This window comes from Pristiophorus japonicus, chromosome 3 (assembly GCF_044704955.1).
Source record: "Pristiophorus japonicus isolate sPriJap1 chromosome 3, sPriJap1.hap1, whole genome shotgun sequence".
Classification (NCBI taxonomy): Eukaryota; Metazoa; Chordata; class Chondrichthyes; family Pristiophoridae; genus Pristiophorus; species Pristiophorus japonicus.
In genome coordinates this window covers 25,552,032-25,840,389 of record NC_091979.1, presented here as the reverse complement: position 1 = coordinate 25,840,389, position 288,358 = coordinate 25,552,032, and the positions used below count along the sequence as shown (strand labels likewise).

Sequence of the window (288,358 nt, the reverse complement as noted above, 5' to 3'; positions counted from 1 at the left end):
TGATCATCTCAGCATCATGCTCAGTTGCCCCCTCAGTGGTGGCTAGTGGGAGCCTGCTGAGTGCATCGGCGCAGTTTTCAGTGCCCGGTCTGTGCCGAATTGTGTAGTCATAGGCAGCTAACGTAAGGGCCCACCTCTGTATGCGGGCCGATGCGTTTGCATTTATAGCCTTGTTGTTGGCCAAAAGGGACATTAGGGGTTTGTGATCTGTCTCCAGCTCAAATTTCCTGCCAAACAGGTACTGGTGCATTTTTTTTACTGCATATACACATGCTAGCGCTTCCTTTTCTACCAACCCATAGCCCCTTTCTGCCTGGGACAGACTTCTGGAGGTATAAGCTACCGGCTGTAACTGACCATTGGCATTCACATGCTGCAACACACACCCGACCCCATAGAACGACGCATCGCACGTTAAAACAAGTTTCTTACACGGGTCATATAACGTTAACAGTTTGTTGGAACATAACAAATTGCGTGCTCTATCAAAAGCCCTTTCCTGGCTGTCCCCCCAGACCCAATCACGACCTTTGCGTAGGAGCACGTGTAGTGGCTCTAACAGCATGCTCAACTTGGGAAGAAAGTTACCAAAATAGTTCAGGAGCCCCAGGAAAGAACGCAGCTCCATCATGTTATGGGGTCTGGGTGCTCTCTGGATCGCTTCCGTTTTGGACGCAGTAGGTCTGATCCCGTCTGCTGATACCCTCCTCCCTAGAAATTCCACCTCTGGAGCCAAGAAGATGCACTTCGCATTTTTCAGTCGCAGCCCTACCCGGTCCAGTCTGCGTAGCGCCTCCTCCAGGTTGTGGAGGTGTTCTTCAGTATCGTGACCCGTGATGAGGATGTCGTCTTGAAAAACCACCGTCCTTGAAATCGACTTGAGGAGGCTTTCCATATTTCGCTGAAAGTTCGCGGCGGCCGAGCGAATCCCGAACGGACATCTGTTGTACTCAAACAACCCCTTGTGTGTCGTGATGGTGGTCAGCTTCTTCGACTCACTCACCAGCTCCTGGATCATGTCAGCTGAGGTCAGGTCCAATTTTGAAAAAGGTTTGCCACGGGATAGCGTCGCAAAGAGGTCCTCCGCTCTTGGTAGCGGGTACTGGTCTTGGAGTGACACCCGATTGATGGTGGCCTTGTAATCGCCACATATCCTGATCGACCCACCCGCCTTGAGCACCGGCACAATCGGGCTCGCCCAGTCACTGAATTAGATTGGCGAGATGATGCCTTCCCTCAGCAGGCGGTCCAATTCGCATTCTATCTTTTCCCGCATCACGTACGGCATCGCTCTGGTCTTGTGGTGTACTGGCCTGGCGTCCGGGTTTATGTGAATCACTACCTTGGCCCCCATGAAAGTGCCGATGCCGGGTTGAAATAATGAGTCAAATTTGTCCAGGACCTGTGAGCATGATACTCGCTCCACAGAAGAAATTGTATTGACATCGCCCCATTTCCAGTTCATGACAGCAAGCCATCTCCTCCCCAGTAGTGCGGGACCGTCCCCTGGGACAATCCAGAGTGGCAACCTGTTCTCTGAATCTTTGTGGGTCACGACTACCGTGGCGCTGCTTAACACCGGAATGATCTCCTTTGTATATGTCCATAGCAGTGCGTCAATCGGCAATAATTTTGGCCTCCTGGCCTTGGACATCCACAACCTTTCGAACAGTTTAATACTCATCAGGGACTGGCTGGCCCCCGTGTCTAGCTCCATTAATACTGGGATGCCATTGAGGAGCACTTTCATCATTATCGGTGGCGACCTGTATATGAACTGTATATGTGCTCCACATGAACTCGCTGAACTTCAGCTTCCAGCGATTTCCCCCAGTATTCATTTGGCTTCGTAGGGCTTGCATCGGGCCCGTCCTCCTTGTACATCAACCTGGCTGCAGGCTTCCTGCACATTCACGCCAAGTGACCGCTGATGGTGCAGTTTCTGCAGGTATATTGCTGATACCTGCAAGCTCTGGCTGGGTGTTTGCCTCCACACCTCGAGCATGAGCTGGAGGCCCCATTGTTGGAAACAAAAGGTCCATTACCAGTCGATCGTCTCTCACCGTCTCTGTAACTGTCCTTAAGCGCACCATTAACAGGTGTTGATGGCCCCATTACTGGCCGCATTGTCCATTGCGGTGGCATGAATCGCCGTTCAGCTAGCCATTGTCTCTGTTGAATTCCCCCTTTGGGTTCGACTACATGCTGGGGCATGTCTGATTGCCCTTGTCTGCCTAGAGGACTGTGTGCCGTGTTAACAATGTTGACTCCCTGGTCATTTGCTGCATTTGAGCCAAGATTTTTGTCATACATCATTCTGGTCTCTTCCTCCCCTGAGATAAATGTCTGGGCTATCAAAGCTGCCGCTTCCACGGTCAAGTCTTTGGTCTCAATCAGTTTCCTGAAAACCCCAGTGTGCCCTATGCCCTCAATAAAAAAGTCTCTCAGCATCTCCGTTCTGCATGCATCTGTGAACTTACATAGGCTCACCAGTCACCGGAGGTCTGCCAAGAAGTCTGGAACACTTTGCCCTTCTCACCTCCGGTGCGTGTAAAACCGGTGTCTCGCTATGTGCATGCTGCTCACCGATTTAAGGTGTTCCCCGATCAAATTACTGAGCTCTTCGAATGTCTTGTCCGCCGGCTTCTCTGGCGCTAGAAGGTCCTTCATCAGGGAGTACGTCCTGGATCCACAAACCGTCAGGAGATGAGCCATGCGTTTGTCGGCCAAATCCTGTCCCAATCATTCCTTAGTGACAAAACTTTGCTGTCGTCTCTCAATAAAGTCGTCCCAATCATCACCAACACAGTACCTCTCTTCTGTGCTGCTAGTGGCCATGCTCGCATGGTTTAAATCCCAGTTTCTCGTCGCCAATGTTATGTCCTTACTATACAGTATAAATGCACACGAGGCCCATACTTGAGAGAAGGTCACTCTGTGACCAGTTACCTTTATTACCAAGACCTCAAGTGATGAAGGTGGGGGGAGCTTCCCCCTTTTATACCTGAAAGTCCAGATTAGGAGTGTCTCCCACAAGTTCACCCCCTTGTGGTCAATGTTCTCAAGGTGTACAACTTAGGTCAGCTTATACATGGGTTACAGTGATAGTTGAATACATGACAGTGAGCTGCCTTCTTGAACAACTGTAGTCCGTATGGTGACGGTGCTCCCAAAGTACTATTAATGAGGGAGTTCCAGGATTTTGACCCAGCGATGATGAAGGAACGGCGATATACATCCAAGTCAGGATGGTGTGTAACTTGGAGGTGATGGTGTTCCCATGCGCCTGCTGCCCTTGTCCTTCGAGGTGGTAGAGGATGCAGGTTTAGGAGGTGCTGCGGGAGAAGCCTTGGTGAGTTGCTGCAGTGCATCTTGTAGATGGTACACACTGCAGCCACAGTGCGCCGGTGGTGGAGGGAGTGAATGTTTAAGGTGGTGGATGGGGTGACAATCAAGCGGGCTGCTTTGTCCTGGATGGTGTCCAGCTTCTTGAGTGTTGCTGGAGCTGCACTTAACCAGGCAAGTGGAGAGTATTCCATCACACTCCTGACTTGTGCCTTGTAGATGGTGGAAAGGCTTTGGGGAGACAGGAGGTGAGACACTCGCCAAAGAATACCCAGCCTCTGCCCTGCTCTTGTAGCCACAGTATTTATGTGGCTGGCCCAGTCATGTTTCTGGTCAATGGTGACCCCCCCAGGATATTGATGGTGGGGGATTCGCCGATGGTAATGCTGTTGAATGTCAAGCGGCAGTGGTTAGACTCGTCCTTGTTGCAGGTGGTCATTGCCTGGCACTTGTGTGACACGAATGTTACTTGCCACTTGTCAGGCCAACCCCGAATTTCGTCCAGTCTTGCTGCATGCGGGCACGGACTGCTTCATTATCTAAGGAGTTGCAAATCGAATTGAACACTGTGCAGTCATCAGCGAACATCCCCACTTCTGACCTTATGATGGAGGGAAGGTCATTGATGAATCAGCTGAAGATGGTTGGGCCTAGGACACTGCCCTGAGGGACTCCTGCAGTGATGTCCTGGGGCTGAGATACAACCATCTTCCTTTGTGCTTGGTATGACTCCAGCCAGTGGAGAGTTTTCCCCCCTGATACCCATTGACTTCAGTTTTACTGGGGCTCCTTGATGCCACACTCGGTCAAATGCTGCTTTGATGTCGAGGGCAGTCACTCTCGCCTCAGCTCTGGAATTCATCTCTGGATACTCAAGAGGCCAGAATCTGAAGAGCACGGAGGTTTGCAGGGCTGGAGGAGACAGGGAGAGGGGGGAGGCCATGGAGGGATGAAAAGAAGGCTGAGAATCAAATCCCTTCATCATTTTAAAGACCCTGATCAGATCACCCAACCTCCACACCCCCCACCCCACCTACACCACCCCTCACCCCACCTCATCTCCACCCCCCCCCACCCCACCTACACCCCCTCTCACCCCACCCCACCTCCACCCCCCTCACCCCTCCCTCACCCCACCTCCACCCTCACCCCATCTCCACCCCCCACCTCACCTACACTCCCCCCACCCAACCTCCACACAACCCTCACCCCCCCAACCCAGCTACACCCCCCTCACCCCACCTCACCTCCACCCCCCCCACCCCACCTACACCCCCTCTCACCCCACCCCACCTCCACCCCCACTCACCCCTCCCTCACCCCACCGCCACCCCACCCCACCTCACCACCACACCTCCCCCTCACCCCACCTCCACCCGCCCCTCACCCCACCCCACCTCCACATCCCCCCTCACCCCATCTCCACCCCCCACCTCACCTACACCCCCCTCACCCCACCTCCACTCCCCCCACCCAACCTCCACACCCCCCTCACCCCACCTATACCCCACCCTCACCCCACCTCACCTCCACACCTCCCCCTCACCCCTCCCCACCTCCACACCCCCCTCACCCCTCCCTCACCCCACCTATACCCCACCTCACCTCCACACCTCCCCCTCACCCCTCCCCACCTCCACACCCCCTCACCCCTCCCTCACCCCACCTACACCCCACCCTCACCCCACCTCACCTCCACACCTCCCCCTCACCCCTCCCCACCTCCACCCCACCTACACCCCCCCTCACCCCACCTCCACCCCCCCCTCATCCCACCTCACCTCCACCCCTCCCTCACCCCATCTCCACCTGCCCCCCACCCCACCTCCACACCCCCCCACCCCACCTACACCCCCCTCACCCCACCTCCACACACCCCCACCCAACCTCCACCCGCCCCCAATCCCACCTCTGCCCCCCCTCACCCTACCTCCACCCCCCCTCACCCCCTCCACCCCACCTCACCCCACCTACATCCCCTCACCCTCCCCCACCCCCCACCCCCCCTCACCCTCCCCCATCCCTTCACCCCACCTCCACCCCCCTCACCTCCCCACTCCACCTCCACACCCCCCCACCCCACCTCCACACCCCCCTCACCCTCCCCCACCCCCCCTCACCCCCCCCACCCCACCTCACCCCACTTCCACCCCCCCTCACCCCCCCACCCCACCTCCACCCCCCCACCCCACCCCTCGCCCCCCCCACCCCACCTCCACCCCCCCTCACCCCTGCCACCCCACCTCCACCTTCTCAACTCAAGGGAATGCAACCTGTCCCCGTAAATTTATTTAACCCTTTAAGCAAAGTATATTTCTGGTGAATCGGTGCTGTAATTCTATCCAAGGCCAATACATCTCTTCTCATGTCCGGTGTCCAAATCCGAACACAGCAATCCACACAGTGTCCAGCCAATGATCTATCACAAAAAGTGCCCTCAGCCACCCACTGCCAACTCTGGGCCAGGGAGGGGAAATAAAGAAAGAAAGACTTGCATTTATATGGCGTCTTTCATGACCACCGGACGTCTCAAAGTGCCTGTATAACTGTAGCAAGACTTCCATGCTTTTATACTCCATCCCCTTTGCAATAAAGGCCAAGATACCATTGGCCTTACTGATCACTTGCACACTAGCCTTTCGTGTTTCATGCACAAGTATCCCCAGGTCCCGCTGTACTGCAGTACTTTGCAATTTTTCTCCATGGGATCTTTAACATCCACCTGAGAGGGCAGACGGGGCCTCAGTTTAATGTCTCATCCAAAAGACGTCACCTCCGACAGTGTAGCACTCCCTCAGCACTGCACTGAGAGTGTCAGCCTAAATTTATGTGCTTAAGTCCCTGGAGTGGGACCTGAACCCACAACCTCCTGACTCAGAGGTAAGAGTTCTGCCCACTGAGCCACTGCTGACACTATGAGATGAAGATCACTGTAAGAGAAGATCAACCCTGGGTCCTTCTCCTGGTTGCATTTCAGCAAGCTCTTCTAGAAGTGCGCGCTGGCATGTTGGGCGCGAGTAGGAGCAGTCGGGTTTGGCTGAGACCCTCCCTGCGCCCCCCTCACCCAGTCACTCTGCCAAGGTACCACATAAAAGTTTACTGCACAAGATAAAAGTTCACGGGGTTGGGGGTAATATATTAGCATGGATAGAGGATTGGCTAACTAACAGAAAACAGAAAGTCGGGATAAATGGTTCATTCTCGGGTTGGCAACCAGTAGCTAGTGGGGTGCCGCAGGGATCAGTGCTGGGACCCCAACTATTTACAATCTATATTAACGACTTAGAAGAAGGGACAGAGTGTAACGCAGCCAAGTTTGCTGATAATACAAAGATGGGAGGAAAAGCAATGTGTGAGGAGGACACAAAAAATCTGCAAAAGGACATAGACAGGCTAAGTGAGTGGGCAAAAATTTGGCAGATGGAGTATAATGTGGAAAATGTGAGGCTATGCACTTTGGCAGAAAAAAATCAAAGAGCAAGTTATTATTTAAATGGAGAAAAATTGCAAAGTACTGCAGTACAGCGGGACCTGGGGGTACTTGTGCATAAAACACGAAAGGTTAGTGTGCAAGTGATCAGTAAGGCCAATGGTATCTTGGCCTTTATTGCAAAGGGGATGGAGTATAAAAGCAGGGAAGTCTTGCTACAGCTATACAGGGTATTGGTGAGGCCACACCTGGAATACTGCGTACAGTTTTGGTTTCCATATTTACGAAAGGATATACTTGGTTTGGAGGCAGTTCAGAGAAGGTTCATTTGGTTGATTCTGGAGATGAGGGATTGACTTATGAGGAAAGGTTGAGTATGTTGGGCCTCTACTCATTGGAATTCAGAAGAATGAGAGGTGATCTTATCGAAACGTATAAGATTATGAGGGGGCTTGACATGGTGGATGCAGAGAGGATGTTTCCACTGGTGGGGGAGACTAGAACTAGAGGGCATGATCTTAGAATAAGGGGCTGTCCATTTAGAACTGAGATGAGGAGAAATTTCTTCTCTCAGAGGGTCATGGTACATCAGTCATTGAAGGTTGGCATGCAGGTGCAGCAGGCGGTTAAGAAAGCAAATGGCATGTTGGCCTTCATAGCAAGGGGATTTGAGTACAGGGGCAGGGAGGTGTTACTACAATTGTACAGGGCCTTGGTGAGGCCACACCTGGAGTATTGTGCACAGTTTTGGTCTCCTAACCTGAGGAAGGACATTCTTGCTATTGAGGGAGTGCAGCGAAGGTTCACCAGACTGATTCCCGGGATGGCGGGACTGACCTATCAAGAAAGACTGGATCAACTGGGCTTGTATTCACTGGAGTTCAGAAGAATGAGAGGGGACCTCATAGAAACATATAAAATTCTGACGGGGTTAGACAGGTTAGATGCAGGAAGAATGTTCCCAATGTTGGGGAAGTCCAGAACCAGGGGTCACAGTCTAAGGATAAGGGGTAAGCCATTTAGGACCGAGATGCGGAGGAACTTCTTCACCCAGAGAGTGGTGAACCTGTGGAATTCTCTACCACAGAAAGTTGTTGAGGCCAATTCACTAAATATATTCAAAAAGGAGTTAGATGAGGTCCTTACTGCTAGGGGGATCAAGGGGTATGGTGAGAAAGCAGGAATGGGGTACTGAAGTTGAATGTTCAGCCATGAACTCATTGAATGGCGGTGCAGGCTAGAAGGGCCGAATGGCCTACTCCTGCACCTATTTTCTATGTTTCTATGTTTCTATGTTATAAATCTGTGGAATTCGCTGCCTCAGAGAGCTGTGGAAGCTGGGACATTAAATAAATTTAAGACAGAAATAGACAGTTTCTTAAATGATAAGGGATTAAGGGGTTATGGGGAGCTGAGTCCATGATCTCATTGAATGACAGAGCAGGCTCGAGGGGCCGTATGGCCCACTCCTGCTCCTATTTCTTATGTTCTTAAGTTCTTATATTATGAGGGGGTTGACTTATGAGGAAAGGTTGAGTAAGTTGGGCCTCTACTCATTGGAGTTCAGAAGAATGAGAGGCGATCTTATCGAAACGTATAAGATTATGAGAGGGCTTGACAAAGTGGATGCAGAGAGGATGATTCCACTGATGGAGCAGACTAGAACTAGGGGGCATAATCTTAGAATAAGGGGCTGCCCATTTAAAGCTGAGATGAGGAGGAATTTCTTCTCTCAGAGGGTTGTAAATCTGTGGAATTTGCTGCCTCAGAGAGCTGTGGAAGCTGGGACATTGAATAAATTTAAGACAGAGATAGACTATTTCTTAAGTGATAAGGGATTAAGGGGTTATGGGGAGTGGGCAGGGAAATGGACCTCAGTCCATGATCAGATCAGCCATGATCGTATTAAATGGCAGAGCAGGCTCGAGGGGCCATATTGGCTACTCCTGCTCCTATTTCTTATGTTCTTATTCACTGCTTGGCACGTGAGGAACAGCCAACGGGGCAAAGTCTCGGCCGAAGGGTAGACGATGGATTTGCAAGCAGTTGAAGACGGGGCTGGGCAAAAATAATGAACGAGCAAAAAAGGACAAAGATAAAAGTTGTTTTTTAAAAAACTAATTTGTGAGGGGGTGGGGTTGTGGGGCAGTGTGCCTTTAAAGAGCTGGGAGGGGCTGGGACATGCTGAACTGCTCATGTTTCTGAAACCTGATCCTGAAACAGTCGAAGGTAGAGTTTGAATGTGGGAGCCGGCTGGATAAAAGGGATGTGTAGCATTGATTGATTGAATGAGTGAGTCAGATAGATAGATAGATAGATAAATAGAGGGGGGGGGGGGGGACAAAGCAAGTTGGACGACAAGGGGGGAGGAGGGTTGAGGGTAGGGACAAGCGATGTCTCGTTTCGGTATCTTGCGGAAGGGGAGCAGGGGGCAGGAATTTTTCTCTCCTGCCCCACTCTGGCAGGGTTCGAGGCTCGCTGCTTCCAGCCCGGCGGTGCAATGGAAAGCGACAAAAGATGGGGCTGCAGCCGAAGTCCTCGAGGGCAACTCCTCGCCGTGTGGAGCTCAACCCCAGCGGGCGAAAAGCTTGTCGGAAATGCCCGGACCCAGCACTTTCAGCAACCTGGTGGAGCTTTTCTGGCGAGACGGGTTCAGCAGAATCCACGACATTCAAGTAAGTCGGTGGGGAGGGGAAGGGGAGGGTGGAGAATGTTTCATTGGAGCTCGCTGCCCAAATACAACGATGTACGTTGAATGTATTTGCAGGCACCTCGAGGAGTGTCAATACTGTTTGAAATACCGAGCATAAAGTCATTTAAGTGCATTTTGCTCTTGGTGAAAAATGAGAAGTAAAGCTGACGGTGGGACGTTGGGCATTGTTTTAAATTTTTCTCTGACCACAAAGAAACTTCCAGGAGATACGCCTGTCTCATATTTTTGACCACAAGCCGGTGTTTTAGTCTGGGCTGGGGCGAATGCTGATTTCAAGCCTTCGCGAAAAAGTTTGCGAAACTTTTTGTTAACTTTTTTGTTCGCTGAATTGTTATGCGGGAAGTAATTTATTCCACGTCTTCACAACTTGCGATAAATGCAAGTCTTGCTGAAATCCATCACTGCTTGTTCTGCACGATTTTTGCAAGTCTTGAGTCTTCCCCCCCCACCCCCCGCTCCTCTCTCGTCAGTTTCTCTCCCTGCACAAAGGGACACAGGCGTGAGTCAGTTTCTCTCTCCTTCGTCGACACTGTTCCCTTTCATAAGATGTTGCCCCAAGGTATCTTCTTTCAAATGGTGCTCTTCCCCTCTCTGGTACGCGTGAATTAAGTATCACTGGCGGTAGCAGCCTTTCTGGTTTCTATAAACTTAGTTCGAAATGAACAGTTTCTTTGTTCTCATCTGGATTACCTTCAAAGCCAGCTGGACCTCGGAGCAAAAACCCCCAATCTACAGTTCAGAGTATTCATTCAGTGTGGGCTATGACTCAGTGGGTAGCACACCCGACTGTGAGTCAGAAGGTTGTGGGTTCAAGTCCTCAATAAAATCTAGGCTGACACTCTGAGGGAGTGCTGCACTGTCGGAGGTGCAGTCTTTCAACGTAGGTCCCTTGCAGTCAGATTCAGGTGAATTTTATAATGGGGAATAAAGAAATGATGGACCAGTTAAACAAATACTTTGGTTCTGTCTTCACAAAGGAAGACAGGAATAATCTTCTGGAAATACTAGGGGACCGAGGGTCTAGTGGGAAGGAGGAACTGAAGGAAATCCTTATTAGACAGGAAATTGTGTTAGGGAAATTGATGGGATTGAACGCCGATAAATCTCCAGGGCCTGATAGTCTGCATCCCAGAGTACTTAAGGAAGTAGCCCTAGACATAGTGGATGCATTGGTGATCATTTTCTAACAGTCTATCGACTCTGGATCGGTTCCTATGGACTGGAGGGTAGCTAATGTTACACCACTTTTTAAGAAAGGAGGGAGAGAGAAAATTGGTAATTATAGACCAGTTAGCCTGACATCAGTAGTGGGGAAAATGCTGGAATCAGTTATTAAAGATGAAATAGCAGCACATTTGGAAAGCAGTGACAGGATCGGTCCAAGTCAGTATGGATTTATGAAAGGGAAATCCTGCTTGACAAATCTTCTAGAATCTTTTGAGGCTGTAACTGGTAGAGTGGACAAGGGAGAACCAGTGGATGTGATGTATTTGAACTTTCAAAAGGCTTTTGACAAGGTCCCACACAAGAGATTGGTGTGCAAAATTAAAGCACATGGTATTGGGGGTAATGTACTGACGTGGATAGAGAACTGGTTGGCAGACAGGAAGCAGAGAGTCGGGATAAACGGGTCCTTTTCAGAATGGCAGGCAGTGACTAGTGGGGTGCCGCAGGGCTCAGTGCTGGGACCCCAGCTATTTACAATATACATTAACGATTTAGATGAGGGAATTGAGTGTAATATCTCCAAGTTTGCAGATGACACTAAGCTGGGTGGCGGTGTGAGCTGTGAGGAGGATGCTAAAAGGCTGCAGGGTGACTTGGACAGGTTAGGTGAGTGGGCAAACGCATGGCAGATGCAGTATAATGTGGATAAATGTGAGGTTATCCACTTTGGTGGCAAAAACACGAAGGCAGAATATTATCTGAATGGCGGCAGATTAGGAAAAGGGGAGGTGCAACAAGACCTGGGTGTCATGGTACATCAGTCATTGAAAGCTGGCATGCAGGTACAGCAGGCGGTGAAGAAGGCAAATGGTATGTTGGCCTTCATAGCTAGAGGATTTGAGTATAGGGACAGGGAGGTCTTACTGCAGTTGTACAGGGCCTTAGTGAGGCCTCACCTGGAATATTGTGTTCAGTTTTGGTCTCCTAATCTGAGGAAGGACGTTCTTGTTATTGAGGGAGTGCAGCGAAGGTTCACCAGACTGATTCCCGGAATGGCAGGACTGACATATGAGGAGAGACTGGATCAACTGGGTCTGTATTCACTGAAGTTTAGAAGAATGAGAGGGGATCTCATAGAAACATATAAATTTCTGACGGGATTGGACAGGTTAGATGCAGGATGAATGTTCCCAATGTTGGGGAAGTCCAGAACCAGGGGACATAGTCTAAGGATAAGAGTAAGCCATTTAGGACTGAGATGAGGAGAAACGTCTTCACTCAGAGAGTTGTTAACCTGTGGAATTCCCTGCCGCAGAGAGTTGTTGATGCCAGTTCATTGGATATATTCAAGAGGGAGTTAGATATGGCCCTTACAACTGAAGGGATCAAGGGTATGGAGAGAAAGCAGGAAAGGGGTACTGAGGTGAATGATCAGCCATGATCTTATTGAATGGTGGTGCAGGCTCGAATGACCTACTCCTGCACCTATTTTCTATGTTTCTATGTTTCAGATGAGATGTTAAACTGAGGCCCTGTCTGCTCTATTGGGTGGATGTAAAAGATCCCATGGCCACTATTTCGAAGAAGAGCGGGGAAGTTATCCCCGGTGTCCTGCCCAATATTTCATAACTCTCAAGAAAAATATATTCCAGTGAGGAGGAAAGGGTGTAAAAGAAAAGACAGCCATCCGTGGCTAATTAAAGAAATAAAGGATGGTATCCAATTTAAAAACAAGGGCATACAAAGTGGCCAAAACTACTGGGAGGACAGAAGATTGGGAAGCTTTTAAAAGCCAGCAAAGAATGACTAAAAAATGATTAAGAAAGGGAAGATAGACTATGAAAGTAAACATAACATAAAAAAAAAAAGCAGATTATCTGATCATTATCACATAGCTGTTTGTGGGAGCTTGCTGTGCGCAAATTGGCTGCCGCGTTTCCCACATTACAGCAGTGACTACACTCCAAAAGTACTTCATTGGCTGTTAAGTGATTTGAGATGTCCGGTGGTGTGAAAGGCGCTATATAAATGTACGTCTTTCTTATTGAAGACTTCGTCTCCGAGCAAGCCTCTCCTCTTCCACCCTACTTACCAAACGCAAAAACATCCAAAAACTTGTTTCATGGGCTGAATGTTCCCCACCATTCTGTGCCATTTTTTTGGCCTACATTGTATTTTTTTGGAGCAGACTAAAATCTTCAAGTTTCGCCAAAGTTTCTGCGCCCTTCTAAAGTAGGTACATCCGATTTTTGTTTTTTAGTTCCCGATTTTCTTGACGTCACTGGGGGTGGAACATAAGAACATAAGAACATAAGAAATAGGAGCAGGAGTAGGCCATATGGCCCCTCGAGCCTGCTCCGCCATTCAATAAGATCATGGCTGATCTGATCATGGACTCAGCTCCACTTCCCCGCCCGCTCCCCGTAACCCCTTATCCCCTTATCGTTTAAGAAACTGTCTATTTCTGTCTTAAATTTATTCAATGTCCCAGCTTCCACCGTTTTCTCAGGCAGCGAATTCCACAGATTAACAATCCTCAGAGAAGAAATTTCTCCTCATCTTTGTTTTAAATGGGCGGCCCCTTATTCTAAGATCATGCCCTCTAGTTCTAGTCTCCCCCATCAGTGAAAACATGCTGTCTGCATCCACCCTGTCAAGCCCCCCTAGTGAACCTTCTCTGAACTGCCTCCAAAGTAATTATATCCTTTCGTAAATATGGAAACCAAAACTGCACGCAGTATTCCAGGTGTGGCTTCACCAATACCCTGTATAGCTGTAGCAAGGCTTCCCTGCTTTTATACTCCATCCCCTTTGCAATGAAGGCCAAGATACCATTGACCTTCCTGATCACTTGCTGTACCTGCATACTATCCTTTTGTGTTTCATGCACAAGTACCCCCCAGGTCCCGCTGTACTGCAATCTTTCTCCATTTAAATAATAACTTGCTCTTTGATTTTTTTTTCTGCCAAAGAGCATGACCTCCAACATTATACTCCATCTGCCAAATTTTTGCCCACTCACTTAGCCTGTTTATGTCCTTTTGCAGATTTTTTGTGTCCTCCTCACACATTGCTTTTCCTCCCATCTTTGTATCGTCAGCAAACTTGGTTACGTTACACTCAGTCCCTTCTTCCAAGTCGTTAATATAGATTGTAAATAGTTGGAACCTGCCGGATGCGCCACTTCTGGCCATTTAAGCGAGTTTGGCCAAGTACGATTTTTTGGGGAAACGGTGCACTGCACCCTTGTGAAAAACTTTCCTTACACTTAAGGAAATCGGTGCAGAAAAAACGCCATTGTTTTAGCCGAGTTGAAGACACGGCACTGGGGAGGGGGAGGGGCCGGGAGCCATTGGGCCCGGGATGACAGCGACACCGTCGTCCGGTGCCATTCAGCCCATGATCACAGAGGCACCGGTGAGGGGTGTGTGCTGGTCCCTTTGGCCAACAATCCTGCCAGCCGGCGCTCCATGCCTCGAGCCCGGTGATCATCGGAGAGGGAAGAAAACCAGTTTGTTGCAGAGTGAACAATAAATATTGACTATTGGCTCCAGTCTGCATGGTATGCCGTGTATTTTGTGCTGTGTGTGTGCCCTAAATCTCTGCTTTGAGCGTTGCGTCACCATAGAAACCGAGCCCACTGATGCGCATGTGCAGACCAGGGTGTGGTCCATGGACTAGGGCGTCAACCTTTGGCAGGGAGAGGGAAAAGGTTTGAGTGCTTTGTGTGAGTAGTCGCATTTCATTTGCAACTAAGAAAAATTAATGGGGGCGATCCTAGCAAAGCCTCGTGTAGTAAGAGCGTTTTGCTTCATGGCTTTGCAAAGGCGAAGATTAATAAGACAACAATATCTCAGGAAGAAAAGAGTTCGAAGAATGATGGCGAGGTGGCCTTACCCGGATCGGGTGTTCAGGGAGGGGCGCTCATACCTGAACCTGAGTGAGGCAGACTGCATTCGCAGGCTACGCTTTCGGAAGGAGGTGATCACCCAACGTATCAGGGTACACGTGCAGCCTAGAAACGGGAGGAGGAGTTCACGAACCATAGAGGTCAAGGTGACTGCAGCACTTGCCTTCTATGCCTCTGGCTCGTTCCAGGCATCAGCTGGGGATGTATGCTGCATCTCGTAGCATGCGACACATAGCTGCATTCAACAGGTCACGACTGCACTGTATGTCCGCAGGGACAACTACATCAAGTTCCCCATGACTGCCCAGGCAATGTGTGACAGAGCTGTGAGCTTCTCGAGGATTCGTGGCTTCCCCTAGGTGCAGGGTGCGATAGACTGTACCCACATCGTCTTGTGAGCACCTTTGAATGATTCAAAGATTTACAGAAACAGGAAAGGGTTCCACCCACTAAATGTCCAGCCGGTCTGCAACGACATAGAAACATAGAAAATAGGTGCAGGAGTAGGCCATTCGGCCCTTCGAGCCTGCACCACCATTCAATATGATCGTGGCTGATCATTCACCTCAGTACCCCTTTCCTGCTTTCTCTCCATACCCCTTGATTCCTTTAGCCGTAAGGGCCACATCTAACTCCCTCATGAATATATCCAATGACATGCATCGGACCATGGCAGTTGATACCGGATACCCAGGGAGCATCCCATGGTGCGTTCAGCTTATGCCAGAGTGCGATAGCTGCCATTTTTCAGCAGCAGCCAAAAGAGCAGAGCTGGCTGCTGGGGGACAAGGGTTACAGGCTCACCACCTGGCTCATGAACTCCCCCACCTCACTGGCCACCACCGTCCCCCATTCCCCCCCCCCCCCCACCCCTGTCCCCCATGCAATTCCCGGACCGAAGCCGAGCGTTGGTACAACATGTCCCACATAACCACATGCAACGTCATTGAGAGGACAATTGGAATAATAAAGCAGCGTTTCCGGTGCCTGGACATTCTGGAGGTTACCTGCATTATGCTCCTGAGTTGGTCGGTCAGTTCACTGTCGTGTGCTGCATGCTCTACAACTTGGCCACCATGAGGCAACAGGCAGTGGAAGTTGAAGAGCAACCTCAGACGACGGGGGATGAGGAGGATGATGAGCAGGCTGACCAGGAGGAGGAGGAGGAGCAGAGGAGGAAGCCATGCCACCACCTCAACCCGCAGGACGATGACGGAAGAGATAGGGGCCTCGTGCACCTATCGCCATCGCAAGAGCCTTGTGTCAGCGGCTAAACCTTGAACGCTTTGCTGCGTGAAGGCTGAGTGGCACGCTTCATCATTCACCATGTTGGTTGACGGTTGCGTTACTTTAAAGAATAATGTCACCATATTGGATGACTGTTGCGTTTAATTTAAAGCATAATGTTCATGATTCTGGTTTGATTGAAAAAAGAATTACAATTATTAAACACTTGTACTTAACTTTAATTAAAAATATTTTTGTTCCAAACTTTAAACCTTTCCATTAAGATCACTTACAAACTTGCTTTTCAAGTTAGATGACTTAAAAACTTTAAACTTTAAAATTAAGATCAGTTAAACAAACAAACAACAACAACACTTTAGCTGCAGCCATCTCTCCTCCCGCTTATTCTAAGGCCGCCCGCCGCACTTGCCCTTGGCCGGTGACGCAGGCCCTCTCCTGCTGGAACCAAGTTGCTTTTTTCGAGCATCTCGCAAGCGATGTTCTTGGCGGGTGTGGGCCCTAAGATATGGCATTGTGGCGAGCATGGCTCGGGCCCCCTCAGCCACTTCCTCGGCCTGTGAATTCCCAGCACACCACCTGAGGTGGGTCTGGGGATTGGAGTGCAAGTGTCACCAGTTGAATCCGTCATTCACCGCTGGCCAATGAGAGCCTGGGCGTGTCCCCTTAATGCAGCGGCTAACTCCTACATTCTCTCCCAAATCTGCCCCAACAGCATATCACCTACCTCCGACAGTCCCTCCTTAATCTGCCCCAGCATCAAAGCACTGGCCACACTAGACCAGCTCCGTTGGGCGGGCCACATTGTTCGCATGCCTGACACAAGACTCCCAAAAACTCCTACAAGGCAGGCAAGCCCCAGGTGGACAGAGGAAACGTTTCAAGGACACCCTCAAAGCCTCCTTGATAAAAATGCAACATCCCCACCGACACCTGGGAGTCCCTGGCCAAAGACCGCCCTAAGTGGAGGAAGAGCATCCGGGAGGGCGCTGAGCACCTCGAGTCTCGTCGCCGAGAGCATGCAGAAAACGAGCGCATGCAGCGGAAGGAGCGTGCAGCAAACCAGACTCCCCACCCACCCTTTCCTTCAACCACTGTCTGTCCCACCTGTGACAGAGACTGTAATTCCCGTATTGGACTGTACAGTCACCTGAGAACTCACTTTTAGAGTGGAAGCAAGTCTTCCTCGATTTCGAGGGACTGTCTTATGATTGATTGAATCTGCCCTGACAGCGTATCAGCTGCCTCCGAAAGTCCCTCCCTAATGTGTTGTGACCGTGTTCACATTTCTCCTGAGAGTGTCATTACTTCTGATGACAATCCTGCTGTCTCACGACCCACCCCACCCATGGTGTCCAGGAGTGATTGGGTAAGCTCAATGCTCTCCACACTCATTGCCATGAACTGAACCATGCCCGTTGGATCCTGCATTTCAGGAGAGTGCTCTCGAGCTCGCCTTCCCCTCCTCACCCTGGGTGTGGCTCGCTGCAACCCACTGGGACCCGCAACCTCCGACTGTGGGACACCGTGAAATGTCCCCTCGCTCGTAGCAGTCCGGAAAGGGGTTGGCACCACCTCCTGCAGATGTAGTGTCACAGTCTCAACATTAGGGCCTTCCTGCTCCTCCTCATCCTGAGCTTCCTATGGAAGTTCTGCATTAAAGAACTTCATCCTGGTCAGGCTCCTACACGAATGGTTGTTCTTCTGTGGCAAGGGGTTGTGCTTCCTCAGGGATGGGCGCATCTTCTGAAAAATGTAACCGAGCAGATGATCGGTTAGCAGCAAGGGAGGGGGCAGGGTGGCATGAGTAGGTTCACACAGCGCAGGCTCATTTGAAGCACCACGATGAAAGATAGCACATTGCGTAGCTGACGGAGAGGACATCCCATAAACCGAAGCGTGGCTGACCCACACAGTCCTTAACATTTAGCCAAGCCAGACTGTGGAATTTGCAGGACTTGCCCTCTCTCTGTAAGCTGGGCCCAGCTTGTGCACCGGTTGTTGACCTTCCAGAGCCAGCACCAATCACCAGCGATCCTCGCTTCCGGGAGTGTCAGTGGGGGCACATTTGCCAAACCTCCTCCAGTTCCTGTTCACTCTCTGTGGTGGCACACACACATGGTCACATTTACAATTGTAATTCCAGTGCACAAATGAAAATATTACTTCTACAAACTATTTGGCCCAGGTCCTGCCACTTTTTGCACTGCCTGCCGGTCCTCGGGGTGGTCACCACTACAGAGAAATCATCTCCAACTTTGTCCCAACTTTTGTTCATTTCTCTGCGCTTTACTTTAACTGGACCGTTGTTCTGAAGCTCCTGCCATCCGCTCTCAATGATAGAAACCAGGGCCTGAGTTTAATCTGCTTGCAATTTCCTGGTCTTTGCCCCACGATCCATATTGCAGCAGCTCCGATTTTTATACTCACCAGCAGCTCTGAAAGTGCGCGGGCACACCACACCAATCACCGGCAAAACGGGAGTTTTTTTGGGGTGGGTGCCTTTCAGCCAGGGATAGGAGCGGTACCTGGGGCGGGGGCGGGGGGGGGCGTGGGGGGGCCTTTCAGCCTGGGATAGCAGTGGCGTCATTTTCCATTCCCAGCCTCAGCCCTTCAGAGCGTCCCTCGTTACCCTGGCAACATCATTTTTTGGCACAGGCCTTAAGCTCCACCCACAGTGCTTCAGGCCAATGTGCACCGCGCCAAATTCCAAGTTAATTCCGGTGAAACTCAGTGCTTTTTTTGTCTGCCGCAGTCGGGCCACAAAAAAAATCAGACGTACCTCTTCAAATACGCCAAAAATCGCCCTTGTGGAAAATAGAGTCCCATAACTCTCACCGAGTCCATCGTCTCCTGTGCTCGCTGACCTGCATTGGCTCCCATTGGACCGTCAACCTCTCGATTTTAAAGTTCTCATCCTTCTTCCTCATCCTCAATTCAAATGACTCCATGGCCTCGCCCCCCCTCCCCCTATCTCTGTAACCTTCTCCAGCCCCACAACCCTCCGAGATCTCTGCGCTCGTCCAATTCTCTCCTCTTGTGCAACCTCGATTTCCATCACCCCACCATTGGCGGGCGTGCCTTTAGCTGCCGAGGCCCCTGGGAGGACAGACACACCAATGTCAGTTCTTGACCAGGCCAACATCCCCAGCATCGAAGCACTGACCACACTCAACCAGCTCCGCTGGGCGGGCCACATTGTCCGCATGCCCGACACAAGACTCCCAAAGCAAGCGCTCTACTCGGAACTCCTACACGGCAAGCGAGCCCCAGGTGGGCAGAGGAAACGTTTCAAGGACACCCTCAAAGCCTCCTTGATAAAGTGCAACATCCCCACCGACACCTGGGAGTCCCTGGCCAAAGACCGCCCTAAGTGGAGGAAGAGCACCTGGGAGGGCGCTGAGCACCTCGAGTCTCATCGCCAAGAGCATGCAGAAAACAAGCGGAGACAGTGGAAGGAGCGTGCGGCAAACCAGACTCCCCACCCACCCTTTCCTTCAACCACCGTCGGTCCCACTTGTGACAGAGACTGTAATTCCCGTATTGGACTGTTCAGTCACCTAAGAACTCACTTTTAGAGTGGAAGCAAATCTTCCTCAATTCCAAGGGACTGCCTATGAAGATGATGAGCTGCTAAGGCCCCAAGCTCAGGAGTTCCCTCCCTAACTCTCTCCACCTCTCATTTTCAAGATGCTCCTTAAAACTTACCTCTTTGACCAAACCTTTGGTCACCATGTCTCCTTCTTTGGCTCGGTATCAGTTTTTATTTGACGCTCCTGTGCAGTGCCTTGGGACGTTTAACCATGTTAAAGGTGCAAGTTATTTATGTTTGGCTGTGGGAGCAAGGAATGAAAAGAGAGAGAAGAGTGTTAAACTGCTTTTATGTTGGCCTTTACACTACCAATTTCCATCTTGTATTTTTGAGATTCTTCCATGGTGTCAGTCTTGAGGATGTCCAGCAATTTTACATTGACCCAAGACTGGGAAACCAAGGTTGTACAAAAGTTACATGGCCAACATACAATGAACTATAGGGACGTTGTATAGTGCCCTTGACTTGGTAAAAACATCCCAAGGTACTTCAGGGGAATGTTAGCAGACAAAATTTGACCCCAAGCCACATAGAGATATTGGTACAGGTGACAAGGTTTGGTCAAAGAGGTCAGTTTTAAAGAGCATTTTTAAAGGAGGAAAGAGAGGGAGGCAGAGAGGTTTAGGGAGGGAATTCCAGAGTAGGGACGAGGCAGTTTGAAGGCACGGCCGGCAGTGGTGGAGCGAATAAAATTGACCAGAATTGGAGGAACGCAGAGATCTCGGAGGGCTGTCCGGCTGGAGGAGGTTTCAGAGGGAGGGGCAAGGTTTATGGAACAATTTGAAAACCAGGATGAGAACTTTCAAATCGAGCTGTTGCCAGTCAGCGAGCAGCGGGGATGATGGGCGAGCGAGACTTGGGATACAGGGCAGCAGAGTTTTGGATGCGCTCAAGTTGACGGAGACGAGGGCTGGTGGATGAATAGTGAAGTTCCGTCCTAACCTTCCGACGAATGTCTCTCTTTCGCAGCTCCAGCACACGCAGCAGTACGGCAAAATATTTAAATCGCGCTTTGGACCGCAGTTTGTCGTCTCCATCGCTGATCGGGACATGGTGGCACAGGTGTTGAGGGCAGAAGGCAGGGCCCCTCAGAGGGCCAACATGGAATCATGGCAAGAGTACAGACAATTGCGCGGAAGGGCTACGGGACTGATATCTGCGTAAGTAGAACCTGGGTGGGTGCTAAGTGGTGGCTGCATTCGGAGTGGAACCAAATGGGGGGGGGATGGAGTTATGATAGACTTTCAATTTAAGCAATTAAGGGCTAATGGTTCAACAGTGAAGTAATGCAATTTTCGTGACTGCAAATTTTAATGTGCAAGTCTTGCCTCTCCTGAGGGCACCAGCAGTTTTCTGGTGAGCATTCATCGAGCGTACATAAGAACATAAGAACATAAGAATTAGGAACAGGAGTAGGCCATCTAGCCCCTCGAGCCTGCTCCGCCATTCAATAAGATCATGGCTGATCTAGCCGTGGACTCAGCTCCACTTACCCGCCCGCTCCCCGTAACCCTTAATTCCCTTATTGGTTAAAAATCTATCTATCTGTGACTTGAATACATTCAATGAGCTAGCCTCAACTGCTTCCTTGGGCAGAGAATTCCACAGATTCACAACCCTCTGGGAGAAGAAATTCCTTCTCAACTCGGTTTTAAATTGGCTCCCCCGTATTTTGAGGCTGTGCCCCCTAGTTCTAGTCTCCCCTACCAGTGGAAACAACCTCTCTGCCTCTATCTTGTCTATCCCTTTCATGATTTTAAATGTTTCTATAAGATCACCCCTCATCCTTCTGAACTGCAACGAGTAAACTCCCAGTCTACTCAATCTTATCATCATAAGGTAACCCCCTCATCTCCGGAATCAGCCTAGTGAATCGTCTCTGTACCCCTCCAAAGCCAGTATATCCTTCCTTAAGTAAGTGACCAAAACTGCACGCAGTACTCCAGGTGCGGCCTCACCAATACCCTATACAGTTGCAGCAGGACCTCCCTGCTTTTGTACTCCATCCCTCTCGTGTCGTCTTAGTTTCGGCAAGTTATTCGACCATGGGGAGAGGAAACATCATTGGAATCCCAGACCCCCCCCCCCCACTCAAAATATATGGATACTTTCCAAGAAGAGGTACTAGTTAGGAATTTGAAGAGGGAACCATTTCATTTCACCACCCCCTTACACCCTCACCAAGCACAAACCACAAAGACATTCGGGCCAATTGTCGTGTCTCATCATGGGAACAGGACTAGGCAATTCAGCTCCTCGAGCCTGTTCTGCCATTGAGTGAGATCGGGGCTGATCTGTGACCTGACTCCATATACCCACCTTTGGCTAACAGAAACACAACTGGCCAAACATCAACTGCAGAAGAGAGTTCTATACTTCTACCACCCTTTGTGTGTGTGTGTGTGTGTGTGTGTAGAAGTGTTTCCTAACTTCACTCCTGAAAGGCCAGGCTCTAACTTTTACACCATGTCCCCTAGTTCTAGACTCCCCAAAGGAACGAACTTGCAATGATATAGCACCAATAGCGCATCATTCCCTCACAGCACTGGGAGGGTCAGCCTAGATATTGGTGGTCAAGTTTCTGGAGTGGGACTCGGAGTCAGAAGGTTGTGGGTTCGAGGTGAGAGAGAGTGCTACCCACTGAGCCACGGCTGACATCCGCTTGGACGAAGGTCACCTGATTCAGCGTGGATCAGGAATGGAATGTCCGACCGATTGTAACTGTCCAGGAGGTGACTCGCAGGCGCCCCCCTGTGGTAGCACTGAGTGGGTGGTCCCAGGCAGAAACAGGTCCCATTTCAACAATGCACTGAAGGGTTAATCCCGATCAAACAACAGGAACTCAATTCACAACGTGGCAGTGGGCGTTGTAACGTTGGAATTTCGCGAAAGCAACAAAGACTTGCATTTATATAGCGCCTTCCAGGACATCCCAACGTGCCTTATGGCCAATGAAGTACTTTTGAAGTGTCATCACTGTTGTAATGTCGGCAACGCGGCAGCCAATTTACGCATTCGAGAGATCCAGGGAAGCAGTACAGCGATGATTCAAGTCTCAAATCAATTAAGTTGTGAGAATTGGTTTCAAAACGAAACGTCTTCCGGCTTCCTTTCTCCCCCTCTCCACCACCACCCCCCTGGTGTCCTGGCCAATATCCTTCCAAAGACTTCACTAAAAACTGATTTATGTAGCTCATTGCTGTTTGTGGGGCCTTGCTGTGTGCAAATAGTCTGTTGTGTTTCCTGCATTACAACAGTGACTGCACTACTGCACTTCAAAAGCCCTTCATTGGCTGTTCAGCACTTTGGGGCCTCCTGAGATAGTGAAAGGCGCTGTATAATTGCAACTCTGTTCCCTTTCCCTTTCCTCATCTGATATCCACTTTCCAGCAGAAATCACCGGAGACTGATCAGAGGTAGGACCCTAGCGGTTTGATATTCTGCTTCTGCAATCCATGGTCAATCTCCTCAACATTTTCATTGCCCCAGATGAGCAGAAGGCTTTGATCTAGAATTGCCCTGGTCTCTCTGGCTCAGGATCACCCTGGCAGCACAGTTACCCACTGAGACATCAAGGGACTGTTGTGCTGAAGAAAAATTGAAATCATAATATGGCCAAGTGATGTAACTTTCTACTCTGCATTATTTAGCATAAAGTACTACGCAAATGGCATGTTGGCCTTCATAGCGAGAGAATTTGAGTATAGGAGCAGGGAGGTCTTACTGCAGTTGTACAGGGCCTTGGTGATTGTGCTCAGTTTTGGACTTTCTTGCTATTGAGGGAGTGCAGCGAAGGTTCACCAGACTGATTCCCGGGATGGCAGGACTGACATATGAAGAAAGACTGGATCGACTGGGCCTGTATTCACTGGGTTAGAAGAATGAGAAGGGATCTCATAGAAACATATAAAATTCTGACGGGACTGGACAGGTTAGATGCAGGAAGAATGTTCCCGATGTTGGGAAAGTCCAGAACCAGGGGTCACTGTCTAAGGATAAGGGGTAAGCCATTTAGGACCGAGATGAGGAGAAACTTCTTCACTCAGAGAATTGTGAACCTGTGGAATTCTCTACCACAGAAAGTTGTTGAGGCCAGTTCGTTAGATATATTCAAAAGGGAGTTAGATGTGGCCCTTACGGCTAAAGGGATCAAGGGGTATGGAGAGATGGCAGGAATGGGGTACTGAAGTTGCATGATCAGCCATGATCATATTGAATGGCGGTGCAGGCTCGAAAGGCCGAATACCCTACTCCTGCACCTATTTTCTATATTTCTATGTCCTTTATATGACCATGTCTAGATTTTTGCCCATTCATGGCCCAGAAACCCTTTTCTCTTTTATACTGATTTGCAACACCAGGGGACACAAGTTTAAAAGTTAGGAGGGAAGTCTGAGGTAATCCTCTTGTGCGCAGTGCGATCGAGTTGTCGAATAAGTTACCGAGGGAGGTCATTTAAGCAAACTCTATCAATTGGATGTCCCTGTGTGGGGGAGAAAGAGGTTGAGAGATGTGGAGTTGATGCATCAAAACGGAGCAAGTATGTTGGACCCATTTTCTGTTCCTAAAACCCTCGTTTCACTGGCTGACGGTCCTGCTATTCATTTCAGGGAGGGCGAGGAGTGGTTCAAAATGAGGAATGTGCTGAAGCAGCGGATCATGAAACCCAAGGATGTGGCGATGCTTTCGGAAGGAGTGACGGATGTCATCGCCGACCTAATCAAAAGGATGAGGTTCATAAAGGAGCAGGAAGGCGCCGGGGAGATCATAACCGACGTGAGCAACTTGTTCTTCAAGTTTGCAATGGAAGGTGAGATCCGTTCTCCGGAGCATTTAACCCAAGGTCTTCCCATCCGATGGCCCGCATGATCCACTCGTGGCCCAGCACGGGTCTGAAACCAGACAGAGTGGGACATCCCAGGTTCTATCCTTTGTCTGTTCTGTAACAGCTGGTCTCGGCGAGGGTTGGGTTTGTGGGGTGGCGGGAGAGGGGGTTACAATTGGTCAAAGTATCCCTGGGAAAAGGAGGGTAAATATCAGCCATCGTCCAACCCCTGATCTGAATGCGATCGAATGACGCTTGTGTCCACGTGGATGTTGCGAGCAGATAGGGACAGCATCCCCTCTCAAGTGAGGCCAGCACAAATTTATTAAAGGAAAATTGAATTTCTTAATGAGGTAACAGAGGGCTGATGAGGGCAACGCAGTTGACGTGGTGTACATGGACTTCCAAAAGGCGTTTGATAAAGCGCCACATAATAGGCTTGCCAGCAAAGTTGAAGCCCATGGAATAAAAGGGACAGTGACAGCATGGATACGGAATTGGCTAAGTGACAGGAAACAAAGAGTAATGGTGAACGGTTGTTTTTCGGACTAGAGGGAGGTATACGGTGATGTTCCCCAGGGGCAGTACTAGGTATGTTACTGACTTGGACTTGGGTGTACAGAGTACAATTTCAAAATTTGCAGATGATGCAAAACTTGGAAGTATAGAGCCCAAGTTTCGGGCCGCGCCTAGAACGGCGCAGCCCCGACCTGGACGCCCGTTTTTCGCGCCACAAAGTGCGCCTAAAAAAAACTTACAGATTCTCCGGCTCCCTGCTGGTCCTCTTGAGTCGGGCGCGGCGGAGCTAGGTCCCTGCACTGAAAACAGTGCCGGGACCTCTGCACATGCGCGCTACAGTGGGCACGCATGTGCAGTAGCTCCAGGCGCCCGAAGCACGCAGCCCCTAGCCCTGGCCGAATGGGAGTGCATAAGGCTGCCTCCCACGCCCAGCTCCTGCTTCCACCCGACCCGACCCGATTCCCAATCACCCCCTCCCCCCCGCCCGGACCGGACCCGACCACGACACCGACCCGACTCCCACCGCCCCCCCCCCCCGCCCCTGGACCCGACCCGACCCCCCGGACTGGACCCGACCCGCGCTCCCCACCCGACCTGACCTCCCCCTCCCTCCCTCCCTCCCGAACCGACCTCCGCCCCCCCAACCCGACCCGCACTCCCGACCCCGGATCCCGGACCCGACCCAACGCCACCTACCTGTAAATCTGGTGCTGGGGACGGGCCCTGCCCGAAGTCTTGGCCATTCAGCCTCCACCCCCCTTCTCCTTCCCCCCTCCTTCTCCTTTCCCCCCCCCCTCCTTCTCCTTTCCCCCCCTCCTTCTCCTTTCCCCCCCCTCCTTCTCCTTCCCCCCCCTCCTTCTCCTTTCCCCCCCCTCCTTCTCCTTTCCCCCCCCTCCTTCTCCTTTTCCCCCCCCTCCTTCTCCTTTCAACCCCCTCCTTCTCCTTTCAACCCCCTCCTTCTCCTTTCCCCCCCTCCTTCTCCTTTCCCCCCCTCCTTCTCCTTTCCCCCCCTCCTTCTCCTTTCCCCCCCTCCTTCTCCTTTCCCCCCCTCCTTCTCCTTTCCCCCCCTCCTTCTCCTTTCCCCCCCTCCTTCTCCTTTCCCCCCCTCCTTCTCCTTTCCCCCCCTCCTTCTCCTTTCCCCCCCTCCTTCTCCTTTCCCCCCCTCCTTCTCCTTTCCCCCCCTCCTTCTCCTTTCCCCCCCTCCTTCTCCTTTCCCCCCCTCCTTCTCCTTTCCCCCCCTCCTTCTCCTTTCCCCCCCTCCTTCTCCTTTCCCCCCCTCCTTCTCCTTTTCCCCCCTCCTTCTCCTTTTCCCCCCTCCTTCTCCTTTTCCCCCCTCCTTCTCCTTTCCCCCACTCCTTCTCCTTTCCCCCACTCCTCCTCCTTTCCCCCTTCTCCCCCCCTTTCCCCCTTCTCCCCCCCTTTCCCCCTTCTCCCCCCCTTTCCCCCTTCTCCCCCCCTTCCTCCCCCCTTTCTCCTCCCTCTTCCCCCTTCTCCTCTCCCCTTTCCCCTTCTCCCCCCCTTTCCCCTTCCCTCCCCCCTTCCCCTTCTCCTCCTCCCCCCTTCCCCTTCTCCTCTTCCCCCATCCCTCCCTCCCTCCCGTCCCCCTGTCCCCCCCCTCCCTCTACCCCCCTCCTCCCCCTCCCCTCGCTGTCAGAAACACAGACACTGACAGACAGACAGAGATAGAGACACTGACAGAGACACACTCGGGGGGGGCATCCCAGCACGCTGTTGGAGGGCTCCCGGTGCTGCAGTCGGTAAGTAGAACATGTTTTATTTATTGATTTTTTAAAAAAATTATTTCTTATTAATTTTTTTTGATTGATTTATTGGTTGATTTATTGGATGTTTTTATTATTTATTATTGATGACGGCTCTTTATTTGTAAAACTGAAGTGTTTAATGTTTGTAAACTTCCCTTTTAAACCCCCCGCCCCCCCCCCCCCAACCATTCCCTACGCCTGATTTGTAACCTACGCCTGATTTTCTAAAGTGTAGACAAGGTTTTTTCGAGCGGACAAAAATCTTCACTTACTCCATTCTAAGTTAGTTTGGAGTAAGTTTTCACTGCCGAAACTTTGAAAACAGGCATAAGTGGCCGGACACGCCCCCTTTTGAAAAAGAAATTCTGTTCCAAAGTGAAACTGTTCTAATTGACTAAACTGGAGCAAACTAAATGCCGAGAATTTGAATTTCTAAGATACTCCGTTCTACACCAGTTGCTCCAAAAAATCAGGAGCAACTGAGGCCGAAACTTGGGCCCATAGTGAACAGTGAGGAGGATAGTGATAGACGTCAAGAGGACACAGACAGGCTGGTGGAATGGGCGGACACGTGGCAGATGAAACTTAACGCAGAAAAGAGCGAAGTGATACATTTCGATAGAAAGATGAGGAGAGGCAATGTGTACTAAAGGGTACAATTTTAAAGCGGGTGCATGAACAGAGAGACCCGGGGGTATATGTGCACAAATCGTTGAAGGTGACCGGGCAGGTTGAGAAAAACAGTTAAAAAGCACACGGGATCCCAGGCTTCATAAATAGAGGCATAGAGTACAAAAGCGAGGCAGTTGTGATGAATCTTTATAAAACACTGGTTCGGCCTCAACCGGAGTGTTGTGTCCAATTCTGGGCACCACACTTTAGGAAGGATGTGAAGGCCTTGGAGAGGGCGCAGAAAAGATTTACGAGAATGGCTCCAGGGATGTGGGACTTCAGTTACGTGGATAGACCGGGGTTGAGAGGAGATTTGACAGAGGTTTTCAAAATCATGAGGAATATGGACAGAGTAGATCGAGAGAAACTGTTCCCCTTGGCAGAAGGGTCGAGAGCAAGCTGTAAGGTGATTGGCAGAAGAACAGAGGCAACATGAGGGGAAACCTTTTTACGCAGCGAGTGGTTAGGATCTGGACCACACGGCCTGAGAGGGTGGTGGAGGCAGATTCAATCGTGGCTTTCAAAATGGAATTGGATAAGTACCTGAGGGAAAAAAAATTGTAGGGCTATGGGGAAAGGGCGGAGGAGTGGGACTGGCTGAAGTGCTCTTGCAGAGAGCCGGCACAGGCTCGACGGGCCGAATGGCCTCCTGTGCTATGATTCTAACCACGTTCCCAAATCCTAATGCAGGTTCTCGGAAGAAGAATAGCCTATTGCTGCTCCTTAATGGCTGATACTTGACATATCCGTGCCATCATTAAGACCGCTTATTTCCACTCCCGTAACATCGCCCTATTCCGCCCCTGCCTAAGCTATTCTGATGTTGAAACCCTCATCCATACCTTTGTTACCTCGAGACTTGACTGTTCCAACGCACTCCTGGCCGGCCTCCTATGTTCTACCTCCCATGCTCTACCTGACGTATACTTGAGCTTATCCAAAACTCACACCAAGTCCCATCACCCCTGCGCTCGCTGAACTACATTAGCTCCCGGTTAAGCAACGCCTCGATTTTTAAAATTCCCATCCTTGTTTTCAAATCCCTCCATGGCCTTACTCCTCCCTATCTCTGTAATCTCCTCCAGCCCCACAACCTCACCCCACCCGACGGAGATCTCTGCGCTCCTCCAATTCTGGCCTCTTGCACATCTCCGATTATAATCACTCCACCATTGACGGCCGTGCCTTCAGCCACCTGAGCCCTAAGCTGAAATTCCCTCCATACACCTCTCCACCTCTCTCTGCTTCCTTTTAAGACGCTCCTTCAAACCTATCTCATCTTCCCTAATATCTCCTTATGTCAAATGTCGATGTCAAATTTTGTTTGATAACGCTCCCGTGAAGCGCCTTGGGATGTTTTACCAATTTAAAGGTGCTATATAAATACAAGTGTGAAAGACCACACAGTTAGCGTTGGAAAGTACTCAGAAGTAATTTCCTTATAGAACCATAGAATGATATGACATAGAAGGAGGCCATTCGGCCCAATCAGTCCTGTGCTGTGCTGGTTATTTCAAAGAGCTACCAATTTGGCCCACTCTCCTGCTCTTACCCTGTAGCCCTGCACACATTTCCTTTCTAAATATTAATCCAATTCCTTTTGAAAGTTACCATTGAATCTGCTTCCACCAACCTTTCAGGCAGCACGTTCCAGATCACAACAACTCGCTGCGTAAAATAAATTGTTCCTCCTCGCGTTTCTTTTGCCAATCACATTAAATCTGCGTCCTCTGGTTACCGACCCTTCTGCCACTGGAAACCGTTTCTCCATACTTGCCCCTCTTGCCAGTGGATATGGTTTACTCCCTTATTTACTCTTGTCAAAACTCAATCATATTGTACAGGTATGCTACTACAGCAATTTGCATTTATATAGCCCCTTTAACATAGTAAAACTTCCCAAGATGCTTCAGAGCAAAGAAAGAAAGACTTGGATTTATATAGCGCCCTGCACGACCACCAGACGTCTCAAAGCGCTTTACAGCCAAGGAAGTACTTTTGGAGTATAGTCACTGTTGTAATGTGGGAAACGCTGCAGCCAATGTGCGCACAGCAAGCTCCCACACACAGCAATGTGATAATGACTAAATAATCTGGTTTTTTTTGTTATGTTGATTGAGGGATAAATATTGGCCCCAGGACAGAGGAGCGTAATGCAACAAAATCTGACACCGCGCCACATAAGGAGACATTCGGACAGGAAAGAGTCGGTTTAAAGGAGCATCTTAAAGGAAGTGTAAGAGGCAGAGCGGTTCAGGGAGGGAATTCCAGAGCTGGGGGCCTAGGCAGCTGGAGGTACAGCCGGCAATGGTGGAGTGATGAGAATCGGGGATACCCAAGAGGCCAGTATATGGTGGAGTGCAGATATCTCAGAGGGTTGTAGGGCTGGAGGGTGTTGCAGAGATGGGGGAAGGCCATGGAGGGATTTGAACTGCAGGATGAGACTAGTTTGGAGCAACATGATGAGAGGGCTGTTTATGATGAGAGATTGTGTAGAATGGGCCTATACTCTCTCTGGAGTTTAGAAGAATGAGGTGATCTCATTGAAACATACAAGATTCTGAAGGGAATGGACAGGGCTAGACTGTCTAGAACTGGGGGGCACAGTCTCAGGATAAGGGGTCGGCCATTTAAGACAGAGATGAGGAGGAATTTCTTCACTCAGAAGGTTGTGAATCTTTGGAATTCTCTGCCCCAGAGAGCTGTGGATGCTGAGTCTCTGAATATATTCAAGGCTGAGACCGATAGATTTTGAGTCGAGGAGAATCAAGGGATATGGAGATCGGGCGGGAAAGTGGAGTTGAGGTCGATGATCAGTCATGATCTCACTGAATGGCGGAGCAGGCTCGAGGGGCCCTATGGCCCACTCCTGCTCCTGTTTCTTATGTTCTTGTGATGGTAACTTCAGGAAGGGGAAAGCTCCTTTTGAATTTCCAATTTTCCAACCTTACTGTGGTGATGACCCCCCTCCTTTCTACTTCCAGGGGTTGCCACGATCCTCTTTGAAGCTCGGCTCGGATGCTTAGAGAACCAGATCTGCCAAGAGACAAAGGAGTACATGGAAGCCCTGGAGCTGATGTTCAGCATGTTCAAGACCACCATGTACGCAGGGGCCATCCCCAAGTGGCTCCGCCCCTTCATCCCCAAACCTTGGAATGAGTTCTGCCGATCGTGGGATGGACTTTTCCGATTTAGTAAGCACCGTCGCTTCACTGGCGACTGTAAGCCTTTTCCAATCCATTGGCGGCTTGCCTGCTCCTTCAGGTATAAGAACGTAAGAATTAGGAGCAGGAGTAGGTCATCTGGCCCCTCGAGCCTGCTCCGCCATTCAATAAGATTATGGCTGATCTACTCCACTTTCCTGCACTATCCCCATATCCCTTGATTCCCTTAATATCCAAAAATCTATCGATCTCTGTATTGAATATCCTCAAAGACTGAGCCCTCACAGCCCTCTGGGGTAGAGAATTCCAAATATTCACCATCTTCTGAGTGAAGAAGTTTCTCCTCATCTCAGTCCTAAATGGCCGACCCCTTATTCTGAGACTGTGACCCCTGGTTCTAGACTCCCCAGCCGGAGGAAACATCCACCCTGCATCTACCCTGTCAAGCCCTGGAAGAATTCTGTATGTTTCAGTGAGATCACCTCTCATTCTTCTAAACTCTAGAGAAGATAGGCCTAGCCTACTCAATCTCTCCTCATAGGACAATCCCCTCCCCCCCATCCCAGGAATCAGTCTGGTGAACTTTCGTTGCACTCGCTCAATGGCAAGTATATCCTTTCTTCGGTAAGGAGACCAAAACTGTACACAATACTCCAGGTGCGGTCTCACCAGGGCACTATATAATTACAATATTGTAGCTCATGTTAGGGTACAGAGGCAGATAGTTCTTCAGTAGCAAGAATTGGTTCTGCTTCTCTTTTTGGATAGGAAGAGACTTTGACACCATTTAAGGTCGACAGAGTTGAGTTCAATTACCAGGCAACGCAAGATAAAAAAAGAGGAAGTCCGCAATAATAAGAGATTGGGGACTTTTTCCAGCCAAATCATGTGAGTGTGGAATGAGTTGTGAGGAACCATTGAACAGGACTATAAGAAGAGGTCCTTGAAGCGTTTCCTCTGCCCACCTGGGGCTCGCTTGCCATGTAGGAGTTCCGAGTAGAGTGCTTGCTCAGGGAGTCTCGTGTCGGGCACGCAGACGATGTGGCCTGCCCAACGGAGCTGGTCGAGTGTGGTCAGTGCTTCGGTGCTGGGCACCAAAGCCTCCTTCATAAAGTATAACATCCCCACCGACGACTGGGATCCCTAACCCAAGACCACACAAAGTGGAGGAAGAGCATCCGGGAGGGCGCTGAGCACCTCAAGTCCCATCGCCGAGAGCATGCAGAAAACAAGCGCAGGCAGCGGAAGGAGCGTGCGGTAAACCAGACGCCCCACCCACCCTTTCCTTCAGCCACCATCTGTCCCACCTGTGACAGAGACTGTAATTCCTGCATTGGACTGTACAGTCACCTGAGAACTCACTTTTGGAGCGGAAGCAAGTCTTCCTCGATTTTGAGGGACTGCTATGATGATGAAGAGGTCATTAGGTGGGAGCTACTTTCGCCACTGCCCGCAAGTTATGGGCCGATGTGTTCTCAGCAATCCAAGCATAGAGCTTTTGAAATTTCTTGGATTTTGCCATTATTGGTGCCTGACTAGATAAGTGCAATTGTTCCAGGCTATTATAGGTTGGACGACATCTTGTGAATTCAGAACTGCTGGAAAGCTGAGATGATGGATAAGGTAGTATTCATGGTTATATTACTGGACTAGTAATCCAGAGGCCTGGACGAATGATCTGGAGACATGAGATTAAATCCCACCATGGCAGCTGGGGAATTTTTAAAAATTCAATTAATTAAATAAATCTGGATTTAAAAAGCTAGTATCATTAATGGTGACCATGAAAATACTGGATTGTCCTAAAAGCCCATAAGAACATAAGAAATAGGAACAGGAGTAGGCCATACGGCCCCTCGAGTCTGCTCCGCCATTTAATACGATCATGGCTGATCCGATTATGGACTCCGCTCCACTTCCCTGCCCACTCCCCATAACCCCTTAATCCCTTATCGGTTAAGAAACTGTCTATCTCTGTCTTAAATTTATTCAATGACCCAGCTTCCACTGCTCTCTGAGACAGCAAATTCCACAGACTTACAACCCTCTGAGAGAAGAAATTCCTCCTCATCTCTGTTTTAAATGGGTGGCCCCTTCTTCTAAGATTATGTCCCCTAGTTCCAGTCTCCCCATCAGTGGAAACATCCTCTCTGCACCCACCTTGTCAATCACCCTCATAATCTTGTAAGTTTCGATAAGATCACCTCTCATTCTTCAGAATTCCAATGAGTAGAGGCCCAACCTCCCCGACCTTTCCTCATAAGTCAACCCCCTCGTCTTCAGAATCAACCTAGTGAACCTTCTCTGAACTGCCACCAAGGCAAGTATATCCTCCTTAAATATGGAAACCAAAACTGCACGCAGTATTCCAGGTGTGGCCTCACCAATACTCTGTATAACTGTAGCAAGACTTCCCTGATTTTATACCCTATCCCCCTTGCAATGAATGCCAAGATTCCATTGGCCTTCCTGATCTCTTGCTATACCTGCATACTAACCTTTTGTGTTTCATGCACAATGTGGTTCACTAATGTCCTTTAGGGAAGGAAATCTGCCATCCTCGCCTGGTCTGGGCCTATATGTGACTCCAGACCCACAGCAATGTAGCTTCCCCCTGAAATGGCCTAGCAAGCCACTCAGTTGTATAAACGGCTCAACACCACCTTCTCAAGGGCAATTAGGGATGGACAATAAATGCCGGCCTTTCCAGCGTTGCCCTCATCCAATGAATAAATAAAATTTAAAATCATAGCCGTGTAAATCCTGCAATGGAGCTCGCCGGTGTCAGTACTGACAGGAGCCCTTAATTTCATCCATTCTAATTAATAGAACACACCGAGAAATAAATTTATTGTTTATTAAAAAAGGAGGGAGAGAGAAAACAGTGAATTATAGACCGGTCAGCCTGACATCGGTAGTGGGTAAAATGATGGAATCAATTATTAAGGATGTCATAGCAGCGCATTTGGAAAGAGGTGACATGATGGGTCCAAGTCAGCATGGATTTGTGAAAGGGAAATCATGCTTGACAAATCTTCTGGAATTTTTTGAGGATGTTTCCAGTAGAGTGGACAAGGGAGAACCAGTTGATGTGGTGCATTTGGACTTTCAGAAGGCTTTCGACAAGGTCCCACACAAGAGATTGATGTGCAAAGTTAAAGCACATGGGATTGGGGGTAGTGTGCTGACATGGATTGAGAACTGGTTGGCAGACAGGAAGCAAAGAGTAGGAGTAAATGGATACTTTTCAGAATGGCAGGCAGTGACTAGTGGGGTACTGCAAGGTTCTGTGCTGGGGCCCCAGCTGTTTACATTATACATTAATGATTTAGACGAGGGGATTAAATGTAGTATCTCCAAATTTGCAGATGACACTAAGTTGGATGGCAGTGTGAGCTGTGAGGGGGATGCTATGAGGCTGCAGAGTGACTTGGATAGGTTAGGTGAGTGGGCAAATGCATGGCAGATGAAGTATAATGTGGATAAATGTGAGGTTATCCACTTTGGTGGTAAAAACAGAGAGACAGAATGGTGACAGATTAGGAAAAGGGGAGGTGCAACGAGACCTGGGTGTCATGGTGCATCAGTCATTGAAGGTTGGCATGCAGGTACAGCAGGCGGTTAAGAAAGCAAATGGCATGTTGGCCTTCATAGCAAGAGGATTTGAGTACAGGGGCAGGGAGGTGTTACTACAGTTGTACAGGCCCTTGGTGAGGCCACACCTGGAGTATTGTGTACAGTTTTGGTCTCCTAGCTTGAGGAAGAACGTTCTTGCGATTGAGGGAGTGCAGCGAAGGTTCACCAGACTGATTCCCGGGATGGCGGGACTGACATATCAAGAAAGACTGGATCAACTGGGCTTGTATTCACTGGAGTTCAGAAGAATGAGAGGGGATCTCATAGAAACGTTTAAAATTCTGACAGGTTAGATGCAGGAAGAATGTTCCCAATGTTGGGGAAGTCCAGAACCAGGGGTCACAGTCTAAGGATAAGGGGTAAGCCATTTAGGACCGAGATGAGGAGAAACTTCTTCACCCAGAGATTGGTGAACCTGTGGAATTCTCTACCACAGAAAGTTGTTGAGGCCAATTCACTAAATATATTCAAAAAGGAGTTAGATGTAGTACTTACTACTCGGGGGATCAAGGGGTATGGTGAGAAAGCAGGAATGGGGTACTGAAGTTGCATGTTCAGCCTTGAACTCATTGAATGGCGGTGCAGGCTCGAAGGGCCGAATGGCCTACTCCTGCACCTATTTTCTATGTTTCTATCTTCCATTCTCTGCTATTCAAACGCTTGTCATAACCACTAATTTGTCTGGATCACTTCTGTCAGTTCACCTTGATAATCTCACATTATATTCCAAATGAACATGTCTTTTGTGAAACTTATTCACGAGATGTGGGCGTCGCTTGCAAGGTCAGCATTAATTGCTCATCCCTAGTTGTCCTCGAAGGTGGTGGTGAGCCGCCTTCCTGAACCGCTGCAGTCCGTGTGGTGGAGGTGCTCCCCATACGTTCTGCTGGCCTTGAAAGGGTTATCCGACTCCCTTGGTGAGTATAAAATGAGGTGCTTGGCCACTTTTAAGACTGAACATTTGAGACTTCGATTGTATCTTAGTGAGGTCACGGGTAAATTGTAGAAAATAAGCAACAACTTTGGAAAGCAGTGACAGGATCGGTGCAAGTCAGCATGGATTTATGAAAGGGAAATCATGCTTGACAAATCTTCTAGAATTTTTTGAGGATGTAACTAGTAGAGTGGACAAGGGAGAACCAGTGGATGTGGTGTATTTGGACTTTCAAAAGGCTTTTGACAAGGTCCCACACAAGAGATTGGTGTGCAAGATTAAAGCACATAGTATTGGGTGTAATGTATTGACATGGATAGAGACCTGGTTGGCAGACAGGAAGCAGAGAGTCGGAATAAACGGGTCCTTCTCAGAATGATAGGCAGTGACTAGTGGGGTGACCCCAGCTATTTACAATATACATCAATGATTTAGATGAAGGAATTGAGTGCAATATCTCCAAGTTTGCAGATGATACTAAGTTGGGTGGCGGTGTGAGCTGTGAGGATGATGCTAAGAAGGTTGCAGGGTGACTTGGACAGGTTAGTTAAGTGGGCAAATGCATGGCAGATGCAGTATAATGTGGATAAATGTGAGATTATCCACTTTGGAGGCAAAAACATGAAGGCAGAATATTATCTGAATGGTGGCGGATTAGGAAAAGGGGAGGTGCAACGAGGCCTGGGTGTCATGGTACATCAGTCATTGAAAGTTGGCATGCAGGTACAGCAGGCGGTGAAGAAGGCAAATGGCATGTTAGTCTTCATAGCTAGGGGATTTGAGTATCGGAGCAGGGAGGTCTTAATGCAATTGTACAGGGCCTTGGTGAGGCCTCACCTGGAATATTGTGTTCAGTTTTGGTCTCCTAATCTGAGGAAGGACGTTCTTGCTATTGAGGGAGTGCAGCGAAGGTTCACCAGACTGATTCCCGGGATGGGAGGACTGACATATGAGGAGAGACTGGATCAACTGAGCCTTTATTCACTGGAGTTTAGAAGAAAGAGAGGGGATCGCACAGAAACATATAAAATTCTGACTGGACTGGACAGGTTAGATGCAGGAAGAATGCTTCCGATGTTGGGGAAGTCCAGAACCAGGGGTCACAGTCTAAGGATAATGGGTAAGCCATTTAGGACCGAGATGAGGAGAAACTTCTGCACTCAGAGAGTTGTTAACGTGTGGAATTCTCTACCACAGAGCGTTGTTGATGCCAGTTTGTTAGATATATTCAAGAAGGAGTTCGATATGGCCCTTACGGCTAAATGAAGAGAAAGCAGGAAAAGGGGTACTGAGGTGAATGATCAGCCATGATCTTATTGAATGGCGATGCAGGCTCGAAGGGCTGAAGGGCCCACTCCTGCACCTATTTTCTACGTTTCTATGTTTCTATCTATACATGTGTCTTTAACAAAGCAAAACGCCCCAAGGGCACTTCACAGGAGCGTTATCAAAGAAATTTTGACACCGAGTCACACCAGGAGATATTGGGACAGGTGACCAAAAGCTCGGTCGACCATTTTGACTTGGCAATATAGCAGCTCTCATAGTATTAGACTGTTTCTATTTTGTAATAATTTTCATACTTTTAGGGGACAAGCATGCGGTAATCAATACTGCCACACCCTCCTTTCTTTCTTTCCCTATCTTTCCTGAATACCCTGTAGTCAGGAATATTAAGTTCCTAATCCTCCCCTTGTTTGAGCCAAGTCTCTGTTATTGCCTGCACGGAGGACTGGAAGAGACAAATAGCACTAGAGTAAAGAATATTTCAGACAGAGGGCAAATGTGATGCAACCTTAGATGAGTTTTGAGTGCAAGTTCTAAATGCATGTAGCGTGGTAAATAAGGTCAGTGAGACTGCCTATGATGATGATGCTGAAATATAAATCGCTGAAATGTAGACATGACAAAAAAAAATGTATTTTTTTGTTCCCCCTTTATTCCCTTCGCTCACTTCCCTCACCCCCGCCCATCTAACTAGGTGAGATCCACGTTGACCGAAAAATGGCTCAGATTAAGCGACAATTGGAGCAGGGGGAGGAGGTGCAGGGGGGACTGCTAACGTGCTTGCTGGTCAATCAGGAGATGTCGCTGGAGGAGATCTACGCCAACATGACGGAATTACTGCTGGCTGGGGTCGATACGGTAAATCCAAGTCCATGAATGAACTTCGCCTCTATGTGGCAAGGGACCCTCCGAGAGAAACACAAGATCAGAGTTTCCTCTCTCTCTGATTCTTCATGCACAAGTCGGGTCATTCCACGACAAACTCCCTCACCGATGAAGCCCCCAGAACGAGGCTTCTCTTTGAAGGCCATGGGAAAGTTGAGTTGAATCATGTAAAGGGATAATGGAGAAGTGTTTAAAAAAATAAAGACTTGTTTTTCTATAGCGCGTTTCACGATCTCAGCAGGTCCCGTAGCACTTTACAGCCAATGAAGTATTTTGGAAGTGTAGTCGCTGTTGTAATGTAGGAACCAATAATCGCACAGCAAGCTCCCACAAAAAGCAATGTCACAATGACCAGATAATCTGGGAGGTTTTTTGTGATTGATTAATATTGGCCCAGGACACTGGGGATAAATCCCCCTGAGCAGGCAGACGGGCCCTCAGTTTCACATCTCATCGGAAAGACGGCTCCTCCGACAGTGCAGCACTCCCTCAGTACTCATCATCATCATAGGCAGTCCCTCAAAATCGAGGAAGACTTGGTTCCACTCCAAAAGTGAGTTCTCAGGTGACTGTACAGTTCAATACGGGAATTACAGTCTCTGTCACAGGTGGGACAGACAGTGGTTGAAGGAAAGAGTGGGTGGGACTGGTTTGCCGCTCGTTCCTTCCGCTGCCTGCGCTTGTTTTCTGCACGCTCTCAGCGATGAGACTCGAGGTGCTCAGCGCCCACTCAGACGCTCTTCCTCCATTTAAGGCAGTCTTTGGTCAGGGACTCCCAGGTGTCGGGTGGGGATGGTGCACTTTATCAGGGAGGCTTTGAGGGTGTCCTTGAAACGTTTCCTCTGCCCACCTGGGGCTCGCTTGCCGTGTAGGAGTTCCGAGTAGAGCGCTTGCTTTGGGAGTCTCGTGTCGGTCATGTGGACAATGTGGCCCGCCCAACGGAGCTGGTCGAGTGTGGTCAGTGCTTCCATGCTGGGGATGTTGGCCTGATCGAGGGCACTGAGCACTGCACTGGGAGTGCCAGCCTGGATATTTGTGCTCCAGTCTCTCGAGTGGGACTTGAACCCATGGCCTTCTGACTCAGAGGCGACAGAGTGCTACCCACTGAGCCACGGCTGACACTAATTGCACAGCCAATAGAGTAAACACCCTTGTATTCAGGATTGGATTCCCTCAATAGCTCACTATTGTAATTACTGAGGAATTTGTTCTCGAAAGATCCTAACTTTGATCGTTGCACTGTGGTGTCTGACTGAGATTGCCTATGTACAGTGGGGGCGGGGGGTTCTGCAGTTGGACTCTATATACCACCAGGCTCATCATCATAGGCAGTCCCTAGAATCACGTCAAAAAGTTCACAGGTGTTTCAATGAAGGACCTAATATTCCAGATCCCGAACTACATGTTGAAGGATGGAAGATGCCTGTGCGTGGATTTTTTTAACGTGTGGTGGCCGTTGCACACCAGCCACCACATGGGCTTGACAGAGCTAGGTCTTGGTCCAGTGGCAAGGATTAACCAAGACGACTGGAGACCAGCTCTGCTGCACGGACCCAGTGCGCGCACATATCGCAGTGTGGGCTGGGCCCGTGCTGCCCCTGGGCCCTCGTCTCTTCTGGGCCCCGAACCCTCGCCTCTCCTGGGCCCCGATCACATCGCTCTACCAAGGCTAGGAGATGAACCAAGAGAATGAGCTACAGAGAAAGCTTAGCTTTGACCATCCAGAGAGAGCGCGGTGAATTGGGAAACACCACTGGCACAGATACGGTCAACCCAGACTATTACTTCACGATAAGTTAGGCCAAGAGGGCTTGAAATTTAAATTTAGAAAAGTAAATTTCGCAAGGGGCTCAGAAAGGGTCACGGAACATCTGGAATGATTACTGAATTTCATGCAAATCCAGCAAGCATTCGAATGGAAGGATTCCCTAAAAGAATTTACGACATGCTGGGATGATGAGACAATTTAAGAGTCGGCAGTTTCCGGCCAATTCTGTGGAGGACTTTCAGGGCGGGGAGGGGGGGGGGGGAGGGGCTTTCCTGTCAGCTGGATAAACACTATACTTTCTTTTCAATAGACCTCTTTCACACTGTGCTGGAGTACGTACTTACTGGCCAGATATCCTGCCGTTCAAAGTGCGGTGTACGAAGAGATTGCTGAGAACCTTGGGAGCGACGTGACCCCGACTCCCCAGGACTTGTCCAAATTGCCTTTGGTCCGAGGCGTCCTCAAAGAAACTTTAAGGTAAACACTTGTGGTAAAAGTTGCCTTTTTTTCCCAATTTGTTTTGGGCGGCGTGGGAAAGATGGGGAGGGGTTTGATGCAGTGGGATCTCTCTTCACCTGTGTTGGATACAATGGCCAGATAAGACACTGAACTCTGGCTCCTTTTACCTGTCCATCTTGTTGCTGTTTTGACGCGAGGCAGTGTTCGTATTGAACAGGTAAGTTTGCCGACATAACTGCTGCACTTCAATTCCATTTCAGAATTCTCATCCTTGTTTACACATCCCTCCATGGCCTCGTCCCTCCCTATCTCTGTAACCTCCTCCAGCCCCGACACCCCTCCCTATCTCTGTAACCTCCTCCAGCCTCACACCTCCCCACCCGAGATGTCTGCGCTCCTCAAATTCTACCCTCTTGAGCATTCCTGATTATAATCGCTCGACCATTGGTGACCGTGCCTTCTGTTACCTAGGCCCCCAAGCACTGGAACTCCCTCCCTAAACCTCTCTCCTACTCTTTCCTCCTTTTAAGACGCTCCTTAAAACCTACCTCTTTGACCAAGCTTTTGGTCACCTGCCGTAATTTCTTCTTATGTGACTTGGTGTCAGATTTTTGTCTTGTAACACTGCTGTGAAGCGCCTTGGGACGTTTTACTATGTGAAAAGCGCTATATAAATACAAGTTGTTGTTGTAATTGCACTTTTTTTTTAAATCAAGACAATGCCTTTTTATTGTGAATTGTTCTACCCACAAAAATTATTTTGCAGAACATCTATTCTTCAGCAGCGGGTCCCCGGAGTAAGCCCCACCTTCTCCCTCTGGTGTAAGAATCACCCTCGTCCTGTCAGCCCCGCTCTTTCTGTCACCCCCCCGCCCCGCTCCCCATGTTGTGGAGTCCAAGTTTTGGGGAGTCTGTTGTGTTCGACCCTCGCTCACCTGGTGTCCCGGGGTGGGGGTGTATACCAGAACCGATCCCCTCCTCCGGCTCCCCCAACCCCACCCACCCCGCCAACCAATCAGGAAATCGTGTTGCCCACTGTGAAATATACCTCCACGCTAGACGGAGCATAAGTGTTATGCCATACACAACAGTTTGCCATGAAGGAGCTCCGCATAGAGCAATTGCTTTGGGGGCCGCGTGTCTGGCATGCAAACCATGTGGCCTGCCCAGCAGAGCTGATCGAGTGTGGTCGGTGCTTCAATGCTGGGGGATGTTCGCCTGGACAAGGACACTGATGTTGGTGCACCTATCCTCTCAGGTGGGCAGCGGAAACGTTACAAGGGCACCCTCAAAGCCTCCCTGGTAAAGTGCGACATCCCCACTGACACCCGGGAGTCCCTGGCCAAAGACCGCCCTAGGTGGAGAAAGTGCATTCGGGAGGGCGTTGAGCTCTTCGAATCTCAACGCCGCGAGCGTGAAGAGGTCAGGCGCAGGCAGCTGAAAGAGCGTGCGGCAAATCAGTCCCACCCCTTCCCCCGACGAATGTCAGTCCCACCTGTGACAGGGTCTGTGGCTCCCGTATCGGACGGTTCAGCCACCAAAGGACTCTTTTTGGGAGTGGAAGCAAGTTTTCCTCGATTCCGAGGGACTGCCTATGATGATGGTGACGCAGCAGTGAGGGGGCGCTTCAGTCCTGGAGCTGCCACCTCTCCACTGAGGGGTAATAAAAGGAGGTCCTGTTCTGCCAGTCCATCAACAACTTGTATTTATATAGCACCTTTGAACTAAGCGCAGCACAGAAGTACTATGCGATTTAAAAATTTGACACCGAGCACCATAACTAGAAATTAGTGTAGGAGAGAGGTAGGTTTTAAGGACCGTCTTGAAGGAGGTAGAGAGATGGAGGGGTTTAGGCAGGGAGTTCCAGAGCTTGGAGCCTAAGCAACAGAAGGCACGGCCACCAATGGTTGAGCAGGGATGCTCAGGAGGGCAGAATTAGAGGAGCACAGACATCTCTAGGCGAGGGCCATGGAGGGATTTGTAAACAAGGATGAGAATTTTGAAATCGAGACGTTGTTTAACCGGGTGCCAGTGTAGGTCAGTGAACACAGGGGTGATGGGTGAGCGGGACTTGGTGCGAGTTAGGACACGGGGCAGTCAAGTTTTGGATCACCTCTAGTTTACGTAGGGTAGAATGTGGGAGGCCAGCCCAGGAGTGCGTTGGAATAGCCAAGTCTCGAGGTAACAAAGGCATGGATGAGGGCTTCAGCAGCAGACGAGCTGAGGCAAGGGCGGAGACGGGCGATGTTATGGAGCTGGAAACGGGCGGTCTTCGTTACGCTAGTACTTGTAGAAGAACAGGGCAGTTCTCCCACACGCTTCCCGCCATTTCTCCCTCTCCCTCCACCACCAGAGAAAAAATAACATTGACTGATTCGTCTTGTTGCTATGCGGGTAAAATAGCTTGCCTGTATTCAGAGCTTTACAAGTGTTATATTTTCAGTAACGCACAGAAATACACAGCCTTAAGATGGCAGAACGTACCGGACGGAACTCATCGGTCAAGGGTTCCCTGCTTTATTATAAAGAGCACTGGCTGCAGTGCCACAGGAGTCCACAGGTGGCGCTGTAAGAAACCAGCACAGGAGTAGGCCATATGGCCCCTCGAGCCTGCTCCGCCATTCAGTAAGATCATGGCTGATCTGATCATGGACTCGTCTCCACTTCCCCGCCCGCTCCCGATAACCCCTTATTCCCTTATCGTTTAAGAAACTGTCTATGTCTGTCTTAAATTTATTCAATGTCCCAGCTTCCACAGTTCTCTGAGGCAGCGAATTCCACAGATTTACAACCCTCAGAAAAAATTTCTCCTCATCTCTGTTTTAAATGGGCAGCCCCTTATTCTAAGATCATGCCCTCTAGTTCTAGTCTCCCCCATCAGTGGAAACATCCTCTCTGCATCAACCTTGTCAAGCCCCCTCATAATCTTATACGTTTCGATAAGATCACCTCTCATTCTTCTGAATTCCAATGAGTAGAGGCCCAACCTACTCAACCTTTCCTCATAAGTCAAACCCCTCATCCCCGGAATCAACCTAGTGAACCTTCTCTGAACTGCTTCCAAAGCAAGTATATCCTTCTGTAAATATGGAAACCAAATCTGCACGCAGTATTCCAGGTGTGGCCTCACCAATACCTTATATAGCTGTAGCAAGGCTTCCCTGCTTTTATACTCCATCCCCTTTGCAATCAAGGCCAAGATATCATTGGCCTACCTGATCACTTGCTGTCTATCCTTTTGTGTTTCATTGACAAGTACCCCCAGGTCCCGCTGTAATGCGGCACTTTGCAATCTTTCTTCATTTAAATAATAACTTGCTCTTTGATTTTTTTTTCTGACAAAGTGCATAACCTCACACTTTCCAACATTATACTCCATCTGCCAAATTTTTGCCCACTCACTTAGCCTATCTATGTCCTTTTACAGATTTTTTGTGTCCTCCTCACACATTGCTTTTCCTCCCATCTTTGTATCGTCAGCAAACTTAGCTACGTTACACTCAGTCCCTTCTTCCAAGTCGTTAATATAGATTGTAAATAGATGGGGCCCAGCACTAGTTATTGGTTGCCAACCAGAGAATGAATCATTTATCCCGACTCTCTGTTCTCTGTTAATTCGCCAATCCTCTATCCATGCGAATATATTAGCCCCCAATATATTCAAAAGGGAGTTAGATGAAGTCCTTACAACTCGGGGGATCAAGGGGTATGGCGTGAAAGCAGGAAGGGGGTACTGAAGTTGCATGTTCAGCCATGAACTCATTGAATGGCGGTGCAGGCTAGAAGGGCTGAATGGCCTGCTCCTGCACCTATTTTCTATGTTTCTATGTAACCCCCGTGAACTTTTATCTTGTGCAGTAACCTTTTATGTGGCACCTTGTCAAATGCCTTCTGGCAGTCCAAATACACCACATCCACTGGTTCCCCTTTATCCACCCTGTTTGTTACATCCTCAAAGAATTCCAGCAAATTTGTTAAACATGACTTCCCCTTCATAAATCCATGCTGACTCTGCCTGACCGAATTTTGCTTTTCCAAATGTCCTGCTACTGCCTCTTCAATAATGGACTCCAACATTTTCCCACCCACAGATGTTAAGCTAACTGGTCGATAATTTCCTGCTTTTTGTCTGCCTCCTTTTTTAAAAAGGGCCGTTACATTTGCAGTTTTCCAATCTGATGAGACCTCTCCAGAATCCAGGCAATTTTGGTAAATTACAACCAATGCAGCCACAATCCCTGCCACTGCTTCTCTTGAAACCCTAGGATGCAAGACATCAGGTCCAGGGGATGTATTTGCCTTTAGTCCCATTATCTTATTGAGTACCACCTCCTTAGTGATTGTGATTGTGTTAAGTTCCTCCGCCCCCATAACCCCTAGACTATCCATTGTCAGAATATTGTTAGTGTCCTCTACATATATATATTACACTACTCCCTCCTTAATGAAGAAGTAATTATAACAAAATAATCATCATACATAACTTGCATGGTTATGCATAACAAAAGGTATGGACTTATTTTGCCATATTTACAAATCAAGCTTAACCACTTGTTTTCTGTTTCGAAGAGGATACCTTCGCTCTCGAGCAGAACCTTCCAAACATGGTACTAAATTTTAACTCATTCGAGGCTGATCCTGAGGAAAGTTTTCGTCCAAGGGATGCCCTTGATTTCTAGTTGAACTCTCTCTCTTTTACTCTACCTCTATCAAAGAACTGCGTGCAAAACTCTTGGTCAAGCACATTCCCAGGTGCTCGTCATGGAGGTCTCCCAATAATTTGGACCTGAATTTATTTGGTATAACCACTTTTGCACCCCACATGATACAATCTTTATCGACTGATAATTCATTCCTACGAATGAAGAATGGATGAATATCTTTGTCTGTTACCTGGTTTGGCCAGCCATTTGCAATATAATCATACACCTTTGACATAACTGGGTCACATTTGGTTGCTCTACCAATCTCCTCAGCTGTGACTGGCAGTTCATCAATGTATGAAAAATAGAATACTTCTTCCCTATCGGGTGTAACTTTTGATGGGGAAGGCAATCTAGACATAGCATCAGCATTACTGTGATTAGCTGATTAACTGTATTCAATATCATATGTATATGCTGACAAAATCAAAGCCCATCTCTGCATTCGGGCTGCAGCTAATGTTGAACATGGGGATTTTGGATGGAGGATTGCTGTCAGGGGCTTATGGTCCGTAACAATGGATCATACAAGTATTTGTGGAACTTCTTGACCCCAAAAATTAATGCCAAAGCTTCCCTTTCAATTTCCGCATAATTACGCTCATTGGCACTGAGAGTGCGTGAAGCAATAGCAATTGGTCTCTCCTCCCCACTATACAATACATGAGAGATCACTGCCCCAACTCCATATGGAGAGGCATCACAATCTAGCTTGATCTCCTTATATACCAATTTGCTTTTACACTCCTTGAATGCTGTATCGCATTCTTCTGACCACTTCCTATGGACCTGTTTTTTCAATAGTTCATTCAGTGGATGTAATACTGTAGCCAAATTTGGTAGGAACTTCCCATAATAGTTCAAAAGACCCAAAAATGATCAAAGTTCAGTGACATTCTTGGGAGTGGGTGATTTTTTTTTGATTGCATCCAGCTTTCCCTTGGTTGGATGTAAGCCATCTTTGTCTACTCTGTACCCTAAGTACTCCACTGAGTTTTGAAATAACTCTCACTTGCGAGCAGACACTCGTACTCTGTGCATCTCTAGCCATTTGAGGACTTCATTCATTATGTTATGAATTTGCCTATTTGGTGCTGAAATTAGTATGTCATCTAAATAACATACTACCTCTCCAATACCTTGGAAAATCTGGTTCATCACCCCGTGAAATATGGCAGGGGCAGAAGACCCTCCAAATGGTAGCCTATTAAATTGATATCGGCCTAGATGATTATTTATAGTCAAGCATGACTTGGACTCCTCATCTAGTTCAAGCTGTAAGTAGGCATTCATAAGATCCAACTTTGAGAAGATCTGACCACCTGTCAGTGTTGTGAACAAATCTTCTACATTTGGCAATGTATTGGGCACATTACCCTCTAGACCCTGGTTTACCGTTACTTTATAATCACCACACAAACTTACTTTACCATCGGACTTGGGTACAACAACAATGGGTGTAGCCCAGTTACATAGATCTATCTTAGAAATAATGTTCTCAGTCTCTAGTCTTTTGAGTTCTTGCTCAACTTTCTCCTTGAGTGCATATGGTACGGAACGTGGCTTGTAGTAAACCGATCTAGCATCCTTCTGTATCCTGACACTCACCTTGAAGCTTTGAATCGGACTGCCCATTTCGCAGTACACCTTTGGATACTTCTTGATGATCCTTTGATGCAAATCTCGTTTCAACACAAAAAATCTCCCTCCAATCCAGCTTCAGTGATCCCAACCAATTTCTTCCTGGTAAGGCAGGCTTGTCTCCTGCCACTACTAATAGAGGCAAGCTCCGAACTTGATCCTTGTATTTCACCGGTACGGTGATACGACCTACCACAGGAATGTTATCTCCCAAGTAGCCTTGCAGCTCTAACTTGGATTTCTCCAATGGGAAATCACGCAATTTGTCGAGGTATAGCGACTCCGGTACTACACTCACGGATGCACCAGTGTTGATTTCCATGGGTATCTTGAATCCCGCAACCTCTGTGGATTATGATACTTTTCGAATTGCTGTTAGTTAACCTCATGCTCCTGATGATGTTTAGCTCTAAAATCTCCTCGTCCTGTTGTTTTTCTTCCATGTTATGTAGTCTCTGGGGATTGCTACTCATAGCTTTGAAAACTGGTTTACCCTCAAGTCGGCATGCCTTCACAAGATGCCCAGTTTTCCTGCAGATAAAATACTCTGCCTTCACATATGGACAGCTTTGAGCAATGTGTTGTCCCAGGCACCAATAGCAGGACTTCAATGCTCTGTTACCTTGCCAGTTTCTGAGACTTTGGGGCCCAACTGCCTTTTTCTTAAAACCTGCAGGCAATTCACTTCGGTTGTCTAACGACTGGAAATAGTATGAAATTCTCGGGAATATTGGTCAGCCATGTTCATTGATATAGCTGTCTGACAAGCTAAATCAAAAGTCAAGTCAGGCGTTGTCAATAACTTTCTTCTGATCGCATCATTTTTCATCCCACAAACAAAGCGGTCACGCAATGCTCGGTCCTGAAAGTTTCCGAAATTACAGTAAATAGATAGCTTTTTTAATGCTACAATGTACTCACTGATATTTTCTTCGTTTAACTGATCTCTTATTCCGAAACGCTAACTTTCAGCAATTTCCAGGGGCTTAGGGCTGTCATGCTGTCTGCTTAAGAGTTGTGTCCTTTGGCTTGACAGGCACAAGCAAATTTTTCAATGTTTCATACACCTCGGCCCCTGCTTCAGTTACAAAAATAGCCCTTTGTCGTTACAACACCACCCGGTTATGGTTTTCATCATTGGGGACTTCAATGATATTATTCACGAAAAACATTTCTAGCCGCTCCACATACGCTCTGAAACGTTCACGGTCACGTTGAAACTCCCCCAAATGCCCTATTATTCCCATTGGCATGGCCATCTGGACTCTGACAGTTTAAACAAGTGTGCTTGTAATTTACCTCAGATTTGTAGCTGTTAATCAAAACAGAGAAGCTCTCAATGTCTCTCTGTTGGTTGGCTGAATCCTCCACCAACAAAAATTTCAGCTTTTTTTCCATTAATCCTAATCTTCGCAACCATTGTTATATTTTCAATAACTCACAGCCTTAAGATGGCAGAACATACCGGAACTCACCAGTCAGGTGACCTGCTCCCTATTTTATTATAAACAGCACTAGCTGCAGTGCCACAGGAGTCCACAGGTGGAGCTATATATATTGCAACAAGTAACCTCATTGTATGCGAAAGTCTTCTTGAGGTGAGTGTATGACCTTGTTCTGCATGAGAGCGAACTCTTCCAGTCCCTGTTGCATTGACAAACCAGGCACATTCGCTTAATTGTCATCAGTCATTGAAAGTTGGCATGCAGGTACAGCAGGCGGTGAAGAAGGCAAATGGTATGTTGGCCTTCATAGCTAGGGGATTTAAGTATTGGAGCAGAGAGGCAGTTGAACAGGGCCTTGGTGAGGCCTCACCTGGAATATTGTGTTCAGTTTTGGTCTCCTAATCTGAGGAAGGATGTTCTTGCTATTGAGGGAGTGCAGCGATGGTTCACCAGACTGATTCCCGGGATGGTTGGACTGACATATGAGGAGAGACTGGATCGACTGGGCCTTTATTCACTGGAGTTTAGAAGGATGAGAGGGGATCTCATAGAAACATATAAAATTCTGACAGGATTGGACAGGTTAGATGCGAGAAGAATGTTCCCGATGTTGGGGAAGTCCAGAACCAGGAGACACAGTCTAAGGATAAGGGGTAAGCCATTTAGGACCGAGATGAGGAGAAACTTCTTCACTCAGAGAGTTGTTAACCTGTGGAATTCCCTGCCGCAGAGAGCTGTTGATGCCAGTTCATTGCATATATTCAAGAGGGAGTTAGATATGGCCCTTACGGCTAAAGGGATCAAGGGGCATGGAGAGAAAGCAGGAAAGAGGTACTGAGGTTGAATGATCAGCCATGATCTTATCGAATGGTGGTGCTGGCTCGAAGGGCCGAATGGCCTACTCCTGCACCTATTTTCTATGTTTCTATGAAACAGAGTCCCAACGGAGATCTGTCCCGTCTGTCCACCACTTTAACATAAGACAGGAGCAGGAGTAATCCATTGGTCCCCTCGAGCCTGCTCCGTCATTCAATAAGATCATGGCTGATCTGATCATGGACTCAGCTCCATTTCCCTGCCCGCTCCCCATAACCCTTCACCCCCTTATCGCTCAAAAATCTGTATCTCCACCTTTAAATATATTCAATGGTCCAGCCTCCACAGCTCTCCGGGGCAGAGAATTCCAAAGATTTACAACCCTCTGGGAGAAGAAATTCCTCCTCATCTCAGTTTTAAATGGGCGACCCCTTATTCTGAAACTATGCCCCCGAGTTCTAGATTCCCCCACGAGGGGAAACATCCTCTCTGCATCTACCCTGTCAAGCCCCCTCTGTATCTTGTACGTTTCAATAAGATCACCTCTCATTCTTCTGAATTCCAATGCGTATAGGCCCAACCTGCTCAACCTTTCTTCATATGACAATCCCTTCATCTCAGGAATCAACCTCGTGAATCTTCTCTGCAAGTATACTTCTCCTTAAATAAGGAGACCAAAACTGTATGCAGTACTCCAGGTGTGGCCTCACTTTGCATTCCTTCGCACTGCAATCCAACACCAGAGAACCCCACCCCCCCACCCACCCCCAGTTGCCACAGTTAATACGAGAGGCAGGGATCCAGCTTTTAGCTTTAATTGGAATCTTTCACGGGTACCATTAACAAATGTGGGTTTCCAGTGCCGTTGGGCTCTCCCGTGGCTCAGTGGGTAGCGCCCTCACCTCTTGAGTGAGAAGGTCGCGAGTTCAAATCCCACCTCCAGAGACATGAGCAATCTAGGCTGATGCTCCCGGTGCAGTACTGAGGGAGTGCTGCTGCTGTCTGAGGTGTTGGCTATTGGCCAAAACGTTAAACAGTCTGCCCTCTCAACTGGACGTAGACAATCCCATGGCACTATTTCGAAGAGGAGCAGAGAAGTTTTCCCCGGAGTCCTTAGCCAATATTTATCCCTCAACCAACACAATGTCGTTATCTCATTGCTGTTTATGGGACCTTATGGGACCTTGCTGTGCACAAATCTTGTGTTTCTTACTTGTCATAGGCAGTCCCTTGAACGCGGATGACTTGCTTCCACAAGAGTTTACAGATGTTTCAATGAAGGACCGGATATTCCAGTCCTGAACTCCAATTGCGAGGGTGGAAGATGCCTGCGCGTGGATTTTTTTAACGTGTGGTGACTGTTGCACACCAGCCACCACACGGGCTTGACAGAGCTAGGTCTTTATCCAGTGGCAAGGGTTGAACCAGGATGACTGGAGACCTGCTCTGTTGCACGGACCTCGTGCGCACACATATCACAGTGTGGGCTGGGCCCGTGCTGCCCCCGGGCCCTCGGCTCTTCTGGGCCCCGTACCCTCATTCGCCGCACCTCCGCCACGATGTTCCAGGGCCCGGTGCTTCAGCTCTCTTTATAGCCCCGACCTGCGGTGATGTTCTCACAGTGACGACACCTCAAAAAATGCTTCATTGATGTTTAATGCCCCCTTTGGGACATCATCATCATCATAGGCAGTCCCTCGAAACAAGGATGACTTGCTTCCACACCAAAAAGGGATGAGTTCACAGGTGTTTTAATGAAGGACCTAATATTCCAGGTCCCGAGCTACATGTTGAAGGGTGGAAGATGCCTGTCCGGGGATTTTTTTAACGTGTGGTGGCCATTGCACACCAGCCACCACACGGGCTTGACAGAGCTAGGTCTTGGTCCACTGGGCAAGGGTTAACCAGGACGACTGGAGACCAGCCATGCTGAGGTCATGGATGACACTATATAAGTTCAAGTCTTTTCCATTTCTTTCCTCATCTGACACCCATTTTCCAGCATAAGTCACTGAAGACTGATCTGGAGAAGGGCCCCAGCAGTTTGATATTCTCCTTCCATAGTCCATGGCTTTGAGGTCAATCTCATTAACCTTTTCATTGCCCCAGGTGAGGAGCAGGCTTTAATCTGCTACTTAAGTAGTCTTTATTCTTGCTTCTCTGAACCTCAGCTCATTTATGGTGCCTCTCCAGTGTAATTAGCTGATACCTACAACATACATTATGTCTATTTCAGGATCCGACTCCCTCGACTATCTTCAACCCCAGTTTTCTGTGGGTAAATTTACTGCGGTCCAATTTAATTGCAAGTTGAGTCACTGGGGAAGCTAGTCAGTAAAGCCCTGCAAGTCCAGGAGGCTCCCAGATTTAACCCTTGGGATGCCCTAAATTAGCGGATCTCGGGCAGACTGCTTCAGTCCCCTCAGGCTAAGGTGGGATTGGAGGAGTGGTGTTGGGAGAAAAATCAGCCATGGTTCTTGTTATGTAATGATGTGTGTATTGTCCCAGTACCTTAAATGTATTGTAAGTACTATGCCACACCACAGAGGGCGCTGCGGTGGGAAACCCTGGTAGTACCCTGTAACAAAGGCTATATAAGGCTGACCACCACACCTGGGAAGCACTCTGGAGCTGAACAATAAAGGACGAAGGTCACAGCAGTTAGACTTACACCAGACCGTGTGGAGTCAGTGATTTGTGTGCTACATACACCACAGTTCTTGTTCCTTGTTGCCATTCAGTTACTATTGGAGAAAAGTACATGTGTTTGGTGAATACGGGTTTGGTTCTGTGAATGTCCTTGCAGTTGAATAGCTTCCTCGCGCTCATCGTTGAGACTTTTGACATGGGTATGGGTGTGGAATCGGTATCCCTCTCGTCTGAGTCAGAAGGTTGTGGGTTCAAGTCCTTCATTGCACAAATCTAAGCTGACACTCCAGTGCAGTGCTGAGGGAGTGCTGCACTGTCAGAGGTGCAGCCTTTCGGATGAGACGTTAAACTGAGGCCCCGTCTGCTCTCGCAGGTGGACGTAAAAGATCCCATGGCACTATTTTGAGAATGAGCAGGAGGGTTATCCTCGATGTCCAGGCCAATAATCAACACTTTTTTTTTAAAGAAAATTATCTGGTCATTATCTCATTGCTGTTTGTGGGAGCTTGCTGTGCGCAAATTGGCTGCCGCATTCCCTACATTACAACGGTGACTACACTCCAAAAAGTACTTCAATGGCTGTAAAGCGCTTTGGGACGTCCTAAACCATCCAAGTGTGAGTAATTCCCTCTGGGGAAAGGGTTTGTGTTGATTTGGAATAGCGTGGAGGTTAAGCGGGCAAAGCATTAACTGTAAACTGAGAAATTCTTGCTTTCCACCTCAGGCTGTTTCCTGTTCTTCCCGGGAATGGGCGAGTCACCCAAGAGGACATGGTTGTCGGAGGATACTTCATCCCAAGCGGAGTGAGCTCAACACTTATTTTGATGAATTGCATTTAGCAATGGTACGGTAGCTTAGTGGTTATGTTACTGGACCAGTAATCCAGAGGCCTGGACTAATGATCCAGAAACGTGAGTTCAAATCCCACCACGGCAGCTGGGGAATTTAAACTCCATTATTAAATCTGGAATTAAAAAGCTAGTATCAGTAAAAACTCATCTGGTTCACTAATGTCCTTTAGTCCTTTAATGTCTGGAGTCACATGTAGGCCAGACCCACAGCAATGTGATTGATCTTTAACTGCCCTTTGCTATACTCAGTTGGAGTATCTTCAACACATGGACTACAGTGGTTCAAGAAGACAAGGGCTATAAATGCTGGCCCTGCCAGTGATGCATACATCCCATGAATGAATAAAAAAACGAACACAGTTGATAAGCCTTTTTGTACTGTGGACATTAAAATTCTTAGTCTCCATTTGCGTGTGTGTGTAACAACAATTGCTGCATTTATAGAATCATTGAAACTTACAGCACAGAATGAGGCCATTCGGACCATCGAACCCATGCCGGCTCTTTGAAAGATCAGTTGTGCTTAGTCCCACATCCCACTTTTTGTACGTAACCCTGCAAGGCCAGCATTTATTGCCCATGAGAAGGTGGTGGTGAGCTGCCTTCTTGAACCGCTGCAGTCCGTGCGGTGAAGGTGCTCCCACTGTGCTGTTAGGGAGGGAGTTCCAGGATTTTGACCCAGCGACGATGAAGGAACGGCCGATATATTTCCAAGTCAGGATGGTGTGTGACTGGGAGAGGAACTCGCAGCTGTTGGTGTTACCATGCGCCTGCTGCCCTTGTCCTTCGACGTGGTGTTGTCAATGGGTTTGAGGAAGGCCGCCAGTGTCAAAGTATTTTCAAGTCCTAAAGGCTGGTAGAAAACCTTGGAATGATAAGCGATCTATTCACCCCCTGCAAGGAGGTACTTGTCCTCTTTCAGTGTGCCTCTGAGGGCTCAGGTGAGATGAGGAACTCGTAATGTTGGGAAATGACGGGGTAAATTTGCATCTTGCCAAATGATGCCACGTTGTGACGTTAGAGAAGAGATCCTCCTTCATAAGCCATACAAGAGTAGAAAGCTTTGGGTCCTAGAGAGTACTTCATCTTTTATTTATGTGTAAAGAGTATTAAGATGCACCAAATAAAATGTAACTTCCATCGCAATCTTCTCCATTTCTCTCTCTCTCTCTCATCGATCCTAATCTAATTCCTGTCCTGCACATTTATTCTATTTCTCCGCTCCAAATCTTCCATCCTACAGGAAGGACGTGATCGTACTAGAGAGGGTAGAGGAGATTTACAAAGGAGAATTTTAGCTACGAGGAAAGATTGGATAGGCTGAGGGGAGACCTGATTGAGGTGTATAAAATTATGAGGGGCCTGGATCGAGTGGATAGGAAGGACCTATTTCCCAGAGCAGAGGGGCCAACAACCAGGGGGCATAGATTTAAAGTAATTGGTAGACAGATTTGAGGGGAGTTGTGAACTTTTTTCACCCAGAGGATGTTGGGAGTCTGGAACTCGCTGCCTGAAAGGGTGGTAGAGGCAGAAACCCTCACCACATTTAAGAAGTACTTGGATATGCACTTGAAGCGCTGTAACCTACAGGGCTACGGACCAAGAGCTGGAAAGTGGGATTAGGCTGGATAGCTCATGGTCGGCAGGCGCAGACATGATGGGCCGAATGGCCTGTGCTGTAAATTTCTGATTCCTCTTCCTCTCTTTACACTGTCTCCTACTCCTAACATAATCTTTTCCAGCACCTCAAAAACACCTTAATCTTCCCTCGGTCTGCTCTTCCTCCAGCAATCTACAGGCTTGGTGCTGACTCACTTCCTCGATTTGATTTCGGGCTTGGCGCCCTGCACTATATGTGATCTTCACCCTTTCATCCAAGTTTCTCGCAAAAGACTGAACTGCCAATGAACCCTTTGCCCCGAAGTGTGGGGGGGGGGGGCTACCAAGCTAATAATCCCTTCATTTTGCCTCCCTCCCCAGACCCAGCTTGCTCTCTGCCACTACACCACGTCACACGACAGCGAGGTTTTTGAAAGGCCAGGAGAGTTCCGCCCACACCGCTGGCTGAGGAAGAGCGAGACGGACCGCGTGGATAACTTCGGGGCGATCCCCTTCGGCTATGGGGTGCGGAGCTGTGTGGGACGGAGAATCGCGGAGCTGGAGATACACCTGGCGCTCATACAGGTAGGTCTTGCTGCTCTGGGGGGGGGTGGGGGGGCGGGGAGTGAGCGAGGTGCGGTGGTGGGGGGGTGCAAGGTGCGGTGAGGGTCAGTTGGCTGTTCTGCCATGAATGGAATTTGTTGCTTTTACAGGAGAGAAAGGTTGAGCAGGTTGGGCCTATACTTATTGGGGTTTAGAAGAATGAGAGGTGATCTTATTGAAACATATAAGATTCCGAGGGGGCTTGACAGGGTAGATGCAGAGAGGATGTTTCCCCTCATAGGGGAATCTAGAACTAGGGGGCATAGTTTCAGAATAAGGGGTCGCCCATTTAAGATGGAGATGAGGAGGAATTTCTTCTCTGAGGGTTGTGAATCTGTGGAATTCTCTGCCCCAGAGATCTGTGGAGGCTGGGTCATTGAATATATTTAAGGTGGAGATAGACAGATTTTTGAATGATAAGGGAGTTGAGGATTATGGGGAGAGGGCAGGGAAGTGGAGTTGAGGCCAAGATCAGATCAGCCATGATCTTATTGAAAGGTGGAGCAGGCTCGAGGGGCCAAATGGAGCCCTAACTCCTGCTCCCATGTCTTATGTTCTTATGAGAGTGGCTTACAGCACAGGCTGTTCAGCATTTTGAGCAGGTCCATTTCTTGGAGGACCCACAGTAGACTGAAGACCTTTTGTGCATTGTAATGGGCTTGGATACATCAGACCCTCATGTTCTGGAGGCTATGATAATAGCAGGCTATCGGATTCAGCGGCACAATGGTCACTGTATAGACCAACAATCCAGAGGTTGAAACCTCACAATCCCATCTTGGCCACTTAAAACTGAATTCGATAGAATGATACAGCCCAGAAGGAGACCATTCGGCCCATCGTGCCTGCGCCGGCTCTTTGAAAGAGCTCTCCAATTTGTCACCCTTCCCATACCCTTTCCCCCATAACCCTGCAAACCTTTTCCCTTCAAGTATTTATGCAATTGCCTTTTGAAAGTGACACTTGAATCTGCTTTCACCGCCCATTAACGTGTTCCAGATCATCATAAACTCGCTGCGTAAATGAAAGTTCTCCTCGCCTTCCCCTCTCTCTGATTCTTTTGCTGATTCCCTTAAATCTGTGTCCCTCTGGTTACCGACCCTCCTGCCAATGGAAACAGTTTCTCCCTATACACTCAATTAAAACCCCTTCATCATTCCAATCACCTCTATTAAATCTCCCCTTAACCATCAAATCAGGTAATTTGTGACCAGGCAACGATGACCATTAAAGCATGAATCCACCTTCAAGTAACCTTCCGGGAAGGGATTCTGTCATTCACACGGAATCCAGCCAGTTCCACGCTAAGTGCTTGAATCTTGATGCCCCCTGAAGTGGCCAAGCAAGCAATTCAGATGTCGTCATCATCATCATAGGCGGTCCCTCGGAATCGAGGAAGACATGCTTCCACTCTTAACATGAGTCCTTTAGGTGGCGGAACAGTCCAATATGAGAACCACAGTCCCTGTCACAGGTGGGACAGATGAGGGGAGGGGAGGGGAGGGTGGGATAGGTTTGCCGCTCGCTCTTTCCGCTGCCTGGGCTCGAGTTTTTGCACGCTCTCGGCGACGAGACTCGAGGTGCTCAGCGCCCTCCTGATGTAACCCACTCACTGCTCGAGAATGTGGGTGTCAGCCTTGACTCTGTTGGTAGCACTCTCGCCCCTTGAGTCAGACGGCTGTCGGTTCAGGTTGCATTTATATACAACGCTATTGGATGTGAAGTGATGCATTTTGATCGAATGAGGAGAAGGCATAAACTAAACGGCACAAACCGAGACCTGGGGGATATGTGCAGAAATCATTGCAGGTGGCAGGGCAGGTTGAGAAAGCAGTTAAAAAGGCTTACGGGATCCTGGGCTTCAAAAAGTGTGGAAATTATGATGACCCTGTATAAAGTCCTGGTTCGGCCTCAACTGGAGTACTGTGTCCAATTCTGGGCACCGCACTTTAGGAAGGATGTGACGGCCTTAGAGAGGGTGCGGAAAATATTTACATTGGTTCCAGGGATGAGGGACTTCAGTTACGTGGGTAGACTGGAGAAGCTGGAGGAGTTCTCCTCGGAGCAGAGAAGGTTGAGAGGGAGATTTGATGGCGGTGTTCAAAATCATGAGGGGTCTGGCCAGAGCGGATAGAGAGAAACTCTTCCCATTGGTGGGAGGGTGGAGAACCAGAGGGCACAGATTCAAGGTGATTGGCGGAAAGTCCAAAGGCGATGTAAGAAAAAAATGATTATGTAGCGAGTGGTTGGGATCTGGAACGCACTGCCTGAGAGGCTGGTGGAGGCAGACTCAAATCTCATCTTTCAAAAGGGAGTTGGATAAATATCCAAAGGAAAAAAAAAATTGCAGGGCTACAGGGAAAGGGCGGGGGAGTGGGACTGGCTGAGAGCCGGCACGGGCTCGACGGGCCGAATGGCCTTCACCCGCGCTGTGTCCATTCTATGATTCTATAGCGCCGTTCGCGACCTCAGGATGTCCCAGAGTGCGTCACAGCCGATGAAGTACGTTTTTTGAAGTTGTGCTTCCTTTTGCAATGGCGTAGGCGGATTCTGCTGACCATCACAGTTGGTTGAACAGGCAGAGATTCGCAATTGGAAAGAAAAGGCTGCAAATCTGACATTTTACAAAGTGGATGCAGCACCGATACAAAAGAATGAAGGGTGGCGGGCTCACGGTCCTGTAGTTCATTACTCCCTAAAGGGGGGGTGGGGAAGGAGGAGATAAAGCCCACACAAACTTGCACCAAGTATTGTCCCCCCCACACCCCATGCTCACTGACCTATATTGGGTCCCGGTCCACCAACTCCTCAATTTTTAAATTTCTTGTCCTCGTGTTCAAAGCCCTCCATGGCCTCGGCCCTCACTATGTCCATAAGATACCTTCAGTCCTACAACCCTCCGAGATCTCTGCGCTCCTCCAATTCTGGCCTCTTGCGCATCCTCCATTTCCTTCGTTCCACCATTAGCAGCCGTGCCTTCAGCTGCCTGGGCCCGAAGCTCTCTGCCTCTCTCTCCTCATCCTTTTTTTAAGACATTGCTTAAAACCTACCTCTTTGACCAGGTTTTTGGTCACCAGTCCTAATATCTCGTGTGGCTCGGTGTTGAATTTTGTCCTGTGAAGCGCCTTGGTTAAAGGTGCTATATAAATGCAAGTTGTTTTTGTTGGAGGTATTTACCCAGTGTCCACTTGTACTGACCTTTCAACTTCCGCTTTCTTCAGCTCCTGCAAGTGTTTGAGATACAGGTGGCCCCCAACACTGGAACTGTTCCTGCCAAAACTCACGGCCTACTGGCTCCCGGAAAGCCTATCGACCTGAAATTTGTGGACAGGAAGTGATGTCACTGGCACGGGGGCTGGGATTGGTTGGCTGACTGAGGCGGGGGGGGTCACGGGGCCTGTGTGACATGAAGTGGACACCCTGGGGAACCGACTGGGGGAGGTGTGAAATGTTTTCATTGCGCGTTGTGAATGGATTCAATCAACGACAAGGATTCTGAGGTAACGCAACTGGGGGCGACAGCGACGGGCTACAAGGGGTGACAACAGGGGCCTTTGGTTCCACTCGATTTTTAGACCCGTGTACAAGTTGGTGCGGCGAATGTTCAGCCCAATTTACATCTCCTGTTTTCCACTTCAACGTTACATCGATGCTAAAAGTCATCGTCGTCCAGTAAACTGCCTGGCTCGAGAATATTTTTAACCATTTGTCAGGTCATAAGATTACATGCTGCCCCTCCCCCACCATTTTCCTCCCCTCCCCCTTCCCCCTCACGACGTTCTACCCCACTCACACCTCATTCCCCCCCCCCATGTTCTCCCCCCTCACCATTTTCACCCCTGCCTCCCCCATTCCCCCGCCCACCCCCCCCATCCCTCCCATCCCCATCCCTCCCATGTTCTCCCCTCCCATTCCCTGAACGTACTTACAGCTGCTGAAGTATGGGTTATAAAGATGCGCTCCGCCTTCCAGTATCTCCCCCTATATGCGAGATTGGGTACTGCAGTGGCCTCAAACCTGTGTGGAGTGGGGTGGGGGGTGGGAGTTCAAAGTTCCTGTGGTCAGCGGGGAGGGAGGTCCCTGAATTGGAATCTCATCATCAGCTTCATCGGCGGTCCCTCACACGAGGATGACTTGCTTTCGCGAGTTCGCAGGTGTTTCGATGAAGGACCCGATGTTCCAGTCCTGAACTCCAGCTGAGGGGGTGGAAGATGCCTGTGTGTGGATTTTTTTAACGTGTGGTGGCCGTTGAACATCAGCCACCACACGGGCTCGACAGAGCTCGGCCTTTATCCAGTGGCAAGGGTTAACCAGGACGACTGGAGACCTGCTCTGCTGCACCGACCTAGTGCGCACACATATCGCAGTGTGGGCTGGGCCCGTGCTGCCCCCGGGCCCTCGGCTCTTCTAGATCCCGTACCCTCATTCGCTGCACCTCTGCCACGACCTCTCGCCGCTCCTCCGCCATAAATATTCACTGCATCTCGCTGCACATCTGCCCCAACCTTCCCACTCCTCTGTACCTGGATCCTGACGATGTTCCTGCCCGCGCTCCAAAACAGCGACCAGGGTTTTGATGACATCACCCAGTCGCCCATCTCAAAATCGTCACACACTTGGAGCAGCTCGCGCTGGAGGTTGAAGTGGTACGCCTCTCCAGCTCTTTTATAGCCCGACCTGCGGAGCTGAATACCCAAGTGTGGATGCCCCGTGGGGGATGGCCTCAGTGGCCGGAATCCCAGTAGAGTTGGGAGCCACACGGTTCATAAGAAATAGGAGGAGGAGTTGGCCATTCGGCCCCTTCGAGCCTGCTCCGCCATTCAATAAGATCGTGGCTGATCTGATCATGGACCCAGCTCCACTTCCCTGCCCGCTCCCCATAACCCGTCACTCTCTGATTGCTCAAAAATCGATCTAACTCCTCAAGAATTCTCTTTGTTTTTTGATTAGTTCTCGGGATGTGGGCATCGCTGGCGAGGTCAGCTCTCGTCGACCATTCCCTAGTTGCCCAGAGGCAGAGGGTGCCGTGTCTCCTTCCTGAGCCGTAGGGTGAAGGTGGCGGGGGGAGGGAGTTCCAAAATTCTGACCCAGTGATGACGGAAGAGTTCTTTTGAAGGAGCTACACCGGGATCCCCAGTTCCACCATTGGACGGGTCGCTACGCCTCTCCTTTCCCTCCCCAATCAGCTGTAGTCGGCACCTTCTGTGCATCACATTCACCCATTATATTTCACTGCGGTCAAATCCTGAGGAAATTCCAGAAGATGCGAGGTTAGCCTGTTTGGTCACGTCAAGCTCAACCTGGTTTGAGCCTTGCCCCATTTTTTTTGTTTTGGTTAGCCGGGTGTCTAGACACTTTGCAGACACCAATCACCGCGCGGACGTGCGTCCAAACCAAGAGAGTTTCCCGACACTGGGTGTAAACTTTTCCCACTTGCCTTGAGCCTTGGCTTGGGAAGCCCCAAGTGTACATGGGGGCCACAGCTAGGATTGCCCAATCCGATTGGACGTATTCCTGGAGGACTCCTCCCTGGACCTTCCGCCTCCAACCGGTCAAACAGGACTTCACCACACGGGACTGCAGCGGTTCAAGAAGGCGGCTCACCACCAACTTCTCAGGGCAGTTCGGGACAGGCAGTAAATGCTGGCATTGCCAGTGATGTGCACATTACCTTCCCCCCCCCCACCCATCGGCAATATTTTTATAACTAGTAAGTGTCAAAAAATATTTTTGCCGCTCTGATTTTTGTTTTCCTCAGCAGCAGTGTCCCGGGACATTAATCTTTAGTTCTTCATGACTCCAGGACAATCCTGGAAGGTGAGCAAGTCCTCTAGGTGCTGCTGAAGTTTAAGGAGCTGAAACCACAGAGTTCTGATATGCGGCCCGTTCCTTGTCCGATGAAGACCAGCCTCCCCATTGGGGCTTATGGGGTTGCGGGGTTACCTGGAGCTGTGCAGGAACATTTCCAGTTCCCAGGGATGGGCCCACTCCCCTTTTTCCCCCATCTCCCTTACCCTTGGACCCTTTATCCAGGCTCCATCAGTGAACTGGATGATTGGCCAATCATCGGTAGTACCCTGAAGTACTACAGACCTGGGGCACCAATCATAGGGCCTTTGACCAAAACTTGATTCACTTCTAATATCTTACACAAAAGAAATAGGAGTAGGCCATTTGGCCCCTCGAGCCTGCTCCACCATTCAATAAGATCATGGCTGATCTGATTCTGGCCTCAACTCCACTTCCCTGCCCACTCCCCATTACCCTTGACTCCTTTATCGTTCAAAAATCTGTCTATCTCCACCTTAAATATATTCAATAACCCAGCCTCCACAGCTCTCTATCTGCCAGTCAATCGTGTGATCCAGCCAAATTGACCCTAAAGAGAAGGCTCCTACCTAGCTTCCCTCCATTTCTCTCCTACCATGCCATGCCCTGCCCACAAGAACGACTCCCATTCTTTACCCCCTGCCCGTGGGCATAGAAATGTAGTCACGATGACCCAGAGCTCCTCCTTAAGGTTAAGTTGGTAACTGCAAGTATGTCACCTGTTACCATTTTGTACGATAATCTGGATGGACAGAATGGCCTCCTTCCTCTTTTATCATCTCTACAACCTTTCCGTTCTACTTCACAAAAGGAAAAGTCGCCTTTTGTTCAGAATAGCGTGTTAGAGTAAATAAAGTAGCAGCCGCTAGGTGGCAGAAGAGCCCTTTGCAAGCTCGAAGTAAATTGACAAGACGCCTCACCATACGAGACTGCATGAAATGCAAAAAGTTCACGGTCCGTTTAGAGAAAGCAAACAAAAAACAGAGCACATATTGTACTCACTCCATGATTAAAATCGACAGAAACAAAATTGCATAAGCAATGCCTTCTGGTTGCTGTGGTAAATAAACATTGCCTGGGGATTACAGGCCATTACTTTATTGATAGATGGAAATCATGTCCCGCTCCGCAAGAATGCTCTACGTCAAATGTTCAGTAAATGATTCAAAGGAATGTTTTTTGGCATCGTCCGTGGGTCACTGGGTAGCACTCTCGTCTCTGATTACATTGACTGTGAAGGGCTTTGAACTTAAGAACATAAGCATTAGGAGTCGGCCATACAGCCCTTGAACCTACTCCCCCATTCAATAAGATCACGGCTGATCTTCGACCTCAACTCCACCTTCTCGCCCGATCCCCTTAGTTCCATTAGTATCCAAAAATCTATTGATCTCTGCCTTGACTATACTCAGTGACTGAGCATCAACAGCCCTCTGTGGCAGAGAGTTCCAAAGATTCACCACCCTCTGAGTGAAGAAATTGCTCCTCATCTCAGTCCTAAATGGCCGACCCCTTATTCTGAGACTGTGATCCCTAGTTCTGGACTCTCCAGCCAGGGGAAACAACCTCTCAACATCTACCCTGTCAATTCCTCTCAGCATCTTGTATGTTTCAATGAGATCACCTCTCATTCTTCTAAACTCCAGAGAGTATCGGCCCATTCTACTCCTTTTCTCTTCATAGGACAGCCTTCTGATCCCAGGAATCAATCTAGTGCATCTTTATTGCACCCCCTCTAAGGCAAGTATATCCTTCCTTAGGTACTGGACCAAAACTGGACACAGTATTCCAGATCTCACCAAAGCCATGGACTATTGCAGCAAGACTTCCTTACTCTTCTACTCCAACCCCCTTTGGGAACCCATGAGGATGTGAAAGGTGCTGTATAAATGTATGTTTTTTTTGTTACCTGTCAGCTGTGACTCAGTGAGTAGAACTCTCACCTAAGTCAGTAGGTCATGGGTTCAAGTCCCACTAAGACTTGAGCACATAATCCAGTCTAACGCTCCAGTGCAGTGCTGAGGGAGTGTTTCACTGTCAGAGGTGCCGTCATTCGGATGAGACGTTAAATCGAGGCCCCGTCTGCTCTCTCAGGTGGAGGCAAATGTCACTATTTTGAAGAAGGAGTTCTCTCTGGTGTCCTGTCCAATATTTATCCCTCAACCAACATCACTTTAAAAAAGAATATTTGGTCATTTATTTATTAATAACGTAGATGATGGGATAGCGAGCTACATATTCAAGCTTACCGATGAGACAAAGCAGGCGGCATTGTAAGCAGCGTAGATGGAAGCATAAAATTGGAGAGAGACATTAATAGATTAGGTGAATGGGTAAAACTGTGGCAAATGGATTTCAATGTAGGCACATGAGAGGTCATCCACTTTGGACCTAAAAGGATAGATCAGTGGACTTTCTAAACGGTGAAAAGCTAGAAACAGTGGAGATCCAAAGAAACTTGAGGGTTCATGTACATAGATCATAAAATATCACAGACAGATACAGAAAATAATCAAAATGGCTAATGAAATTCTGATCTTTATATCTAAAGGCCTAGAATACAAAGAAGTTATGCTACAACTATACAAAGCCTTAGTTAGACCACACCTGGAGTACTGTGTTGGGCACCACACCTTAGGAAGGATATATTGGTCTTGGAGGGAGTGCAAGGGTTAAATTGCAAAGAGAGATTAAACAACTAGGTTTGTATTTCCTGGAGTTTAGAAGGTTAAAGAATGATTTGATTGAAGTTTTCAAGATATTAAGGGGTATTATACTGACTCCATCCCTCTCCCTAGCATCTGTCTTGAGGCTGAAATGAGCTTCCAACCACATATCTACACCATCACTAAGACCGCCTATTTGCACCTCCGCATCAATGCCCAACTCCATCTCTGCCTCAGCACATCTGCAGCTGAAGCCCTCATCCATGCCTTTGTTGCCTCTAGGCTTGACCATTCCAACGCACTTCTGGCTGGCCTCCTATGTTCTACCCTCCGTAAACTTGAGGTCATCCAAACCTCTGCTGCCCATGTCCTAACTCGCACCAAGTCCCATTCCCCCATTAGCAATGTGCTCGCTGAGCTACATTGGCTCTGGTTAAGCAAAGCCTTGATTTTTAAAATTCTCATTTTCATTCTCTAATGTAATCTCCTCCAGCCCCACAATCCCCACCCCGCCAAGATGTCTGCGCTCCTCTAATTCTGCTCTCTTGAGCATCACTGATTATAATCGCTCAACCATTGTTGGCCGTGCCTTCTGTTGCCTAGGCCCCAAGCTCTGGAACTCCCTCCTCAAACCTCGCCGCCTCTCTACCTCTCTTTCCTCCTTTAAGTTGCTCCTTAAAACTGACCTCTTTGACCAAGCATTTGAATATCTGTCCTATCTCTTTATGTGGCTCGGTGTCAATTTTGTTATATAACACAATTATGAAGCACCTTGGGACATTTTACTACGTTAGGTACTGAGTAAATGTTGTTGTAGATAGAGAGAACCGATTTCCATTGGTTGGGAAGTCAAGGACAAGGGAACATAGTCTAAAAATTAGAGCCAGATCTTTCAGGAGTGAAATTAGGAAACACTTCTACACACAAAGGTAGAAGTTTGGAACTCTCTTCCACAATTGGCAGTTGATGCTAGATCAATTGTTAATTTTAAATCTGAGATTGCTAGATTTTTGTTAACCAAAGTATTAAGGGATATGGGGCTAAAGGCACGCACATGAAATTAGGTCGCAGATCAGTCATGATCTCATTGAATGGCGGAACAGGCTCGGGGGATTAAATGGCCTACTACTGATCCAATATTCCTATTAATTGTGGGACCTTATTGTGCAGAAATTGGCTGCTGGGTTTCCCTACACTTCAGAAAGTATGTCATTAGCTGTAAACAACTTGTAAACATAAGACATAGGAGCAGGAGTAGGCCACCTGGCTCTTCGAGCCTGCTCCACCATTCAATACGATCATGTCTGATTTGATCATGGACTCAGCTCCATTTCCCTGCCTGCTCCCCATAACCCTTTATTCCCTTATCACTTTGGGACTCCTAAAGTCATGAAAGGCGCTATATAAATGCAAGTTCTTTCTTCTGGTCCCCAGTATTCGCTGACCAGCCACAGGTTCATAGAATCATAGAAATTTACAGCACGGAAGGAGGCCATTTCGGCCCATCTTGTCCACACCGGCCCACAAAGAGCTATCCAACCTAATCCCACTTTCCAGCTCTTGGTCCGTAGCCCTGTAGGTTACGGCACTTCAAGTGCACATCCAAGTATTTTTTAAATATGGTGAGGGTTTCTGCCTCTACCACCCTTCCAGACACCCACAACCCTCTGCATAAAGAAATTTCCCCTCAAATCCCCTCTAAACCTTTTATCAATTACTTTAAATCTATGGTCCCTGGTTGTTGACCCCTCTGCTAAGGGAAATAGGTCCGTCCTATCCACTCTGTCCAGCACCCATAATTTTATCCACCTCAACCAGGTCTCCCCTCAGCCTCGGGTTGTTGCTACTTTGACGATGCTTTATCCACCGGCATTAGTTATACAGGTTGAATCTCTCTTATCCGGCATCCTCAGGACCTGGCCTGTGCCAAATAAGGGATTTTGCTGGAAAAGGAAGGTCAGCCTGAGGTCAAGGAGGGGTGTTGCCCCATGTGGGCCCAAAGTGTCGGCGGGCCCCAGAGTCGGAGTGGAGGTCGGCCGTATTCTACGCATGCGCCCCCGGCCATCAGAATCATGCCGGACGAGGGGTGGTGCCGGATAAGGGAAGTCTAACCTGTAGTAGAAAACACCTCACACACATTACAGGTAAATGTACTTCACACGCGTGTATGTTTACCGAACAGACATCAACCATCATTCAGTAACCATGGAAGTGACGCACTCACAATGATTATAAACCAATCACACACTCTCGCTTTCCATTTTACCAACCGATGCGCAAAAGGGTGAAAGGCCACTTACGTAGGCCGTGCGACTATGAGTGCGGAGATCACACGACCAGCGACGGTGTCGATTAATGGCTACTTTTATTTACCAATTCAGAAATGCAGTGAGTCACATCTGGATTCCCAGTTGGTCACACGTGGGGCAGGGGTTAATGCATTAGACTGGGCGAGACATCCCCAGATAGCGCAACTGACAAGATTCCATGAGGACTGGGAGAATTTTGTAATACAGCAGAGGAGGACAAAGGGTTTAATTAGGAGGGGGAAAATAGAATATGAGAGGAAGCTTGCTGGGAACATAAAAACTGACTGCAAAAGCTTCTATAGATTTGTGAAGAGAAAAAGATTAGTGAAAACAAACGTCGGTCCCTTGCAGTCAGATTTAGGTGAATTTATAATGGGGAACAAAGAAATGGTGGGCGAGTTAAACAAGTACTTCACGAAGGAAGACACACCTAACCTTCCGGAAATACTAGGGGACTGAGGGTCTAGTGAGAAGGAGGAACTGAAGGAAATCCTTATAAGGCGGGAAATGGTATTAGGGAAATTGATGGGATTGAAGGCCGATAAATCCCCGGGGCCTGATAGTCTACATCCCAGGGTACTTAAGGAAGTGGCCCTAGAAATAGTGGATGCATTGGTGATCATTTTCCAACAGTCTATCGACTCTGGATCAGTTCCTATGGACTGGAGGGTAGCTAATGTAACACCACTTTTTACAAAAGGAGGGAGAGAGAAAACGGGTAATTATAGACTTGTTAGCTTGACATCAGTAGTGGGGAAAATGTTGGAATCAATTATTAAAGATGAAATTGTAGCACATTTGGAAAGTAGTGACAGGATCGGCCCAAGTCAGCATGGAGTTATGAAAGGGAAATCCTGCTTGACAAATCTTCTAGAATTTTTTGAGGATTGTGATATATTCACAGAGCACATGCACACACAGCTTCCAACATGGCAGGCAGCTCTTTCGGAATACGTCCACATCCACAGCGTGGAGCTACAAACATTACAAGCTTACAGACATTTAGAGAGTCCGGATAAACTAGTCCTTTTCAGAATGGCAGGCAGTGACTAGTGGGGTACCGCAGGGCTCAGTGCTGGGATCCCAGCTATTTACAATATACATTAATGATTTGGATGAGGGAATTGAGTGTAATATCTCCAAGTTTGCAGATGACACTAAGCTGGGTGGCGGTGTGAGCTGTGAGGAGGACGCTAAAAGGCTGCAGGGTGAATTGCACAGGTTAGGTGAGTGAACAAACACGTGACAGATGCAGTATAATGTGGATAAATATGATGTTATCCACTTTGGTGGCAAAAACACAAAGGCAGAATATTATCTGAATGGTGGCAGATTAGGAAAAGGGGAGGTGCAGCAAGACCTGGGTGTCATGGTACATCAGTCATTGAAAGTTGGCATGCAGGTACAGCAGGCGGTGAAGAAGGCAAATGGCATGTTGGCCTTCATAGCTAGGGGATTTGAGTATAGGAGCAGGGACGTCTTACTGCAGTTGTACAGGGCCTTGGTGAGGCCTCACCTGGAATATTGTGTTCAGTTTTGGTCTCCTAATCTGAGGAAGGACATTCTTGCTATTGAGGGAGTGCAGCGAAGGTTCACCAGACTGATTCCTGGAATGGCAAGACTGACATATGAGGAGAGACTGGATCAACTGGGCCTGTATTCACTGGAGTTTAGAAGGATGAGAGGGGATCTCATAGAAACATATAAAATTGTGACGGGACTGGACAGGTTAGATGCAGGAAGAATGTTCCCGATGTTGGGGAAGTCCAGAACCAGGGGACATAGTCTAAGGATAAGGGGTAAGTCATTTAGGACTGAGATGAGAAACTTCTTCACTCAGAGAGTTGTTAACCTGTGGAATTCCCTACCGCAGAGAGTCGTTGATGCCAGTTCATTGGATATATTCAAGAGGGAGTTAGATATGGCCCTTACGGCTAAAGGGATCAAGGGGTATGGGGGGAAAGAGGTAGTGAGGTGAATGATCAGCCATGATCTTATTGAATGGTGGTGCAGTCTCGAAGGGCCGAATGGCCCACTCCTGCACCTATTTTCTATGTTTCTATGCCGCCGGATCTACATAGCAACTGGAAGCTGTGCCACGTTTATTGGTGAGAGCCAGCGGCTGTGCGAAGACATTAAAACAAAAACAATGCAATAAAAGGTGCCCTAACTCTCATAACATTGGCAACCGGCTATCGATCAAATTTCTTTTGGCACACACACACACACAGAGGGGTTATTAAAACATGTAAGGACTTTGCCACAAGTGAACACCGAGGCGGGTACAACACCGACACTCTGGGTAAGTTCAGGAGCGGACGAGCGTTAAAAAAAGGGATAGAGGGAAAAGGTCAGGGCAGGGAATTGGGGAGCTGCGGCCTACTGATTGCCCGATCCCGGGGTTACAGTGAGCCGGGTCTAGCTCCTGCTGCATTGCAGTCTGTGTTGCTCTTGTGCTGTCCCGGCCACGGCGGGAAAGATGGAGTTAAGTTGCGGATCAGCCACGATCTCATTGAATGGTGGAACAGGCTCGAGGGGCTGAGTGGCCTCCTCCTGTTCCTATAAGACCCAATCATGTCTCTGATGATGGACGGGATGAGTGAGTGAGCCCAGCCGTTCCTGCCCGAAAAAAGTGAGGTTAGTGCAAATGGCTAATGGTTGTCGGGATTAGATGCAGGGAAGTCTTGCTACAGCTATACAGGGTATTGGTGAAGCCACACCTGGAATACTGCGTGCAGTTTTGGTTTCCATATTTATGAAAGGATATACTTGCTTTGGAGGCAGTTCAGCGAAGGTTCACTAAGTTGATTCTGGAAATGAGGGGGTTGACTTATGAGGAAAGGTTGAGTAGATTGGGAATTGGAATTCAGAAGAATGAGAGGTGATCTTCTCAAAAGGTATAAGATTATGAGGGGGCTTGACAAGGTGGATGCAAAGAGCATGTTTCCAATGATAGGGGAGACTAGAACTAGAGGGCATGATCTTAGAATAAGGGGCCGCCCATTTAAAACAGAGATGAGGAGGAATTTCTTCTCTCAGAGGGTTGTAAATCTCTGGAATTTGCTGCCTCAGAGAGCTGTGGAAGCTGGGACATTGAATAAATTTAAGACAGAGATAGACAGTTTCTCAACTGATAAGGGGTTATGGGGAGCGGGCAGGGAAGTGGACCTGAGTCCATGATCGGATCAGCCATGATCGTATTAAATGGCGGAGCAGGCTCGAGGGGTCGCGTGGCCTCCTGCTCCTATTTCTTATGTTCTTATGTAGAAGCGACCGACCGATTGAAACATGGACGTTTTAAGTGGTGGGGGCTGTACTTAGTTCGATAATTCAATTCAAACCCCTGTGCCCGCACCCACCACCAAATAAATTGTTATTGGTGCAGCATAAACTAGCAGTCACGCCAACAGCATTGATCGGGGGAGGGGGGGGGTCTCGATTTACCGCAATGTTGACCCCGGGGGAAAGAAAGCTGCCAATGGTGTGTTGGGCCTCTTGTGCTGTGAGATTCAATGAAAGTTACAGAGGGGCTGGTGGAGCGAGGGAGCGATGAGCGGAGGAACCCCCGGAGGTGAATTCATCGCTCCCACGCTCCCCTCCCTCCACGTTGGCCGAGGGTCGTTTCTTGTCACCGCCAGGTGGTGGTTAAAGGGGGCGGGACCGGCGAGGCAGACGAGCGGGTCACTTCCTGTCGATGAACTGCAGGTTGATGGGAGTGCCGGGGAACAGCAGCGTTCTGGTTTTTGCTGTGACCACTTTTCCGGAAGGATCCGGTCTGACTTCGAAGTGTTTGATTAGCTGAAGGGGAGGAAAGGAAAGCAAGTCAGTCAGGAACAGGAGCTAAAGTCAGGCGTTGACAGAGTTTCATTCACGCTCCCAATTAAAGGGAGAATACTTTCCCTTTCCCTACGCTTTATTCGTGATTCCAGTGGTACAGTTCTTTGATCAGCCAGGATCTTGTTGAATGGCGGAGCAGGCTCGAGGGGCTAGATGGCCTACTCCTGTTCCTAATTCTTATGTTCTTATGTTCTCATGTTATCTTTCCACCACCACCCTGCCACCATTTTTCCGACAGTGTAGGACACAATTCTTCAACTTTTGACTACATCTAAATCTAGGCTGACAGTGACAATCCCAGTGCCACTACTGAGGGAATCATCATCATAGGCAGTCCCTCGAAACGAGGATGACTTGCTTCCACGCCAAAAAAAGGGATGAGTTCACAGGTGTTTCAATGAAGGACCTAATACTCCAGGTCCCGAACTGCATCGTGAAGGGTGGAAGATGCCTGTGCGTGGATTTTTTTAACGTGCAGTGCCCGTTGCACACCAGCCACCACACGGGCTCGACAGAGCTAGGCCTTGGTCCGGTGGCAAGGATTAACTGAGGGAGTGCTGCACTGTCGGAGGTGCCGTTTTTCAGATGAGACGTTAAACCGACTCTCCGTCTGCTCTCTCAGGTTGATGTAAAAGATTCCATTGCAATATTTCGAAGCAGGTCGCTCACCACCACCACTACCTTCTCGAGGGCAATGAGGGATGGGCAATAAATGCTGGTCATGGCAGCGATACCCACATCCCGTGAACAAACATAAAAAAAACAGGCGCCCCGGTGTCCTGACCAATATTTATCACTCGACCAACATCGCTAAAAAAATGTCCAGGCCAATAATAAACATCATTGAAGAAAAAAGATGATCTGGTCATTATCACATTGCAGTTTGTGGGAGCTTGCTGTGCAAAATATGGTTGCCGCATTTCCCACCTTACGACAGTACTCCAAAAAGTACTAAATTGGCTGTAAAGGGCTTTGGAACGTCCTGAGGTTGTGAAAGGTGCTATATAAATGCAAGTTCTTTTGTCTGTATGCTCCAGGCAAGCCTCCTCCCACCCCTCTTCGTCCAACCGCATCAGCCTAAGCTGCTAACACCCTCAACACCGCCAGGGTAGGACGCGAACTCCCTCAGGATTATCTGTCCCTAATCTTTTCAGCTCCCTTGATGGCTCTTGGGAGGCGGCGAGTTCGATCCTCGGGATGCGAGGAGTATGCGATCCTGGCCAGGGAGTGAGTGGGGCCAGTGCAATCTCCGCGGGCCTGGGTCACAGATGCCCTCTATAGAACGAGGAGGGACTACATTTCCTTCCCCTGGGTTAGGGCTAGGGCTCTATACCTGGGGGGCGGGGAGGGGGCGGTGTGGGGGTGCAGAGGGGAGAGGGGTCGGAAACAACAGCCTCCCTTGGCGTGAAGATCAGCCACGATCTCATTGAATGGCGGAGCAGGCTCAAGGGGCCGAATGGCCTACTCCCGCTCCTAATTCATTAGGTAAGATCGCCCTTGCGAAACGTACCCGAGTTGGAACCCTCCGGAGGAGGAGGAGGAGGAGAGAAATGCCGTACATGGATTGCATCGTCCCTACATAGGAACAGGAGGAGGCCATTCAGCCCCTCGAGCCTGTTCTGCCATTCAGTTAGATCACGGCTGACCTGTACCTTAACTCCATCCCACTGCCTTGGTTCCGTAACCCTTGACAAAAATCTATCAATTTCAGTTTTGAAATTGTTCAATTGAGCTCCAGCCTTTATAGCTTTCTGGGGGAGAGTTCCCGATTCCCACTGCCCTTTGTGTGAAGAACTGCTTCCTGGTATCGCCCCTGAACGGCCTGGCTCTAATTTTTTAGATTGTGGCCCCTTGTCCTGGACTCCCCCCTCACCAGAAGAGATCATTTTTTTCTATCGGCCCCATCAACGTCATTAATCATCTTAAACACCTCAATTAGTTAACCCCTTAATAGCCTATACTCGAGGGAAGGCACGCCTAGTCTGCACATCCTGCCTTCATAATTTAACCCCTTAAGCCCCAGCATCGTTGTGGTGAATCTGTGCTGCACCACTTCTTCACCGGTAATGTATGCACCTTTGAGTACGCTCACAAGTAGTGCGCCATCTTGGCGTCCAGAGGAGGCAGGGAGGTCCCCAATGGAGTGCTCACTCCGCGGGAGACCTCCCTCTATTTATTGGGGACTTGGCCTGGAGGATGTTGCACGGAGCAGTCCCGTGCAATCGGTTTCTAAGTCGGTTCACGGACTCCCAGGCCGCCTGCAATTTCTGCGGTCTGGAGGAGTCCGTGTTCCACGTGTATGTCGAGTGTGCGAGGTTGCAGCCCCTATTCCATTGTTTGAGGTGGGGTGCTCCTCAAATTCTGGTTGCACTTCAGTCCCACGCTCCTGATCTTTGGGCACCCGGTGCGGAGGGGAGCGGGGCAGGTCGGAGGGCCTCCTTGTCGGACTGCTCCTGGGCATGACCAATGCTGTACACTCACGGCCTTCTGCGAGAGGTGGGCACCGGAGGGACTGCAGTGCATCATCACCCCCGGCAACCAAATTAAAATTTGATTCTTCAACATTAAAAGTTTAATTTGATTACATTTGTCGGTTTTAGTGCCCCTTTAATAAGGGGGGAACTTGATCTTTTGTTTTACTAAAATAGTTGTAGAGTTGGTGCATTCTGAGTGGTTGAGCTAGTCACGTGATGTCCACAAGACTCAATAAAACCCCAACCAGTTGGGTCTCGGTCATCCACGATGAGGTATGCAGTTGTGAGCCGAGTGGACGAACTGGTAATGTGCAGTGTGATTATTAAACCTTTTGTTGATAAACCGACGAGTTCTTAATAGCAACGCGTTGCCGTGAATTCTTCAGCCAAGAACCCACGAAGCAAATACATTACAGCGCGCTGGCGCTCGCTCGCTCGCTTACCCACGAGATCACGCTGTATATTTCCAGCTCCGCCACTCGCTTCCCCAGGCAGCTGCGGGTGCCGAACCCGAAAGGGATGGAGGCGAAAGGATGGGGCTTCTTCTCCTGCCCCTCGCCACGGAGCCAGCGTTCCGGCCGGAAGGTCTGGGGCTGAGTGAAGTTGCCATCTTCCTGAGACACAGCGTAGTGGCACAGGTGGAAGAGGGTCTGGAGTGGAGGCAGCGAGAATTAGTGCATCTTACACGAAGCAGAGAGAAAGAGAGAGCGAGACTAAAGACTTAAATTTTGGGCTAGATTTTCGGCTCTGCTGATTTCGGGGCAGTAATGGCGGCCGTAAAGTTTGCGCCCCGGGAACAGTTTGCGCCTCAGTCAGCAAAATTCATCAGTGTGGGGCGGGGCGCTAAGGGAGGCGTTACACATTTCTCTTCGGGCACTCGGCCGGCTGAGCGAGCCAAAATCCTAAGCGCTCCAAGAGAGGCCTGGGGGAGTTGGTGGAAACCTGGAGAGAAAAAAAAACACCAGAAACATTCCCAATAAATAACTCACAACCTAAGTAGCAAAAAAAAGCCAACCACACTTACCTGAGGTGGACCTTACTGACCTCACTGCGGCCGCTACAGCTCGGAACGCCCGCGTCCACAGGCGGTCCCAGCAGGGGGCGCTACCGGGGCGCTACAGGTCGGGCGGGAGCCAAACATCAAGCCGGTGTCGCAACCAGGGACACTGCACACCGGCTCGCCTCTTCCGGGCGGTGATGCACCTCGCCCCGCCGAAACCGGCCCCCTGAAGCTGGCCGCCTGCCCGGAAGAGCTCACCGCCGCCATTACCGCCCCTCCGGGGCGCTAACAAGGACGGCAGCAAGCCGAAAATCCAGTCCTTAGGCTTCACAGTGGCACTTGGTCCCTGGAATATTTTCAACTTTCCCCCCCCCCCCCAAACAACCTGCATTTATATAGCCTCAAGACGTCCCAAAGCGCTTTACAGCCAATGACGTGTGTTTGAAGTTGAGTCACTGTGTAGGAAACGCGGCAGCTCATTGGCGCACAGCAAGCTCCCACAAACAGCAATGATGTTTGTTGAAGGGATAAATATTGCCCAGGACACCAGAGGGGATAACTCCCTCTGCTCTGCTTCGAAATAGTGCCACGGGATCTTTTACGTCCACCTGAGAGAGCAGACGGGGCCTCCGACAGTGCAGCGCTCTCTCAGCACTGCACTGGGAGTGTCAGCCTGGATTATCTGCTCAAATCTCTGGAGCGGGGCTCGAACTCACCACCTACATAAGCTTTGGAGCGCTTTGGGACGTCCTGAAGTTGCGAAAGTTCGTTCTTTTTTCAGTTGCAAAAAAATTTGGGCGGGTGGCATGGTTACGAATTGGGACAATTTATCTCAAAATGGGTATAAATAGTCCCTGCGCTTCAGTAATAATTTGCGATGTCCCTGTTAAGCTGCGATACCACCCAACCATCAGGAGGTCCCACAAAGACTGCTTGCTGGCTTTAAAATGGAATAAACTGGGCATGTGCGATAATTTGAAGGGGTTGAGCACCCTAAAGATAAATTAGCAGGAACGTTGTTGGTGAGGTATTTTGAGTCATTTTGACGTTGTATTAAGGTACAAGTGTCCTTTTAAATAACAAAAACTTCTGTGCCAAAATCCATCATCACCCTCGGCAACCAAATTTTAATTTGAACCATTATTGTAAAAAGTTAATTTGTTTAATTTGTTGGTTTTAGTATCCCTTTAATAAGGGGGCGCTTGATTTATTGTTTCAACTTAAAATAGTTGTAGGCAAGAGCTCCTCCTCCACTCTGAAAATATCATCTGCCACAGCCAATCACTTTGTGCGTTATAACGAGGTGCACGCGTCAGGCAACACCCCATAGCTACAGAGCCAATGGAAAATCAGGAGATCAAACAGAGAATGAGTAAGGCAACTCATTCTTTTCATTAGGACTAGGATGTATCTTGAAAAAAGACAATCGTCAAGAGTTTAATTTGCCCACAGTTTGAAAAGTGACGTTGATCCGAGAGCATTGCTCTATAACTCTGAGTGTTCCCAAAGCAGATATCAGGATTGTTCCAGTAGAATGGAAATCATTTTGTGCGAAGGGGAAGGGTTGCTTTCTGCTGACAAAATGAATTGGAACAATGAGGAGAAAAGGCATTCGCCAATCACGGACTTCCATCTAAGATGTCTGCCTCTGCTCCAAGTGATGACATTAGTCAGTGCACAGATAGCTCATCAAGGGAAGGACTGACAACTATCACTGCGTGCACAGATAGTTCCAATGGCAAAATGTGAGCGATGTCAATCAGAGTACGGGTATCACCCTGAGTGAGTGGGACTGAGAGACCACAGTCAGTGTACAGATATCTCCTTGAGGGAGGGAGTGAGAGACACCAGTCAGTGTACAGATATCTCCCTGAGTGAGAGGGCACTGAGAGACCCCAGTCAGTGTACAGATATCTCCCTGAGTGAGAGTGACTAAGAGACACCAGTCAGTGTACAGATATCTCTCTGAGTGAGAGGGACTAAGAGACACCAGTCAGTGTACAGATATCTCCCTGAGAGAAAGGGGTCTGAGAGACCCCAGTCAGTGTATAGATATCTCCCGAAGCGAGGGACTGAGAGACGCAAGTCAGTGTACTGATATCTCCCTGAGTGAGAGAGGACTAAGAGATGCCAGTCAGTGTACAGATGTCTCCGTGAGTGGGAGGGAGTGAGACACCAGTCAGTGTACAGATATCTCCCTGAGGGAGGGATTGAGAGACCCCAGTCAGTGTATAGATATCTCCCTAAGCGAGGGACTGAGAGACACCAGTCAGTGTACAGATGTCTCCGTGAGTGGGAGGGAGTGAGACACCAGTCAGTGTACAGATATCTCCCTGAGGGAGGGACTGAGGGACCCCAGTTAGTGTACAGATATCTCCTTGAGGGAGAGGGGAATCAGAGACCCCAGTCAGTGTACAGATATCTCCCTGAGGGAAGGACTGAGAGATACCAGTCAGTGTGCAGATATCTCCCTGAACAAGAGGTCCAATTCAGTGTGATTACCTCCATCCACTCACTAACATACTGGCATATGAAGATTGGTTAGCTTGTGCAGTGGTGGGGTGGGGAGGGGTGGGGAGAGTACTGGAGCCTGGTGCCTGAGTAATCCAGGGGGACGGAGGTTGGAAATTATTTGGGCGGGGATGGGATCTGAATGGTCAAGGATTGGCATTCTACTGAGGCATCTACTCGTAGCTCCTGTAACAAATACTAACGTTTTTAGGGAAGTAATATCCTCCAGCCACCACTTCCTTTTCCACTGTGACCCGAGCGTTGCCAGGGACAACGGGATACATCCTGCATCACAAGAAAGACGAGGGTTAACTACTGTTCGACTAAACACACGGATATGTTCAATTGTGAAGAGAAGTAAGAGGGGATGAGTTATGAGAAAGGACTGGAGAAACTTGGGGCCAGTGAGGAGACATCTGAAAGTTGAGCTTATCGGGATATATAAGACAGTTAAGAGGATGGAAAAAGTTAACCCAGAATAACAACAACTTGCGTCTTTAATGTAGTAAAACGTCCCAAGGCGGATGGAGTATCATGTTGGAAAGTGTGAGATCATGCGCTTTGGCAGAAAAAAATATCAAACAGCAAGTTATTATTTAAATGGAGAAAGATTGCAAAGTGCTGCAGTACAGCGGGACCTGGGGGTATTTGTGCATGAAACACAAAAGGTTAGTATGCAGGTACAGCAAGTGATCAGGAAGGCCAATGGAATCTTGGCCTTTATTGCAAAGGGGATGGAGTATAAAAGCAGGGAAGTCTTGCTACAGCTATACAGGGTATTGGTGAGGCCACACCTGGAATACTGCGTGCAGTTTTGGTTTCCATATTTACGAAAGGATATACTTGCTTTGGAGGCAGTTCAGAGAAGGTTCACTCGGTTGATTCCGGGGATAAGGGGGTTGACTTATGAGGAAAGGTTGAATAGGTTGGGCCTCTACTCATTGAAATTCAGAAAAATGAGAGGTGATCTTATTGAAACATGTAAGATTATGAGGGGGCTTGACAAGGTGGATGCAGAGAGGATGTTTCCACTCATAGGGGAGACTAGAACTAGAGGGCATCATCTTAGAATAAGGGGCCGCACATTTAAAACTGAGATGAGGAGACATTTCTTCTCTCAGAGGGTTGTGGATCTGTGGAATTCACTGTCTCAGAAAGCTGTGGAAGCTGGGTCATTGAATAAATTTAAGACAGAAATGGCAAACATTTAAAGATCACATGGATGAAATTCAGCAATTGTACATCCCTGTCTGGAGTAAAAATAAAACACGGAAGGTGGCTCAATCATGGCTAACAAGGGAAATTAAGGATAGTGTTAAATCCAAGGAAGAGGCATATAAATTGGCCAGAAAAAGCAACAAACCTGAGGACTGGGAGAAATTTAGAATTCAGCAGAGGAGTACTAAGGGTTTAATTAAGAGGGGGAAAATAGAGAACGAGAAGAAGCTTGCCGTGAACATAAAAACTGACTGCAAAAGCTTCTATAGATAGGTGAAGAGAAAAAGATTAGTGAAGACAAATGTAGGTCCCTTGCAGTCGGACTCAGGTGAATTTATAATGGGGAACAAAGAAATGGCAGACCAATTGAACAAATACTTCGGTTCTGTCTTCACGAAGGAAGACACAAATAACCTTCCAGAAATACTAGGGGACCGAGGGTCTAGTGAGAAGGAGGAACTGAAGGATATCCTTATTAGGCGGGAAATTGTGTTCGGGAAATTGATGGGATTGAAGGCCGAAAAATGCCTGGGGCCTGATAGTCTGCATCCCAGAGTACTTAAGGAAGTGGCCCTAGAAATAGTGGATGCATTGGTGATCATTTTCCAACAGTCTATCGACTCTGGATCAGTTCCTATGGACTGGAGGGTAGCTAATGTAACACCACTTTTTAAAAAGGGAGGGAGAGAGAAAGCGGGTAATTATAGAGCGGTTAGCCTGACATCAGTAGTGGGGAAAATGTTGGAATCAATTATTAAGGATGAAATAGCAGTGCATTTGGAAAGCAGTGACAGGATCGGTCCAAGTCAGCATGGATTTATGAAGGAGAAATCCTGCTTGACAAATCTTCTGGAATTTTTTGAGGATGTAACTAGTAGAGTGGACAAGGGAGAACGAACCAGTGGATGTGGTGTATTTGGACTTTCAAAAGGCTTTTGACAAGGCCCCACACACGAGATTGGTGTGCAAAATCAAAGCACATAGTATTGGAGATAATAGAAACATAGAAACATAGAAAATAGGTGCAGGAGTAGGCCATTCGGCCTTTCTAGCCTGCACCACCACTCAATGAGTTCATGGCTGAACATGCAACTTCAGTACCCAATTCCTGCTTTCTCGCCATACCCCTTGATCCCCCCTAGTAGTAAGGACTACATCTAACTCCTTTTTGAATATATTTAGTGAATTGGCCTCAACAACTTTCTGTGGTAGAGAATTCCACAGGTTCACCACTCTCTGGGTGAAGAAGTTTCTCCTCATCTCGGTCCTAAATGGCTTACCCCTTATCCTTAGACTGTGACCCCTGGTTCTGGACTTCCCCAACATTGGGAACATTCTTCCTGATGTGGATAGAGAACTGGTTGGCAGACAGGAAGCAGAGAGTCGGGATAAACGGGTCCTTTTCAGAATGGCAAGCAGTGACTAGTGGGGTGCTGCAGAGTTCAATGCTGGGACCCCAACTCTTTAAAATATACATCAATGATTTGGATGAAGGAATTGAGTGTAATATCTCCAAGTTTGCAGATGACACTAAACTGGGTGGCGGTGTGAGCTGTGAGGGGGACGCTAGGAGGCTACAGGGTGATTTGGACAGGTTAGGTGAGTGGGCAAATGCATGGCAGATGCAGTATAATATGGATAAATGTGAGGTTATCCGCTTTGTGGGCAAAAACACGAAGACAGAATATTATCTGAATGGCGGCAAATTAGGAAAAGGGGAGGTGCAACGAGACCTGGGTGTCATGGTTCATCAGTCATTGAAAGTTGGCATACAGGTACAGCAGGTGGTGAAGAAGGCAAATGGCATGTTGGTCTTTATAGCTAGTGGATTTGAGTATAGGAGCAGGGAGGTCTTACTGCAATTGTACAGGGCCTTGGTGAGGCCTCACCTGGAATATTGTGTTCAGTTTTGGGTCTCCTAATCTGAGGAAGGACGTTCTTGCTATTGAGGGAGTGCAGCGAAGGTTCACCAGACTGATTCCTGGGATGGCAGGACTGACATATGAGGAGAGATTGGATCAACTGGGCCTTTATACACTGGAGTTTCGAAGGATGAGAGGGGATCTCATAGAAACATATAAGATTCTGATGGGAAGGGTACAGGTTAGATGCGGGTCGAATGTTGGGGAAGTCCAGAACTAGGGGACACAGTCTAAGGTAAGGGGTAGACCATTTAGGACTGAGATGAGGAGAAACTTCTTCACTCAGAGAGTTGTTAACCTGTGGAATTCTCTACCGCAGAGAGTTGTTGATGCCAGTTCTTTGGATATATTCAAGAGGGAGTTAGATATGGCCCTTACGGCCAAAGGGATCAAGGGGTATGGAGAGAAAGCCGGAAAGGGGTACTGAGGGAATGATCAGCCATGATCTTATTGAGTGGCGCTGCAGGCTCGAAGGGCCGAATGGCCTACTCCTGCACCTATTTTCTATGTTTCTATGAAATAGATAGTTTCTTAAATGCTAAGGGAATAAAGGGTTATGGAGAGCAGGCAGGGAAGTGGACCTGAGTCGTGATCAGATCAGCCATGATCGTATTAAATGGTGGAGCAGGCTCGAGAGGCCGTATGGCCTACTCCTGCTCCTATTTCTTATGTTCTTATGTAAGGCGCTTCATGGGAGCGTAATCAGATAAGAATTTGACAGCGAGCCACTTAAGGACAGATGGTAGATCCTAAAGGGGGAAAGAGAAGTAGAGAGGCGGAGAGGTTTAGAGAGCCAATTCTAGAGCTTGGGGCCGAGGCAGCTAAAGGCACGGCCGCCAATGGTGGAGCGATTCAAAATGGGCATGCTCAAGGGGCCAGAAACTTGGGAGTAAAACTAAAGTTAGAGGATCAAGTTGGCAAAGGTTAATTTTAGTACAGACAATGAGGAAATTCATCTTCACACAATATGGGGTAACGTTGACTTTGGAGAATAGTGTTACAGTCGATGAAGTATTTTTTGAAGTGCAGTCATTGTTATAATGTGGGAAACACGGCAGCCAATTTGCGCACAGCAAGCTCCCACGAACAACAATGTGATAACGGACAGATATTCTGTATTTTTTTAGTGATGTTAATTAAGGGATAAATATTGGCCTGGACACCGGGGATAACTCCCCTGCTCTTCTTCGAAATAATGCCATGGGATCTATTACCTGATCGTAACCACGGGGTCTCGGTTTAACGTCTCATCCGAAAGATGAGAAGATTCTCCCCCTTTCCCATCCCCCATAAAATAGAGGTTGACAATGAAACAGAGAGGAATCCTGGTAAAACTGGGTTGTACTCAGGATATTAAGGGGAACAGATAAGGGAGATAGAGAGAAACTATTTCCGCTGGTTGGGGATTCGAGGACAAGAGGGCATAGTCTAAAAATTAGAGCCAGGCCTTTCAGGAGTGAAATTAGGAAGCACGTCTACACACATGGGGCGAGACTTTCCACTTCACCATCGCTGGTGCCCATATATCGCCCAAAAAGAGCTGCTATCGCCCAAAAATGGAAAAGTTGGGACACATCGCCGAGCTTGTCGCCGACACATTGCCCGGCGCAATTTTCGGCTCACATCACCGAGGTGATTGCTGAGGTCATCGCCCAGCCCAACTTTCGGCACATCGCTGGCCAAGAACATCGCTGGAGGATAGTTGCTCTTGCCTGGCCTTCCTCGCAGTCCTCGGCACTACGGACACCATTTAGAACGTCGGAGGAAGAGAGGAGGCCTCTTATACAGGGGCTTAGAGAGTTTGTGAATGACTGATGGGCCTTTTAAAGATAGATACACTCACAATTAGACGTTTTCTTATATCCATATAAATAAGTGACGTTTCATACTTACTTGGTCTGGCCTGGACATTGTTTAACAACAGTTGCACTAATGTTCTATTTTAACTTACGTTATTAGCAGACACTGCACAACAATTGCAAAGTGAAATAAAATGGTTTTAATAAAATGACAAATTTTTAATGTAATTTTTCAATTGCAGACACCAAAACACCCTCCCACCCCACTCCCCAACCAACCCCCCCCCCCCCCCGACACCCCAACAGTGAAACGCCAACACCAACAATAAATGTGAACAATATTAAAAAGAGTGCACCCCCCCCCCCCTACCTGCGGCCACGTTTCCCTCCAGATTCTGAAGCCCCCCCACCCCCCCCCAGGTCGTTGCCTCACCCATCATTTTGGTCCCCGGGTGCTGCTGCGAAGCCGGCGTGCAGTGGGCAATGGCAAGACTTCCTGCCGTGGTGGGGGACATGCTGGGACGATCGCTTGTTGGGGGGGCTGTTGGCGGGGAATCCAAAACAGTGGGGGGGATCGCCTTCCGAGTCAGGAGGTGATGCAACCCCCGACCCACCCGTGTGCCGGTGCTTGTGGTCACGGGAGCTCGGGGTGCAGCGCCATGTACCGCCAAGAACGCATGCCGCATGGCATGGTCGGAGGCGGAGATTCCACGCAGCTCCAGGGTCATCTGCTGCGTCGCCTCCGCTTGGCGAGCAGACGCCCGGGAGAATTCCTGCGTGGACCCCACAAGCACCTGGAGCTGCTCGCGCTGGATCGCGACAGACTCCGCGCACGGTCGTGCCGGGCGCTCCACGCGGTCATCCAGGGTAGGCCTTTGCTCAAGCCGCTGACCCGGCCTCCGTGGGGTCTGCGACAGCACCAATGTGCCCCCTCGGCGTCGCCAAATGCACGCCGCTTGTTTCCGCTACCTCCTCAGCTGGGATCCCCGTCGTGGCCGCAGGTTCCCCAGACAGAGGGATGCAAGGGGCATCCTCCTCTGCCTCCGGGTATTCCTGCTCCTCCTCGGGCTCGGTGCTTTCCTCTTCTTCACCACCCGTGGTGAATGACACATGCAGTGGGTCAGGTCCATGTGAGCGTCTGTCCTCCCGTTGCGCCTCTGGAGCTGGTAAAGCTGCAAGACACAATTGAGATTATTAGAGCAGAGAGCATTGTTGCACCGCGCTGACATACGTAGGAGGAACAGCACTCATCCCATCAATGTGGCAGAGAAAACGTTACATATTAATGCATCAGATGGTGGTATCTATGGCAGTACATCTATGTGGAAATCCCTTTGCCAGAGAGCTGTGGAGGCTGGATCAGTCACAGATAGGCTGAGTGATAAGGGAGTGAGGGTTTATGGGGTGCGGACAGAGAAGGGGACGGATGCCCAGATGGACTGCTCGTATGGTCTTATGTTGTCAACCTGAGCGTGGCAGAGAGTCGCACAGAGGTTGCATGCATAACATGACATCATTCGTCTATGATATGAGAATGAAATGATGTCACATAGCTCTTACACTGCTTGACACATTACTCACGTGGCGCATGCAATGGTCCGGCAACACCACGGCTGGTGACCGCTCGACTGTGGGCCCCCACTAGTGCCGCAGCACGTTCCTCCAGGTCGCTCAGTGGCTGTATTACAGCAGGGCCTCCCCCGGTGCACCTCTACAGAGCCCGATTATGAGATAGCTTCCTCTGCGAACGTGAATAGAGTATGGCATAAGCTACTTGACTAAGTTATGTCATTTCTACACAACAGTTTCAAACGTTACATGCTAATAGGGATTGTGTTCACAATTCAATGACAGTAGCTGATGTCCAAAAGTGTCCCAGGCCAGACAGTGAGCAAAGGCTGCTCTCCCTGCTGGGTCCCTGTGTAAGTGACAGCAGCTAGAGAGACTTAAAACGGGCACCGGTTCATGGCCCTGTCCAGTTCTTAGCGGGGATGATATATGTTGTATAAGTTAGAATAACAAGCTTACATTCAATCCAGGAGAATTACCGTTATAATTGTTATGTATGTAAACCTTACCAAAATATAAGACTTGCCACTAGGGGGCACACCTGTGGGAGACTTAAGGGTCACCTGTGCCCCCTGGGGCAAGCAGGTATAAAAGGGAATTCACCATGCTGCTTCCTCACTCTGGAGTCTGAATAAAGAGACCAAGGTCACAACAGTTTGAGCTTGCGATATAGTCCTGTGGATTTATTCTGAACATAACAAATTGGCGACGAGTAACAGATCACGAACTTTCACACGGTGATGGCTGCCGTTAGTATTCTTGAGAGATTTGTTGAGGGTGAAGATTGGGAAGCCTTCATTGAGCACCTCGACCAGTACTTTGTGGTCAACGAATTGGACACGGCTGAAACAAGAGATCAAGCGCAGGGCGATTCTCCTCACCATATATGGATCAGCCCTCCGAGGGCCAGAACGTGGCAAGTTTTGTCGCCGACCTAAGACGCCTTGCGGGGAAGTGTGACTTTGCAGGATCCTTCAGGGAAATGTTGCGGGACTTTTTCGTGCTTGGAATTGGCCACGAGGTCATCCTTCGCAAACTGCTGTCTGCTGTATCTCTAGATCTGAGTAAGTCCATCACGATAGCCCAGGCCTTCATATCCATGAGCGATAACACGAAACAGATATCTTCACAGAATCGAAGCTCACCGGCAAGCACCGTGCACAAAATAATGTTTTCAGCAGGCAGAACGGCACAGGGCAGGGCCCACACGATTGCAGAGGCCAGACCGAGGCCTAGAGTGACTCAGAGTCCGCCGTGGGGCGTGAATGCGTATCCATTAGCACCATGTTGGCGCTGCGGGCGCAGCCATAGAGCTCATCAATGTCGATTCAAGCCCTATGTGTACAAGGGCTGTGGAACAATGGGGCACCTCCAGCGAATGTGCAAACGATCTCTGACTCACCACGTGGCAGAGCCAGCAGAGGATGACCGATCCGGCAAGGATCACGATGAACTAGCAGGACCTGAGGATGAAGAGGAAGTAGATGGGATACACACCTTCACCACCAAAAGCCCTCCGATAATGTTAAAAGTTGAATTTAACGGCACTGCAGTCTCCATGGCACTAGACACGGGGGCGAGTCGATCAGTTATGAGCCAGAAGGCATTCGAGAGGCTGTGGGGCGACAAAGCACAGCGACCCAAGCTGGTCCCGATTCAGGCAAAGCTGCGCTCTTACATCAAGGAACTGATACCAGTTATTGGTAGTGCGGACATAAGAGCATTCCATGAGGGAGCAGTGCACGATTTACCACTGTGGATTGTTTCAGGTGATGGGCCAATGCTGCTTGGTAGGAGGTGGATGAGGAAGATTCGATGGAACCGGGAAGACCTCTGCGTACCTTCTCCCGCAAACGAGGTCTCCCCTTCGCAAAGGCGGAGCAAACCCCCACCTTCAGCTGAACCAGGCATCGAAGTGCAGACCCATTTGCAGATCCCCGAGGCACAGGCCGCTCAACACGACCACGAGGAGGTAAAGGTCAACCGAGCAGCGGTACAGGCGCGGTACCCAGCACCCGAAGCCGACGACCTCTTCGAAATGATGGAAGAGGCTCCAGGTCGACCATGCAGAGTGGGACTCCGGCCAAAATGATCCAAATGCGTCTTCCCGACGCCAGAGGCAAAATACCTGGGGAGGAAGATCATGGCAGTCGGCATCACGGACACGGGACGAGAGTGCGTCCAGACCACGGGACGAGAGTGCGTCCAGACCACGGGACGAGAGAGCGTCCAGACCACGGGACGAGAGAGCGTCCAGACCACGGGACGAAGGGGCGTCCAGACCACGGGACGAAGGGGCGTCCAGACCACGGGACGAGAGAGCGTCCAGACCACGGGACGAGAGAGCGTCCAGACCACGGGACGAGAGAGCGTCCAGACCACGGGACGAAGGGGCGTCCAGACCATGGGACGAGAGAGCGTCCAGACCACGGGACAAGATAGCGTCCAGACCACGGGACGAGAGAGCGTCCAGACCACGGGACGAGAGAGCGTCCAGACCACGGGACGAGAGAGCGTCCAGACCACGGGACAAGATAGCGTCCAGACCACGGGACGAGAGAGCGTCCAGACCACGGGACGAGAGAGCGTCCAGACCACGGGACGAAGGGGCGTCCAGACCACGGGACAAGATAGCGTCCAGACCACGGGACGAAGGGGCGTCCAGACCACGGGACGAGAGAGCGTCCAGACCACGGGACGAGAGAGCGTCCAGACCACGGGACGAGAGAGCGTCCAGACCACGGGACGAAGGGGCGTCCAGACCACGGGACGAGAGAGCGTCCAGACCACGGGACGAGAGAGCGTCCAGACCACGGGACGAGAGAGCGTCCAGACCACGGGACGAAGGGGCGTCCAGACCATGGGACAAGAGAGCGTCCAGACCACGGGACAAGATAGCGTCCAGACCACGGGACGAGAGAGCGTCCAGACCACGGGACGAGAGAGCGTCCAGACCACGGGACGAGAGAGCGTCCAGACCACGGGACGAGAGAGCGTCCAGACCACGGGACAAGATAGCGTCCAGACCACGGGACGAGAGAGCGTCCAGACCACGGGACGAGAGAGCGTCCAGACCACGGGACGAAGGGGCGTCCAGACCACGGGACAAGATAGCGTCCAGACCACGGGACGAAGGGGCGTCCAGACCACGGGACGAGAGAGCGTCCAGACCACGGGACGAGAGAGCGTCCAGACCACGGGATGAGAGAGCGTCCAGACCACGGGACGAAGGGGCGTCCAGACCACGGGACGAGAGAGCGTCCAGACCACGGGACGAGAGAGCGTCCAGACCACGGGACGAGAGAGCGTCCAGACCACGGGACGAAGGGGCGTCCAGACCACGGGACGAGAGAGCGTCCAGACCACGGGACGAGAGAGCGTCCAGACCACGGGACGAAGGGGCGTCGAGACCACGGGACGAGAGAGCGTCCAGACCACGGGACGAGAGAGCGTCCAGACCACGGGACGAGAGAGCGTCCAGACCACGGGACGAAGGGGCGTCCAGACCACGGGACGAGAGAGCGTCCAGACCACGGGACGAAGGGGCGTCCAGACCACGGGACGAAGGGGCGTCCAGACCACGGGACGAGAGAGCGTCCAGACCACGGGACGAAGGGGCGTCCAGACCACGGGACGAGAGAGCGTCCAGACCACGGGACGAGAGAGCGTCCAGACCACGGGACGAAGGGGCGTCCAGACCACGGGACGAGAGAGCGTCCAGACCACGGGACGAGAGAGCGTCCAGACCACGGGACGAGAGAGCGTCCAGACCACGGGAGGTTGCCGCAACGGAACGGAGGAATGCGTCGCCCAGCAAGAAAGATGACTGGGTTTGGGGCAAAGGTAAAGGAGCGGCCGCTGTGAAGGCCAGGAACCCACTACGCTCCAATAAATTGTGTGCACTATGTAACCCCTGTGAGCAGTCTTTTGCGGCAAATGATGTACCATTATATGTGGTTGGGGGTACCTTACAACAAGCCAAAGTAGCGGGCGAGCACCAACCAGTCGTATATGTATCGGACAAAGTATTCGGAGCAAGTGAGATGTTACCGCACGGGGTCGGGAGTGTTGTGCGGCAAGCAAAAGTAGCGGGCGAGCCCCAAACGATTGAACATGTATCCAATAAGTTAAACAAAGCAACAGCCTGTGTTCACGGGACTAAAGAGGGTCCCAATATGTGCTCGAGTCAGACAAGCTGCTCATCCCACAAGCTTGGGAGAGCAGAGGCACCATTATCGATGGGTTGTTTCAAGAATGTCCAACACTGTCTGTGCACTGTAACATGATCTGCCACGGGCCAGGCACTGAGAGCGGCACTAATGCTCTCAGTTGGCCACCATTGCCCGCCACCGGAGTGGAAACGGCGCAGCCTGCAGACCCACTTGCGGTCGTGGAAGTGCTAGAAAGCGAGGGGTCAACCGTAACGGCCCCCCAGCTTAGGACCTGGACCAGCCAGGATCCCATTTATCCACCTGCCAAAGGTGAACTGCTAGACGGGATGTGGCAACCTATCCGTCGCAGAGACAAAAGACCCATCCCTACGGTGTAAAGTAAGGCAGGGCGGCTACACACAGTCGGTGGTCTGGAGCCCCCATACTACGGCCCAAGGTCCAGAGGGACCACTAGGCCGCCTGCCACTACCGAAAGTCTCAAGGCCATTGTGGCCATCCTGGGCTTGCCAGACCTCAGGGTCAGCGACAATAGCCCGGAGCAGGCAGTCCAAATCACTAAACCTAGCACCACGCGTGTCACGGTAGACTCCCTACAGACCCGGCTATCCTGGGTGCTACGCAGTCACCAGACAGAATCACTCAGAACCGAGCCTTCCGTATGCCATCAGCAGAGAATGCACCATGATCGCACGACCCCTCCACGCGACATCACAATAAGTGATGTAGACCATGTTCAAGGCCCCAGTTGGGCTGCTAGCACTGTATTAGCCAAGGCGGGGAATGGAGTGCATGTGATGAAAACGGATCGTTTGATAGTGAAACCATGTACTGGACTAACGAGCAAAGCATTTGGACAAGACCAAACTGCGAACTACAGATAACCAGGAACCGCTGTGAGATGACCTGACCCCCAGCGACCCACTAACACGATCAACTTCCCCGTCAACCACCACGTCAGGACTTCAACCCAGGCGATCAACTCGGGGACGTGGGGCACCAGATCGCCTCAACTTGCACATAAGACTTTGGGGGGAGTGATGTTATGTACGTATGTAAACCTCACCAATATGTAAGACGTGTCACTAGAGGGCACACCTGTGGGAGACCTAAGGGTCAGCTGTGCACCCATTTGGCAAGCAGGTATAAAAGGGGATGCTCCATGCTGCTTCCTCACTCTAGAGTCTGCATAAAGAGACCAAGGTCACAACAGTTTGAACTTGCGATATAGTCCTGTGGATTTATTCTGAACATAACAATAATGATTATTATACGTAGAACGTGCATCATTAAAATATAAAGTCGTACTTACTCTTGCTGAAGCAACGAGGCTGTTCCAGCGTTAGCGGCACTGGTCGGAGCCCCTGGGTTGTGGGACACAGACGAGATGACCTCGGCTATCTCGCCCCATAACCTGAGGTACGCCCATGGTGCTGGTTTCCCACCAGGCTCCCCCCCCCCGGTCAATTGGGCCCAGCGGGAGTGCACCTCCACCACGAGGGCCTCGTTGGCCTCTTCGGAGAAGGGTTTAGCCCTCTTCCTCCCCGTCTCCACATCTCTCCCGCTTTCATCGCTGTCAGACGTATTTCTCTGTCTTTCTTTCTTTCTTTCTTTCTCTCTCTCTCTCTCTCTCTCTCTCTCTTTTCTCTCACCTCTCTGTCCCTGCCTTCCTCCTCTCTCTCCATCTCTCTCTCTCCTCTCTCCATCTCTCTCCCCCTTCTGTGCGTGTGTGGATGACCCCTGACCTCCCGAAACATGGGAAAACATGGCCAACCAAAGCAAAAAATTTGCGTACCCTTCGCCATCGCCGGGTTATCGCCGGGCGATGTGGCATCGTTGGGCTATCGCTTCGCCCATTTCACATCGCCGGGTTATCGCTGGGCGATGTGACATCATTGGGCTATCGCTTCGCCCATTTCACATCGCCGGGCTATCGCCGAGCCAAAAATTGCGATCCAAAAAAATGGGCGATGTTCCAGCGATCATGAAGGCTGCAACATCACTAAGGCTGGAACATCGCCCATTGTTTGGGCCATAGCGAACAAAGTGGAAAGTCTAGCCCAACGGGTGATAGAAGTTTGGAACTCACTTCCACAAATGAGCAATTGATGCTAGATCAAGTGTTAATTTTAAATCGGAGATTAATAGATTTTTGTTAACCAAAAGCATGAAGGGATACGGGGCAAAGGCGGGTATATGGATTTCGGTTGGAGATCAGCCATGATCTCATTGAATGGCGGAGCAGGCTCGAGGGGCTGAATGGCCTCCTCCTGCTCCTATGTTACTCTCCTCCACAAACCCCCACCCCCCCGCCACCCACAGCTCAAGCAGAAAACTCTTTTTCAACACTCCCACGTCCCAGGAATTTGGGGGCCAATAACTCCAGAAGAAGAGGAGAAAGATGGCAAAAGCGAGAGAAGCAAAGCAGGAAGCAGAGGGTGTCGAAAGCCATGTCCCACCGAAGGGTCTCTTTGGTCACCGCCTTTAACAGGGGCATGCTGGCAAAATCCTTGGCTTCCGGCATTCGGTCGCCGGGACAAACACTGCTGACTTCTTCGTAGAGCTGCTGCTGAATGGATGGCTCCCGGGCCAGGTTGTACAGGATCCAAGAGGTTGTGTTGGAGGTCTGAAAGACAGGAGGAGATTCCTTCACTGTTGTGATATATCCTGACGACATCACGAACAAACACACGCTACAAGATGGCTCCAATACAGAAACCTGTCATCATGTGACTTTGGCACGTGATCCTTTATTATTCAACACCGCCTCCAGTACGCCAGTGCAGCCTTCGGCTGCCTGAGGAAAAGAGTGTTTGAGGACCAGGGCCTCAAATCTGCCACCAAGCTCATGGTCTACAGGGCTGTAGTAATACCCGCCCTCCTGTATGGCTCAGAGATGTGGACCATGTACAGTAGACACCTCAAGTCATTGGAGACATACCACCAACAATGTCTCTGCAAGATTCTACAAATCCCCTGGGAGGACAGACGCACCAACATTAGCGTCCTTGATCAGGCCAACATCCCCAGCATTGAAGCACTGACCACACTTGATCATCTCCGCTGGGCAGGCCACATAGTTCGCATGCCAGTCATGAGACTCCCAAAGCAAGCCCTCTACTCGGAACTCGTCCACGGCAAACGAGCCAAAGGTGAGCAGAGGAAACGTTACAAGGACACCCTCAAAGCCTCCCTGATAAAGTGCAACATCCCCACCGACACCTGGGAGTCCCTGGCCAAAGACTGCCCTAAGGGGAGGAAGAGCATCCAAGAGGGCGCTGAGCACCTCGAGTCTCGTCGCTGAGAGCATGCAGAAATCAAACACAGGCAGCGGCAAACCAGTCCCACCCACCCTTTCCCTCAACAACTATCTGTCCCACCTGTGACAGGGACTGTGGTTCTTGTATTGGACTGTTCAGCCACCTAAGGACTCATTTTTAGAGAGGAAGCAAGTCTTCCTCGATTCCGAGGGACTGCCTATGATGATGATGATTTACATCAGTGGTTGCATTACCACAGTAGCCCACCAGGGGAGCTCTATATTACAACTATAGACCAGCAGAGCTAAAGGGACATCCTATGCTGCACACAATAGATCAGAGATCAATCCTGTGCTACATACCAGGGCCAGAGAGATCTCCGGGACTAGCTCCGGTCGCCCAAATGGGTCAGAGAGGAATTTCCCAGATTTTTTTCCCCAAATTGCCCTGGGTTTTTTTAATCTGTTTTTTTTGCCTCTCTCAGAAAGTCACATGGTTTCGGGTGGGGTGGAGTGTATAAGTTGTGATACACAAGGTATCACAATTGTGTGGGACAGGCTCGATGGACCAGAGGATCTATACCTGTCCGTCATTGTTCGTATGTTCGTACCAGTAGAATAGCAGGGAATCCTGTGCTATATACCAGGATAACATAAGAACATAAGAAGTAGGAGCAGGAGTAGGCCATTCGGCCCCTCAAGCCTGCTCCACCATTCAATAAGATCAGGGCTGATCTTCAACCTCAACTTCACTTTCCTGAACTATCCCCATATCCCTTGATTCCAAGGGGGTTGGAGTATAATATTCAAAAACATATTGACCTCTGTCTTGAATATACTCAACGACTGAGCCTCCACAGCCCTCTGAGGCAGAGAACTCCAAAGATTCGCCACCCTCTGAGTGAAGAAATTCCTCCTCATCTCAGTCTTAAATAGCCGACCCCTTATTCTGAGACTGTGCCCCCTGGTTCTAGACTCCCCAGCCAGGCAAAACAGCCTCTGAGCATCTGTCCTGTCAAGCCCTCTAAGAATGTTATACTATTCAATAAGATCACCTCTCATTCTTCTAAACTCCAGAGAATATAGGTCCACTCAACTCAATCTCTCCTCATAGGACAACCCTCTTGTTATGTATGTAAACCTGCAATTACCATGTCTAACCACCAGAGGGCTAATCCCCTGGAGTCCCAAGGGATCCCACAATCCCTTGGGAACACCTGTATATAAGGAGGCCTCACAGGCTGGAGAGGCACTCAGAGATCTGTAATAAAGGACTACAGTCACACTTACTTTGAGCTTGCAGTATCTAGTCTGACTCTTTATCCAAGACATAACATCTCTCATCCTCGTAATCAATCTGGTGAACCTACCATGTAAGGCAACTATATCCTTCCATAGGTAAGGAGACCAAAAACAGTGCACAGTACTCCAGGTGTGGTCTCACCAGGGCCCTGTACAATTCCAGCAAGACCTCCTTACTCTTATACTCTATCCCCCTTGCAATAAAGGCCAACAGACCATTTGCCTTCCTAATTGCTTGCTGTACCTGCATGTTAACTCTCTGATGATTCATGTACAAGGACATCCAAATTCCTCTGCATACCAATGTTTACTAGTCTCTCACCTTTTAAAAAATATTCTGCTTATTTTCTATACATCACTTGAGTTATCAGGGGATAGATAGTGCGCCTGATTCCAGAGAGGAATACGCAACTTCATTCGGTAAATATGCCCCTCAGTGGAATCAGGTTTATTATGGTGAGCCAAAGGCACTATGGGTTGGATTTTCCGGCCCTTTGCGCTCGGGGTTTCGCCCCGGAGCGGTGTTGAAAGGCGGCGGTGAAGTCTCCGGTGACCCCGGCCGCGATCCTCCGGTCGGGTTTTGCCGCGGCGCGGAGCAGCACCGCCGGGAAGAGCTGCGCCGGGTGTGTGCAACGTCCCTGGTTGTGACACCGGCGCAAGTTCTGAGCTCTTGTCCACCCGGAAGTGTGTCCGCAGTGACCGCCCGACAAATCAGAGCGGTCCAGCGATCCCGGCGATGGAGAGGAAGGTAATGTACTGTAAAGGTAAGCGGGAGTGTTTTTTGTTTTACTGTTGTGTGCGATTTGTGTTGTGGTGGCGTGGGCAGTGTTTCAGGAATGTTTCTGTGGGTTAGATTCTTCCGCCCCCCCCGACCCGCCCCAGGCCTCTCTCGGAGCGCTCCCGGGCCAGCTCTTTAGCTCGGGAGTATCCCATCCTCGCGCCACGAGAGGTGTACAATGCCTCCCTTAGCGCTGCACCCCCAACACAGGCCCCAGCTGCCCAAACCTACCTACTGAGGCGCAAACCATTCCCGGCTGCTAACTTTCCCGCCCCGTCGCCATTATCTGTCCCCGACAACAGAAAAGCCGCAAATCCAGCCCTAACTATCAGACAATCTTGTCGCTCTTACTGTGTCCACTGCAGCCAGCAGCAGCTCGGACAGACTGCCGTAGATGTCCATGGGAGTCATCTTGGTATTGGTCAGCAGGTCGGTGAGGTACTCCCCACCCACCGCACGCTCCTTCACCAGGCTCTCCTGCATCTCTTTGATTTTCTTGTTGACCAGCTTCTCGGCTGAAAGTTAAGGAAATGCAATTCACAAGGGCTGGTTCATGAGAACATTCCGTCAGGCCAAGCAGACCAATAGGGGTTGGACCCTCAGATCCAGCAGACCAGGGAGTCAACCCTCAGATCCAGCAGACCAATAGGGGTTGGAACCTCAGATCCAGCAGACCAATAGGGGTTGGACACTCAGATCCAGCAGACCAATAGGGGTTGGACACTCAGATCCAGCAGACCAATAGGGGTTGGACACTCAGATCCAGCAGACCAGGGAGTCAGACCCTCAGATCCAGCAGACCAATAGGGGTTGGACCCTCAGATCCAGCAGTCCAGGGAGTCAGACCCTCAGATCCAGCAGACCAATAGGGGTTGGACACTCAGATCCAGCAGACCAATAGGGGTTGGATCCTCAGATCCAGCAGACCAATAGGGGTTGTACTCTCAGATCCAGCAGACCAATAAGGGTTGGACCCTCAGATCCAGCAGACCAATAGGGGTTGTACTCTCAGATCCAGCAGACCAATAAGGGTTGGACCCTCAGATCCAGCAGACCAATAGGGGTTGGACCCTCAGATCCAGCAGACCAATAGGGGTTGGACCCTCATGTCCAGCAGACCAGGGAGTCAAACCCTCAGATCCAGCAGACCAATAGGGGTTGGGCCCTCAAATCCAGCAGACCAATAGGGGTTGGACCCTCAAATCCAGCAGACCAGGGAGTCAGACCCTCAGATCCAGCAGATGAGTGGGAGTTGGATACTCAGGTCCAGGAGACCAGTGGGAATCGGACCCTTTCTGGGAGTTTGATTGTGATCTGAGTGCTTAAACCTCCCTGGAGTATATTTTCCACAAGACAATCTTTAGCTACAGGTACTCACCATGCCCATTCTACCGAGGCTGTGCACTGTTTTAAGGTCATCATTAACCCACTTATTGTAAGGAGGGAGCAGCGTGCGGCGGCCCGGCCCGGAAATCGGCGCGGTCCCAGCCTGCAAGACCATCAGCAGGCCGGGGCCATCGGAGGGAGCAGTGTGCGGCAGCCCAGCCACGGAAATCGGCGCGGTCCCGGCCTGTAAGACCATCAGCAGGCCGGGGCCATCGGAGGGAGCAGCGTGCGGCGGTATACCACTGCAGGGAGCAGTGCGTGCTGCTGCAGGAGGGCGACGGCTGCGAAGCCAGGTCGCTGATTGCAGTGCGGGCAGGCACAGCAGGAGGGGCGAAGGAACGGCAAGAGTTTGTAGAGGGAAGTGACTGGGGCTCAGGAGAGGCGTGAATCTGGGGCCCAGAAGAGGCGAGGGCCCAGGGGCAGCACGGCCCAGCCCACACTGCGATATGTGCGCGCACTAGGTCCGTGCAGCAGAGCTGGTCTCCAGTTCGTCTTGGGTAATCCTTGCCACTGGACCAAGACCTAGCTCTGTCAAGCCCGTGTGGTGGCTGGTGTGCAACGGCCACCACACGTTAAAAAAATCCACGCACAGGCATCTTCCACCCTTCAACATGTAGTTCGGGATCTGGAAAATTAGATCCTTCATTGAAACACCTGTGAGTTCATCCTTTTTTGGCGTGGAAGTAAGTCATCCTCGCTTCGAGGGACTGCCTATGATGATGATGATGATATTGTAAACACTAACAAGTTAATGCTTGCTTTAAAACAGTGCACACAGGAATGCAGTACCAGCGCATTAGTTTATGCAAGAACAACACCGATTAGATAACAATATCCCACTGTGCCCTAGGACCTTCAATTATTTGCTGATTGCCACTGTTGATTAGATCATTGTGGGGGATTTTTTTTCTAAATATTGCCAGGGGAGGATTCCGGACATGTTTTCTCATTTTTAAATTTGTTCAACAGGAATTTCACTGCAACTAACTTCATCTTACTGATGTAAAAGAGATAGTCCCACGCAGCTACAAACTTCTTCCAGGATGAAAGATATGGCCACAACGCCTTTGGGAAGAAGATTAGAATCGCGGAGAGTCTGAACATCTCAAACACGGCCTCAATGAATTTCTGTGTTTCCTCAGGAATCTCATCTTCCAGACATCCCATCCTTGTTTCAAACAGAATCGAGCAGATCGCTGCGGAGAGCAAAGCACAAAAACACATCGATAGATTGTTGACAAGACCAGTAGGGCTCAAATTAAAGAAAGACTTGCATTTATAGAACAACGACTTGAATTTATATAGCGCCTTTAACATAATAAAACATCCCAAGGTGCTTCACAGAAGTGTTATAAGACAAACATGAGGCACAAAAGAAGAAATTACCGCAGATGGCCAAAAGCTTGGTCAAAGAGGTAGGTTTTAAGGAGCGTCTTGAAGGAGGAAAGAGAGGTAGAGAGGCGGAGAGGTTTAGGGAGGGAGTTCCAGAGCTTGGGGCCCAGGCAGCAGAAGGCACGGCGACCGATGGTTGAGCGATTATAATCAGGGATGCTCAAGAGGGCAGAATTAGAGGAGGGCAGACATCTCGGGGGGGTTGTGGGGCTGGAGGAGATTACAGAGATAGGGAGGGGCGAGGCCATGGAGGGATATGAAAACAAGGATGAGAATTTTGAAATGGAGTTTAAGTGCAGCAGTTAGGTTCAATACGAACACTGCCTCGCCTCATAACAGCAACAAGATGGACAGACTAAAGAACAGTGCCTTTCACTACCTCAGGACGTCACAAAGTGCTTTACAACACCTTGCAATTATATCGGGAATTCAATCTCACAAAACAACCCAAGGCACTTAATTTACAGCCAATGAAGTGTACTTTTGAAGTGTAGTCACTGTTGTAATGTAGGAAACGCGGCAGCCAATTTGTGCATGGCAAGCTCCCACAAACAGCAATGAGATAAATGACCAGACAATCTGTTTTAGTGATGGTTGGTTGAGGGCTAAATATTGGTCAGGACACCGGGGTGAATCCCTCCTGCTCTGCTTCGAATTAAGAAAGCCAAGGAGCCTCGGTTTAATGTCTCACCTGAAATGCGGCGCTCCTTCAGCACTGCACTGGGAGTGTCAGCCTGGATTTATGGGCTTAAGTCCCTGGAGTGGGACTGGAACCCACAACCTGCTGACTCACAGGCGAGAGAGTGCTACCAGCAGTGTTCCTCCTAAGCTGCGGGCCTCGCTGTCACGCAATACTCCAGGGAGCCCGTGCAGCGGCTTTTGAATACAAAAACCGAGCACGTTTAAGGGGCAGTGTGGCACCAGAAACAAGTAGAGGCAACATTGGCTACCACTGCGACACAACTGACACCATGTGTTTTATAAACGTTGGGAACAGCCAGACTGGCTGCAATAGTCTATTCCACTCCTGAATATTCCTGTAGATCACCATCTTTCCTCATTCGTTCTGCCATAATTATACACAGGTACATTTCCCTTCCAATTTTAATTTGTTTTAAATTAATTCTCGGATGTCGGTTTTTCTGCCGCTTATTGCCCTTCACCAGATGCCCCAATTTGGATAAGTATCTGAAGGAAAAACTTGCAGGGCTACAGTTAAAGGGCGGGGGAGTGGGACTAGCTGGGAGTCAGCATGGGCTCGACGGGCCGAATGGCCTTCATCCGTGCTGCAAGCATTCCACGGGCCCAGAATGTATGAAGGGTGCCCGCCCGCCCAAGTGTCGCCCAAAGGACCGCCGATGGCCACCGAGGTCCCTGACGGTACTTTTGGCGGGATTTTCATCGGAGAGGTCCCTCGAAGGTCAGCGGGCGGCAAATGAGCGACTTACGCCGCCAGTCTGGGAGCTCCCAGTCTCGGCCGCCCAAGTGCCCGCCGAGGAAGGAGTCGGGCCCACGGAGGGTCGAAGACCTGAAAAGCAAAAGCCTAAAAAAAAACATCTGAAGACCTTCAGGGGACCCCATCCAGGTAGGTCCCTGTCAAGAAAAAAATTACAAAAAGTGTACTTACTTTTTTTTCACCATCTTCCTACTCACCGCCGGGGGACAGACCAGCCTCCAGCCGGCGGTCCGCCCCCGTTCTGCCGCCGAGTCCCGCCGACTCCCGCCCGCAGGAATCTGGGAGCTCGGCGGGCGGGAGCTCAGTTGCGCCAATCGGCCGTCCGCTGACATCAGCGGGCGCTTCCCGGCGGCTCTCCCCTCCCGCCCGCTCCAGGCCAAATGGAAAGTGGCACTGGGCGGTTCGACCAGAGGCATGTCGGTGGCAGTCGGCAGTAAGTTCTTCAATTTAGGGCCCTATGATTCTAAGCTTTTGGTCATCTCCTTATAAGGCTGGATGTCAAATATTGTTCGATAATCGCTCCTGTGAAGCACCTAGGGATGGTTTACTAGGTTAAAGATGCTATATAAATGCAAGTTAATATTGGTAGATTTGTAAGATATTCCTTTTTCCCTTATTTTAGCAGAGGCGCTGACCCAGTTACCCCAGTCCTGGCGATGGGTCATCGAGCTGAAACGTTGGCTCGATGCTTCTCTCTCCACAGGTGCTGCTTGACCTGCTGAACGTTTTGCATCTTTATTTCAGCCTTAAAAGCTTTAAGTTACACACCCTCCTGACTTGGACATCTAATTGTTTCTCAAGGTGACACCTGCCAAAATCAACAATAGCTATTGCACCTCACCCCTCCACCATGACAACAACTTATAGCACCTTTACCTTAGTAAAACATCTCAAAGTGCTTCACAGGAACGATTATCAAATACAATTTGATACTGAGCCACATAAGGAGATATTAGGATAGGTGGCCAAAAGCTTGGTCAAATATGCACTTGTGAGTATGCTCACAGGTATTATAGAGCTGTTGAAACTAAAATAGTTGTAGAGCTGTTGAGCTGCGAGTGGCTCAGCCAGTCACGTGATGTTCACCAGACTCAATAAAACCCCAGCCAATTAGGTTTGGGGGATCCCACGATGAGGCAGGTGGTTGTGAGACTGGTGGATGAACTGGTAATGTGTAGTGTGATTGTTAAACCTTTTGCCAAGAAATCAACTAGTCCTTAATGGCAATATGTTTCTATGAATTCTTAAGCAAAAAACCCATGAAGCAAATACATTACAGTAGTAGTGGTTTGATGCATCTTTGATGCTTGCTTGGCCACTTCAATGAGCAGTTAAGAGTCAACTGCATTGGTGTAAGCCTGGAGTTATGTATAGACCCAATCCGGGTAAGAACGGCATGTTTCCTTCCCGAATGGACATTAGTGAACTCAGTTGGGATTAACCAATAATCCGACAATTTTGTGGTCACTTTCACTGATTCCAGCTTTTTATTTACAGATGTTTTAGATGGAATTTAACTTCTCATACTGTCAGTGGCGAGATTACTCTGGATTATTGGCCTAAATCATGGGGTTATGAGTCAATCAACATAACCACCGCACTGCCCTAAACTATCTAGTTGCAATTACAAATATAGGAATTCCTGTAAATTTAGCACACTACGGAGTTTAGATTTCTTGTTGTGGAACTGTTTAGGAAATTCCTGGTGCGCAGTTCACAGAGGTAGCCCAGGTTTGATGTTTCCAGGGGACCAGAGATAACCACCCCTTCCAATACCACATCAGCTTACTTCTTCCTGTATTCAGATGTGCCCCACATTAATCAGCAAGGCAAATGGAGTGTTGGCCTTTATTGCAAGCGGGATAGAGTATAAAAGCAGAGAAGTCCTGCTACAACTGCACAGGGTATTGGTGAGGCCACACCTGGTGTACTGTGTACAGTTTTGGTCTCCGTATTTAAGGAAGGATATACTTGCATTGGCGGCTGTCCAGAGAAGGTTCACGAGGTTGATTCCGGAGATGAGGGGGTTGACTTATGAGAAAAGATTGAGTAGGTTGGGCCTATACACATTGGAGTTCAGAAGAATGAGAGGTGATCTTATTGAAACATATAAGATAATAAGGGGGCTCGACAAGGGGAAACTAAAACTAGCGGACATAGTCCATTTAAAACTGAGATGAGGAGAAATTTCTTCTCAGAACGTTATAAATCTATGGAATTCTCTGCACTAGAGAGCTGTGGAGGCTGGATCATTGAATATATTTAAGGTGGTGATAGACAGATTTTTGAGCGATAAGGGAGTCATCATCATTGGCAGTCCCTCGGGATCGAGGAAGACTTGCTTCCACTCTAAAAGTGAGTTTTATGGAGGCTGAACAGTCCAATACGAGAGCCACAGACTCTGTCACAGGTGGGACAGATAGTCGTTGAGAGAAAGGGTGGGTGGGACAGGTTTGCCGCACGCTCTTTCTGCTGCCTGCGCTTGATTTCTGCATGTTCTCGGCGATGAGACTCAAGGTGCTCAGCGCCCTCAAGGATGCACTTCCTTCATTTAGGGCGGTCTTTGGCCAGGAACTCCCAGGTGTCAGTGGGTCTGTCGCACTTTATCAGGGAGGCTTTGAGAGTGTCCTTGTAATGTTTCCGCTGTCCACCTTTGGCTCGTTTGCCGTGAAGGAATTCCAAGTAGAGCATTTGCTTTGGGAGTCTCGTGTCTGGCATGCAAACTATGTGGCCTGCCCAGCGGAGCTGATCAAGTGTGGTCGGTGCTTCAATGCTGGGGAAGTTGGCCTAGTCGAGGACGCTAATGTTGGTGTACCTGTCCTCCCAGGGGATTTGTAGGATCTTGCGGAGACAACGTTGGTGGTATTTCTCTAGCAACTTGAGGTGTCTACTGTACATGGTCCATATCTCTGAACTCTACAGGAGGGAGGGTATTACTACAGTCCTGTAGACCATGAGCTTGGTGGCAGTTTTGAGGGCCTGGTTTCAAACACTCCTTTCCTGAGGCGGCCGAATTCTGCACTGGCGCACTGGAGGCGATGTTGGATCTCGTTGTCAATGCCAGCTTTTGTTGATAGGAGGCACCCGAGATACGGGGAGTGGTCCATGTTGTCCAGGGCCACGCCGTGGATCTTGATGACTGGGGGGGCAATGCTCTGTGGCGAGAACAGGCCGGTGGAGGACCTTTGTGTTGTGTATCTGTAAAGCATGCACTCCCCTGTTCCGCCACCAGGGAGCGCATCCCCTGAAGTCCCAAGGGATCCCAGCATCCCTTGGGAGCACTGTATATAAGCTGGCCCCTAAGGCCTGTTCCTCACTCTGGAGTGACTTAATAAAGACTGAGGTCACTGTTACTTTAACCTCCCTGTGTGCAGCCTCATCTGTGTTAGGAACACAATAACTGGCGACGAGTATACGAATCCAACGCAAAGATGCAGCAAACTGTGGGCATCCTGGAGAAGTTCTCAGAGGGTGAGGACTGGGAAGCCTATGTCGAACGGCTAGACCAGTACTTTGCAGCCAACAAGCTGGACGGAGAAGAAAGCACTACAAAAAGGAGAGCGGTCCTCCTCACGGTCTGCAGGGCACCGACCTACAGCCTCATGAAGAATCTTCTGGCTCCGATGCAACCCACAGATAAGTCATATGAGGAGCTGTGTACACTAGTTCGGGAGCATCTTAACCCAAGGGAGAGCGTGCTGATGGCGAGGTATCGGTTCTACACGTGCCAGCGATCTGATGGTCAGGAAGTGGCGAGCTACGTCGCCGAGCTAAGGCGACTTGCAGGACAATGTGAGTTTGATGGCTATCTGGAGCAAATGCTCAGAGACTTTTTTGTACTTGGCATTGGCCACGAGACCATCCTACGAAAACTTTTGACTGTAGAGACACCGACCCTCAGTAAGGCCGTTGCGATAGCACAGGCATTTATGTCCACCAGTGATAACACCAAACAAATCTCTCAGACACAAGTGCTAGCGATGTTCATAAGTTAACTGGAACTGTGTTTGCGAGCAGAAATGTACAGGGCCGAAACCATAAGTCTGCAACTGCCAGCAGGCCTCAGGTGACCCAGATGACTCAGAGTCCGCAACATTCAAACCTTGTTGGCGTTGTGGAGGCTTCCATTCAGCCTATTCATGCTGCTTCAAAGGGTATGTTTGCAAGAGCTGTGGAGCAATGGGGCACCTCCCACGAGCTTGCAGCTCGACCTGCTAACCACCACGTGGCAGAAGAAGATTGGTCCATGGTGGATCAAAGCAATTTCGAGCCTCAGAGAGAGGTGGCAGATGCTGAAGTACATGGGTGTACACATTTTTGATGAAATGTCCACCTATAATGCTAAACGTAAAATTGAATGGCTTACCTGTAGCCATGGAACTGGACACTGGCGCTAGCCAATCCATCATGAGTAAAAAGATGTTTGAGAGACTGTGGTGCAACAAGGCATTCAGACCAGCCCTGAGCCCCATCCACACGAAACTGAGAACATACACCAAGGAGCTCATCACTGTCCTGGGCAGCGCCATGGTCAAGGTTACATACGAGGGCACGGTGCACGAACTGCCACTCTGGATTGTCCTGGGCGATGTCCCCACACTGCTTGGAAGGAGCTGGCTGGGCAAATTCCGCTGGAACTGGGATGACATCCGAGCGCTATCACATGTCGATGAGGCCTCATGTACTCAGTTTCTTAACAAATTTCCTTCCCTTTTTAAGCCAGGCATTGGAAACTTTTCCGGGGCGAAGGTGCGGATCCACTTGGTCCCAGAGGCACAACCCATTCACCACAAGGCACGAGTGGTATCTCACATGATAAGGGAGAGAGTGGAAATCGAGCTGGACAGGCTGCAACGCGAGAGCATCATCTCCCCAGTGAAATTCAGCGAGTGGGCCAGCCCAATTGTTCCAGTGCTCAAAAGTGATGGCACGGTCAGGATTTGCGGCGATTATAAAGTAACGATTAATCGTTTCTCGCTACAGGACCAATACCCGCTACCTAAGGCAGACGACCTATTTGCGACGCTGGCAGGAGGCAGGACGTTCACCAAGCTCGACCTGACTTCGGCCTACATGATGCAGGCGCTGGAGGAATCTTCGAAGGGCCTCACCTGCATCAACAAGCACAAGGGACTGTTCATCTACAAAAGATGCCCATTTAGAATTTGGTCTGCTGCAGCAATCTTCCAGAGAAATATGGAGAGCCTACTCAAGTCGGTACCACGCACAGTGGTTTTTCAGGATGACATATTGGTCATGGGTCGGGACACCGTCGAGCACCTACAAAACCTGGAGGAGGTCCTCCAGCGACTGGATCGCGTAGGGCTGCAGCTGAAGAGGTCGAAATGCGTCTTCATGGCAACAGAAATGGAGTTTTGGGGGAGAAAGATCGAGGCGGAGGGCATTCAGCCCACAGACGCCAAGGTAGAGGCTATCAGGAACGTGCCCAGGCCACAGAACGTCATGGAGCTGCGGTTGTTCCTGGGACTCCTCAACTATTTTGGTAACATCCTACCAGGGGTAAGCACCCTCTTAGAGCCCCTACATGTTTTATTGTGTAAAGGTAAGAACTGGGTATGGGGAAAAAAACAATTAATTGCTTTTGAGAAAGCCAGAAACATTTTATGCTCCAACAAGCTGCTTGTATTGTATAACCCGTGTAAAAGATTTGTGCTAGCATGTGATGCGTCGTCGTACGGAGTCGGGTGTGTATTACAACAAGCTAACGTTGCGGGGAAGTTGCAACCTGTCGCCTATGCCTCAAGGAGCTTGTCTAAGGCCGAGAGGGCCTACAGCATGATTGAGAAAGAGGCATTAGCGTTGAAATGCAAGAGCTAATCAAGCCATTCCAGCGGCAAAAGGACGAACTGTCCATTCTGGCAGACTGCCTGTTGTGGGGTAACCGCGTAGTGCTATCCAAAAAGGGCAGGGAGACGTTCATCTTGGATCTCCACAGCACACACCCGGGCATAGTAATGATGAAAGCGATAGCCAGATCGCACGTGTGGTGGCCTGGTACCGAATCTGACTTAGAGTCCTGTGTACGGCAATGCAGCGTATGTGCTCAGTTGAGCAACGCGTCCAGAGAGGCACCACTAAGTTTGTGGTCCTGGCCCTTCAGACCATGGTCGAGGATCCATGTCGACTGTGCGGGCCCGTTTCTCAGTAAAATGTTCCTGGTGGTGGTGGATGCTTTTTCAAAATGGATTGAATGTGAAATAATGTCGGGAAGCACCGCCACCACCACCATTGAAAGCCTGAGGTCTATGTTTGTCACCCACGGCCTGCCTGACATACTGGTCAGTGACAATGGGCCATGTTTCACCAGTGCTGAATTTAAAGAATTCATGACCCGCAATTCGATCAAACATGTCACCTCGGCCCTGCTTAAACCAGCCTCCAATGGGCAGGCAGAGCGGGCAGTACAAACAATTAAACAGAGCCTTAAATGAGTCATAGAAGGCTCACTCCAAACTCGCCTGTCCCGAGTACTGCTCAGCTACCGCACGAGACCCCACTTGCTCATAGGGGTGCCCCTGGATGAGCTACTCATAAAAAGGACACTTAAAACTAGACTCTTGCTGGTTCACCCCAACCTGCATGATCTGGTAGAGAGCAGGCGGCAGAAACAAAATGTAAACGATGGTCGCGCCACTGTGTCACGGGAAATTGATCTGAATGACCCTATGTATGTGCTAAACTATGGACATGGTCCCAAGTGGATCGCGGGCACGGTGATAGCTAAAGAAGGGAGTAGGGTGTTTGTAGTCAAACTAGACAATGGACAAATTTGCAGAAAGCACCTGAACCAAACGAGACTGTGGTTCACAGACTGCCCTGAACAACCCACAGCAGACACCACCTTTTTCGAGCCCACAATACACAGCCAAAGGATCATCGACACCACGCCGGACCAGGAAATCGAACCCATCACACCCAACAGCCCAGCAAGGCCAGGCTCACCCAGCAGCCCTGCAGGGCCAACAACACGCCAGCCCAGCGAGGGCACAGCCAACACACCAGAACAGACATTTGTACCGAGGCGGTCCACCAGGGAAAGAAAGGCTCCCGACCACCTCACCTTGTAAATAGTTTTCACTTTGACTTTGGTGGGGAGTGATGTTGTGTATCTGTAAAACATGCACTCCCATGTTCCACCACCAGGGAGTGCTTCCCCTGAAGTCCCAAGGGATCCCAGCATCCCTTGGGAGCACGGTATATAAGCCGGCCTGTTCCTCACTCTGGAGTGTCTTAATAAAGACTGAGGTCACTGTTACTTTAACCTCCCTGTGTGCAGTCTCATCTGTGTTAGGAACACAATACTTTATCTTACGGATGTTTTGCGTAAGGCCCATGCTTTCGTACGCCTCGGTAAATACGTCGACTATGTCCTGGAGTTCAGTTATGGGGAGCGGACAGGGAAGTGGAGCTGAGTCCATGATCAGATCAGCCATGATCTTATTGAATGACGGAGCAGGCTCGAGGAGCCGAATGGCCTACTCCTGATCCTATTTCTTATGTTCTTATTACCTGACACAGGGGTAAGGGTGAAAATTCAGCACGGTGGAGTGAAAGAAAGAAATGATGTAGAAAAAACAGAGCCAGGGAAATGGGGTAAGCCCCGAGATCGCTCTCTGAAATACAGCTTATGAAATGTCAAGGGCTGGCTAATTATTATCAGAGAGAGAGTGCATTGCCCTTGGAAACAACGTACAACCCAAGTCAAAGTCTGGCCAACTGCCCAAAGAGGGAGCTCAGACCTTGACCTGTGCTCTCAGTGAAGGGCGTTCAGTACATGCAGCCAACACAATTCTCCTTTAGAGCGTTACAGAAGGCTGCTTTAAGATGTTAGCCGTGGCTCAGTGGGTCTCACTCTCACCTCTGAGTCAGAAGGTCGTGGGTTCGAGCCTCATTCCGGAGACTTGATCATGTGATCCCTGCTGGCACTTCAGTGCAGTGCTGAGGTGCCATCTCTTGGGTGTGATGTTCAACATTCACTCCCTCTACCACCGGCGCCCCCTGGCTGAAGTGTTAACCTCTACAAGATGCACTGCAGCAACTCGCCAAGGCTTCTTCGGCAGCACCTTCCAAACCCGCGACCTCTACCACCCAGAAGGACAAGGGCAGCAGGTGCATGGGAACACCTTCGCCTCCAAGTTCCCCTCCAAATCACACACCATCCCGACTTGGAAAAATATCGCCGTTCCTTCATCGTCGCCGGGTCAAAAATCCCTGGAACTTGCTCCCTAACAGCACTGTGGGAGCACTTTCACCACACGGACTGCAGCGGTTCAAGAAGGAGGTTCACCAGCACCTTCTCAAGGGCAATTAGGGATGGGCAATAAATGCCAGGAGCAAATAAAATAAAAAGATGTGGTCCTATCTGGCCTCTCAGGTGGATGCAAAAGATCAGATGGCATGATTTGAAGAGCAGGGGATATCCCTCTGGCATCGTGGCCAATCCCTCAATCAACACCACTAAAAACAGATTATCTGGTCATTTATCACATTGCTGCTTGTGGAGCCTTGCTGTGCACAAATTACCCGTCACTTTTCCCCTATATTACAGCAGTGACTATTTGGCGTGTGGTCTCTTTAAAGTGGCTGCGCAGTTGATCATGCACGGTATCTTTCCCAGTGGCAGCGGCCAGTGAGCGGCCTGCACAAGACCTCCCGATTGGTGCACTGCCGCACACCTTAAGGGAACATAAGAACTATGAAATAGGAGCAGGCCATTTGGCCTCTCGAACCTGCTCTGCCATTCAATAAGATCATGGCTGATCTGATCATGGACTCAGCTCCACTTCCTTGGCCGCTCCCTGTTATATATGCAGACTATAGATATACTCTCTATGTAGTCACTGTATAGGTGCATAAGATTGAGACTTGTTTACCTGATGTACTATCAATCAGGTTTACACTGTGTATATACTATGCTGGCACCACTAGAGGGTGCAACTGGTGGAGACCGGGGTTTCCTGCTCTGGTGGCAGGGGCTGTATAAAAGGGGAGCCACCATGCGGCTGCCTCACTCTGGAGTTACAAATAAAGGACCAAGGTCACTACAGTTTGAGTACAACACATTGCCTCGTGTATTATTCATAGGTACATTGCAGACATAACAACTGGTGACGAGAATACGGACTTTCACGCGATTATGGCTACCTTTGGCACACTAAAAGACTCCGCAGAGGGTGATGATTGGGATGCCTTCATGGAAAGGCTTGAGCTACATTTTGTGGCAAAGACCTGGCAGGGTAGACAGACGCATTGGCGGAGAAGCGCAAGGCTATACTGCTGACCAGTTGAGGGCCCGAGGTCTACCGCCTCGTCAGGGATTTGCTGTCACCCACGAAGGCCAAGGAGAAGACATACGATGAGCTGAGTGAACTAATTCGCGACCAACTAAAACCAAAACAGAGCATCCTCACGGCCATGCACAGATTCTACGCAGACCTGAGGGCCAGGAGATTGCAAAATATGCTGCCGACCTCAGGAGACTTGCGGCACTATGTAATTCTGGCACGCACCTCAACGAAGCATTGCGAGACATCTTCGTTATAGAAATTGGTCACAAGGGCCTCCTTTACAAGCTATTATCTGCCGACACCACAGTCAACCTGCAGAAAACCATCAGCATCAGTCAGGAGTTCATGACCTTGACCTGCAGCACAAAGCAAATTATTCATCCAGTGGACTCAAACCCAGCAAGTACTGTACACAGAATGGTGCCTTTCACAGGCAAGACTGTAGAACGTGGCTCTGTCCAGGGCAGAGAGCACAGACCTCAGGGTTCCAGAACTCAGAGTCCGCCGAGGGGTGCTAATCGAATAGCACCATGCTGGCGTTACGGAGGAATGCATAGGGCTCACCAGTGTCGGTTTGCTAAGTGCGTATGCAAAGCCTGTAACACCAAGGCCTGTAAAAGAAATACGACTCACCATCTAGCAGAGGAGACGGTAGATGACTTTGAATCCAGCGGGGAGTGTGTGTTTTGGCCAGAGGGGCAGCTCAGCCCCAAGAAGAAGTGTATACCTGCACCACCGATTGTCCTCCAGTGAAGATGGAAGTCGAGATAAACGGCATGCCAGTCTTCATGGAAGTGGACACTTCATGGGAGCGAGCCAGTCAGTGATGAGCCAGGTGCCTTTGAGAGGCTATGGAACGAAAGATGACCCGAGCTGATTCCAGTACAGGAAAAGTTGCGCACCTACACCAAGGAGCTGATCCCTGTTCTTGGTAATGCGGATGTAAGTGTAATCCATAATGGCGAGGTGCACAAGTTACCTCTGTGGGTTGTTGCAGGTGATGGTCCAACGCTGCTCGGAAGAAGGTGGATGGGGAAGATCCAGTGGAAATGGGAAGACCTCTTTACTCCAGCAATCGATGTCCCCCGTGCTCAGAGGCAGAGCAAAACCTCACCTTCGCTTGGGCCAGGCACCAGAGAACAGACCAGCGCAGCACCTGAGGCACAGACCGTCCATCGCGACTGTGTGGCAATGATCCGACCGGAACGACGTAAAAGTACCTTCCCGGCTCCAGTGGCAGGACTCCTGGGGAGGAAGATCGAATTCACAGGCACTCTTCCAGCTTTTGTGGCAGAATCGCGGGAGCGAAGGATGAAGACAGTCGACCTCGAGAACAGAGGCAAGATGGCGTCCCTGCTGCAGCGAGGTGCAGCGTGGCTGGAAAAAAAGATGGCCGCGGCTAGACCACGAGGTGCAACGCTGAGGGACCAACACGTGGTGTCTGACAAAGGATTTGATTAGGGTAAAGCCAGCAGGGTTCTCATAAAGGAGATCTGCAACCAACTGAACATAAAGAGACATTGTATGCATGGCAATCAATGTAACGACCCGATTAAGAATGTAAAGAAAAAAATTTTGTTGCGAGATGTTGGGAATAGAGTGTCCCCAAAAGTAGCAAGCGAGCGAATTCGGGAGGGTAAATGCGCTGATCCTGATGTCCTGCCCCAGGTGTCCCCTCAAGTTATAGGCCAGTGACCTCAGGAGGGTGAAGGCACTGATCCTGATACCCTGCCCCAGGTCTATCCCACGCTGCAGGCACCCGATGGCACTATTCGCCGCGGACCCTGAAATGAAAACGGCGCCAATACGCGCAGTTGGCCACCGGTGCCCACCACCCGGGTGGAGACGGCACAGCCCCCAGACCCAGTCGCTACCTCGACCATGTCCGGGAGCGAAAGGTCAGAACCAATGAGTTCCCCAAACGGGACCTGGAACAGCCGGGTTCCCAACACCGTGAGAGAGCAGGCAGAAGATTCTGCAGCCCTCAAAGGAGGACAGGGAGGCCACACACATCTGTGGCTCTGCCCACCACTAGGCAACGGCAAAGGCCCTGAGTCCTGGCTCGGTGAGCGAACCAAGCCCATCCCGCTAGTAGGGGGCGCAGCGCCGCCATCAGACGACTAGGACCCCGTCCGGTTACTCTAGAACTAGCATCCTCGCATACCTGTACTGCTACCTCAGTACTGACCACGACTGAACCATGAATGCAATCTACCCAATCCTGGCGCACGACAGTAAAACGTAACGAATGTAAGTCATTGAACCAAGATGTCACGATACAAACTGTAAAAAAAAAATTGGTTTTCTTCCTTTCTTTGTACTTGCACTGTGTCCGATCCTGTATGTTAATGTAACGGGCCAGCTGCCTGATCTCGCTGTGGGGAGGGAGGGGGGAATGGATGTATGTATCCATGGGCACACACATGGATCACACCCAGAACCCACTGGAACCTCCACCGCATCATCGAACCATCCAATCTGGTAACCACTATCCAATGTTGTGACAAAATGATTTGGGGGTTAACAGGGAGAGAGCCAAGCCAAAGCACAGCCAAGGTGCAAGAACTATTGGCACTTAAGTCTGGGGAGAGCTAAGCCAGAGCACATTGTGCTAAGGTAATTGGCACAAAGGACTTGGGGGAGAGTGATGTTATCTATGCAGACTATAGATATACTCTCTGTGTAGTCACTGTATAGTTGCATAAGATGGAGATGCATAAGAAGGATAAGGGGTAAGTCATTTAGGACCGAGATGAGGAGAAACTTCTTCACTCAGATAATTGTGAACCTGTGGAATTCTCTACCACAGAAAGTTGTTGAGGCCAGTTCATTAGATATATTCAAAAGGGAGTTAGATGTGGCCCTTACGGCTAAAGGGATCAAGAGGTATGGAGAGAAAGCAAGAGTGGGGTACTGAAGTTGCATGATCAGCCATGATCATATTGAATGGTGGTGCAGGCTCGAAGGGCCGAATGGCCTACTCCTGCACCTATTTTCTATTGTTTCTATGTTTCTAAGCCAATTTTGGATCCAACTAGCCACTTTGCCTTGGATCCCATGGGCTTTAAACTTCATGACCAGTCTATCATGTAGGACGGTATCAAAAGCTTTGCCAAAGTCCATATCCACTACATTGTACGCACTGCCCTCATCGACCCTCCTGGTTACCTCCTCAAATAATTCCATGGTCAAACACTATCTTCCCTTAATAAATCCGTGCTGACTGTCCCTAATTAATCCATGCCTCTCCAAATGAAGATTTATCCTGTCCCTCAGGATTTTTTTGCAATAATTTTCCCACCACTGAGGTTAAGCTGTAATTACTTGGCCTATCCCTTTCTCCCTTCTTAAACAAGGGTACCACATTAGCAGTCCTCCAGTCCTCCGGCACTATGCCCAAATCCAAAGAGGGTTGGAAAATGATGGTCAAGGCCTCTGCTATTTCCTCTTTTACTTCGCTCAACAGCCTGGGATGCATTTCATCCATGTTAAGTCCTGACTCTAATGTACTGACTTACACGAGACACATGCTGAAGTCAAGATCACTCAGGACCTGCACCTTTAATTCCAGCTCTCCAGTGCTGCACTTGCCTGAGACCTCCCTTTATATACCTCAGTGGGACAGGTATGGAGTGTCTCCTGCAAGTGCACCCCTGGTGGTAAGGTATGCTTATTGTTACAGGTCATATCCAGTTACAGTCATGGTACGATACAGTTGTATACAGTAATGTGAGATACATGACATCATCCTCCCCCAAGGTCTTATTGCCTTTATAGATTCAGTCTCTCAGGTGGTCTCCGCTCTCACGTGGAGCGTCTTAGTTGTGGGTCAGTTATTTGCCTTGGTGCCTGTTTTTCATTCGGTGTGATTGCTGGTATCTCGCCTGGGCTGTCTGTTTCGTTCGGTGTGATTGCTGGTATCTCGCCTGGGCTGTCTGTTGAGACTGCCCTTTCCTCAGGTTGTTCCACCTGTTTGTCCACCAAGTGTGGTGTGAGTTCCACATTGTAGTCTGCCTCTGGTTCTTCAGTGTTATCAGTGAATCTACTTTTTACTTGTCTACATGCCTCCGGTAGGTTTGGCCATTGTCCATTTGTACAACCTGTAGCCTGTTTCCCTCTTTGTTTGTTACTATCCCTGCAAGACATTTGGGACCCCGGCCATAGTTTAGCACAAACACTTTGTCCCCTATCTCATTCCACCTCCCCCTCGAATTTCGGTTATGGTACTCAGTTAGCTTTTGACGCTTAGCCTCAACAATTTCATACATGTCTGGGAGGATTAACGAGAGCCTGGTCTTTAAGGTCCGTTTCATCAATAGTTGCACGGGGGGAACCCCAGTCAACGAATGCGGACGAGATCTGTATGCCAGCAGCAGTCGTGACAGGCAGCTCTGCAGCGTGGGACCTTGGATTCTGAGCATGCCTTGTTTAATGATCTGCACTGCTCGCTCCGCCTGGCCATTGGAGGCCGGCTTGATAGGTGCCGTCTTAACGTGATTTATACCGTGGTCAACTATAAAATCGTGAAATTCTGCACTGGTGAAGCACGGACCATTATCACTGACCAATATGTCAGGAATGCCGTGCGTTGCAAACATGGTTCTAAGGCTCTCCACAGTGGTGGAGATGATGCTCGAGTTTAAAATGGTGCACTCGATCCATTTTGAAAATGCATCAACGACTACGAGGAACATTTTGCCCATGAATGGGTCCACATAGTCTACATGCACCCGCGACCACGGTTTTGTGGGCCAGGGCCAGGGGCTTAGGGGGGCCTCCCTGGGGACATTACTGAGTTGGGCACAAATGGTGCACCGACGGACGCAGAGCTCCAAGTCCGCGTCAATGCCAGGCCACCAGACATGAGATCTGGCTGTGGCCTTCATAAGGACGATCCCCGGGTGCTCGTGATGGAGCTCCCGGACAAACGCCTCCCTGCCTCGTAAGGGCATAACTACTCGGCTGTCCCACATCAGGCAGTCTGCCTGTAGTGAGAGTTCATGCATGCGCCTATGGAAGGGTTTGACCTCCTCGGGGCAGGCATCGCGAGCCTCTGCCCAGTCACCGGTTAAAACACATCTTTTAACTAGAGATAACGTGGGGTCGCTGGTCGTCCAGGCTCTGATTTGGCGAGCCGTCATGGGCGAACCTGCGGATTCAAAGGAATTGATTGCCATGACCATCTCACAGTCCTGTTCGTCGGACCTTTCTGTGGTCGCCAGGGATAGCCTGCTAAGTGCATCGGCACAGTTGTCTGTGCCTGGTCTGTGCCTTATCGTGTAGTAGTAAGCCGCGAGCATGAATGCCCACCGCTGAATGCGCGCCGAGGCGTTGGCGTTGATTGCCTTGCACTCGGATAGTAGGGACGTGAGGGGTTTGTGGTCGGTTTCTAACGCAAACTTGGCCCCGAAAAGGTATTGGTGCATCTTTTTGACACCGTACACGCACGCGAGCGCCTCCTTCTCAACCATACCGTACCCGCGCTCCGCCTGCGAAAGTGACCTGGAGGCATAAGCAACGGGCTGCAACTTACCCGCATCATTGACGTGCTGTAAAACGCACCCAACCCCGTACGCCGATGCATCACACGTAAGGACTAACTTTTTACCTGGGTCAAAAAAGGCTAAAACACTGTTGGAACATAGAAGGTTGCGTGCCTTATTGAAGGCGCGTTCTTGGACGTCCCCCCATAACCAATCGCACCCCTTTCTGAGTAGCACATGGAGAGGCTCCAGCAGCGTGCTCAAGTTCTGCATAAAGTTCCCAAAGTAATTGAGTAGCCCAAGAAACGCGCGCAGTTCTGAGACATTCCGGGGTCTGGGTGCCAGGCGAATCGCTTCGGTTTTGGATTCGGTTGGGCGGATTCCATCAGCGGCAATCCTTCTGCCCAAAAATTCAACCGCAGGTGCGAGAAACAGACACTTGGATTTCTTAACTCTTAGGCCTACCTGATCCAGTTGACTTAGTCCTTCCTCAAGATTGCAGAGATGAGAGTCGGTGTCCCTGCCCGTGGTGAGTATGTCATCTTGAAACACAACCATCCCCGGGATGGACTTGAGCAGACTCTCCATGTTGCGCTGGAATATAGCAGCTGCCGACCTGATGCCGAATGGGCATCGATTGTACACAAAAAGGCCTCGATGTGTGTTGATGGTGGTGAGCACCTTAGACTCTTCGGTCAGTTCTTGCGTCATATACGCAGATGTGAGGTCAAGTTTCGAGAAAAGTTTTCCTCCAGCCAACGTGGCAAATAGGTCCTCCGCTCTGGACAGCGGGTATTGGTCCTGTAGGGAATCTCTGTTTATGGTAGACTTGTAATCCCCACAGATTCGCACGGATCCATCAGGCTTCATGACGGGGACGATGGGGCTTGCCCAGTCGCTGAATTCCACGGGAGAAATTATGTCTTCCCGCAGGAGCCGGTCCAGTTCGTGTTCAATCTTTTCCCTCATCACATAAGGCACAGCTCTAGCCTTGTGATGGACCGGTCTGACATTCTGTGTGATGTAGATTCTAACTATAGCCCCTTTGAAGGTGCCCACACCTGGCTGAAAGAGATGTTCAAAACGGCTTAGAACTGTTGAGCAGGAGGTCCATTCCTCTGACAACATGGCATGAACATCATCCCATTTCCAATTGAGTTCTGCTAGCCAGCTTCTCCCCAACAGGGCTGGGAGATCCCCGGGGACAATCCACAGAGAAAGTCGGTTCACCATCCCTTTGTGTGTGACTGAGAGCATGGCGCTGCCAAGGACTGGGATGATTTCTTTAGTATAGATCCTTAGTTTTGTGTCGATCTTTGTGAGTTTTGGTCTGTAGCTTTTGTGTGGTCACAGCAGTTCAAATTGTTGAACGCTCATGAGGGATTGACTGGCCCCCGTGTCCAGTTCCATGTTGACGGGTATCCCGTTGAGTAGAACCCTCATCATAATTGGAGGCATCTTGGTGTAAAAACAGTGGACATTGATCGTGTTAACCCGCTGTACCTCGGCGTCCCATGCACTGTTCCAACCGTCTTCTGGTCCGCTTTCCAACCCTTCCGATTCGTATACCAGCCGAGCTGCTGTTTTTCTGCACATGCGAGCCAGATGCCCTGTGTAGTTGCAGTTTCTGCAAACGGCATGCTGAAATCGACACACCCTGGTTGAGTGCCTTCGCCCACATCTCCAACACAGACCGTTTCCATTGTTTCCGAAGGATGAGCTGCATCTGGCTGATCTCCCTTGAGCTTCTCTCAATCTGTTGTTGATTGCTCGCATTGTGGGTTGATGAGGTGTGATCGGCCATTCATGTGGCCCTTGATTTTAATGGCTTTTGGCGCCACTGTCTTCTGTTGAAGGTCTGCTCTCCTGCCTTTGTCTGTGTGTGGGGGTAGCGGTTTGTTTCACAATGTGAACCCCTTGTTCCGATGCCTCGTTGGTTGTTGTACCTGAAGTATAGATCAGCCTCGTTTCTTCTTCTCCTGCCAAGAACGTCTGTGCGACCAGTGCTGCTGCCTCTAGAGTCAAGTTCTTAGTCTCTATAAGCTTTCGGAATATGCCTGCGTGGCCTATTCCTTCAATAAAAAAGTCTCTCAGTATCTCTCTCCTTAGTTCATCGGGGAACTCACATGAACTAGCCAGCCTCCGAAGTTCCGCCACAAAGTCGGGTATGCTTTGGCCCACACAGCGTCTGTAGTTGTAGAACCTATGTCTGGCCATGTGTAGACTGCTCGCTGGCTTCAGGTGGTCTCTCACCAGTGTGCTCAACTCCTCAAACGACTTGCTTGCTGGTTTCTCGGGTGACCTCGGTGGTGGGAAAATAGTTCGAGAAAATTCTGAGGGACCAGGATAAATCTTCATTTAGAAAGACATGGGTTAATCAGGGACAGTCTAATCGTGTCTGACTAATTTAATTGCATTTTTTGAGGAGGATACAAGGAGGTTCAATGAGGGCAGTGCATTTGATGTAATGCATATGGATTTTAGCATGTCTTCTAATAAGGTCCCACATGACAGACTGGTCACAAAAGTAAAAGTCTATGGGATCCAGGGCAAAGTGGCAAGTTGGATCCAAAATTGGCTCAGAGGCAGGAAGCAAAGGGTAATGGTTGGTGGTTGTTTTTGTGACTGTGGGGTTCTGCAGGGCTCAGTACTAGGTCCCTTGCTTTTTGCGGTATATATCAATGATTTAGATTTGAATACAGGGGTTATGATTAAGAAGTTTACAGATGATACAAAAATCGCTGTGTGATTGATAATGAAGAAGAAAGCTATAGACTGCAGGGAGATATCAGTGTACTGGTCAGATGGGCGGAACAGTGGCAAATGGAATTCAAACTGGAGAAGTGTGAGGTAATGCATTTGGGAAGGGCGATCAAGGCAAGGGAATACACATTAAATGTGTTGTGTATCTGTAAAGCATGCACTCCCATGTTCCGCCACCAGGGAGCGCATCCCCTCAAGTCCCAAGGGATTCTAGCATCCCTTGGGAGCACTGTATATAGGCCGGCCCCTAAGGCCTGTTCCTCACTCTGGAGTGTCTTAATAAAGACTGAGGTCACTGTTACTTTAACCTCCCTGTGTGCAGTTTCATCTGTGTTAGGAACACAATAACTGGCAACGAGTATACGAATCCAATGCAAAGATGCAGCAAACTGTGGACATTCTGGAGAAGTTCTCGGAGGGTGAGGACTGGGAAGCCTATGTCGAACGGTACTTTGAAGCCAATGAGCTGGATGGAGAAGGAAGCGCTGCAAAAAGGAGAGCGGTCCTCCTCACGGTCTGCGGGGCACCGACCTACAGCCTCATGAAGAATCTTCTGGCTCCAGTGAAACCCAGAGATAAGTCATATGAGGAGCTGTGTACATTGGTTCTGGAGCATCTTAACCCAAGGGAGAGCGTGCTGATGGCGAAGTATCAGTTCTACACGTGCCAGCGATCTGAAGGTCAGGGAGTGGCGAGATACATCGCCAAGCTAAGGCGACTTGCAGGACAATGTGAGTTTCATAGCTACCTGGAGCAGATGCTTTGTTGTACTGGGCATTGACCACGAGACCATACTGCGAAAACATTTGACTGTAGAGACACCGACCCTCAGTAAGGCCATTGCGATAGCACAGGCGTTTATGTTCACCAGTGATAACACCAAACAAGTCTCTCAGCACACAAGTGCTAGCAAAGTTCATAAATTAACTGGAACTGTGTTTGCGAGCAGAAATGTACAGGGCAGAAACCACGAATGTGCAACTGCCAGCAGGCCTCAGGTGACCCAGATGACTACGCAACAAAGGATGAATGCAAGGCAATTCACACCTTGCTGCCGTTGTGGAGGCTTCCATTCAGCCTATTCATGCCGATTCAAAAGGTATGTTTGCAAGAGCTGTGGAACAATGGGGCACCTCCAACGAGCTTGCAAACGAGCTGCAAGCTCTGCAAAACCTGCTAACCACCACGTGGCAGAGGAAGATCGGTCCATGGTGGATCAAAGCAATTTCGAGCCTCAGAGAGAGGAGGCAGATGCTGAAGTACATGGGGTGCACATATTTTTGATGAAATGTTCACCTATAATGCTAAACGTAAAATTGAATGCCTTACCCATAGCCATGGAACTGGGCACTGGTGCTAGCCAATCCATCATGAGTAAAAAGATGTTTGAGAGACTGTGGTGCAACAAGACACTCAGACCAGCCCTGAGCCCCATCCACACGAAACTGAGAACGTACACCAAAGAGCTCATCACTGTCCTGGGCAGTGCCATGGTCAAGGTCACCTACGAGGGCACGGTGCACGAACTGCCACTCTGGATTGTCCCGGTCGATGGCCCCCTCATTGCTTGGAAGGAGCTGGCTGGGCAAAATCCGCTGGAACTGGGATGACATCCGAGCACGGTCACATGTCGATGAGGCCTCATGTACCCAGGTTCTGAACAAATTTCCTTCCCTTTTTGAGCCAGACATTGGAAACTTTTCCAGGCCGAAGGTGCAGATCCACTTGGTCCCAGAGGCACAACTCATTCACCACAAGGCGGGAGCAGTACCTCACATGATGAGGGAGAGAGTGGAAATCGAGCTGGACAGGCTGCAACGCGAAGGCATCATCTCCCCAGTGGAAATCAGTGAGTGGGCCAGCCCGATTGTTCCAGTATTCAAAAGTGATGGCACGGTCAGGATTTGCGGCGATTATAAAGTATGAATTAATCGTTTCTCGCTACAGGACCAATACCCGCTACCTAAGGCAGACGACCTATTTGCGACGCTGGCAGGAGGCAGGACGTTCACCAAGCTCGACCTGACTTCGGCCTACATGACGCAGGAGCTGGAGGAGGCTTCAAAGGGCCTCACCTGCATCAACATGCACAAGGGACCGTTCATCTACAACAGATGCCCGTTTGGAATTCGGTTGGCTGCAGCGATCTTCCAGAGAAATATGGAGAGCCTAATCAAGTCGGTACCATGCACAGTGGTTTTTCAGGACGACATATTGGTCACGGGTCGGGACACCATCGAGCACCTACAAAACCTGGAGGAAGTCCTCCAGCGACTGGATCGTGTAGGGCTGCGGCTGAAGAGGTCGAAATGTGTCTTCATGGCAACATGAAGTGGAGTTTTTGGGGAGAAATATTGCGGCGGACGGCATTCGGCCCACAGACGCCAAGACAGAGGCGATCAGGAACGCGCCCAGGCCACAGAACGTCACGAAGCTGCGGTCGTTCCTGGGGCTCCTCAACTATTTTGCTAACTTCCTATTGGAGTTAAGCACCGTCTTAGAGCCCCTACATGTGTTATTGAGTAAAGGTGAGAGCTGGGTATGGGGAAAAAACCAAGTAATTGCTTTTGAGAAAGCCAGAAACATTTCATGCTCTAACAAGCTGCTTGTATTGTATAACCCATGTAAAAGACTTGTGCTAGCATGTGATTCATCGTCATACGGAGTCGGTGTGTATTACAACAAGCTAACGTTGCGGGGAAGTTGCAACCTGTCACCTATGCCTCCAGGAGCTTGTCTAAGGCTGAGAGGGCCGACAGCATGATTGAGAAAGAGGAATTAGTGTGTGTGTTCAGGGTAAAGAAAATGCATCAGCACCTGTTTGGCCTCAAATTTGAGCTGGAAACCAATCACAAGCCCCTCATATCCCTGCTCGCTGAAAACAAGGGGATAAATACTAATGCCTCAGCCCGCATACAAAGGTGGGCACTCACGCTATCAGCGTATAACTATACCATCCGCCACAGGCCAGGCACCGAGAACTGTGCGGATGCTCTGTCGGCTACCATTGCCCACGACGGGGGTGGAAATGGCGCAGCCTGCAAACTTGCTGATGGTGGCGCAGCCCGCAGACTTGTTGATGGTCATGGAAGCGTTTGAAACTGATAAATCACCTGTCACGCCCGCCAGATTAGGACTTGGACCAGCCAAGATCCTGTGCTGTCCCGAGTAAAAAACTGCATGGGAGCTGGGCCAGCATCCCCGTTGAAATGCAAGAGCTAATCAAGCCGTTCCAGCGGCGAAAGGACGAGCGGTCCATTCAGGCAGACTGATTGTTGTGGGGTAACCACGTAGTGCTGATCAAAAAGGGCAGGGAGACGTTCATCTCGGATCTCCACAACACACACCCGTGTATAGTAGTGATGAAAGCGATAGCCAGATCCCACGTGTGGTGGCCCGGTATCGACTCTGACTTAGAGTCCTGTGTACGGCAATGCAGCTTGTGTGCCCAGTTGAGCAACGCGCCCAGAGAGGCACCACTAAGTTTGTGGTCCTGGCCCTCCAGACCATGGTCGAGGATCCATGTCGACTATGCGGGCCCGTTTCTCGGTAAAATGTTCCTGATGGTGATGGATGCTTTTTCAAAATGGATTGAATGTGAAATAATATCGGGAAGCACCGCCACCACCACCATTGAAAGCCTGAGGGCCATGTTTGCAACCCACGGCCTGCCTGACATACTGGTCAGTGACAACGGGCCATGTTTCACCAGTGCCGAATTTAAAGAATTCATGACCCGCAATTCGATCAAACATGTCACCTCAGCCCCGATTAAACCAGCCTCCAATGGGCAGGCAGAGCGGGCAGTACAAACAATTAAACAGAGCCTTAAGCGAGTCACAGAAGGCTCACTCCAAACCCGCCTGTCCTGAGTACTGCTCGAGACCCCACTCGCTCACAGTGGTGCCCCCGACTGAGCTACTCATAAAAAGGACACTTAAAACTAGACTCTCGCTGGTTCACCCCAACCTGCATGATCAGGTAGAGAGCAGGCGGCAGCAACAAAATGTAAACGATGGTCGTGCCACTGTGTCACGGGAAATTGATCTGAATGACCCTGTGTATGTGCTAAACTATGGACATGGTCCCAAGTGGATCGCGGGCACGATGATAGCTAAAGAAGGGATAGGGTGTTTGTAGTCAAACTAGACAATGGACAAATTTGCAGAAAGCACCTGGACCAAACGATGCTGCGGTTCACAGACTGTCCTGAACAACCCACAGCAGACACCACCTTTTTCGAGCCCACAACACACACAAAGGATCAATGACACCACCCCGGACCAGGAAATTGAACCCATCATGCCCAACAGCCCAGCAAGGCCAGGCTCACCCAGCAGCCCTGCAAGGCCAACAACACGCCAGCCCAGCAAGGGCACAGCCAACACACCAGAACAGACATTTGTACCGAGGCAGTCCACCAGGGAAAGAAAGGCTCCCGACCGCCTCACCTTGTAAATAGTTTTCACTTTGACTTGGGGGGGGGAGTGATGTTGTGTATCTGTAAAGCATGCACTCCCATGTTCCACCACCAGGGAGTGCTTCCCCTGAAGTCCCAAGGGATCCGAGCATCCCTTGGGAGCAAAGTATAGAAGCCGACCCCTAAGGCCTGTTCCTCACTCTGCAGTGTCTTAATAAAGACTGAGGTCACTGTTACTTTAACCTCCCTGTGTGCAGCCTCATCTGTGTTCGGAGCACAATAAAATGGTCGGACATTGAGATGTGTACAGGAACAAGGGGAGTGCAGATCCACAGATCCCTGAAGGTAGCAGGCCGGGTGGATAAGGTGGTTAAGAAGGCATACGGAATACTTGCCTTTATTAGCCGAGGCATGGAATACAAGAGCAGGTAGGTTATGCTTGAATTGTATAAAACACTAGTTAGGTCACAGCTAGAGTACTGCATGCAGTTCTGGTCAGGTTGAGGGGGTGGGGCCTTGGTTGGTGTGAGGGGGCGGGGCCTTGGTTGGTGTGAGGGGGCGGGGCCCTTGGTCGGGTTGAGGAGGGCGGGCCTTGGTTGGGTGCGGGGGCGGAGCCTTGGCTGGGGTGAGAGGGCGGGGTCTTGGTCGGGTTGAATGTGACGGAGCCTTGATTGGTGTGAGGGGGCAGGATCATGGTCAGTGCCAGTGAGCAGGGCCCTTGGTCGGGTTGAGAAGGGCGGGCCCTTGGTCAGATGAGGAGGCGGGGCCTTGGTTGGGGTGAGGGGGCGGAGCCTTGGTCGGGGTGAGGGGACAGGGCCCTTGGTCGCGTTGAGGAGGCCAGGACCTTGGTTGGGGTGAGGGGGTGGGATCGTTGGTCACATTGAGGAGGGCAGGGCCTTAGTCGGGATGAGGGCGTGGGGCCCTTGATCAGGTTGAGGAGGGCGGGGCCTTGGTGGGTTGAGTGGTGTGGGGTTGGTCGGGGTGAGGGGGCGGGGCCTTAGTCGGGGTAAGGGAGTGGGGCCCTTGGTTGGGGTGAGAGGGCAGGGCCTTGGTCGGAGTGAGGGGGCGGTGCCTTGGTTGGGTTGAGGGGGCGGGCCTTGGTCAAGGTGAGGGGCGGGGCCTTGGTCGGGTTGAGGTGGGGCGGGGTCTTGGTCGGGGTGAGGGAGTGTGGCCTTAGTCGGGGTGAGGGGGCGTGGCTTTGGTCGGGCTGAGGGGGCATGGCCTTAGTCGGGGTGAGGGGGCGGGGTCTTGGTCGGGTTGAGGGAGCATGGCCTTGGTCTGGGTGAGGGGGCGTGGCCTTGGTCGGGGTGAGGGGACGGGGCCTTAGTCGGGGTGAGGGGGCGGGGTCTTGGTCGGGTTGAGGGACCAATCACAGGAAAGGTTGCAGTTGGACGGGGATGGAGCAGCTCAAGCGGCCTGTGGGGCGACGTCAGGTAGATGCAGTCTGGGCCCAGGGGACGCGGGGTGGGGGGAAATGTGGGCCTGGCTCGGGTGCGAGGGTCCCTGGCTGCACCGGGGCATCTGTCTAGCTTCATTGGGCTAGGCGTTGGTTCCCGAGCCTGGTCCCCAGACCCCGTAATCGCCTGAAACTATTACTCGGCAATGCAGAAGTTCCATGACCTGTCCAAAGGTGCCGGGTCCGCTGCGATTCCAGAATCTTCCGTTGTCATTAAAGCCCAGTAACTGACTGGATGACTGGAACTTGAAACTGGCTCCTTCACCGACTGCAGGACAAACTGTTCTCCCCCCTGTCATTATAATTGCTTCATGAGTTCTTTGCTTAAGATTTTATAGCAACACATTGCTGTGAAGAACTAGTTGGTTTATTAACAAAGGTTTAACAATCACACTACACATTACCAGTTCATCCACCAGGCTCACACCAGCCTGCCTCATCGTGGATCCCCTGAACCAACTGACTGGAGTTTTATTGAGTCTTACATAAGAAATAGGAGCAGGAGTAGGCCATACGGCCCCTCGAGCCTGCTCCACCATTTAATACAATCATGGTTGATCTGATCATGGACTCCCTGCCCGCTCCCCATAATACCTTATTCTCTTATCGGTGAAGAAACTGTCTATCTGTCTTAAATTTATTCAATGACCCAGCTTCCACAACTCTCTGAGGCATAGAAACATAGAAACATAGAAAATAGATGCAGGAGCAGGCCATTCAGCCCTTCGAGTTTGCACCACCATTCAATAAGATCATGGCTGATCATTCCCCTCAGTACCCCTATCCTGCTTTCTCTCCATATCCCTTGATCCCCTGAGCCGTAAGGGCCATATCTAACTCACTCTTGAATATATCCAATGAACTGGCATCAACAACTCTCTGCGGCAGGGAATTCCACAGGTTAACAACTCTCTGAGTGAAGAAGTTTCTCCTCATCTCAGTCCTAAATGGCCTACCCCTTATCCTAAGACTATGTCCACTGGTTCTGGACTTCCCTAACATCGGGAACATTCTTCCCGCATCTATGTCCAGTCCTATCAGAATCTTATACGTTTCTATGAGATCCTCTCTAACCCTTCTAAACTCCAGTGAATAAAGGCCCAGTTGATCCAGTCTCTCCTCATATGATAGTCCAGCCATCCCTGAAATCAGTCTGATAAACCTTCGCTGCACTCCCTCAATAGCAAGAATGTCTTTTCTCAGATTAGACCAAAACTGAACACAATATTCCAGGTGAGGCCTCACTAAGGCCCTGTACAACTGCAGCAAGACCTCCCTGCTCCTATACTGAAATCCAAGAGCTATGAAGGCCAACATGCCATTTGCCTTCTTCACCGCCTGCTGTACCTGCATGCCAACTTTCAATGACTGATGAACCATGACACCCAGGTCTCGTTGCACCTCCCCTTTTCCTAATCTGCCGCCATTCAGATAATATTCTGCCTTCGCATTTTTACCCCCAAAATGGATTACCTCACATTTATCCACATTATACTGCATCTGCCATGCATTTGTCCACTCACCTAACCTGTCCAAATCACCCTGCAGCCTCTTAGCGTCCCCCTCACAGCTCACACCACCACCCAGTTTAGTTTCATCTGCAAACTTGGAGATATTACACTCAATTCCTTCATCTAAATCATTAATGTATATTGTAAATAACTGGGGTCCAAGCACTGAGCCTTGCGGCACTCCACTAGTCATGGCCTGCCATTCTGAAAAGGACCCGTTTATCCCGACTCTCTGCTTCCTGTCTGCCAACCAGTTCTCTATCCACGTCAATACATTACCCCCAATACCATGTGCTTTGATTTTGAACACCAATCTCTTGTGTGGGACCTTGTCAAAAGCCTTTTGAAAGTCCAAATACACCACATCCATTGGTTCTCCCTTGTCCACTCTACCAGTTACATCCTCAAAAAATTCCAGAGGATTTGTCAAGCATAATTTCTCCTTCATAAATCCATGTTGACTTGGTCCGATCCAGTCGCTGCTTTCGAAATGTGTTGCTATTTCATCCTTAATGATTGGTTCCAACATTTTCCCCACTACTGATGTCAGGCTAATTGGTCTATAATTACCCGTTTTCTCTCTCCCTCCTTTTTTAAAAAGTGGTGTTTCATTAGCTACCCTCCAGTCCATAGGAACTGATCCAGAGTCGATAGGCTGTTGGAAAATGATCACCAATGCATCCACTATTTCTAGGGCTACTTCCTTAAGTACTCTGGGATGCAGACTGTCAGGCCTCGGGGATTTATCGGCCTTCAATCCCATTAATTTCCCTAAAACAATTTCCCGCCTAATAAGGATATCCTTCAGTTCCTCCTTCTCACTAGTACATTCCTTCATAAAGACAGAACCGAAGTATTCGTTCAATTGGTCTGCCATTTCTTTGTTGCCCATTATAAATTCACCTGAAACCGACCTATGTTTGTCTTTACTAATCTTTTTCTCTTCACATATTATTGAAGCTTTTGCAGTCAGTTTTTATGTTCCCTGCAAGCTTCCTCTCATACTCTATTTTCCCCCTCTTAATGAAACCCTTAGTCCTCCTCTGTTAAATTCTAAATTTCTCCCAGTCCTCAGGTTTGTTGCTTTTTCTGGCCAATTTACATGCCTCTTCCTTGGTTTTAAAACTATCCTTAATTTCCCTTGTTAGCCACAGGGATGTACAATTGTTGAAGTTCATCCATGTGATCTTTAAATGTTTGCCATTGCTTATCCACCGTCAACCCTTTAAGTATCCTTTGCCAGTCTATTCTAGCCAACTCACGCCTCATACCGTCGAAGTTACCTTTCCTTAAGTTCAGGACCCTAGTTTCCGAATTAACTATGACACTCTCCATCTTAATAAAGAATTCTACCATATTATGGTCACTCTTTCCCAAGGGGCCTCGTACAACAAGATTGCTAATTAGTCCCTTCTCATTACACATCACCTAATCTAGGATAGCCAGCTCTCTAGTTGGTTCCTCGACATATTGGTCGAGAAAACCATCCCTAATACACTCCAAGAAATCCTCCTCCACCGCATTACTATCAGTTTGGTTAGCCCAATCAATATGTAGATTAAAGTCGCCCATAATAACTGCTGTACCTTTATTGCACACATCCCTTATTTCTTGTTTGATGCTGTCCCCAACCTCACTACTACTGTTTGGTGGTCTGTACACAACTCCCACCAGCGTTTTCTGCCCTTTGGAATTCCGCAGCTCCACCCATACCGATTCCACATCATCCAAGCCAATGTCCTTCCTTACTATTGCATTAATTTCCTCTTTAACCAGCAACAACACCCCGCCTCCTTTTCCTCTCTGCCTATCCTTCCTGAATGATGAATACCACTGGATGTTGAGTTCCCAGCCTTGGTCACCCTAGAGCCATGTCTCCGTGAAGCCAATTACATCATATCCGTTAACTGCTGTCTGTGCAGTTAATTCATCCACCTTATTCCGAATACTCCTCGCATTGAGGCACAGAGCCTTCAAGCTTGTCATTCTAACACACTTTGCCCCTTTAGAATTTTGCTGAAATGAGGCCCTTTTTGTTTTTTGCCTTGGGTTTCTCTGCCTTCCACTTTTACTATTCTCCTTTCTATCTTTTGCTTCTGCCTCCATTTTATTTCCCTCTGACTCCCTGCATAGGTTCCCATCCCCCTGCCATGTTAGTTTAACGCCTCCACAACAGCACTAGCAAACACGCCCCCCAGGACATTGGTTCCAACCTTGCCCAGGGTGCAGACCGTCCGGTTTGTACTGGTCCTACCTCCCCCAGAACCGGTTCCAATGTCCCAGGAATTTGAATCCCTCCCTTGGGCACCACTCCTCAAGCCACGTGTTCATCTGAGCTATCCTGCGTTTCCTACTCTGACTAGCACGTGGCACTGGTAGCAATCCTGAGATTACTACTTTTGAGGTCCTACTTTTTAATTTAGCTTCTAGCTCCCTAAGTTCGTCTTGTAGGAGCTCATCCCGTTTTTTATCTATATCGTTGGTACCTATATGCACCACGACAACTGGCTGTTCACCCTCCCTTTTCAGAATGTCCTGCACCTGCTCCGAGACATCCTTGACCCTTGCACCAGGGAGGCAACATACCATCCTTGAGTCTTGGTTGCGGCCGCAGAAACGCCTATCTAGTCCCCTTACAATCGAATCCCCGATCACTATCGCTCTCCCATTCTTTGTCCTGCCCTCCTGTGCAGCAGAGCCAGCCACGGTGCCATGAACTTGGCTGCTGCTGCTCCCCCCTGATATGTCATCCCCCTCAACAGTGCCTAAAGCAGTGTACCTGTTTTGCAGGGGGATGACCGCAGGGGATCCCTGCACTACCTTCCTTGCACTGTTCTTCCTGTTGGTCACCCATTTACTATCTGGCTGTGTACCCTTTACCTGCTGTAAGACCAACTCGCTAAACGTGCTATTCACGGCATCCTCAGCATCGCGGATGCTCCAGAGTGAATCCACCCGCAGCTCCAGTGCCGCACTGCGGTCCGTCAGGAGCTGGAGGCGGGTACACTTCCCGCACACCTCGTCGTCAGGGACACCAGAAGCGTCCCTGACTTCCCACATAGTACAGGTGGAGCATAACACGTGCCCAAGCTGTCCTGCCATGACTTAACCCTGAGACCAACTGAATTTGGCAACAGCAATGCTAAAGGTTACTTACTGATATAAAAAAGAAAAAAAGAAAAGCTACTTACCAATCACCAACCAATCATTTGCCCCCTTGGCTGTGACGTCAACCTTTCGATTTCTTTCTACATCTTTTTTGCCTCTGACTCGACGCTGCTCCTCCTCCTCGCTCTCCCACAACCAATTCCACAGATTTACAACCCTCTGAGAGAAGAACTTCCTCCTCATCTCTGTTTTAAATGGACAGCCCCTTATTTTAAGATCATGCCCTCTAGTTCTAGTCTCTCCCATCAGTGGAAACATCCTCTCTGCATCCACCTTGTCAAGCCCCCTCATAATCTTATATGTTTCGATAAGATCACCTCTCATTCTTCTGAATTCCACTGAGTAAAGGCCCAACCTACTCAACCTTTCCTCTTAAGTCAACCCCCTCATACCCGGAATCAACCGAGTGAACCTTCTCTTAAATGCCTCCAAAGCAAGTATATCCTTTCTTAAATATGGAAACCAAAACTGCACGCAGTATTCCAGGTGTGGCCTCACCAATACCTTATATAGCTGTAGCAAGACTTCCCTGCTTTTATACTCCATCCCCTTTGCAATAAAGGCCAAGATACCATTGGCCTTCCTGATCACTTGCTGTACCTGCATACTATCCTTTTGTGTTTCATGCACAAGGACCCCCAGGTCCCGCTGTACTGCAGCACTTTGCAATCTTTCTCCATTTAAATAATAACCTGCTCTTCGATTTTTTCTTGTGAACATCACATGACTGGCTAAGTCACTCACAACTCAACAGCTCTACAACTATTTTGTGTAGACTCAATAATCAAGTGCCCCCTGATAAAGGGTGGGGGGGCGGGTGTCACACTCCAAAAACTTTTCAAGTGCCCCCTTGTTCTTTTTTTTGAGGGCACCAAAAACACAAATTATACAAGTGCCCCCTGGCTAAAACGGGGGCGGTTGGGGGGGCACTAAAACCAACAAACATAGACAAATTAAACTTTAGACATTCAGGATCAAATTAAAATTGGGTTGCCGGGGGTAATGATGCACTCCAGTCCCTCCGGCGCCCACCTCTCGCGGAAGGCCGCGAGCGTACCGGTGGACAGCGTGTGCTCCATATCCAGGGACACCCGGCCTCAGATGTAACCGCGGAAGAGAGGCAGGCAGTCGGGCTGAATGACCCCCTCGACCGCCCGCTGCCTGGACCGGCTGATGGCCCCCTTGGCCAGGCCCAGGAGCAGTCCTACGAGGAGGCCTTCCGACCTGCCCCGCTCCCCTCCGCACAGGGTGCCCAAAGATCAGGAGCGTGGGACTGAAGTGCAACCAGAATTTGAGGAGCAGCCCCTTCAAATATTGGAACAGGGGCTGCAACCTCGCACATTCAATATATACGTGGAACACGGACTCCTCCAGACCACAGAAATTACAGGCGGCCTGGGAGCCCGTGAACCGACTTAAAAACTTATTGCACGGAGCCCTCCAGGATAAGTCCCCAATAAATAAATGGTCAACAGCTCTACAACTATTTTGTGTTGTAAACTTTAATCAAGTGCCCCCTGATTAAAGTGGGTGCACATTCCAAAACACTTCTTAAGTGCCCCCTTGTTTTTTTAAAAAATGTTTTCAGGGCACTAAAACACAAATTATACAAGTGGCTAAAAAGGGGTAGGCACAAAAAACCGGCACAATAAACAAATTAAACTTTAGACAAAACATTAAATTAAAATTTGGTTGCCGGGGGTGATGATGCACTCCAGTCCCTCCGGCGCCCTCCTGTGATCATTCTCACAGGTTCATACATTACACCCCACCCCCCACCCCCCTCCCCCACACAGACTGTAGGAAACACTGTTACCCTCACCCCACCCCCCCACAATTTATATAGAGAAAAAATACCTGTGTCGTGTTACAGGGGGTCCGTGGAGTTTTTATATCACGGGGCGGGGCCTCAGAATCATAGGAGTTGAGAAGGCCCGATAGAAGGAATGTTCTCTTGAGACTGTTTATTCTGTAACAATTGTGGTTCAAACTGCTCCACTCTCAGTTACCCTTCAGTAACCCTTGATTACAACATTTTTGCCAGGTGACCGTTGAGCCGCCCTCTATTTTTATCCACAGAGGTTCTTTGTTAAATTGAGTAAGCTAGGTGAAAGGTCATGGCTACAAATGCTGAAAAGAGTAGGAGAGAGTATGAGGCCAGTCAGCAATTTGTGGTTTGGTGAGGCTTAGCTTGGGTTTAAAAAGGCTGGAGATTGTAGAAGGAAGGGAAACATGAAGCGGGGAAGGACTTCCTCTCTTATTTGTTCATGGGATGTGGGCATCACTTGCAAGGCCAGCATTTATCGAATTTAAAAATTATAGGGAACATTGGTAGTCACTGCTGTAACGTAGGGGCAAAATTTGTGCACAGCAAGGCTCCACAAACAGCAATGCGATAAATGGCCAGATAATCTGGTTTTAGTGGTGTTGATTGAGGGGTAAATATAGGCCACAATGCCAGAGAGAAATGCTCTGCTCTTCAAATTGTGTCATCTGATCTTTTGCATCCACCTCAGAGGCCAGATGAGACCACATCTTTTATTTTATTCGTTCCTGGGATGTTGGCGTCGCTGGCAAGGCCGGCATTTATTGCCCATTCCTAATCGCCCTTTGAGAAGGTGGAGGTGAGCCGCCTTCTTGAACCACTGCAGTCCGTGTGCTCCCAAAGTGCTGTTAGGAAGAGAATTCCAGGATTGTGACCCAGCGACGATGAAGGAACAGCGATATCTTTCCAAGTCAGCATGGAGTGTGACTTGGAGGGGAACTTGGAGGTGATGCTGTTCCCAAGCACCTGTTGCCCTTGCCCTTCTGGGTGGTAGAGGTCGCGGGTTTGGGAGGTGCTGCCGAAGAAGCCTTGGCGAGTTGCTGCAGTGCATCTTGTAGATGGTGCACACTGCAGCCACGGTGCGCCGGTGGTGGAGGGAGCGAGTGTTTAAGGTGGTGGATGGGGTGCCAATCAAGCGGGCTGCTTTGTCCTGGATGGTGTCGAGCTTCTTGAGTCTTGTTGGAGCTGCACTCCTCCAGGGCAAGTGGAGAGTATTCCATTACCCCGCCACAGTTTTGAAGTCTTGGGCAGCAGGAATGAGCTCGATCAAGAGACATCGCCGTGATGCTTTGGTTTCAGAGCCGGGAGGAATCAGGAAGGAGGAAGAACAATGGCGGACTGGGTATTTAGAGTTCAGGACGACCACAAGAGCAACAACGACCACGTGAGTATGGCTCAAATGGAAGGGCCCAAAAAAGGTTGGGACTGCCTTGTCTCACACATGAAGAACAACCGTTGGGTGAGGTACCTCGAGAGGGTAATGTCGCCAACGCTGCTTGGACACATTCCTGGACATTTCATCACATGACCTCCCACCGCTCCAGCCCAATTGCTTATTTTTTCCAAACCCAGGCAAATCCACAAGGCGGGAATGCTTAAACAAGGCCAATTAACACTTTGACTTTAGGGAACACCATCCTTATTATCGAAGCCCATTCAGCCCATCCTGTCTGTGCCGGCTCTTTGAAAGACTCGTCTCCATAGCAGAGTAAATGTCTCCTTTTCAAGTAATGATCTAATTCCTTTTTGAAAGCTCCCACTGAATCTGCTTCCGCCGCCCTTTCAGACAGGGCTCTCCAGATCACAACAACTCGCTGCATAAATAAAACTTTTCTTCATCTCCTGACTGGATATTTTGCCAATTATCTTAAATCTGTATCCCTTGGTCTTTTGTGTCACGAATGTTGCAACAAGCCAAACAAAAAAATAATTTTCACATAAAATGTTCACTGGGCATGCCACAGAAAGTTCCTTTGAGGATAGTAAAAAAGTTTTCAAAGCAGCATTTTAACAACTTCTTTGTAGGCAAGTCCAAAATAAACTTAGCTGAAGCCTGTTATGTCTTGAATAAAGAGTCAGACTAGATACTGCAAGCTCAAAGTAAGGTGTGACCGTAGTCCTTTATTACAGATCTCAGAGTGGCTCTCCAGCCTGTGAGGCCTCCTTATATCCAGGTGCTCCCAAGGGATTGTGGGATCCCTTGGGGCTCCAGGGGATAAGCCTCCTGATGGTTAGACATGGTAATTACAGGCTTACATACATAACAGTACTCCCCCCCCCCCCACCCCGCCCAAAGTCAATAGTGTAACTATTTACAATGTGAGTCGATCTGGGGCCTTCCTTTCCCTGGTTCATCGTCTCGGTGCAAATGCTGGTTTTGGTGAGTCGTTTCTTGGGCCCTCGCTGGGCTGCTGTACAGCTGGCCTTGCTGGGCTGCTGGGGGTGGTGAGTCCTGCTGGGCTGCTGCGGGTGATGGGTTCTGCTTCGTGGTCAACCGCTGGGTCGGTTGCCACTTGTGTGTGTGTTGGAGGGTCGAAAAAGGTGGAGTTTATTGTGGGTTGTTCTGGATAGTCCGTAAATTTGAGTTTGGTTTGGTCCAAGTGTTTCCTGCAGGTGAGTCCATTTGAGAGTTTGACCACAAACACCCTACTCCCCTCTTTGGCTAAAACAGTGTCAGGAAGCAACTTGGGACCTTGTCCATAGTTCAACACAAATACAGGATCATTTATCTCAATTTCACATGACACATTTGCACGATCATGATATGTATTCTGTTGAAGCCACCTGTTCTCTACCTGTTCGTGTAGATCAGGGTGTACTGACGAGAGCCTTGTCTTAAGTGCATTTTTCATGAGCAGTTCAGCGGGAGGGACCCCAGTGAGCGAGTGGGGTCTTGTGCGGTAACTGAGCAGGACTCGGGATAAGCGAGTCTGCAGTGAGCCTCCAGTTACCCTTTTCAAGCTCTGCTTGATTGTTTTAATTGCTCGTTCTTCCTGACTGTTGGACGCTGGTTTGAAAGGGACAGATGTGACATGTTTGATCCCATTGCGGGTCATGAACTCCTTGAACTCGGCATTGGTAAAGCACGGCCCATTGTCACTTACAAGGATATCAGGCAGGCCGTGCGTGACAAACATGGCCCGTAGGCTTTCAATGGTGGCAGTGGACGTGCTTGCCGACATTATCACACATTCAATCCATTTGGAGTAGGCATCGACAACCACTAAGAACATTTTCCCAAGAGTGGGCCTGCATAGTCGACATGGACCCTGGACCACGGTTTGGAGGGCCAGGATCACAAACTTAGTGACGCCTCCCTGGGTGCATTGCTTAACTGTGAACATGTATTACATTTTGCACGCAGCACTCTAAGTCTACATCGATACCAGGCCACCACACGTGGGATCTGGCTTTCGCTTTCATCATTACGATGCCTGGGTGGCTGCTGTGGAGATCACTGGTGAAAGTGTCCCGGCCCTTTTATGGCACCACTACCCGATTACCCCATAGGAGGCAATCTGCCTGCATAGACATTTCATCTTTGCGCCGACAGTAAGAGGTCCTGGCTCGTCCAGGTTCTAATCTGTCGGGTGTTAACAGGTGATTGCTCTCTCGAATGCTTCCATTACCATAACTAAATCTACAGGCTGTGCCATCTCCACAGTTTTCTGTGCCTGGCCTGTGGCGGATGGCCTAGTTGTATGCAGACAGCGTGAGCGCCCATCTCTAGATGAGGGCTGATGCATTCGTATTTATCCCTTGCTTTCAGAAAAGAGGGACATAAGCAGCTTATGGTCAGTTTCCAATTCAAATTTGAGCCCGAACAGATATTGATGCATTTTCTTTACCCCGTAAACACACGCTAACGCTTCATTTTCGATCATGCTGTAGGCCCTTTCGGCCTCAGACAGACTTCTGGATGCATAAGCAACCAGTTGCAATTTCCCAAATTCATTAGTTTGCTGCAATACACACCCGACCCCGTACGACGACGCATCACATGCTAGTACCAAACGCTTACATGGAGCGTACAACACAAGCAATTTGTTTGAACATAGCAGCTTCTTAGCTTTTTCAAAGGCATTTTCTTGGCTTTTACCCGATACTCATTCATCTCCTTTATGCATTAAAGAATGCAGGGGTTCTAACAATGTGCTAAGACCCGGTAAAAAGTTACCAAAACAGTTCAGGAGTCGTAGAAACGCCGGCAGCTCCGTCACATTCTGTGGTCTCAGTGCGTTCTTCATTGCCTCCGTCTTCGACTCGGTGGGCCTGATGCCGTTCGCCACGATTCTTCTCCCCAGGAACCCCACTTCGGGTGCCAGGAAAACACACTTCGAGCATTTTAGCCTGAGCCCCAAACAATTAAGCCGACAAAGAACCTCCTCCAGGTTCTGCAGGTTCTCGACGGTGTCCCGACTTGTAACCAAGATGTCGTCCTGGAAGACCACGGTGCGCGGGATCAACTTCAGCAAGCTTTCCATGTTCCTCTGGAATATCGCCACAACCGATCAAATCCCAACTGGGCATCTGTTGTAAATAAAGAGAACTTTCTGCGTGTTGATGCAGGTGAGGCCTTTCGATGATTCCTCCAGCTCCTGCGTCAGGTAGCCCGAGGTCAAGTCCAACTTCGTGAACGTTTTCCCTCCTGCCAGCATCACAAATAGGTCGTCTGTCTTTGGTAGCGGGTATTGATCCTGCAGTGAGAAACGATTGATAGTTACTTTGTAATTACCACAGATTCTAATGGTGCCGTCTCCCTTGAGGACTGGAACAATCGAACTAGCCCACTCATTGAATTCGATCGGCGAAATGATGACCTCTCGTTGCAGCCTGTCCAGCTCGATCTCCACCCTCTCTCTCATCATGTACAGTACCGCTCTCACCGTGATGGATAGGTCGCGCCCCCAGAACCAAATAGATCTGCACTTTTGCTCCGGGGAACTTCCCAATGCCTGGTTCGAACAGCAAGGGGAACTTGTTTAGGACCTGGACACCTGAGGTGTCGTCGACGGACGAAAGCGTTCGGACGTCATCCCAGTTCCAGCGTATCTTTCCCAGCCAGATCCTGCCGAACAGCGTGGGTCCATCGCCCGGTACCACCCAGAGTGGTAACTCATGCACTGCTTCATCGTAGGAGACATTTACAGTAGCACTGCGAATTACAGGAATCAGTTCCTTTGTATACGTTCTCAGTTTAGTGTGAGTGGGAGTCAGGACGGACCTTGAGGCCTTGCTGCACCATAACTTATCGAAAATCTTTTTGCTCATTATGGACTGACTTGCGCCCGTGTCCAGCCCCATGGGCACCGGGAGTCATAGAAACATAGAAACATAGAAAATATGTGCAGGAGCAGGCCATTCAGCCCTTCTAGCCTGCACCGCCATTCAATGAGTTCATGGCTGAACATGAAACTTCAGTACCCCCTTCCTGCTTTCTCGCCATACCCCTTGATCCCCCGAGTAGTAAGGACTACATCTAACTCCCTTTTGAATATATTTAGTGAATTGGCCTCAACAACTTTCTGTGGTAGAGAATTCCACAGGTTCACCGCTCTCTGGGTGAAGAAGTTTCTCCTCATCTCGGTCCTAAATGGCTTACCCCTTATCCTTAGACTGTGACCCCTGGTTCTGGACTTCCCCAACATTGGGAACATTCTTCCTGCATCCAACCTGTCCAAACCCGTCAGAATTTTAAACGTTTCTATGAGGTCCCCTCTCACTCTTCTGAACTCCAGTGAATACAAGCCAAGTTGATCCAGTCTTTCTTGATAGGTCAGTCCCACCATCCCGGGAATCAGTCTGGTGAATCTTCGCTGCTCTCCCTCAATAGCAAGAATGTCTTTCCTCAAGTTAGGAGACCAAAACTGTACACAATACTCCAGGTGTGGCCTCACCAAGGCCCTGTACAACTGTAGCAACACCTCCCTGCCCCTGTACTCAAATCCCCTCGCTATGAAGGCCAACATGCCATTCGCTTTCTTAACCGCCTGCTGTACCTGCATGCCAACCTTCAATGACTGATGTACCATGACACCCAGGTCTCTTTGCACCTCCCCTTTTCCTAATTCAGATAATAGTCTGTCTCTCTGTTTTTACCACCAAAGTGGATAACCTCACATTTATCCACATTATACTTCATCTGCCACGCATTTGCCCACTCACCTAACCTATCCAAGTCACTCTGCAGCCTCATAGCATCCTCCTCGCAGCTCACACTGCCACCCAACTTAGTGTCATCCGCAAATTTGGAGATACTACATTTAATCCCCTCGTCTAAATCATTAATGTACAATGTAAACAGCTGGGGCCCCAGCACAGAACCTTGCGGTACCCCACTAGTCACTGCCTGCCATTCTGAAAAGTACCCATTTACTCCTACTCTTTGCTTCCTGTCTGACAACCAGTTCTCAATCCACGTCAGCACACTACCCCCAATCCCATGTGCCTTAACTTTGCACATTAATCTCTTGTGTGGGACCTTGTCGAAAGCCTTCTGAAAGTCCAAATATACCACATCAACTGGTTCTCCCCTGTCCACTCTACTGGAAACATCCTCAAAAAATTCCAGAAGATTTGTCAAGCATGATTTCCCTTTCACAAATCCATGCTGACTTGGACCTATCATGTCACCATTTTCCAAATGCGCTGCTATGACATCCTTAATAATTGATTCCATCATTTTACCCACTACTGAGGTCAGGCTGACCGGTCTATAATTCCCTGCTTTCTCTCTCCCTCCTTTTTTAAAAAGTGGGGTTACATTGGCTACCCTCCACTCGATAGGAACTGATCCAGAGTCAATGGAATGTTGGAAAATGACTGTCAATGCATCCGCTATTTCCAAGGCCTCCTCCTTAAGTACTCTGGGATGCAGTCCATCAGTCCATTTAATTCAACCTTCAGCATTATCAGGGGACACTTTGTGGTAAATGTGTGCACCCCATATGCTTCTGCCTCCTCGGTCTGAGGCTCTGGTTCTTCATGATCCACCGTGGACCTGTCCTCCTCTGCAACATGGTGGTTTGCAGGATTAGCAGGGTTTGCAGCTCGCCTGCACATACATTGGAGGTGTCCCATTGTTCCACAGCCCTTGCAAACATATCCTTTGAAGCGGTATGAATGGAAATGATGATCACCCTCGCAGGGCCAACAAGGTGTTAATGGCCTTGCATTCACCACCCTTGATGATTGACTCTGAGTCATCTGCGGACGTGCAGCAGCAGGCATGTAAGTCTTGCCCTGTACATTTCGATTCGAAAACAACATTACTTTGTTCACAGTACTTGCAGCAACACTCGTGTGCTGAGAAATTTATTTGGTATTGTCACTGGTGGCGATAAATGCCTGGGCTATCGCTATGGCTTTACTCAAGGTTAAGGTTTCTACAGTCAAAAGTTTACGAAGTATTACTTCATGGCCAATGCCAAGTACAAAGAAATCCCTGAGCATATGCTCCAAGTGTCCTTCAAATTCGCAATGTCCTGCAAGGCGCCTTAGCTCAGCGACGTAGCTCGCCACTTCCTGGCCTTCAGACATCTTGTACGTGTAGAACCAATACCTCGCCATCAGAACACTTTCCTTCGGGTTTAGATTCTGCCAGACCAGTGTGCACAACTCATCGTACGACTTGTCTGTGGGTTTCGCTGGAGTGAGCAGATTTTTCATCAGGCCATACATTGGTGCCCTGCAAACGGTGAGGAGGATCGCCCTTCATTTGGCAGCGTTCACTTCCAGCTCATTGGCCACGAATTATTGGTCGAGTCTCTCCCAATCATCTCCCTCCGAAAATTTCTCCAGGATGCCCACGGTTCTCTGCATTGTTGTGGTGGTGTTCATCATCTGTATCTCGTCGCCAGTTGTTATGTCCTGAATAAAGAGTCAGACTAGATACCGCAAGCTCAAAGTAAGGTGTGACCGTAGTCCTTTATTACAGATCTCAGAGTGCCTCTCCAACCTGTGAGGCCTCCTTATATACAGGCGCTCCCAAGGGATTGTGGGATCCCTTGGGGATCCAGGGGATAAGCCGTCTGGTGGTTAGACATGGTATTTACAGGTTTACATACATAATAAAACCACTCTCAAAAACCAGCAGCTCACCTTAAAATGTTGCTGCCTAAAGTTCTTATGCAACAAACGCCGATTTGATTGGTTAGTCAAGCAGCCTCCGGTGCTGTTCTCTAATAGATCTGATTGGTTCAAACAGGATCCAGTCCCACTCTTCAACCTTTCAGATGGGTTCTGATAGCCAACAGTCTCAGCTATCAACTGATCTGATTGGCTGATATTGATAACCTCAGATCCCAGTGTATAATGCTGATTTTCATAGCAAAGACAGACGTGCATTTGTGTAGCGCCTTTCACAACTACCAGACGTCTCAAAGTGCTTCACAGCCAATGAAGTACTTTTGGAGTGTAGTTACTGCTGTAATGTAGGAAACTCGGCAGCTAACTTGTGCACAGCAAGCTCCCACAAACAGCAATGTGATAACGACCGGATAACCTGTTTTTTTTTGTTATGTTGATTGTGGGATAAATATTGGGCCCAGGACACCGGTGATAACTCCTCTGCTCTTCTTCGAAATACTGCCACATGATCTTTTACGTCCACTTGAGCGAGCAGATGGGGCATAGGTTTAACGTCTCTTCCGAAAGTCATAGAAACATAGAAACATAGAAAATAGGTGCAGGAGTAGGCCATTCGGCCCTTCGAGCCTACACCACCATTCAATAAGATCATGGCTGATCATTCACTTCAGTACTCTTTCCTGCTTTCTCTTCATACCCCTTGAGCCCTTTAGCCATGAGGGCCATATCTAACTCTCTCTTGAATATGTCCAACGAACTGGTATCAACAAGTCTTTGCGGTAGAGAATTCAACAGGTTAACAACTCTCTGAATGAAGAAGTTTCTCCTCATCTCAGTCCTAAGTGGCTTACCCCTTATCCTTACCCCTTGTCCTCTGGTTCTGGACTTCCTCAACATCGGGAAAAATTTTCCTGCATCTAACCTGTCCAGTCCCGTCAGAATTTTATATGTTTCTATCAGATCCCCTCTCATCCTTCTAAACTCCAGTGAATAGAGGCCCAGTCGATGCAGTGTCCCCTCATATGTCAGTCCTGCCATCCCGGGAATCAGTCTGGTGGACCTTCGCTGCACCTCCGACAGTGCAGCGCTCCCTCAGTACTGCACAGGAGTGTCAGCCTAGATTTTTTTTGTGCTCAAGTCCCTGGAGTGGAACCTTTTGATTCAGAGACGAGAGTGCTGCCCACTGAGCCACAGCTGACACTGAAATGGTTGGTGATATTGACGGTTGGCAGGATGCACGCAGTGTCCCTGATGACTCAATCCTATGTTGGAACTCTCTCCCAACAGGATACCGGTCTTGCAGCATTGAGGGAAACTAAAACACATTCAAATCTGCAAAGACAAGGAAGGAAGCATGTTGCTAAACATTTAGAAATCACATGTTAGGTCCCAGCTGGATTATTGTGGTCAATTCTGTGCGCCATAACTGTAGGAAGGATGTCAAGGCCTTGGGAGAGGGTGCGGAGGAGATTTACTAGAATGGTGCCGGGGATGCAGGACTTCAGTTAGGTGGAGAGACTGGAGAAGCTGGGGTTGTTCTCCTTAGAGCAGAGAAGGATAGTGGAATACTTAAAGGCCCCTAGTTTTGGTAGTACAGGTTGAACCTCCCTTATCCAGAACTCCCTTATCCGGAACCACCCTTCATCCAGAACCATTCCCGGCCACCGGGTAGCGCATGTGCAGAACTCCGACATGAACAAATTGAAGTCCTTCCTCGCTGCCGATTGCCGCAAGCGCTGGCCTGACCCCGCGATCCGCCGCCCCCCCCCCCACCCCCGCCATCATGATTTCTCTGCCGCACTCCCAGCCCCAAGCCAGCCAGCCCCGCTATCCCCTTCCTCAGTACCTGTACCATCCAATTTAACGTAACCACCCCTCGTCCGGAAAAATCCCTTATCCAGAACAGGCCAGGTGCCGAGGGTTCCGGATAAGGGAGATTCAACCTGTATTGTTCTCCTGAGAGCAAAGAAGGATAAGGGGAGATGTAATAGAGGGGTTCAAAATTGTGACGAGTTGTGATAGGGATAGAGGAGTAAATTAGGATGTACTGGTGGAAGGGTCGGTAACCAGAGGTCACAGATTTCAGGTAATTGGCAAATGAAGTAGAGGGGAGATGAGGAGACAGTTTTTTTTGCACAGCCAGTTGTTGTGATCTGGAACGCGCTGCCTGAAAGAGCAGTGGGAGCAGATTCAACAGTAACTTTCAAAAGGGAACTGGATAAATACTTGAAGGGGGATAAAAATTGCAGGGCAATGACTGGAACTAATAAGAGCGTTCTGTCAAAGGGCAGTATGGCCTCCTTCTGTGCTTTAGAACTGAAAGCCGATACCTTCAAATGCGAATTTGTACAGTACGCTGGACACGTCCATCACCATCACTCCTCCCCCGTGGTTCTCTCTCAGCCACCGAACCTTCTTCACAAAGTCGGTCACAACCTCGTTGATGGCGGGGGAGTAATTGCACACCTCTTTCGGTCTCAACATCTTGGGGTTCAATATGCTGCGGAGATGGTGCCACTCCGCGCCGTACCTGGAGCAAGAAGCACAGGGACAGTGGATTATTCCGCTGGCTGCAACTACTTTGTTCCCCGCACACCCCCCCCGCCGTTCCACATCCTGTATTAGAATGGTCGCCGGGATGAGGGATGCCTCTTAGATGGAGAGACGAGAGAAGCTGGGATTAGAAAGAAAGACGTGCATTTATATAGCGCCTTTCACGACCACCGGACGTCTCAAAGCGCTTTACAGCCAATGAAGTACTTTTGGAGTGTAGTCACTGTTGGAATGTGGGAAACGCGGCAGCCAATTTGCACACAGCAAGCTCCCACAAACAGCAATGTGATAATGACCGGATAATCTGTTTTTATGATGTTGATTGAGGGATAAATATTGGCCAGGACACCAGGGATAACTCCCCTGATCTTCTTCGAAATAGTGCCATGGGATCATTTACATCCTCCTGAGAGAGCAGACGGGGCCTCAGTTTAACGCATAATCCCAAAGACGGCACCTCTGACAGTGCAGCACTCCCTCAGCCCTGCACTGAGAGTGTCAGCCTAGAGTATGTGCTCAAGTTTCTGGGGTGGGTCTTGAACCGACAACCTTCTGACTCAGATGATTCTGTTACCCACTGAGCCACAGCTGACACCTATTAGTCTCAAAGTGATCACATCTACAGTCTCTCTCTATGGACTCCAATCTTACTCCTTGAAGGATTCAGTCGTCACTGCCCTTTTCTACATATCAAAATTAATGTTCATCACCCACGTTCAAAGAAAGTTGGAAAAAAAAACAATACTTTGAGGATTGTTCTCATGGTTTTTGCTGGCAGCAGTTTGCTGGAAATGAATCTTCCATTCATAGTATACACCTGTGAGTATGCTCACAGGTTTGTAGAGCTGTTGAGTTGGGAGTGACTTAGCCAGTCATGTGATAGAAAACATAGAAAATAGGTGCAGGAGTAGGCCATTTGGCCCTTCGAGTCTGTACCACCATTCAATATGATCATGGCTGACCATGCAACTTCAGTACCACACTCCTGCCTTCTCTCCATACTCCCTGATCCCTATAGTTGTAAGGGCCACATCTAACCCCCTTTTGAATATATCCAGCGAACTGGCCTCAACAACTTTCTGTGGTAGAGAATTCCACAGGTCCACAATTCTCTGAGTGAAAAGGTTTCGCCTCATCTCGGTCCTAAATGGCTTACTCCTTATCCTTAGACTGTGACCCCTGGTTCTGGACTTCCCCAACATCGGAAACATTCTTCCTGCATCTAACCTGTCCAATCTCGTCAGAATTTTATATGTTTCTATGAGATCCCCTCTTATTCTTCTAAATTCCTGTGAATATAAGTCTAGTCGATCCAGTCTTTCTTCATATGTCAGTTCTGCCATCCCGGGAATCAGTCTGGTGAACCTTCGCTGCACTCCCTCAATAGCAAGAATGTCCTTCCTCAGATTAGTAGACCAAAACTGTACACAATACTCAAGGTGTAGTCTCACAAAGGCCCTGTACAACTGCAGTAAGACCTCCCTGCTCCTATACTCAAATCCCCTAGCTATGAAGGCCAGCATGTCATTTGCTTTCTTTATTGCCTGCTGTACCTGCATGCCTACCTTCAATGACTGATGTACCATGACACCCAGGTCTCGTTGCACCTTCCCTTTTACTAACCTGTCACCATTCAGATAATAATCTGCCTTCCTGTTTTTGCCACCAAAGTGGATAACTTCACATTTATCCACATTATACTGCATCTGCCATGCATTTGCCCACTCATCTAACCTATCCAAGTCACCCTGCAGCCTCTTAGCGTCCTCCTCACAGCTCACACTGCCACCCGGCTTAGTGTCATCTGCAAACTTGGAGATATTACATTCAATTCCTTTGTCTAAATCATTAATATATATTGTAAATAGCTGGGGTCCCAGCACTGAACCTTGCGGTACCCCACGAGTCACTGCCTGCCATTCTGAAAAGGACCCGTTTATTCCTGCTCTATGCTTCCTATCTGCCAACCAGTTCTCTACCAACGCCAATACATTACCCCCAATACCACGTGCCTTAATTTTGCATCCTAATCTCTTGTGTGGGACCTTGTGATGTTCACAAGACTCAATAAAACCCCAGCCAGTTGGGTTCACTGTGTCCACGATGAGGCAGGTGGTTGTGAGCCTGGCGGATCAACTGATAATGTGTAGTGCGATTGCTAAAAAAAAAAAATTCGCTCTTCCTAGCAACGTGTTGCTATGAATTCTTAAACAAAGAACCCATGAAGCAAATACCTGGAGATGCTAGGCCAATCCAGGACAATAACAGCTTACATTGATGGAAGACCTTTTACATTGGATAAAGAGGCCCTTTAATGGCAGTATTGCACAGCTCCCACGATACTCACTCGCACAGCGGTCCATAAGCATGTCCTCTGAGCTCTCTGTACTCCCGCCAGTGCGGCATGAAGGAACGCAATGGGTATTTACCCTCCTGCCGCAGAACCTCCTCAATCAACTCAGCACTGGCCATATTGATGACAGTGAGGGGGCCGAACTTGGTTTTCCAAATGGGTCCGAACATTTTCTTTTGCATGATCTATAAAAGAGACAAAAATCAGACATCAGAAAGAGGGTGGGATTAGAGCTGAAATATCTCAGGTCGTTCCGGGCATAACGTCCCAAGAAATGTGACGGGAAAAATAACCCATTCGGCAGCACCCCCCCCCCCACCCCCTCCTCCGTCCAATGAGGTTGTCTCAGATTACAGCACACAAACAGGCCATTCGGCCCATCCGGTCCGTGCCGACGTTGGTGCCCTACACTAGCCTCCTCCCACCCTACTTCATCAGTTACGATGCGCAGCGGCAAATAGTCCGAGGATATTCAGGGCACCTAAGACTATTCGGGTGATTCACACAAGCACGGAACTGGCTCGGGGCAGAGCAGGTGGTAACATTAGCAATCGCAGGAGGGCGTTCAGCCTCTCTAGCCTGCGCCGCCCTCCAATTGGATCATGGCTGATCTGCACCGACAACAACATTAATTTAGTAAAACATCCCAAGGCGCTTCGCAAACAAAATTGGACACGGAGCCACATAAGGAGATATTAGGACAGGCGACCAAAAGCCTGCTCACAGAGGAAGGTTTTAGCCGCCTTTGCACGATATCTCTTGATATTTACCGAACAAAAATCTAACGAGCTCAGTCTTGAAAGCTCCAACTGTCCCCCAGCATCCACAGCCTTTCGGGTGAGAGAATTGCAGATTTTCACTACCCTTTGTATGAAAAAGTGCATCGTGATTTCGCTCCTGATTGGCCGAGCCCTAATTTAAGACTGTGGCACCCCCTTATTCTTGATTGCGCGACCGCAGGTAAATTGGATTTATCCTATACCGTGAATCTGCCTTCCTGAGCACAGCGTATAGAAACATAGAAAATAGGTGCAGGAGTAGGCCATTCGGCCCTTCGAGCCTGCACCGCCATTCAATGAGTTCATGGCTGAACATGCAACCTCAGTACCCCCTTTCCTGCTTTCTCACCATACTCCTTGATCCCCCTAGTTGTAAGGACGACATCTAACTCCTTTTTGAATCATTTTGTGAATTGGCCTCAACAACTTCCCGTGGTAGAGAATTCCACAGGTTCACCACTCTCTGGGTGAAGAAGTTTCTCCTCATCTCGGTCCTAAATGGCTTACCCCTTATCCTTAGACTGTGACCCCTGGTTCTGGACTTCCCCAACATTGGGAACATTTTTCCTGCATCTAACCTGTCTAAACCCGTCAGAATTGTAAACATTTCTATGAGATTCCCCTCTCATTCTTCTGAACTCCAGTGAATACAAGCCCAGTTGATCCAGTCTTTCTTGATATGTCAGTCCCACCATCCCGGGAATCAGTCCGGTGAACCTTCGCTGCACTCCCTCAATAGCAAGAATGTCCTTCCTCAAGTTAGGAGACCAAAGCTGTACACAACACTCCAGGTGTGGCCTCACCAAGGCCCCGTACAACTGTAGTAACACCTCCCTGCCCCTGTACTCAAATCCCCTCGCGATGAAGGCCAACATGCCATTTGCTTTCTTAACCGCCTGCTGTACCTGCATGCCAACCTTCAATGACTGATGTACCATGACACCCAGGTCTCGTTGCACCTTCCCTTTTCCTAATCTGTCACCATTCAGATAATAGTCTGTCTCTCTGTTTTTACCACCAAAGTGGATAACCTCACATTTATCCACATTATACTTCATCTGCCATTCATTTGCCCACTCACCTAACCTATCCAAGTCACTCTGCAGCCTTATAGCATCCTCCTCGCAGCTCACACTGCCACCCAACTTAGTGTCATCTGCAAATTTGGAGATACTACATTTAATCCCCTCGTCTAAATCATTAATGTACAATGTAAATAGCTGGGGCCCCAGCACAGAACCTTGCGGTACCCCACTAGTCACTGCCTGCCATTCTGAAAAGTACCCATTTACTCCTACTCTTTGCTTCCTGTCTGACAACCAGTTCTCAATCCACGTCAGCACACTACCCCCAATCCCATGTGCTTTAACTTTGCACATTAATCTCTTGTGTGGGACCTTGTCGAAAGTCTTCTGAAAGTCCAAATACACCACATCAACTGGTTCCCCCTCGTCCACTCTACTGGAAACATCCTCAAAAAATTCCAGAAGATTTGTCAAGCATGATTTCCCTTTCACAAATCCATGCTGACTTGGACCTATCATGTTACCTCTTTCCAAATGCTCTGCTATAACATCCTTAATAATTGATTCCATCATTTTACCCACTACCGATGTCAGGCTGAACGGTCTATAATTCCCTGTTTTCTCTCTCCCTCCTTTTTTAAAAAGTGGGGTTACATTGGCTACCCTCCACTCCATCGGAACTAATCCAGAGTCTATGGAATATTGGAAAATGACTGTCAATGCATCCGCTATTTCCAAGGCCACCTCCTTAAGTACTCTGGAATGCAGTCCATCAGGCCCTGGGGATTTATCGGCCTTAAATCCCATCAATTTCCCCAACACAATTTCCCGACTAATAAGGATTTCCCTCAGTTCCTTCTTCTTACTAGACCTTCTGATCCCTTTTATATCCAGAAGGTTGTTTGTGTCCTCCTTAGTGAATACCGAACCAAAGTACTTGTTCAACTGGTCTGCCATTTCTTTGTTCCCCGTTATGACTTCCCCTGATTCTGACTACAGGGGACCTACGTTTGTCTTTACTAACCTTTTTCTCTTTACATATCTATAGAAGCTTTTGCAGTCCGTCTTAATGTTCCCTGCAAGCTTCCTCTCGTACTCTATTTTCCCTGCCCTAATCAAACACTTTGTCCTCCTCTGCTGAGTTCTACATTTCTCCCAGTCCCCGGGTTCGCTGCTATTTCTGGCCAATTTGTATGCCACTTCCTTGGCTTTAATACTATCCCTGATTTCCCTTGATAGCCACGGTTGAGCCACCTTCCCTTTTTTATTTTTAAGCCAGACAGGGATGTATAATTGTTGCACTCCACACAGTCCTAATTTCAGCCTGTGCTCTGCATCTGGGCTTGTTAGTGGTTAGTTTTAGTCTGTACCGTGCAGCAGGAATGGAATAGAACATAAGAACATAAGAAATAGGTGCAGGAGTAGGCCATTCGGCCCCTCGAGCCTGCTCCGCCATTCAATAAATTCATGGCTGATCTGATCATGGACTCAGCTCCACTTCCCTGACGGTCCCTTTACTCCCTTATCATTTAAAAACCTGTCTATCTCCGCTTTAAATATATTCAATGACCCAGCCTCCACAGCTCTCTGGGGCAGAGAATTCCACAGATTTACAACCCTCTGAGAAGAAATTCCTCCTCATCTCAGTGTTAAATGGGCAGCCCCTTATTCTAAGACTATGTTCCCTCGTTTTAGTTTCCCCTATGTGGGGAAACATCCTCTCTGCAATGTCGAGCCCCCTCATAATCTTATACGTTTCAATAAGATCACCTCTCATTCTTCTGAACTCCAATGTGTACAGGCCCAACCTACTCAACCTATTCTCATAAGTCAACCCCATCATCTCCGGAATCAACCGAGTGAACCTTCTCTGAACAGCCTCCAATGCAAATTTATCCTTCCTTAAATACGCGGACCAAAACTGTACGTAGTACACTAGATGTGGCCTCACCAATACCCTGCACAGTTGTAGCAGGACTTCTCTGCTTTTATACTCTATCCCCCTTGCAATAAAGGCAAACATTCCATTTGCCTTCCTAATTACTTGTTATACCTACATACAAACTTTTTGTGTTTCATGCACAAGGACCCCCAGGTCTCTCTGTACTGCAGCACTTTGCAATTTTTCTCCATTTAACTTATAATTTGCTTTTCTATTATTTCTGCCAAAGTGGATAACCTCACATTTTCCCACATTATACTCCATCTGCCAAATGTTTGCCTACTCACTTAGCCTGTCTATATCCCTTTACAGATTTTTGTGTCCTCCTCACAATTTGCTTTCCCACCATTATTATATCATCAACAAACCTGGCTACATTGCACTCAGTCCCTTCATCCAAGTCACTAATATAGATTGTACATAGTTGAGGACCCAGCACCAATCCCTGCGGCATGCCATCAGTCACTGTTTGCCAACTGGAAAATGACTCATTTATCCCGACTCTCTGTTTTCTGTTCGTTAACCAATCCTCTATCCATGCTAATATATTACCCCCAACCCCGTGAGCTTTTATCTTGTGCAGTAACCTCTTATGTGGCACCTTATCGAATGCCTTCTGGAAATCCAAATACACCACATCCACTGGTTCCCCCTTATCCACCCTGCTCGTTACATCCTCAAAGAACTCCAGCAAAATTGTTGAGCGTGATTTCCCTTTCATAAAACCATGTTCGACTATTGCAGTCAATGTGGCTGTTCTCAAAGTTCGGAAAGCACTGTGCATGGTGTCATATAGGAGGGCAGGTATCACTACGGCCCTGTAGTCCATGAGCATGGTGCTAGGTTTGAGACTCCCTAAGCAAATGCTTTATGCGGAGCTCCTTCATGGTAAGCGTGCCAAAGGTGGGCAGCGGAAACGTTACAAGGACACCCTCAAAGCCTCCCTGGTAAAGTGCGACATCCCCACTGACACGTGGGAGACCCTGGCCGAAGACCACCTGAGGTGGAGAAAGTGCATCCGGGAGGGCGTTGAGCTTTTTCGAGTCTCAACGTGAAGAGGTCAAGCGCAGGCAGCGGAAGGAGCGCGCAGCAAGCCAGCCCAACCTCCCCCCTTCCCTCGACAAAGGTCTGTCCCACCTGTAACAGGGTCTGTGGCTCTCATATTGGACTGTTTAGCCCTCAAAGGGCTCACTTTGAAAGTGGAAGAAAGTCTTCCTCGATTCCAAGGGACTGCCTATGGTGACGATAATGATCTGGTCATTATCTGGTCATGTTTGTGGGACCTGGCTGTGAGCAAATTGGCTGCCGCGTTTCCCACATTACAACAGTGAGTACACTTCAAAAGTACTTCAGTGGCTGTAAAGTGCTTTGGGACGTCCTGAGGTCGTGAAAGGCGCTATATAAATGCAAGTCTTTCTTTCCCTCATGAATGAGGAGAGAGAGGCGGCATGGGGTGATGGGTGAGCGGGACTTGGTGCGAGTTCGGGCACGGGCAGCCGAGTTTTGGATCACATCTAGTTTACATAGGGCGGAATGTTTGAGGCCAGCCAGGAGTGCGTTGGAATAGTCAAGTCTAGAGGTAACAGAGTCATGGATGAGGGCTTCAGCAGAGGATGAGCTGAGGCAGGCGATGTTACGGAAGTGGAAATAGGTGGTCTTGGTTATGCTGCGGATATGTGGTCGAAAGCGCATTTCAGATTCAAATATGATACCTAGGTTGATTTATTCTGGCAATGTCTTGGCAGCAGTAAAAAACAGCACAGAGCTCTGCTCACAGCCCTTATCGTCCTCGTCAGAAAATCAGTCATTCTGTGCTTTATTTTTCCTGTCGGCATCCATTTAAAAATACTTACTGAAAGTTCAGGATTGTTTACACCTTGTGAGATTGAAGCTGACAGGCCTTGTGGGAAAGTGACGGAGTGGGAAGACGGTGAAAAAGGAGACCAAACCATGCCTGGTGCCAAACTGGTTCATCATTGCCTTCCCTTATTCTCCCCACCCTGCTCGCTGACTGACTCATTCATTCTGAACCTGAGCCACAGCAGCTTGAGCTGCCTGCCAGCCCCTTCTCCCCGCTGCCCAAGAAAATACTCTCACTCCCCACACAAACACGACTGTTTATACACAAGCAAACATTTCAGGCAATGTCATGCAGCACAGTAAGACTCAGCCTGGGGGGGCCATTCACAAGGGGCGGATCAAACAGGCCACTTTTGTTCTTCCAACGCAATACTTCTTCTTAGGCAGTCCCCCGGAGTTGAGGATGACTTGCTTCCACACTAAGATGAGTTCTCAGGTGACTGATGAGACCAATGCCGGGCCCAGTCTCTGTCACAGGTTGGGCAGATGGTGGTTGGAGGGACGGGTGGGTGGGGAGCTTTGATTTGTCGTACGCTCCTCCCGCTGTTTGTACTTGGCTTCCGCGTGCTCCCGACGAAGAGACTCGAGGTGTTCGCCGCCTTCCCGGATGCTCCTCCTCCACTTTGAGTGGTCTTGAGCCAGGGACTCCCAAGAGTCAGTGGGGATGTTACATTTTTTCAAGGAGGCTGTGAGGGTGTCCTTGAAGCGTTTCCTCTGCCCTCCTGGAGCTCGCCCGCCATGACACAGCTCGGAGTAGAGCGCTTGTTTCGGGAGTCTAGCATCGAGCATGCGGAAAATGTGGCCCGCCCACTGGAGCTGATCGAGCGTGGTCAATGCCTCGATGCTGGGGATGTTGGCCTGAGCGAGAACGCTGACATTGCTGCCAATGGATTTGCAGGATCTTGCGGAGGCAGCGCTGGTGGTACTTCTCCAGTGCTTTGAGGTGCCTGCTGTACATAGTCCATGTCTCTGAGCCATATAGGAGGGACTACAGCCCTGTAGTCCATGAGCATGGTGCTAGGTTTGAGATCCTGGTCTTCGAACACTCTTTTCCTCAGGCGACCGAAAGCTGCACTGGCACACTGAAGGCGGTGTTGCACCACAAGATAGTTAAGGATAAGAGAGGTCATTCAAACCTCCTATGTGACCCCTCTAAGAATATCCCAAAGTTCCCCCTTTGCAGCATCTAATTGTTTGCCTGGTTTTCACCTCTGGCACTCTGGGAGTTTATTCCATGTGGAATGGTACCAGTGTTCGTAGAATTATAGAAAATTACAACACAGAAGGAAGCTATTCGGCCCATCCTGTCTGTGTTGGTCAAAAAAGAGCTACCCAGCCTAAACCCACCCTCCAGCACTATGTCCGTAGCCCTGTAGGTCACAGCTCTTCAAGTACACATCCAAGTACTTTTTAAATGTGGTGAGGGTATCTCCTCTACCACCCTTTCAGGCAGTGAGTTCCAGACCCGCACAACCCTCTGCGTGAAACAATTTTTCCTCATTGTTGTGTATGTATAACATAAGTATACTCCCTGGACACTCAATGTACAGTTACATAAGACAACTGGATGTATCTTCACACTGTATACACTACCAGAGGGTGCAACTGGTGGAGACCTAGGGGTCACCTGTACACGACCTGTACAAGGGAGCTCACCATGCTGTGCCCTTACTCAGGGGCTGTAATAAATGGACTAAGGTCACCTCAGTTCAAGTACAATACCTTACCTCGTGGAATCATCACTAGAGTGCTTATAGACATAATACTCATCTCCACTCTAATCCTTATACCAACGTCTTTAAACCAAGGCCCCCTGGTTACTGACCCATCTGCTAAGCAAAATAGGTCCTTCCTATCAACTCTATCTGATTAAAGAAAGACTTGCATTTATATAGCGCCTTTTATGACCAGCAGACTTCTCAAAGTGCTTTACAGTCACTGTTGTAATGTGGGAAACGCGGCAGCCAATTTGCGCACAGCAAGTTCTCACAAATGGCAATGTGATAATGACCAGGTAATCTGTTTTTTTTTGTTACGTTGGCTGAGGGATAAATATTGGCCAGATCACCAGGGATAACTCCCCTGCTCTTTTTCGAAATAGTGCCATGGGATCTTTTACGTCAACTTGAGAGAGCAGACAGGGCCTCGGTTTAACGTCTCATCCGAAAGACGACACCTCTGACAGTGCAGCGCTCCCTCAGCACTACACTGGAGTGTCCGCCTAGATTTTTTTGTGCTCAAGTCCCACAACCTTCTGACTCAGAGGCAAGTGTGCTACCCACTGAGCCACAGCTGACAAAAAGCAAGAGGTTGAGCACTGAACCCCGTGGAACCCTGTGACGAGGGATTGTTCTCCTGAGAACTGAGATTTAATAGAAGTGTTCAAAATTATGAAGGGTTTTGATAGAATAGATTGGGAGAAACTGTTTCCACTGGCAGAAGGGTCGGTAACCAGAGGACACAGATTTAAGTTAATTGACAAAAGAGGGGAGATGAGGAAACTTTTTTATGCAGTGAATTATTATGCACTGCCTGAAAGGGTGGTGGAGGCAGATTCAATAGTAACTTTCAAAAGGGAATTGAATAAATAGTTGAAGTGGATAAAAATCTGGCAACAACAACAACTTGTATTTATATAGCGCCTTTAACGTAGCGAAACGTCCCAAGACGCTTTACTGGAGCGTTATGAGATATAAATGACATATAGGTTGGGCCTATACGCGTTGGAGTTCAGAAGAATGAGAGGTGATCTTATTGAAATTTATAAGACAAGGTGGATGCAGAGAGGATATTTCCACTCATAGGGGAAACTAAAACTAGGGGACATAGTCTTAGAATAAGGGGCCGCCCATTTAAAACTGAAATGAGGAGAAATTTCTTCTCTCGGAATTTCTTCTCTGTAATTCTGTGTAATTCTCTGCCCCAGAGAGCTGTGGAGGCTGGGTCATTGAATATATTTAAGGCGGAGAGAGACAGATTTTTGAGCGATAAGGGAGTAAAGGTTTATGGGGTGCAGGCAGAGAAGTGGAGCTGAGTCCACGATCAGATCAGCCATGATCTCATTGAATGGCGGAGCAGGCTCGAGGGACCAAATGGCCTACTCCTGCTCCTTATGTAATTTGTATCAGCGATGGACAATGAGGCCTGCGTAGATTTGTTGCAGCCCAGCTCACTGGAGGTGGAAACTGCATGGTGTGAAGTTATATTTGGGTCCATTCTGTAGCGGGACAAATCAAACGGTCTGGTGGCAGTTTCTCTAGAGGTTTGAAAACAGAAGCAATTTCAACAACAGCGCCTGAAAGGCCGAGGACTGTTACAGGGCTGGCACAGACTGCCGTTACTTCAGAGGCCTTCTTCATCCTTGTGCCTTTCTTAGCTTCAAACACACACGTTTATCTTTTGAGCCATTACTTGTCAACACCTTCACCGAGGCGTACGAAAGCATGGGCCTTACAGTAAACATCCGTAAGACAAAGGTCCTCCACCAACCGGAACCCGCCACACAGCACTGCCCCCCCCAGTCATCAAGATCCACTGCGCGGCCCTGGACAACATGGACCACTTTCCATACGTCGGGAGCCTACCAGCAGCAAGGGCAGACATTGACTACGGAGTCCAACACCGCCTCCAATGTGCCAGCGCAGCCTTCGGCCACCTGAGGAAGAGAGTGTTTGAAGACCAGGACCTTAAATCTGGCACCAAGCTTATCATCTACATGGCTGTAGTGGTACCCGCCCTCCTGTATGGCTCAGAGACGTGGACCATACACAGCAGACACCTCAAATCGCTGGAGAAATACCACCAACGATGTCTCTGCAAGATCCTGCAAATCCCCTGGGAGGACAGACGCACCAACGTCAGTGTTCTCGATCAGGCCAACATCCCCAGCATTGAAGCACTGACCACGCTCGACCAGTTCCGTTGGGGAGGGCCACATTGTCCGCATGCGCGACACAAGACTCCCAAAGCAAGCGCTCTACTCGGATATCCTACACAGCAAGCAAGCCCCAGGTGGGCAGAGGAAATATTTCAAGGACACCCTCAAAGCCTCCTTGATAAAGTACAACATCCCCACCAATACCTGGGAATCCCTGGCCAAAGACCGCCAGTTATCTAACGCGACAAAAAAATGCTCCGATTGGGTCCCCTTGATCACGTGACCTGATTGCTGATTGGTCCCCTTGAAGGGCTAAGACACACCCAGTAGTTTCACTGGAATGTGTAACTAGAACCTCCCTACCTAGGTTATCAGTGACTTTGCAAGGCGTAATTCGAGCCATTCTGCCGACTCCAGACAGAAGAGAGCTCACTTTCATAGGTTAAGACCTCCTCCCCCCGACCCCACTGCCCAAGTTTCTGACCCATCCCCCAACTTCCAGCCCAAGTTCCTGCCCCTATCCCAGGCAAAAGTCCTGGAGCTAATATAAAAGCCCGTGAAGCAGCTGCAGCGGCAATGAGCTCCACGTGGCTCGTGATCCGGCCCCACTTCCACGTGTGTCGCACTGCCCATGCGCGACCGGATCGAGCGCGCACGCGCAAAAAGGCGGCGGAGTCCGAGGACACAAAAAATGGTGTTGCAAATAATCACTCCCTTATCTAACCCAGTGCTTCTCAAACTGCCGCTAGACTGGCCACCCCATAAGGAGCCACGGAGCTTTTCACTTGTATCTATGGGAATCTCCAGCCATCCTCCACCCTTTATCTTCAAAATCTCCTCGCTTCCACTCTTCAAGTTACCCTGGCTTCATCAAATCGTGCATTTTGGCCCCAACTACAAATTAACTGTTTTAACCGGAATCACCCATCCATGCTGCCTGCATCTCAAATTTGGGTTCTCAATTGCTGGACTTCACAGGACATCAAGACTATGTTCCTGCATTGGACTACATTGCTGGAGTTCTTTGAGGATGTAACGAGCAGATTGGATAAGGGGGAAGCAGTGGATGTGGTGTATTTGGATTTCCAGAAGGCATTCGATAAGGTGCCACATAAGAGGTTGCAAGATAAAAGTTCACGGGGTTGGGGGTAATATATTAGGATGGATAGAAGATTGGCTAACCAACAGAGAACAGAGAGTCGGGAAAAAAGTGCAGCATCCCCACCGACACCTGGAAGTCCCTGGCCAAAAGCCGCCCTGGGTGGAGGAGGCAGATCCGGGAGGGCGCTGAGCACCTCACGACTCGTCGGCGAGTGCATGCGGAAGACAAACGCAGGCAGCAGAAAGAGCGTGCGGCAAACCTGTCCCACCCACCCTTTCCCTCAACGACTGTCTGTCCCACCTGTGACAGGGACTGTGGCTCTCGTATTGGACTGTTCAGCCACCTAAGGACTCATTCTAAGAGTGGGAGCAAGTCTTCCTCGATTCCGAGGGACTGCCTATGATGATGATGATAAAAGTAGAGAAGTCCTGCTACAACTGTACAGGGTATTGGTGAGGCCACACCTGGAGTACTGCGTACAATTTTGGTCTTCTTATTTAAGGAAGGATATACTTGCATTAGAGGCAGTTCAGAGAAGGTTTACTAGGTTGATTCCTGAGATGAAGGAGATTGTCTTATGAAGAAAGGTTGAGCAGGTTGGGCCTGTACTCATTGAAGTTTAGAAGAATGAGAGGTGATCTTATTGAAATATAAAATACTGAGGGGGCTCGACAAGGTAGGTGTAGAGAGGAGATTTCCCCTCGTGGGGGAATCTAGAAGTAGGGGGCATAGTTTCAGAATAAGGGGTCGCCCATTTAAAACTGAGATGAAGAGGAATTTCTTCTCTCAGAGGGTTGTAAATCTGTGGAATTCTCTGCCGCAGAGAGCTGTGGAGGCTGTGTCATTGAATATATTTAAGATGGAGATGGACAGATTTTTGAATGATAAGGGAGTGAAGGGTTATGGGGAGCAGGCAGGGAAGTGGAGCTCAGTCCATGATCAGATCAGCCATGACCTTATTGAATGGCGGAGCAAGTCTGTAATTGTGATTGTAGTATATGCAAGCACTCTAATAACGATTCCACGAGGTAAGGGTATAGTGCTTGAACTGAAGTGACCTTAGTCCTTTATTGTAGATCCTAGAGTCAGGACACCAAGAGGTGAGCTTCCTTTTATACTTGGTTACCTGCAGTGTACAGGTGACCCTTAGGTCTCCAGCAGTAGCATCCTCTGGTGCTACAGGTATGGTGTATACAGGGTGAAGGTACATTCAGTGGTCTAGTGTTACAGTACATACATTAACATACATACATAATAACACTCCCCCCTAAGTTTTTCCCAAGTCCTTATTGCCATGACATGGGGAGGTGATCAGTAGTGGACGGTGGGAGGTTCTGGTGAGGGTTATGTGGGTGCCGGGTGTGATCCATGTGTTGGAGGATTCCGCAGTGGTGGAGCAAGTACATGTTGTTATGGGTAAGGTACATACAGTGTTGATTGGGTAGGTGGTGGCGTTTAGTGGTGGGCAGGGCCACAGGGTGGTGTGGCTTCCTTGTCCTCCACTGGGGGCTGTAAGGTCGCCCTGCCGCCCTTCATGGTGGTGGGAGTCTGGTCACCCCAGGTCCCACTGGGAAAGCTGGAGGGTACTGGCCTCTTGCTCCCGATGCTGGTCCTGGTGGCCAGGGGGTGTAGGACCGATCTGGAGCAGCTTGCCAGTTGTGGTGGCTGTGCTGTCCATTGACCGCTGTCCCTGCAGTGCGTATGCTCCCACTGGGTGTATGTGAACCCTCCCTGGGGCATCACATTGGTCCCGGAAGCGCAGGCTACATGATCGGGTAGCCCGCTGGACCTGGGTGTTTCCCACGGGGAGTTTCCTTTGGCATTGTCAGTATACATATAGAACGAGGTATCATTTCTCATTCTATCATTAGCATACATAATACATTGGCTCCAACCGCAACTAGTCGACTCAACATTGTTACTTCGCCTTACACTTTCACATTTGTCAGTTACAACACTTTCTTGTGTGCTACATTTGTATACCTGCCTTTGTTATAGTTACATTTGTCTCATTAGCATTACCAGCATCACTGTTTAACAGTACAATTTTGTCACTTACATCGCTTTATGGAGTATTAGTTACATTTTTCTACTACTGGCATCATCATTCAACAGTACATTTATATACCTGCATTCATTAATTATTCTTTTATCATTAGTGTCACCGGCATCGCTGTGCCAAGAGTGGAACTGTCCCTTTAATTGTTTTGGGTTTCCGGTTTCCTTTAAGAGGGCCTTGCAATCTTTACCCCAATCCGGTTCGCCGCTCGGCGTCACGTGTTGCTCCCTCAACGCTGCCCCTCGTGGTCTGGTTGCGGCCATCTTGATTTCAGGTGCTTGACCTCGTGGTGCGGGCGCCATCTTCTCTCTCTCCACGAGGTAGGCTGCGGTGATCCTTTTCTCCCCAGGTTCTGCCACGGACGCCGGGAATCTACCTTCTGCGCCGATCTTCTTCCCTCGGAGTCCTGCCACCGGAGCCCGGGAGGTGAGATCTGGTCATTCAGGTTGGATCATCTCGCCGCTGAGTTGTGCAGTCTGTGTCGTCGCCACGCAGTCGAGCTGGACGGTAGGATTTTCAGGTGCTGCGATGGATCCAAGTTTGGGGCCGCGTAGGACGTCAATCGGCGGGGCCTGGCGGCTTTCGGCGCTCCAACAGATTTGGACTTGCTTCATCCATCTTCTTCCCGGCAGCGTTGGACCATCACCGGCAACGATCCACAAAGGAAGCTTGTGCATCACAGCGCCATGGGACACCTGGACCTCCACGCTGCCAACGACTGGGGTGGTGCCTTTTGTGTAGGTGAGCAGCTTCGCCTGGATTGGGGACATTTTGGGTCATTTGGCGGGGTTGTCCCAGAGTTTCCCAAAGACCATCTGCTTCATCAACAACTGGCTCGCCCTTGTGTCGATCTCCATCGAGACTGGAACCCCGTTGATTTCTACTTCGATTTTCCATGAGGGAACTCTCGGTGGAGCAGGTAAACACTCCGTACACCTCTTCCAGGGGCTGAGCCGCATTGTCTTCATCAGCGCTGGAGCCCGGGTGATCAGCCAACTCATCAGTGACACGGGGAGTAAATTTCTTCTACACAGTCGCTGGAGGTGACCTTTAGTGTTGCAGCCTTTGCAGGTGTAGTCTTTGTATCGGCACTGGTGGGCCCTGTGGTTTCCTCCACAGCGCCAGCACGGGGCTAGCCGGTTGGCCCCATGTGGCGGACTCAGGGTTGCGGGACTCAGGGCAGCAGTCTTGCCTCTGAAAGGTGCCAGTCGGTTCACTGTAGTCGTCGGGTTAGAGTCCTGGGTGTGAGTCATCATACTTCTGGAGTCGTAGACCGAGTCTATCAACTCTGGATCAGTTCCTATGGACTGGAGGGTAGCTAATGTAACACCACTTTTTAATTATAGACCGGTTAGCCTGACATCAGTAGTGGGGAAAATGTTGGAATCAATTATTAAAGATGAAATAGCAGCGCATTTGGAAAGCAGTGACAGGATTGGACCAAGTCAGCAAGGACTTATGAAAGGGAAGTCATGTTTGACAAATCTTCCAGAATTTTTTGAGGATGTAACTAGTAGAGTGGACAAGGGAGAACCAGTGCATGTGGTGTATTTGGACTTTCAAAAGACTTTTGACAAGGTCTCACACAAGAGATTGGTGTGCATAATTAAAGCACATGGTATTGGGGTAATGTACTGATGTAGATGGAGAGCTGGTTGGGAAACAGGAAGCAGAGAGTCGGGATAAACGGGTCCTTTTCAGAATGGCAGGCAGTGACTAGTGGAGTGCCGCAGGGCTCAGTGCTGGGACCCAGCTAATTACAATATACATTAATGATTTAGATGAAGGAATTGAGTGTAATATCTCCATGTTTGCAGATGACACTAAGCTGGCTGGCGGTGTGAGCTGTGAGGAGGCCGTTAAGGGGCTTCAGGGTGACTTGGATAGGTTAGGTGAGTGGGCAAATGCATTGCAGATGCAATATAATGTGGATAAATGTGAGGTTATCCACTTTGGTGACAAAAACGCGAAGACAGAATGGCGGCAGATAAGGAAAAGGGGAGGTGCAACGAGCCCTGGGTGTCATGGTACATCAGTCATTGAAAGTTGGCATGCAGGTACAGCAGACGGTGAAGAAGGCAAATGGTATGTTGGCCTTCATAGCTAGGGTATTTGAGTATAGGAGCAGGGAGGTCTTACTGCAGTTGTACAGGGCCTTAGTGAGGTCTCACCTGGAATATTGTGTTCAGTTTTGTTCTCCTAATCTGAGGAAGGACATTCTTGCTATTGAGGGAGTGCAGCGAAGGTTCACCAGACTGATTCCCGGGATGGCAGGACTGACATATGAGGAGACACTGGATCGACTGGGCCTGTATTCACTGGAGTTTAGAAGGATGAGAGGGGATCTCATGGAAACTTACAAAATTCTGACGGGACTAGACAGGTTAGATGCAGGAAAAATGTTCCCAATGTTGGGGAAGTCCAGAACCAGGGGACACAGTCTAAGGATAAGGGGTAAGCCATTTAGGACTGAGATGAGGAGAAACTTCTTCACTCAGAGAGTTGTTAACCTGTGGAATTCCCTACCGCAGAGAGTTGTTGATGCCAGTTCATTGGATATATTCAAGAGGGCGTTAGATGTGGCCCTCACGGCTAAAGGGATCAAGGGGTATGGAGAGAAGGCAGGAAAGGGGTACAGAGGTGAATGATCAGCCATGATCTTATTGAATGGTGGTGCAGGCTCGAAGGGCCGAATGGCCTACTCCTGCACCTATTTTCTATGGTTCTATGTTTCAATGTTTCTCTGCTGAGCTGGGTGCCTCGCTGGATTGGTTTTTCTGCTTTGTCGGTTATTGTTAATTGCTGTTGTCTCTCTGCTGAGTTGGGTAATTCGTTGCAATGGTTTTTCTGTTTTAACCCTGAATCTATAAAATTGAAACTGCGTGCAAAGCCTTTCTCGGTTAAAAAAAAACAATTGCTTGTTTATATTGCGAAAACCCCCTGACGCAGAACTGAATGTAAGTGCCACTAAAAAGCACAGCCCGATTGTTCTTTATTATTTGTTCACGGGATGTGGGCAAGGCCAGCATTTATTGCCCATCCCTAATTGCCCTTGAGAAGGTGGTGGTGAGCTGCCTTCTTGAACCGTCCCGTGTGGTGAAGGTGCTGTTCGGGAGGGAGTTCCAGGATTGTGACCCAGCGACAACGAAGGAACGGCCGATATATTTCCAAGTCATGGTGGTGTGTGACTTGGAGGGGAACTTGGAGGTGGTGGTGTTCCCATGCGCCTGCTGCCCTTGTCCTTCTAGCGGGTACACGTTGCAGGATTGGGAGGTCATTAGCAGCGATTTAATAACATGCCCCTATGCTCGCTCCATGCCCTGGCTACAATCTGCGTCTTTATATCTGCTTTTTGCTGCCATTGCCTTTAAGATGTGTAGAACCTTTTAGTTTTCAACTTTTGACTTGCAAAGAAATATGCACTATTCAATTATTTTTAATTACCTCCAGCCGCCTCTGGTCGCGGACACCCTGGAAAGTCTTCATGACGCCCCCCCGCCAAAAAAAGAAAAAGACTTGCTACCCACTGAGCCACAGGAGTTGTTGTCATCCGGAATGGGTAGTGGAAGCAGATTCATTAAAATTGCAGGTCAGCCGTGGCTCAGTGGGCAGCACTCTCTCGCCTCTGAGTCGGAAGGTTGTGGGTTCAAATCCGAGTCCAAGAAAAATAGAAACATAGAAAATAGGTGCAGTAGGCCATTCGGCCCTTCAAGCCTGCACCGCCATTCAATAAGATCATGGCTGACCATTCACCTCAGTACCCCTTTCCTGCTTTCTCTCCATACCCCTTGAGCCCCCTAGCTGTAAGGGCCATATCTAACTCCCTCTTGAATATATCCAATCAACAACTCTCTGCAGTAGGGATTTCCACAAGTTAACAACTCTCTGAGAGAAGAAGCTTCTCCTCATCTCAGTCCGAAATGGCCTACCCCTGATCCTAAGACTGAATCCCCTGGTTCGGGAGTTTCCCCAACATCGAGAACATTCTTCCCGCATCTAACCTGTCCAGTCCATCAGAATCTTATACGTTTCTATGAGATCCCCTCTCATCCTTCTAAACTTCAGTGAATAAAGGCCCAGTTGATCCAGTCTCTTTTCATATGACAGTCCAGCCATCCCTGAAATTAGTCTGGTGAACCTTTGCTGCACTCCCTCAATAGCAAGAACGTCCTTCCTCAGATTAGGAGACCAAAACAGAACACAATATTCCAGGTGAGGCCTCGCTAAGGCCCTGTACAACTGAAATAAGAAGACCCTTCTCCTATACTCAAATCCCCTGGCTATGAAGGCCAACATACCATTTGCCTTCTTCACTGCCTGCTGTACCTGCATGCCAACCTTCAATGACTGATCAACCATGACACCCAGGTCTCGTTGCACCTCCCCTTTTCCTAATCTGCCGCCATTCAGATAATATTTTGCTTTCATGTTTTTGCCCCCAATATGGATAGCCTCACATTTATCCACATTATACTGCATCTGCCATGCATTTGCCCACTCACCTAACCTGTCCAAGTCACCCTGCAGCCTCTTAGCGTCCCCCTCACAGCTCACACCGCCACCCAGTTTAATGTCATCTGCAAACTTGGAGATATTATACTCAATTCTTTCATCCAAATCGTTAATGTATATTGTAAATAGCTGGGGTCCCAGCACTGAGCCCTGCGGCACCCTACTAGTCACTGCCTGCCATTCTGAAAAGGACTGGTTTATCCGGACTCTCTGCTTCCTGTCTGCCAACCAATTCTCTATCCACGTCAGTACATTACCCCCAATACCATGCGCTTTGATTTTACACACCAATCTCTTGTGCGGGACCTTGTCAAAAGCCTTTTGAAAGTTCAAATACACCACATCCACTGGTTCTCCCTTGTCCACTCTACCAGTTACATCCTCAAAAAATTCCAGAAGTTTCGTCAAGCATGATTTCCCTTTCAGAAATCCATGCTGACTTGGACCGATCCTGTCACTGCTTTCCAAATGCGCTGCTATTTCATCCTTATTGATTGTTTCCATCATTTTCCCCACTACTGACGTCAGGCTAACCGGTCTACAATTACACGTTTTCTCTCTCCCTCTTTTTAAAAAAGTGGTGTTACATTAGCTACCCTCCAGTCCATAGGAACTGATCCAGAGTCGATAGGCTGTTGGAAAATGATCACCAATCCATCCACTATTTCTAGGGTCACTTCCTTAAGTACTCTGGGATGCAGACTATCAGGCCCTGTGGATTTATCAGCCTTCAATCCCATCAATTTCCCAAACACAATTTCCCGCCTAATAAGAATATCCTTCAGTTCCTCCTCACTAGACACAGTGTCCCCTAGTACATTCGGAAGGTTATTTGTGTCTTCCTTTGTGAAGACAGAACTGAAGTATTTGCTCAATTGGTCTGCCATTTCTTTGTTCCCCATTATAAATTCACTTGAATCCGACTGCAAGGGACCTACATTTGTCTTCACTAATCTTTTTCTCTTCACATATTTATAGAAGCTTTTGCAGTCAGTTTTTATGTTCCCTGCAAGCTTCCTCTCGTATTCTATTTTCCCCCTCTTAATGAAACCCTTCGTCCTCCTCTGTTAAATTCTAAGTTTCTCCCAGTCCTCAGGTTTGTTACTTTTTCTAGCCAATTTATATGCCTCTTCCTTGGTTTTAACACTATCCTTAATTTCCCTTGTTGGCAACTGTTGAGCCACCTTCCCTGTTTTATTTTTACTCCAGACAGGGATGTACAATTGCTGAAGTTCATCCATGTGATCTTTAAATGTTTGCCATTGCTTATCCACCGTCAACCCTTTCAGTATCTTTTGCCAGTCTATTCTAGCCAATTCGCGCCTCATACCATCGAAGTTAGCTTTCCTTAAGTTCAGAACCCTAGTTTCCGAATTAACTGTGTCAACTCCATCTTAATAAAGAATTCCACCATATTATGGTCACTCTTCCCCAAGGGGCCTCGCACAACAAGATTGCTAATTAGTCCTTTCTCATTACACATCACCCAGTCTAGGATGGCCAGCCCTCTAGTTGGTTCCTCGACATATTGGTCGAGAAAACCATCCCTAATACACTCCAGGAAATCCTCCTCCACCGCATTGCTACCAGTTTGGTTAGCCCAATCAATATATAGATTAAAGTCGCCCATGATAACTGCTGTAGCTTTATTGCACACATCCCTTATTTCTTGTTTGATGCTGTCCCCAACCTCACTACCACTGTTTGGCGGTCTGTACACAACTCTCACTAGCGTTTTTTGCCCTTTGGTATTCCGCAGCTCCAACCAAAGCGATTCCACATCATCCATGCTAATGTCCCTCCTTACTATTGCATTAATTTCCTCTTTCACCAGCAACGCCACCCCACCTCCTTTTCCTCTCTGTCTATCCTTCCTAAATGTTGAGTTCCCAGCCTTGGTCACCCTGGAGCCATGTCTCCGTGATGCCAATTACATCATATCCGTTAACTGCTGTCTGCGCAGTTAATTTGTCCACCTTATTCTGAATACTCCTCGCATTGAGGCACAGAGCCTTCAGGCTTGTCTTTTTAACACACTTTGCCCCTTTAGAATTTTGCTATAATTGGCCCTTTTTGTTTTTGCCTTATGTTTCTCTGCCCTCCACCTTTACTACTCTCCTTTCTATCTTTTGCTTCTGCCTCCATTTTATTTCCCTCTGTCTCCCTGCATAGGTTCCCATCCACCTGCCATGTTAATTTAACTCCTCCCCAACAGCACTAGAAAACACTCCCCCTAGGACATTGGTTCCGGTCCTGCCCAGGTGCAGACCGCCCGGTTTGTACTGGTCCCACCTCCCCAAGAACCGGTTCCAATGTCCCAGGAATTTGAATCCCTCCCTTTTGCACCACTCCTCAAGCCACGTATTCATCTGAGCTATCCTGCGATTCCTACTCTGACTAGCACGTGGCACTGGTAGCAATCCTGAGATTACTACTTTTGAGGTCCTACGTTTTAATTTAGCTCCTAGCTCCCTAAATTCGTCTCGTAGGCCCTCATCCCGTTTTTTACCTATATCGTTGGTACCTATGTGCACCACGACAACTGGCTGTTCACCCTCCCTTTTCAGAATGTCCTGCACCCGCTCCGAGACATCCTTGACCCTTGCACGAAGGAGGCAACATACCATCCTGGAGTCTTGGTTGTGGCCGCAGAAACGCCAATCTATTCTCCTCACAATCGAATCCCATATCACTATAGCTCTCCCAATCTTTTTCCTGTCCTGCTATGCAGCAGAGCCACCCACAGTGCCATGAACTTGGTTACTGATGCCCTCCCCTGATGAGTCAGCCCCCCCCAACAGTACCCAAAGCAGTGTACCTGTTTTGCAGGGAGAGGACCGCAAGGGTCCCCTGCATTACCTTCCTTGCTCTTCCTGTTGGTCTCCCATTTACTATCTGGCTGTGTACCCTTTACCTGCGGTGAGACCAATGTGCTATTCACATCATTCTCAGCATCGTGCATGCTCCAGAGTGAATCCACCGGCAGCTCCAGTGCCACAATGCGGTCCGTCAGGAGCTGGAGGCGGATACACTTCCCGCACACGTAGTCGTCAAGGTCACCGGAAGCCCACATAGTACAGGAGGAGCATAACACGTGTCCGAGCTGTCCTGCCATGACTTAACCCTTAGATAAACTTAATTTGGCAACAACAATGCTCAAGGTTACTTACTGATATAGAAAAGAAAAAGAAAAACTACTTACCAGTCATCAGCCAATCACTTACCCCCTTGGCTGTGACATCACCTTTCGATTCCTTTCCACTTCTTTTTTGCCTCCCTGCTGCAGCTGCAGCGGCAGGCCTTTATAGGCCTCTGGCTGCTCGATCTCCCACCTCACCGATGCACCTCGGTCCTATATGGCTTACCCCTTATCCTTAGACTGTGAACCCTGGCTCTCGACTTCCCCAATGTCGGGAACATTCTTCTTGCATCTAACCTGTCCGATCCTGTCAGAATTTTATATGTTTCTATGACATCCCCTCTCATTCTTCTAAATTCCAGTGAATATAAGCCCAGTTGATCCAGTCTTTCTTCATATGTCAGTCCTGCCATCCCGGGAATCAATCTGGTGAACCTTCGCTGCACTCCCTCAATAGCAAGAATATCCTTCCTCAGATTAGGAGACCAAAACTGTACACAATATTCAAGGTGTGGCCTCACCAAGGCCCTGTACACCTGCAGTAAGACCTCCCTGCTCCTATATTCAATTCCTCTCACTATGAAGGCCAACATGCCATTAGCCTTCTCCACCGCCTGCTGTACCTGCATGCCAACTTTCAATGACTGATGTACAATGACACCCAGGTCTCGTTGCACCTCCCCTTTTCCTAATCTGTCACCATTCTGATAATATTCTGCCTTCGTGTTTTTGCCATCAAAGTGGATAACCTCACATTTATCCACATTATACTGCATCTGCCATGCATTTGCCCACTCACCTAACCTGTCCAAGTCACCCTGCAGCCTCATAGCATCCTCCTCACAGCTCACACTGCCACCCAGCTTCGTGTCATCTGCAAACTTGGAGCGATTACATTCAATTCCTTCGTCCAAATCTTTAATGTATATTGCAAATAGCTGGGGTCCCAGCACTGAACCTTGTGGTACCCTACTAGTCACTCCCTGCCATTCTGAAAAGGACCCGTTTATTCCTACTCTTCGCTTACTGTCTGCCAACCAGTTCTCTATCCACGTCAATAATTATCCCCAATACTATGTGCTTTAATTTTGAACACGAATCTCTTATGTGGGACCTTGTCAAAAGCCTTTTGAAAGTCCAAATACACCACATCCACTGGTTCTCCCTTGTCCGCTCCACTAGTTACATCCTCAAAAAATTCTAGAAGATTTGTCAAGCATGATTTCCCTTTCATAAATCTATGCTGACTTGGACCGATCCTGTCACTGCTTTCCAAAAATGCTGCGATTACATCTTTAATAATTGATTCCAACATTTTCCCCACTACCGATGTCAGGCTAACCAGTCTAGAATTCCTTGTTTTCTCTTTCCCTCTTTTTTAAAAAGTGGGGTTACATTAGCTACCCTCTAATCCATAGGAACTGATCCATAGTCTATCGACTGTTAGAAAATGATCACCAATGCATCCACTATTTCTCGGGCCACTTCCTTAAGTACTCTGAGATGCAGACTATCAGGTCCTGGGGATTTATCGCCCTTCAATCCCATCAATTTCCCGAACACAATTTCCTGACTAATAAGGATTTCCTTCAGTTCCTCCTTCTCGCTAGACCCTCGGTCCCCTAGTATTTCCGGAAGGTTATTTGTGTCTTCCGTAGTGAAGACAGAACCAAAGTATTTGTTCAATTGGTCTGCCATTTCTTTGTTCCCCATTATAACTTCACCTGATTCTGACTGCAAAGGACCTACATTTGTCTTCACAAATCTTTTTCTCTTCACATATCTAAAGAAGCTTTTGCAGTCAGTTTTTATGTTCCCTGCAAGCTTACTCTCATACTCTATGTTCCCCCTCCTAATTAAACCCTTTGTCCTCCTCTACTGAATTCTAAATTTCTCCCAGTCCTCAGGTTTGCTGCTTTTTCTGCCAATTTATATGCCTCTTCCTTGGATTTAATACTATCCCTAATTTCCCTTGTTAGCCACGGTTGAACCACCTTTCCCGTTTTATTTTTACTCCAGACAGGCATGTATAATTGTTGAAGTTTATCAATATGATCTTTAAATGTCTGCTATTGTCTATCCACCGTCAACCCTTTAAGTATCATTCGCCAGTTTAGTCTAGCCAATTCACGTCTCATACCATCGAAGTTACCTTTCTTTCAGTTCAAGACCCTCGTCTGTGAATTAACTGTGTCACTCTCCATCTTAATGAAGAATTCTGCCATATTCTGGTCACTCTTCCCCAAGGGGCCTCGCACAACAAGTTTGCTAATTAATCTTCTCTCATTATACAACACCCAGTCTAGGATGGCCAGCTTTCTAGTTGGTTCCTCGACATATTGGTCTAGAAAGCTATCCCTTATACACTCCAGGAAATCCTCCTCCACCATATTGCTACCAGTTTGGTTAGCCCAATTTCCTGTTTGATGCCATCCCCTACCTCACTACTACTGTTTGGTGGCCTGTACACAACTCCCACTGGCATTTTCTGCCCTTTGGTGTTCCGCAGCTCTACCCATACAGATTCCACATCATCCAAGCTAATGTCCTTCCTTACTTTTGCGTTAATCTCCTCTTTAACCAGCAACATTACCCCACCTCCTTTTCCTTTCTGTTTATCCTTCCTGAATATTGAATACCCCTGGATGTTGAGTTCCCAGCCTTGGTCACCCTGGAGCCATGTCTCCGTAATCCCAATTACATCATATCCGTTAACAGCTATCTGCGCAGTTAACTCATCCACCTTATTACGAATGCTCCTCGGATTGAGACACAGAGCCTTCAGGCTTGTTTTTTTAACACTCTTTGTCCTTTTAGAATTATGTTGTAATGTGGTCCTTTTTGATTTTTGCCTTTGATTTCTCTGCCCTCCACTTTTCCTTATCTCCTTTCTACCTTTTGATTCTGCCCCCATTTTACTTCCCACTGTCTCCCTGCATAGATTCCCATCCCCCTGCCATATTAGTTTAAACCCTCCCCAACAGCACTAGCAAACACTCCCCCTGGGACATCGGTTCCGGTCCTGCCCAGGTGCAGACTGTCCGGTTTGTACTAGTCCCACCTCCCCCAGAACCGGCTCCAATGTCCCAGGAAGTTGAATCCCTCCCTGTTGCACCATTTCTCAAGCCACGTATTCATCTTAGCTATCCTGCTATTTCTACTCTGACTAGCACGTGGCACTGGTAGCAATCCTGAGATTACTATCTTTGAGGTTCTCCTTTTTAATTTAACTCCTAGCTCGCTAAATTCAGCTTGTAGGATCTCATCCCGTTTTTTACCTATATGCACCACGACAACTGGCTGTTCACCCTCCCCCTCCGGAATGCCCTGCAGCCGCTCCGAGACATCCTTGACCATTGCACCAGGGAGGCAACATTCCATCTGGTCACTCTTGTATATGTTTAGTTTCATATTTTGAATCCTGCTTATTTGCAGTGATCTTTTAAAATGCACAGCAGAAACTTTGGGTATTTACTAGTAAATAATTGACCTATCATAGTTGGAGATGCTGTAAAGATAGAAAATGTTGTGGATGAATGGAATATAATATTGAATTTTTTGAAATGTCTTTGTGGGCTTGGGATAAAGTTCCAACAGCAATACAAACTCAAATATTTCTACGTATTACAAGACTGCAGAGTGAAAGCATACATGCTTTGGCAGGTTGATTGCTTCTTAACTAGTAAAGGTAAATTCTAGAAATGTCGATGATTACTTAATTTATATAGATGATCAATTTTCATCTGATTCATTTCCTTTTTTTCCCCCAGCATAAAAGAACATAAGAACATAAGAAATAGGAGCAGGAGTAGGCAATACAGCTCCTCGAGCCTGCTCCCCCATTCAATAAGATCATGGCTGATCTGATCATGGACTCAGCTCCCCTTCCCTGCCCGCTCCCCATAATCCCTTTATCATTTAAGAAACTGTCTATTTCTGTCTTAAATTTATTCAATGTCCCAGTTTCCACAGCTCTCTGAGGCAGCGAATTCCACAGATTTACCACCCTCTGAGAGAAGAAATTTCTCTTCATCTCAGTTTTAAATGGGCGGCCCCTTATTCTAAGATCATGCCCTCTAGTTCAAGTCTCCCCCATCAGTGGAAACATCCTCTCTGCATACACCTTGTCAAGCCCCCTCATAATCTTATACATTTCAATAAGATCACCTTTCATTCTTCTGAAGTCTAATCAGTAGAGGCCCAACATTATACTCCATCTGCCAAATTTTTGCCCACTCACCTAGCCTGTCTATGTCCTTTTGCAGATTTTTTGTGTCCTCCTCACACATTGTTTTTCCTCCCATCTTTGTATTTTCAGCAAACTTGGCTACGTAACACTGAATCCCTTCTTCCAAGTCATTAATATAGATTGTAAATAGTTGGGGTCCCAGCACTGATCCCTGCGGCACCCCACTAGTTATTGGTTGCCAACCAGAGAATGAACCATTTATCCCAACTCTCCATTTTCTGTTAGTTAGCCAATCCTCTATCCATGCTAATATATTACCCCCAACCCCGTGGGCAAAAATTTGGTAAAGAGTAGGAATAAACGGGTCCTTTTCAGAATGGCAGGCAGTGACTAGTGGGGTACCAACTGGTCTGTGCTGGTGTTTGTGCTCCACATGAGTCCTGAGAATTATGAAAGAACTTCAACCAAGTGTTGTTTGCCCGTTTCTTGAAGGGCTGGAGTCCAGTCCAGAGCAGGTCTCCAATCGTTCTGGTTAAGCCTTGCCACTGGATAAAGGCCGAGCTCTGTCAAGCCTGTGTGATGGCTGATGTGCAACAGTCACCACACGTTAAAAAAATCCACACACAGGCATCTTCCACCCCTTCAGTTGGGGTTCATGACTGGAATATCAGGTCCTTCATTGAAACATCTGTAAACCCATGTGGTAAAATTATCTGCTTCCTGTCTGCCAACCAGTTCTCTATCCATGTTAATACATTACCCTCAATACCATGTGCTTTAATTTTTCACACTAATCTCTTGTGTGGGACCTTGTCAAAAGCCTTTTGAAAGTCCAAATACACCACATCCACTGGTTCTTAATTCTGACGGGACTGGACAAGTTCGATGCAGGAAGAATGTTCCCGATGTTGGGGAAGTCCAGAACCAGGGGATACAGTCTAAGGATAAGGGGTAGGCCATTTAGGACCGAGATGAGGAGAAACCTCTTCACTCAGAGACTTGTTAACCTCTGGAATTCTCTACCGCAGAGAGTTGCTGATGCCAGTTCATTGGATATATTCAAGAGGGAGTTAGATATGGCCCTTATGGTTAACAGGATCAAGGGGTATGGAGAAAAAGCAGGAAAGGGGTACTGAGGTGAATGATCAACCATGATCTTATTGAACGGTGGTGCAGGCTTGAAGGGCCAAATGGCCTACTTCTGCACCTATTTTCTATGTTTCTATGTTTCTTCCTTGTCCACTCTACTAGTTACATCCTAGAAGGTTGGGAAGCTTTTAAAAGCCAGCAAAGCATGAACAAAAAAATGATTAAGGGAAGACAGACCACGAAACCAAAGCAGCGCGAAACACAAAAACAGACAGCAAGTGCCTCCACAGGTATACAAAAAGAAAAAAAGTGGCCAAAGTAAATGCTGGTCCCCCAGAGGACAAGAACAGGGCATCAGCAATGGGGAACATGGAGATGGCAGAAACTCTGAACAAACAACCTGCCCCAGTTTCTACGGTAGAGGACACCAACAACATCCCAACAGTGGACAGTCAAGGGGCTACAGGGGGGGGAGGATCCCAACACAACCACAACCACCAAGGAGATGCCACCCAGCAAGCCAACAGGACCAACGGCGGACAAAACCCCCACGGACCCAACGGCCCGCACCTCACGGTCCCAAGAGAAGCAGAGGCAGGGACAGCGGACGCATCGGCCGCAATCCACCAAAACTCCATGGACTCTGCGGAGACCATATAGAACATAGGAACATAAGAATTAGGAACAGGAGTAGGCCATCTAGCCCCTTGAGCCTGCTCCGCCATTCAAAAAGATCATGGCTGATCTGGCCGTGGACTCAGCTCCACTTACCCGCCCGCTCCCCGTAACCCTTAATTCCCTTATTGGTTAAAAATCTATCTATCTGTGACTTGAATACATTCAATGAGCTAGCCTCAACTGCTTCCTTGGGCAGAGAATTCCACAGATTCACAACCCTCTGGGAGAAGAAATTCCTTCTCAACTCGGTTTTAAATTGGCTCCCCCGTATTTTGAGGCTATGCCCCCTAGTTCTAGTCTCCCCGACCAGTGGAAACAACCTCTCTGCCTCTATCTTGTCTATCCCTTTCATTATTTTAAATGTTTCTATAAGATCACCCCTCATCCTTCTGAACTCCAACGAGTAAAGACCCAGTCTACTCAATCTATCATCATAAGGTAACGCCCTCATCTCTGGAATCAGCCTAGTGAATCGTCTCTGTACCCCCTCCAAGGCTAGTATATCCTTCATTAAGTAAGGTGACCAAAACTGCACGCAGTACTCCAGGTGCGGCCTCACCAATACCCTGTACAGTTGCAGCAGGACCTCCCTGCTTTTGTACTCCATCCCTCTTGCAATGAAGGCCAATATTCCATTCACCTTCCTGATTACCTGCTGCACCTGCAAACTAACTTTTTGGGATTTATGCACAAGGACCCCCAGGTCCCTCTGCACCGCAGCATGTTGTAATTTCTCCCCATTCAAATAATATTCCCTTTTACTGTTTTTTTTTCCAAGGTGGATGACCTCACATTTTCTGACATTGTATTCCATGTGCCAAACCTTAGCCCATTCGCTTAACCTATCCAAATCTCCTTGCAGCCTCTCTGTGTCCTCTACACAACCCGCTTTTTCACGAATCTTTGTGAGATCTGCAAATTTTGCTACATTATACTCTGTCCCCTCTTCCAGGTCATCTATGTATATTGTAAACAGTTGTGGTCCCAGCACCAATCCCTGTGGCACACCACTAACCACCAATTTTCAACCCGAAAAGGACCCATTTATCCCGACTCTCTGCTTTCTGTTAGCCATCCAATTCTCGATCCATGCTAATACATTTCCTCTGACTCCGCGTACCTTTATCTTCTGCAGTAACCTTTTGTGTGGCACCTTATTGAATGCCTTTTGGAAATCTAAATACACCACATCCATCGGTACACCTCTATCCACCATGCTCGTTATATCCTCAAAGAATTCCAGTAAATTAGTTAAACATGATTTCCCCTTCATGAATCCATGTTGCGTCTGCTTGATTGCACTATTCCTATCTCGATGTCCCGCTATTTCTTCCTTAATGATAGCTTCAAGCATTTTCCCCACTACAAATGTTAAACTAACTGGCCTAAAGTTACCTGCCTTTTGTCTGCCCCCTTTTTTAAACAGAGGCGTTACATTAGCTGCTTTCCAATCCACTGGTACCTCCCCAGAGCCCAGAGAATTGTGGTAGATTATAACGAATGCATCTGCTATAACTTCTGCCATCTCTTTTAATACTGGGATGCATTTCATCAGGACCAGGGGTCTTGTCCACCTTGAGTCCCATTAGCCTGTCCAGCACTACCCCCCCTAGTGATAGTGATTGTCTCAAGGTCCTCCCTTCCCACATTCCCATGACCAGCAATTTTTGGCATGGTTTTTGTGTCTTCCACTGTGAAGACCGAAGCAAAATAATTGTTTACGGTCTCAGCCATTTCCACATTTCCCATTATTAAATCCCCCTTCTCATCTTCTAAGGGACCAACATTTACTTTAGTCACTCTCTTCCGTTTTATATATTGGTAAAAGCTTTTACTATCTGGTTTTATGTTTTGTGCAAGTTTACTTTCATAATCTATCTTTCCTTTCTTTATTGCTTTCTTCGTCATTCTTTGCTGTCGTTTAAAATTTTCCCAATCTTCTAGTTTCCCAGTAACCTTGGCCACCTTATATGCATTGGTTTTTAATTTGATACTCTCCTTTATTTCCTTAGTTATCCACGGCTGGTTATCCCTTCTCTTACCGCCCTTCTTTTTCACTGGAATATATTTTTGTTGAGCACTATGAAAGAGCTCCTTAAAAGTCCTCCACTGTTCCTCAATTGTGCCACCGTTTAGTCTGTGTTCCCAGTCTACTTTAGCCAACTCTGCCCTCATCTCACTGTAGTCCCCTTTGTTTAAGCATAGTACGCTCGTTTGAGACACTACTTCCTCACCCTCAATCTATATTACAAATTGAACCATACTGTGATCACTCATTCCGAGAGGATCTTTTACTATGAGATCGTTTATTATTCCTGACTCATTACACAGGACCAGATCTAAAATAGCTTGCTCCCTTGCAGGTTCTGTAACATACTGTTCTAAGAAACAATCCCGTATGCATTCTATGAATTCCTCCTCCAGGCTACCCCGTGCGATTTGATTTGACCATACGATATGTAGATTAAAATCCCCCATGATTACTGCCGTTCCTTTTTCACATGCCTCCATTATTCCCTTGATTATTGTCCGCCACATCGTGAAGTTATTATTTGGGGCCTATAAACTATGCTCACCAGTTACTTTTTCCCCTTACTATCTCTAATCTCCACCCACAATGATTCAACAGTTTGTTCATTAGAGCCAATATCATCTCTCACAACTGCCCTGATATCATCCTTTATTAACAGAGCTACCCCACCTCCTTTCCATTCTTGTCTATCCTTCCGAATTGTCAGATACCCCTGTATATTTAATTCCCAGTCTTGGCCACCCTGCAACCATGTTTCTGTAATGGCCACCAAATCATACCCATTTGTAATGATTTGTGCCATCAACTCATTTACTTTATTTCAAATGCTGCATGCGTTTAGGTAGAGTGTTTTAATACTCCTCCTCGGACATTGGTTCTGGTCCTGCCTAGGTGCAGACCGTCCGGTTTGTACTGGTCCCACCTCCCACAGAACCGGTTCCAATGCCCCAGGAATTTGAATCCCTCCCTGCTGCACCACTGCTCAAGCCACGCATTGATCTGAGCTATCCTGCGATTCCTACTCTGACTAGCACGTGGCACTGGTAGCAATCCCGAGATTACTACTTTTGTCCTGCACCCGCTCCGAGACGTCCCAGCAGACCGGAAAACTGCAAATGTAACGCCCCTATTTAAAAAGGAGGCAGGCAAAAAGCAGGAAACCACAGACCAGCCAGTCCAACATCCGTGGTCGGGAAATTGCCTGGAGTCCACTATCAAAGGAGCAGCAGCAGGACACCCGGAAAAGCAAAACTCTGTCAGGCAGAGTTAGCATGGACCCACGAAGGGGAAGCCATGCCCGAAAGACCCGCTGGAATTCCTTGAGGATGCAACGAACAGGGTGGACAAAGGGGAAGCAGCGGACGCGGTGCACCTGGACCTCCAGAAGGTACCCGACAAGGCGCCACACAAAAGGCCACCACGCAAGACAAAGGCCAAGGGGCTGGGGGGCAACACAACAGCATGGATAGTGGACCGGCAAACCAACAGAAAACAAAGAGCCAGGACAAACGGCCCACCCCCCCGGGCCGACAACCAGCAACTAGTGGGGCGCCGCAGGGACCACCGCCAGGACCCCAACCATCGACAATCCATACCAACGACCTGGAAGAAAGGACCAAGCACAACGCAACCAAGCCCGCCGACGACACAAAGGCGGGAGGAAAAGCAATGCGCGAGGAGGCAACAGAAAATCTGGAAAAGGACACAGACAGGCTAAGCGAGCAGGCAAAGACCTGGCAGATGGAGTACAATGCCGGAAAGTGCGAGGCCACGCACCCCGGCAGGAAAAAAAACAAAGAGCAAGTCACCATCCAAATGGAGAGACTGCAAAGCCCTGCAGCACAGCGGGACCTGGGGGCACCCGCGCACGAAACACAAAAGGCCAGCACGCAGGAACAGCAAGCGATCAGGTAGGTCACTGGAATCCCGGCCCCCAACGCAAAGGGGACGGAGCACAAAAGCGGGGAAGTTCCGCCACAGCCACACAGGGCATCGGCGAGGCCACACCCGGAACACTGAGCACAGCTCCGGCCTCCGCATTCACAAAAGGATCATCATCACAGGCAGTCCCTCGGAATCGAGGAAGATTTGCTTCCACTCTAAAAATGAGTCCTTAGGTGGCTGAACAGTCCAATACGAGAGCCACAGTCCCTGTCACAGGTGGGACAGATCGTCGTTGAGGGAATGGGTGGGTGGTTTGCCGTACGCTCTTTCCGCTGCTTGTGCTTGCTTTCTGTATGCTCTCGGCGATGGGACTCGAGGTGCTCAGCGCCCCCCCGGATGCACTTCGTCCACTTAGGGCAGTCTTTGGCCAGGGACTCCCAGGTGTCGGTGGGGATGTTGCATTTTATCAAGGAGGGTTCGAGGGTGTCCTTGAAACGTTTCCTCTGCCCAACTTTGGCTCGCTTGCCATGAAGGAGTTCAGAGTAGAGCGCTTGCTTTGGAAGCCTCATGTCTGGCATGCAAACTATGTGGCCTGCCCAGCGGAGCTCATCAAGTGTGGTCAGTGCTTCAATATTGGGGATGTTGGCCTGGTCTCGGAGGCTAACATCTGTCCTCCTAGGGGATTTGTCGGATCATGCAGAGACATCGTTGGTGGTATTTCTCCAGCAACTTGAGATGTACATGTCTACTGTACATGGTCCATGTCTCTGAACCATACAGGAAACATAGAAAAATAGAAAATAGGTGCAGGAGTAGGCCATTAGGCCCTTCTAGCCTGCACCACCATTCAATGAGTTTGTGGCTGAACATGCAACTTCAGTACCCCATTCCTGCTTTCTCGCCATACCCCTTGATCCCCCTAGTAGTAAGGACTTCATCTAACTCCTTTTTGAATATATTTAGTGAATTGGCCTCAACAGCTTTCTGTGGTAGAGAATTCCACAGGTTCACCACTCTCTGGGTGAAGAAGTTTCTCCTCACCTCGGTCCTAAATGGCTTACCCCTTATTCTCAGACTGTGACCCGTGGTTCTGGACTTCCCCAACATTGGGAACATTCTTCCTGCATCTAACCTGTCTGAACCCATCAGAATTTTAAACGTTTCTATGAGGTCCCCTCTCATTCTTCTGAACTCCAGTGAATACAAGCCCAGTTGATCCAGTCTTTCTTGATAGGTCAGTCCCGCCATCCCGGAAATCAGTCTGGTGAACCTTCGCTGCACTCCCTCAATAGCAAGAATGTCCTTCCTCAAGTTAGGAGACCAAAACTGTACACAATACTCCAGATGTGGCCTCACCAAGGCCCTGTACAACGGTAGCAACACCTCCATGCCCCTGTACTCAAATCCCCTCGCTATGAAGGCCAACATGCCATTCGTTTTCTTAACCGCCTGCTGTACCTGCATGCCAACCTTCAATGACTGATGTACCATGACCCCCAGGTCTCGTTGCGCCTCCCCTTTTCCTAATCTGTCACCATTCAGATAATAGTCTGTCTCTCTGTTTTTACCACCAAAGTGAATAACCTCACATTTATCCACATTATACTTCATCTGCCATGCATTTGCCCACTCACCTAACCTATCCAAGTCACTCTGCAGCCTCATAGCATCCCCCTCGCAGCTCACACTGCCACCCAACTTAGTGTCATCCGCAAATTTGGAGTTACTACATTTAATCCCTTCGTCTAAATCATTAATGTACAATGTAAACAGCTGGGGCCCCAGCACAGAACCTTGCGGTACCCCACTAATCACTGCCTGCCATTCTGAAAAGTACCCATTTACTCCTACTATTTGCTTCCTGTCTGACAACCAGTTCTCAATCCATGTCAGCACACTACCCCCAATCCCATGTGCTTTAACTTTGCACATTAATCTCTTGTGTGGGACCTTGTCGAAAGCCTTTTGAAAGTCCAAATATACCACATCAACTGGTTCTCCCTTGTCCACTCTATTGGAAACATCCTCAAAAAATTCCAGAAGATTTGTCAAGCATGATTTCCCTTTCACAAATCCATGCTGACTTGGACCTATCATGTCACCTCTTTCCAAATGCGCTGCTATGACATCCTTAATAATTGATTCCATCATTTTACCCACTACTGAGGTCAGGCTGACTGGTCTATAATTCCCTGTTTTCTCTCTCCCTCCTTTTTTAAAAAGTGGGGTTACATTGGCTACCCTCCACTCGATAGGAACTGATCCAGAGTCAATGGAATGTTGGAAAATGACTGTCAATGCATCCGCTATTTCCAAGGCCACCTCCTTAATTACTCTGGGATGCAGTCCATCAGGCCCTGGGGATTTATCGGCTTCAATCCCATCAATTTCCCCAACACAATTTCCCGACTAATAAGGATTTCCCTCAGTTCCTCCTCCTTACTAGACCCTCTGACCCCTTTTATATCCGGAAGGTTGTTTGTGTCCTCCTTAGTGAATACCGAACCAAAGTACTTGTTCAATTGGTCTGCCATTTCTTTATTTCCCATTATGACTTCCCCTGATTCTGACTGCAGGGGACTTACGTTTGTCTTTACTAACCTTTTTCTCTTCACATATCTATAGAAACTTTTGCAATCCGTCTTAATGTTCCCTGCAAGCTTCTTCTCGTACTCCATTTTCCCTGCCCTAATCAAACCCTTTGTCCTCCTCTGCTGAGTTCTAAATTTCTCCCAGTTCCCGGGTTCGCTGCTATTTCTGGCCAATTTGTATGCCACTTCCTTGGCTTTAATACTATCCCTGATTTCCCTTGTTAGCCACGGTTGAGCCACCTTCCCTTTTTTATTTTTACGCCAGACAGGAATGTACTATTGTTGTAGTTCATCCATGCGGTCTCTAAATGTCTGCCATTGCCCATCCACAGTCAACCCCTTAAGTATCATTCGCCAATCTATCCTAGCCAATTCACGCCTCATACCTTCAAAGTTACCCTTCTTTAAGTTCTGGACCATGGTCTCTGAATTAACTGTTTCATTCTCCATCCTAATGCAGAATTCCACCATATTATGGTCACTCTTCCCCAAGGGGCCTCGCACAACGAGATTGCTAATTAATCCTCTCTCATTACACAACACCCAGTCTAAGATGGCCTCCCCCCTAGTTGGTTCCTTGACATATTGGTCTAGAAAACCATCCCTTATGCACTCCAGGAAATCCTCCTCCACCGTATTGCTTCCAGTTTAGTTAGGCCAATCTATGTGCATTTTAAAGTCACCCATTATAACTGCTGCACCTTTATTGCATGCACCCCTAATTTCCTGTTTGATGCCCTCCCCAACATCGCTACTGCTGTTTGGAGGTCTGTACACAACTCCCACTAACGTTTTTTGCCCTTTGGTGTTCTGCAGCTCTACCCATATAGATTCCACATCATCCAAGCTAATGTCCTTCCTAACTATTGCATTAATCTCCTCTTTAACCAGCAATGCTACCCCGCCTCCTTTTCCTTTTATTCTATCCTTTCTGAATGTTGAATACCCCTGGATGTTGAGTTCCCAGCCCTGATCATCCTGGAGCCACGTCTCTGTAATCCCAATCACATCATATTTGTTAACATCTATTTGCAGAGTTAATTCATCTACCTTATTACGGATACTCCTTGCATTAAGACACCTTTTAGAATTTTGCTGTACAGTGGCCCTTTTTGTTCTATGCCTTGGGTTTCTCTGCCCTCCACTTTTCCTCATCTCCTTTCTGTCTTTTGCTTTTGTCTCCTTTTTGTTTCCCTCTGTCTCCCTGCATTGGTTCCCATCCTCCTGCCATATTAGTTTAACTCCTCCCCAACAGCACTAGCAAACACTCCCCCTAGGACATTGGTTCCAGTCCTGCCCAGGTGCAGACCATCCGATTTGTACTGGTCCCACCTCCCCCAGAACCGGTTCCAATGCCCCAGGAATTTGAATCCCTCCCTGCTGCACCACTGCTCAAGCCACGTATTCATCTGCGCTATCCTGCGATTCCTACTCTGACTAGCACGTGGCACTGGTAGCAATCCCGAGATTACTACTTTTGAGGTCCTACTTTTTAATTTAGCTCCTAGCTCCTTAAATTCGTTTCGTAGGACCTCATCCCTTTTTTTAACCTATGTCGTTGGTACCAATGTGCACCACGACAATTGGCTGTTCTCCCTTCCTTTTTAGAATGTCCTGCACCCGCTCCGAGACATCCTTGACCCTTGCACCAGGGAGGCAACATACCATCCTGGAGTCTCGTTTGCGGCCGCAGAAACGCCTATCTATTCCCCTCACAATTGAATCCCCTATCACTATCGCTCTCCCATTCTTTTTCCTGCCCTCCTGTGCAGCAGAGCCAGCCACGGTGCCATGAACTTGGCTGCTGCTGCCCTCCCCTGATGAGTCATCCCCCTCAACAGTACTCAAAGCAGTGTATCTGTTTTGCAGGGGGATGACCACAAGGGACCCCTGCACTACCTTCCTTGCACTACTCTTCCTGCTGGTCTTCCATTCCCTAGCTGGATGTGGACCCTTCTCCTGCGGTAAGACCAACTCGCTACACGTGCTACTCATGTCATTCTCAGCATCGTGGATGCTCCAGAGTGAATCCACCCTCAGCTCCAATTCCGCAACGCGGTCCGTCAGGAGCTGGAGGCGGATACACTTCCCGCACACGTAGTCGTCAGGGACACCGGAAGTGTCCCTGAGTTCCCACATGGTACAGGAGGAGCATATCAGGTGACTGAGCTCCCCTGCCATGACTTAACCCTTAGATACACTTAAATTGATGACAACACTGTTAACAGGTTACTTACTGATATAAAAAAGAAAAAGAAAAACTACTTACCAATCACCAGCCAATCACTTGCCCCTTTGGCTGTGACGTCACCTTTTGATTCCTTTCTACTTCTTTTCTGCTTTTTCTCCCGGCTGGAGCTGCACAAGCTGGGCCTTTTATAGGCCTCTCCACGCTGCTCCCGCCTCTCGCCGACTGCTATAGCCCTGTAGACCATGAGCTTGGTGGTGGATTTGAGGGCCTGGTCTTCAAACACTCTTTTCCTCAGGTGGCCGAAGGCTGCGCTGGCGCACTGGAGGCGGTGTTGAATCTCAATTTCTGTTCTTGTTGATGAGAGGCTCCCGAGGTATGGGAAATGGTCCACGTTGGATATACGAAAGCATATACCCACCCCGGAGGCAGCCCAGGGGAGGCTCACCAGATCGACCCCAGAGATGAGTGGGCCGACCCATGAGGAAAGGTTGAGGAGGCCGGGCCTCCACCCACCGGAACACAGAAGAATGAGAGGCGATCCCACCGAAACGCACAAGATCACGAGGGGGCCAGACAAGGCGGACGCAGAAAGGACGCCCCCACTGATAGGGGCGACCAGAATCAGGGGGCACAATTCCAGAACAAGTGACCGCCCATCCAAAACTGAGACGAGGAGGAAACTCCCCACCCCGCCCCAGAGGGGCGCAAATCCGCGGAACTCGCCGCCCCAGAGAGCCGTGGAAGCCAGGACACCGACCAAACCTATGACGGAGCTAGACAGCCTCCCGACCGACAAGGGACCAAGAGGCCATGGGGAACGGGCAGGAAAGCGGACCCGAGTCCACGACCGGACCAGCCACGACCGCACTAAATGGCGGAGCAGGCTCGAGGGGGCGGACGGCCCACCCCTGCCCGCACACCCCATGTTCCCATGTGCTGCCTATCCACGATGAACGTTAATTGATTTGAGTTGAATCCCCTCCATACAAGAATCTCATAAGCTCCAAACTGATCGTTTATGCTGAAAATTTGTCTTTGATTTCTGCACAAAACTATGCTGAAGATTGCTAATTTTTGTCATTTACTTAACAGGAAAGGAACTGAATGCAGAAGATCTTTGGTATATACAGCTGAGTATGAAACCCCTCCCCACCCACCACCACGTAATGGGCCCAAGTTTCGGCATCTGGTGAAAACGGCGCATCTCTGAGACTTATGTGACCTGCCTGGGCTCGAAGGTGCGCCGGAATATTCTACAGCAATTCTCCGGTCCTCCTGGGCCGTGGCGTGGCGTAGTCTCCCTGGGGAGGGGCCTGCCTGCAGGGTGGCGGGGCTAGGGATCATGCCTTCTTCTCAGTGCTGGCAGCGTTGCGCAGGTGCGTTGGAGCATGTGCGCCTGCGCAATGGCTCGGGGGTGCGTGGGTACCGGGGGGCATGAGTACCGGGGGGCGTGGGTACCGGGGGGGCATGGGTACCAAGGGGGGGGGCTGGGTACCGGGGGTGGCATGGGTACCGGGGGGGCATGGGTACCGGGGGGGGCGTGGGTACCGGGGGGCATGGGTACCGGGGTGGGCGTGGGTACCGGGGGGGCATGGGTACCAGGGGGGGGCATGGGTACCGGGGGGGGCGTGGGTACCGGGGGGGGGGGGGGAGCGTGGCAACTGGGGGGGGCGGAGGGGGGTAGCGTGGCAACATGGATGGAAGAGCGTGGGTTGGGGGGCATTCAATGATCGAAGGGCCGGAGGAGAGAGCAGGGTTGCCTCCTTCCAGCCTCTCCCCCACCCCACACACACCCACCCCCCCCACATCCAACCCCCCCCACACACCCCCTATCCCACCCTCCCCACTCCCACACACACACACACACACACACCCCCTCCCACACCACCCTCCACTCCCACACATACACACACCCCCCCCCTACTCCCACACATACACACTCCCCCCCACTCCCACACATACATACACCCCCCCCTACTCCCACACATACACACTCCCCCCCACTCCCACACATACACACACCCCCCCCCCACTCCCACACATACACACCCCCCCGCACTCCCACACATACACCCCCCCCCCACTCCCACACATACACCCCCCCCCCCACTCCCACACATACACACACCCCCTCCCACACCCCCCCCCCCACTCCCACACATACACACACACCCCCCCCACTCCCACACATACACACACCCCCCACCCCCCCCACTCCCACACATATACAGACACACACCACACACACACCCCACCCCCGCGCACTCCTCACTGTCAGATACAGAGAGAGAGAGACACTACAGTGAGAGACACCTTCCCTTCACATAAAGGTAGGACTTCTATTTTGTATTAATTAATTGCTTATTACTTTTTGTGCTTCGTTTAGTGCTTAGTGCTTTAAATGTACTGCTTTGTTTAGTGCTTGGTGCTTTAAATGTACTTTGCTTCTTTAATGTTGTTGTGAAGGTGTTTATGGAAAATCCTCTAACTTCCCTTACCCCCCGCTGTTGTGATGTTGATGTGTCCTTTGTGTTTAATGCTTCCCATCCACCTTCTCTGGCTGTGCCTGCACTAAACTTAACTCTAGGTAAGGTTTTTCAGAACTTACAAAAGTGGACACTTACTCTATTCTAAGTTAGTTTGTAGTAAGTTTTCACTGCCAAAACTTGCAAAACTTGAGTGGTTGGACACACCCCCTTTTGAAAAAAAAGTACCTTACCTAAAGCCAACCTAAACTAACTCACTAGAACTGGAGCAAACTAATATCCGAGAATTGCAATTTCTAACATACTCCAAACTAAACTAGTTGCTCCAAAAAACTAGGAGCAATTCCACCCGAAACTTGGGCCCAATCTGTCATGGTTTTAATTAACAACAGCTCTTTCGGTTTCTCACAATTCTGCCTAACTGCTGAACATCTATTTTGATGCAACATTCAAGGTAATTTTTATAGCATTTTCCCAACATCATCATCATCGTCGTCATAGGCAGTCCCTCGGAATCGAGGAAGTCTTGCTTCCGCTCTCAAAATGAGTTCCTAGGCGACTGGCCAGCCCCATACGAGAACCACAGTCTCCGCCACAAGGTGGATGCAGAGAGGATATTTCCACTCACAGAGGAAACTAAAACTGGGAGACATAGTCTCAGAATAAGGGGACGCCCATTTAAAACTGTGATGACAAGAAATTTCTTCTCTGAGGGTTGTAAATCTATGGAATTCTCTGCCCCAGTGAGCTGTGGAGGCTGGGTCATTGAATATATTTAAGGCGGAGATACATAGATTTTTGAGCGATAAGGGAGTAAAGGGTTATGGGGAGCGGGCGGGGAAGTGGAGCTGAGTCCATGATCAGATCAGCCATGATCTTATTGAATGGCGGAGCAGACTTGAGGAGCCAGATGGCCTACTCCTGCTCCTATTTCTTATGTTCTTATGTCCAAGGACTTGAGCATTTAAAAATCCAAGCTGATACTCCCAGTGCCGTGCTGAGGGAGTGCTGCACTGTCAGAGGTGCTGTCTTTCGGATGCGACGTTAAACCAAGGCCCCGTCTGCTCTCGCAGGTGGACGTAAAAGATCCCGTGGCAGTATTACGAAGAAGAGCAGAGGAGTTATCCCCGGTGTCCTGGGGCCAATATTTATCCCTCAATCAACATAGCAAAAACAGATTATCTGGTCATTATCACATTGCTGCTTGATGTATGCAAATTGGCTGCTGCGTTTCCCACGTTTCAACAGTCTATACTCCAAAAACGTCCTGGGTGTCGTGAAAGGCGCTATATAAATGTAAGTCTTTCTTGCCATGGGCAAAGTGCAGGAGATGAAAGTGCAATAGGAGTTTTGCATCGAGCAAAAAAACAGCAGGAAAAATTCAACTTTCCGCGCCTGATTAGTTGAGGTTAATAGTTTGGGGTTTTTTTTTACCTGAAGTTCGTGGGTCTTTTCATGGTAACCCTTCAGGAAGAGCCAGTAGATGCCAGCGATCAGACCTTGGCCGGGCAGGTCACCGATGCTTTTCAAGTCTCCGGTCGGCCGCTGGGTCCGGCTATCGAGATCCGCCGCCGCCGCCGCCGGTCTTGCGCTCGACTTGCGCCGCGCCAACGGGGCGAGGGCACGGATTGCGGGCAGAAGCCGGTTCCCAGCGGAGGAGAAGTGCAGCGAGAGGGACATCGCAGTTCTTCACACTGTCAACCTACTGAAGGCTCTGGCAGCCGTGGCATGTCTGCATACCCGCATACCCAACTGGCTTAAAAAAAAACAACGCTGGAATCGAGCCAGTACTTTGCAAACTTCCTGGTCAACAAACTCCAGCAAGGAAGGAACCCATTGCAACAACTTTTGTTTTATGGCATTGCTGGGTTTTTTTTTGTGACATGACCCAGGAGTGCTTTCAACACTGATGTGACATGTAACTCGATTCATTATCATATAGATTCACCCAGTCTCCTAAATCCACTGGCCCCTGTTCAGTATTGAACACACAAGATAGAAGTGTGTGTGTGCGTGTGTGAGCTTGAATGACAAATAGCACTCTGCAGCACTGGAGAGGGAAACACAGAGTTAACGTTTCTAGTCCACGACCTTTCATCCGAACCCACCAATCAGTCACAGAGCACTTTGTCTGCTGTTGCTGGATACAAACCCGTTGGCCCAGAAATTGCGGGCCGATGCCTCCGACCTGATAAATGTCTACGAAGTAACCTGATCATGTAAGAAGTAGGAGCAACTGTAGGCCATTTGGCCCCTCGAGAGGAAGGCCATCCCTCCCAAAGCCATCCCTTACCCCAGTTTACCCACCCCCCCCCCCCGGCTCCCCAAGCTCTCTCCCCTCACCCCCCCCCCCCCCCCGCCAAAGCTCTCTCTCTCTCTCCCCACCCCGCAAAGCTCTCTCGCTCTCCCCCCAAGCTCTCTCTCTCTCTCCCCACCCCCCAAAGCTCTCTCACCCCACCCCCCAAAGCTCTCTCTCTCTCTCTCCCCCCAAGCTCTCTCTCTCTCTCCCCCCACCCCCAAGCTCTCTCTCCCCCCGCCCCCCAAGCTCTCTCACCTCCCCCCCGTCCCCCTAAGCTCTCTCCCCTCCCCCCCAAGCTCTCTCTCTCTGCCCCCCGCCCCCCGCCCCCCCAAGCTCTCTCCCCTCCCCCCCAAGGTCTCTCTCTCTCTCTCCCCCCCCAGCTCTCTCTCTCTCCCCCCCAAGCTCTCTCTCTCACCCCCAGCTCTCTCTTTCTCTCTCCCCCAAGCTCTCTCTCTCTCTCTTCCCCCCCCCCCAAGCTCTCTCTCTCTCTTCCCCCCCCCCAAGCTCTCTCTCGCTCTTCCACCCCCCACCCCCAAGTTCTCTCTCTCTCTCTCTCCCCCCCCAAGCTCTCTTTCTCCCCCCCCCCCAAGCTCTCTTTCTCCTCCCCCCCAAGCTCTCTCTCTCTCCCCTCCCCCCCATGCTCTCGCTCACTCTCCCCCCCAAGCTCTCTCTCTCCCCTCCCTCCAGCTCTCACTCTCTCCCCCCCCCAAACTCACTCTCTCTCCCCCACCTCCCCAAGCTCGTTCTCTCTTCCCCCCTAAGCTCGCTCGCTCTCTCCCCCCCTCCCCCCACAAGCTCGCTCTCCCCCCCTCCCCCGCTTCGCTCTCTCTCTCTCTCTCTCTCCCTCCCCGCTCACCCGTTTCTCTCTCTCTCCCCTCCACCCTGCTTCTCTCTCCCTCCCCGTTTCTCTCTCTCCCTCCTCGACCCCCCATTTCTCTCTCTCCCCGCCCCGCCGCCCCCCCCACTTCTCTCCCTCACCACCCCTCCACTTCTCTCTCTCCCTGCCCCCCTGCCACCACCGCTTCTCTCCGTCCCCGCCCCGCTGCCCCCCCCCGCTTCTCTCTCTCCCCACGCCCCCCACTTCTCTCTCTCTCCCTCCCTCCCCGCCCCCACCTCCCATAAAACCGGTTTCAATGTCCCAGGAATTTGAATCCCTCCCTTCTGCACCACTCCTCAAGCCACGTATTTATCCAAGCTATCCTGCGATTCCTACTCTGATTAACACGTGGCACTGGTAGCAATCCTGAAATTATTACTTTTGAGATCCTACTTTTTAAATTTAGCTCCTAGCTCCCCAAATTCGTCTTGTAGAATCTCATCCCATTTTTTTACCTATATCATTGGTACCTATATGCACCACGACAACTGGCTGTTCAACCTCCCTTTTCAGAATGTCCTGCACCCGCTCCGAGACATGCTTGGCCCTTGCATCAGGGAGGCAACATACCATCCTGGAGTCTCGGTTGCGGTCGCAGAAACGTCTGCCTATTTCCCTTACAATAAAATTCCCCATCACCATCGCTCTCCCACTCTTTTTCCGGCTCTCCTGTGCAGCAGAGCCACCCAAGGTGCCATGGACTTGGCTGCTGCTGCCCTCCCCTGAAGAGTCAACAGTACCCAAAGCGATGTATCTGTTTTGCAGGGGGATGACCACAGGGGACCCCTGCACTACCTTCCTTCCACTGCTCTTCCTGTTGGTCACACATCCCCTATCTGGCTGTGTAACCTCGAGCACCTCGAGTCTTATCGCCGAGAGCATGCAGAAAACAAGTGCAGGCAGCGGAGGGAGCGTGTGGCAAACCAGACTCCCCACCCACCCTTTCCTTCAACCACTGTCTGTCCCACCTGTGACAGGGACTGTAATTCCCGTATTGGACTGTACAGTCACCTGAGAACTCACGTTTAGAGTGGAAACAAGTCTTCCTCGATTTTGAGTGACTGCCTATATATGAATGAATGAATGTCTCTTGTAGTTGCCGTGGAGTGAAGACCATGTCCGTTTTACCCCTTAGTGGACAGAATCTGTGTTGCGACTCTGGGAGGAGCTCTTCAGCCACAGGGAGAAGATGACTGAGGAGGATTCCTGCGATGACTTTCCCTGTGGCTGACACCAGGGAAATTCCTCTACCGCAGTTGGACTTGTCCCCTTTCTTGAAAAGCATCATGATTACAGCGTCTCTGAGATCTCCTGGCATGCTCTCCTTCCAGAGGAGAGAGATGAGTTCATGCATTCGAGCCAGTAGTGCTTCACCGCCATAGTTTAGTGCCTCGGCGGGATTTTCATCTGCTCCTGATGTCTTGTTCTTCAGCTGACGGATGGCCTTTTCTACCTCGTGCAGGGCTGTGATTTTGCTGAGGTGGTGGCGGGTAGCATGCTGTGGGATGGAGTCGAGGAAACGAGGATGACTTGCTTCCTCGCCAAAAAAGGATGAGTTCACAGGTGTTTCAATGATGGACCAAATATTCCAGGTCCTGAACTACATCCTGAAGATGTCTGTGCATGGATTTTTTTTTAACATGTGGTGGCCGTTGCACACCAGCCACCACACGGGCTTGACAGAGCTAGGTCTTGGTCCAGTGGCAAGGGTTAACCAAGGCGACTGGCGACCACGGAGCTAGTGCGCACACATATTGCAGGGTGGGCTGGCCCTGGGCCCTCGTCTCTCCTGGGCCCCGATCACATCCCTCTACAATCTCTTGCCAGTCCTTCGCCCCGACCTCGCCGCTCCTGCTGTACCTGCCCACGCTCCAATCACCCACCTGGACCTTGATGACGTCGCTCTTCGCTGCCGTCACCCTCCTGCACCAGCTCGCGCTGTACCTTGCAGAGGTACTCCACCAGAGGAGCGGCAGCCAGCAGCCATTGGGATAGGGTGTAAGATTGCAACAGATGGCCAGGGATAAAGTTGTTCAGCAGAGCTCCCTAGGGAGCTGCCACCCCGGGGGGCCATCTTGCACTAAACCTAAACTAAACCTGCAGCACTGCACTGGAGTGTCAGCCTTGATTTGTGTGCTTAGGTCTCTGTTGTGGGACTTGAACCCACAACCTTCTGACTCGGAGGCGAGAGTGCTACCCACTGAGCCACGCCTAAATGATACCTGCCACAGAATGTGACCATTTTAAATAAAATGTATGTGTGTGCAGATCATCTGGTTCCTAGGCCTTGTCCTCTTCCAGCCACTTCAACATTTGCATTTTGTTCAGACGCTCACAATGAATATTCGAAACTAAAAAAGTGTCCCTTATGCAACGAGTTGGGATTCCAAAAGGGAAAAATTTGCCGGGCTACAGAGCAGTGAGACTAATTGGATTAAGTTCTTTCAGATAGATCAGGATGGTTGCTAGTGAATCCAGTGTGGGAGAGAGGGTCAGATTTCTTGGCCGAGAGAGTGGTTGGAGTGTGGATCTCACTGCCATGGGAAGTGATTGAGGCAAATAGCTTGGATACTTTCAGGAAGAAACTGGACGAACACACGAGAGAAAAGGAAGCAGATAGGTTGGGATGAGGCACATGGAATAGGAGGATACTCCAATGAGCCATAAGCACCAGCACAGACTAGTTGGGGTGAATGAACTGTTCCTGTGCTGTATATTCTATGGAACAAGCCAGCAGAGGTCTGAATGGCCACCTTCTAAGAACATAAAAAATAGGTGCAGGAGTAGGCCATTTAGCCTCTCGACCCTGCTCCGCCATTCAGTAAATCATGGCTGATCTTCTACCTCAACTCCACTTTCCTGCACTATCCTCATATCCCTTGATTCCCTTATTATACAAAAATCTATTGATTTCTGTCTTGAATATACTCCTGAGCCTCCACAGTTCTCTGGGGTAGAGAATTCCAAAAATCACCACCCTCTGAGTGAAGAAATTTCTCCTCATCTCAGTCCTAAATGGCCGACCCCTTATTCTGAGGCTGTGACCCCTGGTTCTAGATTCCCCATCCAGAGGAAACATCCTCCCTACATCTACCCCATCAAGCCCTGGAAGAATTTTGTATGTTTTCATGAGATCATCTCTCATTCTTCTAAACTCTAGAGAAGATAGGCCTAGCCTACTCAATCTCTCCTCATAGGATAATCCCCATCCCACGAATCAGTCTAGTGAACCTTTGTTGCAATCCCTCAACGGCAAGTATATCCTTCCCTTCTGTGCTGTACTGTTCTATGACGTTCAGCTCCGCTGGGCAGGCCACATTGTTCGCATGCCCGACACGAGACTCCCAAAGCAAGCGTTCTACTCCTTCACGGCAAACGAGCCAAAGGGGCAGAGGAAACATTACAAGGACACCCTTAAAGCCTCCCTGATAAAGTGCAACATCCCCACTAACACCTGGGAGTCCCTGGCCAAAGACCGCCCTAAGTGGAGAAAGTGCATTCGAGAGGGCACTGAGCACCTAGTCTCGTCGCCAAGATCATGCAGAAATCAAGCGCAGGCAGCGGAAAGAGTGTGCGGCAAACCTGTCCCACCCACCCTTTCCCCTCAACGACTGTCTGTCCCACCTGTGACAGGGACTGTGGTTCTCATATTGGACTGTTCAGCCACTTTAAAATGAGTCCTTAAGAGTGGAAGCAAGTCTTCCTCAATTCCGAGGGACTGCCTAGAATGATGATGATGATGTATGATTCATTAACTGCACCACAGAAGTCCCGACAGTTATGCATATATGAACCTTGGATAAACTCAATGTTTTCACATGAAAGCAAAGCTCGAGTGGAATAAGAGGCAAAAAAAACAAGGCTCTCACATCGAGCCCATAAGCACAGGCTCCAGAGATTTTATTTTCAGATTCAAGTATCGCAGGAAACAAGTCCCTTTGCTCCGAAGGGATAATCTAGAAACAGCTGCAAAAACAAACCACCACCACCACCTCCTCCCTCCTTGTTCCTTTCGCACAACTCCATTGCTTGTGACAGGAAATGGGCAACAGGAGCGATCCCAGCAGACACAATATTTGGCCCCACACAACCAGGCATTGCACTTCAAAGTAATTGAATGCGTGTCATGTTTTGAGATAACGTGCTGTTAACAAGTGAAACTCTTAAGAGTCAGGCGGTTGTACAATAGTGGCAGGGGTCCTGGTGAGGAAAAGGGGATGGAATGATTTTCACTACTCCACGTCAGTCACATGACCCTCATTCGCTGGGCCCAGGGGCAGCACGGGCCAGCCCACACTGCGATATGTGTCCGCACTGGGTCCGTGCAGCAGAGCAGGTCTCCAGTCGTCCTGGTTAATCCTTGCCACTGGACAAAGGCCGAGCTCTGCCAAGCCCGTGTGGTGGCTGGTGTGCAACGGTCACCACACATTTAAAAAAAAAAATCCACCCACAGGCATCTTCCACCCCTTTGATTGGATTTCAGGACTGGAACATCAGGTCCTTCATCGAAACATCTGTGAACTCAAGTGGAAGCAAGTCATCCTCGTTCGAGGGACCGCCTGTGATGATGATGAGCACGAGCGTGGTAGGGATTGCCTCGGACATCGCTGCCCAGCTCGAGCAGAGAAGGCACACATACCCAACAAGGCAGATGCAGCTTCTCGGCATCTCAACAAAGGTCAGGGGGGGGGTGGGGGGGTGGGGGGGGCCCCGTGGGGGTCATTTTCCGATAGAGCTCCTCTGGTGGGACTGGGAATGCCGGTTTTTTCCCCCATGACATACTCCTTCTCCCTCCCCCCCCCCCAACCTAGATTAAGTGGCAGAAAAAGCTTTACACGGGGAGAGAGCCCGTTTTTCCAAAAACGCACTTCCGACGGGCATGGAAACGGAGCCCCAGGTGCACGAAATATTGGACAGAAAGTAACGCCGCTCTCTTTATTAAATATTTTACAAAATACATTTTTTTTTTAAATATAAATGTTATCAAATCTGGTGCAAAGATACACTGCAGAGAGGGGGAGAAAGAAAATGCTTGTAACTTTACTGGTAACATCATTGGGATCAAGGAGAGAACCAAAAGTGCATCGGTAATCAAATTGCCATGGTTACTTTTTTCAAATATAAACTGATCACAGTGAAAACAGCCCAAAAAAACTCCCATTTTTGGATTTTTAAAAAAGTGCTTTGCCTGAAGAAAAATTATCCATATAATTACTCCCTTCCTTGAATTTGCAAAACAAAAAAAGTTTTAATATCCCATGGCCCAATTACAGCAAGACTTAATTTAAAAAAATGTCAAGTTCATTCCTTCCTTGATAGTATCGGTATAAGAGCACTCTGTTGATTCAGTTAAGGCATCAAGTATTTCTTCAGACATTAAGGCAAAGAACAAGACACAGATTTGACAGGACATCAGCTTAAATGCATTAACAGTCCCAGATTCCCACTCACCACGGTTCGTACTAATTATTTCTAAGCTCTTGCAGTAGCCGTGTCTCCTTGATACAAAAAGGTTTATTAAAATATATTTATCTGAACGTGCGCACACGCACACGTACGCTCATTCAAAAAACACCACCGCTACACAAGAGCCATTTTCTTCCCAACCTTTCTGCCACTTGGCATCAGTTTCCAGCCTGCCATTGCAGTTACTGTAAAAAAAAAATTAAGTTTGTGGTGTAGTTAAGCTCTGCCTCTGTGTTCACTCAATGAAGGCGCCTTCTTCAGTCATCACTGTCACTTCCAGAGTCACTTAGCTGCAGATCGCTTCCTGAAAATGTAAGTAAAAGTAAAAAGTGTAACATTACTTTCACTCAGCCCAATTCATACCAAAGCCCCTCCCCACCCCCGAATGAGCAGATATTCCAGGATCGAACCACAAACCCACACAGAATCATAGAATTGTTACAGCATGGAAGGATTCATTGAATAAATTTAAGACAGAGATAGAGAGTTTCTTAACCGATAAGGGAATAAGGGGTTATGGAGAGCGGGCAGGGACGTGAACCTGAGTCCATGTTTAGATCAGCCGTGATCTTATTAAATGGCGGTGCAGACTCGAGGGGCCATATGGCCTACTCCTGCTCCTATTTCTTATAAGGCCATTCGGCCCATCAAGCCCGTGCTGGCTCTCTACAAAGAGCACCTCAGCCAGTCCCACTCCCCCGCCCTTTCCCCGTCACCCTAAAAATTATTTTCTTTCCTGGTACTTATCCGACTCCCTCTTGAAAGCCGAAATCGAGTCTGCCTCCAAAACCCTTTTGGGCAGTGCATTCCAGATCATAACCACGCATAAGAAATGGGAGCAGGAGGTCGAAGGTCAGCCATGGTCTTCCCGAATGGCGGAGCAGGCTTGAGGGGCCTACTCCAGCTCCTCATTCTCATGTTCTTGTGTCCAGTGGGACAGTACTACCCTGATACATTTCCTCTCTCGCACCACATTTCCTCTCTCGCACCCACTAACCTCCTTCAACACTGGGGCCCTGCAGGTAGCCAAAGTTATCAGACGAGGGCTCTGATCCCCTGAAATTATGAACAATATCCCATTCATTAAAAAAAAAAGGAAAATTAAATTACTTACGCAATGTGCTCAGAGTCTCCTCGGGCCTGTTGTTAATGGCTTCCGCTGTTGATATGTGCTGCTGAGGTAGTGACGGCGGTATTAATGGCATTGAAAAGGTATGAGAGGAAGGCACTGGAGGAGGTAGAGCAGGCTTGTGTGCCTCATCCTCAGAATCACTGGAACTGTCGCTGCTGGAGGAAGAGGATGAAGACCCCTTGGAGTCGGACGAACTATCCGATGTACTCAGCTGGTTCATGGCGCCCACCTCTGCCATCAGCTCTATAAACAAACACATGAGAGTTTTATTTGAATGCAAAATCAATTAGGAACGAGATTGCAGCTGTCGTTTTGGATGAGAGGCTTAGCCGACTATTCAGGTGGACATAAAGTAAGAGATCTGAAAGAAGAGCCAGGTCTTCTCATTGCATCCTGGCCTACATTCCATCTTAAATCCCATCACCAAGAGCAGATTTAAGCATGTCTCCCTTGCTATGTACAACTTGGCTCCTGCAAATATCTACAAGAGATACATCTACAAACAAATTAGCTCAACTGTAATGCCTCCGTGGTGGAAGAGCGTCACGCTCAACTGTAATGCCCCAGTACAGTAGACACCTCAAGTCGCTGGAGAAATATCACCAACGATGTCTCTGCAAGATCCTACAAATCCCCTGGGCGGACAGACGCACCAACATTAGCGTTCTCGATCAGGTCAACATCCCCAGCATTGAAGCACTGACCACACTTGATCAGCTCCGCTGGGCGGGCCGCATTGTCCGCATGCCCGACACGAGACTCCCAAAGCAAGCGCTCTACTCAGAACTTCTTCATGGCAAGAGAGCCAAAGGTGGGCAGAGGAAATATTACAAGGACACCTTCAAAGCCTCCCTGATACCAAGTGCAACATCCCCACCGACACCTGGGAGTCCCTGGCCAAAGACCGCCCCAAGTGGAGGAAATGCATCCGGGAGGGCGCCGAGCACCTCGAGTCTCATCGCCGAGAGCATGCAGAAATCAAGCACAGGCAGCGGAAAGAGCGTGCGGCAAACCAGTCCCACCCACCCCTTCCCTCAATGACTACCTGTCCCACCTGTGACAGGGACTGTGGTTCTCGTATTGGACTGTTCAGCCACTTAAGGACTCATTTTAAGAGTGGAAGCAAGTCTTCCTCGATTCCGAGGCACTGCCTATGATGATGATGCCCCCTATGATTGAGCAGCTCACTTACCCTCAGTGTCTAAGCTCAAACATAAAAAAATGGGCACTTGAGGAAGACGCTATAGAGCTCGAAGGGTCCGGTAAAACATGTCAGTACACTGTCAGCTGTGGCTCAGTGGGTAGCAGTCGCCTCGGAGTCAGAAGGTTGTGGGTTCAAGCCCCACTCCAGGGAGGTGATCACCATAATCTAGGCCAACACTCCCAGTGCTGAGGGAGTGCTGCACTGCGGAGGTGCCGTTTTTCAGATGAGACGTTGTACCAGAGCCCCGTCTGCCCTCTCAGGTGGATGTAAAAGATCTCACGGCACTATTGTGAAGAAGAGCAGGGGAGTTATTCCCAGTATCCTGGGCCAATATCTATCCCTCAACCAACATAACATTATCTGGTCATTATCGCATTGCTGTTTGTGGGAGCCTGCTGTGCGCAAATTGGCTGCTGTGTTTCCCACATTACAACAGTGACTACACTCCAAAGGTGACTGTTAAGCCCTTTGGAACATCCGGGTGTCATGAAAGGCGCTATATAAATGTATGTCTTTCTTGCAATGGGGAAAGTGCAGGAGATGAAAGTGCAATAGGGGTTTTGCATCTAGCAAAAAACAGCAGGAAAAATCCACCTTTCCGTGCCTGATTAGTTGAGGTTTGTTGTGCATCTGTAAAGCATGCACTCCCATGTTGCGCCACCAGGGAGCGCATCCCCTGAAGTCACAAGGGATCCCAGCATCCCTTGGGAGTACTGTACATAAGCCGGCCCCTAAGGCCCGTTACTCACTCTGGAGTAAATGTATAAGTACAATGGTGCGCCACAGAGGGCGCTGTGGTGGGAGACCTAAAAGTACCTGCAAGACTGAGTGTAAACAGCTGCTCACCACACCTGAGAGGCACTCTAGAGTTACACAATAAAGGACTAAGGTCACAGCAGTTATATCAACACCAGACCGTGTGGAGTCAGTGATTTGTGTGCTACATACACCACATTGGCAACGAGGAAGCAGAAGGGCTCCACACAACCATGGCTACTCTGGGCTCGCTAAAGGATTTTACCGTGGGCAATGTTTGGGAGACCTTAACGGAAAGGCTCGAGTACTACTTCACAGCAAAAGACCTTACGGGGCACACAGACACACTGAGAGAGAAGCGTAAGGCGATACTGCTTTCCAGTTGTGGTGATGAGGTTTACTGTCTCGTCAGGGATTTGCTGGCACCCGCGAGCGCCAGGGACAAGTCATATGAGGAGCTGACTGAACTCATTCGTGACCAGTTGAAACCGAAGGAGAGCATCCTCATGGCCAGATACAAATTTTACCATCACTGCAGACCCGAGGGCCAGGGTGTCACCAAATATGCTGCGGATCTCAGGAGACTTGCGGCGCCGTGTGATTTTGGCGCACACCTTGACGAGGCTTTGCGGGATGTTTTCGTTATGGGGATTGGCCACGAGGGCCTCCTTCACAAGCTGTTAGCCACAGAACCCACAGTCACTCTGACAAAGGCCATCACCATCAGCCGGGCATATATGACCTTGCAGCACCAAGCAAATGATCCACACAGTCTCGAACCCGGCAGGCACTGTCCACAGGATAGCACCCACCACGGACAAAACTGCAGAACGTGGCTCCGTCCGGGGCAGAGAGCACGGACCTCGGGGTCCTGGAACTCAGAGTCCGCAGAAGGGGGGGCCAATCGAGCAGCACCATGCTGGCGCTGCGGAGGAAACCATGCAGGTTTGCGGAGTACACGTGCAATACCTGCCACCTGAAAGGCCACCTTCAGTGTATGTGTAAAAAAAAAATCGGACTCACCGCGTGGCTGAGGAGATGGTGGATGATCCACTGTTCAGCGAGGAGCAGGCAGGAGAAGATGAGGTGTTGGGACTGTATACGTGTACCGACGATTCGCCCCCAGTGATAATGGAAGCAAAAATTGACGGAGTCCCAGTGAGTATGGCAGTGGACACGGGATCGGGTCCGTCGTTGATGAGTCAGAGAACTTTTGAGAAACTGTGGGGTAACCCGGCTGCACGACCCAAGCTGGTCCCGGTCACGGCAAAGCTGCGTACCTACACCAGGGAACTAATACCTGTTCTCGGCAGAGCGGATGTGCAGGTATCTCACTGGGGAAGAGACGCACTGTTTATCTTTGTGGGTCATTGCAGGCAGAAGATGGATGGGAAAGGTCCGTGGGAGCTGGGAAGACTTCATTCCTCCACGGACTGCTGCTCCCCGGGTCCCCAAAGAGCAACACCGACCGAGCTGGAGCTGCAGCAGCAGCCCAGAACTCCTGACCTCAAGCAATCCTGCAGCTTCAGCCTCCATAGACGAGCAGACCCTGGAAGAACAAGTTTGCAAGTGCGGGTCGATTGCTGGGGCGCGGGCTGGCAGGGCGCTGCGGGCGATGAGCGGGAGTTCCATCGAGGGCCGGCGGATCCGGGGGGCCCACGCAGAGGAAAATCCGGGCGGCGGTAGCAGCTGCGATGGTGGCGGCCACAGGAGGGGCGGCTACAGCGGAGACAACGGTGGGAGCGGAGGCGGCTGGCGTGACTCGTGAGAACGCGAGCCAGAGCGGTGGACGCGTCAGCAAGTACAGAGGGACTCACAGGGACTGCGACTGATCGAGTCCAAGGAGCCACTTCTGCAAAGATGGGTTGCTCTGGCCCTTCCTTTCTTCCTTGTCTCTTCTGTTCTTTCTTCGCCAGCGAGCTCAAGGTGGTGGTGAGCCTCGTGGCAACGGAGCTCTGCAAAGGCCAGCAGAACACCCAGGATGGCGGCGCCCAAGGGAAGCCTCGTGGGAGCCACAAGATGGTGTCTTAAAAGGGAAATGCACCCGGGAGTCTTAAAAGGGCCTTACACCGTTGGCGGTCCCCACATAAAGACTTTTGTAAGGCAAGAGCGAGTCTAAATGAGCTATGTGAATGTAGGGCGACGGATTTATGATAAGAATTAATATTTTAATGCTGAATGGTTAACTGTGTTTAAAATAATGGATATGAATTACGAATTACGATAAGAGTTAATATTTCAATGCTGAGTGGTCACTGTGTTTAAAATTATGGATATGAATTACGGAAAGAGTTAACGCCACAAGGTTCTAGTAAAAGGGATATGGATCCGTGATAATTGTTTAGTGGACCTGCAACCTTTTGACATAACATCTGTACCACATATTATATGTACCATACAAATGTACCGTCTATGTATGCCTGTGTTCTGTTGGAGGTTATGCTCGTGTACCTTATCACCCATGTAAGAACTGCAAATACCACATGTTTGCACCGGGTCCTCCACATGGGGGAGAAGAGGGAAGTGGATGGTCATGGACTCACACTGACAAATCAACCAGGACGAACAAGGCCGAGGTCACCGGCAATGGCTTTTGGAACTGGGGGCGGGGTGGGGAGTGAGAGATTATGTATTGTCCAGGTACATTAAATGTAGAAGTACAATGGTGCGCCACAGAGGGCGCTGTGGTGGGAGACCTGAAAGTACCTGCAAGACAGAGTATAAAAGGCTGCCCACCACACCCAAGAGGCACCCTGGAGTTACACAATAAAGGACTAAGGTCACAGCAGTTATATCAATACCAGACCGTGTGGAGTCAGTGATTTGTGTGCTACATAGAAACATAGAAAATAGGTGCAGGAGCAGGCCATTCAGCCCTTCTAGCCTGCACCGCCATTCAATGAGTTCATGGCTGAACATGAAACTTCAGTACCCACTTCCTGCTTTCACGCCATACCCCTTGATCCCCCGAGTAGTAAGGACTTCATCTAACTCCCTTTTGAATATATTTAGTGAATTGGCCTCAACTACTTCCTGTGGTAGAGAATTCCACAGGTTCACCACTCTCTGGGTGAAGAAGTTTCTCCTTATCTCGGTCCTAAATGGCTTACCCCTTATCCTTAGACTGTGACTCCTGGTTCTGGACTTCCCCAACATTGGGAACATTCTTCCTGCATCCAACCTGTCCAAACCCGTCAGAATTTTAAACGTTTCTATGAGGTCCCCTCTCACTCTTCTGAACTCCAGTGAATACAAGCCCAGTTGATCCAGTCTTTCTTGATAGGTCAGTCCCACCATCCCGGGAATCAGTCTGGTGAATCTTCGCTGCACTCCCTCAATAGCAAGTATGTCCTTCCTCAAGTTAGGAGACCAAAACTGTACACAATACTCCAGGTGTGGCCTCACCAAGGCCCTGTACAACTGTAGCAACACCTCCCTGCCCCTGTACTCAAATCCCCTCGCTATGAAGGCCAACATGCCATTTGCTTTCTTAACCGCCTGCTGTACCTGCATGCCAACCTTCAATGACTGATGTACCATGACACCCAGGTCTCGTTGCACCTTCCCTTTTCCTAATCTGTCACCATTCAGATAATAGTCTGTCTCTCTGTTTTTACCACCAAAGTGGATAACCTCACATTTATCCACATTATACTTCATCTGCCACGCATTTGCCCACTCACCTAACCTATCCAAGTCACTCTGTAGCCTCATAGCATCCTCCTCGCAGCTCACACTGCCACCCAACTTAGTGTCATCCGCAAATTTGGAGATACTACATTTAATCCCCTCGTCTAAATCATTAATGTACAATGTAAACAGCTGGGGCCCCAGCACAGAACCCTGCGGTACCCCACTAGTCACTGCCTGCCATTCCGAAAAGTACCCATTTACTCCTACTCTTTGCTTCCTGTCTGACAACCAGTTCTCAATCCACGTCAGCACACTACCCCCAATCCCATGTGCTTTAACTTTGCACATTAATCTCCTGTGTGGGACCTTGTCGAAAGCCTTCTGAAAGTCCAAATATACCACATCAACTGGTACTCCTTTGTCCACTTTATTGGAAACATCCTCAAAAAATTCCAGAAGATTTGTCAAGCATGATCTCCCTTTCACAAATCCATGCTGACTTGGACCTATCATGTCACCATTTTCCAAATGCGCTGCTATGACATCCTTAATAATTGATTCCATCATTTTACCCACTACTGAGGTCAGGCTGACCGGTCTATAATTCCCTGCTTTCTCTCTCCCTCCTTTTTTAAAAAGTGGGGTTACATTGGCTACCCTCCACTCGATAGGAACTGATCCAGAGTCAATGGAATGTTGGAAAATGACTGTCAATGCATCCGCTATTTCCAAGGCCACCTCCTTAAGTACTCTGGGATGCAGTCCATCAGGCCCTGGGGATTTATCGGCCTTCAATCCCATCAATTTCCCCAACACAATTTCCCGACTAATAAAGATTTCCCTCAGTTCCTCCTCCTTAATAGACCCTCTGACCACTTTTATATCCGGAAGGTTGTTTGTGTCCTCCTTAGTGAATACTGAATCAAAGTACTTGTTCAATTGGTCTGCCATTTCTTTGTTCCCCGTTATGACTTCCCCTGATTCTGACTGCAGGGGACCTACGTTTGTCTTTACTAACCTTTTTCTCTTTACATACCTATAGAAACTTTTGCAATCCGCCTTAATGTTCCCTGCAAGCTTCTTCTCGTACTCCATTTTCCCTGCCCTAATCAAACCCTTTGTCCTCCTCTGCTGAGTTCTAAATTTCTCCCAGTCCCCAGGTTCGCTGCTATTTCTGGCCAATTTGTATGCCATTTCCTTGGCTTTAATACTATCCCTGATTTCCCTAGATAGCCACGGTTGAGCCACCTTCCCTTTTTTATTTTTACGCCAGACAGGAATGTACAATTGTTGTAATTCATCCATGCGTTCTCTAAATGTCTGCCATTGCCCATCCACAGTCAACCCCTTAAGTATCATTAGCCAATCTATCTTAGCCAATTCATGCCTCATACCTTCAAAGTTACCCTTCTTTAAGTTCTGGACCATGGTCTCTGAATTAACTGTTTCATTCTCCATCCTAATGCAGAATTCCACCATATTATGGTCACTCTTCCCCAAGGGGCCTCGCACAATGAGATTGCTAATTAATCCTCTCTCATTACACAACACCCAGTCTAAGATGGCCTCCCCCCTAGTTGGTTCCTCGACATATTGGTCTAGAAAACCATCCCTTATGCATTCCAGGAAATCCTCCTCCACCGTATTGCTTCCAGTTTGGCTAGCCCAATCTATGTGCATATTAAAGTCACCCATTATAACTGCTGCACCTTTATTGCATGCACTCCTAATTTCCTGTTTGATGCCCTCCCCAACATCACTACTACTGTTTGGAGGTCTGTACACAACTCCCACTAACGATTTTTGCCCTTTAGTGTTCTGCAGCTCTACCCATATAGATTCCACATCATCCAAGCTAATGTCTTTCCTAACTATTGCATTAATCTCCTCTTTAACCAGCAATGCTACCCCACCTCCTTTTCCTTTTATTCTATCCTTCCTGAATGTTGAATACCCCTGGATGTTGAGTTCCCAGCCCTGATCATCCTGGAGCCACGTCTCCGTAATCCCAATCACATCATATTTGTTAACATCTATTTGCACAGTTAATTCATCCACCTTATTGCGGATACTCCTTGCATTAAGACACAAAGCCTTCAGGCTTGCTTTTTTAACACCCTCTGTCCTTTTAGAATTTTGCTGTACAGTGGCCCTTTTTGTTCTTTGCCTTGGGTTTCTCTGCCCTCCACTTTTCCTCATCTCCTTTCTGTCTTTTGCTTTTGCCTCATTTTTGTCTCCCTCTGTCTCCCTGCATTGGCTCCCATCCCCCTGCAATATTAGTTTAACTCCTCCCCAACAGCACTAGCAAACACTCCCCCTAGGACATTGGTTCCGGACCTGCCCAGGTGCAGACCGTCCGGTTTGTACTGGTCCCACCTCCCCCAGAACCGGTTCCAATGCCCCAAGAATTTGAATCCCTCCCTGCTGCACCACTGCTCAAGCCATGTATTCATCTGCGCTATCCTGCGATTCCTACTCTGACTAGCACGTGGCACTGGTAGCAATCCCGAGATTACTACTTTTGAGGTCCTACTTTTTAATTTAGCTCCTAGCTCCTTAAATTCTTTTCGTAGGACCTCATCCCTTTTTTTACCTATGTCGTTGGTACCAATGTGCACCACGACAACTGGCTGTTCTCCCTCCCATTTCAGAATGTCCTGCACCCGCTCCGAGACATCCTTGACCCTTGCACCAGGGAGGCAACATACCATCCTGGAGTCTCGGTTGCGTCCGCAGAAACGCCTATCTATTCCCCTCACCATCGAATCCCCTATCACTATCGCGCTCCCACTCTTTTTCCTGCCCTCCTTTGCAGCAGAGCCACCTACGGTGCCATGAACTTGGCTGCTGCTGCCCTCCCCTGATGAGTCATCCTCCCCAACAGTACTCAAAGCAGTGTATCTGTTTTGCAGGGGGATGACCACAGGGGACCCCTGCACTATCTTTCTTGCACTGCTCTTCCTGCTGGTCTTCCATTCCCTATCTGGCTGTGGACCCTTCTCCTGCGGTAAGACCAACTCACTACACGTGATACTCACGTCATTCTCAGCATCGTGGATGCTCCAGAGTGAATCCACCCTCAGCTCCAATTCTGCAACGCGGACCGTCAAGAGCTCGAGGCGGATACACTTCCTACACACGTAGCGCCCAGGGACACCGGAAGTGTCCCCGAGTTCCCACATGGTACAGGAGGAGCATATCACATGGCCGAGCTCTCCTGCCATGTCTTAACCTTAGATACCCTTAAATTGGTAATAACAATGTTACAGTTCACTTACTGATATAAAAAAGAAAAGAAAAGCTACTCACCAATCACTTACCCCATTGGCTGTGACGTCACTTTTTGATTACTTTCTACTTCTATTTTGCTTTCTCTCCCGCTGTAGCTGCACCGGTACGCTGGCTCTCGATCTCCCGCTGGGCTTTTGACAGGTCGCTCCCCTCTCACCAACTGCCGCTGGCTCTCGATCTCCCGTTGGGCTTTTGACAGGTCGCTCCCCTCTCACCAACTGCCGCTGGCTCTCGATCTCCCGCTGGGCTTTTGACAGGTCGCTCCCCTCTCACCAACATACACCACAAGCCCCATCCTCACGAAACTGAGAACGTACACCAAAGAGCTTATCACTGTCCTGGGCAGCGCCATGGTCAAGGTCACCTACGAGGGCACGGTGCACGAACTGCCACTCTGGATTGTCCCGGGTGATGGCCCCACACTGCTTGGAAGGAGCTGGCTGGGCAAAATCCGCTAGAACTGGGATGACATCCGAGCACCATCACATGTCGATGAGGCCTCATGTACCCAGGTTCTGAACAAATTTCCTTCCCTTTTTGAGCCAGGCATTGGAAACTTTTCCAGGGCGAAGGTGCGGATCCACTTGGTCCCAGAGGCACGACCCATTCACCACAAGGCGCGAGCGGTACCTCACATGATGAGGGAGAGAGTGGAAATTGAGCTGGACAGGCTGCAACGCGAGGGCATCAGCTCCCCAGTGGAATTCAGCGAGTGGGCCAGCCCGATTGTTCCAGTACTCAAAAGTGATGGCACGGTCAGGATTTACGGCAATTATAAAGTAACTATTAATTGTTTCTCGCTACAGGACCAATACCCGCTACCTAAGGCAGACGACCTATTTGCGACGCTGGCAGGAGGCAAGACGTTCACCAAGCTCGACCTGACTTCAGCCTACATGACGCAGGAGCTGGAGGAGTCTTCGAAGGGCCTCACCTGCATCAACAGGCACAAGGGACTGTCCATCTACAACAGATGCCCATTTGGAATTCGGTCGGCTACAGCGATCTTCCATAGAAACATGGAGAGCCTACTCAAGTCGGTACCACGCACAGTGGTTTTTCAGGACGTCATATTGGTCATGGGTCAGGACACCATCGAGCACCTACAAAACCTGGAGGAGGTCCTCCAGCGACTGGATCGCGTAGGGCTGTGGCTGAAGAGGTTGAAATGCGTCTTCATGACAACAGAAGTGGAGTTTTCGGGGAGAAAGATCGCAGCGGACGGCATTCGGCCCTCAGACGCCAAGACAGAGGCTATCAGGAATGCACCCAGGCCACAGAATGTCACGGAGCTGCGGTCGTTCCTGGGACTCCTCAACTATTTTGGTAACTTCCTACCGAGCTTAAGCACCCTCATAGAGCCCCGACATGTGTTATTGTGTAAAGGTGAGAACTGGGTATGGAAAAAAAAAAACAAGTAATTGCTTTTGAGAAAGCCAGAAACATTTCATGCTCCAACAAGCTGCTTGTATTGTATAACCCGTGTAAAAGACTTGTGCTAGCATGTGATGCGTCGTCGTACAGAGTCGGGTGTGTATTACAACAAGCTAATGTTGCGGGCAAGTTGCAACCTGTGGCCTATGCTTCCAGGAGCTTATCTAAGGCCGAGAGGGCCAACAGCATGATTGAGAAAGAGAAAGAGAAAGATTGAGAACGTGCGTTCGGGGTAAAGAAAATGCATCAGGACCTGTTTGGCCTCAAATTTGAGCTGGAAACCGATCACAAGCCCCTCATATCCCTGTTCGCTGAAAACAAGGGGATAAATACCAATGCCTCAGCCCGCATACAAAGGTAGGCACTCACGCTATCAGCGTATAACTATACCATCCGCCACAGGCCAGGCACCGAGAACTGTGCGGATGCTCTTGAGAATGTGAGAAAGTATAGAGGAATGTTGAAAGAATGTGAAATATGTATAAGGGATTGAACATAATAAAATGCCATGTGTCCACAGACTTTGGTCACCAGTTGGGGTGCTAAGTCAGCGTGAATCAGCTAAAAATGTGGTGCAGATAACAGGATAAGGACGGTGTAGCAGAACCAGATGATGCAGTACCGATATATTGTGAACATAGTCTCGAGTGCAGAGGCGGAGGGAACTAAAGTGAGGCGGGCTGTGTCTGCTGACCATGCGCAGCAGAAAAGCCCTATTGGCCCAGAATGAAGTACGGAGGAAAATGATTGGATGAATCCTTTATGCATGAGCCGCTTGGAAAATGTATAACTACCGTGTGTATGCACTAAAACCTTGCTTGTCTTTGTAAAGTCAACGAACTCCCAGAGAGTCGGTGTTCCTTTGCTAAGACAAGCCAGCATTGATGTCGCATTAATAAAGTATAACTCAGAGTAACTTGGTGTTCGTGTCAGTGTTTTCGCTGAGACAGATGGAGGGAAAAGAATCCGTATCAACACTCTCAGTCGGCTACCATTGCCCACCACGGGGGTGGAAACAGCGCAGCCTGCAAACTTGTTGATGATGGCGCAGCCCGCAGACTTGTTGATGGTCATGGAAGTGTTTGAAAATCCAAGATCCTCTGCTGTCCCTAGTAAAAAAACTGTGTACTGAATGGGAACTGGGCCAGCATCCCCGTTGAAATGCAAGAGCTAATCAAGCTGTTCCAGTGGCGAAAGGACGAGCTGTCCATTCAGGCAGACTGCCTGTTGTGGGGTAACCACGTAGTGCTAACCAACAAGGACATCTCAGATCTCCATAGCACACACCCAGATATAGTAATGACGAAAGCGATAGCCAGATCCCATGTGTGTTGGCCCGGTATCGACTCTGACTTAGAGTCCTGTGTACGGCAATGCACGTGTGTACTCAGTTGAGCAGCGCACCCAGAGAGGCACCACTAAGTTTGTGGTCCTGGCCCTCCAGACCATAGTCGAGGATCCATGTCGACTATGCGGGCCCATTTCTCGGTAAAATGTTCCTGGTGGTGGTGGATGCTTTTTCAAAATGGATTGAATGTGAAATAATGTCGGGAAGCACCGCCATCGTCACCATTGAAAGCCTGAGGGCCATGTTTGCCACCCACGGCCTGCCTGACATATTGGTCCATGACAATGGGCCATGTTTCACCAGTGCCGAGTTTAAAGAATTCATGACCCGCAATGTCTCCTCGGCCCCGTTTAAACCAGCCACCAATGGGCAGGCAGAGCGGGCAGTACAAACAATCAAACAGAGCCTCAAACGTGTCACAGAAGGCTCACTCCAAACCGGCCTGTCCCGAGTACTGCTCAGCTACCGCACTAGACCCCACTTGCTCATAGGGGTGCCCCCGGCTGAGCTACTCAAGAAAAGGACACTTAAAACCAGACTCTCGCTGGTTCACCCCAACCTGCATGATCAGGTAGAGAGCAGGCGGCAGCAACAAAATCTAAACGATGGTCACGCCACTGTGTCACGGGAAATTGACCTGAATGACCCTGTGTATGTGCTAAACTATGGACACGGTCCCAAGTGGATCGCGGGCACGGTGATAGCTAAAGAAGGGAGTAGGGAGTTTGTAGTCAAACTAGACAATGGACAAATTTGCAGAAAGCAGTTGGACCAAACGAGGCTGCGGTTCAGACTGCCCTGAACAACCCAAAGCAGACACCACCTTTTGAGAGCCCACAACACACACCAAAAGGATCAACGACACCACGCCGGACCAGGAAATCGAACCCATCACACTGAACAACCCAGCAAAGCCAGGCTCACCCAGCAGCCCTGCAGGGCCAACAACATGCCAGCCCAGCGAGGGCACAGCTAACACACCAGAACAGACATTTGTACCAAGGCGGTCCACCAGGGACAGAAAGGCTCCCAACCACCTCACCTTGTAAATAGTTTTCACTTTGACTTTGGGGTGGGGGGGCGGGGGGGGAGTGATGTTGTGTATCCGTAAAGCATACACTCCCATGTTCCGCCATCAGGGAGCGCATCCCCTGAAGTCCCAAGCATCCCTTGGGAGCACTGTATATAAGACGGCCCCCTAAGGCCTGTTCCTCACTCTGGAGTGTCTTAATAAAGACTGAGGTCACTGTTACTTTAACCTCCCTGTGTGCAGTCTCATCTGTGTTAGGAACACAACAAGGTTAATAGTTTTTTTTTTACCTGAAGTTCGTGGGTCTTTTCATGGTAACCCTTCAGGAAGAGCCAGTAGATGCCAGCGATCAGACCTTGGCCGGGCAGGTCACCGATGCTTTTCAAGTCTCCGGTCGGCCGCTGGGTCCGGCTATCGAGATCCGCCGCCGCCGCCGATCTTGCGCTCGACTTGCGCCGCGCCAACGGGGAGAGGGCACGGATTGCGGGCAGAAGCCGGTTCCCAGCGGAGGAGAAGTGCAGCGAGAGGGACATCGCTGTTCTTCACACTGTCAACCTACTGAAGGCTCTGGCAGCCGTGGCATGTCTGCATACCCGCATACCCAACTGGCTTAAAAAAAAAACAACGCTGGAGTCGAGCCAGTACTTTGCCAATTTCCTGGTCAACAAACTCCAGCAAGGAAGGAACCCATTGCAACAACTTTTGTTTTATGGCATTGCAGTTTTTTTTTGACCCAGGAGTGCTTTCAACACTGATGTGACATGTAACTCGATTCATTATCATATAGATTCACCCAGTCTCCTAAATCCACTGGCCCCTGTTCAGTATTGAACACACAAGATAGAAGTGTGTGTGTGCGTGTGTGAGCTTGAATGACAAATAGCACTCTGCAGCACTGGAGAGGGAAACACAGAGTTAACGTTTCTAGTCCACGACCTTTCATCTGAACCCACCAATCAGTCACAGAGCACTTTGTCTGCTGTTGCTGGATGCAAACCCATTGGCCCAAAAATTGCGGGCCGATGCCTCCGACCTGAAAAATATTTCTGAAGTAACCTGATCATGTAAGAAGTAGGAGCAACTGTAGGTCATTTGGCCCCTCGAGAGGAAGGCCATCCCTCCCAAAGCCATCCCTTACCCCAGCTTACCCCCCCTTCCCAGGCTCTCTCTCTCTCTCTCTCTCTCTCTCCCCCACTCCCCAGCCCTCTCTCTCTCTCTCTCTCTCTCCCCCCCCACTCTCCCAAGCTCTCTCTCCACCACCCCCCACCCCCCAAGCTCTCTCTCCCCCCTCCATGGTCTCTCTCTCTCTTCCCCACTGCCCCCCCCCAGCTCTCTCTTCCCCCCCCCCCCCCGCCCTCTCTCTCCCCACGAGGTCTCACTCTCTTTCCCCCCCCCCATGGTGTCTTTCTCTCTCCTCCCCCCACCCCCAGCTCTCTCGCTCGCTTGCTCTCCCCCTCCTCCCCCCAGCTCAAGACCTCTCTCCCCACCCCCCCCCCAAAAAGATCTCTCTCTTCCCCCCGCCGCCCCCCCCAAGGTGTCTCTCTCTCCCATGCTCGCTCTCCCTCCCCGCCACTTCCACTTCCCACTTCCCACTTCTCTCTCTCTCTCTCTCTCTCCCCCCTCCGCCCCGCTTCTCTCTCCCTCCCCGCCCCCCCGCTTCTCTCTCCCCCCCACCCCCGCTTCTCTCCCTTCCCGCCCCCCCCACTTCACCCTCCTCTCTCTCCCTCCCTGCCCCCACCCCGCTTCTCTCCCCCCACCACCCCCCCCGCTTCTCTCTCTCTCCCTGCCTCCCTGCCTCCCCACCTCCCCCCCCCCCCGCTTCTCTCTCTCTCTCTCTCTCCCTCCCTCCCCATCCCCACCTCCCCCAGAACCGGTTCCAATGTCCCAGGAATTTCAATTCCTCCCTTCTGCACCATTCCTCAAGCCACGTATTCATCTGAGCTATCCTGCGATTCCTACTCTGACTAGCACGTGGCACTGGTAGCAATCCTGAGATTACTACTTTTAAATTTAGCTCCTAGCTCCCTAAATTCGTATTATCGGTAAAAAAACGGGATGAGGTCCTACTTTGTTGGTACCTATATGCACCATGACAACTGGCTGTTAACCCTCGTTCTTCAAAATGTCCTGCACCCGCTCCGAGACATCCTTGACCCTTGCATCAGGGAGGCAACATACCATCCTGGAGTCTCAGTTACGGCCGCAGAAACGCCTATCTATTCCCCTTACAATAGAATCCCCCATCACTATAGCTCTCCCACTCTTTTTCCTGCCCTCCTGTGCAGCAGAGCAACCCACGTTGCCATGGACTTGGCGGCTGCTGCTGCCCTCCCCTGATGAGTCTTCTCCCCCAACAGTACCCAAAGCGGTGTATCGGTTTTGCAGGGGGATGACCGCTGCTCCCACTGCTCTTCCTGTTGGTCACACATCCCCTATCTGGCTGTGTAACCTCGAGCACCTCGAGTCTTATCGCCGAGAGCATGCAGAAAACAAGTGCAGGCAGTGGAAGGAGCGAGCGGCAAACCAGACTCCCCACCCACCCTTTCCTTCAACCACTGTCTGTCCCACCTGTGACAGGGACTGTAATTCCCGTATTGGACTGTACAGTCACCTGAGAACTCACTTTTAGAATGGAAACAAGTCTTCCTCGATTTCGAGTGACTGCCTATATATGAATGAATGAATGTCTCTTGTAGTTGTCGTGGAGTGAAGACCATATCCGTTGTACCCCTTAGTGGACAGAATCTGTGTTGCGACTCTGGAAGGAGCTCTTCAGCCACAGGGAGAAGACGACTGAGGAGGATTCCTGCGATGACTTTCCCTGTGGCTGACACCAGGGAGATTCCTCTGTAGTTACCGCAGTTGGACTTGTCCCCTTTCTTGAAAAGCATCATGATTACAGCGTCTCTGAGATCTCCTGGCATGCTCTCCTTCCAGATGAGAGAGGTGAGTTCATGCATTCGAGCCAGTAGTGCTTCACCGCCATAGTTTAGTGCCTCGGCGGGATTTCCATCTGCTCCTGATGTCTTGTTCTTCAGCTGACGGATGGCCTTTTCTACCTCGTGCAGGGCTGTGATTTTGCTGAGGTGGTGGCGGGTAGCATGCTGTGGGATGGAGTCGAGGAAACGAGGATGACTTGCTTCCTCGCCAAAAAAGGATGAGTTCACAGGTGTTTCAATAAAGGACCGAATATTCCAGGTCCTGAACTACATCCTGAAGATGTCTGCATGGATTTTTTTAACGTGGGGTGGCCGTTGCACACAAGCTTCGATAAATATGTGAAGAGAAAAAGATTAGTAAAGACAAATGTAGGTCCCTTGCAGTCGGATTCAGGTGAAATTATAATGGGGAACAAAGAAATGGCAGACCAACTGAACCAATACTTTGGTTCTGTCTTCACGAAGGAAGATACAAATAACCTTCCGAAGGTACTAGGGGACCGAGAGTCTTGCGAGAAGGAGGAACTGAAGGATATCCTTATTAGGCGGGAAATTGTGTTAGGGATATTGATGGGATTGAAGGCTGATACATCCCCGGGGCCTGATTGTCTGCATCCAAGAGTGCTCAAGGAAGTGGCCATAGAAATAGTGGATGCATTGGTGATCATTTTCCAACAGTCTATCGACTCTGGATCAGTTCCCATGGACTGGAGGGTAGCTAATGTAACACCACTTTTTACAAAAGGAGGGAGAGAGAAAACGGGTAATTATAGACTAGTTAACTTGACATCAGTAGTGGGGAAAATGTTGGAATCGATCATGAAGGATGAAATAGCAGCGCATTTGGAAAGTGGTGACAGGATCGGATCAAGTCAGCATGGACTTATGAAAGGGAAATCATGCTTGACGAATCTTCTGGAATTTTTTGAGGATGTAACTAGTAGAGTGGACAAGGGAGAACCAGTGGATGTGGTGTATTTGGACTTTCAGAAGGCTTTTGACAAGGTACCGCACAAAAGATGGATATGCAAAATCAAAGCACATGGTATTGAGGGCAATATACTGATGTGGATAGAGAACTGGTTGGCAGACAGGAAGCAGAGTTGGGCTATATAAATGCCAGTCTTTCTTTTTTTTCTTTCACAGCACCTTCAGTTGAGGAGGAGGGAAAATAGGAGTGATTGGTGGAAGAGAATGAATATTAATGTTGATTAAGTAAGAGTCCAAAAGATAGTTCAAATTTTATATGGAAAGGACGGATTCAAATTGCTTAAATTGGCTTTACTCACTCCACTTCAAGTGTTCAATCTACTTCAATGGTTAATTATAGAACGTTTAAAGCACAGAAGGAGGCCATTCGGCCCGTCGAGCCCGTGCTGGCTCTCTGCAAGAGCACCTCAGCCAGTCCTACTCCCCCCGCCCTTTCCCCGTGGCCCTGCAAATGTCTTTTCCTTCAGGTACTTATCCAATTCCCTTTTGAAAGGTTTCATATTGCAGCAGGTGGTTGAGGTTCACAGCAGATCTTTAATCTCAATTGCCTACCCTTGTAGCACTGCTCAATTACTGGAGTTCTGCCAGGTTCTTTTGATCAGGTATGCCCCCGAACAATGACACACATAGAAGCAAAAGGGTTCGCATAACAGGAGAAACAGGCTTTCCGACAAACTGGTTGCCCATATCCTGCACTTGTAATCAATCGCAATCAGATCATCATAGAAATTTACAACAAGAAAGGAGGCCATTTTGGCCCATCGTGTCCGCGCCGGCCGACCAAGAGCTATCCGGCCTAATCCCACTTTCCAGCTCTTGGTCCGTAGCCCTGTAGGTTACGGCACTTCAGGTGCACATCCAAGTATTTTTTAAATGGGGTGATAATTTCTGCCTCTACCACCCTTTCAGGCAGTGAGTTCCAGACCCTCACCACCCTCTGGGTGAAGAAATTTTCCCTCATATCTTCTCTAAACCTCCCCCCCCCACCCCTCCCCCCCCCCCCCGCCATTACTCATGTTACAACAGTGACTACACACTTCAAAAAGTACCTCATTGGCTGTAAAGCGCTTTGGGACATCCGGTGGTCATGAAAGGCGCTATATAAATGCAAATCATTCTTTCTTTTACATTACTGGGCTGGATTTGAACCAAGGTCTGAGATGTAAAAAGGACAACACACTAGTTATCTTCTGACATTAACGTAGTAAAATACCATGGGGCCGAAATTGCCACCGCCTGAAACATGTCGCATCTACCGTTTTCGATGTGTTCCATCCGCCCCGAAGCATGGGCGGCCAAATCGGGAGAAATCAGCACTTTATGCCTTTTTTTTTTGAAGCGGGGCTGAAGCGGCCTTGTCATCGGGGCGGGAGTGGGGGCGGGTCAAAGTGGCCTATGCTCAGAGTCATCAGTGCCGCGCTGATGACGTAATCGCGCTGCGTGTCACAATGTCCCTCCCCTTCAGTTAAAGGGGAGAGCCTCTGCGAACATTGCAACCACTTTAGTGGCAAACATTGGGCCACCAGGGATAGTTTTGGCTGGACCATCCAAGAGGGGGTGCCAGGCTGCCTGTTGGCGGCCCAGCCGAACCTGCGGCCATAATTGTCGGCCTGACCTGGCAGTCGGCCGACAAAAATAACTAACATGGAGTCACCGGCAGCGCCACCTCCCTCTGGATGGCCGTGCCGTCAAGCTGCAGAAAGGCCGCATGTTGCACCTCCCTCTGATCGACAAGATTCAATGATCCGATCAATGTCTGTTAGTTGCACAATAAACAAAGCCAGACCTAGGCCAGATGATGTCAAGAATTGCCCGAATAGGGCTTTGCTAATTACGTATGGTAATTATGCTAATTACATATGGTAATTATGTAATTATATCGGGGAAGCTAGATAAGCAGACAAGGGAGAAAAGAATAGGAGGATCTGTTGAGGGAGAAGGTGTGCGCGTGTTGGTGTGCGTTGGAGAGGAGAGAAAACAGATTGATTCCTAGGTTGAGAGGATTATCCAATGAGGAGAGATTGAGTACACTGGGCCTTTATTGTGTGGAGTATCGAAGAATGAGAGGTCATCTTATTGAAATATAAAAAAATCTTAAGGCGGCTTGACAGGGTAGTTAGATGCTGAGTGTCTCAGGGTAAGGAGTCGGCCATTTAGGACTGAGACGAGGAGAGATTTCTTCACTCAGAGTTGTGAATCTTACGAATTCTCTACCATAGAGGGCTGTGGAGGCTCAGTCTTTGAGTATATTCAAGGAAGAGATCGCTAGCTTCTTGGCACCAAGGGATATGGGGATCGGGTGGAAAATTGGATTTTTGTTTTATTCATTCATGAGTTGTGGACGTGGCTGGCAAGGCCAACGTTTATTGCCCATCCCCAATTGCCTTTGAGAAAATCGGTGTCCAGCCGCCTTCCTGAATTTATTTAACTATTTGAATTTAAGTTTACCCCCCCCCCCCCCCGTTGCCGTGGTGGGATTTAAACTCATCCCCAGGACCATTTGTCCAGGCCTCTGGATTACTAATCCAGTAATGTAATCACTATGCTACCGTGCTCCCGTTGAGGTTAAAGATCAGCCCTGATCTCATTGAATGGCGGAGCAGGCTCGAGTGGCCTACTCCTGCTCCCAATTCTTAAGTTTTTAATGTTTTAGATCACACCACATACCTCGCTCAATGTCGTCCATTTGAGAAGCCGGTGACAGTTTTTCCTTTGGAGGAGAACTCTTTGGTGCAAAGGAGGGCTTGGCGATGAGACGCATTTGCTGCCCCAGGCGATTGGTCTGTAGATCAAGGCGAGATTGGACTTTGCTACTTCCTTCCGCCCTGCATAGAATCATAAAAACGTTATAGCAGCACACAAACAGCTCGCCGGGCTCCGGGAAGCACGGGCCCTGTCCTGCCTTTCTCACCACATGAGCCACCCAGTCTAATAAGAACATAAGAAACAGGAGCAAGAGTAGGCCATTCGGCCCCTCGAGCCTGCTCCGCCATTCAATGAGATCACACCTGATCTGAACATCGACTCAGCTCCACTTCCCCGCCCGCTCCCCATAACCCTTTACTCCCTTATCGCTCAAAATCTGTCTATTTCCATCTTAAATATATTCAGTGACCCAGCCTCCATAGCTCTCTGGGGCAGAGAATTTCACAGATTTACAACCCTCAGAAGAAATTCCTCCTCATCTCAGTTTTAAATGGGTGGCCCCTTATTCTGAGACTATGCCCCCTTAGTTTTAGTTTCCCCTATGAGTTGAAATATCCTCTCTGCATCCGAGCCCCCTCATTATCTTATATGTTTTGATAAGTTCACCTCTCATTCTTCTGAACTCCAATGTGTATACTCCAACCTACTCAACGTATCTTCATAAGTCAACCCCCTCATCTCCGTAATCAATCTCGTGAACCTTCTCTGAACAGCCTTCAAATGCAAATTGGCTTCTGCGTTTCCTACATTACAACAGTGACGACACTCCAAAAAGTACTTCATCGGCTGTAAAAACGTTTTGAGACGTCCAGTGATCATGAAAGGTACGATATAAATGCAAGTCTTTCTTTCTTTATCGGAGTACTGAATTCAGTTCTGGGCATTGCACCTCAGGAAGGATATATTGTCCCAAAGTCCCAAAAGCTCTAAATTGTCTTTGCTGTGCGCGACTTGTTTAGCTCAACGCGTGATCCCGTTACATTTCTCCGTCATTGGAGAAGTTTGTGAGCGGCCTGCGCAGTACCTTGCAGAGCGTGAGATATAGTGATACCAGCCCTCCTGTATGGCTGATGTAGACCATATATACAGCAGACACCTCAAATCGCTGGAGAAATACCACCAACGATGTCTCCGCAAGATCCTGCAAATCCCCTGGGAGGACAGACGCAACAACGTCCATGTGCTCGATCAGGGCAATATCCCCAGCATCGAAACACTGACTACACTCGATCAGCTCCGCTGGGCGGGCCACATTGTTCGCATGCCCGATGCGAGACTCCCAAAGCAAGCGCTCTACTCGGAACTCCTACACGGCAAGCGAGCCCCAGGTGGATAGAGGAAACGTTTCAAAGACATCCTCAAATCCTCCCTGATAAAGTGCAACATCCCCATTGACACCTGGGCGTCCCTGGCCAAAGACCGCCCTAAGTGGAGGAAGAGCATCCGGGAGGGCGCTGAGCACCTCGAGTCTCCTCGCCGAGAGCATGCAGAAAGCAAGCGTGGGCAGCGGAAGGAGCGTGCGGCAAACCAGACTCCCCACCCACCCTTTCCTTCAACCACTGTCTGTCCCACCTGTGACAGAGACTGTAATTCCCGTATTGGACTGTACAGCCACCTGAGAACTCTGAGTGGAAGCAAGTCTTCCTCGATTTCGAGGGACTGCCTATGTTGATGATGATGATGACGACGACGACGACGACGACGACGACGACGACGACGACGACCTTGCAGATTAGTGTGCGGCTGGGCACACCCGCAGCTTAGAGGGAGCATTGCTTGGAGTACAGATTCACCAAAATGACACCGGGGCTAAAAGGGTTAAATTATGAGGACGGGTTTCATAGAGTAGGCTTGTAGTCCCTTGGATATAGAAGGTATGGGGTGATGTAATTGTGGAGTTTAAGGTGAATAAAGGAGTAGATAGGGTAGATAGAGAGAAACTATTTTCTCTTGTGACAGAGTCCAGATGGGTCAGACGGGAATTTTCCCAGATTTATTTCCTCCTAAATTGGCCTGAGTTTTTATCTGGTTTTTTTTGGCCTCTCCCAGGAGATCACATGGCTCCGGTTGGGGTGGAGTGCAGAATGTTTCGGTGCAGTTGTGTGGGGCGGACTGGTTGCTCTTTACCTTTCCACCATTGTTCAAAGGTTTACATGTAACCTTCAGGGCTGTTGGCGGAGGGCCGTGTGGCTCTTTGTCGGCCGGCACGGGACACGATGTGCCGAAATGGCCTCCTTCTGCGTTGTAAATTTCTATGTTTCAAAAAGGCATAACCTTAAAATTAGAAACATATAAAATTCTGACAGGATTGGACAGGTTGGATGCAGGAAGAATGTTCCCGATGTTGGGGACGTCCAGAACCAGGGGTCACAGTCTAAGGATAAGGGGTAAGCCATTTAGGACCGAGATGAGGAGAAACTTCTTCACTCGGTGAGTTGCGAGCAAGTGGAATTCTCTACTACAGAAAGTTGTTGATGCCAGTTCGTTAGATATATTCAAAAGGGAGTTAGATGTGGCCCTTACGGCTAAAAGGATCGAGGGGTATGGAGAGAAAGCAGGAAAGAGGTACTGAAGTTGCATGATCAGCCAAGAATGGTGGTGCAGGCTCGAAGGGCCGAATGGCCTACTCCTGCATCTATTTTCTATGTTTCTATGTTTGAACTTGAGCCCGATCTGTCCGCCCTAAGCGCACCTTGCATTGACTGACCGCCTGGGAAATTGGGGCAGTCCAACGATGCCGACAGCAGAGAGGTAAGTAACGAACTCCTAAGATAAGTGTTGCCTTTTCTTTTAATTTTTCTTTTTGCGACTTGTGTTGTGGTGACCTCGGCAATGTTTTTGTGGGGTTTGTTTTGGGGTTACCCCCTCCCACACCACGCACTCCCAGGCCGGCTCTTTAGCTCGGGAGTTTCCCATCCTAGCGCCCAAGAGCGGTGTAGAACGCCTCCCTGAGCTCTGCGCCCCCTGACTCAGGGCCCAGCTGCCCAAACTTACTTACTGTTCCCGGGCGCAAACTTTACCGTCCCGTCGCCATTATCACCCCCAAAACATCAAAGCCGCAAATCCCCTCCCATGCCTGTTAGCAGTCCACAGCCATTGTAAGGCAAGTTTTTTGTTGCAAGCTAGTCCTTGCCCATTGTACAGCAGTACCATGCCACAGAGTGGGAGGGCATGCTCGCATCAACACACGTGCCACGTACCACCCACCTGGTTTTCTTCACCGTGATGTTGCTGCTGAGTTTCTCCAGTCGATACTCCCCGGTGTCGTGATTTACGATGAGAATGCACTCCTTCAGGTAAGGTCTCTTTGAGCCTTTAAACACCGACATGGGTGGCGTTGAACCCTGTTTAAGTAAAGTCGTACATTTCAGTTTGGAAAGAAAGTAAAATCTGTGCCCCTGGGACCAGTCTTTAAGAATGTGGTGTTGTGATCGGGAATGCGCTGGCTGAAAAGGGCGGTGGAAGCAGATTCAGTAGTAACTTTCAAAAGGGAATTGGATAAATACTTGAATAGGAAAAGTCGCAGGACTACGGGGGAAGAGCAGGGGAGTGGGACTCATTGGATAGCGCTTTGAAAGAGCCGGCACAGGCATGATTGACCAAATGGCCTCCTTCTGTGCTCTATGATATGCAGGCTATTGTGAAGTGAATCGAAACACTTGGTGACTGGTTGACACACACAGTTATAAATATGACGAATGAGGCAAAAGACCAAGGTTGGGAAAGAAAGAAAATACTTACATTTATATAGTGCCTTTCACGACTACCGGATGTCTCAAAGCGCTTAACAGTCAATGAAATACTTTTGGAGTGTAGTCACTGATGCAATGTGGGAAATGCAACAGCCCATTTGCACACAGCAAGCTCCCACAGACAGCAATGTGATAATGACCGGATAATCTGTCTTTTTTGTTATGTTGATTGAGGGATAAATATTGGCCCCAGGACACTGGGGATAACACTTCTGCTCTTCTTCGAAATAGTGCCATGGGATCTTTTACTTCCACCTGAGAGAGCAGACGGGGTCTCGGTTAAAGGTCTCATCCGAAAGGTGGTATCTCCGACAGTGCGGCACTCCCTCAGTACTACCCCTCAGAACTGCCCCTCAGACAGTGCGGCGCTCCCTCAGTACCGCCCCTCCGACATGGCTGCGCTCCCTCAGCACTGCACTGGAGTGTCGGCCTAGGTTTATGTGCTCAAGTCCCTGGAATGGGATTTGAACCCACAACCTTCTGACTCAGAGGCGAAAGAGTGCTGTCCACTGAGAGAGCAGACGGGGCCTCGGTTTAACGTCTCATCTGAAAAGTCTCCAAGATCTCGGCACCGCTCCAATTCCGGCCTCTTGCAGCCCCGATTTTAATCGTGCGGCCATCGGCCGCCGTGCCTTCAGATGCCAAGGCCCCAAGCTCTGCAATTCCCTCCCTGAACCTCGGCGCTGTATCTCCATCACGGAAGGAATCTCGCCTATTCTCATCCTAAACAAGGCAAAGGGGCCAAGGCTGGTAGAGCAGAACATGAAAACTGAAAAAGGCAGAAAAGAAAAGGGGAGCTGACAAGTAGTTGGGCAAACCCAGATTGGGTTTCAAAAGCCTGTAGGTTGTTGGAGGAAGGGAAGAGCGAGGGTGGAAAAGAATTCTGTGGATCTGGGAATGAACGAGTGCAATGAATGTTCATTTCCGCACAAAGAGGACGTGGAGACTCGTACCCGTGGCTCAGCAGAGGACAGACAACTAGAGCAACAATGACCACAGTGGAGTTCCAGCCTTAAAATTAAATTCGTACAGTCCATAAAGCAAAGCTGCTGGCAAGTTCATGCCAAGGGCAAATGGCACAAGTAGGGGGCCCTGTAAATGGGGACAATAGCACAGAATCGTAGAGATTTATGGCACAGAAGGAGGCCATTCTGTCCGTGCCGGCTGACAGAGAGCTATCCAGCCTAATCCCACTTTCCAGCTCTTGGTCCGTAGCCCTGTAAGTTACAGCACTTCAAGTGCACATCCAAGTACTTTTGAAATGCGATGAGGGTTTCTGCCTCTCCCACCCTTTCAGGCAGTGAGTTCCAGACCCCCACCACCCTCTGGGTGAAGAAAGTTCTCCTCAGCTCCCCTCTAATCCTTCTACCAATTACTTTAAATTTATATCCCCTGGTTATTGACCCCTCTGCTAAGGGAAATTAGTCATTCCTATCCACTCTATCTCGGCCCCTCATAATTTTATACACTTCAATTTCCCCTCAGCCTCCTCTGTTCCCAAGACAACACCACCAACTTATCCAATCTTTCCTCACAGCTAAAATTCTCCACTCCTGGCAACATCTTCATAAATCTCCTCTGCACCCTCTCTAGTGCAATCACGTCTTTCCTGTAATGTGGTGATCAGAACTTCATGCAGTACTCTAGCTGTGCCATAACTAGTGTTTTACACAGTTCACGCATTACCTCCCTGCTCTTGTATTCTATGCCTCGGCTAATAAAGACAAGTATTCCGTATGCCTTCTTAGCCGCCTTATCTACCTGTCCTGCTACCTTCAGGGATCTGTGGACATGCAACTCCTAGGTCCCTTTGTTCCTCTACACTGCTCAGTATCCTACCATTTATTGTGTATTCCCTTGCCTTGTTAGCCCTCCCCAAATGCATTACTTCACATTTTTAAAGATTGAATTCCATTTGCACTGTTCTGCCCATCTGATCATTGATACCTTCCTGCAGTCGACAGCTTTCTTACATACTATCAACCACACGGCCAATTTTTATGTCCTCTTCAAACTGCTTAATCATGACCCCTACATTTCAAGTCTAAATCATTGATATATACACCATGAAAAGCAGAGGCCCTGCAGACACCACTGAAAACACTAATTGACCATTACCCTTTGCTGCCTGTTAGGTGGATGTTTCAGGCAACAACAACTTATATTTATATAGCGGCTTTACCATAGTAAAGCATCCCAAGGTGCTTGACAGGAGCATTATCAGAGAAAATTTGACACCAGGTGAAACCTTTTGGAACATGCTTAGATAAGAGTGGTAGGCGAATTGCTCAGATGCATTTAAGGGGATAAGTACAAGAGGGAGAATGGAACAGAATGACATGGTCATAGGATCAGATAAACCATTTGGAGTTCTGCGTACAATTCTGGTCGCCATATTATAAAAAGGATATAGAGGCACTGGAGAGGGTGCGGAGAAGATTTACAAGCATGATACCAGAAATGTGAGGGTGTACATTTCAGGAAATGATGAACAGGCTGGGTCTCTTTTCTCTTGAAAAAAGGCGGCGGCTGAGGGGTGACCTAATAGAGGTCTTTAAAATTACGAAAGGTTTTGATAGAGTGGATACAGGGAGAATGTTTCCACTTGTGGGGAGGAGCATAACTAGAGGCCATCAATATAAGATAGTCACGAAGAAATCCAATAGGGAATTCAGAAGAAACCTCTTTACCCAAAGAGAATGGTGAGAATGTGGAACTTGCTGCCACAGGGAGTGGTTGAAGCGAATAGTATAGATGCATTTACGGGAAGGCTAGAGAGCATACGAGGGAGAAGGGAATAGAGGGTTATGCTGATAGATTTAGATGAGGAAAGACGGGAGGAGACTTGTGTGGAATATAAACTCGAGCATGGACTGGTTGGGCCGAGCGGCCTGTTTTTGTGCCGTATATCCTATGTAAAGTAAGGTGGGAGGAGGCTTGTGGGGAGCAGGGCTAGAGTTACCTCTGAAGTGCAGTTATATACTTAATACAAACACAATTAGACTAGTTCACAACATGCTTACAATGGAGGCCCCCAACCTGCGCGAGAACACCAGCGGCAGGTTGGGGCTATAAAAGGAGCGGAGGCCTAGGAGCGGCATGGAAGCCTGCCACTTCAGGTAGCAGCGCGAGCTGGATCAGGAGGGTGGCGGCAGCGAAGAGTGACGTCATCAAGGTCAGGTCGGTGATTGGAGTGTGGGCATATATAGCAGGAGCGGCGAGAGACTGTGGAGGGATGTGATCGGGGCCCAGGGGCAGCACGGGCCCAGCCTGCACCGCGATGTGTGCGCGCACTAGGTCCGTGCAGCAGAGCTAGTCTCCAGTCTTGGATAACCCTCGCCATTGGACCAAGACCTAGCTGTGTCAAGCCCGTTTGCTGGCTGTTGTGCAATGCCCACCACATGTTAAAAAAAATCCACACATAGGAATCTTAGAAACATAGAAAATAGGTGCAGGAGTAGGCCATTCGGCCCTTCTAGCCTGCACCGCCATTCAATGAGTTCATGGCTGAACATGCAACTTCAGTACCACCTTCCTGCTTTCTCGCCATACCCCTTGATCCCCCTAGTAGTAAGGACTTCATCTAACTCCCTTTTGAATATATTTTGTGAATTGGCCTCAACTACTTTCTGTGGTAGAGAATTCCACAGGTTCACTACTCTCTGGGTGAAGAAGTTTCTCCTCATCTCGGTCCTAAATGGCTTACCCCTTATCCTTAGACTGTGACCCCTGGTTCTGAACTTCCCCAACATTGGGAACATTCTTCCTGCACCTAACCTGTCTAAACCCGTCAGAATTTTAAATGTTTCTATGAGGTCCCCTCTCATTCTTCTGAACTCCAGTGAATACAAGCCCAGTTGATCCAGTCTTTCTTGATAGGTCAGTCCCACCATCCCGGGAATCAGTCTGGTGAATAGCAAGAATGTCCTTCCTCAAGTTAGGAGACCAAAACTGTACACAATACTCCAGGTGTGGCCTCACCAAGGCCCTGTATAACTGTAGCAACACCTCCCTGCCCCTATACTCAAATCCCCTCGCTATGAAGGCCAACATGCCATTTGCTTTCTTAACCGGCATGCCAACCTTCAATGACTGATGTACCATGACACCCAGGTCTCGTTGCACCTCCCCTTTTCCTAATATGTCACCATTCAGATAATAGTCTGTCTCTCTGTTTTTACCACCAAAGTGGATAACCTCACATTTATCCACATTATACTTCATCTGCCATGCATTTGCCCACTCACCTAACCTATCCAAGTCACTCTGCAGCCTAATAGCATCCTCCTCGCAGCTCACACTGCCACCCAACTTAGTGTCATCCGCAAATTTGGAGATACTACATTTAATCCCCTCGTCTAAATCATTAATGTACAATGTAAACAACTGGGGCCCCAGCACAGAACCTTGCGGTACCCCACGAGTCACTGCCTGCCATTCTGAAAAGTCCCCATTTACTCCTACTCTTTGCTTCCTGTCTGACAACCAGTTCTCAATCCACGTCAGGACACTACCCCCAATCCCATGTGCTTTAACTTTGCACATTAATCTCGTGTGGAATCTTCCACCCTTCTCGATGTAGTTCAGGATTGGAATATTAGGTCCTTCATTGAAACACCTGTGAACTCATCCTTTTTTGGCGTGGAAGCAAGCCATCCTCGTTTGGAGGGACTGCCTATGATGATGATGACTATGTCAATACTATGTGTGTGTGGAGACATCGTAATTAAAATGGAGCACTTTGAATATATTGATCCTACTTAATTTTTTTGAAGTCATTTATTTTGCTTCCGTTAATCTGCTGGAGAATGAAAATGTTTTGGCATTCCATGACCACACATTCCTATCCAGTGAAACACACGTTAGACACGAGCGTTCTGCACTGCCTCGACAATGGGGGTTGGGGAGGGTGGGAAGGAAGATTTCCTCAGATCGTTTCTAAGCGCAGCGGGAAGAAACTATAGGCTCACTAGTGAAACGGTCACATCAAAGAACACATTTACAATTCTAATAGAAACAGCAAGCTGAGGGAACCTGTTCACTCCGTTTACAACAACTTGTCGATTATATAAAAGGTAGTAAAGAGTGCCAAGATGCTTCACAGGAGCGTTATAAGACAAAATCTGACACCGAGCCACATAAGGAGCAATTAGAACAGGTGACCGAAAGCTTGGTCAAAGAGGTAGGTTTTAAGGAGCGTCTTAAAAGGAGGGAAGAGAGATTTAGGGACGAAATTCCAGAGCTTAGGGCCCAGGCAGCTGAAGGCACGGCCGCCAATAGTCGCACGATTAAAATTGGGCCGGTGCAAGAGGCCAGAATTGGAGGAGTGCAGAGATCTTAGAGGCTTGTAGGGCCAGAGGAGATTATAGAGATGGGAGGGGCGAGGCCATGGAGGGATTTGAAAGCAAGGATGAGAATTTTTAATTTAAAAGCAGGTCGTTAGTTAAAAGTGACCAGAGGAAATCTTCCCCTTTTGTGCCTTAATTCTAACCGTATAACAGGGTATATTTCCATTCACCATGCCAGCCACTGCTATGGCCCCTCGAGTGGGCTCAGATTTGAAGTCTCCTCTCTCGGAGTCTCACTGTCCCTCTGGTTGCAGGCAGGCAGACAGCACTTGTGGCTCCTTCCTCCACAGGCTCAACTCCCAAGTGGCTAAGCCACTCCCACTCAACAGCTCTACAACTATTTTGGGTAGAACAATCAACTGCCCCTTGATTAAAAAGATGTCATCCCAGGTGAAGACATTTTGGACAGTTCTCTGTGCTTTCAGATCAGACTGAAACGCTCAAATTTTAATTTGATTTCAGTTTCTAATAAAAAAGTTAATTTGTCGGTTAAATTAACTTTTTACCAGAAACTGAAATCAAATTAAAATGTGAGTGTTTCAGTCTGGTCTGAAGGCACAGAGAACTGTTCAAAATGTCTTCACCTGGGATGACACCGTGTGGAAGTCTGGAGCCATCAGAAAGAGGAGACCATTATAGGTACAGGAGTAGGCCATTTAGCCCCTCGAGCCTGTTCTGCCATTCAATGAGATCATAGCTGCTCCATGATCTAAATCCTTTGCCCCATATCCCTTAATGCCTTTGGTTAACAAAAATCTATCAATCTCAGATTTAAATTAACAACTGACCCATTAACTGCCGTTTGCGGAAACAAGTTCCAAACTTCGACCAACCTTTGCGTGTAGAAGTGTTTCCTAACTTCACTCCTGAAAGCTTTGGCTCCAATTTTGAGGCTATGCCCCCTAGTGCTCGACTCCCCAACCAGCAGAAATAATTTCTCACTAATCGACCCTATCTGTTCCCTTTAATATCTTGAATAATTTGATCAAATCGCCCCTTAATCTTCTAAATTCTAGGGAATATAACCCTAATTTGTGTAATCTCTCCTTGTAATTTAACCCTTAGAGCCCCAGTATCATTCTGGTAACCCTACCCTGCACTCCCTCCAAGGCCAATATATCCTTCCCAAGATGTGGTGCCCAGAACTGCTCACTGTACTCCAGGTGTGGTCTAACCAGGGATTCTCTCATTAGACTGGGATGGATGTGAACGTGAGCTCCAACACTAAGAGAGTGAGCTACCTCCTGTGACTGTGACTGTCCCTGTCCCCCGCCCTAATAACTCACATTTAATACGCCCTGCCAGCAGATGAATAAGTGAGATGCCAATGTCGGGATCAGTTCATAAGAAGCCGAACTGAAGGGATGAGCACCCTTACACTATGCATCAAATGAAGCCTGGGGGGGGGGGGGGGGGGGTGTTTCCCAATCTAAGCAAGCCTATTGTGCAAGCTCAGACCTGGGTGTGATCCATACTTGGGCGTCAACCTTGGGGAGAGACACAACAAAGAAGCTGGTCCTGCCTGTTGTTTTGAGCTTCTTGCAAAGGTACAATTTATTCATAGGGGCAACACTGACAATGCCATACCGCATGCAAGCCTTCTGCAGAAGAGACAATTGATTCGACGCCATCGCATGAGAAACCTCACAGCACGTAGGGTGATGGGCAGGAGGCCGTACCCACGTCGGGTATATTGAGACAGGCGTCCATACGTGCACCCGAGTGATACAGACTGTGCCAGAATGCTGAGTTTCCGCAAATAATTTGTAACCGAGACCTGTGAGTTAGTAAAAGCAGACATGCAACCTAGAAGAGTGGTCAGTTGAAGTGAAGGTTACAGCTGCCCTTTCATTCTATGCACCTGGATCGTTCCAGGCCACAACTGGGGATGCGTGCCCCATTTCTCAACAGGCAACACATACCTGCATTCGGCAGGTGACTGCTGCACTATGCGTTTTATGCACTTACCTCTATGTTCGGCAATGTGATTGTAATTTGTTCCCCTTTCCCCACTTCGAGATCCCCTTCGCATGCCGTGTCGATGGATGCTGGCTTGAAATCATCTGGAACGGAAACGCAGGCGTCATTTCACAGTGATCAAGGACCCCATCGGACTGCGACCCTTCTGGACAATAAATGGCTCAGAGGGCGATAGGCACTGACTGCCTGGTGCGATACGAAGCCTTGCCGATTGGGAAGAACCCAAGTTCAACGGCTGGCCCATTTATATTATGTTAGCCGACCTCACTGCCTGATGTAACTAGGCTCTCCAATCTTGAGGATGAATAGACATAGAATCATAGAATATTACAGCACAGAAGGAGGCCATTCGGCCCATCGAGTCTGCGCTGGCTCTGTCGAAGAGCAATCCAGTTAGTCCCAATCCCCCGGCTCTTTCTCCATATCCCTGCAATTTTTGTCTCCTTCAAGTACTTACCAATTCCTTTTTGAAGGCTACTATTGAATCTGCATCCACCACCCTATCAGGCGGTGCCTTCCAAACCCTAACCACTCGCTAAGATTTTCCTCAGGTCACCCCTGGTTCTTTTGCCAACTACCTTAATCTGTGTCCTCTGGAGTCAGCAACCCTTCAGCCATTGGAAACAGTGAAGGTTAAAAAAAAAAAGGGCAAAACCGGCTTGGGCCCTTCCCCATACAGGAAAAATGCACCTGTGGGCGTCAGGCTCAGACTCGGCTGTGTGACGTCGCTCCTCCCCAAGTCAAATAGCTCCTAACACTCGCTGGCTGGGCTCATGTGAAGGATGGAAGTCTAGGTCAAGAGGTGCTCCTGTTTATCAAAGGGGCATTTAGCGCCCTCAATCAGGCCAACATCCCCAGCATCGAAGCACTGACCACACTCGACCAGCTCCACTGGGCGGGCCGCATTGTTCACATGCCTGACACAAGACTCCCACAGCAAATGCTCGACTTGCAACTCCTGCACGGCCAAAGATGGGCAGAGGACACCCTGAAAGCTTCCTTGATAAAATGCAACATCCCCACCGACACCTGGGGGTCCCTGGCCAAAGACCACCCTAAGTGGAGGAAGTGCATCCAGGAGGGTGCTGAGCACCTCGAGTCTCGTCGCCGAGAGCATGCAGAAAACAAGCGCAGGCAGCGGAAGGAGCGTGCGGCAAACTAGACTCCCCACCCACCCTTTCCTTCAACGACTGTCTGTCCCACCTGTGACAGAGACTGTAATTCCTGGATTGGACTCTTCAGAACTCACTTTTAGAGTGGAAGCAAGTCTTCCTCGATTGCGAGGGACTGCCTATGATGATGATTTGGAGAAAGAGAGGGTGGTGGAAATTGCAGGGGTGGGGGGGGGGGGGGAAGATCCTGAGCTGGTGAACATTTTTCTGTTTCAGGTGAATTACATACAAAATTGACAGGCAGGAAAAGACCAGCTGATCGATCGAGCCTGCTCCACACCATGGTGGCCACAGCATCGTGACTAAACACTGTTCACCTCTCCCTTGTGTCAGCCGTGGCTCAGTGGGTAGTACACTCGCCTCTTGAGTCAGAAGGTTGTGGGTTCAAGTCCCCACTCGAGGGACTCGAGCACAAAAATCTAGGGAGCACTGCACTGTCGGAGGTGCCGTCTTTCGGATGAAACGTCAAACCGTCTGCTCGCTCAGGTGGACGTAAAAGATTCCATGGTGTTATTTCGAAGAAGAGCAGGGGAGTTATCCCCGCTGTCCTGGGCCAGTATTTATCCCCAATCAATATAACAAAAAGATTATAGAAACATAGAAAGTAAGTGCAGGAGTAGGCCATTCGAGCTTGCACCATCATTCAATATGATCATGGCTGATCATGCAACTTCAGTACCCCATTCCTGCTTTCTCTCCATACCCTTGATCCCTTTAGCCGTAAGGGCCACATCTAACTCCCTGTTGAATATATCTAACGAACTGGCCTCAACAACTTTCTGCGGTAGAGAAGTCCACAGGTTCACAATTCTCTGAGTAAAGAAATTTTTCCTTATCTCGGTCCCAAATGGCTTACCCCTTATCTTGTCATGATCACATTGCTGTTTGTGGGAGCTTGCTGTGAGCAAATTGGCTGCCGTGTTTCCCACATTACAACAGTGACTACACCCCAAAAGTACTTCATTGGCTCTAAAGCGCTTCGAGACGTCCAATGGTCGTGAAAGGCACTATGTAAATACAAGTCTTTCTTTCTTACTTGTACTTCCCGGGAGAGGCGAAAAAGCCAGGGACAATAAGGGAAAAAAAATACACAGGAATATTGGAATATTCCTCTCCGACCCTTTCAGGCTATGGAAACCAGTCCAGGGGATCTCACAGACCCAGTGTTCTCTATAAAGACCTTCTATATGACCCGATCTCTGCCCCAGTCAAGAACCGCTCCAGCTCTCGCGTAAAGGCTGCAGAGTCAGCACCGACCACACCAGCCGGTAACATATTCCAGAAGGATTAGGCTGTATTTAGTTTAGCTCACAAATTCCCAGCATCAAAGCAACAGTTTCCAAGATGGATGGAATTGAGGAATTTGCTCATTTTATTCTCCTCCCGAAGGCACAATATCCTTGCTGGAATACGATTCTGTCGGCACTGCACTCTGTCCAGTCCCTCACCAGATGGAGAGAGATTGAAGATATCGGGGCCATTTCCACTAGAGCACAGAAGGTGGTGATCTAATGTTTAAAGGAGATGATAGGGGCCTGGACATAGTGGATAGTAAGGGCCTATTTCCATTGGTGGAGGGGTCCATTACGAGGGGGCATAGTTTTAAGGTGGTTGTGGAAGGTTTAGAGGGGATTTGAGGGGGGGGCTTCTTGACGCAGAGGGTTGTGGGGGATCTGGAACTCGCTGCCTGGAAGAATGGTGGATGCAGAAACCCTCACCACTTTTAAGAGATGGTTGGATGGGCACTTGAAGTGCAGGGTTACAGACCTGGAGCTGGTAATTGGGATTAGACTGGATGACCTTTTGTTGGCTGTCGCAGATATAATGGTAAGTACTGCAGGGAATAGAATACGGCCAGGGTGATCTGGACTAGTTTCGAGCAGCTGGATGGGTCGGTGAGGAATTTACCCAGATTTTTTTCTCCCTAAATTGGCCTGGGTTTTTAAATCTGGTTTTTGCCTCTCCCAAGAGATCACATGGCTCCGGCTGGGGTGGAGTGTAGAATGTTTCAGTATAAGGGGTGTCGCAGTTGTGTGGGGTGGACTGGTTGGGCTGGATGCTCTTTGCCTTTCCGCCATTGTTCATAGGTTTATATGTAACCTTCAGGGCTGCTGACCGGCTCTTTGTCGGCCGGTGCGGACACGATGGGCCGGAATGGCCTCCTTCTGAGCTGTAAATTTCTATGGTAACTATTTCCTCTGGTGGGGGGAGTCCAGAACAAGGGGGCATCACCTTAAAATTAGAGCTGGGCCGTTCAGGGGTGACGTCAGGAAGCACTTCTTTACACAGCGTAGTGGGAATCTGGAACTCTCTCCCCCAAAAACCTGATGAGTCTGGGGGTCAATTGAAAATAACAAAACTGAGATTGATAAGATTTTTGTTAGGCAAGGTTATGAAGGGTTTCGGAACCACAGTGGGTAGATGGAGTTGAGATACAGATCAGACATGATCTAATTGAACAAGATCAAGGGTCTGATTGTCTTTATAGGAACAGGAGTAGGCCAGAGAGAAGATTTTAAAGCTGTTTTTAAAATGACACAGAGTTTTGATAGAGTGAATGGGGAGAGGGTGGGGTACATGTCTGTTTCCTCTGCTTGGGGGAGTCGGTGACGATTTAACATGGCCACCGAGAGCGAGGAGGGGTTAGAAGTCGCTTTACGCAGAGGGTTGTTGCTTTGCCACAGGCAGAGGTTGAAGCAGAGACCACTGCGCCTTTTAAGGGAAAACCGTACAAATATTTAAGCAAAGGAAGCTGCAGGGCTATGGGGAGAGAGCAGGGCAGTGGGATTAGTTTTGGATTTCTCTAGCAACGTACTGACAGACACAGTCACAAGGGGACAAATTACCTCTTGCTGTGCTGTGTTAGGAGCACTCTCGCCCCGAGTCCGCAGGTTGAAGTCCCACTCCAGAGGCTGAGAATCATAGAACGGTTACAGCACAGAAGGAGGTCATTCAGCCCGTCAAGCCCGTGCCGGCTCTCTGCAAAAGCACTTCAGCTATTCCCACTCCCCCCCCCCCACCCCCCACTATCCCCGTAGCCCTACAAAATGTTTTCCTTCAGATACTTATCCAACTCCCTTTTGAAAGCCATGATTGACTCTTCCTCCACCTCCCTCTCAGATAACGTATTCCAGATCCTAACCACTCGCTGCGTAAAAAAGTTTCTCATGTCGCTTTTGGTTCTTCTGCCAATCACCTTAAATCTGTGTCCTCTGTTTCCCAACCCTTCTACCAATGGGAACAGTTTCTCTCTACCTACTCTAACTAGACGCCTCATGATTTTGAACACCTCTATCAAATCTCCTCTCAATCTTCTCTGCTTCAAGGAGAACAAGCCCAGCTTCTCCAGTCTATCCACGTAATTGAATGGTTCCAGGGAAGTCCCTCATCCCTGGAACCATTCTCGTAAATCTTTTCTGCACCCTTTCTAAGGTCTTCACATCCTTCCTAAAGTGCAGTGCCCAGAATTGGACACAATACTCCAGTTGAGGCCGAACCAGTGTTTTATACAGGTTCATCATAACTTGCATGCTTTTGCTGGAGTTCTTTGAGGATGAACGAACAGGGTGGATGAAGGGGAACCGGTGGGTGTGGTGTATTTGGACTTCCAGAACGCATTTGACAAGGTGTCATATAAAAGGTTACTTCACGGGTTTGGGGGTAATATATTAGCATGGATAGAGGATTGGCTAACTAACAGAGTCGGGATAAATGGTTCATTCCATTGGCAACCAGTAACAAGTGGGATGCTGCAGGGATCAGTGCTGGGACCCCAACTATTTACAATCTATATTAATGACTTGGAAGGAGGGACTGAGTGTAACATAGCCAAGTTTGCTGACGATACAAAGATGGGAGGAAAAGCAATGTGTGAGGACACAAAAAATCTACAAAAGGACATATAGAGGCTAAGTGAGTGGGCAAAAATTTGGCAGATGGAGTATAATGTTGGAAAGTGTGAGGTCATGCACTTTGGCAGAAAAAAAATCAGAGCAAGTTATTATTTAAATGGAGAAAGATTGCAAAGTGCCGCAGTACAGCGGGACCTGGGGATACTTGTGCATGAAACACAAAAGGATGCAGGTACAGCAAGTGATCAGGAAGGCCAATGGTATCTTGGGCTTTATTGCAAAGGGGTTGGAGTATAAAAGCAGGGAAGTCTTGCTACAGTTATACAGGGTATTGGTGAGGCCACACCTGGAATACTGCGTGCAGTTTTGGTTTCCATATTTACAAAAGGATATACTTGCTTTGGAGGCAGTTCAGAGATGGTTCACTAGATTGATTCTGGGGATGAGGGGTTTGACTTGAGGAAAGGTTGAATAGATTGGGCCTCTACTCATTGGAATTCAGAAGAATGAGCGGTGATCTTATCGATATGTATAAGATTATGAGGGGGCTTGACAAGGTGGATGCAGAGAGGATGTTTCCACTGATGGGGGAGACTAGAACTAGGGGACATGATCTTGGAATAAGGGGCCGCCCATTTAAAATTGAGATGAGGAGAAATTTCTTCTCTCTGAGGATTGTAAATCTGTGGAATTCGCTGCCTCAGAGATCTGTGGAAGCTGGTACATTGAATAAATTTAAGACAGAAATAGACAGTTCCTTAACCGATAAGGGGTTATGGGGATCAGGCTTAGAAGTGGAGCTGAGTCCATGATCAGATCAGCCGTTATCTTTTTGCATGGCGGAGCAGGCTCGAGGGGCCGTATGGCCTACTCCTGCTCCTATTTCTTATGTTCTTATGTACTCTGTGCTTGTTGCCTGAAATCATGGGTTCCGGCACTAGGGGGCATCAGGAACCCACTATCAGATTTATATAGCAAACCACCACCAAGTAGAGGCAGCTGATAGGTACTGCAACTGGCTGGCCAATACCCAGTGTACTTCATTCAGAAGGATGCAAACAAACAACGGAACCAGTATCTAAATCCGGACCATCAGGTTTTTGTGTTCGTACAAAGCAAAGAACAAGGAGAAATCAAATCTGCTAGGAAGGTAAACGTAAGAACATAAGAAATAGGAGCAGGAGCGGGTCATTCGGCCCCTCGAGCCTGCTCCGCCATTCAATGAGATCAAGGCTAATCTAGACCTTAACTCCATCTATCCGTCATGGTTCTGTAACCCTTAATACACTTCCCCGACAAAGATCTCGGCGTTGAAATTTTCAATTGACGCCCAGCCTCAACAGCTTTTTTTGGGCGGGGGTGCGCTTATAAAGAGTTCTAGATTTCCATTATCCGTTGTCTGACACCTCGGAAAGGCCTAGCTCGAGTTTTAATGCTATGCCTCCTTCTTCTCAACTACCCCCACCCATTGCCCCCGCAAGACTGCCAAGGCCCCAAGCTCTGGAATTCCCTCCCTAAACCTCTCCAGCTCTCTCTCTCCCTTTAAGACGCTCCTTAAAACCTACCTTTTCCAATATCACAACAACAACAACTTTCATTTATATAGCACCTTTTAACATCGTAAAACGTCTCAAGGTGCTTCTTATGTGGCCCGGTGTCAAATTTTGTTTGGTAATCGCTCCTGTGAAGGGCCTTGGGATGCTCTACTACACTAAAAAGGTGCTACATAAATGCAATTTGTTGTTGCTGAGTGTAGAATTTTCTGCCACACCCCTCTGTTGAAGCACAGCCTGTAAATTCTATTCACAGGGAACTGGATAAGTTGCTCGATGAAAGAATATTAAAAGGTTCTGTGGGGAGCAAACGGGAGGGTGGGATTGGACTCGGGGGTGGGGCACATGTGAAGAGAAACATAAGCTTGATGTGCCAAACGCTTCATTTCTGCACTGCTGCATTCCGTGATCCTACGTTCAAATCAACTTCCCGAGTTATCTGACCTTGTTGCAGCTGTCCAAGGCTCCACCTTGCTGTTTTATCATGCGACGCACACGCATGCACACACAACTTTGCTAAGTTTCAATTCCCACTTTGCAAGTTCACTTGTCCATTTCCAAGTATCATTGAAAGCCTTGAGCCATTCCGGAAAATGTTATTTGCACACTTCCTACGTGACAACAGTGACTGCACTCCTAAAAGTACTGTACCTTGTCGGCTGTACCTCACTACCGCCTCTATCGACCCCTCCGCTGCCTCTTGATTGGCCACGCTGCTTGCCCGACATCCAGTCCTGGATCGAGCAACAAATTCCTGCAACTAAATATTGGGAAGACGAAACTATCGTCTTCGGTCCCCGCAACGAACTCTGCTCTCGAGCCACTGACTCTATCCCTCTCTCCGGCAAAGGTCCGAGGCTGAACGAGAACGTTCGCAACTTTTTTGGCATCTTATTTGACCCCAAGATGAGCTTCTGACCCCATATCCTCTGCATCACCAAGACCACCTACTTCCATCTCCGTAACATCACCTGGCTCCACCCTTGCCCGACCGTATCTACTGCTGAGACCCTCACCCATTCCTTTGTTATCTCTCGACCTGACTATTCCAAAGTTCTCCTCGCCGGCCTCTCATCTTTCACTCTCCATAACCTTGAGCTCATCCAAAACTCTGCTGCCTTTATCCTAACTCGTACCAAGTCCCGTTCACCCATCACCCCTTGTGCTCACCGACCTGCATTGGCTCCCGGCCCAGCAATGCCTTGATTTTAAAATTCTCATCCTGGTTTCAATCCCCTCCATGGCCTTGCCCCGCCCGCCCCCCCCCCCGCCGCCCGCCCGCCCCCCCGCCCCCCCACCCCCGCCCCCACCCCCCCCGAGATATCTGTGCTCTTCCAATTGTATGTCCCTGATTTTAAGCAACAGACACAAGAATTAGGAGCAGGAGTAGGCCATTCTGCCCTGCGAGCATTCAATGAGATCATGGCTGATCTTCTACCTCAACTCCATTTTCCTGCACTGTCCCCAAATCCCTTGATTCGCTTAATATCCAAAAATATAGCGATCTCAGTCTTGACTATGTTCAAAGCCTCAGCATCCACAGCTCTCTGGAGTGGAGAATACCAAAGATTCACTAACCTCATCTCAGGTCTTAAATGGTCGACCCTTTATTCTGAGACTGTGAATTTTGTATATTTCATTGAGATCTCCTCTCATTCTTCTAAACTCTAGAGAATATCGGCCTAGTCTACTCAATGTGTCCTCATATGACAATCCTCCCATCCCAGGAATCAAATTGGTGAGCCTTCGTTGCACACCTTCTATGGCAAGTATATCCTTCCTTAGGCAAGACCAAAACTTACACAATACTCCAGGTGCGGTCTCCCCAGGGCCCTATATAATTACAGTAAGATGTCTTTACTCTTGTATTCAAATCCTCTTGTAATAAAGGTCAACATACCATTTGCTTTCTTAATTACTTGCTGTACCTGCATGTTAACTTTCAGTGATTCATGTATAAGGTCACCCAGATCTCTCTGAACTCCAACATTTCCCAATCGCTCTATTTTTCCTACCAAAGTGGATAACTTCACATTATATTCCATTTGCCATGTTCTTGCCCACTCACTTAGCCTGTCTATATCCCCTTGAAGCCTCTTTGCATCTTCCTCACAACTTACATTCCCACCTAACTTGGATATATTACATTTGGTCCCCTTATCCAAATCATTCCTACAGATTGTGAATAGCTGATACTTGCGGCACCCCACTAGTTACAGCCTGCCGACCCGAAATCGCTCCATTGGTGGCCATGCCTTCAGCTGCCTAGGCCCCAAGTTCTGGAATTCCCGCCCTTTCCCACATTACAACAGTGACTACACTCCAAAAGAACTTCATTGACTGTAAAGCACTTTGAGACGCCCGCTGGTCGTGAAAGGCGCTATATAAATCCAAGTCTTTCTTTCTTAAATCTTTCCACCTCTCTCTCCAGATTTAAGATGCTCCTTAAAACCTACCTACTTGACCAATAGAAACATAGAAAATAGGTGCAGGAGTAGGCCATTCAGCCCTTCGAGCCTGCACCACCGTCCAATATGATCATGGCTGATCATGCAACTTCAGAATCCCATTCCTGCTTTCTCTCCATACCCCTTGATCCCTTTAGCCGTAAGGGCCACATCTAACTCCCTTTTGAGTCCTAATGTGCCTTGGTGGCAAATTTAGTTTGAAAACGGTCCCGTGACTCCACAGTCCCCTCGAGCCGTGTTCTCTGAAGCTACCTCGGATCCAGCTCCTGTTCGCCCGGAAATCGATTCGACACATGGCTCCGCGTGAGCCAGTCCCGAGCCTCAGCTGGCATCGTGTGCTAGAGTCGCACAGAGGGCAAAACTCAGTCTGGAGGAGGCACATTTCCCCCACTCTCTCTCTCTCTCTCTCTCTTCCCCGCCCCCCCCACCCCGAATTCAATAAGACAAGAAGCCAGTTTGAAACGAGCCACTTGAGCAAAATCAGTTTCTGCCACAAGGCTATAATTTGACAGTATCCTGGATAACGTGATCGTCAGACTGCCGGTGGACCGCAAGCAAGTCCCAGGTGGGCAGAGGAAACGCTTCAAGGACACCCTCACAGCCACCTTGAAAAAGTCCACCGACATCTGGGAGTCCCTGGCCCAAGACCGCTCAAAGTGGAGGAAGAGCATCCGGGAGGGCGCCGAACACCTCGAGTCTCTTCGTCGGGAGCACGCAGAAGCCAAGCACAAACAGCGGAAGGAGTGAGCAGCAAACTGGGCTCCCCACCCACCCGCCCCTCCAACCACCGTCTGCCCCACCTGAGACAGAGACTGTAGGTCCCGCATCGGTCTCAGTCACCTGAGAACTCATATTTAGTGTGGAAGCAAGTCATTCTCGACTCCGAGGGACTGCCTAAGAGGAGAAGTACACAGCCACTTGTCCTAATCTAACCACAGGTATCAGTGTCATTTTTTTGTTAAGTCCCTATCAGCTCCTGCATCACTGAATTAGATCAATTATTCATCATTAGACTGACGTTTGTGGTGGGGGGGACTTGGATTAATTTTGTGCAGCATTTTGAGCATAGTGGGTACATCTTATTGAATTACAACAACAACAACTTGCATTTATATAGCGCCTTTAACGTAGTGAAACGCCCCAAAGCATTTCCACAGGCGCGTTATAAAACACAATTTGACACTGAGCCACATAAAGGAGATATTAGTGAAAGAGAGATAGCTTTTAAAAAGCGTCTTAAAAAGGAGGAGAGAGGCGGAGAGGTTTAGGGAGGGAGTTCCAGAGCTTAGTGCCCGAGGCAGCTGAAGGCAGGGCTGCCAACAATGGAGCGATTAAAATCGGGGATGTTCAAGAGGGCGGAATGAGAGGAGCTCAGAGATCTCGGGAGCGGGGGAAGGGGGGGTTACAAGACAGCAATTACCCAAGGACATTTGCCACAAGGAGTATTTTCTGAAAGGCCACACTGAACAGCAAGTCATTCGGAGAAGGACTCCTCCCCCTAAGCCTGGGCTCTGAGCCCAACTATAATACCCTTATGGCTGCTCTAGCTGAGATAAGAACATAAGAAATAGGAGCAGGAGTTGGCCATTTGGCCCCTCAAGCCTGCTCCGCCATTCAATACGATCATGGCTGATCTGATCATGGACTCAGCTCCACTTTCCTGCCTGCTCCCCATAACCCTTGACTCCCCTATCATTCAAAAATTTGTCTATCTCCACCTTAAATATATTCAATGACCCAGCCTCCACAGCTCTCTGGGGTAGAGAATTGCATAGATTTACAACCCTCAGAAGAAATACCTCCTCATCTCAGTTTTAAATGGGCAGTCCCTTATTCTGAGACTGTACCCCCTAGTTCTAGATTCCCCCACGAGGGAGAACATCCTCTCTGCATCTACCCTGTCAAGCCTCTTCAGAATCTTATGTTTCAACATCATCTCTCATTCTTCTAAACTCCAAGGAGTATAGGCCCAACCTTTCTTCATATTACAACTCCTTCATCTCAGGAATCAACCTTATGAACCTTCTCTGAACTGCCTCCAATGCAAGTATATCCCTCCTTAAATACAGAGACCAAAACTGTATGCAGTACTCCAGGTGTGACCTCACCAATACCCTGTACAGTTGTAGCAAGACTTCCCTACTTTTATACTCCATCCCCTTTGCAATAAAGGCCAACATTCCATTTGCCTTCCTGATTATTTGCTATACCTGCACACTAACTTTTTGCGTTTCATGTACAAGAACCCCCAGATCCCTCTGTGCTACAGCACTTTGTAATCTGATGGGCTAAGCAGAGATCAGGATCATGCTTGGAGCTCTGCTGGTCTGTTTGCAGGTCAGTCCCATTACATTTATCCACTGAGCAATCATGTAGAGCACGTACATCCAGTATTTTAATTACTCAACTCATTCTTAAAGCAAACAAAGTGCCAGAGGATATGAGTCAGCCACCCGATACGGACAGTTGAAACCAGGATGCACTCAACAATCTCAGTGCTCTCCTAATTTCCTTTCCCCTTCCTTCTGTTCCTCATTCCTCCGTTACCTCTTACTCTGCCTCCCCCCACAAGTCCTCCTTCCTTCTCCAGTCCTCCTCCTCTTTTCCCTCTCCAAAGCAGAAATGGGGTACTGAAGTTGCATGTTCAGCCATGAACTCATTGAATGGCGGTGCAGGCTCGAAGGGCCAAATGGCCGACTCCTGCATCTATTTTCTATCCAAGTCCTTTTCCTTCTTCTCCATTCCTCCTCTCAAAAAAAAGGTCCCGCTCCCACGTTCCTGCTGCTCAATCTTCATCCAAGTTCTTCATTATTCCTTCCGCTCTCCATTTCGCCTCAAAGCCCTGCCTCCTCTTTCAACAGCAACTTGTATTTATATAGCGCCTTTAATGTAGTGAAATGTCTCAAGGCGCTTCACAGGAGTGTTTCTCAGACTCATGTGCTTCTCCCTAATCACCATTCCTCCAACTCCTTCATTCTTCTTTATTCCTCCTTACTTATTCCATGCCTCCTCCTCCTCCTCATACAAATGCTTCTTTCTATTCTTCCTTCACCATTCCTCATCCAAGTGCTTCTCCCTGATCTTCAAACCTCCTTCCCTATTCTTCTGTCATCATTCTCATCCAAATGTTTCCCCCTGACCTTCGTTCCTCCTCCCCTACCCTATACTCTCTGGAGTTTAGAAGAATGAGAGGTGATCTCATGATATGATTCTGAGGGGGGGGGGGGGGTAAATGCTGAGAGGTTGGTTCCCCCTGGCTGGAGAGTCTAGAATTAGGGGGCAGAGTCTCAGGATAAGGGGTCGGCCATTTAAGACACAGATGAGGAGGAATTTCTTCACTCAGAGGGTTGTGAATCTTTGGAATTCTCTGCCTCAGAGAACTGTGGATGCTGAATCGTTGGGTATATTCAAGGTTGAGACGGATAGATCTTGTGCTCTGGGGAAATCACAGATTTTGTACTCTGGGGAAATCAAAGGATATGGGGATGATCTCTTTGAATGGCAGAGCAGGCTCAAGGGGCCGCAAGGCCTACCCCTGCTAATTCTTATGTTATTGTGTACCAAAGTACTTCTTCCACTTCTCCAAGTCAAAAAGGCTAACAGAATTCTGGCTTTATATCTATGGAACTAGAAAACAAGTTATGCTGCAGTTATACAAAACCCTGGTTAGACCACACCTGGAGTACAATGAGCAGTTCTGGGCACCACACTGTAGGAAGGATATATTGGCCTTAGAAGGAGTGCAGCGTAGGTTTACCAGAAGGATACCCGGACTTCAAGGGTTAAATTACAAGGAGAGATTAAACAAATTAGGATTGCATTCCCTAGAATTTATAAGGATAAGGGGTGATCTGATCGAAGTTTTCAAGATATTAAGGGGAACAGATAGGGTCGATAGAGAGAAATTATTTTTGTTGGTTAGAAAATCTAGGACTAGGGGGGTATAGCCTAAAAATTAGAGCCAGATCTTTCAGGAGTGCGATTAGGAACCACTCCTACAAAGGGTGGTAGCAGTTTGGAACTCTCTTGCAAACGGCACTTGATGCTCGATTGTTTAAATTAAAATCCGAGATTTGATAGATATTTTTCAACCAAAAAGGTATTGAGGCGTTTGGGCCAAATGCAGATATACGAAAAGAAAAAAAGATTGCATTTATATAGCGCCTGTCACGACCACCAGACATCCCAAAGCACTTTACAGCCAATGAAATACTACTGGGAGTCTAGCCACGTAGGAAACGCGGCAGCTATTTTGCACTCAGCAAGCTCCCACAAACAGCAATGTGATAACCAAATAATCTGCTTTTTTGGGGAGGGGGGAAAAAAAAAAAAGAGATGTTGATTGAGGGATAAAATTGGCCAGGGCACCGGAGAGAATTCCCCTGCTCTTCTCTCGAAATGGTGCAGTGGGTTCTTTTACGTCCACCCAAGAGGGCAGACGAGGCCTTGGTTTGACACCTCAACCGAAAGATGGCACCTCCGACCAGTGCAGCCCTACACTAGAGTGCCAGCCTGGATTTTTGCACGAAAGTCTCTGGGGGTGGGAGTTGAACCCACAACCTTCGGATTGAGAGGCGAGAGAGTGCTATGCACTGAGCCACTAGCTGACACACACACCTATATATATATATACACACACAAGAACATAAGAAATAGGAGCAGTAGTCATGCATTTGGCCCCCCTCGAGCCTACTCCGCCATTCAATAAGGTCATGGATGCACCAATGTCAGTGTTCTCTATCAGGCCAACATCCCCAGCATCGAAGCACTGACCACACTTGACAAGCTCCATTGGGCGGGCCACATTGTTCACATGCCCAACACAAGACTACGAAAGCAAGCGCGCTACTCGGAACTCCTACACAGCAAGCGAGCCCCAGGTGGGCAGAGGAAACACGTCAAGGACACCCTCAAAACCTCCTTGATAAAGTGCAACATCCCCACCGACACCTGGGAGTCCCTGGCGCTGAGCACCTCGAGTCTCGTCGCCGAGAGCACGCAGAAAGTAAGCGCGGGCAGCGGAAGGAGCGTGCGGCAAACCAGTCCCACCCACCCTTTCCTTCAACCACTGTCTGTCCCACCTGTGACAGAGACTGTAATTCCCGTACTGGACTGTACAGTTACCCAAGAACTCACTTTTGGAGTGGAAGCAAGTCTTCCTCAATTTCAAGGGACTGCCTATGACAATGACGATGATGATAATGGCTGATCTGATCTTGGGCTCAGCTCCACTTCCCTGCCCACTCCCCATAAACCCTGGATTCCCTTAAAATTGCTCAACGATCCATCTCCGCCTTAAAATATATTCAATGGCCCAGCCTTACACAGCTCTCTGGGGGCAGAAAATTCCACAGATTTACGACCCTCAGGATTAGAAATTCCCCCTTTGGTGGTGGCAGATCCAGCCGTGATCTCATTGAATGACGGAACAGGTTGGAAACATAGAAAGTAGGTGCAGGAGTAGGCCATTCAAATAAGATCATGGGCTGATCATCACCTTGGTACCCCGTTCGTGCTTTCTCTCCATACCCCTTGATCCCTTCAGCTGCAAGGGCCACATCTAACTCTCTCTTGAATCTATCCCAATGAACAGCTCTCTGCGGTAGGGAATTCCACAGGTTAACAACTACTCTGGGTGAAGAAGTTTCTCCTCAACTCGGTCCTAAATGGCCTACCCCTTATCCTTAGACTGTGAACCCCTGGTTCTGGACCTGGACCTGCCCCTATGGTGCCAGGGACCTCCTGCTCAACCAACCTTGCCCATTGGGGGGCTTCACCCCCTTCCCCTGCACTTCACTCCTCCCACGGCTGGGGGGCGCTGCTGCTGCTGCTCCTACAACAACAACAACAACAACAACTCCACTCACATCTGATCGTGTGGAAGCCGCACTTGGGCTGCCGGTCGAAACTGCCGCCCAGCTTCAAAACGTGCTCCTTGCTGTCAAACTGCGAGAGAGTTCCCCCGTTCATCCTCGACCGACCGTCGGACGGACGGACGCCCGCCCCGCGACGGCGGCGGCGACGGCAGCAACTCACACTCACACCACTTTAACCCCCGCGCTCCCGGTCCCCCACTCTTCCCTCCTCAATCGCCGCCCGGCCAAACTTGACGGCTCAGCGAGGCGGGCGGGCGGCAGGGCGGGACAAAGACCCAAGCCCCGCCGCCTTTGCCCGGCCTCCTGTCCTGATTGGCGGGCGCCTGTGACCCCACGCGGAGGCGCTCCCGTTTCTGATTGGTCCGCCCCGCACGTCCATCAGCTTCACGATTGTCAGCCTGTGTCTCTTTCTCTCTCTCTCTCTCTCTCTCTCTTTTGGCCACGCCTCTTTGACGCACGCCGGCGTCGCGCAGACGTCACGTGAGGCCGGCCTGGGCGGCGGCACCCCACCTCACGTGACCAGAGCGTCCCACAATGTAGTTTAATGGCACTATTTCATTTATACTGTTTAATGGCAGTCTTTAATTTACACTGTTTAATGGACTGTTTAATTGACACTGTTTAATGGCAGTGTTTAATTTATCCTGTTTAATGCCATTGTTAAATTTATACTGTTTAATTTAAAGAAAGAAACTTGCATTTATATAGACCTCATGACGTCCCAAACTTTACAACCAATGAAATACTTTTTAAACTGCAGTCACTTTTGCAATGTAGGAAACACAGCAGCCAATTGGCGCACAGCAAACTCCCACAGCCAGCAAGGTGATGATGACCAGATCATCAGTTTTGAACGATGGTGGTTGAGGGATAAATATTGGCCCAAGGCACTGGCGATAACTCCCCTGTTTTTCTTCGAAATAGTACCATGGGCTCTTTTCTGTGGCTGCAAAGCACTTTGAGACGTCCACTGATCGTGAAAGGCAGTGCAGTGCTCCCTCGGCACTGCACTGAAGAGTCAACCTAGATTTTTGCGCTCTAGTCCTGGAGTGTGACTTGAACCCACAACCACAATCGTTTAATGGCACTGTATAATTTCTATTTTTTAATTTAAAGAAAGAACATGCCTTTATATAGACCTCAGGGTGTCCCAAAACGCTTTACAGCCAATGAAATTTACTTTTTTAATTATAGTCACTGTTGTAAAGTCAGCCATGGCTCAGTGGGTAACACCCTTGCCTCTTGAGCACAAAAATCTAGGCTGACGCTCCCAGTGCAGTGCTGAGGGAGTGCTGCACTGTCGGAGTTGCCATCTTTTGGATGAGATGTTAAACCGTCTCCCGGTCTACTCTCTCAGGTGGACGTAAAAGATCCCATGGCATTTTGAAGAAAGCAGGGAAGTTCTCCAAGGTGTCCTGGGCCAATATTTATCCCTCAAGCAACATCACAATAAAAGCGGATTATCTGGTCATTATCTCATTGCTGTTTGTAGGAGCTTGCTGTGCAATTTGACTGCCACGTTTCCTACATTACAACAGTGACTACACTTGGTTGCAAAGCACTTTGGGAGGACAAGTGGTCATGAAAGGCACTATATAAATGCAAGTTTTTCTTTTACAAAAAATGGCTGCCAAGATTTGTGTGCACATCAAGCTCCAAGTAACAGCAATGTGATAATGACCTGATTATGTTTTTTAGTGATGGTGGTTGAGGGATAAATATTGGTCAGAACACCTAGGGGGGGGGGGAGGAAGAACTCCCCTGCTCTTCTTTATAGTGCCAGGGGATCTTTTATGTCCATCTGAGAGGGCCTCGGTTTAACAGTTCAGCCGAAAGATGGCACCGCTTACAGTTCAGCACTCCCTCAGTACTGCAGTGGGAGTGTTAGCCTAGATTATGTTCTGCAAGTCTCTCGAGTGGAGCTTGAACCAACAAATGTCTGATTCCGAGAGAGTGCTACCCACTGAGCCATGGCTGACACTACTTACGACCTACCTCACGTCAAAATTTCCTCTTTTCAATTACACCAACAGTACTAAAATTTCACATTTTAAAAAGTTATCTAAAATAATAAACATCAAAATAATATGACTAATATTCTTTTAAGCAAATTACAAATGGCCAATTGGGAATTGGAATGAATACTTGAGGCGGAAAAAAAATTGTAGGGCAATGGGGAAAGAGCAGGGCAGTGGGACTAACTGGATAGGGCTTTCAAAGAGCTGGCACAGAGACAATGGCCTCCTTCTGTCCTGTATCATTCTATGATTCTATGAAAATAACTTCCAGTTATATAGCACCTTTCACGACCTCAGGACGGCTCAGAGCGCTTTACAGCCAATTAAATCCTTTTCTAAAGTGCAGTCACTGTCGTAATGTAAAAAAAAATCACCGCAGCCAAAATTGTGGCACAGCAAGTTCCCGCCAAAAGCAATGAGATAATGACCAGGTAATCTGTGTTTTTTTTTCAATTATTTTGGCTAAACTTTAATTCCAATATTATAAATGAGTTAATCTAACAAAAAAAAAACCCTGATCATTGCAATCACCAATGTGGAACAATAACCTCTCCTGATTGCCAACTTTCAGTGCAAGTTGTTTGAACAAAATTGGGGTTTTACAATACACGCCGCCGATTCGTCATTTGAAACTTTTTAATTTTTCAGTCAATAATGTATTCGTTTTTTTTTTAAAACAAATAAGAATAATTTTAAGTTGCGGTTACTGCGCGTGTGTTAATCGACAGGGCCAAAGAGAGGCGGGCGGAATCTGTGCCGAATGGGCTGGTGCGAATGCGAAGGTTTCGCGTTGCCCCTGGAGACCGGGGGAGCAGCGGTCGAGGCGGCGGCGGCAGGATGTCAGCGAGCGGCCGGGACTGCGGCCCGCTGCCCGCCCCGAGCCCGGCCAGCGGGTAAGGCACGGGGCGGGAATTGTCCAGCCTCAGTTCGTCGTGGGTTTTTATTTCCGACCGCGGGAAAGGCGAGGCCTCGGGTGCCAGGCGCGGCCCAGTGGGCAAAGGCCGACCTGCGTTTATATAGCGCCTGTTCACGGCCACCGGACGCCTCCAAAGCACTTTTGAAGTGGGCTTTTTTTTTTGGAGTGTAGTCACTGTTGTAATGTGGGGAAACGCGGCAGCCAGTTTGCACACAGCAATCTCACACACACAGCAATGTGATAATGGCCAGATAATCTGTTTTTGTTATGTTGGTTGAGGGATAAATATTGGCCCCAGGACATCGGGGATAACTGCCCTACTCTTCGAAATAGTGTCCTCGGATATTTTACGTCCATCTGAGCGGAGAGACAGGGCCTCGGTTTAACGTCCCATCCGAAAGATGGCACCTCCGACAGTGCAGTAGTCTGAACATAGAACACAGATCATAGACGGTTGCCTGAGGAAGAGAGTGTTTGAAGGCCAGGATCTCAATTCCGGCACCAAGCTTATGGTCTACAGGGCTGTAGTGATACCCGCCCTCCTGTATGGCTCAGAGACATGGACCATATACAGCAGACACCTCCAAAACGCTGGAGAAATACCACCAACGATGTCTCCGCAAGATCCTCCAAATCTATTGGAAGGATAGCTGCACCAACGCCAGTGGTCTCGCTCAGGCCAGCATCGAAGCACTGACCACACTCGACCAGCTCCGTTGGGCGGGCCACATCGTCCACATGCTCGACACGAGACTCCCTAAGCAGGCGCTCTACTCAGAACTCATACATGGCATGCGAGCCCCAGGTGGGCTGAGGAAATGTTTCAAGGACACCCTCAAAGCCTCCCTGATAAAGTGCAACATCCCCACCGACACCTGGGAATCCCTGGCTCAAGACCGCCCAAAGTAGAGGAAGAGCATCCGGGAGGGCGCTGAGCACCTCGAGTCTCATCACTGAGAGCATGCAGAAAACGAGCGCAGGCAGCGGAAGGAGCGTGCGGCAAACCAGACTCCCCAACCATCCTTTCCTTCAACCACTGTCTGTCCCACCTGTGACCGAGACTGTAATTGTCGCATTGGACTGTACAGCCACCTGAGAACTCACTTTTAGAGTGGAAGCAAGTCTTCCTCGATTTCGAGGGACTGCCTATGATGATGCCTATGATGATGAGTGGGTAAAGAAAGGTTTGGATTTATATAGCGCCTTTCACAACCACTGGACGTCCCAAAGCTCTTTTACAGCCAATGAAGCACTTTCGAAGTGTAGTCACTGTTGTAATGGGAAACGCGGCAGACAATTCGTGCACAGCAAGCTCCTACAAACAGTAATGTGATAATGACCAGATAATCTGTTTTTTAGTGATGTTGGTATATAGGCCTTTCACATCCGCAAGGCAGCACTCCTGCCCAAGTTGGAATATCATGGGTTCAATGCCTTTTGAGATCAGTAGGCATTGTAAGGGATTCAGACCTCCTCCTTGCACAATACAAATGTAAACACCTGGAAAATTATTTCATAAGAAATAGGAAGCAGAAGTAGGTCATTCGGCCCTTCGAGCTTGCTCCGCCATTCAATAAGATCATGGCTGATCTTCTACCTTAACTCCACTTTCCCGCCTGATCCCCATATCCCTTGATTCTCGTAATATCCAAAAATCTATCGATCTCTGTCTTGAATATACTCAATGACCCAGCCTCCACAACCCTCTAGGGTAGAGAATTTCAAAGATTCACACCTTCTGAGTGAAGACATTTCTCCTCATCTCAGTCGTAAATGGCTGACCCCTTAGCCTGAGACTACGACCCCCTGGTTCTAGACTCCCCAGCCAGGGGAAACATCCTTCCTACATCTACCCTATTTTGGTGGGTCAAATGGAACTTTATTAGAGTGGAGAATGACCGGTGGTATCCGGTGTCACTCCTACTGGCCCCTGTAAAACTAGATTCTCCCAGCTCATGTGATGGATGAGGAACTGTTGGGTTTTTTAACTGTTCCTTTGCATTGTAAGAATGTGTTTGTATTGTATGGTGTGAATATTGCGTTGCATTTATCACTGATCAAAGTGTCACTTTTATTTTGTGCCATATGATCAGTTGTGCAGCCGTAGGTAGTTCGGATCAAGGAGTGGATTCCAAAATTTTAAACTTGGCGACTGAAGTTGCAGAAAGCTCCGATGATAAGATCCCTGTGCTGCTGCTAAAGCTGAAAGGTAAGAAATTGTCTACTTTATTGCAAGTCAAGCATCCACGGGCACTCTTGTACCTTTTTCCTTTCAATCGCGCTCCCTGCATCTCTCCAGGAAGTGTTGACTCTAGCTGCAGTAAGGTGCATTGCATGACGCTACCTTCCAGTGTGTCGTCCAGTCAGCTTTCATTCATATGTGAGTATGGATCGTGTGTGCAGGACTATCTCTATATGCTGGCAGGTATCATAACCAAGCGCCATCCCACCCCTCACCAATGCCCACAGTGGTCACTGGATAGCAATCAGTAGTGGGAACGCTGGATGATTTTCTGCATCCTAAGCTCAAAGGGGTCATAGAATGACATAAAGGCTGAAATTGCCCCTTACTTTGTGTAAGTAGTTTTGCCCTTGGTGGTTTCGAATCACCCCCCCCCCCCCCCCCTTACAACAATTCTAGACCCCGGGAATTATAGTAGCGAATAGAATAGTCAGTTATAGACAGATCTTTTGGTCTCAACCATCACAATGCTTTTATTCAAGTTAAAGCTTCTAGTAAGAAACACCCTGGTGGCGTTTATCAAACTCAGGCCCCTATTGTGAAGTACCCACGACTAAAACACCTCTGCTTGGCTCAGTAGGGCACCGCCGAATCTGTCCAACAGACTGTGCGTACGCCTATGATCCTCGCAGAAACCTGCCCACTAAACCGCTAAGACTTGGTTGGGACACACGACACCCTTTCACACTATGCAATGGTCTAAAGGATGTGTGGGCTGGGATAATGCTCACCAGTTACCCCTCTGGCTTACTCGCTGCTTCTCCCGATGAGGTGTATCTTCTGGTTCTCTGCCAATCTGTGGTTTCCAAGTCCAGTCTCAAGGTCAGCTTCCCGGTCGAAATAGTGAGGCTCTCTTTGTTCGTAGATGGTTTCTTCTCTCCGTCCCAGACGGAGTGCTTGGTCCTTGAATGCGTTGAATGAAGCGTAAAAGAGGAGAGGGAGAGAGAAATGGCAGCCAACTGCCCGTCTCTTGTACCTGAAAAATGCTTGAATTCTCACGCCAAAAAACGGTCCTTTGCCTGAGGCAGTCCAACTAAAGAGCACTGAATAACATTTTCAGCCTGTGCCTGTGTTACTGGGCTCTTCCTGGGGATAATGGCTCCAACGAGTCTGGGTAGCCAAATAGCTTCCTTTGTCCTGAGGTTCCTGTACTCCGGGGCTCGCTGATATTTCGATGGCTTGAGCACTGATCAGTTTACCTGGTCTCTCTCTGATAGGTTCCCATTACATGAAAAAAGGGTCCTCCATCTGCGTTCAGCCATCCTAGACTATCCCCGCCCACCTGATGTGTATTCCTGTGGAATATGCCTGGGTCTGTCCCAATGTCAGCTCTTCTGAAATATGAAAAAGCAATGTTCAAAACTTAAAGTCCAAAATGTTTATGCAGATGCTGTCGATGTTTATGCCGATGCTTACAGTTGAGAGCTGTGACATTTCACAAGTTGCCCTTGTGGATTTTCCAAGCTCCGACCGTGTTGCCGCCCCGTCAACCCCTTCCTGACTGCCGGCAGCCCCCTCGGAATCGAGGAGGACTTACCTCCACTCCCAAAGTGAATTCTTTGATGGCTGAACAGTCCGATACGAGAGCCACAAACCCTGTTACAGGTGGGACAGACATTCATTGGGGGAAGGGGTCGGTGGGGCTGGTTTGCTGCACACTCCTTCCGCTGCCTGGCCTCTTCGTGCTCCTTGTGTCGAGACTCAAAGGGCTCAACGCCCTCCCGGATGGACTTTCTCCACCTCGGGCGGTCTGTGGCCAGGGTCTCGCAGGTGTCAGTGTTGATGTCACACTTTACCAGGGAGGCTTTGAGGGTGTCCTTATAATGTTTCCGCTGTCCTCCTTTGGCTCGTTTACCATGGAAGAGCTCCGCATAAAGCCATTTGTTTAGGGAGTCTCTTATCTGGCATGCGTACTATGTGGCCTGCCCAGCGAAGCTGATCGAGTGTGGTCAGTGCTTCAATACTGGGGATGTAAGCCTGGTCGAGGACACTGATGTTGGTGCGCCTGTCCTCCCAGGGGATTTGCAGGATCTTGCGGAGACAGCATTGATGATATATCTCCAGTGACTTGAGATGCCTTCTGTACATCGTCCATGCCTCAGACCCATACAGGAGGGCGGGTATTACTACAGCCCTGGAGACCATGAGTTTGGTGGTAGATTTGAGGGCCTGGTCTTCAAACACACTTTTCCGCAGGCGGCCGGAGGCTGTGCTGGCGCACTGGAGGCGGTGTTGAATCTCCGCATCAATTTCTGCCTTTGTTGATGAGAGGCTCCCGAGATATGGGAAATGATCCACATTGTCCAGGGTCGCGCCGTGTATCTTGATGGTTGGAGGGCAGTGCTGTGCGGTGGTGACAGGCTGGTGAAGGACCTTTGTCTTACGGATGTTAAACGTAAGGCCCATGCTTTCATATGCCTCAGTGAATACATTGACTATATCCTGCAGTTCAGCTTCTGTGCACAGACGCAGGCATCATCCGCATACTGCAGCTCAATGACAGAGGTTGGGGTGATCTTGGACCTGGCCTGGAAGCAGCGTAGGTTAAACAGATTCCCACTGGTTCTGTAGTTTAATTCCACTCCAGCGGGGAGCTTGTTGATTGTGAGGTGGAGCAGGGCGGCGAGGAAGATTGAGAAGAGGATTGGAGCGATAACGCAGCCCTGTTTGACCCCGGTCCGGACTTGGATTGGGTCTGTAATGGATCCGTTGGTAAGGATCACGGCCTGCATGTCATCGTGAAGCAGGCGAAGGATGTTGACAAACTTTTGGGGGCATCCGAAACGGAGGAGGATGCTCCATAGACCCTCACGGTTGACAGTGTCAAAGGCCTTTGTAAGATCGAAACGGCCATGTATAAGGGCTGCCGCTGCTCCCTGCATTTTCCCTACAACTGGCGCGCTGCAAAGATCATGTCTGTTGCGTCCCGTAGGGGACGAAATCCGCACTGTGATTCTGGGAGGAGCTCCTCGTCCACAGGGAGAAAGCGATTGAGGAGAACTCGAGCGACAACTTTCCCAGTGGATTTCAGCTTTCGCCTCATATACAGACTTCACGGTTTTACATGAAATCTGTGATGCTGGTGTTTAAGGCCACAAGCATGTGTTTTTTTAATAGTGTTATGAATCTGTTAAGATCAAATAGTAGTTGAGATTTTTTCAAAATCTCCTTAGAATTGAAATGGTTCCCTGAATGCTGCACTGTTATACTAAATCACTAACATGATTTGAGATTCTGTTTCTGGTGTGGCGTTGACCCATTCTCCTTTGAACCTTGCCATATGTCTCTTACAGAAATCCTGGAAGGACCCCCCTTAGGAAGCAAAGAGTTAAAGAAGTTAAAAGAGGATATTTATTATTACGATCTGATTCAGTATTGCGTACTGGTGCTTGCACAGGACTACTACCACGTCCCAGGAAGCTGGTACACGGCTGTGCAGCTGGCTGAGGTTCTCAGGTAAAGCAGATCAGGAGCATCAACTCCACGACTGATATTCAGCTCTGCGTTGCTTTTATTATTCTGCTTCCGAACAAAGTAATTCTGTTATGACACATTGCCACAGAAAGGATTTGGAAAAGAGTTACATTTAAGGGGTCAAAATTGCCCCCCTCCATAAGCAGAGGCAGACGGATAGGCCGACCCCACTGAAATTGCCCCCGTGCCGGAAGCGGCGGGACTGGGTTACCACACCGCCTGTTTGTTTTCCCGCTGTGTCGGGCACGAGCCGACCCCTTATTGACTGGCGGAGACCCGCTTTCCGACTGACACGGGAAATTTCCCCGCGCAACGGCGTCGCTGCAGCTTGGTGCCCCCGGCGGGGAGCTGTTTGTGGCTGGGTGGCGTGTCCGCCCTTAAAGGGGAGGTTGCGCTGCTGGTGACTCCATTTTATATTTTATTGTCGGCTAACTGCCCCCCCCCCCCCCCGGTTTTGGCCACCCTCTTGGGTTCCAGGCCGCTGGCCAGGCTGAAACCCTCCCTGGTGGCCCAGTGTTTGCCACTAAAATGGCTGCAGAGTTCGCAGTGGCATTCCCCTTTAATTAAAGGGGAGAGGCATTGTGACACTTCAGGCTGACTTGGAGCGACGGCCGTTCCCACCTACCTGCAATTCCCTCTGACCGGAAAAAAAATTCCAACTCCTGAACGGTAGGTGCGCCTCATTTGGGGTGGGGCTCAATTTCGGCCCCTAAATGTTTAGACCAAAGAGTTTGTGTTTTTTAAAGAGAATTGAGGCAAAAGGTTGTTTAAATGCTAATGAGCCAAACATTGACGTTTCACCAAAGACTGAAAACCACAAGCGATTTATTAGATTCAGCAATCGCTAAACCCCTTATGCTATTTATGCTGGGAAGTCCCTGGTCCTGCACCCCTGGCAGGAGCTGTCTACCATTACAGACCCTTCCTCTGGATGTGAACACAGGGACAGAAAGCGACACTAACAATCTGATTTTGCAGGGGGGGCCAGTTAGAAGTTAATTTGTTTAAATCAATGTACGGTAACCCACTAATGTGGGGCAGTGTAGCATGTTCATTGTTTTGCATAATTATGCAAAGACATGCTGTACTGATTTGAATTCACCGAGTATGATCATAATTGTTGTTCTGCATGTTCACGTGCTATCTGAAAAATAAAACAGCCTCATGTTTCATTCTGGCTGCATCTCACTCGAGTGTAAACAGTCAGCCTACCTGAGTCGATGTGCGGTTTATGTTATTTTATAAATTAGATATTTGGGCAGTTTATATCATCTCCGGAAATTAAGGATCATGGAACCGCTTATCAATAACAACTTGTATTTATATAGCACCTTTATCAGAGTGACTATATCGACTATATCCTGGAGTTCAGCCTATATCACCAACGATGTATCCGTAAGACCCTGCAAATCCGCTGGGAGGACAGACGCACCAACATCAATGTCCTCGTCCAGGCTAACATCCCCAGCATTGAAGCACTGACCACACTCGATCAGCTTCGCTGGGCAGGCCACGTAGTTCGCATGCCAGACACGAGGCTCCCTAAGCAATTGCTCTATGTGGAGCTCCTTCACGTCAAACGAGCCCAAGGTGGGCAGCGGAACATTACAAGGACACCCTCAAAGCCTCCCTGGTAAAGTGCAACATCACCACTGACACCTGGGAGTCGCTGGCCGAAGACCGCCTTAGGTGGAAAAAGTGCATCCGGGAGGGTGTTGAGCTCTTCGAATCTCAACGCAGCGAGCGTGAAGAGGTCAGGTGCAGGCAGCGGAAGGAGCGTGTGGCAAATCAGTCCCACCCCTTCCCCCGACGAATGTCTGTCCCACCTGTGACAGGGTCTGTGGCTCTCGTATTGGACTGTTCAGCCACCAAAGGACTCCATTTGGGAGTGGAAGCAAGTCTTCCTCGATTCCGAGGGACTGCCTATGATGATGATCGTAGTGAAACGTCCCAAGGCGCTTCACAGGAGCATTATAGAAATTTACTGCCGGCCGACAAAGAGCCGCACGGCCCCTGGTCAGGAGCCCTAAAGGTTACATATAAACCTATGAACAATGACGGAAAAGCAAAGAGCAACCAGTCCGTCTCATATAACTGTTATGCCCCTTATACTGAAACATTCTACACTCCACCCCAACCGTAGCCATGTGTTCTCCTGGGAGAGGCAAAAAACAGATTAAGAACCCAGGCCAATTTAGGGAGAAAAAAATCTGGGAAAATTCCTCTCCGACCCATCCATGTAGAAACATAGAAACATAGAAACATAGAAAATAGGTGCAGGAGCAGGCCATTCAGCCCTTCTAGCCTGCACCGCCATTCAATGAGTTCATGGCTGAACATGAAACTTCAGTACCCCCTTCCTGCTTTCTCGCCATAACCCTTGATCCCCCGAGTAGTAAGGACTTCATCTAACTCCCTTTTGAATATATTTAGTGAATTGGCCTCAACTACTTTCTGTGGTAGAGAATTCCACAGGTTCACCACTCTCTGGGTGAAGAAGTTTCTCCTCATCTCGGTCCTAAATGGCTTACCCCTTATCCTCAGACTGTGACCCCTGGTTCTGGACTTCCCCAACATTGGGAACATTCTTTCTGCATCTAACCTGTCTAAACTCGTCAGAATTTTAAACGTTTCTATGAGGTCCCCTCTCATTCTTCTGAACTCCAGTGAATACAAGCCCAGTTGATCCAATCTTTCTTGATAGGTCAGTCCCGCCATCCCGGGAATCAGTCTGGTGAACCTTCGCTGCACTCCCTCAATAGCAAGAATGTCCTTCCTCAGGTTAGGAGACCAAAACTGTACACAATACTCCAGGTGTGGCCTCACCAAGGCCTTGTACAACTGTAGCAACACCTCCCTGCCCCTGTATTCAAATCCCCTTGCTATGAAGGCCAACATGCCATTTGCTTTCTTAACCGCCTGCTGTACCTGCATGCTAACCTTCAATGACTGATGTACCATGACACCCAGGTCTCGTTGCACCTTCCCTTTTCCTAATCTGTCACCATTCAGATAATAGTCTGTCTCTCTGTTTTTACCACCAAAGTGGATAACCTCACATTTAACCACATTATACTTCATCTGCCATGCATTTGCCCACTCACCTAACCTATCCAAGTCACTCTGCAGCCTAATAGCATCCTCCTCGCAGCTCACACTGCCACCCAACTTAGTATCATCCGCAAATTTGGAGATACTGCATTTAATCCCCTCGTCTAAATCATTAATGTACAATGTAAACAGCTGGGGCCCCAGCACAGAACCTTGCGGCACTCCACTAGTCACTGCCTGCCATTCTGAAAAGTACCCGTTTACTCCTACTCTTTGCTTCCTGTCTGACAACCAGTTCTCAATCCACGTCAGCACACTACCCCCAATCCCATGTGCTTTAACTTTGCACATTAATCTCTTGTGTGGGACCTTGTCGAAAGCCTTCTGAAAGTCCAAATATACCACATCAACTGGTTCTCCTTTGTCCACTTTACTGGAAACATCCTCAAAAAATTCCAAAAAAAGGTGATCGAAACTAGTCCAGGAGATTACCCTGGCCGTATTCTATTCCCTGCAGTACTTACCATTATATCTGCGCATTCAACAAAAGGTCATCCAGTCTAATCCCAATTACCAGCTCTAGGTCCCTGCAGGTTACTGCACTTCAAGTGCCCATCCAACCATCTCTTAAAAGTGGTGAGGGTTTCTGCATCCACCACTCTTCCAGGCAGCAAGTTTCAGATCCTCACAACCCTCTGCGTAAAGAAGCCCCCCCCCCCCCCCCAAAATCCCCTCTAAACCTTCCACCAACCACCTTAAAATTATGCCCCCCCTCATAATAGACCCCTCCAACAATGGAAATAAGCCCTTACTATCCACTAGGTCCAGGCCCCTCAATATTTTGTACACCTCAATGAGGTCTCCTCTCAACCTCCTCTGTTCCAATGAGAACAAATCCAGCCTATCCAATCTGTTCTCATAACTAAGATTCTCCATTCCAGTAAATCTCTGCACCCTCTCTAGTGCAATCACTATGGGACAAAAAATTGGACACCGAGCCACAAGGAGAAATTAGAGCAGGTGACCAAAAGCTTGGTCAAGGAGGTAGGTTATAAGGAGCATCTTGAAGGAGGAAAGAGAGGTGGAGAGATTTAGGCAGGGAATTCCAGAGCTTAGGGCCTAGGCAACAGAAGGCACGGCCACCAATGATTGACCGATTATATCAGGGATACTCGGGAGGGCAGAATTAGAAGAGCGCAGACATCTCGGGAAGTTGTGGGGCTGGAGGAGATTACAGAGATAGGGAGGGGCCAGGCCATGGAGAGATTTGAAAACAAGGATGAGAATTTTGAAATCTGGGCATTGCTTAACCGAGAGCCAATGTAGGTCAGCGAGCACAGGGGTGATGGGTGAGTGAGAATTGGTGCGTATTAGGATACAGGCAACTGAGTTTTGGATCACCTCTAGTTTATGTAGGGTAGAATGTTCGAGGCCAGCCAGGTGTGCGTTGGAATAGTCAAGTCTAGAGGTAACAAAGGCATGGATGAGGGCTTCAGCAGCGGATGAGCTGAGGCAAGGGTGGAGACGGGCAATGTTACGGAGGTGGAAATAGGCGGTCTTAGTTATGCTGCGGATATGTGGCCAACGGTAATTTCAGGGTCAAATATGACACCAAGGTTGCGAACAGTCTGGTTCAGCCTCAGACAGAAGTCGGGGACAAGGATGGAGTTTGAGGCGGTGACCGAAAACAAAGGCTTCGGTCTTCCCAATATTCAGTTGGAGAAAATTTCTGCTCATCCTTGGAAAAACAGTCTGACAATTTAGACGCCAAGAACGAGTCGAGAAAAGTGGTAGTGAGGTAGAGCTGGGTGTCATCAGCGTCACGTGGAAACTGACTCTGTGTCAAGGGGCAACATGTAGATGAGAAATAGGAGGGGGCCAAGGATAGATCCGAGGGGGACACCAGAGGTAACGATGCGGGAGCGGGAAGAGAAGCCGTTGCAGGTGATTCTCTGGCTACGGTTAGATAGAGAAGAATGGAACTCGGCTTACAGGAGAAACTGATGCCACGAAGGATATGATATTCACTGCTGCATGTGATTAAAATCAAAATGAAAGTCAAGGCTACTGCAGTTCAAGTTGATTGCTGGCCAATGTCTGTCTTTTGCCGCCGTTCAGCAAGATATTCCCTCACAGCCCCAACAAAAAAAAAACCAAAATATAATAAAATTCTCCCTTGGACTGCACCACCAGACATCGGTGTAAGACAATACATAGACTGCAGTGTCTTTCAAAGCTTTAAAGCATCTCTGTATTGAGGTGAGTTTCAATAAAATGTTAAAGCTTTGGTTTATGACATAATAGATGGCGGATGTATTGCTTGTAATTTACCAAAATTCCCTGGATTCTGGGGAGGTCCCAACAGATTGGAAAACTGCAAATGTAATGCCCCTATTTACAAAAATGAGGGAGACAAAAAGCAGGAAACTATAGAGCAGTTAGCCTAACATCTGTGGTGGGGAAAATGTTGGAGTCCATTATTAAAGTAGCAGGACATTTGGAAAAGCATAATTCAGTCAGGCAGAGTCAGCATGGATTTATGAAGGGGAAGTCATGTTTGACAAATTTGTTGGTGAATTCTTCGAGGATGTAACGAACAGGGTGGACAAAGGGGAACCAGTGGATGTGATGTATTTGGACTGATAAGGTGCCACGTAAAATGTTACTGCACAAGATAAAAGATCACTGGGCTGGGGGTAATATATTAGCATGGATAGAGCATTGCCTAACAAACAGAAAACAGAGAGTGGGGATAAATGGTTCATTCTCTGGTTGGCAACAAGTAACTAGTGGGGTGCCGCAGGGATCAGTGCTGGGACCCTGACTATTTACAATCTATATTAATGATTGATGGAGGGATCAAGTGTACCGTAGCCAAGTTTGCTGACTATACAAAGATGGGAGGAACAGTAATGTGTGAGGAGGACACAAAATACCTGCAAAAGGACATAGACATAGCTAAGTGAGTGGGCAAAAATTTGGCAGATGGAGTATAATGTTGGAAAGTGTGAGGTTATGCACTTTGGCAGAAAAAAAATCAAAGAGCAAATTATTATTCAAATGGAGAAAAATTGCAAAGTGCTGCAGTACAGCGGGACCTGGGGGTCCAAGTGCATGAAACACAAAAGGTTAATATGCAGGTACAGCAAGTGATCAGGAAGTCCTATGAAATCTTGGCCTTTATTGCAAAGGGAATGGAGTATAAAAGCAGGGAAGTCTTTCTACAGTTATTCAGGGTATTGGTGAGACCACACCTAGAATACTGCGTACAGTTTTGGTTTCCATATTTAAGAAAGGATATACTTGCTTTGGAAGCAGTTCAGAGAAGGTTCACTCGGTTGATTCCAGCTTTGACGGGGTTGATTTATGAGGAAAGGTTGAATAAGTTGTGTTGTTATCTGTAAAGCATGCACTCCCACGTTCCGCCACCAGGGAGCGCACCCCTGAAGTCCCAAGGAATCCCAGCATCCCTTGGGAGCACTGTATATAAGCCGGTCCCGAAGGCATGTTCCTCACTCGGAAGTGTCTTAATTAAGACTGAGGTCACTGTTACTTTAACCTCCCTGTGTTCGGAACACAATAACTGGCGACGAGGATACGAATCCAACGCAAAGATGCAGCAAACTGTGGGCATCCTGGAGAAGTTCTCGGAGGGTGAGGACTGGGAAGCGTACGTCGAACGGCTAGACCAGTACTTTGTAGCCAACGAGCTGGACGGAGAAGGAAGCGCTGCAAAAAGAGAGCGGTCCTCCTCACGGTCTGCGGGGCACCGACCTACAGCCTCATGAAGAATCTTCTGGCTCCGGTGAAACCCACAGATAAGTCATATGAGGAGCTGTGTACACTGGTTCGGGGGCATCTTAACCCAAGGGAGAGCGTGCTGATGGCGAGGTATCGGTTCGACACGTGCCAGCGATCTGAAGGTCAGGAAGTGGCGAGCTACGTCGCCGAGCTAATGCGACTTGCAGGACAATGTGAATTTGATGGCTACCTGGAGCAGATGCTCAGAGACATTTTTGTACTGGGCATTGGCCACGAGACCATCCTACGAAAACTTTTGACTGTAGAGACACCGACCCTCAGTAAGGCCATTGCGATAGCACAAGCGTTTATGTCCAGCAGTGATAACACCAAATAGATCTCTCGGCACACAAGTGCTAGCAATGTTCATAAATTAACTGGAACTGTGTTTGCGAGCAGAAATGTACAGGGCAGAACCCACGAGTCTGCAACTGCCAGCAGGCCTCAGGTGACCCAGATGACTCGGAGTCCGCAACAAAGGATGAATGCAAGGCAATTCACACCTTGTTGGCATTGTGGAGGCTTCCATTCAGCCTATTCATGCTACTTCAAAGGGTATGTTTGCAAGAGCTGTGGGGCAATGGGACACCTCCAACGAGCTTGCAGACGAGCTGCAAGCTCTGCAAAACCTGCTAACCACCACATGGCAGAGGAAGATTGGTCCATGGTGGATCAAAGCAATTTCGAGCCTCAGAGAGGAGGCAGATGCTGAAGTACACTGGGTGCACACATTTTCGACGAAATTTCCACCTCTAATGCTAAATGTAACATTGAATGGCTTACCCATAGCCATGGAACTGGACACTGGCACTAGCTAATCCATCATGAGTAAAAAGATGTTTTAGAGACTGTGGTGCAACAAGGCGCTCACAGGGATGCCCCCGGCTGAGCTACTCATGAAAAGGACACTTAAAACCAGACTCTCGCTGGTTCACCCCAACCTGCATGATCAGGTAGAGAGCAGGCGGCAGCAACAAAATGTAAACGATGGTCGCGCCACTGTGTCACGAGAAATTGATCTGAATAACTCTGTGTATGTGCTAAACTATGGTCCCAAGTGGATCGTGGGCACGGTGATAGCTAAAGAAGGGAGTAGGGTGTTTGTAGTCAAACTAGACAATGGACAAATTTGCAGAAAGCACCTGGACCAAACGAGGCTGCGGTTCACAGAATGCCCTGAACAACCCACAGCAAACACCACCTTTTTCGAGCCCACAACACACACCCAAAGGATCAACGACACCAACCCGGACCAGGAAATTGAACCCATCACGCCCAGCAAGGCCAGGCTCACCCAGCAGCCCTGCAGGGCCAGAAAATCTTATGTTATTATGTTCTTCTTATTAATGTTGGGTAGGTCCAGGGCCAGGGGTCACAGTCTAAGGATGGGGGGTGGGCCATTTAGGACCGAGATGAGGAGAGGCTTCTTCACCCAGGGAGTGGTGGGCCTGTGGGATTCTCTGCCACGGAGAGTTGTTGAGGCCAGTTCACTAGATGTATTCAGGAGGGAGTTAGATGTAGTCCTTACTACTAGGGGGTCAAGGGTTATGGCGAGAAAGCAGGAATGGGGTACTGAAGTTACATGTTCAGCCATGAACTCATTGAATGGCGGTGCAGGTTCGAAGGGATGAATGGCCTACTCCTGCACCTATTTTTTATGTTTCTATGTTTTTTTAACATGCCAGGCCAGCGAGGGCACAGCCAACACACCAGAACAGACATTTGTACCGAGGCGGTCCACCAGGGAAAGAAAGGCTCCCGACCGCCTCACCTTATAAATAGTTTTCACTTTGACTTTGGGGGGGGAGTGATGTTGTGTATCTGTAAAGCATGTTCTGCCACCAGGGAGCGCAAGCCCTGAAGTCCCAAGGGATCCAGCATCCCTTGGGAGCACTGTATATAAGCCGGCCCCTAAGGCCTGTTCCTCACTCTGGAGTGTCTTAATAAAGACTGAGGTCACTGTTACTTTAACCTCCCTGTGTGCAGTCTCATCTGTGTTGGGAACACAATAGGTTGGGCCTCTACTCATTGGAATTCAGAAGAATGAGAACTGATCTTATCAAAATGTATAAGATTATGAGGGGCTTGACAAGCTGGATGCAGAGAGGAAGTTTCCACTGATAGGGAAGACTAGAACTAGGGGGCATAATCTTAAAATATGGGGCTGCCCATTTAAAACTGAGATGAGGAGGAATTTCTTCTCTCAGAGGGTTCTAAATCTGTGGGCTTTGCTGCCTCAGAGCTGTGGAAGCTGGGTCATTGAATAAATTTAAGACAGAGATAGACAGTTTCTTAACCGATAAGGGAATAAAGGGGTTATGGGGAGCGGGCAGGGAAGTGGACCTGAGTCCATGATTGGATCAGCCATGATCATATTAAATGGTGGAGCAGGCTCGAGGGGCCGTATGGCCTGCTTCTGCTCCTATTTCTTATGTTCTTATAATCCCCACCCTCTGTGTTGCCTTACAACACAGTCCAGTCTATATAATTAACCTATAAATAATACACAGCACAATTCAATACGGTTGACTGGAGTCGGGTGCTCCTGGAACAAAAAAAGAAAACTTGTATTTATGTCGAGCCTTTCAGGACATCCCAAAGCGCTTTACAGCCAATGAAGTACTTTTTGAAGCGTAGTCACTGTTGTAATGTAGGAAACGCAGCAGCAAATTTGCGCACAGCAAGCTCCCTGAAACAGCAATGAGATAATGACCAGATAATCTGTTTTAGTGATGTTGATTGAGGGATAAATATTGGCCAGGACACTTGGGATAAGTCCCCTGCTCTTCCTCAGAATAGCTTAATGGGATCTTTTACATCCACTTGAGAGTGCAGACAGGACCTCGGTTTAACGTCTCATCTGAAAGATGGCACCTCCAACAGTGTAGCGTTCCCTCGGTACTGCACTGGAGTGTCAGCCTAGATTTTTGTGCTCAAGCTTCTGGAGTGGGACTTGAACCCACAACCTTCTGACTCAGAGGCGAGGGTGCTGCCCACTGAACCACAGCTGACACAGCAACAGAATACTGCGCGCAGGGAAATAACAAGCCCGCTCCCTGCAAGTACCCAACCACAGATTCAGCCCCAGTATCTCTGAACAGGATGTATTAGTGTGTTAAATTTTCTTTTATGGTCAGCTCTGAATCTACAACGTGTTTAAAGAATTTCCAAACCAAGCTACTGAAAAATCCACGAAGGTAGTTCGCTTAATAATCGAGTGCACATTTGACCTGTGGGGACGTACACCACTTGCCTAAACCCTGGGAACTTTGGCGTGGCGTCCACAGCATAATGTTAGCCAGTTAAACATCACTTTCACCATCCCCTTTAGCTCTGTGAAGCACCTTGAGACATTTGCCACTTTTAAGGTGGTATATAAAAGTGAGTTATTAACTTCATTGGCTAAAACCACTCACTTGCCAGAACATATCACTGGTTATAAGAACCGAAAATGCTGGAAATACTTAACGGGTCAGGCAATATCTGTGGAGAGAGAGAATCAGAGTTAACGTTTCAGATCGGTGACCTTTCATCAGAACTGGAAATTGTTGGAGAGGTTATAAATTAAAAAAATATTTATTATTTAATATTTAATAAGTAGAAATGAGAGATTACTAGTTTTCAAGCAATGTGCAGGCGCAGGGTAAATAAGGGGAGGAGAGAAGAAAAGGGAAGGTCTGTGATGGGGCGGAAGGAGGATTGATTAAGTGACAATAGGGATGATGGTGCAAGGCAAAGAGCAGTGGGACAAGTAGAGAAACAAAGATTGTGCTGTAAATGGCAAGAGCAGAATCATTATCAGCACCTACTGTCTGAGAAGATGGGGGCAGTGGTTATGATCTGAAATTGTTGAACACTCTGGGCACTTTACAACCTTCCGGACTCAACAATCAAAAGATGTGGGGCTGTTCCACGAGATTCCATTAAGCTTCATTGGAACCGTGTAGGAGACCAAGGGCAGAGAGTTTAGAGTGGGATTGGGGCGGAGAATAAAAATGGCAAGCGACCAGAAGCTCAGAGTCACTCTTGCGGACTGAATCGAGGTCAGCAAAGCGATCACCGAATCTGCATTTAGTCTCCCCAATGTAGAGGAGCAATGGTAGTCTTCTTGCCGTTTGTCAAGCAACATAGCAAGGGGATTTGAGTACAGGGGCAGGGAGGTGTTGCTACAGTTGTACAGGGCATTGGTGAGGCCACACCTGGAGTATTGTGTACAGTTTTGGTCTCCTAACCTGAGGAAGGACATTCTTGCTATTGAGGGAGTGCAGCGAAGGTTCACCAGACTGATTCCCGGGATGGCGGGACTGACCTATCAAGAAAGACTGGATCAACTGGGCTTGTATTCACTGGAGTTCAGAAGAATGAGAGGGGACCTCATAGAAACATATAAAATTCTGACGGGGTTAGACAGGTTAGATGCAGGAAGAATGTTCCCAATGTTGGGGAAGTCCAGAACCAGGGGTCACAGTCTGAGGATAAGGGGTAAGCCATTTAGGACCGAGATGCGGAGGAACTTCTTCACCCAGAGAGTGGTGAACCTGTGGAATTCTCTACCACAGAAAGTTGTTGAGGCCAATTCACTAAATATATTCAAAAAGGAGTTAGATGAGGTCCTTACTGCTAGGGGGATCAAGGGGTATGGCGAGAAAGCAGGAATGGGGTACTGAAGTTGAATGTTCAGCCATGAACTCATTGAATGGCGGTGCAGGCTAGAAGGGCCGAATGGCCTACTCCTGCACCTATTTTCTATGTTTCTATGTTTCTATCAACCAGTGGTTGTAAAGAACTTTAACTTTATTCCCTTGTTTTCAGATCCCTCCATGGCCTTGCACCTCCCTATCTCTGCAATCTTCTCCAGCCCCACAACCCAACCCCCCCCCCCCCCCCCCCCCAATGATGTCAGCGCTCCTCTAATTCTGGCTTCTTGAGCATCCCTGATTATAATAGTTCAACCATTGGTGGCCGTGCCTTCTGTTGCTAGGCCCTCGACTCTGGAATTCCTCATTAAACCTTTCTGCCTCTCCTATCTCTCTTTCCTCCTTAAAACTTAACTTTTTGACCAAGCTTTTGGTCACCTGCCTAATTTCTCCTTATGCGGTTCAGTGCAAATTTTTTATATCATAATATTCCTGTGAAACACCTTGGGACGTTTCACTAGGTTAAAGGCGCTATATAAATACAAGTTGCTGTTGTTTATAATGTTGCTTGAACCCCTCTAGCAAATTCATCAGCTGAACTCCTAGATTGAAGTCTAGCCTATAATACTCTCACAGATAACCATTATTCTATAGTGTCTGAACCCAATCATTCCTGGGTGTCCAATACTCTATGCAAGATCCGACTGAGACCTCTGATTACAGATAGCAACCTTTTTTTTTATCACCGTTAAGTATCCAACTCATCAATCCATTTGACCACCAAAGCTAAAGATACTTATTTTGACATAAATTTCCAGTGGGACAGCTAGGATTTGTTGGGTGAACGTTTTTCCAGGGAAAAAGCATCCATTGGAAATATTTTGAGGTTTGCAGAGTTAACGGTACATTGAATTGCTTCCTCTCAGCACCGCCTGTGTGGGTCTGGATCCGAAGCAAGAGGCTGAAGAGTTTTACAGCAAGGTGCTGCCATCGGCGGCAGACAGTCTGATACTGCTTGCACGACGCCTACAGACTCGCTTCCTCAAAACCGCCGAGGTGACTATACGTACAGATTCCGCTTGCCTGCCGTATTTACACAAGACTTTATTTATAAATGAATCTCACTCGTCCACATGCTAAAAGCACTCATTTTGGAGCTGGTTTGTAAGATGTGGAGCGTGTCGCTTTGGCTAACATTTTGCATTCACTTAATAACAACCACTCGAGCAACTCAGCAGCACGCGCGCACACACACACCCTTTAAGTGGCTATGTCGTTTCTCCAACCTTCCTACTGCATACCCCTAAATGTAAAGCTTGTAACATAATTAATATGTCAAGAATTCTGGAAAACGAGTCATAAAACCTGCACCTTCTAATTTCCCCCTTACCAAAACCTCCCCTCGCTCAAGAGGCTCAATTTGCCTTGTCCTCCATTCCAAGAGCTTCAGTTTCTCTGCTTAGCCTCCCTGGGTCCTTATATTTTTCAGCCACCCTACACACATGCTCTTTCATGCCTCTGCATCTGTGCTGGCTCTCTCTTGGGGCCTTCCTATTATTTCATATCTTATATTTAGATTCTATGCTAAAGGATCTCCAGTGGCATTGCGTGTGGCAATGTGATCCCTGAAAATACACCGCTTCCCGGCGTACTCCCGCCGTAACTACAGATTTCAAATGCCTCTCCCCAACCCTAGCCATTCCCTGGGGCTGGCATTTACTTCATCTCACCCGATCAGCATACCCTTCTCTTCCTTTCTCTCTCATGTAATTATCTAGCTTCCCCTTAAATGCATCAGTGCAATTCGTCTCAACCACTCTATATGATAGTGAGTGGTTCAAAAGCTTAAAAAAATGTTTTCTATGTTTTTGGGAAGGGATTTCAATGTGAAGGTGGCATGGGCACTGGGAAACTCATTAGGAGAACCATACAAATGTAATCATAGAATTATTAAAAAATTGCGACACAGATGGAGGCCATTCGGCCCATCGTGTCTGTGTCGGTCAAAAAAGAGCTCCCCAGGCTAATCCCACCTTCCAGCGCTAGATCCGTAGCCCTGTAGGTTATGGCTCTTTCAGTACCTTTTAAATGTGATGAGGGTTTCTGCCTCTACCACCCTTTCAGGCAGTGAGTTCCAGAGCCCCACCACCCTCTAGGTAGAGAAATGTTTCCTCATTTCCCCTCTAATCCTTCTACCAATAAATCTATGCCCCCTGATTATTGGCCCCTCTGCTAAGGGAAATAGGTCCTTCCTATCCATTCGATCTAGGCCCCTCATAATTTTATGCACCTCAATCAAATCTCTTCTCGGCCTCCTGTTTCAAGGAAAACAACCCCAGCCTATCCAATCTTTTCCAGTTCTGGCAACACCCTTGTAAATCTCCTGTGCACTCTTTCTGGTGCAATCACAACTGCACGCAGTACTCAAGCTGTGGCCTAACTAGTGTTGTGTCCAATTCTGGCATAACTTTCCTGCTCTTGTATTCGATGCCTCGGCTAATAAAGGAAAGCATTCCATATGCCTTTTTAACTACCTTTATCAACCTGTCCTGCTACCTTTAAGGATCTGTGGACATATACTCCAAGGTCCTTCTGTTCCTCCACACTGTTCAGTATCCTCCCAAGTATTGTGTATTCCCTTACCTTGTTGCTCCTTCCAAAATACATTACCTCACACTTTTCTGGATTGAATTCCATTTGCCACTTTTCTGCCCAACTGACCAGTTCATCGATATCTTCCTGCAGTCTGGAGCTTTATCCTTGCTGTCAACCATGCCGCCAATCTTTGTATCAACACGTGACATGGGCAAGTTAATGCATTGTTCTTTACCTCCCCAAGTTGATAATTTTCCCTTTAAATAAAACTGCAAAACTCTTTTTTATGAATTATTATTTTTGTTGTCCAATTTTGTATTGGGGCAGAAATTCCGGCCTCCCGGGTCCGTACGGAGTGCGTATGGACCCGGGAATGCATCACAAAATCCGGTTTTCAACGCACAATGCGCATGCATTGAAAACTGGATTTTACAATCTGTCAAGCTCCAGCTTGACCAATCATCCGCATATCGGGAGCGAGGACATTTGCAAGGGCAAGATTGCAGGATTTACCCATCACTTGCCCAGAAAATGTCCTCAAAACTCCTGTGCCTGATAAAAGCAGGCGTATAGCTTACTTTTACAGGTGTAAAAGTTTTAAAACACATTTAAAACAAAATGTGTTTTTTAAATTTTATTTTTTATTTTTAAAAACCCTGCCCACCACATTAAATTTATTTTAAAGCATAATTTAAAAATCTTTTTTTTTTAAATCGGAAAAATATATATTACAAATAATACATAAATAACTTTAATTTAAATTAATGTTAAATATGTAGTGTATTTTTTTCTATTTTTTAATTAATTTTTTGTGTGTGGGGGGAGAGGGTTCTCATTCATAATACTGGGAACTCCAACTTAGAGAGTTCCCTTTTATTATGACTGAGAACATACTTTACCTGATTGGCTGCCCAGAGCCATGTGACTGCAGCTCCAGCCCTGCGCATGTCCTGACGTGCACGCGCTGCGACATGCAGTCAGTGGAAGCCTCGGGATCGGGAACTCACGTGGGCTCAGCAGCTTCCGGTAAGTGCACTTTTTTACGTTTTTTACCCGATCGCCCGCAGGAAGCAGCCGACCGGGATTTCTGGGCCGTTAAATTTCAGCTTCCCAGGTTCCGTCCACTTCTGCTTCAGAGCCCGGCAAAAGCAAGTGACTCGCCCTGCCCTCACTTCCCACAGGCTCGCGTCTGTCCTTTGCTCCCTATTGACGGCGCGCCTGAGAGCGGAAACTCTCGGCCATCATGCGGAATGATTGATCATCAGTACTCCGTAACGTATGATCGGCGTAATGTATGCACCTGTGAGGCTTGTGGAGCCAAGGTGGCCATCAACCGGTCCAGGCAGCGGGCGGTCGAAGGGGTCGTTCAGCCCGACTGCTTCCGAGCCAGGGTGTCCCTGGAAATGGAGCACACGGTGTCCACCAGTACACGGTGCCCTCCAGCGCCCACCTCTCGCGGCGTTTCGCGAGAGGTGGGCGCTGGAGGGATTGGAGTGCATCATCACCCCCGGCAACCAAATTTTAATTTGACCGTTTAAAGTTTAATTTGTTTAAATTGCTGGTTTAAATGTCGGTTTTAGTGCCTCTTTAAGAAGGGGGCACATGATTATGGTTTCAACTGGAATAGTTGTGGAGCTGTTGCACTGAGTGGCTTAGCCAGTCACGTGATGTTCACAAGACTCAATAACACCCCAGTTAAGTTCAGGTTCTCCACGACGAAGCATGCAGTTGTGAACTGTAGGGTTCAGTTTGATTGTTAAACCTTTGCTAATACACTAGTTCTTTACAGCAAATGTGTAGCTATGAAGAACCCATGAAACAAATACACGACAATCGGAAATAACGTTACAGATATCACATCGAAAGGAAGAGTATTTGAGAAGTTGAATGGGTGTTTCAGTACTTGCAAAGGTTAATAAAATTGTTTTTAATTCAAGGAGGCCGACAAACAAGATTTTCTACGCTATTTCCACAATGTGACCGACTCCCTTTGCTGGCTCCTTAGTGGCCACGTTCAGCTGGCTCAATATGGTAAGTACCAGCCGGAAGGCTTTGTTTTAACAACAACAAAAACTTGAATTTGTATAGTGCCCTGAGTGTAGAAAAATGGCCCAAGTAATCAGACAAGAATGGACAGTGAGACAAAGGAGATATTAGGGTGACCAAAAGCTTGGTTAAAGAGGTGTGTTTTAGGGATGGTCTTAAAGCAGGAGAGAGAGGGGAGAGATTTAGGGAGGGAATTCCAGAGTGTGGGGCCTAGACGGCTAAAGGCAAGGCCACCCTGGAGCAAACATAGGGGAGATGCAGAAAAGGCCAGATTCAGAGGAACAGAGAGTTTGGCTGGTGGAGTGGTAGAGCTTGGGGAGACTACAGAGATAGCGAAAGGTGATACCATGAAGAGATTTAAACCTGATGATGAGAATTTTACATCAGAGGAGTTGGGGGACCTGAGTCACAGGTGGGGTCAGGAAGGACCGGGGCGATGGGTGAGCAGGACCTGGTGCGGGATAAGATTCGGGTAGCTTTGGATGAGCTGAAGTTTAGTGGCTGGGTGCAACTTAATGGGCTCGTGCAAAGCGCCAGTTCATTATTACACAACAAGGTGTATTTTGGGGGGATTTTGCATTGTCAGTTTATTTAGATCTTTCCAGAAGCTATACACATTGCGTGCTCTAAGCTGAGACCAAGGTCAACCTCCAAGAGCACTAAAATGGTGAAGTTGCAATATATAATGTATAAAAACAAATGAAGATTTATTGTAAATATTTCTGCAAAGAGATTAGAGGGCAGAAATCGAGAAGCTCCGTTGGCAACGCAACTCTTCTCTGGACTGCAGCGCAGGTCAGAAAAAGGAAGCTAAAAATTCTACTCTTTTGTCGCGAAATTAGTGTAATCTAGGCAAGGGTAAGAATCAGAAATAAATAGGAGCAGGAGTAGGTCCTTCGGCCCCTCGAGTCTGCTCTGCCATTCAGTAAGATCATGGCTGATCATCTACCGCAATGCCACTTTCCTGCACTATCCCCATATCCCTTGATTGCTTTTCTAGATCAAAGCATCACAACTGAACAGAATTCGACTTTGGAAAGACACCCAGCTTTTGTACCAAGTCCAGGTATTAAATTCCATGGGCTCAATTTTCCCCAGTACTTACGCCGTTTTTTTTGGAGCAGGCTGCTTTTTCTGGCATAACTTAAAAATCCCCAGTTTCCACAATCAATTTGCACCAGCGTAAAATAGTTACAAATATTTTAAGTCGGGTTTTTTTCCAGCCACCTCTGGCCATTTAGGGAAATTTGGCCAGCTGAGAGTTACTCCAGTTCTGATTCGGCCAGCGTATGTAGCCGGTCCTGAAAAACCTTCCCTATAGTTAAGAGAGAGAGAGAGAGATCTTTTTGGCACAGATCAAAGCTCCATCCCCCTCTGGTTAGGCCACACCAAAATGAAGAGATTTAATAGGGAAACTTACAACACTTTTTTTTGGCGTACTTGGGGCCCCCAAAAATCGAGCGCACTTGGGCCCCCAAAAGTTTGAACTCTTCAAGTACGCCAAAAAAATGCTTTGGGGAAAATTGAGCCCCATATTACTATTATTATATAGAGTAGGGTAGGCTTCATTCAGAAAATCCAGCAGTGGGTTGGGGTGGATGCTTCTTCCACCCCTGCTCCCACCATAGTGATGACCTTTTTCAGAGATGGGAGGAGTGGGATGCTGGGCTCTGTGGAAATCCCGACAGCCATACCGAGCGATAAGGACGCTTGCATGAAGCAGGTTTACCGATCATACATGGCTATAAATGGCTCCCCAATGCGATGGATCTAGGAGAGTTCATTTGTTGTCAGGAGAGAAGCGAGGGAGCAATGATCCACCAGAATTGAACTATTTGGGTCAGACCGGCATGCCCTGCCCAACCTCACTCAGCTGAGCAGCAATATGCCACTCTGAAATCCTGCCGCCTCAAGTAGTCAAAGGACCTCCCATCTGGGGCAAGAGCAGAAGTCACTGCCTAACACACATCTGGTAGGAGAGTGCGGCTTGAACATAAGAAATAGGAGCAAAAGTAGGCCATTCAGCCCCTCGAGCCTGCTCTGCCATTCAGTAAGATCATGGCTGATCTTCTACCTCAATTTCACTTTCCTACACTATCCCTTGATTCCCTTTAATATCCAAAAATCTATCGATCTCTGTCTTGAATATACTCAGTGACTGAGCATCCACAGCCCGCTGGGGTGGGGATTTCCTAAGATTCACCACCCTCTGAGTGAAGAAGTTTCTCAGTCCTAAATGGCCGACCCTTTATTCTGAGACTGTAACCCTCTGATTCTTGACTCCTCAGCCAGAGGAAACATCCTCCCTGCATCAACCCTGTCAAGCCTTGTAAGAATTTTGTATGTTTCAATGAGATCTCCTCTCATACTTCTAAACTCTAAAGAATATAGGTCTAGTCTACTCAATCTCTCCTCATAGGCTTGCGGGATATTGGGCCAGGATTATAACAATATCAACCCAATTCTGCACCCCACACTCTCATGTAACAAGGCTTCTCACTGACAGCGGAGCTTCACAATTTCTGATCTTTTATTTGTGTTGCACTTCTGGCTGCTGATCGACTTCAGATAATAAATTTAGCTCTTTTTTTTTCAAAAAGGAATACATTATTCCAGGGGAAAAAATACATTTCCAAGTTGAATTTTGGCAGCATTCATGACAAATCCCAAACTTACACGTCTGGAGTCCTTCCATGGTACAGATTTTGCTCACTTTTAACTGTTGGATTGCTGTGGCCGAGAATTCTCTTAATACCGTCAAAAGACTAGCTGAATTTTTGTGCCTATCAGATTATGAGATGCCAGTGCCTAGTTCTCCCATGTCGGGACCATGGGGCTTTTTTGAACATGACCGTGAAAATAACTTCTAGGAAGGCAAAGGGGAAATTGTTTATTTAAAAATGTAACCGGCTTAATTCTTCCAGCTGGTTCTCGGTATAAACTATTGCACAAGTGTGAAACTTCCCCATTTCTCAAATCAGTCATTCTTTGCATACCTGAGTGAGATTGCCAAATGATCAGATTTGACTTGTGGGTCCTGGTCACAACTTGACTGAAAGTACCCATGCAAGATCCTTACAGCTAGAAGACAATGGGTCAGAGCTGGACTGTAAGACAAATCAGTGTCTACCCCAGCTCTGTCCCCAGCCCCTCCCCTCTCTTTGTTTGCAGGCACTGATAATCAGTAGACATGTTCATAACCGGTAATGATTCAATGGTTTCTGAAACCAAAGTGTTTTAAATACCTTTGTGCTTTACCCTACTTTTGAACATCTGCCGACTTGAGCTATTTTTGCACAATTTGCATGAACAGAGATTTGAGAAAATAGCAGATAGTTTGAAGTGTGTTTAAAAACAGCAGCAGGGGTTCTCCCAGATAATTCTGATAGACCAATAGGCCATATTTAATTTCATAATTTTCACAAGTACAAAGATTAGTCTGAGAGGGCAGGTTCCAAATTCATCTTTTTCCATTGTGGTTTTGGAGAAGCAGTAATTAAGCAAAATTAGTAAGATAGCCATTATAGTCAGGCTTCATGTGCAGGCTGTTGAGTTTCTGGGTTAATATACAGAAAAATCTAACGTATAAGTGACACCAATGTTAAACGCGTCTTTTGGATGAGACGTTAAACCGAGGCCCTGTCTGCTCTCCAAGACTGAAAAGATCCCGCAGCACTATTTCGAAGAAGAGCAGGGGAGTTCTCCCCGGTGCCCTGACCAATATTTATCCCTCAATCCACATCACAGTAAACAGATTATCTGGTCATTATCACATTGCTGTTTGTGGGAGCTTGCTGTGCGCAAATTGGCTGCCATGTTTCCTACATTACAACAGTGACTACACTTCGAAAGTACTTCATTGGCTGTAAAGCACTTTGGGATGTCCTTGGTTAGTGAAAGGCGCTATAGAAATGCAAGTCTACCTCTCAGTCTTTCTTTATTTCTTGAGTTGCCCAAAATTAACTGCTGCTCAGCTTTTATACTTGATGCAGTAGATTGCAAAGCCCGAGGTGACTTGTCTGCCAATATTATTATTGATTCCTAGCCCCAGGCTCCCAACCAAACATTGCTTATCCCTTGTATAACGCCTTGCTACCTGTGAAATCCTGGGGCTAACCCATGTCCTTTGCATTGGAGTATAATTTTAAAAATATATACTGTACCTAGCAGCGCTAAGGGCAGCAGGGAGCAATCCTAGACTTCTCACACTGGCTCTGACAATCTAGATTGCCCAACATAAAAGTCTGTATGACTGTGTTGTGACTGTGCTCCATATTAATATTCGGCCCTTCGAGCCTGCACTGCCATTCAATGAGTTCATGGCTGAACATGCAACTTCAGTACCCCATTCCTGCTTTCTCGCCATACCCCTTGATCCCCCTAGTAGTAAGGACTACATCTAACTCCTTTTTGAATATATTTAGTGAATTGGCGTCAACAACTTTCTGTGGTAGAGAATTCCACAGGTTCACCACTCTCTGGGTGAAGAAGTTTCTCCTCATCTCGCTCCTAAATGGCTTACCCCTGATCCTTAGACTGTGACCCCTGGTTCTGGACTTCCCCAACATTGGGAACATTCTTCCTGCATCTAACCTGTCTGAACCCGTCAGAATTTTAAACGGTTCTATGAGATCCCCTCTCATTCTTCTGAACTCCAGTGAATACAAGCCCAGTTGATCCAGTTTTTCTTGATATGTCAGTCCCGCCATCCCAGGAATCAGTCTGGTAAACCTTCGCTACACTCCCTCAATAGCAAGAATGTCCTTCCTCAAGTTAGGAGACCAAAATTGTACACACTACTCCAAGTGTGGCCTCACCAAGGCCCTGTACAACTGTAGTAACGCCTCCCTGCCCCTGTACTCAAATCCCCTCGCTATGAAGGCCAACATGCCATTTGCTTTCTTAACCGCCTGCTGTTCCTGCATGCCAGCCTTCAATGACTGATGTACCATGACACCCAGGTCTCATTGAACCTCCCCTTTTCCTAATCTGTCACCATTCAGATAATAGTCTATCTCTCTGTTTTTACTACCAAAGTGAATAACCTCACATTTATCCACATTATACTTCATCTGCCATGCATTTGCCCACCCACCGAATCTAGCCAAGTCACTCTACATACTCCTCGCAGCTCACACTGCCACCCAACTTAGTGTCATCCGCAGATACTACATTTAATCCCCTCGTCTAAATCATTAATGTACAATGTAAACAGCTGGGGCCCCAGCACAGAACCTTGCGGTACCCCAATAGTCACTGCCTGCCATTCTGAAAAGTACCCATTTAATCCTACTCTTTGCTTCCTGTCTGCCAACCAGTTCTCAATCCACGTCAGCACACTACCCGCAATCCCATGTGCTTTAACTTTGCACATTAATCTCTTGTGTGGGACCTTGTCGAAGGCCTTCTGAAAGTTGATATACACCACATCAACTGGTTCTCCCTTGTCCACTCTACTGGAAACATCCTCAAAAAATTCCAGAAGATTTGTCAAGCATGATTTTCCTTTCACAAATCCATGCTGACTTGGACCTATCATGTCACCTCTTTCCAAATGCACTGCTATGACATCCTTAATAATTGATTTCATCATTTTACCCACTACCGATGTCAGGCTGACCGGTCTATAATTCCCTGTTTTCTCTCTCCCTCCTTTTTTAAAAAGTGGGGTTACATTGGCTACTCTCCACTCCATAGGAACTGATCCAGAGTCTATGGAATGTTGGAAAATGACTGTCAATGCATCCACTATTTCCAAGGCCACCTCCTTAAGTACTCTGGGATGCAGACCATCAAGCCCTGGGGATTTATCGGCCTTCAATCCCATCAATTTCCCCAACACAATTTCCTGACTAATAAGGATTTCCCTCAGTTCCTCCTCCTTACTAGACCCTCTGACCCCTTTTATATCCGGAAGGTTGTTTGTGTCCTCCTTAGTGAATACCGAACCAAAGTACTTGTTCAATTGGTCTGCCATTTCTTTGTCCCCCGTTATGACTTCCCCTGATTCTGACTGCAGGGGACCTACGTTTGTCTTTACTAACCTTTTTCTCTTTACATTATCTCTAGAAGCTTTTGCAGTCCGATTTAATGTTCCCTGCAAGCTTCCTCTCGTACTCTTATTTTCCCTGCCCTAATCAAACCCTTTGTCCTCCTCTGCTGAGTTCTACATTTCTCCAAGTCCCTGGGTTCGCTGCTATTTCTGGCCAATTTGTATGTCACTTCCTTGGCTTTAATACTATCCCTGATTTCCCTTGATAGCCACGGTTGAGCCACCTTCCCTTTTTTTATTTTTACGCCAGACAGGGATGTACAATTGTTGTAGTTCATCCATGCATTCTCTCAATGTCTGCCATTGCCCATCCACTGTCAACCCCTTAAGTATCATTCGCCAATCTATCCTAGCCAATTCACGCCTCATACCTTCAAAGTTACCCTTCTTTAAGTTCTGGACCATGGTCTCTGAATTAACTGTTTCATTCTCCATCCTAATGTAGAATTCCACCATATTATGGTCACTCTTCCCCAAGGGGCCTCGCACAAAGAGATTGCTAATTAATCCTCTCTCATTACACAACACCCAGTCTAAGATGGCCTCCCCCCTAGTTGGTTCCTCGACATATTGGTCTAGAAAACCATCCCTTATGCACTCCAGGAAATCCTCCTCCACCGTATTGCTTCCAGTTTGATTAGCCCAATCTATATGCATATTAAAGTCACCCATGATAACTGCTGCACCTTTCTTGCATGCACCCCTAATTTCCTGTTGGATGCCCTCCCCAACATCACTACTACTGTTTGGAGGTCTGTATACAACTCCCACTAACGTTTTTTGCCCTTTGGTGTTCTGCAGCTCTACCCATATAGATTCCACATCATCCAAGCTAATGTCCTTCCTAACTATTGCATTAATCTTCTCTTTAACCAGCAATGTTACCCCATCTCCTTTTTCTTTTATTCTATCCTTCCTGAATGTTGAAAACCCTTGGATGTTGAGTTCCCAGCCCTGATCATCCTGGAGCCACGTCTCTGTAATCCCAATCACGTCATATCTGTTAACATCTATTTGCACAGTTAATTCATCCACCTTATTACGGATACTCCTTGCATTTAGACACCAAGCCTTCAGGCTTGTTTTTTTAACACCCTTTGTCCTTTTAGAATTCTGATTAGTGTGGCCCTTTTTGCTTCTTGCCTTTGTTTACTCGGCCTTCCACTATTGCTTTTTATATTTCTACCATCTGTTTCTGACTCCATATTACTTCGCCCTGTCTCACTGCATAGCTTCCCTTCCCCCTGCCATATTAGTTTAAACACTCTCGAACTGCATGAGAAAATGTTACCCCCAGGACATCAGTTCCAGTCCTGCCCAAGTGCAGACCGTCCCTTTTGTACAGGTCCCACTTCCCCCAGAACTGGTTCCAATGTCCCAGGAATTTGAATCCCTCCCTCTTGCACCACTGCTCAAGCCACGTATTTATTCTAACTATCCTGCTCCCTCTACTCTGATTAGCACGTGTCACTGGTAGCAATTCAGAGATTACTACCTTTGAGGTCCTACTTTTTAATTTAACTCCTAGCTCCCTAAATTCAGCTTGTAGGACCTCTTCCCGTTTCTTACCTATATCGTTGGTACCTACATGTACCACGACAACTGGCTGTTCATCCTCCCTCTCCAGAATGCTCTGCAGCCGCTCCGAGACATCCTTGATTGTTGCACCAGAGGAGGCAACATGCCATCCTGGAGTCTCGGTTGCGGCCGCAGAAACTCCTATCTATTCCCCTTACAATAGAGTCCCCTATCACTATAGCTCTCCCACTCTTTTTCCCGCCCTTCTGTGCAGCAGAGCCACCTATGGTGCCATGAACCTGGCTGCTTGTGCCTTCCCCTGGTAAGTCATCTCCCCCAACAGTATCCAAAACGGTATATCTGTTTTGGATGGAGATGACCGTAGGGGACTCCTGCACTACCTTCCTGCTCTTGCCTTGTCTCTTGGTCACCCATTCACTATCTGTCCTAACCCTTACCTACGGTGTGACCAACTCACTAAATGTGCTATCCACAACATTCTCAGCATCGCGCATGCTCCAGAGTGAGTCCATCCTCAGCTCCAGTGCTGTCATGCGGTCTGTCAGGACCTGCAGCTGGACACACTTCCAGTGTCCCTGACTTCCCACATAGCACAGGAGGAGCATGATACAGGTTCGAGCTCTCCTGCCATGACTTAACCCTTAAATTAATTTACTTACTAAAATTTACTTAAACACCAAACAGCTACTTAGTAGTTCACTACCAATTAAACCAATCTAAAAGTCAGTCTAAAAGAGAGTTATACTTACCAGTCGAACAGCCAACCACTTACCAGCTTGGCTGTGACGTCACCTCTCGATTTCGCACCCCTCTATCTTTGTCTGCAGCTGGTTGGGCTGGTCTCTGAGCCTCCGTCTCCTCCTCTCGCACTCTTTATCAGCTGCTCTAGTGTCAGCACTGGTAGGAAAAACAAGACAAAACAGCAATCCCACTTGCCCGAACTCACCCACTTACCAAACTCACGAATGCCACTCTTTGCTGCTGCACTGAATATGATTGAACGGAGCTGCAAGCTTCCAGTCTTGGTACAGATGCTACTTCACAACACAAAGCAATTCGTCAGTAGCATAAGATAGGAGGGAGAATGGGAACTTTTTTTTGGTGGATACATCTGTCACTCGTACAATATTTGGCAGCCAGACATCATCGCTGGTGCTCCTCGTACCCAGCCTAGCCGTGCAGTATCTGCACAAGGACAGCTGTCAGATGCACCACAGAAGAAAGGTTACATAAGAAAGGATATACTTGACATAGAGGGAGTGCAGCAAAGGTTCACCAGACTAATTCCTGAGATGGCAGGACTGCCATATAAAGCGAGATTGGATCGACTAGGCCTGTATTCACTAGAGTTTAGAAGAATGAGGGGGGATCACTTTGAAACGTATAAAATTCTGACGGGGCTGGACAGACTGGATGTGGGGAGGATGCTTCCCCTGGCTTGGGAAGTCTAGAACAAGGGGTCACACACTCGGGATACGGGGTAGGAAATTTAGGACCGAGATGAGGAGAAATGTTTTCACTCAGGAGGGTGGTGAACCTGTGGAATTCTCTACGACAGAAGGCTGTGGAGGCCAAGTCACTGAATATATTTAAGAGGGAGATAGATAGATTTCTAGAAACAAAAGGCAACAAGGGGTATGGGGAAAAAGCGGGAATGAGGATCAGCCATGATCATATTGAATGGCGGTGCAGGCTTAAAGGGCCGAATGGCCTACTCCAGCACCTATTTTCTATGTTTCTAAGCCTGTTGTGCAGTATTTTTGCAGATGTGTTTTTTTTTCCCCTTATTTTTGCCCATCCTCTCCAAAAGGTAGCAGTCCTTACTAGGGTGGGGTTTCAGCTGGAGGGTACCTCCCCCAAGTGTCTATATATATATATTTTTAAATACCAACTTATTCTTCCACATCCTACCAGTTGACCTAATTCCTTTAAGCTAATAAAAAGCCTGAGGGGCAAAATTGCCCTGCACCCCAAGTGGCTCAGTGGGTAGCACTCCCTCCGCCTCTGAGTCAGAAATGTAGGCTGACATACCAGTGCAGTGCTGAGGCCAGCGTTTATTGCCCATCCCTAATTGCCCTCGAGAAGGATGTGGTGAACCGCCATCTTGAACCGCTGCAGTCCGTGTGGTGCAGCAATTGCTCTTTTCACTGGTGTTACTGGCTAGCACAGCAGAAGGGGATTCCCAGCCCCACAACATTTAATACACCTGCTGTATAAATCAAAAATATATATATTTTTAAATACCAACTTATTCTTCCACATCCTACCCAGGTGACCTAATTCCTTTAAGCTAATAAAAAGCCTGAGGGGCAAAATTGCCCTGCACCCCAATTGGAGGCGGTAACCATTTGGGGCCAGGACTTTCTGTGTCCGCTCGGAAGTCTTGCCCCAGAATTGCCTTTACAGCCCCCCAAAGGAAGCGCGCTCCACTTCCTTTGGGGGGGCGGTTACTGGGGCACTACCGGTGAGCTGAGGGAAGCGCTACGCGGAGCTTAAAGGGGAGGGCCGCTGCGCACTCTGCACGGCCCCTGATGGCCTCCATTAGGCCACCAGGGCAGCATGGGACCGGGCCTGCAACCCAGCACCCAGAACAAAGTGCTGGGCTGCATGACGGCGGCCCCAACTACGCTAGGGTCACCAGCGCAGAGCCGGCCCGAGAGTCGGCGGTCAAAAAAAAGATGGTGGCCCGGGGCGCTGGCGCCCTCCCCTTTAAGGAGCGTCCCCGAGAGCGGATGTCGGGCAGCTTCGTGACCCGCAAAGCTGGCGTTGGCATCCGCTCGCACCAACCTCGCGGTTCGCGGGCGTTAATGGGTCGTGCAGGGCATTGACGTCATCGCCGGCTGCGTGGTGGTTCGGGCGCTAACCGCGGAGTGCAGTGCTGCCTAGGCAACGCCTCCGCAAACTACTGGAAGGCAATTCTCCCCCCCCCCCCCCCCCCCCGCCGGCGAAAAGTCTCTTCCGCCCCATTAGCGCCCCCTGGAGGTGCTAATGGGACCATAAAAAGGGACAATTTTGCCCCAAGTGTTAAAAAGAAATAAGGAAATAAGGAACTTATATTTAATATAGAGTCTTTCTAAGTGTCTCTATGTATCTCTAAGTGCTTCTCAAGCATTGAAGGACTTTTGAAGTACCTCACTGTAGACAAATCAGCAGTCAGTTTGCAAACAAGGTCCCACAAACAGCAGGGAGGTCGGTAATCTGTTTTGGTGACATTGTTTGAAGGACAAATATTGGCCAGGTCACCAGGAGAACTTGCTGCTTGTTGGAAAATGTCCCCCGAGATCTTTTACAGCCATCTGTACAAGCAGATGGGGCTTTACATTTTAAAGTCTCATTGAAAGATCATAAGGAGATTGTAGTCCAGGGGACCAACAAAAAACACAACAAATTGGCAGGTTTGGACTGCAGCACGATATTTGCAGAACCCTAGGCTGTGTTGGGCCTGCTGGGTGCCCTTCGCTAACTGTCTTTCCCCTTTCGATGCAGTGCTTCAGTCTGATCACCTCCTGCAATTATTGCTCACTGACGATGTGGAAACTGGAGCTATCATGGTGTCTGCCCTGCTCGGCATCCTGCAGGTGAACAGGTGAGATGCTTCTGTTCGTTGTGTAAATTTCAACGGTGCTAAAATCACCTGTTTAGGATCATTGAATCGTCAAGTGATTTATGCCCCTAAAGAATCTGCATTGACACTTGTGGGCCGAAATTGCCCTCAGCGGGAAATTGGGGAGGGCAGTTAGAATCATCCGAAAATTTTCTGCCCGGCGGGAGTCAGAGGGAAGAGCCAGGCAGAAGAGTTGGCCGACAATTGAAACAAAATGGCGGCCGTGGCGGTGCGCCATCCCCTTTAAGGGCGGCCGCACCGCCCAGCCACCGGCAGCTTCCCGACTCACGAAGCTGTCGAGAGAAGTGACCGGCGGCGTCCGCGCTTCCGCGGGGCGGAAAAGGGTCGCCGCTGGTCAGTAGGAGGTCAGCGTGCGGCCGACAATGGGTCGGAGCACCGGGCGGCGGAAACACAGCCTGGGGGCAATTCTGGATGGGTTGGCCCTGCCGCCTGCCCCTGGGAGGAAAGGAACGGGACTTAAAGTAGGGTGCAATTTCCACCCCCTTGCTGTTGTAAACCTACATAGTTGGCCAGATCTCTGATATTGCCACGAGCACCAATTTGGAATCGGCTACAAAGCAGTTGGACTGTCACATCTATCACGCATTTAGTACAATGTCATCGTAACCTTATTTTCATTCAGTTTGTAAGTTGAAATTTATAATGTTCAAATGCTCTCACTACCAAATAAAGTTTCTGCTCAAATAACCCCTTCTCGCGTAAGGAACTCACCTTAAGTGGGCTCCAGTCTGCTCAGTAATAAATGGATATAATCACTGCAGCAAAGTCAGCAAGTGTCCTGTCCAAGTAAAACTGGTCCCGTCCGCAGCCATTCCATGATCCTTGCTTTGCAGGACAGATGGGCACGCCACCTTTCAATCGATGGTAGATTGTAGGTAACTTCAGCGTTTTGATGTATACAAACATACAAAAGGAAATGTGGGAAAAGCCCATCAACGCTCACCCGACCCATTGGACAGTGAAACCTCGTATATTGTACCACCCTTTACAATCTCTAGTAATGCCAACTCTTAAAAGGCCAAAAAACAGAGAAACATATCTGGCCAGTTCAGGAAAAGCTTGGGTAAATTCCTCTCCGAGTTTCAGGAGTCCATGATTAAGGCACCAAGTTCCAGGATCACTGTGACTCATAACTAGACATGCATAAATTAGCACCCCACCCACCAAGTGTCCTAATTTCCTCAGGAGCATCGGGCCATTTCGGACTCAAAGACCATTCGATCCATCGTGCTGGTCGCAAGGTCACAGACACCTTGCTCCACTTTACCTCCTAACAGAAACAAGGCAGGATGATACTGGATTCTTCTTCCTGAAATCATCGATGGGCGGGAGGGGTGGGGAATGGTGAAGGTAATGAGCAGAGCGAGCACTCTGCTGAAAGTTCTCTGCACAGTATTCTCCCTTTAACGCAGTGATTTAACGAGTGATTGTGGAAAATGGCTAGATTTTTATCTCTGTTTTTGGCCTTCCCAGGAGTTGTTGGTATTACTAGTGACTGTGGAAGGTGGTAAACGAGGTTGCATTGTCTCTCCTTAAAAGTTATAACATCCTCTGCTATCACTTCATCCCTGATAGGCTATTCCACATATGTACACCCGATACAGGAGAAGGAAATTGTATATTCACCTTTAATGTATTATACGGTATTTAATTTATTTGGTGGGGGGAGCTATGAAGTCTTTGGGGGCAAAATTTCCCCGCGCCCCGATCGGGGGCGGTAACCTGTCGGGGCCGGGAGTTTTAGTACCCGGCCCGGAAGTCCCGCCCCTGATGTGCAATCGGGCCTTGCGCTCCTCAAAGGAAGCAGATCGCTATCTCCAGCACGCCGCTTCCTTTGGGGGCAGTGCCGGGGTAGTAGTGTGGCGCTCAATGCAGCGCTACAACGCTCCTCCCCATTCCATTAAAGGGGAGGGCCGCTGCGCACTCGGCAAGGCCCTTTGGTGGCCAGCCACTAGCCGGCACCCGAGGGAGTGCTGGGATGCACGATGGCGGCCTGGTCCACGCTAAGGCCGCCATGGTCGGGCCGACCCAAAAGTCGGTGACCAACAAAGTTGGCAGCCCGGGGGTGGTGGCTGCAAGCCTCCCCTTTAAACAGCGCCCCGGGAGAGGATGCCTGGCAGTCGCGCGATGGTACCGGGGCCCTAAACGCGGGGCGCAGCGCTGCCAGGACAGCGCCTCCCAAACCTCCGGGGAAGCGGTAGCGCCCCCCCTCCCCCGGGACGAAAACCGCCGCGCGCCCTGCGGAGGTGCTAACGGGGCTATAAAAAGAGGCAATTTCTCCCCCTTTCACTCTTCTGCCAGTTGCTCTGAATTATAAACCGACTCAAAGCAGGAAGGTGGGTAACATAGTCCAGTGCCTCAGTTAATCCTGCATCTGAAAGAGAGAGTGCGCAACAGCAACTTTGGACGGACACATGCTCCAGCTTGGTTCTCCCATGGGGAGTTGGACATCTTGCTTGGCACTTTCACACAAGTACTCGGCCGGTTTGAGAATTGGATCCGTGTCCCACCACCCCATGCCTCGGTGCTCCCAACACACCTTCCCTTTTCCAATTTCCTCCTCATCCCTGCCCACCTCTCACGAAGCAGTTGTTTCCGTGCTGTGGTCTAATTGTGCACGCACTGGGTGTTCTTCAATACCTCACTCAAATGGCCATTATTCACGTGCGAGCTTAGGCATGAATGTCGCAGACTATTGCACCACGGGGGGCATCATAGATGGGCCCAATTCTCTCCTCTCCCGATGTCCATACACGGTTTATTGGATAGCGTTCAGGAGTGGAAACTGAGGCGGATTTTTCCTTCGGTAACCCAAGAGAGCTGGGACGGACCTATTGTAGTGTCTCGACTGGCCCCTGGGTGCAATCTGTTAACGCCGGACACACCAGAGATGTCAAATACTGAACTGTAGAAACGATTTGCCTTTCAGAACATTGCTGTTCTCGGTGAAAGAGAAAAACATCCGCTTAATTCTGGATGAATTAATTTACAAGCTTTCGGCGACCACCAATCCCGTTATAGGAAGCACATCCATCAAAGTCTTGCTGATGATGGTGGAGTCCCATCCTCCCACCTTGCGGATACTCTGCACTTCCTACATAGGTATGTCATTATTTACAGTATTACTCCAGTTAAGGCTCAGAGTAATTGCATTTTGTAAGCTTGTTTCTGGTATCTGGCACTCCCCAAGTGCAAAAACTCAACCAGACTCATTTCTTTTCAAAATATCTTTGCAGAAGGAGCTCCCTAAATTGCTCAGTTTGATAACTGAGTGTCTTCTTCCTAGGCAGTCCCTCGGAGTCGAGGATGACTTGCTTCCACACTAAAGTGAGTTCTAAGGTGGCTGATGAGACCAATGCCGGACCTACAGTCTCTGTCACAGGTGGGGCAGACGGTGGTTGGAGGGATGGGTGGGTGGGGCGCTTGATTTGTTGTGCGCCCCTTCCGCTGTTTGCGCTTGGTTTCCGTGTGCTCTCGGCGAAGAGACCCGAGGTGTTCGGCACCTTCCCGGATGGTGTTGTCGAACAAACCGGGAATCTCCCAAATTCAACTTCTGGTCTGTGATGAGTAATGACGAATGTTCTGTGTCCTGTACACAACCCCTTGCTTGGCTTCAAACCCCATACGTTTCCAATCGGCACGCACTTGTCACTTCTGTAATGTTGCCAGGCATTCACCCTAACCTCACCAGAACCCCGCTCCCACTACCGCCACTGAAATCCTTCTCCAGGCTTTAATGCTTTACCACCAGACTTCATTTTCCCGATGCTCTCCTTGCCAGCTACCCACACTCCACCCTACACAAGCTGCAACTTGTTCAAAGCTCTACGCCCCCCACCTCCCCAATCCTGCTCCCCCATCAGTCCCATCCTCCAAATTCTATTGGCTTCAACTCCAAAGTACCCATCGTCATTTACAATTATCTGTTTGTCTGCGGGAAGCTTTCATCAGTTAAAAGTGCTGTCCTGAATTCCACTCTCCCTCATGAAGTTACGCAAATCGGGATCCTATTGCATCAATAGGCCCCCCCTAATACCATCCTTTCCACTCGCTGCCGACCTGCCTCGGTCGGGTGGAAAAGCCGCGGCAGCTACCCCGCTCCAGCAAATGATGAAGAGACCATCCAGGTAAGGCTTTGCCGGGGTGGTGCTCCTCCGAGCCCCTTCTTCTTAGGCAGTCCCCTGGAGTCGAGGATGACATGCTTCCACACTTGATCAGCTCAGCTGGGTAGGCCACATTGTTCACATGCCAGACACGAGACTCCCAAAGCAAGCGCTCTACTTGGAACTCTTACACGGCAAACAAGCCAAAGGTGGGCAGCTCAAAATAGTTGTAAAGCTGTTGCCTCCATGTTTATGTCCAATGTGTGAGGCTGCAGCCCCACTTCCACTATTTGAAGGGGCTGCTCCTCGATTTCTGGTTGCACTTCAGTCCCACGCTCCTGATCTTTGGGCACCCAGCACGGAGGGGAGCGGGGCAGGTCGGAGAGCGTCCTCATAGGACTGCTCCTGGGCCTGGACAAGGTGGCCATTAACCGGTCCAGGCAGCGGGCGGTCGAAGAGGTCGTTCAGCCCGACTGCCTGCCTCTCTTCCATGGCTACGTTCGCACCAGGGTGTCTCTGGAGATGGAGTACACTTGCAGCCTTCCACGAGAGGTGTGCATCAGAGGGACTGGAGTGCATCATCAGGCCCGGCAACCAAATTTTAATTTGAACTAAGTTTCCTTTAAAGTGTTATTTGGAAATGTGTGGGTTCTAGTGCCCTTATCAAAAGGGGCACTTGATTTAAAATTACAATTAAAATAGTTGTTGAGCTGCTGCCTTGTGAGTGGCGTAGCTAGTCACGTGATGTTCACAAGACTCAATAAAACCCCAGCCAGTTGGGTCTAGGTCATCCACAATGAGATATGCAGTTGTGAGCCTAGTGGATGAACTGGTAATATGTAGTGTGATTGTTAAACCTTTCTTAATAAACCAACTAGTTCTTCATAGCAATGTGTCAGCCATGATCTTGTTGAATGGCGGAGCAGGCTCGAGGGGCTAGATAGCCTACTCCTGTTCCTAATTCTTATGTGTTGCTATGAATTCTTAAGCAAAGAACCCATGAAGCAAATACATTACAAACATCTTAAGTGGAGACTCTTCACCCGAGCTGGCCTTAACCTACCTTTACTTTTTGCAGTTGGCGATAGACTTGCTGAGTGTTTCCTGAATTTACAGAGTTTATTCCAGGTTTTCAGCTGTTTGTAATTTTTTTTTCTTTTTATCTCAACTTTTAATAATAAGCTTTAAGCCTGCCTTGCTGTAGCTTGGAAGACAGCTAGTGGTATTCCACAACAAAAGTATCTCCCAACATGGTTACTCAATTTACTTTATTGAAAAAAATTGTTTTCCTAAATTCAGTGACTGCACTTAAACAAAAAAGCAGTGGGATATCCTTCGGATGTGGTGCGGCGCTTTATAAATACAAGCTCTTTCTTAAATTTACCTGAACATCCATAGCATGAGAAGAAAGTTGTTTCTTAATCTGTTTCTCTAACTTCATAAAAACTTCATTTAGATTTATTGAAATGTTGCCTGAATGTGTGGAAGGAGCACTGTTGATGGTTACAATCAGTACAGCATTCCTTCAATATCAGGTATCCTTCAATAAATGTTGTTGGAACAGATTATTTTTTTTGACATGTCAAGGCGACTTTGCAAGTCTTTGTGTACTTTCCTGACCAGATTTAGACAGCTCTTCTGATTGGATACCTCAACAGCCAAAACTGCAATTGTTGTGTGGAAGAAATTGTGGCTGCAAACCACCATCCTATTGACTGAAACCGAGTGTTGGAGCACTAACAGATAGGCTGTTGAACCGAGGCCTCGTCTGCTCTCTCAGGCGGGCGTAAAATATCCCATGACACTATTTTGAAGAGCAGGGGAGTTATCCCTGGTGTCCTGGCCAATATTTGTCTCTCAATCAACATAACAAAAAACCAGATTATCTGGTCATTATCACATTGCTGTTTGTGGAAGCTTGCTGTGCGCAAATTGACTGCCGCAATTCCCACATTACAACAGTGACGACACTTCAAAAGTACTTCATTGGCTGTAAAGTGCTTTGGGACGTCCTGTGGTCGTGAATGGTGCTATATAATTGCAAGTCTTTCTTTTGTTTAACACATTATGCCAGCTCGGAAGAATATCTTCTTTTGCCTCCAAAACAGGCACTTTCTTGCACACCAACCAGCAAGTCTTTTGAGACGTTATAACCTGATGAGAGGCTCCGTGAATTAAATTATTACTACTGCTGTATTAGTCTCAGTGATCCAGGCTACACAAGCTAACTGGAACGCAGAAATGACTGTATTGATGAAGGGGGTCGTGGGGGTGGGGGTCTTCACTTTGTTGAATGCTGAACTTGCGGATCATCTCTTTAATGGATCTGCTGCAGAATTTGAAGCAAAACATGCCAAATATAATACTGTAGAGACACTCGAGATTTTGTGTTCTTGTCCCAGCCCAGCCTACTTGGGTTTTAAGTTTTTTGAGTGCCCTCAGTAAAAAGAAAGAAGGACTTGCATTTATATAGAGCCTTTCATGACCACCAGACGGCTCAAAGTGCTTTAGCTAATGAAGTGCTTTTTTTGTTACGTTGATTGAGGGATAAATATTGTCCCAGGATAATTCGAGTCAAAATAGTGCCACTGGATAGCAGACGGAGCCTCGGTTTAACGTCTCATCCGAAAGACGGCGCCTCTGACAGTGCAGCTCACCCTCAGCACTGCACTGGAGTGTCAGCCTAGAGGTTTTTGTGCTCACTTGAACCCACAACCTTCTGACTCCGAGGCGAGAGAGAGCAGCCCACTGAGGCACCAAGGCATTGGTGAGTCTTACTAACAGTGGATTTTCTGTATTTTTTAAAAAATTAGGTTTCATATCTCCTCTTGATATTTGTTGGTACTGGATATTCTGTCCAACTGATTGGGAATCATTTTTTCTGTATCCTCTCTTACTTTCCTTTTCATTGTTCTGATTGTCACAGTTTCAACACTATTTTGACTAAAAGGTATGGCAACCAAACGAAAACCTAAGTACGCTGGTTTAATGTATCATGTTTTTGGGGAAGGAGGGGTGCCAGATACGCAGATTAACAGTAAAATTTATTTTAATCCAGTGGATCAAAAAAAAAAAATCGAAATCCTGAAAAATCCAAATGCAGCACAATTGGCACAGTCTGGATGTGGAAATAACCTTCTAACCCAATCCGGTCAAGTCCCCGGTAAATTTGTAGCAAGGGCTGTACTGCTTTTATATAATCGATGTAACATTTATCCCTGCAAATGAATTTCTAGCAGTAATAATCGTGCATACTACTTCTGAAACTGCAGGGTTATACTTGCAGCACATACCCATACTTATCTTTAAACTTTCCACACCCATCTTTAAAAAAGGGGACAAGTCCGACTGCGGCAACTACAGAGGAATCTCCCTGTTATCAGCCACAGGGAAAGTCGTCGCTAGAGTCCTCCTCAACCGTCTTTTCCCTGTGGCTGAGGAGCTCCTCCCGGTATCACAGTGCGGATTTCGTCCCCTACGGGGCACAATGGACATGATTTTTGCAGCGTGACAGCTGCTGGAAAAATGCAGGGAACAGCGCCAGCCCTTATACATGACCACCTTCGACCTTACAAAGTCTCTTGACACTGTCAACCGCGAGGGTTTATGGAGAGTCCTCCTCCATTTCGGATGCCCCCAAAAGTTCATCAACATCCTCCGACTGCTCCACGACGACATGCAGGCCGTGATCCTTACCAACGGATCCATTACAGACCCAATCCACGTCCGGACCGGGGTCAAATAGGGCTGCATCAACGCCCCAACCCTCTTCTCAATCTTCCTCACTAACAAGCTCCCCGCCGGAGTGGAACTAAACTACAGAACCAGTGGGAACCTGTTCAACCTTTGCCGTCTCCAGGCCAGGTCCAAGACCATCCAACCTCTGTCGTCGAGCTACAGTACACGGACGACGCCTGTGCACATATAGAGGCTGAACTCTAGAACATAGTCGACGTATTTACTGAGGCATACGAAAGCATGGGCCTTATGCTAAACATCCGTAAGACAAAGGTCCTCCACCAGCCTGTCCTCGCCGCACAGCACTGCCCCCAGTCATCAAGATCCACAGCACGACCCTGGACAACGTGAACCATTTCCCATATCTCGGGAGCCTTTTATCAGCAAGAGCAGACCTTGACGACGAGATTCAACACCGCCTCCAGTGCGCCAGTACAGCCTTCGGCCGCCTGAGGAAAAGAGTGTTTGAAGATCAGGCTTCAAAACTGCCACCAAGCTCATGGTCTACAGGGCTGTAGTAATACCCGCCCTCCTGTATCGCTCTGAGACATGGACCATGCACAGTAGACACCTCAAGTCGTTGGAGAAATACCACCAACGATGTTTCTGCAAGATCCTACAAATCCCCTGGGAGGACAGACGCACCAACATTAGCGTCCTCAACCAGGCCAACATCCCCAGCATTGAAGCACTGACCACACTTGATCAGCTACACTGGACAGGCCACATTGTTCGCATGCCCGATACGAGACACCCAAAGCCAACGCTCTACTCGGAACTCCTTCACGGCAAACGAGCCAAAGGTGAGCAGAGGAAATGTTACAGGGACACCCTCAAAGCCTCCCTGAAAAAGTGCAACATCCCCACTGACACCTGGGAGTCCCTGGCCAAAAACCGCCCTAAGTGGAGGAAGTGCATCCGGGAGAGCGCTGAGTACCTCGAGTCTCAACGCCGAGAGCATGCAGAAATCAAGCGCAGGCAGCGGAAAGAGCGTGTGGCAAACCAATCTCGCCCTCCCTTTCCCTCAATGACTATCTGTCCCACCTGTGACGGGGACTGTGGTTCTCGATTTGGACTGTTCAGCCACCCAAGGACTCATTTTAAGGGCCCAAGTTTCGAGTCGCGCCTAGAATGGCGCAGTCCCGACCTGGACGCCCGTTTTTCGCGCCACAAAGTGCGCCTAAAAACACCCTCCGTATTCTCCACCTCCCTGCAGGTCCTCTGGCCCTTGGCGCGGCGCAGCAGGAGCTGTGGGGGGGTGGAGCCAGGTCCCTGCGCTGAAAACAGTGCCGGGACCTCTGCACAGGCGCGCTACAGTGGGCACGCAAGTGCAGTAGCTCCAGGCGCCGAACTGTGTGGGAGGGGCCCGAAGCACGCAGCCCCTAGCCCTGGCCCAATGGCCTCACTGGGGCTGCGTGAATAAGGCTCCTCCCACAGCCAGCTCTTGCTTCCTCCCGACTCCTGCTCCCCTCCCCCCTTCCCCCCCCCCCCCCTCCCGGACCGGACCCGACTCGAACCGACTGTCGTTGCCGCTCCTGCTTCCCCCTCCGGACCGGACCCGACTCGACCCGACTGCTGCTCCTGCTTCCCCCCCCGGACCGGATCCGACTCGACCTGTCTGCCGCTGCCGCTCCCGCTCCCACCCGACTCTACTCCAGCCCCCGGCCCTGGCCCCGGCCCCGGACTGGATCCGACCTCCCCCCCCCCCCCCTCCCCGACCTCCCCCCCCCCCTCCGACTCCCCGATCTTTTCCCCCCCCCCTCTCCCCGACCTGACCTCTCCCTCTCTCCCTCCCCCCCGCCGACCCGAACCGAACCTCCTGACCCGACCCAACGCCACCTACCTGTAAATCTGGTGCTGGGGACGGGCCCGGCCCGTTCAGCCTTCGGTCCCGACGGCAAACCGCTTCCTGAAAGGCCTGCCTGAAGAACTTTCACACAGGTAGGAACATGGTTTATTTAATCTTTTCTTTGCTTATTTATTTGGATTTATTTGTATAATATTTGTATACGTATAACTAAGGATTTATTGTAGAATTTAATGACTTCCCTTCCCCCCCCTCGTTCCCGACGCCTAATTTGTGATTTTTTTAATGTGTAAACAAGGTTTTTTCAAGCGTTCAAAGATCTTCACTTACTCCATTCTAAGTTAGTTTGCAGTACGTTTTCACTGTGGAAACTTTGAAATCAAGCGTAAGTGGCCGCACACGCCCCATTTTGGAAAAAAAAATTCTGTTCCAAAGTGAAACTGTTCTAACTGACTAGAACTGGAGCAAACTAAATGACGAGAATTCCGATTTCTAAGATACTCTGTTCTACACCAGTTGCTCCTAAAAATCAGGAGCAAATCATGTGGAAACTTGGGGCCTAAGAGTGGAAGCAAGTCTTCCTCGATTCTGAGGGACTGCCCATGATGAGACCCGCACAAATACAAAAGCGAAATACTGCGGATGCTGGAATCTGAAATAAAAACAGAGAATGTCCCTGTCACACCTGTACTTACTCCACCCAGCAGGGTTTGCCTGTGGTACGTAACAGCCGAAACTGAAATCCACAACTAAGTTCATACGGAGGCAAAAGCGCTAAAGTTCAGAAAAGACACAGTAAGCCTTGTGAATTGGCTGCAGAGTCGAGAACTCGGGGTAACAGTCTCAGGATAAGGGGTTGGCCATTGAAGACTGAGATGAGGAGGAATTTCTTCACTCGGAGGATTGTGAATCTTTGGAATTCTCTACCCCAAAGGACTGTGGATGCTCATTTGTTGAGTATATTCAAGACTCAGATCGATAGATTTTTGGACTCTAGAGGAATCAAGGGATATGGAGATCGGGCGGGAAAGCGGAGTTGAGGTTGAAGGTCAGCCATGATCTTACTGAATGGCGGAGCAGGCTCGAGGTGCCATGTGGCCTACTCCTCCCAATCCTTATGTTCTTAACTGGGACTTACTATCCTTACTTAAAACAGTGATCACTGTGTTTAAAACAAAATCATATCAGTAATTTTATTTTACAGGCACAGCCACAAAATAATATGCCTATATGATATTTATATACATTTCAGTCAGTGTTTCAGTGTTATGTTTTAGCCACAAAAGCAGGCTGGAAGGTTATAGAAATGCAGACTATCCATTTGCTGCTGGTTTCTGAACAATCGCTCATGTTTTTTTAACATGCCTTGTCTTCTTTCTTAGCTCTGATCTCGAATCTTGCGCACATGCAAACGTGTATGCAGATTTAAAAAATATGTATACATGAGATCACTTAATGCATTTTCACCACGTAACCAGATTGAGGGCTACATTACTGTGCTGTGTATTCCTTCCTCCCCTCCTCCACAGCTCACAAGCCGAAGTTTGCAGCAGTCTAATGAGATAGTATTTTGTCACGTTGCCAAAGGCTGATATCTTTTCTGCACCCGCTTATTACAGAGGGGTTCTCACCAGCAGCACTTTGCATTTTTAATGGATTTCTGTTTCCCACCCCACCTCCCCCTTTTTTTACTCTTCCGCTCTAGTGAAGGCTCTGTCTCTTGCCGGGGTACATTTCCATGGCCACCACCATCCGAGAGTCCATTCGTGACAATGAATTGCCGGGAATGGATTGCACGCTCAGCCAAGCCAATCATAATGTCCCCAGTTTCCAGCAGGGAGTCACTGGATAACGATCAAAGGTGGTGAAGCAAATTGTAGCACCTCAACCACTGCCCCAGCTGTGATCAGCTAGCCACACAGGCTGGAATTTCTCTGCTCTGTCTACCTCAGTTAGCGGTTACTCATTAAGCCATTGCCAAAGTTTGCATTCAATTTTACAAATAAAATACAAGTTTGGGATGGATTTTCGGCTCCCCTCCGCTTCGCTTCTCGCCCTGGTGCGACGGCAATGGCGGCGGTGAGGTGTTCTGGGCGGGCCGTCGGCCTCCAGCGCCCCGCAGCGATCCTCGGGTCCGGTTCTGTGGCGGCGCCGAGCAGCACCGCCCGGAAGCGCTGCGCCCGGTGTGCAAACGCCTCTGGTTGCGACACCAGCACGAGTTTTGACTCTTGTCCGACCCGTACGCCCCGCACCGCACTGACTGCCTGGGAAATCAGCCGGTCCAATGATTCCAACGGCGGAAAGGTAAGTAATGGACACCACGGTAAGTGTAATTGTTTTTTTCTTTTCATTTTCTTTGCGATTTGTGTTGTGGTGATGTGGCCAAGTATTGGGAATGTATTTGTGGCTTTTTAAAATGTTTTTTTCCCCCCAGTCATCTCTCGGAGCGCTCCCAGCCCGGCTCTTTAGCTCTGGAGTTTCCCATGCTAACGCCCAGGAAAGGTGCCTCCCTTAGTACTGCGCCCCCTGACTCGGGGCCCAGCTGCCCAATGTTACTTACTGAGACGCAAACTGTGCCCGAACGCTAACCTTACCGGCCCCAAAAACATCAAAGCCGACAATCCAGCCCAAGATAATTAATCTTGACACCCTCTTTGTTTCAATATGTTGTATATATTTCCCCCTAAACGCTATCGACACCGCCAGTGCTTGCAGAACTCGTTTGGGTTGGTGGTGAGCTCGATAGCGAGAGGGAGCTGAGCTTTCACTCTATTGCATTCCATTGCCGAGGAAAGTTTTCGGAAAGAGTCTACAATTAGGATGGTGCAAATTGTATACAATCTGTGCGAAGGAATGGGCTTGCCTCATTCCCTGCTTTCTCTCATGCCCATTGTTCTAGGTTTCAGCGAGCGAGGTTTACGAGCATTTCTCTCATCATTTGCCAGAAACTCGAGCTGCAGCCACCTGTGCGAACTTGCCCATGCAACCACTCATACTTTGCATTTATAAAGCTCTCTAACATGTAAAACCTCCCAAGATACTTTACAGAATAGTCATATCATCATAGGCGGTCCCTAGAACCAGGATGACTTGCGTCCTCACCAAAAGGAATGAGTTCACTGATGTTTCAATAGAGGACCCGATATTCCAGTCCTGATATTCCAGGGGTGGAAGATGCCTATGCATTAATTTTTTTTACCATATGGTGACCGTTGCACACCAGCCACCACACGGGCTTGACAGAGCTACGCCTTTATCCAGTGGCAAGGGTTGAACCAAGACGACTGGAGACCAGCTCTGCGGCACGGACTGTTCCAAGTATGCAACAACTTCGAAGTGGGTGACTGGGTGACGTCGTTGAGGCCCAGTTCGCCATTTGGAGCGTGGGCAGGAACATCGACGGGGCCCAGGCACAGCAGAGGAGACGGTTGGGGCGGATGAGCGGTGAGAGATCGTGGCATAGGTGCGGCGAATGATTGAGGCGGCGGAGCGGTGAGAGACCGTGGCTGAGATGTGACAAGAGATGAGTGGCGAGAAATCGTGGTGGAAGTCCGGCGAATACTTGTGGCGGAGGAGCAGCGAGAGATTGTGGCGGAGGAGCGGTGAGAGATCAGCGGCGAGAGATCGTGGCGGAGGAGCGGTGAGAGACCAGCGGCGAGAGATCGTGGCGGAGGAGCGGCAAATGAGGGTGCGGGGCCCAGAAGAGCCGAGGGCCCAGGGGCAGCACGGCCCAGCCCACACTGCGATATGTGATACAGATAAGACAGCCGTGCAAAATGTCAACCGCCAACATTTGGGGAATGGACAGCAATAGATGTACAATTCATGTGCCCATCAGTGCATTTGTTCGTTGGTCTGTGGAGCTATAAATACTGCTGACTGTAACTATTTGCCTTTGTGTCATCATAAACATCTTTGTTTCAAGTTGGCTTGGATTGCTGGCTTGGATTTTGACTGGGAACACCCTCCCTAACAGCACTGTGGGAGCACCTTCACCACACGGACTGCGGCAGTTCAAGAAGGCAGCTCACCACCACCTCCTCGAGGGCGGCTGGGGATTAGTAATAAACGTTGGCCTTGCGAGCGATGCCCATATCCCAAGAATTAATATTAAAAAAAACAATTGATCTTGAATTTTTCCCATGGTTATATTACTTTTTGATGCTTTAAGCTAGTATTTAAATTATACTACACAGCCGCTTGTAACATCACGTTTCGAACCAGCATGGTTTTAAAGGAAAAACTGTGGGTACATTGAAATAATAAGGGGATGAAATTTCCCTTTTTTATAGCCTCGTTGGGTGCTAACGGGGCACAATGGCGTTTTCACCCATGGGAGCTAGCACCTCCTCCGGGGAAATTGCCCATGCCCTGAGGTTAGCGTCCCAGATCGGCGCGCAAATGACATCATCACCGTGCGCGCTGACCCCTTTGCAACCTGTGGGGGAAATTTCCCCGCGGGTTGCGAAGCTGGCAGACATCCGTCGCCGGGGCGCCCCTCTAAGGGGAGGCCCTTAGCGCTCCCGGCTGCCATTTAAATTTGTCAGCCCGACAATGGTGACCCTCGCGTCGACCAGGCCGCTATCATGCAGCCCGGCACCGCGTCGATCACGTCCCTGGTGGCCCAGTGATTGGCCACCAGAAGGCCTACATGAGTGCTCAGCGGCCATCCCCTTTAATTGAAAGAGGAGGGTCATTGTAGCACATCAGCGCTACACGGATGCTCCATGTAGCGCTGGCCTCTCCAGCGCCGTGCTGCCGACCCGGGAGCTCCCCGCCAAGGGAGTGAAGCACCAGAGAGAGCGCGTCGCTTTCTTGGAGGGACGCAAGGCCCAATTATGCGTCGGGTGGGCGGGACTTCCGAGTTGGGCGCAGGGGGGCAATTAACTTCTGTAATGGAAAGAAAACGAAAGAAAGAACTTGCATCTACCTTGCATCTATATCGGTAATATAACAGATCATTTGTAATTTCCTACATGTTTTGCATTTTTAAATAATTTCAACGAATGTCTGAAAAATAATCTGTCAGTGGTTTGTTTCCCAGGTTTATGTCCTCTCTTAAGCAAGCAGTGGACAGGAAGAGGCTTTGACAAGGAGCTGAGTCAGCTATTGGAACTCCTCTATGCTGGGTCCTCCGAAGGGGTAAACAAGCATGTATGTATTATCAGCCTACTCCGTGGCACAGAATTGATGGTCCTGTGAGAATAGAAATCTCCTGCATTCCAGTAGTATATGTTTGGCACTGTGGGCGGTGGAACCAGATTCGATAGTAATTTTCAAAATGGAATTGATATATACAAGTTGAACCTCTCTGGTCCGGAAACATCTGTGGTTCGGCATTCGTTTTTCGGAACTGCCGCTTTCGTGGGCCTGGGCTTGGAGCTCACTGTTAAGCGCTCTCGCAACGCTCAGCATGTCCCTCATTGTGGAATTGTGGGACTTGACGGTGCAGTGAAGTGGCGACAGACAGAGAAATGACCAATCACCCAACATTCCCCACTTCTTCGCTTACTCAGCGATCACCAGCGCTGACCTCCTGTGGTTCGAAAAATTCTCTGTCGGCACTGGTCAGGTCCCGAGGGTGCAACAGTTGTACAGGGCCTTGGTGAGGCCACACCTGGAGTATTGTGTACAGTTTTGGTCTCCTAACTTGAGGAAGGACATTCTTGCTATTGAGGTAGTGCAGCGAAGGTTCACCAGACTGATTCCCGGGATGGCGGGACTGACATATCAAGAAAGACTGGATCAAACTGGGCTTGTATTCACTGGAGTTCAGAAGAATGAAAGGGGATCTCATAGAAACGTTTAAAATTCTGATGGGTTTAGACAGGTTAGATGCAGGAAGAATGTTCCCAATGTTGGGGAAGTCCAGAACCAGGGGTCACAGTCTAAGGATAAGGGGTAAGCCATTTAGGACCGAGATGAGGAGAAACTTCTTCACCCAGAGAGTGGTGAACCTGTGGAATTCTCTACCACAGAAAGTTGTTGAGGCCAATTCACTAAATATATTCAAAAAGGAGTTAGATGTAGTCCTTACTACTAGGGGGATCAAGGGGTATGGCGAGAAAGCAGGAATGGGGTACTGAAGTTGCATGTTCAGCCATGAACTCATTAAATGGCGGTGCAGGCTCGAAGGGCCGAATGGCCTCCTATTTTCTATGTTTCTACATTTCTATGTGCCGTACCACAGAGGTCCAACCTGTACTTGAAAGGAAAAAAATTGCAAGGCTGTGGGGAAAGATCAGGGAAGTGGGATGAGTTCTTTCAAAGAGCTTGCACAGGTATGATGGGCCGAATGGCCTCCTTCTGTGCTGTAAGATTCCATAATTTGGCTGTCACTCTTTTTTGTATATTTAGAAAAAAGGGTGATAAAAGTTTTGAACAACTTACTGGGTAAACTAGTGAAATCAAAAGCTTTAGGGGAATTAGAGTTGCATGCTAGGCTGGGCGAGATGAAACACTGGATCGGTGGATGACTTTGTTGCGTTGCGTTCAGTGGCCTTTTCTCATCCTTGATTTTTTTATTTCCTGCTGTTTGAAGTTTAAGCAATTGAATTTAAAAATAAAAGCGTGAATCTTGGTGTTTTTAGAGGTTCTACAGAGCTGCATGCTTGATTCAAGCAGCGTGGAGAGCACATCAGACAAGAAAGCAGATGAAGAATCTTCCAAAAGTAGTGACAAATCTACAAAGGTGTTTCAGGTAAAGCTTTTGATCGTCCTGTAACCTTTTTGAAAATCTTATCTATTACTTGTTGTAATGTATGGTTTCTTTGCTTAAGAATTCATAGCAACACATTGCTATTAAGAAATAGTTGGTTTATTAGCAAAGGTTTAACAATCAAACTACACTTACCAGTTCATCCACCTGCCTCATCGTGGATCCCCTGAACCCAACTGGCTGAGGTTTTATTGAGTCTTGTGAGCGTCACGTGACTGGCTAAGCCACTCCCAACTCAACAGCTCTACAACTATTTTATACTAAACTTTAAATCAAGTGCCCCCTTTTGGAAAAGGCACTCGAACCCATGAATTTAGAAATAAACTGGGAACTTTGCCAACTAAATTAAAATTCTGTTCCTGGTGGCGGATGGCCACGAGCACTCAACAACTCTACAAACCTGTGAGCATACTCTCAGGTGCATACATTACACTTGTATATCCAATAGATTCAATGAATGCATGACTAGGAAAAGGATATTGCACATCCCTGATTTCCTACGCTCCACCATTGGCATCCATGCCTTCAGCTGTCAAGGCCATTAGCTCTGGAATTCTCTCCATAAACCTCTCTCCTCCTTCAAGATGCTCCTTAAGACCAACCTCTTTGACCAAGCTTTTGGCCAGATCTCCTAATAACTCCTTATGTAGGTTGGGATCAAATTTTGTCTTGACCCCTTGGGGAAGCGCCTTGGGACGTTTCACTACATTAAAGGTACTATATAAATGCAAGTTGTTGTTGATATTGTCTCATGGATGACCAACAGCAGTCTCCAATGGTGATGTTGCTCACGGTAAGTCAGAAGGTACTGTTGTACAATATACATTAATGATTTAGATGAAGGAATTGAATGTAGTATCTCCAAGTTTGCAGATGACACTAAGTTGGATGGCGGTGAACTGTGAGGAAGAAGCTAAGAGATTGCAGGGTGACTTGGACAGGTTAGGTGAGTGGGCAAATGCATGGCAGATGCAGTATAATGTGGATAAATGTGAGGTTATCCACTTCAGGGGCAAAAACACACAGGCAGAATATTATCTGAATGGCAGCAGATTAGGGAAAGGGGGGGTGCAACGAGACCTGGGTGTCATGGTTCATCAATCATTGAAAGTTGGCATGTAGGTACAGCAGGCGGTGAAAAAGGCAAATGGTATGTTGGCCTTCATAGCTAGGGGATTTGAGTATAGGAGCAGGGAGGTCTTACTGCAGTTGTACAGGGCCTTGGTGAGGCCTCATCTGGAATATTGTGTTCAGTTTTGGTCTCCTAATCTGAGGAAGGGATCAAGGGGTATGGATAGAAAGCAGGACAGGGGTACAGAGGGAATGATCAGCCATGATCTTATTGAATGGACAGAATGGCCTACTCCTGCACCTATTTTCTATGTTTCTATGTGGAAGTTCCTGCTTATATCTTTTTCAATATAATAAATGATGGCTACAAATTTCCTATCTGTCAACCTTTGTGTGTCACATGTGTCACGTAATGATAGGCAAATTTATTCAGCATAAGTAATTTCTTACAACTGATTGGTTCATAGGCATCTTTTTTGTAATTGTAAATCACCAATTTGTCAGAACTACCTACGCGGTAGCTTAGTGCTAGTGCTTATGTTACTGGACTAGTAATCCAGAGGCTTGGACTAATGATCCAGAGATGTGAGTTCAAATCCCACCATGGCAGCTGGGGGAATTTAAATTCAGTTAATTTAATTTAATTAAATAAATTTGAAAGTAAAAAGCTAGCATCAGTAATGATGACTACCGGATTGGCAGAGAAACCAAACTGGTTTACTAATGTCCTTTTAGGGCAGGAAATCTGCTGTCCTTACCCGGTCTGGCCTATCTGTGACTCCAGACCCACAGCAACGTGGTTGACTTTTAACTGCCCTCTGAAATAGCTAACAAGCCACTCAGTTGTACCAAACCACTGCGAAAAAGTCAGCACTGTGGGGTTACCTTCACCACATGGACTGCAGCGGCTCAAGAAAGCGGCTCACCACCACCTTCTCAAAGGCAATTAGGGATGGGCAATAAATGCCGGCCTTGCCAGCGACACCCACATCCCATGAATGAATAAGTTTAAAAAAAAAATGAATTCTGTATGTTTTTGGGGGATGATATAAACATAGCAACATAGAAACATAGAAAATAGGTGAAGGAGTAGGCCATTCAGCCCTTCGAGCCTGCACCGCCATTCAATGACTTCATGGCTGAACATGCAACTTCAGTACCCCATTCCTGCTTTCTCGCCATACCCCTTGATTCCCCCATCTAACTCCTTTTTGAATATATTTAGTGAATTGGCCTCAACAACTTTCAGTGGTAAACCTTTTAAAAGTGCAATCTGTACTTCATTTAATAATCATCAACATAGGCAGTCATTCGAAATCGAGGAAGACTTGCTTCCACTCTAAAAATGAGTTCTTAGGTGACTGAACAGTTCAAAAAGGGATGAGTTCACAGGTGTTTCAATGAAGGACCAAATATTCCGGATCCCAAACTACATATTGAAGGGTGGAAGATGCCTGTGCATGGATTTTTTTAACGTTGCACACCAGCCACCACACGGGCTTGACAGAGCTAGGTCTTGGTCCAGTGGCAAGGGTTAACCAAGATGACTGGAGACCAGCTCTGCTGCACTGACCTACTGCACCCACACCGCAGTGTGGGCTGGCCCGTGCTGCCCCTGGGCCCTCACCTCTCCTGGGCCCCGAACACACGCCTCTCCTGGACCCCGATCACATCCCTCTATGAACTGTTGCCCCTCCTTCGCCTCGACCTCACCGCTCCTGCCCGCACTGCAATCAACGACCTGGATTTGGGTGACGTCAAATCCAGTCGCCCTCTTCATAGCCGTCGCCCTCCTGCAGCAGCACTTGCTGCTCCCCGAACTGGCATGCCGCCGCACGTTGCTCCCTCCAATGGCCCCAGCCTGCTGATGGTCTTGCAGGCCGGGACCGTGTTGATTTCCGGGCAGGGCCACCGCACGTTGCTCCCTCCAATGGCCCCAACCTGCTGATGGTCTTGCAGGCCGGGACCGTGCTGATTTCCGGGCAGGGCCACCGCATGTTGCTCCCTCCAATGGCCCCAACCTGCTGATGGTCTTGCAGGCCGGGACCGTGCTGATTTCCGGGCCGGGCCACCGCACGTTGCTCCCTCCAATGGCCCCAGCCTGCTGATGGTCTTGCAGGCCGGGACCGTGCTGATTTCCGGGCCGGGCCGCCGCACGTTGCTCCCTCCAATGGCCCCAGCCTGCTGATGGTCTTGCAGGCCGGGACCGTGCTGATTTCCGGGCCGGGCCGCCGCACGTTGCTCCCTCCAATGGCCCCAGCCTGCTGATGGTCTTGCAGGCCGGGACTGTGCTGATTTCCGGGCCGGGCCACCGCACGTTGCTCCCTCTAATGGCCCTAGCCATCACAACCTATTTAAAGCCTCAACAATTATGCTCTGATTGATCCGAATCTGTGTTTACTTAACAACAATTAGACTTTGTGGCCTTTTAGAAACAGCAGTTCCACATTAGCAGCAATATGGGCAAGTGGGCAGAGGAAACGATTCAAGGACACCCTCAAAGCCTCCCTGATAAAGTGCAACATCCCCACCAGCACCTGGGAATCCCTGGCCCAAGACCGCCCTAAGTGGAGGAAGAGCATCCGGGAGGGCGCTGAGCACCTCGAGTCTCGTCGCCGAGAGCATGCAGAAATCAAGCCCAGTCAGCGGAAAGAGCGTGTGGCAAACAGGCTCCCCACCCACTCTTTTCTTCAACCACTGTCTGTCCCACCTGTGACAGAGACTGTAATTCCCACATTAGACTGTAAAGTGACCTGTGAACTCACTTTTAGAGTGGAAGCAAGTCTTCCTCGATTTCGAGGACTGCCTATGATGATGATGAATATGCTAAGCATTACATGATGTAACACGCTTGTCCTTAAGCCATATGAAATCCACTAGTGTTTGAGTTGTTTTGCAGGGAAGGTGATGTTGAGCAATAAAACAGCACAACAGTGTGTGCTTTACCCTTCAACCGGGTGCTGGAAGCCACAGGGTTTGCTCTGAGAAGTCAGTGGTCCCTTACTAGTATCCCACTGACTTTCCCAGCTGTAGGCTGGTGTATTTAAGTCTGGTGCAAGTCAACTTTCAGTTTTTGTCAGTAAATTTAGTAAAGGTGTAGTCAGAAGGTTGTTGGTTCAAGTCTCACTCCAGGGACTTGAGCATATAAGTCGAGGCTGACACTCCAGTGCAATGTTGAGGGAGCACTGCACTGTCGGAGGTGCAGTCTTTCAGATGAGGCGTTAAACCAAGGCCCCGTCTGTTTTCTCAGGTGGACATAAAAGATCCCATGGCACTATTTTGAAGAAGAGCAGGGGAGTTATCCCCGGTGTCCTCGGCCAATATTTCTCCCTCAATCAACACAACAAAAACAGATTATCTGGTCATTATCACTTTGCTGTTTGTGGGAGCTTGCTGTGTGCAAATTGGCTGCCGTGATTTCCACATTACAACAGTGACTACACTGTAAAGTGTCTGTAAAGCACTTTGAGACGTCTGGTGGTCATGAAAGGCACTATATAAATTCAAGTCTTTATAGTACAACTTAGATCATGCATTAATATAGGCAGTAGACGTTAAGGTAGGTACAGCAGAAAAATTAGCAAGGCCAGAGTGATCATCGGGACTAATTTCGATCGCTTAAAGGGATCAGAGAGGAATTCCTCAGATTTTTTCCCCCCAAATTGACTTGGGTTTTTATCTCTTTTTTTTCTCCTCTCCCAGGAGATCACATTGTTTCGGGTCGGGTGGGGAGTGTCCGTATTGTGATGCATAAGGTATCGCAATTGTGTGGGACAGCCTGGATGGACCAGAGGTTCTTTTCCTATCCGTCATTGTTCATGTGTTTGTTTCCTATCCGCCATTGTTGATGTGTCCATTACATCCTATAGAAAGAAGCAGGATAAAAAGGTCACGGAGATTTTGGATCACAGAGTATTTTGTCGCCAGCTCGTGTGTATCTAGTTAGCTTTTTATTCATGAAGGTTATCTGGCTGCTGGATGGACATAAAAGCGTAAGAAATAGGAGCAGGAGTAGGTCATTGGGCCCCTCAAGTCTGCACCACTATTCAATGAGATCATGGCTGATCTTCGACCTCAACTCCACTTTCCTGCACTATCCCCATGTCCCTTGATTTCCATAATATCCAAAAATTATCGATCTCTGTCTTGAATATACTCAATGACTGAGCCTCCAGGCAGCAAGCAAATGAAAAGAGAGCAATATGCATGATTGAGAAGAGTCTTTGGGGTCAGAGACAACATAGAAACATAGAAAATAGGTGCAGGAGTAGGCCATTCGGCCCTTCTAGCCTGCACCGCCATTCAATGAGTTCATGGCTGAACATTCAACTTCAGTACCCCATTCCTGCTTTCTCGCCATACCCCTTGATCCCCCTAGTAGTAAGGACCTCATCTAACTCCTTTTTGAATATATTTAGTGAATTGGCCTCAACAACTTTCTGTGGTAGAGAATTCCACAGGTTCACCACTCTCTGGGTGAAGAAGTTCCTCCGCATCTCGGTCCTAAATGGCTTACCCCTTATCCTTAGACTGTGACCTCTGGTTCTGGACTTCCCCAACATTGGGAACATTCTTCCTGCATCTAACCTGTCTAACCCCGTCAGAATTTTAAATGTTTCTATGAGGTCCCCTCTCATTCTTCTGAACTCCAGTGAATACAAGCCCAGTTGATCCAGTCTTTCTTGATAGGTCAGTCCCGCCATCCCGGGAATCAGCCTGGTAAACCTTCGCTGCACTCCCTCAATAGCAAGAATGTCCTTCCTCAGGTTAGGAGACCAAAACTGTACACAATACTCCAGGTGTGGCCTCACCAATGCCCTGTACAACTGTAGCAACACCTCCCTGCCCCTGTACTCAAATCCCCTTGCTATGAAGGCCAACATGCCATTTGCTTTCTTAACCGCCTGCTGCACCTGCATGCCAACCTTCAATGGCTGATGTACCATGACACCCAGGTCTC

At 48.8% G+C, this 288,358-nt stretch overlaps 4 protein-coding genes across 5 annotated transcripts in view; 2 read left to right on the top strand and 2 right to left on the bottom strand.

Moving 5' to 3' along the window:
- Positions 1 to 9,372: 9,372 nt before the first annotated feature.
- On the top strand, positions 9,373 to 56,959 carry cyp27c1 (cytochrome P450, family 27, subfamily C, polypeptide 1). The gene is made up of 9 exons (XM_070874354.1): positions 9,373 to 9,450; positions 20,372 to 20,562; positions 24,013 to 24,212; positions 30,166 to 30,375; positions 36,897 to 37,060; positions 39,166 to 39,332; positions 51,293 to 51,371; positions 53,400 to 53,603; positions 56,843 to 56,959. Exons 1-9 carry the CDS (start codon positions 9,373 to 9,375, stop codon positions 56,957 to 56,959), a joined length of 1,410 nt encoding a protein of 469 aa, XP_070730455.1.
- Positions 56,960 to 63,818: 6,859 nt separating this feature from the next.
- cyp27a3 (cytochrome P450 family 27 subfamily A member 3) lies at positions 63,819 to 176,363 on the bottom strand. Its single transcript, XM_070875272.1, has 9 exons — positions 176,295 to 176,363; positions 137,420 to 137,610; positions 134,850 to 135,049; positions 92,648 to 92,845; positions 90,615 to 90,778; positions 87,384 to 87,550; positions 74,451 to 74,532; positions 71,180 to 71,386; positions 63,819 to 68,223 (listed from the first exon to the last, which is right to left on the bottom strand). The coding sequence occupies exons 2-9, from the start codon at positions 137,605 to 137,607 to the stop codon at positions 68,107 to 68,109; spliced, it is 1,323 nt and encodes a 440-aa protein (XP_070731373.1). The 5' UTR covers positions 137,608 to 137,610; positions 176,295 to 176,363; the 3' UTR covers positions 63,819 to 68,106.
- A 6,594-nt stretch (positions 176,364 to 182,957) lies between these two features.
- Positions 182,958 to 230,227, bottom strand: eaf2 (ELL associated factor 2). The gene is made up of 6 exons (XM_070875273.1): positions 229,957 to 230,227; positions 215,034 to 215,128; positions 207,173 to 207,309; positions 203,927 to 204,084; positions 184,617 to 184,877; positions 182,958 to 183,806 (listed from the first exon to the last, which is right to left on the bottom strand). Exons 1-6 carry the CDS (start codon positions 230,057 to 230,059, stop codon positions 183,760 to 183,762), a joined length of 801 nt encoding a protein of 266 aa, XP_070731374.1. The 5' UTR covers positions 230,060 to 230,227; the 3' UTR covers positions 182,958 to 183,759.
- Positions 230,228 to 232,790: 2,563 nt separating this feature from the next.
- Positions 232,791 to 288,358, top strand: part of LOC139259695 (IQ calmodulin-binding motif-containing protein 1-like) — a 109,194-nt gene continuing 53,626 nt past the window's right edge. The window contains exons 1-9 of one of the 2 annotated variants that reach the window (XM_070875271.1): positions 232,791 to 232,876; positions 234,993 to 235,108; positions 238,435 to 238,597; positions 251,031 to 251,160; positions 254,637 to 254,730; positions 265,823 to 265,922; positions 268,891 to 269,063; positions 280,654 to 280,751; positions 282,200 to 282,309. In XM_070875271.1, coding sequence (XP_070731372.1) covers positions 232,821 to 232,876; positions 234,993 to 235,108; positions 238,435 to 238,597; positions 251,031 to 251,160; positions 254,637 to 254,730; positions 265,823 to 265,922; positions 268,891 to 269,063; positions 280,654 to 280,751; positions 282,200 to 282,309 — 1,040 coding nt within the window. In that variant the 5' untranslated portion in view covers positions 232,791 to 232,820. Of the gene's footprint in view, positions 232,877 to 234,992; positions 235,109 to 238,434; positions 238,598 to 251,030; positions 251,161 to 254,636; positions 254,731 to 265,822; positions 265,923 to 268,890; positions 269,064 to 280,653; positions 280,764 to 282,199; positions 282,310 to 288,358 lie in introns of both variants that reach the window. The other variant, XM_070875270.1, reaches the window with a different exon arrangement.

Coding starts and splice junctions, on each gene's coding strand:
- cyp27a3 (XM_070875272.1), bottom strand. CDS start 137,607: ATGCAAAAGAAAATGTTCGGACCCATTTGGAAAACCAAGTTCGGCCCC. Junction 74,533..87,383: donor GTGACCAAAGAGACCCTTCG/GTGGGACATGGC, acceptor CTTGTGATGCAG/GATGTATCCCGTTGTCCCTG. Junction 68,224..71,179: donor TATACAGCGTGATCTCGTGG/GTAAGCGAGCGA, acceptor CCTCCCCTTCAG/CTAATCAAACACTTCGAAGT.
- cyp27c1 (XM_070874354.1), top strand. CDS start 9,373: ATGCCCGGACCCAGCACTTTCAGCAACCTGGTGGAGCTTTTCTGGCGA. Junction 51,372..53,399: donor GATACTTCATCCCAAGCGGA/GTGAGCTCAACA, acceptor CTCCCTCCCCAG/ACCCAGCTTGCTCTCTGCCA. Junction 53,604..56,842: donor TACACCTGGCGCTCATACAG/GTAGGTCTTGCT, acceptor CGCTTTCTTCAG/CTCCTGCAAGTGTTTGAGAT.
- eaf2 (XM_070875273.1), bottom strand. CDS start 230,059: ATGAACGGGGGAACTCTCTCGCAGTTTGACAGCAAGGAGCACGTTTTG. Junction 207,310..215,033: donor TCACATTGCCGAACATAGAG/GTAAGTGCATAA, acceptor TTACTTAAACAG/GGTTCAACGCCACCCATGTC. Junction 204,085..207,172: donor ATCACGGTGAAGAAAACCAG/GTGGGTGGTACG, acceptor GATTCTATGCAG/GGCGGAAGGAAGTAGCAAAG.